The 263201-nt window shown below is 40.7% G+C and overlaps 12 protein-coding genes across 22 annotated transcripts; 6 read left to right on the top strand and 6 right to left on the bottom strand.

Moving 5' to 3' along the window:
- Window positions 1-6438: 6438 nt before the first annotated feature.
- neurl1b (neuralized E3 ubiquitin protein ligase 1B) lies at window positions 6439-17773 on the bottom strand. Of its 2 annotated transcripts, none has more exons than XM_084943028.1 (6): window positions 17475-17773; window positions 13591-13835; window positions 13164-13497; window positions 10818-11558; window positions 7713-7838; window positions 6439-7323 (listed from the first exon to the last, which is right to left on the bottom strand). In XM_084943028.1, exons 1-6 carry the CDS (start codon window positions 17503-17505, stop codon window positions 7076-7078), a joined length of 1725 nt encoding a protein of 574 aa, XP_084799154.1. In that variant the 5' UTR covers window positions 17506-17773; the 3' UTR covers window positions 6439-7075. The 2 variants fall into 2 exon arrangements, with proteins under 2 accessions (XP_084799154.1, XP_084799146.1); XM_084943020.1 differs by having other exon boundaries at window positions 13591-13838; window positions 17475-17772.
- A 26796-nt stretch (window positions 17774-44569) lies between these two features.
- dusp1 (dual specificity phosphatase 1) lies at window positions 44570-47850 on the bottom strand. The gene is made up of 4 exons (XM_084943007.1): window positions 47172-47850; window positions 46796-46941; window positions 46457-46676; window positions 44570-45805 (listed from the first exon to the last, which is right to left on the bottom strand). The coding sequence occupies exons 1-4, from the start codon at window positions 47578-47580 to the stop codon at window positions 45450-45452; spliced, it is 1131 nt and encodes a 376-aa protein (XP_084799133.1). The 5' UTR covers window positions 47581-47850; the 3' UTR covers window positions 44570-45449.
- A 4877-nt stretch (window positions 47851-52727) lies between these two features.
- On the top strand, window positions 52728-73960 carry ergic1 (endoplasmic reticulum-golgi intermediate compartment 1). Its single transcript, XM_084942995.1, has 10 exons — window positions 52728-52875; window positions 59330-59391; window positions 64851-64923; window positions 65376-65470; window positions 68089-68213; window positions 68760-68864; window positions 68966-69026; window positions 70269-70369; window positions 71088-71210; window positions 72883-73960. The coding sequence occupies exons 1-10, from the start codon at window positions 52856-52858 to the stop codon at window positions 72988-72990; spliced, it is 873 nt and encodes a 290-aa protein (XP_084799121.1). The 5' UTR covers window positions 52728-52855; the 3' UTR covers window positions 72991-73960.
- An 864-nt stretch (window positions 73961-74824) lies between these two features.
- On the bottom strand, window positions 74825-127054 carry flt4 (fms related receptor tyrosine kinase 4). Its single transcript, XM_084942980.1, has 30 exons — window positions 126639-127054; window positions 103955-104051; window positions 102364-102638; window positions 100487-100608; window positions 100209-100380; window positions 97480-97619; window positions 97230-97401; window positions 95409-95526; window positions 95087-95271; window positions 94656-94821; window positions 91884-92019; window positions 91243-91351; window positions 88871-89230; window positions 88150-88296; window positions 86563-86694; window positions 85957-86063; window positions 83540-83675; window positions 82978-83082; window positions 82656-82769; window positions 81820-81908; window positions 81405-81564; window positions 81215-81309; window positions 78128-78250; window positions 77870-77981; window positions 77556-77655; window positions 77215-77320; window positions 77003-77127; window positions 76528-76648; window positions 76269-76354; window positions 74825-75403 (listed from the first exon to the last, which is right to left on the bottom strand). The coding sequence occupies exons 1-30, from the start codon at window positions 126694-126696 to the stop codon at window positions 75184-75186; spliced, it is 4188 nt and encodes a 1395-aa protein (XP_084799106.1). The 5' UTR covers window positions 126697-127054; the 3' UTR covers window positions 74825-75183.
- Window positions 127055-131703: 4649 nt separating this feature from the next.
- trim105 (tripartite motif containing 105) lies at window positions 131704-139032 on the bottom strand. Of its 8 annotated transcripts, none has more exons than XM_084942965.1 (8): window positions 138914-139032; window positions 138583-138626; window positions 138125-138444; window positions 134297-134392; window positions 133622-133855; window positions 133468-133481; window positions 133217-133332; window positions 131704-132980 (listed from the first exon to the last, which is right to left on the bottom strand). In XM_084942965.1, the coding sequence occupies exons 3-8, from the start codon at window positions 138413-138415 to the stop codon at window positions 132421-132423; spliced, it is 1311 nt and encodes a 436-aa protein (XP_084799091.1). In that variant the 5' UTR covers window positions 138416-138444; window positions 138583-138626; window positions 138914-139032; the 3' UTR covers window positions 131704-132420. The 8 variants fall into 8 exon arrangements, with proteins under 8 accessions (XP_084799091.1, XP_084799074.1, XP_084799029.1 ...); XM_084942948.1 differs by having other exon boundaries at window positions 138125-138470; window positions 138914-139031; XM_084942903.1 differs by having other exon boundaries at window positions 138125-138470; window positions 138583-138826; window positions 138914-139030.
- Window positions 139033-142443: 3411 nt separating this feature from the next.
- On the top strand, window positions 142444-147407 carry npy7r (neuropeptide Y receptor Y7). Of its 2 annotated transcripts, none has more exons than XM_084942852.1 (2): window positions 142444-142623; window positions 145276-147407. In XM_084942852.1, exon 2 carries the CDS (start codon window positions 145310-145312, stop codon window positions 146423-146425), a length of 1116 nt encoding a protein of 371 aa, XP_084798978.1. In that variant the 5' UTR covers window positions 142444-142623; window positions 145276-145309; the 3' UTR covers window positions 146426-147407. The 2 variants fall into 2 exon arrangements, with proteins under 2 accessions (XP_084798978.1, XP_084798970.1); XM_084942844.1 differs by lacking the exon at window positions 142444-142623 and adding an exon at window positions 142630-142926.
- Window positions 147408-148091: 684 nt separating this feature from the next.
- Window positions 148092-153150, top strand: prelid1a (PRELI domain containing 1a). Its single transcript, XM_084942879.1, has 6 exons — window positions 148092-148245; window positions 148791-148899; window positions 150388-150613; window positions 150708-150821; window positions 151104-151182; window positions 152281-153150. Exons 2-6 carry the CDS (start codon window positions 148808-148810, stop codon window positions 152400-152402), a joined length of 633 nt encoding a protein of 210 aa, XP_084799005.1. The 5' UTR covers window positions 148092-148245; window positions 148791-148807; the 3' UTR covers window positions 152403-153150.
- A 102-nt stretch (window positions 153151-153252) lies between these two features.
- mxd3 (MAX dimerization protein 3) lies at window positions 153253-159038 on the bottom strand. The gene is made up of 7 exons (XM_084942891.1): window positions 158822-159038; window positions 157001-158315; window positions 156234-156333; window positions 156033-156062; window positions 155792-155906; window positions 155120-155285; window positions 153253-154958 (listed from the first exon to the last, which is right to left on the bottom strand). Exons 2-7 carry the CDS (start codon window positions 157068-157070, stop codon window positions 154846-154848), a joined length of 594 nt encoding a protein of 197 aa, XP_084799017.1. The 5' UTR covers window positions 157071-158315; window positions 158822-159038; the 3' UTR covers window positions 153253-154845.
- fam193b (family with sequence similarity 193 member B) lies at window positions 158286-172160 on the top strand. Its single transcript, XM_084942796.1, has 10 exons — window positions 158286-158583; window positions 160580-160858; window positions 163008-163194; window positions 165736-165954; window positions 166375-166786; window positions 166884-167067; window positions 167183-167410; window positions 169148-170210; window positions 170299-170374; window positions 170514-172160. Exons 1-10 carry the CDS (start codon window positions 158425-158427, stop codon window positions 170608-170610), a joined length of 2904 nt encoding a protein of 967 aa, XP_084798922.1. The 5' UTR covers window positions 158286-158424; the 3' UTR covers window positions 170611-172160.
- Window positions 172161-172277: 117 nt separating this feature from the next.
- Window positions 172278-180798, top strand: ddx41 (DEAD (Asp-Glu-Ala-Asp) box polypeptide 41). The gene is made up of 17 exons (XM_084942808.1): window positions 172278-172456; window positions 174097-174192; window positions 174441-174591; window positions 174713-174787; window positions 174911-174971; window positions 175060-175196; window positions 175292-175364; window positions 175445-175598; window positions 177028-177164; window positions 177433-177595; window positions 178083-178214; window positions 178326-178397; window positions 178487-178583; window positions 179520-179669; window positions 179767-179838; window positions 180175-180285; window positions 180429-180798. Exons 1-17 carry the CDS (start codon window positions 172430-172432, stop codon window positions 180563-180565), a joined length of 1845 nt encoding a protein of 614 aa, XP_084798934.1. The 5' UTR covers window positions 172278-172429; the 3' UTR covers window positions 180566-180798.
- A 112-nt stretch (window positions 180799-180910) lies between these two features.
- dok3 (docking protein 3) lies at window positions 180911-186945 on the top strand. Of its 2 annotated transcripts, XM_084942831.1 has the most exons (5): window positions 180911-181211; window positions 181997-182299; window positions 182594-182684; window positions 184504-184691; window positions 185082-186945. In XM_084942831.1, exons 1-5 carry the CDS (start codon window positions 181155-181157, stop codon window positions 185952-185954), a joined length of 1512 nt encoding a protein of 503 aa, XP_084798957.1. In that variant the 5' UTR covers window positions 180911-181154; the 3' UTR covers window positions 185955-186945. The 2 variants fall into 2 exon arrangements, with proteins under 2 accessions (XP_084798957.1, XP_084798948.1); XM_084942822.1 differs by having other exon boundaries at window positions 180911-182299.
- atoh1b (atonal bHLH transcription factor 1b) lies at window positions 186854-187639 on the bottom strand. Its single transcript, XM_084942867.1, has one exon. It carries the CDS (start codon window positions 187637-187639, stop codon window positions 186854-186856), a length of 786 nt encoding a protein of 261 aa, XP_084798993.1.
- Between the last annotated feature and the right edge of the window lie 75562 nt (window positions 187640-263201).

Here is a 263201-nt window from a genome sequence, read left to right as displayed (position 1 = left end):
AGGAAATATACATGATGTCATATTTTTCATATTTCCCACTTGCATTGTATTATTTTGCTTTTAAACCTGTATTATTGTTTACGCTGATGCATTTTACTGCCTAACTAAGCACTGGAAGCCCTCTTACAAATTCTGTCACCGCTATTGGTCCTCTACAAAACCAGTAGCAGAGGCATTTAGTTCATGCACACACAGAGACCTGCAGCACCAAATGTTTTTTATCACAGAACAGTCTGTCCCACCTCAAGATTATAATTAAACTAATCAGTAGCTTTTGGCTGTGGAGCTCCCCTCACTCTCCTCAGCTCATTCTTATTCAAGGTGTGTCGCTTCCTTCTCAAAACCATATCGAAAAAAAGACCTCAGATATCTCATTGCTACGTGACTGGCCTGGGGAAAACCGTATAGCTCATATAAAATGCTGTGTGACTCCCCGCACATGTCCCAATCTGCTGCCAGATGCGAATCAGAGTTCAAAGTGATGGATTTATGAGCAATGCCCAAAACAGCACAAAAGTTCACTCAGCAGCTACAAACCTCCTGAACAGTAAAAGTAAAACAAACAAAAAAAACTTTATAAGCCAAGTTCCTCAACCAAAAAAAATTTCTCACTTCTACTAAACCACTATGAGATGCTCCGTATTTACAGTGTACTGCTACACAAAGCTAAAAGCTAAAGCTAAAGTCTCGACTAACAATCAAATCCACATTTTGCAGAAAATCTCTCATGACAGTGAACTCAACTAACTGCTGGCTTAATGGTGGGAGTGGCAGGGATGAGGAGAGGGGCTGCGGTGGAAGTCAGCTTGAGTTAAAAAGGCTGCTGTCCTACATTTCTTCAATCCACAGGCAGCTAGCTCTTCAAAATGGAACAATCACAGCGCCCCACCTGCTTCAGCATCAGACACACAAACACCCACGCACTCTCAGCGAAAAGGCGAGAGAGATCTACGCAGATATAAAATCACAGCATCTCCACACCTGAGAAATGTCAGTCAGTAAGGGTTGAACAGATTGTCAGTCTTTTTTAAACCCTTTCCTATAAGTGAAATTCCTGAAGCAACAAGCAGATGAGGTGTTCAGCATCTGAGTCAGTAACACAAAAGGAGTTTCCACTTGGGGTGGATGGGGACAAGATTGGACCCAAGGTGCACTTGGAAACATTGCAATCTCAGTAAGGCCGAGGCCTCTTTCTCAGTCCAACTGGTGCGTATATCCAGTATCCACTACTGAACCATCAACCTTCTGTGCAGTGCCTGTACCGGCTAGTTTTGCACTGAACTGAATGTGTCAGCTTGATGCAGCGGCAGACTGAAAGTACTTCTGAACTGACAGTTTGCATCAGCGTGAATGTTGCGGGTATGAATGGTGATGCTTTTAAGCCAACTGTGAAGCATTTACTTAAAAGAAACAGACCAAAAATGCAGACTCAGTGGAGGGATTTATACTACCTACTTTTATGACAACATTTTAATAATGCTTTATATCCATAGATGTGAATAAATCTAGGATTCATAGCTGAAAGTATTTCAAATTCCTAAACATAGAGGCTTTGTGTCTCACTTGCACTGATGTGAGAAGCTCCCAATATGATGCTGCTGAAATTAACAATGATGTCTCAGTATGGAGTTATAAGCCTGAACTATATCTGTGTGACTGCAGAAAAAATTGCCCTAAAAGCGAAAGAAAGAAAAACATGTTCTCTAGTGGTCACTTAAATATTTGCTGCACTTAGAGACAGTGCACAAGAGAGGTGAAGAAGAGAGTGTAGGCAGGGTGGAGTAGGTGGAAACAAGTGTCAGGGGTGATCTGGAACAGCAAGAGCGAAAGGGAAGGTTTCCAAGACTTTACTGAGACCTGCTGTGATGAAAAAGAGGAGCTGGAGGTGGCAAAGTTGATGATGTTAAGGTTTTTATTGGAAGGGGTTATTAGTGCTGTGCCATACTTCAAATTATGATATCAATCAGATAGCAAGTAAATACAGGGCCAGTATTGCTCATAACACTACCGATTCTTTTGACTTATAAAGGCAGCTCATGTAGGGGACAGCATGTGTCATGACTTAAGAGATGAATAATCATTTTTATTTGCAAATTAATGACGATTCATCAATTCTGAACACATTTTAATGACCACTAAATAACTGTAATTTTACTTTCCACAATAATTAGCTAACACAACAAAACACACCTTTCTGCTTTTTGTGTATTTTGAAACTGTCTTTTTTTGGACTTTTTTTTAAGACCTGGAAATGTAAATGTACCTGTCTCTAAAGGACTTTGGATACCAAACCAAGAGGATAGAAAGAAACTATCAAGTCTATCATGCTAGTATTTATCTGATGCCAGTACCAGCTTTGGTATTGATACTATCAATCTGCCCTCCTCTAATGGACAAGATTAGAAATGAGTACATCATAGGGACAGGTCAGGTCTAGGGCAGTTGAAGGCAAAGTTAGAGAGACATAATATTAATATTATATGGAGCTTCCAGCCAGGAGGACATGAAGGCCAAAGAGAAGACTCCTGTATGTAGAGAAGGAAGACATCCGGAGTGTTGATGAGACAGAGGAGGATGCTGGAAATAGGATGAGATTAAGGCAGATGATCGATGATGACCCCTAAAAAAAGCAGCTGAAAGTGGAATAATAAGACAGTGGCTGTAGGGTCAGGTAAAATGTAATAAAAATGTCAGGTCTGAGGGGGGTAAAGAGAGGGAATGTGACTATAATATGCACCATGGAGCCAATGTGACACACAAAATAATATTGGCATCAACTCCCCAAATAAAAGTCAGAGAAGCTGACACTGTGGACTTTCAGGAGTCAGACTTGTTTTCATCCCCCAAAATGCTTCAGGCTCTGCAGCAGGTCTGATCAAAGCAAGTTTTTGGTAGTCTGTTTTGCTTGACTGTAAAAGTCATCACATATTTTAATATTCTACAGTGTCATTCATTATAGAGGAGGAAGCCAAAATTCAGCCTGGAATAAAAGGTTCCCACTACCATTAAGAGAGGCCAGGCTTTAAAAAGACAAATACCTCTTTACAGTCTCTCTCTCTTTCTCTCTACACACACACACACACACACACACACACACACACACACACACACACATATATGTGTGTTGGGGGGGTCATTGTCCTGATGAAAAATAAATGATGGTCCAAGTATATGCAAACCAGATGGGATGGCCACACCCTTACACCTCCTCCTCCATGCTTCACAGTGGGAACCATGCATGTAGAGACCATCCGTTCACCTTTTCTGCGTCACACAAAGATACACCAGGAGGAACCAAAGATCTCAAATCTGGGTTCATCAGACCAAAGCTCAGATTTCCACTGGTTTAATATCCATTCCTTGTGTTTCTTGGCCCAAACAAATCTCTTCTGCTTGTTGCTTTTCCTTAGTAGTGGTTTCTTAGCAGCTATTTGACCATAAAGGCCTGGTTCGTGAAGCCTCCTCTGAACAGTTGATGTAGAGATGTGTCTGCTACTGGAACTCTGTGTGACATTTATCTGGGCTCTAATCTGAGGTGCTGTTAACTTGCGATTTCTGAGGTTGGTGATGAATTAATCCTTAGCAGTAGAGGTGACTCCTTAGCCCCTTTTCCATTAGTACCGACTCAGGTCGACTTGGCTCCATTCACCACAATTTTTAGGGTTTTCCATTAGGTCATAGTACCTAGAACTTAGGGTGACCATATTTGATTTCCAAAAAAGAGGACACTTGGCCCAGTCATGAAGAACTTTAACTGTTTGTTTAAAGAAAACTTTTACATATTTAAACGATGCCTTCTCTGTGCGGTTAATGAATGGTGAAATAAAAAATGTCATATAGGCTTTTACAAGTCAACAAGTGCAAAAAAAGAGGACGGTTAGTCACCCTACTAGTACCAAGAAAGTTTTTTAGTACCTGCTCACCGCTGCTCGGTTCTAAGTGATATGGGCAGGTACTAAAGTGTGACATCATCAGACTGCATGCCACCGATTGGCTGATCAGTAGCATCACTCGATGAGTCACGAGAAGGTCTTGTTCACAAAAATTAAAAACCCTCACTTTTTAAAACCCAGCAACAGGAGAAATGGCTACAAAAACAAAACAAAAGAGTGTTTTGGGCTTCCTTTCCTGGGCCGTCCTCATGTGAGCGCATTTCAGCATAGCTCTTGATGGTTTTTTCGACTGCACTTGTGGGTCAAAGTTTTAGCAATTTTCCAGGCTGACCAACCTTCAGTTCTTAAAGTAATGATGGACTGTTGTTTCTCTTTACTTAGCTGATTGGTTCTTGCCATAATATGAATTCTAACAGTTGTCAAATAGGGCTGTGAGCTGTGTACCAACCTGACTTCTGCACAACACAGCTGATGGTCCCAACCCCATTAAGGAGGCAAGAAATTCCACAAATGAACCCTGACCAGGCACACCTGTGAAGTGAAAACCATTTCAGGTAACTACATAATGAAGCTCATTGAGAGAAGGCCGAGGGTTTCCAGCACTGTCAACAAAGCAAAGGGTGGCTACTTTGAGGAATCTAATATATAAATATATTTAGAGTTATTGTTATTTCAATATATCTTGTTTCATATAATCTATCTATCTATCTATCTATCTATCTATTCTTCTCTGTAAATGTAGATATTTTGTGTATTCTAAAATGCCTTTATACTTTGAATATACCCTAACCATAGCTTCTCTGTCTGGTTTGATCACTGGTTAACATATAGTTGCAGCAACATTAGCTTATATTTGTTAGCTGCTTGACTGTAACTACATTCTCTGGCAACTTCTGAGAAAATCATGAACATTTGGCCCAACTTACAGCATTTGATTTTCAGCCACTCCAAAACAAACCCACAACCATAAACCCATAAACTTGTGATTTTTAAACTATGAGCTTCTGGCTAACCACTTACCAACAAGGTTCATATTTATATACCCATGACAGAGCTGGAGAGTAATTAGCATCTCACTGATGTCATGTCCACAGTATAACCACAGCATGTATTTTGGTTTGACTCAGAAGGGGAAAAAGAATGAAGCCTCATTACACATGTGCTGTTCTCCAGGCTTTCTGAAGTTTTTCAAAGTTTTTCTTTGGTTCTTTTTTCGCTCGTTTTCTGTCCAGTCCTTGTACCTGACCATTTCAGATGAATGTTTGGTTTGGTTTCTTAAGGCACCACATACTGACCTGTGGATCTGTCATGAAAAAAAATGCAATAAATTCAATGGATGAACCAGTGTTGTGTCACTCAAAGAACCAATTTTAAATAATATCAGTTGGCCTTTGGCAGCACGGTACAGCAGTGGTTAGCACTATTGCTTCATAGCAAGAATGTCCTGGGTTCAAATCCACCATCTGGCCTGGGCCCTCTGTGTGGAGTGTGCATGCTTTTGTGTTTACGTGGGTTCTCTCCGGGTATTCTGGCTTCCTCCCAAGACATGCGGTGAGCGGGGTTAGATTAATTCTAAATTGCTAATAAGTGTGAATGGTTGGCCCTAGCGATCTGTTCAGGGTGTACCCTAGGTGGGATAGGATAGATAGATAGCTCTACAGGCACTTTGTTGTTAACAGTCTGTCGCAAAAAACACAGTTTGTTCCAATTTTTTTAGTTGAAGGTACAGAAACTGCCAAAGACAGTACAAACTGTACTTTTACACCAACAAGGTGGTTCCCAAATCTCTGCATTGTGTCCAGTGTGTCATTAAAAAAAACTTGGAGGAAACTGTACAAGTAGAAGTGACAGACATAAAAACTACGCAGATGAACAGTATCTGAAAGTCATGACTTTAAGAAAACGGCAAAATCCAGCAAAGGCCTGGATTTGCTGGACCTGCGAGATCCAGCTGACCCATCCAAGTAATCCATCTACTGTTCACTGAAGCCTCATCAGAAATGGTCACAGTGGAAGGGTGGCTGTCAAGAAACCATTCATAAGGAAGAGAAACAGGGAGAAAAGGGTGAGGTATGCCAAGTTTATAAGAACTGGACTGATATCGGTGGCAACAGGTCTGATGGAATGAAGACTACAAGAAAATTACAAGAAAGCTTGTCTAAGAGTTTAGACTGGGTTAAAGAATAAAGGTTGTCACACCAAATAATAACTTTCAAGCCTGTTAGAACTGTACAAGCTCTGTTTTTGCCTTCTGTACTGTGTTGCCATGCATGTTTAAATCAATAGATTTATAGTCAATAAATGACTGCACCTACTTCCCATTTTCCTAGCAAAACCTCAAGACCTTTTGTACTACAATTTTTAAAATCATAAAAATTTCTATATACTATAAACATTTCTGCAATATTAAACAATAAAAAGTATAATGTAATGTTATATAAAACTACATTTCTACAAACTGAACTCTGATTACACAACCTCATCAGATCATGGGTGCTTTTTAAAGTTCTGTATAAGTGTTAATAAGAAAGGCGACACACTTAAACACACTTAAATCATTTTATTAATCTCACGTTGTGCAAAGCCGGGTCCTTTCTATTACACTTTTCAAACATTCCATTCCAACACACTCATATATACTACTAGAACCTTCTTTCTACCTACTACTTTTATTGCATAAATTCTGTGCCCTTTCCCACCACAAACTTTTAGTACTGTACATTGGAAATATGGCTAGGATTGTTAGTATAATTACTTGGACGCATTATGTGACAAAAATCTAAGGCACTAGAAGTCATAGACGATGGTCCGCATATTCTGCTAAAGCACACATAATTCTAGGACGATGACGATGACAAACGAGATATTCAGGAGAGGCTTTTTCTGCTCAACGAATAGATGTGACATCACATGGGAAATACAAAACGGGAGCACGGGTTTCATCTCTTCTTTCATAGCCAGAACCCAGGTGCTCATGTATGGATACTCTGTATTAAAAATGAGCCTCAACACAGTTCAGTCTGTCTCATGATATAAAATCTGATAGGCACAGTTATGTCCTAGTGTGGCTAATCTCCAGTTGGGATCAAGATCCATGTACACATGTACAGCAAAGCCTGAGAAGGAGCAACAGGTGGTATCCCACAGCGGAAGTCACCTCACCTGTTTGAACTTTTGAGCCATCACGGCCGATATGTTTTGATAACATCTTTGATGGGCCTCCGGCATATCGGACAGCAGGCATTAATCTGTCTTTTCAACTTGAGCCCGCAGTCATTGCACAGGCACATGTGTCCGCAGGTGTAGATAACTGTGTCGACCTCTTGGTCAAAACAAACGGTGCATTCTCCGTTTTTTCCTGCAGAGGGCAGTTCTGAGGCAGTGAGAGCCGGAGAGGTGGGAGGACTGAGAGGCGAGCTGGGAGCAGTCACTGGAGAAAAAGCAAGAAAACATATGTGGGTATTTTAAAAAAGAGCAGACATGGGTGCATGCAGACAGATACCTTTTGGTCATGTTGTTATAGGAAGAAAAGTCCAGGTTCAGATCAGCACTACTACTGCTTTTATACATTTGTGAATGAGTTAGTTTTATGTCTACTTTTACATGCCTATTTAATTTATGAGCCAATCTTAATCTGAGACCTAAATATTTGCTAAATTATCAATGCTTAATACAGCAGCAGAGTTTACTGGGGCTTAATCAACTGATTGTTGGTTATACATAATACAAGAACCCACACAAACCCATATTACAGTGATCTTGAGAGGGTTTCTATATACATTGTAGCCTTGGGTATGTTGTCAACATTTGGCAACTTACCCAGAGAGCATTCAGAGGCAGAGGAGGATCTGTTGACACTGAATGCCAGGTCTGAGTCACTGTCATCTGGGCTGCTGCTCTGTGAAGTGGTGGGGGATGTAGAAGGAGGACTGGACTGCAGTGTTCCTGTGTCGCAAATATAAATACACATGAACAAACTCCATATAATGTAGTGGCTTTTAAAGGTGAGCTGTGTAGCTGGTATGTTCTGGGGCAATGTGCCCTTGAAATGTTTGACAGTAACACTAGAGATTTAGGATTTATTCTGACCATGTCTAACCAGTCAGATTAGATATGCACGTGTCCTTCGTGGACTGATTTTTCTTTTTCTTTTAGGAGAAAATCAGGGGATCAGAAACCGTTAAAAATGAGACTAGGAAAGAGAGGTCACAGCTCAAGGCTGAACAAGCTCACATAGACGTAAACTATTCAAATGCCTTCAAATTCCTTCAGCCTGGGAAAAAATGAATTGTAGGGGCTAGAATAGACTTTCATTATTTTAGTACTAAAGCAAAACATTTTACGGAAATATGCTCATTTGTTTTGTGTCAAAGAGATGAATATGAAGATTGATGCCACTCTTGTTCTGTACATTACATAAGCTTGTCTCCACATATACAGAACTGCATGCCACAGACAGTATCACTGTGCACAGAAGAAGGTATCCCACACTCATTGTGTTTGGAGATTATAGGGCAGGAACTATAGACTTAGATTCACTTCCCTCTCTGCATGGATTTGTTCATTAGTCTGCTTGTTTCAAGAGACACGTGACTTTAAAAGTTGTTTCCTTTTTAAACTTTAAACATTGAGAGTCAGTGAAACAAGTAAGGGCATGCCGTTGGGGGATTAGCTGGAAATCCACTCAGGCCAAATGAATACGCTTACAAAAAAACAAAACACGGGAAATGACACATGCCCAGGCGTAACCTATTTGCTGAGTGGGAAAACAACAGGCAACTTCTCAGTCATGACTGAACAAGAGGAATTTTGATCACATGATATCTCAATTATTTTTGTGCCTTCTCTTTAATGCAGTTTTTTACATAATGTAAACAAGTTTATAAAAGAATCAGACCAAAAATTGTTAGGTAAACTAAATCAAAGCTAGAGTGTACCAAAGAGTCTTTTTGTCTTTGATTACAATAGATGTGTCTTTTGCTAGTAGCAGCTAATATAAAACTGACAAGCTTAGCAGGTGGCTATCTGCTACACTGCACTTGTAAATGGAGTCCTTAACCATTTTTTGGAGTTGCTGTTGATGTTTTGTGACACAGTTTTAATGCAAATTCCTCACTGACAATATGCCCAGCTGTGGAGTTATTTGTGCATGTGAACAAGACTTAAAAATTAATTATGGAGTTCCACAGGGTTGTGCGCTGGGACCACTACTTTTTATGTTGTGAGTGCTTCCTTGAGGCAATATTATTAGAATATATGGCATATATTTTCTTTGCTTAATAGACGATACCTGGTTTTATTTATGTGTGACGTCAGATGACAAATCAAATAAATTAGTTAATCAACAGGCGCATTTTAAATACGTAAAGGACTGGATGTCATGTAATTTTCTTCTCCTAGATTCAGACAAAATTGAGTCTATCTTTGTCCTTCTGCGTGCGCATTAAACAAATATGTATGACTGCTTTCATTCATATGCACAATATCTCTAAAATTAGAAACACCGTCTCTTAGAGTGATGCTGAAAAACCTAATTCTTGCACTCATTACTTCTAGGCTGAATTGTTATATTTCATTACAATCTGACTGTTTTGAAAGTTCACTGAAAAACCTTCAGTTGATAAGAATACTGCAGCAAGAGTACTAACAGGGACGAGAAAGAGAGATCATATTTCTCCGATATTGGTTTCTCTTCGCTTGCTTCAAGTTAAACTGAGAATTGAAGTTAAAACTCATCTCCTTACATACAAAACTTTTAAAAATCAGGCCTCATCATATGTTGAAGACCTCATGATACCATTTTATCCTAATAGAGCAGTTCCCCTCAGAGGGAAGGCTTATTTATGGTTCCTAGAGCTTCTAAAAGTAGAATAAGAGGCAGCATTTTCAGCTATCAGGCCCCTGTCCTGTGGTACCAGCTCCTAGTTTGGATTCAGGCAACAGGCACCCTGTTTAGTTTTAAGATTAGGCTTAAAACTTTCGTTTATAATAAAGCTTTGAGTTTGGGCTGAATCAGGTGACTCTGAATCATCCCTTAGTTATGCTGCTATAAGCTCAGGATGTTGGAGCTATTCTCCTCCACTCCCCATGTGTTTATACACCAGTGCTGTATGTCATTAAATCTTGTCTTCTCTCTCCAAAGTGTGTTTTTAGTCCTGTCTCCCTATGCTGTCTTTTTTTTCTTTCAACTCAACCCCAACGAGGCATGGCAGATAGCTGCCACTCCCTAAGCTTGGTTCTTCCTGTTAAAAGAGAGTTTTTTCCTTCCCACTGTTGCCAACAGCCGACTGATTATTAGAATTCTGTCTCTAATATTGTAGGGTCTTTACCTTACAATAGTGCCTTAAGGTGACTGTTGTTAAGATCCATAGACATATGGGTATACCTTGCTCACCAAGCTTGCTAATATTAGCTGATAACTTCTAACTTAAAATAATTTATTTCATCTAACCCTGGGTACTGCTAAAGTCAGGGCTGCAAATGCATGCTGGCAAACAAACTGGTGAAGTTGTGGTGGGCAAGTCCCTACAGTCTATGGTAATGTAGTCTGAAACTGGCAGCCTCAAAGGGATGAGGAGTAAGCTACAGAGGTCTGGCAACTTCTTTCAAACTCCTTACCCTTAGATATTTATTTCATCTTCATGCTAGTAGCCCTTAGCCTTGAATGACACTGACTCAAGTGACATCAATTGAGGCACATTACGAAACACTGCAATCTGTTTTATGTAATGCAGTGATATTACCTAAGACCTGTAACTTTTTTATTTAGTACTTTTTGTTTTTCTTTCTGGTTTTCCTTCTGATCTAATTGGATTAATTACCTTAATAAAATTCAAGGACATTGGGAATTACAGTGAAAAAGGAATAATAAATATCGGGGTTTGATTCTTGATATTGACTGTGTGCTGCTTTAAATACACGTACCAAGTATCCTGAGTCTGTTAACAGCCCCATGCAGGGTGAAAAAGGCCCACAGGACCTGAGAGGAGTCCACACAGATCAGCCTGCCACGTCCCACTCCGTTCACCCCGTGGTGCACCTCTCCACTGGGCAGCAGACTGAAGCTGAGCACGTCTCCAGAGCAAGGCATCGGGAAGACCCGGTGCACCACCCAATACTCTTTGCGGTCCAGAAGAACTTCAGGGTCTGCTGGCAGGTCCCCAGCATGTAGATTAGCTGGGTCGCAGGATGTTAAACCAAATGACAACGCCCCAAAGTATGGCAGGCCCAGGTGGCCAACCTCCACGTACAAAGTCTCACCCACGTGAAAGGGCCGGTCAGTGAACACCAGAGTCCGACTGCTGTCCAGAAAATGAATGCAAGCAGCTGAACGGTCTGCAGAGAGTATTACATCAGAGCCACGGATGAGGTGAAAGTGCAAATCATTGTCCAGAGGAGAAGAGAGACCCCGGACCACCCTTGGGACAATGAATCCAGTGGAAGCAGATGAGGATGATGTGGAGGAGGAAGAGGTGGAGGAGCAGCAGGGGATGAGCTGAGTGTAGTTATTGAGCTGGAGGTTGGCCATCTTGGCAGCAGCCGCCTGGTTGTTTTCCAACTGATTGTTGCTGTAATTGGCTGAATCGTGGCTACTCTGGGGGAGATAGGCACTCAGACGGGCCGCACTCAGGCAGCTGGATCCCACACTCTCAGCAAACGTGCTGTCTGTGGTGGAAAATATGGAAAAGCAAGTACGTGACTTGGACATAGAATTACATGATCCTTCCCAGATAAGCTCAGGTCACTTCCTTTCTTGGTGTTCCTTTTCTCTTTGTTCTAGGAATGCCTTTTCATAGTAAAACTATGACATGAAAGCAGTAAGCCCTGGGATCCTATTTGTGTTGCTGCAGACACTTTGATGTCTTTGCAATGTGCTTTTTTGGTTGTTGTTTTTGGTGAGGTAAGCACCCAATAATTGATCTGATTATCACATACTGTGGGAATTCTTATAGGAAAACAATGGTAACAAGGCTCTTAATACAAGTTTGACTTTTTCAGTTGTTTTCTTTCAAGCAATATATGCTTCAAAATAAAACAACAGAAAATAATTAGATTTAAGATTTTGAAATCATGCAATAATTGGTATTTTAGCTATAAAGAGAACAAACAAAAAATAATAACAAATAAATGGACCTGTTTCAGACACATTGCTCATTAATTAACAACTATGAAAAGTAGTACATTAAGGTTTTTGATGATTTCCTGTATTTTTTAGCAGTGCAAAGCAATTCTCGCCTTGAGCATTGTGGTAAAAAAAGACAGAGGAAAAAAAGACGTGTTGGCATATATGACATTTCTGCAAAAACACTTCTGTCTATCCGTGGTGGTATTTAATGCTTATTCTTACCGTTGCTGACAGCAAGCAGCTTTGAAATAAGAAATCAAACATGACTTTCACACAGTAAGCAACAACAGTTTGCTGACTTCCTTTCTGATAAATCCTCTTGACGGACACTCCAAAGAGAGCTAGACTAAGCATCTGTGCTTAGAGCCCTTCATACGCCGCTCTTGTTATGATGTTTGTTGTGCCGTTAAATAAACCTTCCCTCTCAGAACAAATAAGCTCTGTTGGTCCTGAGCTCGTGTGTCATTCAATATTTTATTTGCCTCCCTATTTCATTTCCTTTCTTTACCATCATGTGCTCTCTAAACGGCCGCAGTCCATGCAGAGAATCCACAGCACAGCTGAAATTGTCTGTTTTAGAGACTGATATAAACAAGTCTGCCGCTAGTAGTCCTCCTTTGACTTATGATGCATTCCTTTATTACTATTTCTAGTGATGCAGGAACAGTTGAGCACACTGGCCCCTTACCAAAGCTCCTGGGATCTGCCGACTTGACCAAACAAGGCCAGAGCTCCTGTCAGACTGAAGATAAACACACCCAGTACATATGAGAGGGAAGCGCGGGGGAAAGGGTGATGGAAATGATGGCAGAGTCAAGGGAGAATGTAATAAAGTGCAGGAAACTGATAGTAAGAAAGTGTTAAAGGAGGAGAAGAAGAGTGGTTTGAAGTGCTCAGGCTGAACCGACTACTCACTACAAACTGACTACTCCTACAAACTCATCCTGTGGTGCTGCAGGGCTTTGTAGAACTCCCAAGAAGCTGCTTGAATTTGCTGTGAATATGTTAAAACCATAAAAATATGTCACTGCAGTTAAAGCGTTCTAGCTGACTGATGAAGCTGAGTAAAGTTATTTTCATCCTTTTCCAAAAAGTTCGCGGCTCGCCTCACTCAGCTGCAGTCCCAACAAAAAACATAAGCTTACCAAGCAGTGTGACCTCCTGAGTGATGCCGTAGATATCTATGATGGCCCACAGTGGACAGCCGATGCTGAGTCCACAGTGAAAGAGGATGGGCTCGCCTTCGTTGATGCTATAGAAAACTCTTCCATGGCGATCAGCCCAGAAAGCCAAAATGTTGTCCTTCAGGGCCAGTCTTTCAGGCAGAGCCTTGGCCCAGTAACCGGGCCGAGTCACCAGGTCTGGGCAAGCATACTTGGGGATATCAGCAGCAGCTAATTCACTGGGATCCAAGCTAGTAAAACCAAAACGTAAAGCTCCACTCCATCCAGTGTGCACACCAGTCAAGCGAAGACGCACCTGAATGACACAGTGAAGCAACCTTTTACTTTGATTCTTTAAATTAATACCTCCTTAAAAAGTCTCAAAACTAATTAAAGAAAGTAAACAAACCTTTTCATAAAGGTGCACAGGCCGATGGCTGAAAGTGATGCCGTTGCAGAAACTGTTCTTACGGGTGGCACGCCGAAGCTGCCCATCCAGCCTGATGTTCTTGCCTTTAGCGTGTGGGTGAAAGCGAGGTGACTCCATGTTGATACTGACTGGGGGAGCAGATGTTCTTCTCTCAACAGCTGCCCCATTGTTAGGCAGGGTGTAGTACTGCCGAGTAGCCACCGGGCGGGGTTGCAGAGTTGTATCTACTAGTGGAGAAAAGAGGTACAATAGAGAAGAAAGGCAATAAAGAGCCTGCTAATTATATGTATATAGCTGGTTTAGAGGTCAGAGGTAAGCCCAAAGTTGCATACTTTATTCCCCATAATAAGTTTTTAAAAACTCTCTGCTCTTCCCAACAAGGAGTTTCTTTTAGCATGTAGTTCATATTTACAGTATAAAAAGGCAAACTGTCCCAAATCAGTCATCTAACCACATCCGTAAGGGGTATTTATATCTCAAAATGAAATACTGTAAATTTAGTCAAAACCATGTCCACGCAACACCGGGAAACATAAAAAGTAGTGGGCTTGGCTAAAAGTAACATAAACACACACACACGTATCTATATATAGATATGTATAGATAGATACGTGTGTGTGTGTGTGTGTGTGTATATGCACACACATATATTAGAGAGAGAGGAAGAGAGAGAGAATAATAAAAATCATTTTAAGATTTCCTCCTATTTATGAGGTACACACATCTGTGGCCTAAAATCCCTGAATAGCGCCTTTGATTCTTCCACAGTTATCTTCAGAAGTGGTGGATGAATCACACAGTGCCTAGTCAGTATAGAAATACCCAAATAAAAAAAGCTTAATCTTTGATCTCATCTTCATAGAAGTCAATGCCCTTCTGGGGAAAGGAATTTCTTTATGAGCAAAACAAATTAACAATGTTCAGGAATCAAACAGGACAAACCATAAAGTAGCTTAAGAGAGAGCTGGGGGGCGCTTGGGTTAACTATTAAATGGCATTAAAGCTTTAGATTATTGTTTAAGGTATAGATTAGCTCAGATTCAATTTTCAAAGGGATGCTGGGTTTCTACACTCCACCGGGGCCGCAGAGTGATTACATTTGTTTAAAATTCACAGTGAAAAAGACAATAACTCAGTGAAATGTTCCACAGTACATTTCCTAAATTAGACATTATCACTGATTATATTCTAAACTATGAAGCAGCAGCAAGAACATCTGTAACATCTCAAATGATGTGCTGGTGCCCCTTCCCTTTCCACTCTAGGAATTTAGCTTTTGAAAGAGTAAAATATACTTTGGTCAAATGGAGTTGGCCAGACTATGTTGGGGCTTAGCCTAAAGGCCTTCAGCTCATCTGCCTTGCTGACAGAGTGACATAGTGGGAGTCTGCAGTTAAAGGACCAAGCCTGATATAGACACTTGTTTGCCATTATTAGATGAAAGGCATAGCACAACAGGTCATGCAGCAAGGGACAGCTCACAGCAAGGTCTGTGTTAGCCCTAGCTGGTTTCTCTCTCTCATGAATACACATTACATTGGCACCACAGAGATCACTGGGGACTTATTTCTGAAAAATAAGTCCCCAGTGATCTTTCAAAATGTCAGTATGCCATTTAGTAAACCTGCCACCATTTGGCAGAGTCATCTTTGAAACATCTTTTAACAAGCGAATCCTCTGCTGAGCATTCACTCTAGTTGTTCATTCCTACCATCTGAAACAATCCACACCAAAACTACTTTCCTAGTGTTAGAATGAGGTCATAGCTTTGATCCATTGGATCAGTGCATGGTATTCTATGGCCTTCATAGCCGCCAGATTTCAACCCAACTCAGCGGCTGTAAGACCTTTTGGACCAGGATGTTAAACAACGCAGTCCACTGTCCTAATCACGACACCATGTGGGGGAATATATTTAAAAAATGTTCATCAGTCCCTCTAGAAGACAGGCACAATGGGTCACTGCGAGGTATTCTATGGCCTTCATAGCTGCCAGAAATAAACCCAAGAGAACAGCTATAGGACCTTTTGGACGAGCGCATTAAAAAATGCTGTCCACTTTCCTGTTCTGGCTGATTCTGTCCACTGGTTATTCCTTCAATCTGTCACTCATTTCTAAGTCATCTGCAGCTTTCTGGAAAGAAGCTTAAATTAAGATTCAAAATCAGAAATCTGTGCTATCTAATCTGAGCTGGAGCCATTTTACAGTGAACAAAGTCCAGGCAGCTGATCAGAAATTGTTTTGTTTTTTTTAGTTCAGCTAATGTGGTGGTGGAGGTTATTGCCGTCAGACAAATTCCTTGCATACAGCATATTCAGTATCTGCTACCGTACATGAATCAGTTGGCTTTAGAGAAGAGTTGGGGCATGGGAACGTTGTCTTGCTCTTGATGAATAGAAAAAAGCGCAAATAAATGCAATCATAAGACTTCACAAGACAAACTGCCGTGCCAAAGAGAGCTTTTTGATAGTAAATCTGATTATGTGTATTCGTCAGAGTTATCTTTGGCCACGAGATGATCGGGCTCTTTAGTCACTCATATGTCTCAGATGTATGTGTTCATCACATTGTAAATGATTCAGTGAGCAAAACAATGTGGATTTTAAGGGAATTTCCTGGTAATCACCTCTAAAGCCAACAAAATAACTGAGAAGATATACTCTGTGATATGGATTGCATAAATGCAGATATTTGATTAAAACATTAATAGGATCCAGGCTGCTCCTGTTTTTCTATGACTAAACATTCTCAGGCCAAACCCCACTTCAGCTGCTCTGGCAGCAACCACATCGTTTAGCCAGTGAGTGGGTCTGTTGGGGGCGTGAGAGGGTGACAGACATTAAATCAAAGTGATATGTGGAACTGATTATCAAGTAATGTGCTCTAGGTGTCACCATAAAGTGGCTCAGAAGGAGGCATTCTGAGAGCTCATTACAGCAGCTTTATTCAAAAACTAGGGGCTGACAATCAACCCACATGCAAATCACTGGCAATCACTTGAGACTGTACTTTACATAAAACACCTCTGATACTCGGAGATACTGGAAACGATCAGCAGCAAATATAGTTGCATATATTAAGAATGTGGCCTAGTTTCATATTTGTTCAGTTACTGTTTGTGGTGATTTTTCTTGTTTTGCTTCTTGATGTGTCCTTATAGTGCATGCCCTTGGTGATTTTAGTCTGTAATCATACTAGAATCTAAGGCAAATAAACAGCCAGATATTTGCTGTTAGAGCCACACATAAAGAGAAAAAAAGGAAACGGGAAGTAAAAAGGGGAAAAAAAGCTAAATCCTTGTTTATCATAGCAATGATGACACTAAAAAATGAAAAAAATAAATAAAACGCTTAAAATTTAAATCAATTTAATGTGCAAAGTGTTGTATGTTCAACTAATTTGCAAACAGAAATATAACTGAGGGCAGGTTACCCACTTCGTCACTGTATGTTCTGTAGTTATTTATGAGCTAAATAACTGCCATATTATTTATGTAGCTACAGTTTATTAATGCCCAAGCATCAGATCCCCAGCATTAGCTTAAATAGTCACTTTTCTGACTATTTTCGATGCTAATGCTCTCAAAATTTTGAGGCCACATCCCTTCGTATAAACCTCGTAAATGATGCCTTCAAAGTGATTATGAGGAGAAACGCGACTGCTGCTGCTGGAGCGCTCGCTTGGACTCGCTCCCTGGGAATCACGCTCTGCGCCCCCGTGATGGGAAGCGCGTCTGTACGCAGAGCGAACACAAGTAGGACAAGCCATGTGTATCACTGGGTATCAAACCGTTCCGCACAGACACCCTATCTTGTGTAAACATTACCAGCCTCGTTAATGATAAATCAGTAATGAGCCTCACCTATCAAAGGTTTAGGTGTTGAATTTCCCATTATATCCAGAAATTTCTCGCGCCGGCTGACAACTTAATCCCGATTGCAGTGCTTCTCTGTCCATCCATGTATCACGGGTCTGCTGAGTATTTGCCTGGACCTGCTTCAGTCTTTAGTATCAGTGCCTTCCGATCGCTCTGTACCTCCCCGCTGGACCACTGACACGCTCTTCTTAATGTCAACAGCTAGCGCTGCGACAGGCAGATACCTCCAACTGGCGCACGGCAGCCCCCTCCTTTCTTTAGTACGGGCTCCCCTCTGCACGACTTTAAAGACACAGCGAGCATAGATTCCCCCCCCCCCCCCCCCTTCAAAAACATCTCAGAGCCTCTTAATAATTAATCGTGATTTAATCACTGCTATAATGAAGCCCCGTGGGCGTGTAGCCTTTAAGACAAACAGTATGTTTGATAGAGATGCAAAAGGAGAGTCTGTTGAGATATTTGCATATAATAACTGCATGCTGGAAAGTTTGGCAACGATAAAATGACTCCATCATGGCTGTTTAACGGATGTGGTGGTAGTAGTGGCAGGGGGTGGTGGTGAATTAATCTACATAAAGTTAACAGATAGATTGATAGATAGCAAAACTGTAAATCACACAACCCTAAAGCAATATACACACTAATGGCAGGGGGAGCGACCCAGATTTTATCACTCACTCATAGAGTGCACGGCAGATAAGGATTCCACACTTTTGATAAAAGTCCAAGCATTGTATGAGGAAATCCCCTTTTTCCCCACCCTATCCTCTGTCCTCCCACAGCCTTGACTGCTGTGCTTCTCTCAAGCTGTTTCCTGTCTTCTGGACCGCACTGCTCTCTGAGGAGCCATGGCCTGCAGGGCTTGTAGGAATCAGACCATCAGTGAAGGGGGAGCTGGGAAAGCATGAGCATTACAGAAGCCCGAGGTGCAGCAGCAGCAGCAGCAGCAGCAATGTGACAAATATCATGAACAGAATCTGGTCTTGAAGAAATGGAAATGCATGAATATTTATGCTCGCAAATGATACTTCCTAGACGTCACCATCATGGCAGTGACTAATTGGAAAGCATATGGCAGAATTAGGTGGTTCGTGTGTGCGGGTTGACTGTGCTGACATGATCCAATTTGCAAAGGGATGGGGGGGGAGAAGTGCTGCTGGTTTCTGGTAGATGACAACATGGTCATATTTGATCTAACTCAATCTGAGGGCAAGCAAGCCTTGTGTGAGATGGTGTTTGGGTGAAGGCAGACTGTAACTAAATATAACTCAAAGACAAAAGCATTTGTTTCTTGCTCCTCAATGCTGTTTGTTTTAGCAGGATATGGTGGCTCCTTATAAGCGCCTTGGTGAATGGTGTGGGGGGTGAAGCGAAGCAGAAGTGAAATTCCCCCTGCCCTCACCCTTGCCTCCAAAAGAAAGAGTTGCTACAGCAAAGGGATTAACAAAGGAAGTGAATATGAGGCTGCAATGAGTTCTGCAATCAAGTTTAACTGTAAACACAACAGAGCTACAGTAACAAGTGTTGCTGCTTCCCCCTGATGCTTGATGTACTGTGTGAGTGCAGACTACGGGGTGTTAATGAAAGCATCATGATTACTAGGCTCACTTTCCTCCAAAGAAAAAGAACTGTACTTTTTTAGGATCGTTTTTTGCACAATCATTGCAGAAACAGTGGGGCATCTGCACAAATATTCAGCGCCACTGTGCGATACTTGGGGAAATACACTTTCTAGAAACTGCCTTCCTAAAAAATGACATCATCAATCTTTCCACACAGGGCCCTAATACAAATGGATGATAAATTATAGGGAAAAAACAACAAAGTGTCTTAGTAGGTGCTGAGCCACCACATCCTGCCAGGATAATTTCAATGAGCCTTGGCACCGACTCTCAACTGGAGGGATTAAACACCGCTCTTGCAAAAGATATTTCCTCATTTGGTGTTTGGATGATCGCAGCGGAGAACGTCATCTGACACATCAGTCTAAAATCTGCCACAGGTGTCCAATTTTGGGTTGACATCTGGTAATTTTGAAGGCCATAAGAAATAATTTACATAACTTTAATGCTCATTAAGTCATGCAGCGACTCCTCGTGTCCTTTTAATGGAAGCATTGTCATCCTCAAAGAGACCACTGACACTGGATAATTAGCCACTGAATAACTGAGAAATGGACCCAAAGCATGTCAGCAAACTGCTTCCCAGAGTATAACAGAGCCATCAGGTCACTGTTTTAACTTGTCACATGCCCCTTCTCAATGTCATATACACCAATGAGGCATAATATAAGGATGTAAATTAGTTAGCTGCAGACCAGTCAGGGTGCCCATGCTGATCTCTGTCCAATTATGATGCATGTGAGCATCATAATTGGACCGTGGAGCAATCGAAGGTGGCCTGGTCTCATGGATGACTTTTTCTTTTACATCATGTGGATGGATGGGTGTTTGTACTTACCTGTGGAACACCTGGCACCAGGATGCATTATGGGAAGAAGACAAGCCAGCAGAGGCAGTGTGATGCTTTGGGTAATGCTCTGCTGGGAAACCTTGGGTCCTGCCATCCATGTGGATGTTATTTATGTGGCAGGATGAATGTTATTTCTCGGTTCAACCCACTTTCGGCCTGGCGCATTAGGGGGGCACTAGTATAAATAGTGGCCATTTGAGCATTCCTGGATCGCTTACCTGTGATCTCCTTTTTGGTCACCTGACTTCCCTTGGTGTTGCAGAGATCATTTGCGGGTTACCCTTCTGAAGCCTCCATCGCGGCTGGTAGGTGTTTAGTCATTGTAGTGCGTACATTACCTTACTTGGTGGTAAACAGGTATTGTTTTTAGGTCGTAGCTGTAGAAGCCTCCTATGAGCCACTCTGCTCATGATTCGTGACGCTGTTTACTCGGTACGTAATTCAGTTTTGTTACGATCTCTGCCTTTTATTGTTCTTTTATAGTAAATACTTATTATGCTTTGCAGGAAGTGTGGTCCTTAGTTTTACAGAACGCTACGCTAACTGAAGTGCTGCTGCTTTGCTTTTACCGTCTGTTCCTGTCGCGAGGTTTCTTTTCCTGCTGCTGCCAGCCTTTTAAAGTGGACAGCGGCGTGGACAGCGGCCATATGCATGTCGGCTGGCATGCACATTGATTGACTGGATGATTAACTTATAGTCGGGCAGACGGCAAGTTGGAGCAATACGGCAATTCCGTCTGCTCCATATTTTAAAGTTTTATTTATGTTGTATGTTTGTTTTTTCCGTTGTTTTGATTTGTAGTTTGGGTTTTTGTTACGCCACTGATGGGAGGCCCTTTTTCTAGCTGCGGATCACCAGTGTGTTCCTGCAGTTGGGCTATCCCCAGCGTGTGCATATTAGTTTTGTTGTAATATATTAAAATCTTCTTTGTTTCTTTTATTCAGATGCGGAGTGCCGACGTGGAGGAGACTAGGGTGCCTTGGTGGTGGGATCCTTTGAGTGTACACACCTGCCTTTCTTAGTTTATTAGTGTGAGTGTGTGATAGTGTGCTGCACTTGTGTCTTGGTGTGTTTTCTCTTCTTTTTTTTGAGTTTGTGCGTGGCATCCCTGCCCCTCCACTGGTAAGCCTCAGCTCTGAATACCTTTTTTAAGCATTTTTGTACATTGATTTCATGATTGTGCTTTTATATGTTGTTTTAAATAATTATTAATAAATTGTCAAACTGTTTTATCATTGAACCTCATCTCTGTACTGAATATAACAAACCTAAGTGCCTTCTTGGTGATCAGTGTTACTTCCAGTATTCTCTGGGTGAAATTCCCAGGGTGGCGTTGTCTTTTAAACTATGAAGAGTATTTACATTATTCCCACCTCGTGCTGCTACACTTATATACTATGTACCTAATCATTGTTTCAGACCATGTACACCCTTTCATGGATGGCTGTGGCCTCTTTCAGCAGAAATGGTTCAGCAAAGGTTCGAAAAGCACAGGAACGAGTTTGAGGTGCTGAATTGTTCTCCAAATTCCCCAGATCTCAATCCAATCCTTCATCTCTCTGGGATGACAAACAAGTCCAATCAACAGAGGCCCAACCTCGCAAGTTGCAGGACTTAAAGGATCTGTTGCTAACATGTTGGTGACAGATACCCCAGCACACCTTCAGGAGTCTAGTGGAGTTCATGTCTCAATGGGTCAGGGCAGTGAATCAAAAGTGAGACCAGGACCATATCAGGCGGGATGTCATAATTTTATGCCCGAGTGGTGTATTTGTATTTAGCGATATACATATTACTTGATTTTGCATACGAGTAAACACACTGTGTATTCCCATAGTGTAGTTTTTAGTGTGCCAGTTACACTCTAACTAAACTATGACCTTCTCCTAATTCTAAAAAATAGATGTGGCTTCTAAAATCAATGAAGCAATATATTTTTGTTAAAGAGCTAAAAAAATAATCTAAACCAAATCAATGTAGTAAAAAAACTGTGGTCCCAAAAGGGGCATAAATCACATTCTCCTTGGTAACAGTGTTATAATTTGACAAAACAGCACTATTACACTTGGAAATGGTTTGGTTTAACTATAAGTTACAAAGTCCTCTAAGGGGTGTAATAATTATAACATGGGTCAAAGAAGAAACTGAGGTGGCATTAACCGAACATCAGATATTAACACGTAAGACTGTTGTTCATTTCCCTATTAACTCAAAGACCACTGTCCAACCTTAATCACGCAAACCTGGCATAAACCACAATTTGGCCCATCAAACAGAAGTGCTTTAACTGGGGGGAGGTGATGTGCTGTTTCACATCAAATTTATTTTAAGCTCTGACTTTCAATTTACACTTTCCTGTGGCACTAAGGAGCAATGCACACTGGCAAGCTTTTGAGATTTTGGTGTGATTAGTGAGTGTGAGGTGTGAACGTGGTTTAATCCAGAGCGGAAAACACCAGCAAAGCCAGCTGAAGCGACATACAGTCCAGAGGAAAAGCTGCATCTTTAGAGCAACGGTGCGCTCTAAAATACATAATAATGCATACGGTCCCCCTTTGGGATATTAAGCATATGTAATGCAGTGATATCAATGGCCCCTACAGCGAATCAAGTTGTTTCCAGAGGAGGAGGGCAGACATGCCTCGTTTGCTCAAGGAAACTTGGCCCGCGGCAGCGCGACTGCTGCCATGCAGAGCAGCGCAGTGACTGGTCCTTGGACAGCAAAGTGTTACATTTGCAGTATTTTAAATCTCTTTAAAGATTCAAAGGCATGTGTAGAAATGCTGAGCAGATGGCTGTTTGGGAAGGTTTGTGTGTGGTGGTCTCAGTATCAGGGGGAGGGCTGCTGTCCAAACCCCAGCCACTGATCTAATGGATGAAGTGAGTCATACCCACCTTCAATGTGAACACAACCATCTCCATCAAACACACATGGGCCAGCACAATAAGCCGCATTCATACAACAATGTTTTTCTGGTCACCTTTTTTGTTTTTGTGCACTGTTTTCTACTACGGTGCATTCACATCTGTTTCCAATGTGTCCTCCTGTCTTTTCATTAGGTCGACTCTTAACGGGCCACTGGAGTCAAGCACCTGCTTTTCAAAAAACGCAGTAAGAGTTCAACTATTACCAAGGCCATTGTGTCAGTAAAAAGCCTCTCACGTAGATGATGAAACACTCAACGTTTAAAAAAAGAAAGAAAGAAAAGGTTTTTTGTTGTGTTTTATAAATCAAAGCAACAGTGCAGCATTTGCCTTTAATTGGAGCCATTTTAGGAGGAGTTCTTGCCATGTGCTTGGTGCCCTCACAGACTGTTTTAATTTGCAAAATCCTCAGATCATAAGACTGAATGCTGTGGTAGTTTCAAGAAGACAAAATGCTTGGTTTCACTTCTGCAATTTCACATTTCAGTAAATTAAAAACCCCACTGGTAGTGAATCACTGACGAGTGGTGTAAATTGAGAAGATGATGCAGTGTAATGCAGTCGTTTTACAATCTGAGCTTTTTAAAAATGATGTTATCTATACATAATTAAAAAAAAAACTAAAACCTAATTATACATATATATGAAGAAAGGGGTGAAAGATGACAGTTAAAGGAATGCAAATCTTGAAAGGTGGGCTACACCTGGCTAAAATCCACAGCTGGAAGTGAAGAGTGGATGACACAGTAATGTTAATAATGGTAAAGGACATAGTAACTGTGGTATGGGGGGGATTTCCTGATTCAATTTCCATTGAGGGAGTCTAAATCATGACATTATGTAACATGTCAGGCCCTAGCTTTAAATGACCTCTGCTACTCTGACAATGGAAGCAGAAGCAAGGCGGCACTGAGAGAAAAACAAAATCTGATGTTATTCAGCATTTTAGATGCACAAAAATTTGCTACATCTTACTAAATTTTAATTTCTGGTAGTGAAACATGAAGCTGTGTCATGGCTCCACTTACATGTTGTTTCAGGCCTCACTGTCAGTGGGAGGCTTGCTAAAAGTGTCCTTTCAATGCATTTAACCAGATGCACAGACAGTCTTCTTCCTCCATCTGTTCTATTGTCTCGATGTTCTCTGGGATGAGGAGCGGATGCACCACCAGAGGAGATGCAGGAAATACTCTTGGCCGAGAACTTCTTCTAGCCTCTCGCACACTGTCTTCAGATTCAGGTGTGGCTCAAGACGGTGGTCGAATTAAGGTATTGCCTAATGCGAAATTCATACCCTTACAAAAAATTTCCATTACGGTATAAGTTGGAGAAGCCTTCAAAAGCACACACACTGTGTTGCGTAGACATATAATCTTAATGTGTTCCTTATGCATTCATCTTTTAATCTACTAGACTGTAGCTTATTTGATGTAGTGGAAAACTACAGTTGTCAGAGGGCTCATCGGCTCTCAGACTGGTCTCCAGTCTAAAGAGGAATAGGAAGGCTTATTGATGCCTGGGTCAAGGTCTTTGTCATCTTTAACATGACTCCACACAAACAGCCACAGGCTCGCTCCACACAGTCTGTCAGGCATGCTCCAGAAAGAGATGTTTTTGTCGAGCACTAAAATTTACGATCTAAAGCCATATATTTTTAATCATTGTTGAAGAACGGTGAAAAATAAAACGGGATCTCGTAAAGATTAAAAGTAAATAATGCCCCAATAAACAGAGGTCTGTGTATATATGTGCGGTCTCATGGCACATAACCAACCCGGTCTCACGGCAGCGTAAATATATTTTTAAGGGATCATATTTTGAAAGGCCGGGTAGATGTTGTCAACCCGCAGCCTTCCACTGCTGCACCGCAGTTGTGTAAAGTCCCGTGCCATATTCACATTAATCCTGTGAGGGCTACAAAAGTGAGGCAGTGAATTCTTGTGGTCTGTATTAAACAACAAAGCTATATTTAAGAAAATTCCAATTAAGCCTCTTAACATCATTAGAGTTTATGACACCGTTCAAAAGCAAACTACCTCCCAAGCAATTTAAGGCTTGTCAGAATTTGCCTTCCGGGTACCAAATTCGAACCTCTAAATTGATTCACTCTCAAATATTCAGCTGAAAAGAATTCGCAATCTCATTAGAGAAACTCAAGTGGTTTGAGGGGAACTAAACTGCTGAGCAGCCAAGTTTAGGGACTTTTCAGCTACAACCATTTTGCCATTTTAATCCATTCCTTTATGTAGTTTCCCTTTCATGTGTTGATCATGTAATATAATGTCTCACTAAAGCCGGAGCAGCATTTTATTAAAGTTAATGTTCCTGAAAAGTGGAGCGTTCAGTTTGTGAAGCATTGAAGTGTGCTGGTAAGCTTTAAATGACATGACAGAATAATGTGGACTTTATAGGAGACATACAGGCTCGTGTGTTACAGTTAGAGCTGGATTTTTCCTTTCATTTGTTTGCACACCGCTCCCCCAGTAACCTTGACCACAAAGGGCTCGATGACCGAGGGCAGACCCTGAGGTTATGACACAAAATACTTTTGCTATTATTACCATGTCGGTCACAGTGTACATGAGATCCAAGCCCAGGTTCAGCAACAAACCTGGCTAAGCTCTCAGTTCGAGAAAAGGAGTTTCTATGAAGTCAAAAACAAAACAAAAGACACAGGAACAACAGCCAGCAGCCATCAAACCCAATCCTGAAAATGGTGGGATACTGGGTAAGACGCAAATAAAAACAGAATGCAATGATCCACAAACCTCATAAACTCGCAATTTATTCATAACAGAAAATAGAAAAGATCAAATGTTAAAACTGATAAAAAGATGAAGGGGCTAAGGTTGTGGACATGAGGGCGACCATCCATGGAGTCTCTACAAGAAGGGCCAAAGCTGTCTCTACTTTCTGAGACGACTGAGGTCCTTTGCCATCTGCTCAGGATTTCTTGTGGTGTCCAGTGCCATCCTATGTGCTTTGGTGCGCTGGGGCAGCAGATTGACAGTAGCGCATATCAACAGACTCAATAAACGGATCTGCAAGGCCAGTAACCTTGTGGCTGTGAAGTCTGACTCCCTGGTAGAGGTTACTGTCGATACTGGAACATCTCACGCTGGACAGCCACAGGAGGACATTCACCAGAAGCTACATCCAACCTGTGGCTGGACTATTTTCACTTACATTATCTTGTTTATACTGTTGTACATTGTATTGTTTAACTTTGGAATATCTAATCTAAAACTATGCTTTGAGTGCCTTAGTTCGACTTATGAGTCTACAGTTTCTATTTTTTGTGTTTAAATTTTTATGCCTGCAACAAAACAATTTACCCCCTGTGGGATTAATAAACTGCTATGAGTCGGATTTCATTTTAAGAAAAATAAGAAAAATTTCATGTCTGGTAGAATCTGATGCCAGCAACACGTCTCAGAAAACTTGGGACAAGGCAACGAAAGGCTGTAAAAGTAAGTGGTACTAAAAACAAACAGCTGGAGAACATTTTTACAACTAATTAGGTTAATTGGCAACAGGTCAGTGAGACAATTAGATATGAAAAAGAGTGTTAGTGAGGCAGATGTGCAGATGTTCACCAATTTGCAAAGAACAAAATGTCCAACAGTTTCAGAATAATGTCCCAGAACATAAAACTGCAAAGAATATGTCATCGTGTATTGTCAAATATCTTCAAAAGATTCAGAAAATCTGGAGAAATCTCTGTGCGGAATGGACAAGGCTGAAAATCGGTACTGTGTGCCCGTGATCTTCGGGACCTCAGATGGCACTGCACTGAAAAGAGGGATGAAAGCACTCCGTCGTGGAAATCACTGCCTGGGTTCAAGAGCACTTCCAGAAGTCACTGCCTGTGAACCCAGTTTTCCAGGTAATGCAAAGAAATACATACGGCTTCTTTCATGCAAAGAAAGAGGCCGTATGTAAACGAAGTTAAAATGGACTGAGGCAAAGTGGAAAACGGATCCGTGGTTAGAAGACTCGAATTTGAAATTGTTGATATCAATGCTCAGTTCAAACGCCTGTATCTCTGCTATAAAGGGAAATCAGTGCCTATGGAATTGGCAGCTGGCACATCTGGAAAGGCACCATCAGTGCTGAAAGGCACAAGTACAAGTCATAGAGCAACATATGCTTCCATCTTTTTCAGGGAAGACCTTACATATTTCAGCAAGACAATGCCAAACCTCACACTGCCCCTATTACAACAGCATGGCTCTATAGTAGAAGAGTCCGGGTACTGAAGTGGCCTGCCAACAGTCCAGACCTTTCACCAGCTGAAAACATTTGACCCATCATGAAACAAAAAATACGACCAACAAGACCCAGGAGCAGTGAGCAGCTAGAATCCTATGTTAGACAAGAATGGGACAACATTCCTCTCACAAAAGTCGAGCAGCTGATCTCCTCACTTCCCAGATGACAGACAGTTATTAAAAGAAGAGGAGATCCTATACAGTTGTAAACATGGCCCTCTCCAAACTTGTTTGAGACATATTGCTGCCATCAATAGAAAATGACCTTGTTGTTTTCTTAAAATAGTAACTGTTCTAAGTTTAAACATTTTATAAGTGTTTTATTGTGAATTTTAAAAGTGGGCTTATGTTTTTTTTCCTTGGAAATCACTGCATTCTTTTTTATTGACATTTGGCACTGCATCTCAGCTTACTGGAATTGCGTTTCTTTGACCATTAAGGTCCACCTGATTTGTCTCACAGTCCAAAAGGAGAGGAGCATATGGAGGAGCAGACAGCTACTGCATTACATAAATGCATATTTCCATTCAGCACTCATCTCTTTCCATTGCTCTGCAGTTTGTAGCCAGAGACAGTATGACAGACATAAGCTGCATGTAGGGTAACCTCCCTGTAACTCTAGCTTTCCTGTTTTTCTACTAGTTGCCCCTTCTCTGGCCCTCTCTTGGGGGTTAGGAGTGATACGCAGGCTGTTCTGCTGAAAATTTCCCATACAAGGCAGAAAAAAATACAGTGTTCTGCACATGTCAAAAGTCGTAGAAGCTACTTTGTTGCTCCGGTCAATGCCTAATTTATCGGCGCCTGAGCTTTAAATGTTATCAAAATAGTAAAACTCCCTCTGGGTTCACCTTATGGGTGATGATAGATGCCTATTATTTTTGTGATTTCACCACAGTTTGTGTATTCTAACCACCTCCCAAAAAAAATTATCCCCGATCAAAAACATCTGAGCAAACTAAAACAGAGGCTCTAACACAAAGCAGTTTTTGTTCTCCACTGGACTGTGCACCATGAAGGACATATAAATGAAACTCCAGGGGGCACATAAGTCCGGCCTCTCCTTCCCTAGTTCTGGGTGCATGAGTCACTCGTGTCAACTGTCATAAAAGAAATTCAAGCCACAAGCAGCACCAGAGGTTCAGTAATAACGTGCTGTTCTTTTTGGTATCTAGGCCAGTTTGAAGGCCCGCAGCTCTGCTCACTGACCCTTAAATGAAGAGGCCCGAGTTTGTCTTATAACACATATCATGCCAACTAGCACATCTTTACTTTAACGGTGAAGTTTAATTAGCAAATTTAATATCATTAACGTGTTTAGTGGATGGCAGCATAAAGCAGAGACCTCTGGTGAGGAAAAATGGAAACCAGTGCCAAAAATTGCAGTTCCTGAAATTGCCACTTGAGGCTTACTGCAAAACTGAGTCAATCTCCATAAAGGATAAATAAACAATATATACAGTCCATGACAAGTCTTTGTTTAAAGTCCAATAGAGAATAACGTTATTTCAATAAAATAACAATTTTAGCACCTTTTTATATATTTTACCTGTAATCTTAGCTGCCCATTTTGCTTCCTTTCCTGCTGCTATGTCCTTGTCTTTTGCCCTATTGCCTCGTTGCATGTTTCCCCCCCCCCCACTATTTTAAAACAAAGCAGCAACATGTAGTCAGAGAAACATCTTGAGCTGAGGCATGCTCCCTGCCTCGCTGCTGACTCGGGTGGGTGTAGCTAATTACAGAGCAGGTCCTGTATTGTCCAGGTCTCCAGGGAAACAGCTTTCATCCATCCCTAGTTCCCATGGTGCAGCTTGAAGCTGAGGTGTGCGTACTGACTCTTCTGCTAGCGACCATGCTGTTTGGGACGGATGCACTTCACTGAGCACATTTAGGCTGTTTTCTTTCCTGCTGCTGTGTGAGATGCACAGCATTACAGATCAGGGATGGTGAGTCCATAAAAAATGATCAAATCAGTCAGCAAATGACACAAAAATCATGGCACCCCTCTTGTTCTGTGATTCAGGTGTTTATACAGAGGTTTCTCTTACAACTATATATTTGATACTCTACAAACAGAGAGAATTTTTCAGGAAATATGAAGACAGAAAATTATACTGGCTAGCCGGGTATCTGCATCTTATCACTGTCTCTCCAGACAAAGCAGAAGAAAAATAAACGATGTATGTGGTGAAACATTGCTCCTCGACAGATTTGCAAAACTGTGACTGTAGTTCAAACATGACGCTAAGACAAATGGGCAGCCAAAGTTTTCCTGCGATTCAGATCATCTTGTTTTGGCTGACCCAATCAGTCTTCAATGCCAAAATAAACACCTTTCTCACATAGAAGTGCAAGAATGATTATTTTTTTTGTGAGAATTACTTTTTTGTTTGTTTGTAATCGCAAAATAAGACAGATGAATGATGAACTTTCTAAACTTCAGAGCGAAAGCAAAGGACCGCTTTGATTTATTCAAAGTAAACTCATGGTTTTGAACAAAAATATTTGGAGAAACTGATGAAATCTTGATACAATTTAGCTACTCATATCTTGTGTTTTTGTAGATTTCATGACTAACGTGTGGATTTTTTTTCCCCCCTGTACAAAATATTTTCGATTTTCTTTTCTCTAAATCATATAAAGGTGGCCAGCATCTGACATTCAAATGTAGCTGTTAATTCAACTGTCATAAAAATCTAGCAAAGCTGGAATGTGCTGAACTGGACACTAGCTGCTATCCGCAGGCCCAACTCCAAAGACAAACTGCATGTCAGACATCAAAGACGACTGCCGTGGAAAGGCACGCACCAGCGGGAACTCTGTAAGAGGATATCATGTCCAGGACCTTGTGAGATGTTACAATGTACAGTATGCAGTTAAAATTTTAAGGTAAACAACAGGGCCCAGTAACAGGTAAAGACTGCAGCTCTGGAATTTGTTCTTATTTTATCCAGGAGCGGAAAGACAAAGCTGTGGGTGCCAGAAAACCCCAATGCGTAAACTCTTATTTGAAGCAGGAAAACCGAGTCAATTTCACAGACGCTCTGTTCACCTATAACACTTCTACACTGCTGAGTGCTTCCGCCCATCTGTTCCCCTTTTCCTGTTCTCCCTCTGCAGCCAATGGGTCAATCACCAGCCACACCCTTTATCGTAACCCCCTTCCCCTTCTAGCATCATTTGGTGGGCTTTTTTGGACTTGTTATTTTTCTTATCTCTCCTTAAAGCAACCCCTCTTTCCTTTTCTACTCCCTGACCCTCTTTTTCTCTCCCTCGCTCTCTCTTCATGACATCGTTCATGTGACACGTGTGGGAAACTTCTGCAGGGCCCCTGCTTCAGACAGGACACTGATATACTGAGAGTGCTGGATGACAGGGCTATTTTTGGAGCTTGTAAATATGAGAACTTCCTTTCCTAAAGTATATCTAATATCCCAGGGGATTAGCAACAACAAGAGACATAATTACTGTGTGTCTGTTATCAATTAGAGCGCAGCTTCTTCTGCTTTTCTCTATGTTTTATTGATAAGACAGAGCTCCACAGTACCAGCCCTTTTCCAAGGCTAGCCTACAAGTTGCACAACAAAATCCTTTTGTCTGTATGATAGCATTTTCAGGCACTTCCACGTATTATGCAGTGTTACAGTTAGGTCATAGAGAGACATAAAGTCCATCATCACTGTGTGAAAGTGAGGCTGAAGTCCTGTTGATGTTTTTGTGACTGCCAAGACTCATCCATGAGGCATTACACCACAATGCACCAACAACAAATGCATACTTCAGGGTGAAAGGCAGAATTATAGCGTGTTGGTGGGCAGACAGCTGTGGACATCGAGGACAAGCAATCCTTATTATACTTTTTTTTAAGTCTGCTTGGACTCCACCTCGACGAGGTATGCATCCATGTTGGTGCATTGTTGTGTAGCGCTTTGCAAAAAAAGCAGATCTATGATGTTTTTCTCCTTTCTGCAGCTCTCACAATCCAAGTTTAGACTCAATCATTTTTTACGTTTTGCCACCACCTTGACTCATGAGCGTGCAAGTATGAATGCAAACCCCTTCTACAGTGTAGGCCCTTTAACGCAGTACTTGAAATTAGGCTTTCACCCCAAGATTTATGGAGCCATCCCAGCACACGGTTCAGAAGGCAGCCAAACCTTCTCCCCTGTTTGGAAGTGAAGAGACAAGACAAGGAGCAAAATAAAGTGGAAAGATAATTGAATTTGACCTTTGGAGGAGGAAGCTGAGGCTGCGATAAGGGAGATCTGGGGTTTGTTGCCAGTGTTTTAACAGAAAACAGACCACACAGCATGAGAACCGGGAACTGCTATGAACAGCCGCAAACGGATTAGCTCTAACCAACTGACTGGACCTATTTATAAAATTGAAATCAGTATTAAAAATGTATGGCGACTGCTTATAGCGTGACTTCCAATCAATGAAGATGATTAATAGGTGATATATATGCACCGGATATTACTGCCGAAATGATAATGCCTTTCATATTCTTTCTTCTTTTGCCTCTCTCTGTCACAGGCGCATGCACAGCCGAGCGGTCATAAATAACTTCAGCGCTGCTTAATGTTTAACTGAATCCCTCTTTGCCACCCAAGAGCTTTGTTATGAATGAGGGAAATGAACAAGTTCACACAAAGGACATTCTTATTTTGATATTCATATAAAATGCAGGCAATCTGTAAAACATACAGCATGCAACCTAAACATGCATGAGATCTGAAGACAACAAATCAAATTCTGCTCTTTTTTTTCTACAACCACTTCTCTCCTCCGCCTCATTATAATTTGAAACACCAGCCTGGCCGATGCTATCAGGTCTTCTGCTGATTTAAATGCTTTAAAAGTACCATTAGTCCTATAAAGAGAAACCCTCTTGTTCTGTGAAGCTTTTAAATATAGGAAAAACCAAATGAGCGGTCACTAGACAGTCACATTTGTTGCCTGAAGCAAAAAGACATAAGGATCTACTTGCACTACATTACAGAATAAGCATGCAGCTGCTTCATAGAATGAACAATGGATGCTTAAATAGAAACAAGTGTTTCTGTCCAGTGCTGCGACTTAATCCAGGGAAAGACTCTCATGAAAGATGTAGTTCAGCCTGTCCACAAAAGTCCAATGAAGTCATACTTCGACTTGCCAGTTCACTCCTGAAGTGCTGATCCCTCAAATAGGGTCCCTCCATAGAGCGATATCAATATGATGTAATGGCACCACCTAGCGGCGCATATGCGCATTTCTAAAACGCATTCCTCTGCGATCATAGCAAGTACAGAATGTTTATATGTACGTGATTAAAGTGAAAAAAGACGCCAATGTCTATTGAAAATAAAATAAATATAAAAAAAAACGTGTAGATGTATAGAGGCATAAATAAATACAGGAAAAAGGAAGAAACAATAGTGGGACCAAAAATTTGAAAACACAGTCAGTTTGTATATTTTCCTTGCTTCGAGATTACATTAGTTCTCCACCAGTCACTTCCTTGTCTGTTCTCACAAGCTTTTTTGTGTGTTTCTCATCAGCCCCTCGGGGGTGTTGGGGAAGCTATGAAGTGGCCTCTTTTAACCTCTCTCAGCCCACATGGACCTCAATATAGCAACAATATGAGCAACAGGCATTTCCTGTCTGTCTGAAAAAGCAAATACAGAAGTTTGGTTTGATTATGGTGTGGGGAAAATGGCTAAGACACTGGAGAAGGGTTTCAGTTGTTGTTTTTTTTTGTTTTATGTGAAAGTACAAAGTTTAACGTTAAAAAATATATGAAAAAGAGCCAGAAAACATGACTGGAATTCATATTATTGTGGGACAATTGCGTGTGGTGCTATGAATAACCCTGCATTCATTAAGGCTCCATTGTACGGTGGTTTATACATTCACCTAACACATGAAACATTCCTAGTACGATCCCAGTAGGAGACACAAATGGTTGTGTCAGGAAGGTCATGTGGTCTAAAGACCTGCCAAATCAAAACATGCTGGTGAACAGAGGCGTGTCCAAAAGAGAGGCGTGGGGAGGACCAGTGCCATCTAAGCCATAACTAATGCCCCCCACCAAAGATATGATATATGAACTAAAGCACTACTTATATCTAAAGTACTGCTATTATATCTTACAATTAAACACCATTAGATGAGCACATGGATAGGGCCAGTAGGGATGTAACTGAGTACATTTATTCAGGTTGAATATTCTTCTACTTTAACTAAGTAGTTCCATGTTATTCTGCTTTCTGCTTTTACTCCATTATATTTCAGATGCAGTTTTTACTCTTTGTACTCAATATTATTTAGTTTAACACTTTAGTTGCCTATTATTTTGCAAATTAATTGTATTATTATGGCTAAAGCTACAACAATTATATAATAACAGCAATAATAATGATCCAGTTATATCATGAATAAGATTATGAAAAGTGTCATTCAACATAAGGAGTACTAGTTTTTAGGCCCACCTAAAAACTCTAATCAAAATTCAAGAGAAAGTGATACATTTCCTTGAAATTTTTGTTGAATATACATATAAAACAACAGGTTTTTGAATGCAAATCCTTAATGCTATCCAGTCATACACAAACAGATAAGGCCAACGTGTGACCCACCTGCCACTGGGACACAAACTTCATTATGGTTCAGTAAATTTAGGTCAGAGTACTATCACAACCTTACTTCCTCCTACTATCGGTTTAAATTTACTTTTTTATATAAATAAATGTATATAAATATGCAACTGTACAAACTTGTGAGTAACTTCAAACTGAATTTCTGTTACTACTGTTGCCCACCTGCAGTACCCTCACAACCCACCAGGGGGCACTGGCCCACACTTTGGCAGTACTAATAATAATCATCACATTGTCACATAATAACCACTTTGTCGTGGTTCTGTAACAAGAACCAGAGCCACAGATGAGTCTGTAAGTCATGTCTTTTTAAGCCAGTTTCTACACCAAATTCCTTTGCAGCACCTCTGCTGTGCTCTTGATCTCCCCTGTGACACCCCATTCCAAAAATCCTGAAAACGCCCCTGCTCATGGCTAAGGGAGCAGCCACAGATGTTTGTTTTTTTTGTTGTTTTTTTTAAACTAAGATTTAACAGATTGAAATGATACACACAGAGAAATAAAGTGTAAGGCTTACCCTCTGTGCTGCAGCTCAGCTTCTTTTCTCTGCTGGAGAGAGGCAAACCAAACAAGCCAGAGGGAATGCTCAAGTTTGAAGAGTGGTTATTTCCCATGTTGTCTCCCCCAGAAAACAACACTTCACATTTATCACTACAGAGCTTCTCTTGTCGTGTACAGTCTCTGCAGACTGGCGGGATAGTGAAAGTCTGCTTCTTTTATTGCTAAAACCATCCCGCCAGAAATTTGAAGGGAGTAAACACAGCCACGTGGCTTTAGCTGTCTCTTTATTTGGTCCAATAAAATCCCAGCCGGGAAGGGAAGAACGTTGGGAAGGTGTGTGAGTATGCGCGCGGACCGTTAGCGATACACACGTGGTGGGGAGGCTTTTTTTTCTTCTTCTATTTTTTTTTTTTCTTTTGCAGCCCAAACGGCAGTTTCTAAAAGAGGGAAGTGGGCGTGCGCAGTAACCCCGACCTTGAAAGGTAGGCGCGAGACAGTGTTAATGTTTGGAGGGAAAATTATTTGTTTTCAAAAGCAGCTCTGCCAAAGGGCAAATAATGGAAAACTAGATTCAGTGGATTTATAACATGTTAGAAGTGTTCTAGTTCGGCTGGTTTTGCTATGATACTGGACTTCAAGTTTGTTTAATCCTTTGTTAAACACAACAGCCATGGTGAGGGATTTTTAAATATGTAAAAGCAGAATAAATGAGAAGTAAATGCTAAAATTTGAGCTTAATTGTCAATGTTGTCAGTAACTCCTGCCAAGGTAAAGAAGGCCTAGTAAGTAGGTAGAGGCTACAAGGACCCCAACAGCATTTATCGTCAAACCTGAAAGCCATGTATTTCTAGCTCACGGGTTTCTGTTAGCTAAGCGAACTGTTTTTCCTGTATTACATTGGGGGTGGCTGTAGCTGAGGAGGGAGCTATTCCACTAACTGGAAGGTTGGTGGTTTTATTCCTGGCTGCTGCAGTCTGCATGCCAAAGTATCCTTGGGCAAGATACTGACTAACTGAGTGAAGGAGGCATGTTTTATAAAAGGCTTTAAGTGCTCAAGTAAAAAGTGCTATATAAGAACAAGTCCATTTACAATTTACTTTTTTCATCAATAAATCAGTGAGCAGATAGTCAATACATAATTTTTTCCATCAAACTTTGTTTATATATCATACGAACAAGCTGCTGAGCTCCAGTAATGTCACTGCTGACCTCTCAGTTTGAAGAACACCAGCTGACCTACTTCTTCTCCAAAGAGTCCTTACATAGTTTGAAGTTGTGCTTTGGGCTGGTATCCTGCTATGGAAATAAACTGGGTCCTATCAAGCGACAGACACATGGTATGACACTGTGCTGCGAAATGGACTGACTGCCTTCTGTTGTGTATCATTCTGCATCCTGTTATTGTTTTGCCAGTGTGTTTTTCTTTTCTTTCTATTAGGGGAAGTTCACTGACATCTGGGTGAGGTCATCTGTGTGAAGTTGTGGGTCTAAATAAGTGGGGCTCTATTTGGCCCAAACTTCCTTGTTCCTATCTTAACTGTTTCCATTTTTTATTTATTTATTTTGCTGGTTTTATATTGCTTTTGTTTTTATAATATATAGTATTTTATTAGAGTTAAAAATTATTTAAAATTATTTTTGTTAAACTGTTAGCAACACAGAAAATGATGACTCTAAGTCAGGGTGGTAAAACACAAGGCCTGGGGGCCAGAATAGACCCAGCATAGACAGCTTTGGAAAACGTGAATGAGTGCACAAATGTTTTACCTTTAACTGTATTTCCATAGGTTTTACAGCTTTTCCTATTGAGAACGATCTTGTCATTCATACTACACCAAAGTACCTAATAGATAAACAACAGTTTACTTATTTGCTATAGCAGTATTTATCTATCCTGTAGAAAAACTGAAAAGTACTATTAAAACTAATTTTTTTATATAATAAAGAGGAATAAATGTGTAATTAAACAACTTTACACTGACAGAAAGAGGATTTTTGCTGGTTTGGCCCACTTAAGATTAAAGTGGGCTGTATGCAGCTCACAATGTAACATTACACCCCTGATGTTACTGAAAAACATCAAAAACTTTCCTTTCTGCCTTTCAATTCAGTTCAGTTCAATCCAATTCAGTGTTATTTATAATGTCCCATCACAACTGCAGTAGCCTCAAGGCGCTTTATATTGTAAGGTAACGTTCCTACAATAATACAGAGAAAACGCCAACAATTAGACAATCCCCTAAAGTGTGAGAGTGGTAAAGAAAAACTTTCCTTTAACAGGAAGAAATCTCCCGCAGAACCAGGCTCGTGGAGGGGCAGCCATCTGCCGTATCTGGTTGGTAGTGATGGCAGGAAGATGGGACAAATTCTATCATTAAGGTAGGGTTATCACTTGAGTTAGACTTCCAAGGGCTTATGAATCTGCCAGCTGTTCCACATCTCATGTGGCAAATATCATTTCTCAAACTAAAGATTCTGATATATATTTCCTATTAATCAGTTTTCCACCAGACTCTCTGATATTTTTTTCTATTGTAGTTAAACAAAGATTTCTCAGTTCTATTTCCCGTTATAAAGTATTATACATCACTCTGTTATATCTTTATATTTTGGCAGATTTTTGTATTGGATTGCCTATAGTAATACTTATAACATACTGATAACTTGCTAAACTTGCCATTAGGACACAGGAGTGATGTGATTCCTACTAAAAGTATATACATGTGTAAATAATACCAATTATAAATAATCCATGTTTTCAAAATTCCTAATCAATTTGGTGGGTTTTTTATTTAAAAAATGCTACTATTAGGCTTCTATTTAATCTTCTGTGTTGTTACCTTTTCCTATTTTAACCTTAAGATATCAATGTTTCATTTCTAGTTGATCATTAACTCTACCTAATACAGATTGCTGAAATGGTCACATTGCCCTTCATCAGCAGTCTTACAGCACAGTTACTCATTAACTGCTCAAAAGTCTACAGTTTGAACGGAAATGTCTTGAGTTGGACCTATAGCAGTTCAGTCTGTCTCTTGCTTTATCCAGCTTACTTCAGCACTTTCTGTTTGTGGGACTCAGGGGTATTTTCCGAATTTTAACTTCAATTTGAATAATGAAAGTAAAAATTTAAAAAATTGCATAATGACAATGATGTCATGTTAGTGTGAATCCCCAGGTTAGATTTATGAATGCCATATCTGTGTTAGACAGTCGGTTATTGATTTTCTACACCCACACTGATCATTTTAAAACCTCTGTGGTCCCTTGGAAACCTCAGCCTTTCAGATCATGTGGGATGATTAAGTCAAAATGAAAATATGACTTTTATGCTGAAGGCAAAAACTCGTACGTTCCTACTTTCTGTTTAGTCCAGGTACAGTTTGCGTGTCTTAGTGGTGAAACACGCAGTTTTTTCCTCAAGATGGCGCTCACACCCAATGAGCACGCACTCAGTGAGAATCAGAACTCCTTTTGAGTATCCTTTCATTTCATTTGTGTGACAAGCCCCTCTGCATCTTCTCTGGACTTGTGTTTTGTCCACTTCCTTTAGTCAGCTATCACAGACTAATTCCTGAATACACAAATTCACGACCGTCGTTGAACAGACGATCCCACCGATGACAAAAGACAGCTTTTAACAGGTCATCAGTGAATAAGAGGACATGTTAATACAACGCAAAGATCATGTGTCCATCTGCAACCACTTTCAAACATGCTCGTGTGATGTGGGAACACACGATTGAAAAAATAAGCTTAACAATTACTGGAAAGCATAACTGTAACTGCAAATAATGTATAGGAAGAAAGCTGATATTTGGATTTCGAGGAATTGCTGTACTGCTCCTACACAATACCGTCACACACAGGTTGCCTTTAAAGTTGGGATACTTCTTGTTGTGTCTGAACTTTTAGGTTGCTCATTAAAAGACTAAGATCAACTGTTAGGACAAAGCTGAACACATTTTGACCCGTTTACAGCACTCTGTATGACCTCACATGAAGTATTGTCACTTGACTTGGAACTGAAAATCAGTTTCTTATTCCTCCAGCAAACTGCATCATCAGTTAAGTTTTCATAGTTCAGTCATGTGGGACCTTCTACAGCTTTTGTATGCATGAGAGGGCCAGGGTTTAGATTCAGTGAGTACCATATTCTGCCCAAAAGCTCAAAGCTTTATTTATCTTTCCAATACTTGCACACGTTTTTAAGCAAAGACTTGTTTTCATCAGATGTCTCATTGTTCGCAAATGTGTAAAGACTCAACCGGCCTCAAAATTCTCTTAAGTCTCATCTGAAATATGGGCATACTTTTAACAGGCAAACACATCTGCGTGCACCTCTGAGATCCTTATCTACACCTACATGTTCTTTGGGTGTGACATCATCCACCCAGAGTGCAGTCAGCGTAGAAGACAGGATGCCGAGCATTCCTTGAATAACCAACACAGGATCTCATTTCTGCTTGTGAACACAGACTTGACGACGCTTCAGTGAGTGGAAAAATACAGCCTCTGTTCAGTGCCTGTGGGGTGAATGAGGGTGGAATGATGGGTGCCTTCCTCCTGCCTGCGTTTGATGAGTTTTTGTGCTAATAAGTGCTTAAAAGTTGGCAGATATGCAGATTTGGTTATCTTTATTTATTTTTCTGGACGGGGGGACTTTAAAATGAGGCAATGTTTTGACCCTCGTTTATTCCATATAATTGTTTTATTATAATAAAAAATCCTGCATACATCTTTTACTTCTCTTATCTGACATTCTAGGAGGGGCAGTTAAAGGAAGGGGAGTCCTGCTGGCTTCAGTGCAGCTATACATAATGTCCTTAAATTCTTTGAGTTAGTGTTTGGTTATCATGCCAGGAATCTGACCTTATCTCCTCTCCTGTCACGCAACAGCCGCTTGTCTGGCCTCTATGATGTGGAAAATCACGGATGCTGGAAGTTTAAAAAAGCATAGCAGCTTTTACAACATAAATCACCCTCTTGCTGGGTCTTTCTGTCCATTAAGTGGCTTTTGAAGCAGTTTCTTTTTTTTTCAGTTTGGCACATTGGCCACTTTTATGCGGCCTTTCCTCGACAGTGTCTCGGTAAAAGATTTGACCCAGCAGATGGGGCCTATGGGTGCTGACGTAAAGATTAGAGCAAGGCATTACAATGCCTCAGACACAGGATGTTTCAGAGGCCGCCCCGTCATAGTCGCAATCCTCTTACTGATTTACTGCAGGTGCATACTATGCAGTGACATCAATATGTGGAGTAAATCTTCTCACTCGGGATTTTGTGAGCGTGCCGGCTGTTACAAAGACACACTCGCGAAATCCAGTTTAAAGGTGTGATGAAGAGTGAGAAGTGTAATTACTCTGTAATTACTCACGTTACAGACTCCTGACACACTAAAAGTCACTTCTAAAGATGTGGGTAAGGTTGTGGTTTCCAGTATCTTCACTCTGTGGCATGTCTGTGTCCCCAAACATGAAAAATGGTGATTAGATGAATAATATTATTTTTGTCATAGCAGTTTGAAAAGTTCAGGTATTTGATTGGTCTTAATACATGTATTTACTTCCTTTTAACACAAGTTACAATGTTCTTTACAAAGCACTAAAAACAGCAGGGTAGCTGGTGGACTCCAAAGAGAAGTGCTCTAATGGATATCTCAAAGTCCCCCTAATGTTCCAGCATTTCTCTGTTCCTCCTTTTGCTCTTGGGCTTCCTCTGTGGTCACCGTCTCTTCAACAAAGCACGTCACAGCAATATTCAATCCAGTTCAGTTCAGTATTATTAATGACACAACAAATCTCAAATCACAACAACAGTCACCTCAAGGCGTTTTATATTGTAAGGGAAAGGCCGAACAATAATACAGAGAAAACACCAACAATCAGACAACCCCATATGAGCAAACACTTGGTGAGAGTGGGAAGGGAAAACTTCCCTTTAACAGGAAGAAACCTCTCTAAAATCTGCTGTGACTGGTGGGGGGTGAGGGGAGGAAGAAAGGACAAAAGACACACTGTGGAAGAGAGCCACGGTTTAATAATAGCTAATGACTCAATGCAGAGTGGTGTATAAACGCAGAGAGTGAAAAAAGGTGAGTGAAGAAGAAACGCTTGGCGGAAAGCCCCTAGCAGTTTAGGGCTATTGCAGTGTAACTAAGGCAGGGTTCAGGATCACCTGACCCAGCCCTAACTATAAGCTTTATCAGAAAGGGAAGTTGTAAGCCTGATCTTAGAAGTAGAGAGTGTCTGTCTCCTGAATCCAAACTAGCTGGTTCTAAAGAAAAGGGTCCTGAGGGTTGAAGGCTCTGCCTCGCATTTTACTTTTAAATATCCTAAGAACCACAAAATAAGCCTTAAATAAGTCTGAGAACAATGTGCTCTATGTGGGCGATATGGTGCTATGAGGTATCTAAAATGAGATGGGGCCTGGTTTAATATATTCAGCACAAATTCGGTATATATTCAGATTTAATGGGTAGCAAATGAAGAGAAGCCAATATCAAGAACCTTAATTTTCTTTTATATGCCTTCAACACAAGATCTGTGATTGGGATGCCTGAGGTATTTAGTTACCTTATGGATTATTCTTGAAATTACAAGACAAATGTGTGCTTTGTGGTCAAGCAAAATCTTATGTAGAGCAAATGGTAAACCTTCTCATTCTCCAGTACCAGCTATCAATGAACAACATTTCCCAGTGACATTAACATGACAATTAACCTGTATGTCACCAAAATAAACTTTAATTTCTTCGGTTGGCTTCTATAGAAGCAGCCCAGCAAACCAGCAAATGATGCTGTGAGGGTAGAGGGTTCTACTTGACTGAATCTCCAAAAGTTGATTCTGTTCATCTGGACGTAGCGTTTTGTGGGAGAAACGTTTCGTCACTCATCCAAGTGACTTCTTCAGTCTCAGCTCACTGCAGGTTTCCCCAATCTTACAGCAGCACATCAAGGAGGCCCTGAGTAAATGTGGTTATCCCAGTTGGACTTTTGTCAAAGCTGGGAAGGCACCTAAAGAAAGCTCCAGCCGATCCAGGAGAGAAGGAAACCTGTAGTGATCCCGTATGTGTCAGGAGTATCGGAGCAGTTGAGACGCATTTTTAAACATGCTGCGCCAAAAATTGGTCCACCCCAAGGATCGGGTCCCCCGACACAAACAGAGTAACATAGTGTATGCTGTTAAGTGCCAGGAGGATTGCCAGGATTTATACATCGGGAAACCAAACAACCTCTGGCGAAGTGGATGGCACACCACAGAAGAGCTACCTCATCAGGCCAGGACTCTGCAGTCTATTTATACCTACAGACCAGTGGACACTCTTTCAAGGATGAGGATGTACACATCCTGGACAGGGAGGAACGCTGGTTTGAGCGAAGAGTCAAGGAGGCCATTTACGTGAAAAGGGAAAGACCATCTCTGAATCGAGGGGGGGGCCTAAGGGTACATCTTTCGCCATTTTACAATGCTGTGATTGCAGAACTGACCTCCTAGCCCATTGTTCCTTCAGTGGGCTGGTTTCAGTCATTATGCAAATGTACTGTTTATAAGATTTGGGGAAACCTGCAGTCAGCTGAGACTGAAGAAGTCACTTGGATGAGTGACGAAACGTTTCTCCCACAAAACGCTACGTCCAGATGAACAGAATCAACTTTTGGAGATTTACTTACCTGGATGATTGAGCACGCATCAAGACGATACTTGACTGAATTTAAAGGTTTGTATGATAAGACATTAACCAATAGGTTACTCACTCCGATAGGCTTGCTGCAAAGACTTCACTGTCATTTATTAAAGGTATGAATACACTCATACGCTCATAAGTGGTGTGGAAGCAACAGTCAAGTCTCACTGATGTGATCTGCTCTGACTGATGTAATAGGGTGGGCTGGGATTCTGTGTCTTCTTGAACATGGCAGCTGTGTCTGACAAATTACATAACTACTTTTTTCTCTTTTTTTCTTGGGATTGTGATAATTAAAACGACTTTGAAGGTGAGTCAGAGCCCAGCTGCTAAACGGGAGAGTCAAATGGCAAGTTAGTGGAAATGGCAAATGACGTTATGGCCGGTTCTGTCCGACTGATGCCGAGCTAAAACCAGAGGGTGTGAAAAGAAAATGAAGACGATAGTCAAGGTGGCACTTTTTATTCTTATACGAATTGTGTCGTTTTGAAAGCTCCTTTAAAGTGTCTCGCTCTCACATTTGAATCATCGCTCTCACCCACACTCAAAAGTCACAGCGCTTTAATGTCCCTGACCTTGCAGTTGACTGGGGCCTTGCTTCCCCCACTCTCCAGAGATCTGCATCAGATCACACACAACGACTCACACACATGCAAAAATACACGCTCCTGCCTGCCTCCCACATTACAACGGCAACTCTAACGATGCAAAAGCGGGGGGTGGGGGGCTTGTTGGAGGAGATGTGTGTGTGTGTGGTGTGGAGGTGATTGTGGGTTGGGGGGAGAGGGCAGGGGGCTCACATATGTCCCCCCCCCCCTCTCAAAAAAACCCCCAACGCTTTCCTGACGGCGGTGGTGTGGTAATGAATGAGCCTTTGATCGCAGAGCCATCACGTCACTGGTAATGGTTGTTGTCAGAGACTACATTTGCATTGCTGTTAGATAAGACATCAGTGCACACTCACTTCAATGAATACAGACAGTGAGTTTGTATCAAAGGCTTCAGGGGGCTCATCGTTATCGTCATCATCACCATCATCACCTCCGCAGGAAGTTTGTCTCCTTTTTCTCACACCCCAGCCGTGGGTCACAGCCAATGTTTTGGCTAATTTGCAAACCAAACATATTCCTGTCCCTTTCATGGCTATCTTAGTCCCCACCTCCTCATTTGAGTTTGAGGCAGGGGATACAAGGGCTGTGCTTGACTGAGCCCTGAATGCTCTTTAGTTGTCACACTTTTCCCAAACGCCTTGCAGCTGCTCCTATTGTGGCAGCAGAGGGAGGTGCTCCTTAGCTGATTCTTTGAGCCTCCTGCTGTTGCCCCGGCCTCAGAGGGGTTCATAGACAGGGAGCGTGGCCTGAACAATGGCTGACGCCATGACATCATGCTTCTTATTTTGGTCGAATCCTTATGCAGATATAAGATAGAGGATTCCATCACATGGAACAAAACAGGGAAGGGTGGTAGAAAAATAATTGGAACACGGCAGTTGACCACTTCCCATCAGCTTTGTTTAGGTGGAATATAAATGTTCCTCTTCTACTGTTCTTTTCAGCCTTCGTATTCATCCAAAATAAAGTAGTTTCACACTATGAAAAACAAAGTTATGTACAGCTAAAAAAGTCACTTTATAATGACACTTTTTATTTTAGGTTAGGTTTTTTAAAGCAAAGATATTTAACTCTTGATTTGTTGAAATTTTAATGGACTAAATGATTTGAGAGAAATAAATGAAGACGATAACACACAAACACACGTGTAGAGTTTGATTTTCTAGACTGGGAAACTGGCTCTTTCATACATAAGCAAACATGTTTATAAATGAGTTATAAACTCATTGGATACTTTATGAGGTACACACTGCTAGTAGTGGGTTTGACATCCTTTTTGTCTTCAGAACGGCCTTAATGTTTCTTGGCATAGATTTATCAAAGTGCAGGAAGCATTCCTCTGAGATTTTGCTCCATGATAGCATCACACAGTTTGTATCTATGATAGAAATCTCTTGTTCCACCATCATTCCAAAGGTGCTTTATTGGACTCTGTGAATGTGGAGGGCATTTGAGTGCAGTAAACTCTGTGTCATGAGTTGAACTTGTTTACATGGCTGTAAGAAGCCATCAGAAGATGTGTGGATGGCTCCCTGTATAGATAGTCATAACCATAAATAACTAAAAAATAGGGATTTTAAATAATACAATGAAAAGGTTTTGTCAGAGGGCCAAAGATGAGTGCACTGTGATCATTATGGGATGGGGATGGTCAGTACTTAGGTAGGTTGGGAGCCCAAAGTGGGCCGACAAAATCTCTGCAACACCCCGAAACCACCAAGGCAGGATGGATCCATGTCTTCATGTTGTTTACTACCAACTGAGTTGCTGCCATGTGTGTAGCTGATGAGATATTTGCATTAGGCAGTTCAGGTGTACCTAACATAGAGGCCGAGGAGTGTGTATTTTTCTGTTGAATTGATATTCCCTGCGTTAGTGACCTGGAAATCTTTGATTATTGTTATGATTCACATTATGGAAGAGATGAGTGTTAAATGATGGGGGGGAAGAAAAGAAAATGCAACACTGCAACCATGTTTAAAAAAAGTCAAATGAGATTTATTCATTTGTATAAAAACAACATTAAAAGAAACATTTCCAAAAATAGATAGAAATATATTACTTTAGTTAATAAATACGTCATAATGCAGTCAAAGAGGACTATGTGGCCCCATTTTAGTAGTCTTACGGGGCTCCGTCCATCTTCGTGCTGCAGCACACATACATGAGGTATTTCACGGTCAGCTTCCCCAAAATGTCAGGATCGTCATGGCTTCATGATGTCTCGTAAAGCAAGTATTTGCATTTGAAATGGCCCCCTGTTCAACTCTAAATCTAACTATGAAGATTTCTGGCACATCTACTCCGAGAAAGAAGGGGATACATTCATTGTTCAAAGGAAGGAGAGACTTCCATACCATGTTGGGGAGTAGATTAATATTGCTTTCTTTGACCAGTATAGAAAGCAAATGAACATATGAGAGGGTAAATGAACATTCCTGAGACAACTGTTACAGCCCTCTCTCTTAATGATTATGATTATCAGAAGCAGTTGCCTCATGGAGGAGAAAAAAAAAAGATTTCCCATATAAGACTAAACACAACTATCCTGTCAGTTGTTTCCCCAAGTAATTCAGGTTAAAGAGTGTGGTTAATTTTCACATTTCTCAGATTAAACATCAATACTCAAATGGTGGTTCTCAAAAGTCCCTTTGAAATGATGAAAAGCCAGGCTACAGAGATTTGACCAGCAGATCACATAGCCAAATGATCTGACCCCGAAAACAATAAGTGCCCATTCTGTAAGGCGATACCAGCATCACCATAAATGGATAATAATCAGAAGCGCAGTTTTGTGAAGTCACGCTCGAGTTGCCGTTCAAGTCCAAACAAAGTCTCTGCTGCCAAACCCCTTCTTCAGCAGCTGGGAGAAGTGGTGATGGGACTGTGGAGGAATGAGAGCTGACCGGCAGAAGTGTGCACGGGGATGGAGACGGGGAAGTTGAATACTGTGCTGCTGCCGCCGATAGCTGGACTGCCAGCCTCTGACGAGCACGTCGACGAGGCCAGGACCTGGGACTCGAACTGCAGGAGCTGACCCATGAAGCTGAAGTTCGGGGAGATGATGCTGCGGCGCTGCTTGACAAACTCAAAGGCCTCGTCCAGCTTCACGCGGTTGGTCCGCATGAGGTAGGCGAGGCAAATGGTGGCGGAGCGGGAGATGCCAGCTTGACAGTGAACAAACACTCGGCCTCCTTTGTTTCTCACAGAGTCTGAAGATGAGAAAGAGAAAGGGAAAGAAAAGTTAGTGGAGTGTAAACACCTGCGAAGTTGTATCAGGGCTGAACTCCTGGCTGTCACAGGAAACCACAAGCACCAAAGTCTTTGCAACACTTTGATATTCTATTAAAATTTGCCAGTGCTCATTACGACACAGGAACACAATAAATGGCGGAGCAGGGTGCGAGCCAGTGGGGGCCGCTACCAAAGGAGGCAGACTGAATGCACAAAAGAGGGGGGATAAACCCCTGCTGGCTGTATTGATCTGGGAGGAAAACTGACATTGAGTGAGGAGAAACTGCCTTTTGTTTGGCCAGAACAAAGAGCAGTGTGGAGGGAGCTATTCAAGCGTAGCCAGTCTACCCACCACAAACTAGTTTAGAGCTGCTGCTTCGCAATTGATCAAAAAAAAGGAGGGGGTGCATCCTATTTTCTACGGCTGGGAGGTGGCAATGATGTAACCGCATTGTGCCTGAGCAGGGAGCCTGTGCCGAGCCAGCTGGTCGATTTTGGAGGGAACTTTTTTTTTTTAAATCTGGGGGAGGGGGGTTGGTGTTTGTGTTTCTCCTCATCAACAGCTATGCTAGGTGCTTTGATTTAGCAGAGAGGGCGTGCGAAGAGAGTAAATGTGATGATGTACTCACCGATAAATTCGATCGCCTCATTGAAAAAGGAGCTGATATCAGCTTTGTGGTTGTCCTCGACAGGGATGCTCTTGTAGAGGAAGGAGTCCTCAAAGTGGTTGGGGCAGTTGGCAGACACATTGATTAGAGCGGTGATACCAAGCATGTCCAGCATGTCTTTTCTAGAGGCATGGTAAGCACTACCAAGGTAAAGGAAAGGCAAGATCTCCACTGGACCGCCCTAGACAACCACAACAAAAACAAAAAATCAGTCATAAATATAAAAGTCCAACAGACAGAAAGTGACAGAAAGTGAAATTATTTTTGCTTTTTAATCTTTGACTACAATAAAATACCAACCTGGTCATATAGCGGTGTATTGCAAGGGCTACTGTTGGTACCAGCACTGTCAGGATGGTTGGAGCTTAGAGGCAAACTAAGTCCCTGTGGAGGGGAGGGTTTGGTACACATTTCTGGATACTCTGTAGAAAATGTTTCAAATCCGCCTAAAAAGGACAGGAAAGAAACCACCAAGGTTAGATCACACATCTCAACAAAGACATTTTTAAATACAGCTCTCCAAAAAGGTGACAGCTGCTCATGGTGCTATTTTGGAACATCGTTTACTCCAAGCACCAGCTGTTATGGTGACAGGTGTAATCGTCATTTATTGACCTCGTTGTCAGGAAACAGTAAAACAACTCTTTAAACTACTTAAAACTCGGAGTTTTCTTACCTTTCAGAATAAAAACACTGGCACCGCAGGCGTGACGACACAGGGCTGTAGCAGCAAGCATCATTGTGCCGTCTTTCTTCACTTGGCTTAAGTCTAAACTGCGATCGTCGAGCAGTACCACGGACTGGTACTCCCCGGACAGGAGCCGGTTCCTGATATCCTCGTTGGGGACGATGTGTTCAAGTCCCAGACCGCCCCTGGCCCTCCTGCGCACTATGGTGCTGAAGCGCACGTTGGTGGAGCCCGAAATGTGAGAGGAGTTGAAGGATAGAAAAGAGCGACAGTCCAGCACTAGGCAGCCAAGGATTTCACCCTCCAGCAAACCACGGAGGGAAGCGCAGTCGATAGTGGGAACCTCCATTATGACCATAGTAGTACGGCGGGGGAGAAATGTTAAATCCAAAAACATAAAGTTACGACGGAAGACAAAACTTAAGTTTGAGCCGACTTGACAAACGCTGTTCGTCCAAGTGTTATTCGAAGCGCGGAGTCCTTTGTTCCGGTTAGCTTGTTTAAAGAAAAAATCAAAAACACGGAAAAGTTTTAAGACTATCTTAAAACTGGTCCTTTCTTCTTCTTTAGAGTAGCCTATTCGGCAGCCCCAGGCTTTTATTTGTCTTCTTAAGTTAAAAAAATTAAATGTTATAGTGAGCGCGTCTGCTCGTGAGTGCCTTTCAGCCCGCTTTTATAAACCCGAGGTTGTGAATGAGAGCTCGATGACGTCAAGGGGACCGCCCTCTTGGATGTCTGCCAATTCTGCGAACGTCATCGCCGACCGTACCGCGTGCACGAGGGCAAAAGAAGGCTCGCGCACACGCAGGACATTTCTGTACATGCGTCCTGCACGTACGCGGGCACGCGATGTTGACCAACTTTAATCATTAGCGGTTAATGTGTTTTCTTTCTTCAGTGTGTCAACGTTAAACTGTTATAATGCTATTCTACTTTAATACATTAGTCTGCTAATTCACCAAATTAAAAGTACAATTAACACCAATTTACAGCCTTCTAAGTGTTTACACAACTATTTGTCCTATGCAGTAATTTATAATAGCAGCTTTATGATTGTTTATTTCAGTGCATGCTGCCAGTGTCTTTAAGGTTTTTAATTGTTTAATTCTGGTTCATGTAAAGTCCTAATTTGAAGATCTGCATGTCAGGAAAAAGAGGAATTTGCCAAACCTTTCCATGATGTTAGTGTTTAATTAGATTTTAAATTCGCCTCTTCATCTGAGAGTTGACAAATAACAAGATAATAAATAGATATCTGCCACGGGTGCCATAAAAGTTTACACATTGTTTTTATTAGTCAGCGGTACATAGTGTTCAATGCCCCGAGAGCAACGGCTAACCATAAAAGTTAATCACTATATAGAAATCTGAAGTCCAGTAAATTTCCACACGCTTAGAAACAAAACAGTGGATTGCCAGGAAGGCAACAGCAGATGGAGATCTCTTGACCAGCTACTTTTGTTTCATCCGTGATCTAACTGGAAATGATGGGTGACATGATGAACTGTGTAAGTCAAAATGAGAGTATGTTTTTAAAAAAACAAAACAAACAAAAAGCTCTGGGAAACCCTTTTCATTTGTTGTTGTGGTTTGCTGACTCAGTACGGACAACACTTCTCTTTCATAATAAGGAAGCTGGAAGATCACTGTTGTTAGAGACCGTGTGTCTGTTGACTAGCCCTACTGTCTTGAAACTGAACAGCAGACACATGTCACGGTTGTTTGGTTGTGAAACAAACATTTACCAAGCAGAGGTGAATGTGTGATATTACAACACTGGACTTTAGGATACTATAACAGTCACTTATCAAAAAAATTAGGTCACCTAACATATTTACATTTTTTTTTAATTGTCACACTGTTTTATCAAATAGGTCATGATGTCATTATGACTTTAACCTGACTGAGTGTGGACTTTCAGGCTTGGTGAGTTCACACCTGTCCTGTTCCTGGGCGTCTCTTTGACTTCAAGCAAGGAGGGGTGAAAAAATGAATTTGTTATCTAAGAAAGGAAGGAGGCAGAGGAAGGTAACCAGTCACGGTTGAGTGCAGAAAAACTCTCCAGCCGGTTTAACCTCACACTCATGTGAGATGAGTCACATCTCACACGAGTGTGAGCCTGTGAGGAGCTTGCAACAAAGCAGGAATGTTACACACAACACAAGGACGTAGGGTCAAACGGTCTCCAAAAACAGTCTGTACCCAAACATTTTGTCCTTGCAGCAAATCCGCCTTCCTTCCACTTATGAAGCAACAGGCGTTATGGTTAAGGCAGAAACGGGACACCTGACTAAGAGATGAAGACAGACAGCCAGAACAAAAACAAAAGCAACCCTGTGAATCAGTTTTGTACTTTCTTGAAGTAAGAGGTGCCCCCCCCCAAAAAACAAAACAAAACAAAACAAAACAAAAACACACCATCATTTACCTTTCAGTTATTCACAGATCCTGCTTATATCTGGTGTGATACTGGCTTACAAAATATTCTCGGATATTAATTCAAGTTTTACTGGCAAAAGCCAAGTATCATATTTCACCATCTGCAACAGTGAAGCCAGTATAGTTTTCTCCTTTTGAAGCTGTATGAGTGGCTGTATTATGCGTCATCACTGCAAAACGAGACCCAAAGGATACAGTGGGAAATACTACAAAGTCAGGTGTTTTTTTTATGTATGTCAGGATGTGAATGTTTTTCTTTTTTTGCCTTTTGTGTTGCAGCCATGCTAGATCAGGAAATGAAGCGTGGGTGTGGTTGTCACTTGGGTACAAAGTAAAGATATTCAGTTAGGGGATGAATAAGAGCCCATGACTCAGGGGACCTTTGCAACAAGTAGCTGAGATTGAAACAGAAACCAGGAGATGATGGGTTTAGGACTGGTGTGAATGTGCCTAATTTCTCTGCGGTCATCATGACCAGAAAGCTGGACTTTGCTGTGAGCACGGTTGGATGTATGTGTGAGACTGAATATTAAAAGTGAGCCCTGAAAGTAGTTGAAACCATTGCTTTGTTTTTATTCCCATAATAACAGCCTGTAACCAACCAGCGTTCCCATGCAGAAAGGGAAGTGAAACAGAGGATGACAAAGTGGCATTTCCTGTGGTCAGACCGCTCTGTCACTTGCTGACATCTGTGCCTGATTACTGTCATTATCACTACGGGCTGCACTGAGACATCACTGGGAAAACACAGGGCCTATCCTGTCTTCTAGTGTCTCAACAACAGACCACTTTTCTTTGAGCCAAAAATATTCTGTTTCTTGATATGACAGTATATATGTGTGTGTGTGTGTGTGTTAAGGAAAGAAAACGAAAATACCTACAGTGGAAAAAACTTTAACTGATAGATTTGATGGATTTTTGGTAGGAGAGCAGTAGATGCATTTCTCAACCATACCAGCCTGACGTATAGGTCTCAGTTTCAGTTTTGTGGTGTTATTTTAGTCCCCTAGAAATTTGTACATGATCACAATGGATGTGAACCAAACTCATAAGTAGTTTTACTGTAAAAACTCACATATTCTCCATTCATTTGTCAAACTTGGAAAAGCTTAGCTGTTTTGCGTGAAAAATCAATTTTTACTACACATCAGCTGATTTTCTTTCATGGTGACCTTTTTTTCATTTTTGCACGTGAAGGGTAATCAGTGTTGGTCAGATAATGTGCAGGCTTTCCAAAAGGCACAGCTGATGTGCTTGGAGTCAACGTGGGAGATTAGATGTTAGCACAGTAATACCTCTATTAGTTTTATTAGAATGGCAATATGATTTATATCACATAGACGCCTCGAGCAAAGTAGTAGTTAACACATGCTGCTTAGCAAGCGTAAAGGTTGTTGATTTGATTCCAGCTAAAGACATAAAACCCTCCCTGGGTTGCGTCAAGAAGAGCATCTGATGTAAAACTGCCAGATCAAATGTGCGTAGTTACTCGCCATGGCGGGAGGGGGGGAGGGGCAAAGTGTCTTACTTACTTTTAGAAGTAAGAACATAATAACAGTAATGATAAAAACCCATTTTCTTTTATTAAATAACACCTTTCTTTAAAAACAATCTATTGTTTGGACTCCTGTAAAAAGTTACTCAAAACTACCTTTACCAGGATTAATGTCATATGTACAATTGTATAATAATTTTCTATTCAGAATTTATGGACTGGTACTTTTAAAACACTTTTCTACTCAAGTTTAGCACTACAAGCACTTCCTAGTCTCACTCACCAAATCACATTCATACAGCTGTTGTTTCAACACACACACGCGCTTCTCACGCCTACTAGGCTGCTGCAGTGGAGAATATATACAAGGTGAACAATATACACAATTGCTACTTTACAAATCTATTTACAAAATTAAGATACTAACACCAGACACACACACACACAGGGTTATACTTGCAAATCACTGGGCACAGACACTCTACACAGCAACGAATCAAAAACACATGCTCTTTGTTGGATGGTGGAGGCTAGCAGAGAGGGGACCAGGTGGCTGTCATCCGGTAGTTAAGTACTGGAGGTGATTAGCCAATTATCCAATCCAAGGACAGGAAGAGACTCCACCCAACTACTCAGCAGGCACACCCAGGTGTCCACCTCCTAGGAGAGAGAGGAAAAAACCCATAGCCATCCTCTGGTGGGAGGAGTCACACATAAAACAAACACTGACAACATTGGATCATAACAAGGGATTCATCCACCAACCTTCTGATAGAGTCCTCCTTAGCCACAGCCACTCAGGTGGCAGAGTTTTATGTTTATAAATTTTCATTTCTTGGTAAGAAAGAGTTGTTAGCATTATTTTAAAAAGGGGGAGAGAACCTTTTCCTCTATGGCAATTTGGCACAGGTGGTAGAGCTGGTCGGCCACTAATCAGAAGGTTGGTGGGTTAATACCTGGCTTGCTATGTTCTCATGATGACATAATGCTTGTATGAATTTGTATATTGAGGCATGTTGTAAGAAAATGAGCAGAAAAGTGCTACACAAGTATCAGTGCAGACCAATTGGGAAAATCAAAGAATGAACTAAAGTATTCTTGGGCAAGATGCTGAACCCTGAGTTACCCACAATTCATCCATCACTGCAGTGAGGGTGTATGTGAACGTCAGCTAAATATTTACTTTTAAAATGTGTAGGTGAATGAGACTTGGAGTAGTATATAATTTTTCTTTTAACATTTTAAAAATATTTTTGTTCTCTTGCTGCACATATTAAAAAAGAAAGCAAAAATTTAGAGTAAAAGCATAACACATGGATAACACTGGATTAAATTTGAGTTTGGAGCAGTTTGTATTGCCCATTTTTGTCATATAATTCATAATTCCTTTTCCTAAATTAAAAAAACACTGTATAGTTTTCAGTCAATAAAATTATTTTTAAAAATGTGATCGTATTGCACAAGTTCATCTTTTGTTAATCTTAATGTTAATTTTTAATTATTTCTTAATTTAAAAAACGTTTTCCCATTCATGTTTCGGCCCGTTACGGCTGCATCACTCGGAGGAAGAAGAATCATAGTGAACAGGAAGTACATCTCAGCCAATCAGCTTCTGCAAAGCGTCCTAAGCTGACGTCAGCCCGGTACCCATGAACAACCGGTAGCGTTGAAGATAGTATGGTCTCCTGTTGTTTGTAGTTTTCTTCTTTTTAACGCCCCTGTCCAACGTGCAAACATCATGACTTTCGATGTTAGGAGGTGAGTACGGGGGGCTTCCGGTTCTTTGTGGCGGGATATGAAGGGGAAAGTGGTGGTGGTAGTCTGCTGTCTGTGAGCTCTAGATGAATTAACAGTTGGCTCAGCATCACATGCTACTGAGGCAGCCAAAGTTATCACAATGATGTGTTGCGTTTGACATGAGCGAGCTCAGTTTTTTTTAAAGCATTTTTTTAATGCACGGGTTTTTCGTTAAGTCGCCGCAGTGATTCTCGGGGTTTTGTGTGGGTTTCTTTTTTTGCGCATGTGCAAATGTCCTCGACCAGCTTTGCAAGACGTGAGCCCGATTACAATCAGCACAGCGGCAGTCTAAACAGAGTTGATGTCCTGGGTTCGTTTGGTTTACAAAAGAAACTGTGTAGCACGTTCAGTACACAAACATCAAAAACATTCAGCCATTAGCCACCAATAAACAGTGAAACCGGAACACAGCCATTGCAGAGCCATTCAAGCCATTAATCTGCAACTTAAATTTGTTTGCCACACCTTGTCTACAGGGCTGTTGAACCTATCAATAGAGTTCGGCCAGTTAGAATAAAAACAGGTTGTTTGCATTGGCCATTTGCATAATGCTCACTTCATCCTGTTTGCCAGTGCCAAGACAAATTTAGTAACAACACATGTTGAGCCAACCTTTAGATTTTGAATGGAAATCTGCCATATCCACAGTCACAACTGTTAAGTTCACGGAGATGAATCTTCACACATTTATACAGAGTCTAAAATGGTATCTGATAAACTCAACTGCAGCGTGTTCTGGAAACTAATTAAACACATACAAAACGTATCTCTTCAGAGGCTCTGAATAAGTAATGTATTACTTTTGCAGTTATCCTGTTGCTCACCAGACCCAACAAAAGTCATTTCCTAACAGTATTTTATTAAAGCAGCTGCTATATTGAAGAAAAACATTTAGCAAAGTCAAAAACAAAATATCTTCTATGTATTTTATTTTGAGAGCAAATTAAGTTGTAAAGTGTTTGTACTTGTTAATAATATTTATGTTTCCTGCCTGTGGATTGCAGTGTTACATTTTGGGCTTATTCAAGTGCTTTTTAGTTGTTTGTCTGTTGGTTTCTTACCATCTAAATTAAAAAAAAATTCTCAAAACACTATCTTTGACACACAAAATTAATGTAGCACAATATTTGAGTATGGACTGGTTCTAACCGAGCACTCAAAGTGCATTTTATTGTAAATGGTAAATGGCCTGTATTTGTATAGCGCTTTACTTAGTCCCTATGGACCCCAAAGCACTTTACACTACATTCAGTCATCCACCCATTCACACACTGGTGATGGCAAGCTACATTGTAGCCACAGCTGCCCTGGGGCACACTGACAGAGGCAAGGCTGCCGGACTCTCTGACCACCACCAGTCTCTTGAGCCACGATCGCCCCTTACTACAAGCTTTAGTCACCCATTCACACAGTGCTTTGTTCTATGCCGTCTGGAGGAGTATGGGGTTCACTCCCTTGCCCAAGGACGTTTTCGCAACTTTACCATGACCTTCCGAATAGCAGATGACCCGCTCTGTCTCTTGTGCAGAGCTTGTGCAGTTAATCTTACCAGGGAGCCACATTTAGGGCCTAATTGTAACATTAATTCTTACTGGTAGCAGTTTATAAAGAGAGAAAGTTCATATTGAGCAGAATTGAGTTCGGCTTACTAGCGCTACAGTCACAGTTTGTCACATGGACCCTAGGAAAAATCAATTGCCCATCCCAGGTCCTGAGCCACAGCTTCCATTAGTAAATGTGATGTCATTTGCTGATAGGTCAATAGGAAACCAACAAGGCTGATATGTGACAATGTTTCAGCTAATCCTCCCAGCTCTATTTAATGTGAAGTAATCACAGTTTTCAGATAGCTGTATAGCTGTGCTGAATGTTAACGCAGAAAAATCTGACAGATTGATGAAAATGATCAACAGCACGGTCAAACTGGAAATCAGTGTCTGTCATCTTTTTCCAAAGATTACAGCTGTGTTGTGCTGACAGAATGATTTTACTACAGAAGAAAAAATTTGAACACTCTTGATGAACTGTGTGTCACAAGAGGTCAGATTCTCATCGTTGGATGCTTTGCTTGATGCCTCGATCATACAAAACCCGGATTGCAACAGCTAGAAAAGGCTTGAGTAACTGTTTCGAGGTGTTGTCCTTTCAAAAATACTGCAGCGTTAGTCACCAGCGTGAGGGTGTGTAACACTTTTTGGCTACCATAGATTGCACCATCCACAAAAGTAGGATGTATTCCCAGAATGTGCATGTTATTTAATTCAAAGCGCACAACAAATAAGCTAAAGTGCAAAGCTGGTGTTTTTCTGCCTTTATGTTTATAAATCTAATGAGCAAAAATAATAAGGTGATAATTTAAAATTTAAAACCTAATTGCATGTACACATTTTCATTTCTTTAAAAAAAAAAAAGACACACAGCTTTCCTCAAAGAGTTACTTGTGTATTTGTTAGGGACTATTTTAAGCTCTGGATTAATGTACAGTTGGTGTTCTAGGGTTTTTTCCAGCAGCAGGATGGTGTACACATATACGGTCTTGTGTTCCCCTTCTAATATGTGGTAGTAAATTTCTGGGTTTGGTCTTTTCTAGAAATGCATGTCTTTCTCAGCTGCTGTAGATTGACATTTCAACAGTAATAAAGTTCTTTCACAAATGCCAACTTCCAACAATGAGGATCATCTCATTCAGGATGACCGAACAGCGTCACTGAAGGAACGAGTGAATCACCGAAAGGCTTTTATGCCCAAGTTTAATGTCCTTTAGATTATGTCATTTATTGGCACAAGGACATTTTGTGTTAGCCAACCCGATGATCTGCTGTGTTTATTACATGGTCACTTTAGAGGCTTAATATGGATTCTCCCTGTTTTTTCAATAATTGCAGTAATGACTTTATCGTAACAGCAGTTGGGTTACCTACGTAAAGAAAGAAGTATTGCTTATATTCTGTGGTGTAAGGTGTGAAAAGAAGAACCTTGATCGTCTGTAATGTGGGTTTACACGGCTATACATGGAACAAACTACTGACTCACCGTGAGTCATTTGCGAGATTCGGCTTATTTATTTAAGACCCTTGAAAAGTAGGCTTGTGCTTTCGTGTCATGGTGTTAACAGTTAGATGCTGGTACATCATGTCCTCCCTAATCGCATAACATCTGAGCAGTGAGATGTGACGGAAGGAGATGTGTTGACTGTAATTCAGGAAATTACGAATGTAAGTGGTACACCGAGATGTGAACCCTTGAACCTCATAAATATTCATGAAGTGTTCTGAGTAGAGATAGTTCGATAAAACCAGTTTCGCACAGGTTAAAAATACATATACTGAAAGTTTATGTCAGTCTTTTTTTTTTTTTTTTTTTTTTTTTACACTTCAGTAAGTGTATAGTCATGTTTTTCTTTAAAGTATATTTTCTTTCATTTTAAATAACTCCTAGATCTTTTAAATATATTTTAAATTGCTGACTTTAAAAGGTTTATAACTTTATAAATTGTACTTTATTAGAATAAAGTTACTGACTACATTTTGAAGCTGCAATCAAGGAAATAAGAAACTTTTTAACCAGTTACTTTAAAAGTCGAAAAGCCTGCAGCTCTGCTCTGCTCTGGATTCCACTCTTTATGTTCTCGGATTAGTTCTCCACACTCTGGACTCTCTACTCAGTTCAGCTACAGTTCCCCCGCTGCTCTGCACAGCAGGCGACCCACGTGTTTCCATGTGTCCACAACCTGCTCTGTCACTACTCAATATTCCATCCAGTCAGCCGGCAGTAATTACTTCTGCTAGCCACTACGATGATAATAACAGACGGCTAGTGTAGCTAATTACAAATCATTAAACTGCTTATGTTAACGTGTGTGACAACCAGGTTAACATTTATGCTAACTGTTTAATACTTGTTGAAATGTGAGCTTTACTAGTGTCTGAAGTTTCTCCTAAACTGTTGTTTAGTGTAATGAACATATTAATTTTACTAATGAATTCATTAACCTTTGTCACCTCAGAGTGAACATAGTGTAGGACTGATTTAAAATATTACAATAAGTCTCTTTATTTTTTTTTTAAAAAAAAACTGAAATAGTTTAGCTGTGAGGCAGTAAACACAACTCATTTTGGTTAATGTCAAGTGGAAGTTGTGTGTTGTGGCCTTGTCTATTATTGTCTTTTTGTGGTATAATCTTAAATCAGACCTTTATTTACCTACCCCTGGTTTGAAGTGCGGGACACTGTTTGTGAAACAGCGGTGTTATTCCAGTAGGATGACATGATCACAGTATGTTTTTACTTTAATGTCAAAGCAAAATGACGTATGTGAGCGAGGAAGCGTGTGTCTGCATGCAGCTCATTGCTTTTAACTAGTGGATAGTGTGGTTACATGGGTCACCTTTTAAAATCAGATGATGTGTAATTCGAAATACTTGAGCCAATATTGTATGTGGAGTCAGTGATAGTGATGTCATATTGTTCTTTTTTTTTTTCAACATCTTCAACTGTTAAAAACAACGTGTGTGTGTGTGTGTGTGTGTGTGTGTGTGTGTATTATACACCTACCTGTTGATACATAGGAAGTCAGGAAAGAATACTTGTCACCTTGAAACAAGAAGGGAAAAAATGCTACATATGTAACAAAGTGAATTTAAGCCAGTATTTATATCCACAGATACACATGTAGTTTTTATAAGGGGAATTTATAGCTTTTGTTTAAAGAAAAAAAAAATCCTGTCCACGTAAGCAATGCTATGGAAACTATCTCAGGCCTTATGAAAATACAAGAACTAATGTCATGCATTGTCAGGAGCACACAAGTAGTGATAAAACTCTAGTTGTATGGAAATGCTAGCCAAGACGGTAAAGGCTCACACATTTGACACTGTAAGACAACAAGGAGTATTTTAAAAGCTCAGTTTACATGTGTACAGAAGGCAAAAATGCATAGAAAAAGGTCAATTTTCTAAAATACATGTGCATGTAGCTGAACTATTTCTCTAATTAAGCTGAAAAAAACTGTATTTGTATAAACAAGAATAATCCAAATATATTCCAGATGAACTTCCTTTATGTAAAATAATTCTAAAAACAGAGGTTATATATTTCAAATGTATCATTTCAAAATGATCCTTTCCTGCCATAATGCTGAACTTGACAAACTGCACAACTCGCATATTCATAAAATGAGCTCAGTTGTTTTACGTTCTTATCAGTGGCTGATATACATATCTCGAACATCTCTGTTCCAAATAATACCACTATGACCACAATCTGCCTTCAGCCTTAGTCTACTCATACCATCGACACCGCAGAATGCGTAAGTAATACTTGAATAAACTCCAAAGACGTGGAAAAGACTAGAACTTGACTTACAAGGCCTTCACATGGTGGGGATGTATGTCATTTTGCTCCACCTGTCAGGTTGTTTTATGTGAGGAAAGGCAGTGCACATTATCTATCTACATTAGTATAGATGTATGCTGTGTATACCCTGATGTATACACATAGAGGAATGCTGAATGAGAGTTTTGGGATCTAGGAGTGCTTCTCATTAAAACAAAGGCGTTAAAGCAGGAGGTTATGTAACACCGAGAGAAGAAACAGAGGTGGATTACAGGAAGCCCACCCTCATACTTCCTCCCTAGCCCTGCATTGCATTAGCTGTGATTATTTTTCTGGACGCTCTAAGTGGAAGAAATGTAGACAGATGTGATTGTTTTGGTAGGAGACGGCTAAGGAGACTTGAGTGGGGAGATGAGAATATCGGGGTGTGGGAGGAGTTTGCACAGTCAGCCAAAAGATTTTTCACTGCCCAAAAAGGACAAGCGCAAGAAGTCCTGAACCGAAATAGTTTTGGTGTTGAGTAGCAGATTTTTTTCTCCTTCCTTTTTCTAGCTCCCAAAATTGGCAAGAACAGTATTTCACAAGCAGAGTCGATTGTGTCAGGTGGAAATGATCTTCCCATCTCTTAAACGCTGATTTACGAGCAGTTTGAGAAAGGTATTTTTAGAAATATCCAAAAATGTTAAACTGAGGATTTTACCGAGAGTAAATCAGATGTTCTTATATCCACTTACTGCCAAGAAGATGAAACCATATGATTTAAAGTTGTCGGTGAACTTGTGTTTATGTTTCTGTGTGTGTTTTTGTTGGCTTTGTGTGGAGTGTTAGACCTTTGTTGGGGTCAGTTCATAATTACAGAGCAGACATTCAAAGGAAGAGGTGTAACCCTGTAAAAGTGCGTGTGTGTGTTTGTATGTGTTGCGGTTGGCCGTCTGGATCTGTTATATATAATGGCGGACATCCAAAGCTAACATTCCACCGCGCTTCTGTAATATCGCAAGGCATGATGGGTACAGAATGTGCAATGTTTTTCAGCACATAATATTTACATTTGCTATATATTTCTGTTTGTCTCTCCTCAGATTTGATATCTACAGGAAAGTGCCAAAGGATCTCACCCAGCCAACATACACAGGAGCTTTCAGTGAGTAGTGCTTCACTCACAGGCCAAAGTTATGAGCATCTACTTTGAGGTTTTCATTTTTTTGTAATTTTTTTGGGGGGGATTTTGTTCCACATATGTGAAAGGAATTCCTGAATCTCGCTTCTATAAATGGAAGATGCAAAATGTGGCAAAATAAGACGTGAGACGTAATCACTTTTTCCAGTGAAAGTTAACTGAAAAGGTCATCCTTCGTGACTGTACAGCTGCTTGCAGTAGTTTGACATCAGCCAAAACACTCTTCTGGCTGCTGGTAGCAAAATCTGCCTCTGCAGGACTTAGAGTGAGAATTAACACAAACCAAAGTGTAAAGGCGATAAACAATATTTCGAACAAATAAGATGGCATGTGTTAATGTTTGTGCCATAGGTGCTTAGAGTTGTGTGTGTGGGCTATCTTTGTGCTGATTAAGGCTACGTCTACACTAATGCGTTTTCGTTTTCTCTCCGTTTTGGCCTCCCATCCACACTGAGACGGCGTTTTGAAAACGCTCTCGAAAACGAATACATTTGAAGACGGTGCGTTTGCGTCGCAGTGTGGACAGTGAAACGTAGACTTTCTAAAATGATGATGCATTTTAGTCATGTGATGCAGTCATGTGACCAATTAAACAAAGATGGCGGACGGCATTATACAGCAGTTGTTTTGTTTGCTCTCAATTTTCACAGCCCTATTAAAGATTAATATCAGTTTGTACCAAGGTTATTATCGTTAACGAAAACTAACGAAATAACGAAAACTAGAAGTGAAAAAACATTCGTTAACGGAAATAAAAATAAAAACAAGACTTTGCAAAAAAAGGAAAACTAACTAAAACTGTAATGAGTGTTCACAAAACTAACTAAAATTAACTGAATTTATAGCAAAAATGTGTTTAGTTTTCATTGATGTGTGTGTGTCATACAATAGTCTAGGGTGAAAATGAAGTGTAGTTTCCAGGTTTTTTTTTCTTGCTGTGTCTCATTATGCCAGCAGGTGGCAAGTACGTTAGTCGAGTCATCTGTGTTGCTGCTCCGTCCCACGCAGAATCGTGTCAGCAAAAGGCGGGAGAAATCGCTACAGTCCAATTTCAGATTACTTTGAATATGATTGTGTTTTAGATAAAAGCAAGTGTCTTGTAGTGGAATGAGACAAATTATGCGGTGCATTTCTAAAGGGAAAAAAAAAATCCCACAAACCTTAAAGTGCACTTGAAAAGCTCGCGCAAGAAGGCTAACCTAGCTTACCTTGAGAAGGTAAGGGAGCACGCCCAACCCCCATCCCCAGAAACAGAAGCTAGTCCCAGGCAAGGCAGCGTGATGCATCCCAAGAGAACTCCACAAAAACATTAATGCAGTGCTTCCAACAGCGACCCAATGGCTGCTGGTTGGTCAATTCGCAGGAACATCACAAGCGAGAGGAAGCGTTGGTGAATATGTTTATTGAGCCTGGGATATCTACACAACTGTGTGAGTCAGTTGCCTTCAAAAAGTTTAGCAATTCATTTGAACCAAAATTACGAAGACCCGGTGCTGCAAGAGTTAATAGTCTCATTGGGGCCAAGATATATCTTTTATAGTTGCCTGGTATCAATGGTTGGTCATCTGCCCTAATATTTTTTATTTATTTATTTTTTTTTAAAGAACCCATAGGTTCCCTATAGGTGGGAATGTGAGTTGTCTGTCTCTGCGTGATAGGCCTGCGACAGACTGGCGACCTTTCCAGGGTGCAGGGTATGGTAGCTGGAATAGCAACATACCCAATGATAAGCAGAAGATAAAAATAAAAACTAAACTAAGCTAGCAAACAAATGGTAAAAACTAATTAAAACTGATATAAAATTGAAAATCTGAAGTCAAAACTAAATAAAAATAAAAACTAATGAAAATTGCAAAACTATTAGCTTTTCTTCAAATTATTTAATTCTCAATCGCTTTTGCTACTTTGTACTTTTGTGTTACTCGCAGCAACAACTCCACCTCATTGTCAGTCCATTTAAAAAATTTTCCTCAACCTTTTGCCGCAATGTTTCAAAGAGCCGGAAAGTAAATAAACGGCTGACAGAAATGAGGCAGGCCGAATCATCTTGCGCTTCACGCATGCGCAGGACTGGAACGTAAGCGTTTTCGGCTGTTTCAAAGTGGACGCACAACTCTGTGAAAATGACTGAAAACGCTAGTGTGGACGCGTAGCGTATTCCGTAGAAAACGCCGCTTTCAAATCTATCCGGGCTTGTGTGGACGTAGTCTAAAGGCCTCAGCTTATTTCCATAGTATAGTCAATCAGTTCACTTTAGTGTAAATGTCAGTGTTTAATTTCAGTGTAGCTTTTAGTAACTTTAGTATTAATATTTTAGTAGTTCAGAATAGGTGTTGCAAAATAAACACAGCACTTTTTGATTATAGTTGACTCACAATTATAGACATCTCAAATGAAATAAAGGTATGCAACAAAGTAGAACTACAACATACTATTTTTGTTCACTATAATAAAAAGAACTTGCTCAACTTTACATAAAAAAAAATGTAGAAACATGCTAATTGTTGAATATCAGAGCTGCTAAAAACTATTTTTTAAGCTGCGTAAGCAGGGCTAACCTAGCATCATTTATCCTCTTGGCTTGCAAGCGAACAAATGGTTGAGTTCACCTGTTTAGTGATTCACTTTTTTAGCAATAGTTAATTGAAGTATATTAACAGGAACATTTGCTTGTCATTAATCAACCAGACTGAATCAACCAGAAATAAAAAAATAACTTTCATCTATAGCTAGCCCATCTTTATGCTAATTACATTCTAGCTCTGGCATACAATACACCAGCTAGTTAAAACACACACACTTTAATCCAAAGTTTTGTTTTTGGAGGCATAATGGACTTTGTATTTTTTTTTTAACATAGAGTACTGTACAAAGCTCTGAATCCACCACACATTGCTTTATATTATGCATGGAGAGTGGGTGCAGTAATTCTAACGAGACACTCACTGTTGTACCTCTCTCCAAACGGTCGGGTGCGAGAAGTAGACTGAAGATATGTGAAAAATGTGCAGCCAATGTCCAGTGAAAAGCATAGAAAGACCTTCAGAAAGCCTGAGGAACTATTGTTCTCTTACAATAAAGTCTGGCTCCTTGGAGTTAAAATACAAAGGAATGAACGGTGACTCGAGACTGGCACAGTACTTTATCTCTTTAAACCGCCTCATTCTTAACTCAAAATGACATTTGAGTCCTAGCAGGGCTTCATAGTCTGTAACCTACTTCTTCAGCTTGAACATAAAAAGTAAATAGAATCGGATGCCCGTGCCTGCTCTGGGAGGCAGATGTTTAGGAAAACGATGACAAGTAATTGTGATTCAAGTACTTCCCTTTTGTCAGCACAGAGGTATGCTCTTATGTAAAAAGCAAACAGCTCGGAGCAGTACCTGTTTTAGCACATCTGGTATGGCAAAAATGCTAATAATCATGCTGTCTCATAGTCACTGGCACCTCAGGAGTCATTAGTGGAAATCTGACTGCTTTTTCCTGTCAGGTCATGAGTTTTCCTACTTGTCATCAATAAGTCATTGTGTAATCAGGGGCTATATTGATTATTCACTGCTTGATAGAAGACAAGACCTCTGATGACACATTTTTGGCAGCAGTCTTATTCATTAGTCAGCTGACAAAGACACATAGTAGGAAAACTGTCAACAAAACTCATGACACAGTGGATAAACTAAAAGTGTTATTTCAGTATTGGACCCTTTTAAGGCAGAGAAAAATAATTTTCTGTATGGACAGCAGAAAGAAGTTACTAAAGTTATACACTAATGTTTCCACCCAAGAGGAAATGGATATAAGTTTTTCCTGCACTCAGTTAACTCCCTTCCTGTCTCCATCCGCTGTCTAGGGATGACGCCACTGGTTAGATTGGGATATTAGAAACCTGTTAATGCTTCATCCACAGCAGGCCGAATAACATTCAGGCCATGGTGGCAAAAAAGAATCAGAGCCTGCCTTTTCACAAAAGGCCAAATATTTGACCCTCATCTGCTTTTGTTGCTCCAGGGCACATTCTGCAGGGCTCAGTTTACCCTAAACAAAAGCTCTGTTTGGCCACTGTGGTTTCTGGAACTGCTCATGTTTTGGATTTAATGTATCAGTCTCTTGTTTGTCAGATTTTTCTCTCTTAGTATTTGTGTGGGTTTTTTTGCCCGGGCTGGTGTGGAAAAAAAGAAAATAAAAAATCTAATTTGCCTGTGCTATGTGGGGAAAAATGAGCATTAGAAGGAACAAAGATGCTACAAAAAAGCCACATCAGATTGCATAAATAGGGCTAGTTTCAAATGTCAGTGACTGATTCATGGTGTTATTGTAGCCGATTCCTTTGTGTCACAGTCCAAAGAATGTCCGAGCTGTCCGGATAAGCTGGAGCGTAAGTAGAAGACAGTCATGTCATGTCTTTGTAAATCATTTCGGGGTGTCAGTATTTCCATTGTGAGACTATTTAAAATCACTCATCATTAGTAATTATCGTCCTATATTGCATCCTTTGAAGGCAGGAAAAACTTACTGTGCAAGTTGTTTAATGAACCTGAATTCATAATCGATGTGTCACAGTGACACTCCCTTGTTTGTTGGTTAAATATTACCTTATGTAAAGCTTCCTCTAGCCGCAGGTCCGCCTGTGACGCCCTGCTAAACCACAAGGTCACATGACTGTGCGAACCTAGGTGACAGTTGCCACGTAAACATGCCTCACCTGCTGAGTGAGAGCTTTCTAACCGAGGCTCTCACCATACCAGATAGACCACAGTTGCGCAGACACAGATCAGTTCCTTCCATATTTATCTTAGTAAACACATGGCCACTCTTTTATTTGACTCTTCGGATGATTAGTTTGGCACATGGAGGGAAGCGGACGACCTGGCTGCTTCTCCTTTAGTGTGTTTTTAAGCTTAGGCTTTATGTCGGCACAAAGACACTGAACAGTTAAAGTTAATTTTTCCTACTTTGGTTTCTGCTCAGCCTCCTTTGTGGAAGCCACTTTTGGTCTGGGTGACTGTCAGTGTGTGAGTTTAAGGAAGCCTAAAATGTTGTTTGTAGGGCTTACTAAGGCGTAGCATGAGATCACCTCTCTCAAAGAAGAAATGCTGTAATGGCCGCCTGCTGTCCTGGTATTTAATGTGTAATTACTGTAGGAGGTTCTTTAAAAGAAAGAAAAAAACAACATAATGGCAGGGCTAACACTGTCAGTAAAACTGCTATTTAGGGATTTATTTTTTTAGCTGCTGTGATTTCATTAATACCAATAGCTTACGTCAGCCGTTCCTTAAGACCCAGTCAGTCCAGATCATTTGACTTGCATCATTCTGTGTAAAGCTTGTGTAACTTCTATGTGAAAGAAGTGATATATGAGACATCACCAGTGACCTAGGTTTGAACAGTGTCTTCATTCTGACTTTCTTCCTCTTTACCCACAGTTTCCATCCTCTGCTGTGTCTTCATACTCTTCCTCTTCCTGTCTGAGCTGACGGGATTCATAGCCACTGAAATGTAGGTACTGCCGCTCGTCTGTAATATCCTCCGGCTGAAACGCACAGTTCCCTGGTTACCACGCAGGCACAAACAGGGACTTAATTATGAATGTCAATGCCCTCATTATGATGTATTCTGCCCAGCCAGCGTTGTAACCAATGAATGGAGTCAAATTTGTGACAGGAAATTGGCTTTGTGCATGCGTCAGCCTCTTGGCAATGTGTAATAAGCGATGACTTGGTAAGGGTGTGACAGAAAGGAAATTACACCGGCAGAGAGACACAAATGCTCTCTCCTTGCAATTTGGCAGAAGATGAGTCCCCTACTATTAAAGTGGCGCACAATAGCATGACGTCAAGGGAGAAAAGTGTCTTTTTCTAATGAAAATACCACATTTCTTTAAATTAAAAGTTGATTTTCTGTTCTAACCATCTCTAACCTTTTTTTTTTCTTTTCTCCATCCATTGCAGTGTAAATGAACTGTATGTGGATGATCCCGATAAAGACAGTGGTGGGAAGATAGAAGTGAGTTTAAACATCAGTTTGCCAAACTTACACTGTGATTGTGAGTATATACATATATACAAATATCTATTTCTTTGCATTACATCTTCTGTTTCTGTATTTTTTCTTCCGCACTTTGTAAGGCCTCTTTTAACAGTTTGTTTTCCCCTTTATGTGACTCATGCTTACTGTGCGCCCTGTCATTTAACATGTCATATTAGCAAAGGATAAACTATCCCTTAGATAAAGAAACAGATGTACAAATGTCTTGAGCAAGCCCTCAGTTCTTTATTAGTTCATATGATTTTTTTTTAAACCACTTAGCGCTGACCTATGAATCATTCAAGTATAGAAAAGGCACAATTTAACAATTCAAGGGACAAATCCGCTATTTTGTGTCCACGCATGACAGAAACTTACATTTTTAACTTTAAAAATAGCGGTTAATCAGCATCAAAGACCTGACACAGGATCCGTCTGGACCTTCAGTTGATCCATTTACTCTTCACTGAAACTTCAATGGGCTCGGTGAAAGGGTGTGCTCTCAAGAAGCCATTATTAAAGTGCCATTAAAGTGTTGATTGGCAACAGCTTTATATTTCAGCATGTCAGTGATCCCAAACACACTGTCGGTGCAGTAAAGGTGTAGGTGGATAGAAAAAAACACAATGAAACAGCTTCAGTCAAGGATTGCCCACCACAGAGCCTGGACTTCAGCATTTTTGAAGCAGTGTGGGATCATTTTGACAGAGAACAGAACAAAAGGTAGAAACATCCAAAAAAGAGAACTATTAGACGATCTGTCTAAGAGAGTTCAGGCTGTGTAAATGAATGGGGGCCTTACTAAATATTGACTTCCCACCTCATTAGAACTGTTTTTGCCATATAATACTGTATTTCCATATATGTTTCAGTAACCTGCTGCATCTATTTTCCATTTTCCTAGCAAAATGTAAAGAAATGAGGCATGCTTTAGAACATTTCACAATACTGCATTGGCAGTTTTGGTCTGGCATGCTCGTAGATAAGATGAGAGCATCCTCTGCCATGTATCTCCTGTTGAATCTCGTGCTGCCGCACAGCTGTGATCTGTGTTTCACATTAAGTCGCCTCTACTGGCTCGTACCCTGCGCTCAGATGTCTGTGGAACGTGCGATTGAAGGGTGCCAGGTCACTTTTGTGCTCCTCATGCCTTCCCCCAGCCCCTCCTCTAAAACTATGCAAAATGACAAATCACTTGCACAAATACACCGCCGGGTCTCGGGACAGTGCAGAAAACTCACACATCGATTCAGCTCGGGCAATATCCAAAAATGGAAAAGCTTATAACTTGCTTGTGTGAAAATTAAGTCCAGATTTGTGCGATAGAGGCTTTGGCACGCAGACACACAGCTGCTGGCCATGTGTTCAGACGAGCTCACTCACTCATGGCATGCCTAAACAAAGGCTGTCCCCCTGCCGTTACTAATGAAAGCTCTTGATGATTGTATGTATAGGTCGTTTTGTTTAATTGCAAAATTGAAGCCCTTTCCCTTCCCCCTCAAGTTTGGGTCCCATTTAAATACCAGCTCAAACACGTCGGTTTGACCACACAGTGCAGCTGCACGTAATGAGGAGAAATGTTCCTCTCCTCACGAGTTAATATTCTACACAAGTCAATTTTCCAAAGAGGTTGTCATCCGCTGCAAATTTACTTCAAGGAAGAGGCTCTTTCATCATGGAAAACCTGACATTTCCATCCCCTGGTTTTAGCGTTTATCTGCTCTGCTGCTCCAGAGTTAAACATCATCTCTCTTCGGTGACCTTTACCGGTTGCCCCGCCTTGATTTGTGACTTCATGGAAAAGCACATCCGCGTGTAAATAACCTTATACTAACCTCCACTTTCTATCAACCTGCTTCCAGTCCGAAATGTCTTAAAAAGGAGAAACAACCATCTCTCCCTGGCGCATGCACACACACACACACGTCACTTATATTTATGCACTGTATTTTGAGATCTGGATAGAGATGGAGAGGGGGGAGAATCCCGTCTTGAATGTCAAAGGTCAGACAGACGGCATGTGGAGGTTTTTAGCACAGATCAAGCAGACATCCCTCTCTCTCTCTGTGTGCACTCGTGGGTGACATAAAATGCAGGCAGGCTCTGAAAATAGGCCACTGCCAATGTGTGCCACCGCAGCCTAAAAGAAAGGGGTGAAGTCTAGATGGAAAAACACCGACACGGGGAGACGGGGGTGATTGGGTATCGTAAATGGTCTGATTGTGTGTTTACTCTGTGGGTCACTTTGTGCAGTGATAATCAGATATTCTCTTTTTCTTTTTTAATAAAAAGTGCTTGTTTGGTTTTTCAAAATAAAATAAATAAAACAGCAACAACAAACAGCTGCTCATATTTAACCAGAAGGTGGTGATGCTCCCAGATTGCTGAGTTTTGCTGAAACTCATTAATAAAATAGGCAAATATTTGTTATAGAGTTAAAAAAATCACTTGAGTTCGTCATTGTTTTCTGGATATCTTAGAGATTAAAGTAATCACTAAAACAAATAAGTCCCAGAAAAACTGTCAATGTTTTTTTTTTTTTTTTTGTTGATTCCTCTCTGTTGTTTAACGAAACGATTTATTGGCCGATCGTCCTCGTCCTAGCACTCGTCTGAGTTTGTGTTTCTTTGCTTTCAGTGGTGGGTTTGGACATCCAAGATGAGATGGGACGCCACGAGGTCGGTCACATAGAGAACTCCATGAAGATTCCCCTCAACCAGGGTGATGGTTGTCGCTTTGAGGGAGAGTTCACCATCAACAAAGTAAGACCTCATCTGAGAGTGCGAGAAGCCTAATCCATACATGCTTTGTGAATCACTTATACTACTGCTTCCCTTCAGGAAATTGCAAAACTGATGGACTGGGTCGGGCTGATATTTGTATTTTACTGACAAGCAAGCTTGGATTGAATGTCAGCTTGTATATTTGAGTTGGACTCGAGTTAAAAATGGAGATTGCCCCCACCAACCTCTTGGGTCTAAATTGAGTTATGCTAAATTGAGGGTGCGCTTGGATTTAGTTACACCTATCCGTATAATCTAGGCTCCATGAAGCTGTGTTTGTCTCACGTCTGCATCTTGTGCGTCAGTCTTTCCACTGCATTTACAGTGATTAACCCTGCAGTTGAACAATTGACACTCATGCTTGGGGGAGTAGTTGGAAATATGTAAAACACGCGCGGTTGGGAGGCAAGGAACATTTAGTTTCCAACCAAATGCATTCAGGCTCCCTCATTAGCTAACTAAATGTCTTGCAGGTGCTTGTGGTGTTAGGCACAAACCCACCTCAATGTGTTTATTTGTGTTCAGGTACCGGGAAACTTCCACGTGTCGACACATAGTGCCACAGCACAGCCTCAAAACCCTGACATGACCCACACCATCCACAAGCTTGCCTTTGGAGAAAAGCTCCAGGTGCGACACATTTTTTTCTTTTTTTAATTTTATTTTTTTAGATGGAGAAAGTGGAGAAGAATATCTGAACACAGATCTTTTCTCTCTTCATTGTCACACAGGTACAGAAAGTCCAAGGAGCCTTTAATGCTTTAGGAGGGGCAGACAAGATGTCATCTAATCGTATGTATCTAGACAGCAAAAGTAATAATTATGACCAACTTATGACAGTGCTTACATACACCATATTGCCAGAAGTATTCCCTTGTCTGCCTTCACACACATATGAAGTTGAGTGTCATCATATTCTTAATCCATCGGGTTTTATATGCTGCCCCACCGTTTACAGCTTTAAATCTTCTGGGAAGTTTCCACGAAGTTTAGAAATGTGTTTATGGGAGTTTTTGACCAGAAGCACATTTGTGAGGTCAGACACGGATGTTGGACAAGAAGGCCTGGCTCACAGTCTCCGCTCTTAATTCATCCTGTTCTGTTAGATTGAGTTCAGGACTCTGTGCAGGCCAGTCAAGTTCTTCCACATCAAACTTGCTCATCCATTTCTTTATGGACCTTGTTTTGCACACTGGTACGCAGTCTTATTGGAACAGGAAGGGGCCCTTAGTTCTTAATAGAACTTAAGGGGCTGAGCCCAACTACTGAAAAACAACCCCGAGCCATAATCCCCTCTTCATCAGACTTTACGCTTGGCACGGTGCTGTCAGACAAGTACTGTTCTCCTGGCACAAAAACCCAGACTCGTCCATCAGATTGCCAGAGTCGTCACTCCAGAAAACAAGTCTTCACTGCTCTAGAGTCCCGTGGTGACGTGCTTTACATTACTGCATCCAATGCTTTGCATTGAGCTTGGTGATGTAAGACTTTCATGTGGTTTCTTTGCCATGCAAACCCATTCTGTGAAGCTCCCTACACACTGCTGTTGAGCTAATCTGAAGTCCACATGAAGTTTGGGGTTTTGTAGCGATTGACTCTGCAGAAAGTTGGCGACCTTACAAGGCGCTTCATGGCTGATTGCTTATGACTTCCGCTTTGTTATAATACCACTAACAGCCGACTCTGGACTATTTAGTAGTGAGAGAATTTCACGGCTGGACTTATTGCAAAGGCAACATCCTATCAAGGTACCACACTTGAATTCACTGAGCGACCGATTTTTAAAAATATGTTTGTAGAACATTAAAGGTGATTGATTTTATACACCTATGACTGTGGGAGTGATTGGAACACCTGAATTCAATGGTTGGTAGGTGAGTGAATACTTTTGGCAATGTAGCGTAGGATGATGTAATGTCACAAGACACTCACTGGACAGAACTACATGGGAACTTGTTTTACAAAGACAGCATTCATCTTGAATACTGAAGATGCTTTGTTTGTCTTATTTAATTAATGTTATGTCTCTTGCAGCTCTTGCTTCACATGACTACATATTGAAGATTGTACCAACAGTGTATGAAGACCTCTCAGGCAGACAGAGGTTCTCTTATCAGTACACAGTAGCCAATAAGGTACCGCATCCCTGCACTCATTAGCTGATGACCTTTTCTCATCATAGAGGCAGCGCATCCATGTCAGCATATGGCCGGAGCACGTATAGCTCGTGTTAACATTGCACTCATCTGAAAGTGAAAGCTCAATCCTAGTGACTGGAAAAACTCTCAAGATGTCAACAAACCATAAAGGAAAAAAAGAAAAAACACTTCCTAGAACTGTGTAGGAAGACAGCTGGGAGTGGAGTGTGGAATAATAACACTGCAGGTCAGCTGTGAAGAAGGGACAATAAGGGCCTGAGCAAAATATTTCCAAAACCTAATTTCCAAAGCATAAATAGTGGTCCAGCTGAGGCCCGCATCCGAGCTTGGACTGCGACATCCTTCTGCGTTGTGTTAAATGTGGTCAACATTGTTGTGTTGGGCAGTTACTGCAGCACTGATTTTGGAGAAATGGAGTTATATCCACCGCCTGATAACCTTGTCAGCTCGTAACAATAATTCAATTTACATTGTAGCCTCCTCGAGATTGCTTCATTGGAATAATATTCAGCTGAGGTTCATTTTTATTGAATCATTTATGACTGTGGAGTGACTTATTCCGAAACTGATTCTATAGTGACTCACAAACACCACTGCCACCGCTGTGGATGAGAATATGTGCTGATTTATTTTATAAACGTAATGGGATTAAGTTCCTCACTTGTAATCTTTTTTTTTTTTCCCCCACACACAGGAATATGTTGCTTACAGCCACACAGGAAGAATTATCCCAGCGATCTGGTTCAGGTACGATCTCAGTCCGATCACAGTGAAGTACACGGAGCGGAGACAGCCCCTCTACCGCTTCATCACAACAGTGAGTAAACACAAAGCCCGCGGCCCCAAAGCTGTTTACAAAAGCCGCTTTTATTTGAATTACAGGTCTTTCAAGTTCAAGTCCAAAGATCAACTTTTTACTATCCTGTGCAAAAGTCTTGAACCACACCTTATTTCATTATATTTTGCTTTCAATGACCCAGATATTCTTGAATTGTTTTTAAAAGGCTTAAGTAATAATTTTCCAGCTTTTCTGAAAGTCTTTCACAGTTTTTCTCTGGACTTTGGCTTCTTTTTCACTCATTTCACTCTTTTTCACCCTTTTCTGTTTGTTTGTTATGCCACCTATGAATCATTCAAGGATAGAAAAGGCACCTGACCCAGTGAATGAACTAATGTTGTGTTTACACATAACAGACAACTCGGCAAATAACACATTTTAAATCGTATCTTTAGGCACTTTGTTTTTATCACAAAAGCACCTTTATTCCAGTTTCTTTAGTTAAGTCTATGAAAAATGCCAAAGATAACAGTTTGGTGGGCATAAAATAGGATTTGCGCAACAACAAAGTGATTCCCAAAGAGCTGGAGACTTAAAAAAATGAGAAAACTGTAGAAATAGATGACAACAGAAGACGTGTCAGGCTTCTGAAAGGCATGTTCTGAAGAAATTGACCTGAGAGATACATCTGGCCCTTCAGTTGATTCATCTGCTGTTCGCTAAAGTTGAATTAAAATTTGACCTCAGTGTAAGGGTAGCGGTCAAGAAGCCGTTCTTAAGGAAGGGAAATGAGGAGAAAAAGCTGAGGTATGGCGAATTACACAGAACATCGACTGAAAATAATTTTTTGGTCAGGGGAGTGGTACAACAATGTCGACAGCCATCTGTAAAACACGGTGGAGGTACTGCCATGGTCTGGGCCTACATTTCAGCCAGTTTTGTTGTAGATCACAAAAAGCAACAGCTTCATGGTTCATTGATCCTAAACAGAAAACATATACATGGAGAGAAGTCCTGCACTTCCCTTCAGTTATGTTTAGCATTCATGCATTTTAGCTAAATATCTCAGCTTTGTGATTGAACATCCTCACTGCCCAGTAACAGATAGAAAATAAGCCGTTCAAATGTTTGCTAACATGGTTAAGAATAAAGCTGCTGGGTTGATCTCTGATCAAAGCCTGGTTAGCTGTTCCCTCCTTTTTCTAGTTTTTGTGCTAACCAAAGTCTAACCATCTTCTGAATGAAGCTTTCGTGTTGTTGGTATGAAACTTAATGACCATTTCCTAACTCGCTGAACTCCCTTTGTCTTCTTCGACTCCCCTTGTCATCAGTGGAATTTTGGCGTAGCCTGTAGCACCTCATCAGAAAGTTTCCTGTTGACTGATAATGCGGTCAGGCTTGAGTTGGCAGCCTGCCTGATGAGCTACACCATTATTCGTCTTGTGTGTTGTTTAGGTTTATCATGACTTAAGGCATGGGTAGGAGATGACTGTGTTTTTAATGTGATCATGAGTCACGGCTCAAGATTGTGAGTCAGCCTACAGCAGGGCTTTTTGTTGGATTCCAATAAATTCCGTGGTGTTGGCGCAGAGCATTGTTTTGATAAATAGGATTAGGCCCAGCTAATATTGAGACTTAAGAAGAAGACATCAAAGCTGTGAAATATGAAGCCTGACAGGATCGTTTTTTCATTTTCTTTCTTCTTTTGTAGATTTGTGCCATCGTCGGAGGGACGTTCACGGTCGCGGGGATCATCGACTCCTGTATTTTCACTGCTTCTGAGGCCTGGAAGAAGATACAGATTGGCAAAATGTCATGATGACCGCTTCCCACCCCTCCTCACATCTTATTTATAAGTGCAAAGTTGCTAGCCTGTTAGCTAAATCCAGCCCGAAACGACCTCCTTCAGGAGATTGTATCACCTTGTCCATATAAGAGTCTCGGGCACTTGATTTAACTACCAGGCTGCAGGGATGCGTCTGTTTTATTAAAGATCCTCTCGGGCTCCTTCTGCTCCAGTGACGTGAGAATGCTGACTATCACATGTCGGCTTCCTCCGTCTTCAGTGTCAGGAGGGGAAAGGAGAGGAGATGATATCTTTTGTTACTGAGTGTGCCAGGGATCCATCCTGTTTTGTTTTTTTTTTTTTTGTTTTTTTTTTAAAAAGGTTGCAGCTGATATTTTTAGAATGACACGAAAGAATAATAATAGACATCCACATATATTAAATCAAAGGAACATTTTTAAATCATGGGTATAGGAAATGATATAATTCAGGGAGTAAATGGGATCAAAACAGGATCATCTCAGCTAGATGTGTTGTAAATTAGGAGACCAATTTAGATTTTAGGTCCTTGTGTGAAGGAAGTATTGTCAGGGTTCATAAAACGTGCATAGGATGGGATGAAATCTAAAGCGTAGTGTGTACAAATAGCATTTTGTGTCATGCAGTGTGGTCTGTCGTTTTTATCTCCAGTATTCCACCTGTGTGCCTTTTGGCTTGCTGTTAAACCGTACAGGATCATCACCAGCTCTCTTTGTGCCACTGAAAGCTTTTCAGTTTCTCCTGCTTGTTTCAGTATCGGTGCAGCATTTATCATTGTTTACTTTACAGTCTCTAGTTTCCACTTTATTTCTACTCAGTCTCAGTGATGGCAAAAATATAGTGAATGTCTGTGTTTGTTTGTTTTTCTATTCTCTTTTTTTGTTTATTTACATGGTACATGATTTTTAAAAAAAATGAATTTTAGTAAAAGGTTTAATAAAGGTTTGTTTTTAAAAGGGAAAAACCTGTTCATCAGGGCCTCTGCTTCCTTTTATTCTGTTGTCATTACAACACTCCCTGTTATGTCAGTGATCATCGCTGAGTTAAAAGCACCTTAAAACCTGTTTTTCAACTCTGAGTACCATCCTTTTCTCTTTAACGCTCAAATTACTGTAATCCCTGCGCTGTCCTCAGAGGTTACGATAAAGGTCACTCTGGTATGATTCGTGTTTCCAAAAAAAGTTTTGGCTTTAAAAATTTTAGGTGTCTTTTTATTTCTTTTAGCTTCTTTAAACTGCAAGAAATGTATTTGTAATAAAAAGTCAAATTATGAAGGCCAAATTGTAAAGTTTACGACTTTTTACCTGAACAACATGGTAACGATTATTCTTAGAAGCTGAAAGTGGCACCTTTGTGTCTCTGACTTTGTGACATTTATAACTAGGAGAGTGTGCGTATACAAAGTGGACTTTGCACCAAGCCGGTTCTCATTTCCCTCAGCTGGCAGCCTGGGACAACACCCTGCAGGCTGTCATTTGTGATGTGAGCTTGTAAGAGGGCGTTAAGCTGTTACAGCTATCATCGTGCTTACATCCAGCTCTGATAAAGGTGCTTACCGTGAGTCACTCCTTTTATTCGCCCTCCATCCCTCTGTTTACTTCCGTCACTTATTACTTGTTAGCAATGTTGTGAGTCTAAGTGTGTCCACCTCCACTGAATGACACAGGTGCCACAAATATCTGTTTACTTCGCTGACTAAATCATCACAGAGCTTGTGGCTCTTTCTCATTGTGGGCCAAAACACAAATTGACACTTTACTCCACTGATGTACAGCTTTTACGACAGATCCAACTCTAAAAAAAAAAAAAAAAGCAGAAGGAGATAAAATTCTTTATTTCCTCTTGTATGAGTCATAATTTGCACAAATAAAGAAAGAATTCTCTGCATATAAAAGATAAAAATATATATATGTGTGACTAGAAAATACTTGTGGTTTGTTTTTGTCATAATGCTGCCACGCAGTGGCTGGTTAGAGGAACTTCAGGCGCATGTAGCTCAGTCCATTTGTTGAGGCAACAGTCTGAGAGAGGAAGGATTTCGAGATGAGAAAGTAATCATGAGAATCTAAAACCTGATCTTCAATATAAAAAAAGACTAGTTACATGTCAATACTGAGATGTTACTGCAAACCATCCTCAATCTCAGCTGTCTGTGTTAAACCCCTTTTTTATGCATCTTTGGTTAAATTACACATTCGAAGAGGCCGGGGAGGTGGTGTTCGGTGAGGAGTAGAAGTCACAGAAGCCCTCCTCGGACAGGTGTCCGTACTCGTTGTTGTAGAAGGTCTGACCTGACAGCTGGCTGAAGAAGTTGGGCCGGAGCCTGGAGCTGCCTGTAGCACGGCTTTGATCCGGGGAACTGTGGGAGGCTGTCAGAGGCTCCGTGCTGCTGCTACTGTTTATACGACTGAGGAAAGAAGGAAAAAAATTACAGACTCACAACTCAGGCTAAACAACTCAACTTTCTGTGAATTTTGATTGATACAATTCTCTATAACCTAGATAATCATTGCTGAACTCCCCTGCTTATTACCATGAGCTTATTATTGCAAGACAGTCCCGAATACACAAATCCCCAGCATGTACACTTACGAAATATTTGTGCAAAATGTTGGAGCCCAGCTGCTTGAAGACATTATTAAGCAAAAGACTTTCAGAGGCACCAAAGATACTGACACACTGATTTATTATACGTAGTATATTATGTGTAAGAATGAATAATATATCCTCTAAAGAATGGGATAGTTTATTTATTTTTGACTCCTTTTTGATCAGAGCATCTGCTCACATAGGCTCCTCCTACACTTTGCTGTAGGAGTAAGTTCTCCATAAAAGCATGCTTTTTTCACTTTTAGTTTATGTTGGCTTTTTACAACATTGCAACTCTCAAAATGTTGCTAATACCCAGGTTTGAATGACTCAGACAGTTGTTTACTCCCACTTATCCATGCATAGATCGAGACTGCACTGATGCTTACTTCCTTTGCAAATCTAGTTTCGTTCCACATAATGCAGCGGGTGACTATTCTACAGTTTCCGAGCAAAAGAGCGCAAATGTTTTCTCGTATTGACTCTGAAACATGTGGAGCATAAAGGCATCCATTTCTAAAGCTTTTCTTTAACTCAACAGTCATTGTGCTGTTTCATGGTGAGAAATGAGTGTGTAGCGGTCCAAATGTCAGATGGTGTGACTAAACAGCTGGCTGCGTACGTCTAGTGCTTCGATTCCAGTTTTCACAGATATTCAGATTTTTGCTTTCATATCATTTAACCTTTTCAAGACGACACCCCTGTGGTTGTGCTCAATTCTCTCAAATTCTTCGGAGGCCAGAACCATCCCGCTGTCCGTCTGGTTGTCCTAGAGAAAAGAGACACAGGTTGACGCAGGTGCTACATCTGTCTCGACCAAGAACGGCCATTTTTAGTAATAAACATAGGTGATAATGTCAAGAAAAGTCTAAAAAAGCTTTCAGAAAATGTCACCAGTCAGTTCAACTTTTCCAACAACTGATAAGAGGATAAGAAGCTTACTTGAGGAGGTTTCTGTGGATGCATCTCAAGAGGCAACTCTTCAAAGGTCTTCACTCTGGGCTGGCATATTTTGGACGGCCCCGCGAACACACAGCCAGCAAAGGGCACACAATTATAATACCTGACCGAAAGATAGAGAAAAGGCAATGATCGCAAACAAACTTGAGCTGCATATTGCATTTCTATTTTTAATAATTGAAACACAAATTTCAGTTTACCAGCATTTTTTGGACATTAATTGGAATCTTTACATAGCTATTGGAATCCTTATATATGTTGTATTTATGATGCATTATGTTCATGACAAAAAGTGAGAGTTTGATAAATCCAACCATAACAATCTGCTCAACCAAACACCTCAGAAAAAAAGGAATTCATGATAACAAGTCCTACTCATGTGTGATCTTTTAAATCAAAGTATCATTCATATCATTTTATGGGGTCTGATGGATAAAAGGGGATTGCGCTCTTGTACCTTGTGGGCATAGTGTTGCAAGCGAGTCTCAGTTCTTCCTCAGATGGCAGGCGCGAAGAGGCTTGAGAGAAACCATCGTCTTCAGAGTTCTGTGAGTGGTTCAGGGGGATGTAGTCCTTCCCATCCTGAAGGAAATAAGAACAAGATCCAGACCCCAAGAAAGAAAAACTACAGAAGAAAGTTGGAGACATTATCTCTCCAGCAGAACTTACAGGTAGACTGTTGTCCTGCAGCAGGTCTCCCAGGATCTGGACCAAGGCGGGGAAGGTGGGCCTCTCTTTTGGCTCGCCCTGCCAGCAGGCCAGCATGATGCCATATCTACCAGCAGAGGGCAGCGCAGTCTTAACAAGAATAACAGCCTCTAAAATGCATCTACAAATGCCATCCTATATTTTTCCTAGATGTGCAAATCAACTTAATGACATTAAAACGGAAGTCACTCTTCTAACTGGTTAACCCAGTTAAAGACATTAAGAGCAATATTTTCTTCCTGAAAGCAGAAGTATTTTTTTTCTCGAAGATGCGGAAAGAAAGAGAGAAACTAAATGCTTACATTTCAGGAGAGGCAGTCTCCGGTGCTCTCATCCTGACGCCCTCTTTCAATCGCTTGCAAAACTCTTCGTCAATCTGTACCCCCGGATACGGAGATGCACCTAAGAAAAGACCCAACATCAACCACCACATTAGGAACAGGAAGACAAATGACTGAGTACTTGTATAATAGGGATGCTGATTCGTTCTGCTAGTAAAAGTTCATTGCTTTTGGCACCGGCTGACATTTATAGATATTTTCAATCACAAGAGACTGAGTTCTGCACAGATGACATAAAAGATGCGTGTGCATGTGTTATGATTCCGACTTTTTACCGAGTGAAAAGATTTCCCAAAGGAGAACTCCAAAGGACCACACGTCACTCTGGCTGGTGTACACTTTGTCAAAGATGCTCTCTGGGGCCATCCACTTCAAAGGGAGGCGAGCCTGAGAGAACATTAAAACAGATATGACAGGCAGATAAAACACAGCTGAGACTCGCCATTAAAAGTAATCTTTATGTGGGTGGATAAAAAGAAATAATAACAATTAAAAAGTGTATTCTTTCCTGGGAAGCTAACGTGGTGACATACGTTGCCTTTCCTGACGTAGTCGGGGTCTTTGTAAATGTCTCGGGCCAGCCCAAAATCACAGATCTTCACAATGTTGTTCTCTGATAGGAGGATGTTACGGGCGGCCAGGTCTCTGTGGATACACTGTGGATACACACAGGACCACGCATACATCATAACTCCGCAGACAGGTGTTTGAGTATGTGCGTGCTTTTTAAGTGGTTGCATGCGCTGTGTCCGCCTTGTTTCCTCTGCGTAAGTGTTATTTGGGAGAGTGTAAATAGCAACTTGACCATTTTTTCAAACCAGGGAGTGTGTTTGTGTCTGCGTGTGCCAGTTTGTAACTGGGGCTGGACTGTATCTCTTCCAGCACCATTCACAAACCTGGCAAGCAAACACAGCTTTGAGTGGTTTGGGGGAGTCAAATAAAGCCAGCCAGTCTGCTGTTGTAAGTCTCAGTATCACATTCATTACAAGTTGCAGCTGCTCCTTTTTTTCAGATTTAATCCAGTCACAGTGCAATGAACCATAGCAATGCGTATCAGTGTTTTGGTAAAACACAATTTTTAAAAGCTTATTTTGACAGTGTTTTGAGTTCATGGGGATCAAATCAGCTCACCGTCAAACCGAAACAATCCAATAACACACCTCTCTAACGCCTGGGAAATGTGAGAATTCAGTTTGCATCGAAGTGCTTTGAAACATCTCTCCTGTTTGCGAGGAGTATTCCTCAAAATTAACACACAATCTTAATTTTATTACTTTACTTGTACCTGAATGCTTTTAATGTCATTTTATGTGCAGACAAAACTTCTATTCTAAGTTGATTTCATGTTTTTTTTAATATTCCTGAATTTTAAAAAAGTCATATAATTTTAAATCAGTTTAGCCCTATCTCATTCAGTGTACTTTCATTTTAGCTTATACTGACAGTAGAAAGTGATCATATTCCTTCTTAGCTTTGGACTTCAATAAAAACTGCTCTGAGAAAAGCTCACCTCTTATCTTTTAAGTCAAAAGATTTTGCTAGTTAGACAGTATAGATACTTTGTGATAACACTCCTGTTGCACTTCCAGTGTCAAGGTCAGGTGGCAGAGTCACTATAAGAAATGACAAGTACTTAGGAATTGTGCTTAATATTTAAATTGAGTAGTCCCAGTTTATGCTGCTGCGTATTTTCTCCACATTACCAGAGCAACAAATGCAGTTGCTGCAGAACAGATTGAATGATCACTTCATTAATCATAATACACTACTGTTTTTAACCTGCTCACATGTATTTCTAGTATCTAAAATAAATTTGAACATAAAACGCACTTTAATAATATAACAATACCAGTAATAATAAAATAGTGATCATACAGGGTAACAGAATATATAAAATACCATAACACGTCAAGCGCCTCTACAAACTGGGCTATTTCTAAGCTGGGATTTAGTTTCTTTTTCATGTTGTCTATGCAGTTAGTACACAACGATTGTCTACTTTAAACACGCACCAGTAATTCCTCTCATAAAGAGAACAATCTTAGTTACGGTGTATAAAGTCTCACCACTAGATGTCAGTAGATTGCAGCTAAATGAAGTGCACAAGCCTAGCTACGGTGGCCACTGTAGGACAAGTAATCTGTAGCGAGTCTAGGCTTTAGTAAGCTAATATTTACATTAGTGTAACTAACATTGCTGAACAGTGACGCTTAGCGAGTAAACTCTTGTACGATGTGAGAATTTAATCAAAGTGTTTGTCGGAGGTAACGTGTGATATTTAGGACAATTTTTTGAACAGCCTAACATTAGCTGGCATACTGTTAGCTTATAGCGTTGTGCGCTGTCTGGAGATGGAAGGGTTGTATCCAATCTGCTGACAACAGGTAAGTATCTCAAATACATAAGAATATTTATGCAAAATTCTGTGCGTTAGAGCTCTGAGTTCAGTTGATCGACGAGGTTTGAGGTAAGGATGAACAGGATTACATTTTATTCTGATCCCGGTTGCATTGTCTGTATTTTTAATGGTTTCAATATTTTAAACTCAAAAGAAAACTACTGATAATGGTACCTTTAAATGACATTTAATCTATTGATGCTGTGTTGATGCTGGTGACTTTATTGTTCTTGTATACAATGTATTGGTATTTATGGTAGTACTTCCCAGGTTCAAGTCTTTTTCTATCAGCAATGGTAACTACTCTTCTTTTGTGGTGTATCTCAAGGTTCCATTCTGGGTCCAGTTTCCTTTGTTATGCTATCACTGGGGCTATATTTGTAACATAAACCCTTGCCAATTCTGGTAAGCAATGCCTCTGTCAATTCCTTAACCTGTTCTTTAGTTGATGTTAAAACCTTAAGAGTAATTGGTGATTCAGCAGGCAGTTACACCATCCCCTAACGTCTTCATATTTTGTGTCCCCGGCATCATATTTTAAACCTCAGGAAAAGAATCAGTGTTATTTCTGTTTCTTTTCTTAAGTTTGATTTCCAGATTAAATCAGTTGTTAAAGACAGCTTTTTTCTTTTTAATTAATGAATTTCTTTCTGTTATTGACTCTGAAATGGTAATTTGTGCTTTCATCACAGTCGGACTGAGTTGTTGTATGTTGGACTGAGAAAACCACTAATATCATAACTGCAATCGATTCAAAATGCCAATGTTAAACCTTTTTTTTTTTTTCGTCATTAAAAATCTTTCTAATTTAATTGGTGTATTGCACTGTGGCATCAATGCAAAAACATCCATATTCTTCTGCTAGTTTTAAACTGGGGATCATTGTTAGGCACAAAGGACTGAAAAGTTGATGCTAAATGAAATGCACTCACATAGTGTCCTTCCACCTTAGTGCACAAAACACTTAACCGCTCAATTACCCATTCAGATGCATACTCTATGCCAGTGGAGCTGTCACAGGAAGCATGGCAGAACATGACACTCTGAGCCAAGGGATCGGAGATGCCAAGTATTAGCGGTCGACCCTGCTCTACCACCTGAGCCACTGTGGACCCCTCATAAATGCCCCAAACTACAAGCTGCTGCCTCTGAAGATAACCTCCGGGGACAATTCATCACAGCTTAATCATTAATTGTCCACACTGTAATGCTGAGAATTAACCTTTCTGGAAGCCAGGAACTCCATCCCACGAGCCACCTGGAAACTGTAGCAAATCAAATCTTCTATCGTCAGAGGAGTTTTCCACAAGTCCTCCACTGGAGAGAGAGAAGGAGAGGATGAGGGCAGTCACGGCGAGAAAAGAAAACAGCGCGGTGCGGGATGAGGAGTTCAATCACATAAAATGACTCACTTTTCTCTACAGCGGGAGTCTGACTGGACGTATTGGATGATGGACTCTGAGGAGCGGTGAGCGGGGAGGAGGATGGAGAGGGCGGTTGACGAGTCCTCTGGGCAATCTGACCCGCTTCAATCATCCGCCTCACCTGGCTCTGGGTTTTTGGAGAGCGATCCTAAGTGGGGAAGCGTTTCAATGAATCATCTCAAAAATCAATATCGGGCTTAAGACTTACAGAACATGGCAGATAACTGAGTTTGTGAACAGAAACTACATAAAGGGGACAAAGCAGAGGTAGAAAAATGAGACAGACTAAAAGGTTAAAATGAAAACATGATTACAGATAGTCTTTCTAAGCTTTGAGCTGCCATCAGAGAACAAATGTGAAATTGCTTGAATAAATTGCTTGAGTTCTGCAGCGCTGTGTTACCCTGTAAGGGAGGAAGAACTCTCTCTTGGCTCGTAGGAAGTTGGAGAGATTCCCATACTTGCAGTATTCCACAATCACCATCAGCGGGCCTGGTAACAGAGATGTTTCAAATGTTTCAGCACATGTTCACTGCTCGTCTACAAGCTCTTTTTTGTCTTTTCTCGTACCGTATCTGAAATAGAGACGCTGCAGCTTGAGCTGGACCATTTCCCGCCTGAGATTAGCTGCCTGGCTGCTTTTTGTTTAGGATAAACACTTTCAGATGTCCCTGACTCAAAAATTTTCTCTATAGGTCAAAATCATGCATGGGTGAAAGGGAAAAGAATGAAGGCATCTGTTTTACCTCTCATTTGGTTACAGGCTATAAGGGAAAGGGGGGTGGACAAAATGATGTAAGGACTTTTACACTGAACAGGACAAAGAGCAGAGCCGGAACATGAAGGTTTCCCAAAAATACTGACAGAGGAAAATAGATGATCAAAGGCTGAAACAGTGACAACATTACCAAAACAATCTCACGTTCATTTATCCTGTTAGGTGACTGTGTGCAAATGTATTTAATACACTATATGGACACGAGTACTGGGCCATCTCCAGATTACACCTACAGGTGCTCCACGGCCATGGAAACCCAAGCTACGAAGCTACTGGTACACAGTATTTGTTCTGATGTTAATGCCAAAGCAGATTTGGAACTCTGTCACTTTATATGATCTGCTACTTTGAAGTTCAATCAATGTGGTTTCTAAACACTTGCACTAATATTACTAATACCACTTATTACATTCTAAAAATAGGATTTTGCAAACATAATCCATGTAATTCTTTGGCCTCACCATTTGGTTTGGTGCAGGCTCCCAGGAGGTTTACTACATTCAGATGGTTGCCAATGTGAATCAGTATCTTTAACTCTGACATCAAGGCTTTGTGTTCACTGGCCGTGGCTCCGTCTGCAATACAAAGTGAAATGTTACAAATAAAACACATCACATTTTGTATTTTGACGTGTGCATATCTTGTACAAACATGAACTGCGTGGGCTGCACTGCACTGCAATTTCTCCTAACTTTGATTACTCTGACTGCATCAAATCTGTTTAGCGTTTGCTTCACTTTGGGTAACCTTCCAAGAACATAAACACACAAAGCCAAATCTCACCCTTCAGCATCTTGACAGCCACCGTGTCCAAACCTTTGCTCTTGCTAATGCCGTAGATTGATGCTTCAATTACTTTTCCAAAGGCACCGTGCCCTAAAACTTTTCCTGTGTCAAGAGAAAGAGCAGAAAATCAACAAGATATTCATGCTTATTGATTGATGCGTGCTTGATTTTAGCCTCACTGGAATACATAAACAGTTCCATCTGCAATGGGAAAAAAATTGCAGATGGCATCCATGGAGACAAGGAGGAGCAACGGGACATTAGACAAGATGGTCCCATAAGTTGCTGTCGTGGAACAGATGCTTTTCTTCTGGGCATTTTTAAAAAGCTGTTCTGGGAATGAGCACATATTTAACATTAGCGCTATTGCTGGCAGCGCTCTATCCAGTTGGCAGCAATCCAGAATCATGCCATTATGGATTGTGGAAATGGAAAAGTAATTCAGTTTCATCCATCTATTTGCCTCTCATCCACTCCTGCTCATGTCCTCACACATACCTCAGGCTCCTATGCTACTTTAGCAACCATCCCTTTTTTCTCATTGTTCCTTGTTACCCACCTAGCCGGAGTCTGTCTCTGGAGATCTCCCACTGCGATGAATCGTAGGGCAGGTATTCGCACTGCTCATCCAGTGGCACCTCCCCCGGGTCCATAATGATTGACAGATAACCTGTCTTTATGTCTGCTGGGTTAACCTGAAGTTCAAGGAGAGACGAGAGGTGGGCTGAATAACAGGGAATCTTGGAAAGGAAGCGCTGGACACGCAGCGCAAATGTGAAACGTAAATAACACGAGGACAGAAAGAAGGAAAGGTCAGACAGCAAAAAAAGTGCAGCCTCGATGGTATACTGCAAACGAGTGAAATTACCTTTAGTCATGCTCTTACTAGAGTTAGAAATATGTCAGCATGTTCTTTTAAAGCACATTTAGTGTTTTTTTTTATTGCTGAAAGCAAAGAAAATTATTTTTATTGAAATATTAACTAAAGTGGCCCATCTGCGCTTGACTGACAGCAGCCACCGAAGGATGAGGCATTGTTAGCAGGAGTCTTCATGACCTCATCACTAACTAAATGCTGCAGCTGATAAGCTTAGTAGCTACTTAGCATGCAAAGTGACATTAGTAATGCACTTTTAGGGAGTGAATGTTTGTCTGGTGGCTTAAGCACAGGCCGTGTGCATTTGCTGTGTACAAAGGATTAAAAGCACACTTTTAAAAAGTAAATGCTTTTGTGCTCTGTGTTTGTCTCTGGATGGGCATTTAGTTAAAGGACACCTGGTTTTTTTTGTTTGTTTGTTTTTTGGCAGCCTTCAAAGCCCAACATGCAACAGCAGCCATGTTGACTTGAAACAGAAGGTAAACACGGGTGTTGCTGATGTCATTAACTGAGCTTCTTTTCTATTCAGGAGTGAGCCTCAATTAATGTGAGAGCAACACCTTTGTTTACTGCCTATTACTGTAGTTACATGTGGTATGTTCATGTTGTGTTTACATATGTTTTATAGCCTCCTGTCATGACCTGGCATTTGTTAGTGTTAGTGTGATGCTACGGTTTCAGTTAAGTTGCAATGAAATCTAACTAGCTAAGATGAAGACCTTAAAGTATTCTGTTCAATTGTTACTATTAAAAGTGCTGATCCAAATAAAATATGTAAAATATGTCCTGTACAAAGTACAGCCTTCTTCAATTTTAAGGTTTTATATAACAGGACATCATAAAAAAATAATTTGGTCTTTAGCAGGTCATAACATTAGGCAAATACAATCTGAGATGAACATTTACACCTGACAGGTGACACTGCGTCATTATTTATTTAACAAAAATCAAACCACTAATGCAGAAGCAAAGAGTGAACAACTAAGTGCATCCTTTTTTCTTCCACATGAATTAAGAGGTAGACAAGTGCTGCTAATGGTAAAATGGACTGGTACTTCTATAATGCCTTCACCCGGTCACACACATTCATAAAGCACTAAATTTCATGCCTAAGCAATTTTATCTAACATTCAAACACACACTCACACTCCAATGTATGCATTGGAGTGTGAGGTTCAGTACTTTGCCCAAGGATACTTCGACAGACTGGATGATCAATCAATCCACCCACCTACCCATTTATTGAGGACCCAGTCTACCACCTGAACCACAGCTGAAATCAAATGTACTCGAGTAACTGATCATCAGCAAGTTAAGTGCATCGGCACATCAGTGAGCACCTTGTAAAAGCACAAGTTTGTTGGTCTGGAGAATTCAGGTGTGTGTTAACATAATGACAATCTTCCCAGGATTGGGCACCTTAGCACATCCACCCCAGTGTTAGATCGTGCAATACTCTGAGCGGCTGCAAAAAAAACCAAGAGCTACACCAAAGACTCTATGGGCCTCAGTGAGGAGATTAAATGTTACAGTTAAGTAGAAAACCCTCATCTCTCTAAAAAACCAACATGGCAGCACAGCTTAGGTTTGAAAAGTTAGGTTTAAGTTTGAAAGGTTGCATTTGGAACAATGTGCTCTGGACAGACAAGACTAAATTGGAGATGTCTGACCATAATACACATCATTAGAAAGGTATTTGAGAAAAATGTAGCATAGAGGAGCAGAGCTAGAGACAGACGAAAGGTGGAGAGACAAAAACATTGAGACGCTGCAAGCAAGACGGAGAGGAAAAAAAGGAAAGCCATCTCTAATTAAAAGAGAGACTCACCCTACCAAGTGTGCAAATAAAGAGCAAATGGATTCTCATTATGACCACGTTTGTTGCTGTTGCTAATAGCAGCAAACGATTCGCTCTATGCGCTCCTAGAAAATATCACTAACTGTCTCTGGATGTAAATGACAGACTTATCTCTAACAAACAGATTGTGCTCAAAGATAGACAAAACAGGGGTCAAAGTGCCTCCGTCACAGTCTGTCAGCTCCTCTCGAAACACACACAGACACAAACTCAGACACAGTGATAAGTGGCGCCCTCTGACCCGCTTCACATTGCAGAAGATGAGAATGAGCAAGGCCCAGAAGAAAACGGCGATGACTCCAGTCCCGATGAGAATTACAATCTCCACGTTGGCCCGGTCACTTGACCCTTATCGGAAAGAAAGAAAGAAAGAAAGTCAGTGTTAGATGCAAAGGGTTTAAAAACACACACATACACACACACACTGCTGAAAACTACTCAGCCCTGTCACATGGACTGCTCTTTTACCAACTATAGGGGGCACTAAATTACAAAGTATTTGCCCCACAGCTTTCTAGTAAACTCCTTAAATAAAATCGTTAGAGTTAAATAAATGTGCTGGGCTGACTTTCAGCCATTGGCCATAAAACCACTTCCAGCAAACTCATTCACCAGCTGAATGAGAAAACACAGTGTTTCACTGGCTGATGACTATGATTTGAGAGCCGCACATAACAAAAGCACAAAAACTAGAGTTACGGTGAGAGTGTGAGAGGTGAAGATGTGAGCTCAAGGACAACTGTGATTTCAGGCCTGAGTGCACTCGAAAAAGCACACGGAGAGAGCCGGGAGAGCGGTGAATAGATTCAGGTGTCTCTGTGAGTGTGTGTGCGTGCGGCTGTCTCACCGATGACGCTGACGGCGGCTGAGGAGTTGACACAACCGCGCTGGTTGCAGGCGGTGCAGGTGTAAAGACCGGCGTCCTCCTCTCTGACCCGCTGGATACTCAGCGTGCGGTTTGAATCCTGCAGCTGGATCCCTGCGAAGGAGGCACCGGGGGGTGGGGTGGAGTTGGGGGGGACTTGTTAGTGACACGCACTCAAACCCATATTCGAAGCCTGTGCTGTGACTTCAGTGCCACTTCTTCACCCTTTCGCATTGTGAATTCAGCACCATTTTCAACAGCGCCTTTTTGAATTCTTGTCACACCTCTGGACCTCCATTTGTAGCATTCATTTATTATTCCATCATCCCGCCGCGCACCCCAAACAGTCCCCTCTGAGTGATCCCAGGGCATCAGCTGTTATTCAGACTTGCATCGACCCACCCTACAGGCTCATCACCTTCAGATATTAAGAAGAGACTAAAAAGCTAATGAGCTGTGTCGGCCTGAGAGGGTTTTATGTGTGTGTGGGTGTGTGTGGATGTGTGAGGAGCTCTACAGCAAAAACATCATGACAGGAACTCCTGATACAAGTTCTATTTGACCCACTTGTTCCACAGTGTGAGTGTGTGGGATTGATGTGCGCTTGTAAAGGAAAGCAATGGTATCCTAGAACCAGACCTTTCCTTTCTATTTGGTTTCTGGATTGATAGCTAGGACAAAAACATCCTGAAGTGGTCCAATGTTTAGCAAAAACACTGCAATCTAATCCCAAAGACCATTTATCCATGACAGTGGAATGCTTGATCTGCATTTGACTAATCTCCTAAGTCTGAACTCTCGCAGGAGGTGAATTTTTCCAAGAAGACAACGGTGTAATCTTGAGAGATGGCAATGTCACAGACTCGACAAGGGGGCCGTGATAAAGTTGCAGCCGGTTGTGCCAAAAATGACTGAATACCACTGAAAAACACTTTGTTGTGCACACACAGCAACCTGCAGAGCATCGTGTTTGCACTGACGGTGCTGACCGGGAAGAAAGTGTAGAAGAAATCCGACACCGAGGCACAATTTAAATGAGGAAAAATATTGTTCCAAGAGTGCAGGCTTGCTGGAGAGAATGTGTGACGGCAACGTTATTAGCTAAAGGCATGTTGTTGACCAGGCACGAGTACTTGCAAAAACATGAGAGGGTAATGTCAAAAGCAATCGCACACACTGAGAAAAAACTATCCGAGGCTGTCACTCACAAAAAGAGCTACTTATGTTTCCACTTGGAAAACTGCACTACAGTATTATAGCTATAGATTTCAGCTATTTTTGCGCCTATCAATCATTCAGAGGCAGAAAAGACATAAAAAGAAAATAAAGCACAACATTAAACATACAAGAAGTTTACCTGAATAGCTGGACTGACATTTGATCACACTGAGTCGATGTATCTGTGTAAACATTAACAAAGCCTACTGGGATGTAAAGTGGATAATATGAGTCCCATCAAATAAAGCCTCACAGGGGCAGGCTTTCTGACTTCTTGTCGGCGTGCGTGTGTGAATGCGAAAACCCCGTCCTGCAAACACGTGTATGAGCTGCTGTGATTTATTCATGCACCTGACATTTGGTGGAGAGGCTGGTTGTCTTTGAACCAGAAGAATCGGGGCAGAGGTCTGCCCTCCACGTCGCACTCCATCGTGAGAGACTCGGTCACATTCACTGTTTGGTTGGTGAGGCTGCGCTTATAGCGTGGTGCCTCCAGGGCTGCGATGGGAGAGAGAAGGGAGAGAAAAAGCCAGAGACAGATCAGCAATGGAGAAGGTGAAATCAAAATTATATCATTATATCGACACTATATCAACTCAAAGAGGGCAAATGTACAAGATGCACTCTTGTGGGTGTGAAAATAAGGGCAAAAGGAAGAAAATCCCATTAAAGCGTACATATGTCCTCCAGGCACTGACGCAAGCTTACACAGCAAACAGCACGAGCGAGGCAGGAATTTGTTTGTGCTTTTCAGGCCTGCTGCATCTCAGCTCTGTTTTCATGTCCCTACATATTGATGCTGTGCAGGCATCAAGTACTTTCTCCATTATGTGTGGATGTGGGTATCGAGCTGCGTGGGATCTTTTGAGTGTGGGTATTTTTAAGCCTCTAGCATCTCAGCGCCAGTTCTGCTGCGACCCATGTGTGTTGCCACTGCCAAGGGTTGAGTTTTTCTCTATAATTAGTGGTGCAGCCTAGTGCGCTGGAGTTAGAGTGACTCTGCTTTCTGCATTCAGCGGTGTGTGTGTTTGCATCTCTGTGTCTGGAGCTTTAATTCCCCCTTATTGCTCACCTTTGACAGAGATGTATCTGAACAGGCACTGTTTCTCCCCACTGCGTCTGCTCTGAGCCTCACACACGTAATGCCCTTCATCCTGCAGCTGTATGGAGTTAATGGTGAAGTCCAAGACCCAGCTGTTGGAGGGCTCCTGGAAGGAGAGCTCACCGCGGAGAGCCTCAGCATATAGGTGCACGCTCTTGCAGTCCAGCTCCTGGGGCTTACCCTCCTCGTCCTGCAGGGCCCGAGGGTCAAGACGGTACCAGTGGAGCTGCTCATAGGTGTAATTATCAGCACTGCAAAGGAGAGACACTTTCTCCTGCTCCAGGGGATACTCAGACTGCTGGACATCTACATTGAAGCCCTCAGGGATGGCTTTAAAGATGAGAGAAGAACAGGCAGGCTGGTATGTTACCCTTACACAGAAAGGCTTTGAATTACACATCAATAAATACTCCTCAAAAAATTCAATTTATATAAAATATAAACCAACAAATGCATGTAGGACGGCCTTGTTATGAGGATCCCAGCAAAAATGAAAGAGAAGTTTTGTTTGTGCTTGCTCACAGGATTAAGAAATTCTGCAGCAACATTAGGCCTTGTTACACTGCCATTAGGCCCTTAATGGCAGGCCAACCTCAGTGTGAGTTATTTTCACAAGGACTATTTCTTTGGCATGGAAGCATAAAGAGGCAACAGGGTGTTGGGCACAGACTTCTAACAGTTCTAAAAGAACAACCCCACAAGTTGCTTTGAGTGTTTTGAGTTGGGCTGCTATCACAAAGGAGCTCTACTTTTTTTTTTTGGTTTCGCCCTGATGTTCTGTTCTGGCCACCGGTGCACGGATGCCAGCGATTTCAGCCCGAACATAGCCTGCTGCGTCAAACCAAACCAACTTTCACACAGAAGATCATCACTTTTAAAGTGAGCAGTGCCCAAGCCAAAAGAAGGCACATTAAGTCATGTGTGCAGCCAGAAACCCATCCCCCTGGCTTTTTTGTGGGGAGTGTACCCTGTACTCCTCCTCCAGAGTTGGGCCAGAATTGGACAGAGAGTTCTACTGTGGCATGTGCCATCGTGGAGCTCTTTTGTCCCCACAAACAAAACTGCAGCTCACCATCTACCCCCATTTGCTCCCCTGCGTCTCATGTTCTCAAAGGGGAATTCTAGTTGAAGTGTTGTAATTTTGACTCGCTGGATGTGATCCAGCACACACTGCAAACGGGCACCTGCAAGTGGTCAGACCGTGACTTCCAGAGTGCAATCCAAGCTTAGCTGGGGTGCTGGAAGTGGCGCAGCAACTTTGATGTGCCAAATTGAAATCAGACATGCTTTTTGTTTTTTATTGGATTACTGAAACATTTGAGCACAGATCATACTACATACTGCAGCGCGCATTCTGTGTAGGCTTATCATACATTGAGCAGCTTTATTATTCCTGCAGAGGATCAGAGCTGACTGAGTCCTGTGACAGAACAGAATGACCCGTTGGCTCTTGTGCCCGGGAAATCAATTTGAAAATCTTTCCACCTTTTTTTTTTGGAGGTGATTAATTTTTCAAATCTAATTTTCCACCACAAACTCTGCTCAGCTTTATTGTAATAGAGTGCAGCAAAACTTGGATCATCATCGATCAACCTTTGGCTTTATAACCAACCAAGCTCCTATTTTTTTCTCCCAGCTGAGGAAAGGGAGTTTGTTTGTTTGGCTTCTTTATGGGTCGTCTTCAAGCTTCAGAACAATATACTAGGCCTCGGGGGACATGAGCGCCTGGGTTGGCTAAGCATTTGACCTTGACCTTCATTGTTAGTGCTCAAGGTCAAAGTTTATCTTGAAAAACATTTAAAGAAACCATGTCAAGTAATATATCATATGATAGATCTGTACAACACACTTTTTGTCTTTTCAATATGACACCCTATGATGTCACAATGACGCCATAAAGTTTTGCAGAATCACACACTGGATGAATATGTCTTAAAGCTCAAGTTTTTATAGCTTATAGAAGCCAAAAATGCTCCAATCATATACTAAAGATAATAAAATACACAATTTTAGTATGTAATACTTCAAGGTCAAAGGTCAGGGTCACAAAAATAAGGAAAAAAGCTTTAGTTTCCATTCAATCCTCTCCAAACTTTGAAGCAACATAGTTGCTTTCTTTGTTTAAGCTCTTTAAAACCGTATTTTTTTCAATACAACATAATATGACTTCACAATGACACAAAACGAATAATATAGCACACTAGATTATGACCTTACCAATGCTAACATGAGCAAAGAATATCAAAGTTTTAGTATAGCCCTTGGCCTTTGGGGGGAGTTGCACTCTGTGAGTGCTCCTGTTTTGCATTGTGTTCGAGAGATATCTAACCACACATACTCACTGGTTACATAGAAGTAGATAAGCCGCTCATCTTTGCCCACTTTGTTTTTAGCAGAACACTTGTACATGACGGACACGCTGGCATTGCGAATCAGAAGTCTGCTCACTCTCTGCGAGGCGAGGAAAGGAGGACGAGACTTTAATTCATGTCGTGGAGACGCACATTTTAAAAGAAAGTGCAATCTGCTGTCGTGTAAAAATCAGGTTTTCTGCTGACAGACCAACGACACACAAACTCGCTCAGGTGTGAGTGAAAAAAAATAGGGCGTTTGCAGCGTGAGCGTGTGTATGTATAATTTCCTCTTACGGCTGTGGTTTATAAATGTGCAGGCGTGGGTACGCGTACATGTGTGCCTGGATGTGTTTATAACTAGAACTTGCAGGAAGTCTGCAGAGGAAGACTGTTCTAAATATTTCTACTGTGGAAATGGCTCTTGATTGACAAATTTTGTTATGGAGCTCAGAATTTGGGACACTTACATAAAAACATCACAGGTCACAGATAGGTCCACTTACAGAAAGGCCTTCTTATGGGTTAGGCCCTAATTATATTCTGTAATCCTTTTCCCCAGAGATCAATTTATAAGTAGAGCATGTCTGTCCACAGAAAACCAGTAACAATCGCAATGAGGCCTGACGAACCTTCTCTCGTCCATCCACAACTTCGAGAGACGACTCGATCGGCTCAATTTCATTCATCGCATTCTCCGAGTTAATGTCCTGCCAGTTCTGACAATCTGCGATCCTGTCACTCCGACTCTTCCGGTCTTGTCGGGCCCTGGAGGGAAGCAGAGACACATTCATGACATCTCGCCTCATTGACATGTGCAGCACAGAGTGGGCAGTGGGTGAGAATTAAGGAGCACGTTGAACGATATCCTGAGGTTTTATGAGAAGTCTTTTCCCGCAGACTGTATAGCATTTCACATCAGCTTGAAGCCCTGAGCCAATGCAATTATGTCCTAAGTGTCCTAGCAGCTAATGGACAAAGTACGCTATCAATTATGACTATCCGCAGTGTGAACATTACAGGAAAACTAATGAAATTTTTATTTAGTATTTTCACCCATCTGCACTACTCTGCATTAGCAGAAGGCCACAGGGGTCAGTTTCATTTTACTCTCTACATAATTTACTGATGGTAAATATGCATATGAAAAAATAATAACTTGTAAATACCAATTTACAGTATTGTACTTTGCACATTGGATGCTTGCCCAGCCACACATTTCAGCCAGTGGTGTTGGGGATTATAAACACAGAAATCAAATACCATCAGATTTTCATTTGAGCCGTATGAAGAGTGTCTGATTGACAGCAGCTTCATCTTTCAGCATGAAAAGCATACCCGTGGAACACTGTCAGCCCTCCCAGAGCATGGACCTCAACATTATTTTGACAGACAACAGAACAAAAGGCAGCCAACATCCAAACAAGTGCTTTGAATGTCCTTCAAGATGCATGGAGAACCTTTCCTGAAGACTACTTAAAGAAATGTCAAGAAAGCTGCCTGACAGAGTTCAGCCTGTGTTGAAGAACAAAGGTACAAACTCTGTGTTTGCCTTAGATACCATATGTTTCAATAAATAGGTACACCTATTTCCCTTTTTCCTAGCAGTATACAAAAAGCTGAGGAGCAATTCAAAACGACTGTAGATAGGCAGAAATTTACTAATTTATAAAACACAATATCCTTTTACTGACAGTAAAGAGATCGCACGCAGCATTTGGACCATAGGCAGAATAATTTGCAGTAAGCCTTTTCTCTTGCTCCTAAATTAGGTATCAAACTCCTCTTATTGGCACGTCTCTGGCTCAGTAATTAGGATATTACACCTCCTTTGTCTAATCCATACTGTTTAAGAAGTGATGTGCCCCCTTAAAACCACCTACTTGTGAGCCAGGGGATTATTTGCTTTTCCTAGTTCTAGTCTCGATGCTAAGCTACGTTGATGAGGCTTCATATTTCGCATAGAAGTCTAGCAGCACTTTTAACAAGTCACTGATATTGATAGCACTCAGATATCGATAGCAGATCATTCTTTTTAACTAAAAACAATCTTTAAACTGTGTGAGGACCTACTTTTTTCACTTGTTTTCTGTTGCCACATGAATGAGAGAGCTCCACAATGTGCTTTATGAGCAGATTTGTATATGCAACAAACACGCACACACATACAGAGATAATATCAGACAAGACATTACTCTCCTGAAAGTAATTTCTCAGGCTCTGAAGAAAAAGACCAGCACCACCGAGATTACAAAAGCAAACGCCTGATATTGTAAAATTACTTTCTTTCATCAAGCACACTTCATCAGGAACACACTGTGCTGCTACACTTAACAGGAGCCTGTGAGGAAGGACAGGTTTAGCTGGAAGTCCTTCGCTGTATTTCGGACCGTCACAATGGACAAGGAATTTCAAAATATTCAAAGAAAATTAAAAAAAAAATAGAGGCAGAATTCACTGTCCATGAAATGGCATATTAGATCCACAGTGGCTAAAACAAAACACGAACTGAGCACTTTCAGCCAAAATTAAACCAAAGCTGCCACTGCTGTGAGTTTCAGACTGCCTCTTAGACCAGGATCGAAACCTTGCAGCTGCACTCACGTTGCATGCTGACATGGAAAGGTCAGAACAGCAATATCTTCCAAAATTAAGCCTGGGAGGAAGACAGTAGAGGCAGGTGGATATTAGAGCGATATTCAGTGGAAGCGCACAAAACACTGGGGCTAAAGAAATAGGAAACAAGTGAGTATGATTGCCCCGAGAACTCATAAAATGGGATTTATTTGACAAGAGAAGCCTGGTAATGAGCGAGTTGTCTTTCAGTGTTTATGTACATGTTTTATGTGTGTATTTGTATTGTGTAGCACTCTAGTTAACTTCAATCACACCTGGGAGATTTATGTGCGTTTCATGTGTGTTGTGTCTGTATGTGTGTCTTTGCTTATGCACAAAGCTAGACCATAGCACAGGAGAGTGACAGGCACATTATTACTGTGTGGGGGAGGAAGCTGGCTGGACGTCAAGCAGACACTTTCCTTTAGTCTCCTCTTTCCTCCTTCCTTACCTCCCCTCTACCTTCCTCTATATATTAGCTCTTTTCACCCACAGCCACCCGCCCCGCCGCCACCTTCTCTCTCTTTTTATCATCTCCTCCCTCTCTTGTTCACTCAGAGCCAGTGGATAATTTCACACTGACCTCTTCTTGTTATTTGGTCTCACGTAACGCTTCATGCACCGCTCTTCCCGCCTTTCCTGTCTTGTCTGATCAAACCTTATCTTCACACACACACACACACACACACACACACACACACACACACACACACACACACACACACACACACAGTTGCAAAACTACCAGTGCTCTATATGAATGAGTCTGGGGCTGAGGTTTTTCTTACACTCTGCTTTGGGTGCTGTTGAGGACACAGGGGCCCCAGGCCCTCCACTGCCAGCTGATGTTGGGAATGGGGACACCGTAGGCGGTGCACGTCAGCGTCTGGCTGCTGCCGCTGGGGTAAGGGCTGGATGGATCTGCCACCTCTTTTTCATGAATCTGAGGAGGAACTGGGGGAAGAAGAGAGCTAATAAATCAATTCTTCCAGGAAGTCATAACTTTTTTATGCTAGATAGAGGTCTCTTTATAATTGATTCATGCAACTTTTTTACTCTTTTGCTCCTTTCTTTTGTAAGATTTTCAAATTAAATCTACAAAAATTCGACTTTCCTCACATAGGAAGGCAGGGAATCTTTATAACTTTACACTGCTGCTTTGTTCCTAAAATATCTGGAGGGATTTTAACTGGAGGTTCACAGAGCAACACACACATACCGTTGACGACAAGCGTTATGTTGAGCTTCCTCTCTAGCCCAGCATCGCTGTTTCTCAGGACCACCGTGTACAGCCCGGAGTCCTCCTGACAAACATCCTTAATCTCCAAAACATGTTTAGGGTGCATCCTCATCCTTTTCATCTTGAATTCTGGGCGCTGGTTTATTAGCTTTCCGTCTTTATACCTGGTGGCACACACAGATACACAAAATGTGCTCCTACTGAGATGTCCTGCTCTTTAATTGAGCTACAAATCTCAGATTTGCGAGGCCTAATTATGCTTTTGGACATTTCCAATTACATTTAATGAGATTCCTCTTACCATTGCGTTTCGGGTGCCGGTAAGGCAGAGACATTTACTTGTAATTTGTATGACTTCTGGCCAGCAGTTATCTCCACAATCGGTCCAATTCTGTAGTCGAGGTGGATAAATGGTCCTTCTGGAATCAGAGGCATTCAGTTGTTTACATAAAAGGCTTTAAAATCTTAAGGTCAGAGTACGAAACACTCGCCTTCTCTCAGCTTAAAACATGGCAATCAAAAGCGTTATACGTGTCTCCACTGTAGTCAGCTTGGATTCAGTGAATAAATCCTCTGGTTCTGACTTTAAGTCACTTTTTAAGCCTTCAGCAGTAAATATTCGATTGATTTTTAATAAAAGGAAAAATAATACATTAATTATTTTGCCTCATCTGAAAAACCCTTTAATCCATAAACACTGCTCAATTCCAAACTCTAAGGTATTTTTCTGGTGCTTGTCCACGAGGTAAGGATGGTGCGCTGGGTTGCACGTGTCGTGGTTTTGGAGTTAGACACTGCTCAAGCAGATCTCTGGGCAGACTCGCACGAGCCCTTAAAGCCCTTTTCCTTCTGGAAAAAATCTGAACGTGAAGCTTTTCAAAAACATCAAAGAGAGAGCATATGACACCTTTGCTGCACCTTTCGATGTCAGAGTTCGCCTTTCATGTTTTCTGTGTTTAGTTATGCTCCTTTTACTTTGGTCTGTTTCACGTCACACATAATATCACAAACCAAAATGTTTGAAAATAAAGTTTTACAGTGATAAAGAGCATGTGTCGCAGGAAAAATTTATGAATGTAATATGTTTCGTTTTGATTTTTAAAAAATCGATACCAAATATTGATTTAATATTTTATGAAATAAAATGTTGATATTTTATTAAATAAATCCAACTACTCTGGTAAATGCAAGTGCAAGACGGCTCATCTCATGCACAGAAATCCTGAAGCAGCGTTAGAGCCAAACTCGAGGGGACTCGACTCAACTGGCTGCCAGCTGCCTGTGTTCTGGTTATACTCCTACAGACCTGGGAGGTTGCAGAGTGCAAATATAATAGTTAAATGTGAATTTCTGTGAAGTGTAAATGTTTCTGTCTGTGTAGAGAGCAACAGATGATTTACCACAGTTAACCGCTGCATTATCAGAAGTAGATTGCATGTAATTGCCAGCTAAGTGGCAACATTTATGGCAGTTTTTTTGTGCTGGTGTTGGCATGTTATACAACCTCATTTTGCAGCAAAAATAACAGATAAAATGAGATAACTTCAGCTTATTGGATAAAACAGATATTATAACAGAAAGCAATATATGTTATTGGAATACTCGGCATGTTGCAAAAAGTAAAAAATCACAATAATATCATAGTGTGAGTAAAGTATTATGATAATTGTAAATATCAACACTTCACTTTTGATTCCTCAGAGGCATCCGATGGAAGACATAACACTTATTAATAAAAAGCATAGCATTATTGAGGCACTGCAAATTATTTAATCCCAACATAATATGGTATTGTGGGGTGATTCTTACCTCTATTAAATATGTGACTTCATTAATAACTTAAAACTATAACTTAACTATAAACTACAATTGTCATGAAGGTAGCATCAAACACAATCTAATGGCAACTGATTGGCGTGACAGAGGAGGATGCTGAGGACAGGGTGAGATGGAGGCAGATGATCGGTCAAGTTTTTCATTGCAGGGATTATTGTGGAGACTGACCATAACTGCATATAGAGCTGGATTATTTGCTATGTTTGCCAGCATAACTGTAGATTTGGATGGTTAATGCAAACTTTAAGAAGACTAATGTATGGACAAAAAAAAAAGAAAGTCTTACCATGTACTACGACCTGAGTTTGTTGGGTGTAAGTCCCGTCCATGCTGGTAACATTGCAGGTGTATCGGCCGGTGTCTGTGACATTGACACTGTGGATGGTCAGGGCGCTAGAAGCCGTTGTGGCTTGAGACAGAGATTCACGGAGGGTGGTAACTTGCACCAAGTCGTTCGTCTGGTGAGGAGAAACAAACTGTGATTGTAAATTCAGGTTTGCTTCTTACTAACACAACATGCGATGCACTGCTAATACCTGTTTGCTTGGGTAAGACCACTGGATGTCCACCCCTGCGTTGAACTCCACCATCGCTGTGCAGTTCAGGGTGAGGGCCTCCCCCACTAACAGCTGTACTGGCTCCTCAGGAAACAGCTTGACATCGTAAACCTGACTTCCTGTCCGGGAAAATAAAAGGGCGAGGTAGACCCAGACAGAGGTAGGGAGACAGTGAGAGAGGTCAGAGTGACATTGTCAGCAGTTTTTCCTGAGGAAATGACTTTCCTTTGGACCTGAGAATCCATCCCAGGCTACTCTAAAACTTTATATATACATACATACACACACAATTTTATATATATCTAGATGTGTGTGTGTTTGTTTATATATGTGAATAAAACTGAAGTGAAGCATCAATCCCGTTTTGCACACTGGACAGTGTATCTGATGTTTAGGTCATTCTCTCTGCATGGAAATGACTTTGCACGTAAAAAAAAAAAGGCAGACTGTGATTACTGATTGTTTATACAGTCCATTAGTGTGAAGAGTGAAGCCTCTCTGAGTTTCTCCTCTGACTGATGTGGCTATTACATTTGGCTGGGAGCGGTGAATATGAGTTTCCATTTGCCCTCTGAAGACAGAGGCGAATGAGCTCATACAACAGAGCGTAGAGCATCTGGATCTCCCTGAGTTCACGCGCTATGACAGGGAAACTAAACATAAAGTCTCTCGCCTTTTCAGCTTAGTTTTTCAAAATTTGATTATGCCTTCCTTTTCCATCTGCTTCTCTTTTCTTCTTTTCTTTTAGTGCTTATGACATAATGACTCCATCCTTACATAAAAATGGAGTTGTTTTAGAGGAAATTACATAATTAAATAAAAGCCTCGAAATTGTCAGCATTAAGGCTTAATTGGCTCGCCGACTGCCATGGAAAATTATGGGGACAGGGCAGTCAGTCTAGCACCACCTTTGATTTTCTAGCTAATTTCTCTTTCAACAAGAGCAGAGTCTCAAATCTAATTCAAATATTTGTCTTGGGTCGGGAGTGTTTTTGTAACTCCATTCACCCATCCATCCAATTTTCTGCTGCTTTATCCGGGTTTGGATCGCAGGGGCAGCAGTCTAATCAGAGATGCCCACACCTCCTTTGCCCCAAGTCACCTTTTCCAGCTCTTCTGGGGAGGGGGAGCGGACGCCAAGGTGTTCCCAAGACCACATAGAAATAATCTTTCAGTTTGAGCCACAGCAGAGATAGTGTGACCTCCTCATTTCTACTCCTTGCATCTTATTCTTTATTTAGCGTACCAACATACTGACACACCATCAGCATCAGTGCAGACGCTTCTCCAATCTTTTCGTCAGTCTCCTGCTCCACTCTTCCCTACTTGTAAACAAGACCCTGAGATAACAGCACTTCTCCTGAGGCAGAAAATCATTCCCAGCACAGAATGTGCAATCCACCCTTTTCCAGCTGAGAGCCGTGGCCTTGGACTTGGAGGTGCTAATTGTTATCCCTACTGCTGAAAAACTGCCCCAGTGCAAGTTTGCGATCATCCCTCAGTGAAGTCAAAAAAGCACAGACATGATCCTGAAACCACTGAACCTGAAACCTTTTGCCCCTTGGCTGCACCTAGAAATTCAGCAAGAAACAGATATGGTAACAAAGGGCAGCACTGCCACAGTCCAGTACCCACCGGGAATAAGTCTGATGTCCTGCCAGCAATGTGAACCAACCATGTCAATTGTACAGGGACTGAAAAGCTCTTGAAGCACCCTACAGAACATCCCAAGGGATGTGGTTGAATGCTTTCTCCAAGTCTATAAAAAATTGACTGGTTGGGCAAACTCCCAAATATTTCTACTGGAAAAGCAAGAAAAGAGCTGGGCCATTGCTCCATAACCAGGAAGTAAACTGTGTTATCTTTCCTAAATCCTAGCACTCCCCTGGGATAAACGTTCCCAGCGAGGATAAGCAGTGTGATCCCTCCCGAAGTTGGACCACCACCCTAGTTTGCAAATCCAAAGGTAATAACTTGCACTTGGTGTTGCAGAACTGTGTCATACAGGATAGTTGCTCAATACCGCCCAGCCAATATTATCAGTCGATATTAGCTATTTGCCGATACATTATATGAGCAAATAATTTACATTTATTTTACAACAATGAGAATTAAAACAGGAAAAAAAAACACTGGAGAAACACCCCTCAACTATGTTACAAGTGTTGACGTTGCATAGTTTGTCCACCACAGCATACTCTGCGACTTCCCTGTTGGCAATGCAGGTGTTTAGAGTGCCATTAACACAACAACCGATTGATCTAAACAAGTAATCCACAACTTCGTGTGACAAAAAAACAAGATTGTTTTTACCCTGCATTGTTATATTATCTTAGCAGGGACACATTTTCTTGTTTTGTGTACTTGAAAGAAAAAAAGATATTGGCTGATATATCAGATTTTTAAGTCAACAAATATTGGTGTCAGTCTTAGAAGTCCTATATCGTTCAGGCTCGAATCCAGACCTATGAGAAACTCAGAGCGGATCTCATCCACCTCAAGGGATCTGCCTACGTTTTTTAACTAGCTTAGTGTTCTCACTTACAGTAATGACCCAGTCTTCTCTGTGTCCCAAAGCTCTGTGGTGTGTCATTTAATGCTTGAAGTTAAAAGTTCAGCTAAGAGTTCAGCTGTTGCATTTTGGCAGGACTTTGTGATAAATACCTAAGGACACTTTTGAAACCTTTGGAGGAAACATACTGTTTTACCTGTAATGTGGAACACGTAGTTGTCCGAACTGTACCGATTGCCTCCCAGCATAGCAGCACAAAAAAGCATCAGGAGAGGCTCCTTGTCTATGATGTTTTTGGGAATGGACCAGCCCCGCTTGTTGTCCCATCTCAGCCTCTCCTTCTCCAGTGGCCAGGGATTGTACAACATCTAAATGCACAAAAATGATTGCTGCTGTTAAAATCAACAATTTAAGCACCAGCTGAAAGCTTTAACTGGAGGAACAGAGTGTGAGAAATTTGTTTTGGGCACAAACCGTTTTCAGGGTGACATTCAGATCAGGCACTGTGACCAGGCATGGCACTATTACATCCGTGGAATGGCTCTTGATGAAAATGGTCTGCACGCTGCCGCTGTTGAGGAAGGGCTGCTCTGGGTCTGGATGCAGACAGAGAGAGACAGGGAGCTGTTAGAGGTTAACCCCGATAGCAGCTGGGGTAATGGCAGCTATTACTGAGTTAACTTCATGTACGGACAGCCAGATTTCCCCCATCCTGATAATGACCCCCAAGGACACACCTCATGTGTAGTTTATCATGATTACCAACAGCTCAGTCTGTCCCCGCCTTGCAAATAGCGGTAAGGACCTCTATTACACATCAACTGAGAGACAGACAGCCAAGAGGTTTAATCATCCTCTAAACAGTGTTACAATTTCACCCCAGGCTCTCTGGTGATGGAAAATATCTCTCCACTGTGTTTCATTCTTAACACCTCGATACTTCCCTTTTTTGTTGCCGCAGCTACCAATGCTCAGGACTTTGGGAGACATCGCAGCAATTGTTTTGGCAATTTACACTGCAGCTCTTATCACCATAAAAGCTAATATTCCCTCAGCAAGAGATTATGCTGTTATAAAAACTTTTATCTCTCCCGCTTTGCTGTCAATACCGGCGATGTTTGAGCAGCAGCCAAATATGTTATATGACATGCAAGCTTTTCTTCTTACGTCTTGTTTTGCATGATAAGCCTTCAGTTATTTCCATACTTCTTCTTTTTTCTGCACAACTCAAACCTATCACTTTAAGCTGCTGCGAGGCCAAACAAAGAGTCATATCAAGAGGCTTATATTTCTGCCCTGCAGTGGTCTGAACACACACACACAAGCAAAAGAAATAATACACAGCGTCTCGCACTTTAACTTCTTCTCAATAAATCACCCGCAGGTATCAGACTGCAGGAAGAGATCTGCTACTTGAGGCGAGGACAGGTTGCAGAGCAGGCTGAGCAGGTGTTTGTGTGCTTTGCATTATTCTACACATGTAAAAATACAATATATTCATGTATTCAGATCAGCATCTGCACTCATATGCGCATTTAGAGTATAGCATTAGAGCCCTGAAGGAGTAAAAGACTGACATCTGCCCGTCTAATTGAATCCACATGTGTCTCCTTTATCCTTCAACACACTGGGTCTAATTTATGACTGCAATTCCATCTGCTTATGATCAGCCCGCCAGATAGATCTGTGGAAACTGTTTTGGCACCTTGTCAGAGGGGATAAACAGGCGTTTCACATGAGTGGACTGGTCAGCAGGATTCCCCGCCATGACAATCATCTGTCTCTCCATGTGCCTCCTCTCCCTCAGCACACGGAGCGAGGAAAAGTAAAGAGACAACCCTTAGGGACAAGTCCTGAGTTCTAAAGTTCAAACTATGAGCTAGTCTGAAACTTGTATATGACAAAAAAATACTGATAGCGAAACACATTTCATTGGTGTTCTTTGATATGTTATTCATTTCGATATTACGAAAAACAAATAGCGCATTAATGCTTTAATTAGCTTCCCATTCCTGTCTTTATCAAAAGCTTTGCATCGCTAATATCTGAATCCTGCCAACTTCCAGGCTGTGACCGAGGCAAACTCAACAATTTCCACTTCTAATAACAGAGCGTCTGCTTTGATATTAAAGTAATATTCAAAACAGGAGATCTGCTTCCACAGGATGGCTACCAAAGAAAACAGAAATAAGGACTAAAGGTTCCACATAGCCAAGCCAAAGAGCTGCGGACCAGATCAAGCAAGGGGATGAAATTTGCTCTTTTTCGAAACAAGTTCAAGAGTAAAATGAACCCACAAACATCCAGACTCAGTGTCAGAGTTAGCACATTTGCAGGCTTGTGTGACTCACCCATGACAAAGACATAAATGCTGGTGGCAGTGGTGCCTTCAATGATGGCCTTGGCATCCTTATACGAGCAGCGGTAGTACCCCGTGTCTTTGGCCTGTGCCCCATTCAGGACAAGCTTCTTGCAGTACGGCAACTCCGACTTCCCCGGACACTCGCTGACTAAGGCCACCCTCTGCCCGGGGGCTGAGGTGATCTCCAGCTGGGAGTGACGCTGGGTTAGGTCTCGTCCAACCAGAGTCTGATCAGGCCAGGCCCAGGCCAGAGTATTAGATCCCCTGAAGAGATGTGAAAAGTCAAAGGACACGGAACAGATTTAATCTTAGTACTTAAAATGAAAAGTTGAATTATTGGAATTAACACTCAGATTGTCACATTACTTGTGGTGTACCACAAGGTACACTCCTAGGTCCTTTAGTTTTTTCTTTTTTTACATGATTCCATTTTACCAAAGTATCCAATGTAATAAAGTCTCTCTTCATTTCCAAGCAGACACTATGCAGATATGCATTAGCTTACATCTACCTGTTCTTAGATTGTTTATTAGTGATATTAATTGTTCGATTGCATAAAACTTTCTTTCTGCTTATCAGTCAAAATACTCTGTGCTAAATAAAGACATTATTATTACATTGTTGTTACATGTTAAGTAAAAAAACGACAGTGTTTGTGTGACTGTGAGTGTGCATTTTGCACTTGTAGTGCTATAAATTTTCCAGAGCATCTGCACATCCCTGTTTGCTTTGAGCTTTGTCACATAAATTCAGTTATGTTAACCCAGAGGCATTACTCTTGCAACCATAATGGCCGCCTGAAAACCGATAGCTATGCTTTCATCACCTTGCTCCACTAAACAGTAATGTCAGAAATGTGCACATGGTGCCAAAATGTGATGGCTGGAAATGACACAAACATGACAGATGATAATTTAAGTATTTTACAGCCCCGGTGAATAATTTTCCCTTATGGGAGGTTTATTTTTTTTTAAGATGAAAACATTTATCTAAGAAATAATCTGGAAAAGACCAAAAATAATATCAGCTTTAGCAAAGACAGCATTTTTTCTTCTTTTTTTTAGTTCACCACAAAAACAAAATGGTTAAAGGAGGGACTGCTTGGGGCAGCAGACAGCACAGCTGAGATTTTATAGGGATATAGGATCATTATCAGGAGTTGATTCATATATGACACAGGCCTGGCTTTGCTTTAGAACAAAAAAATCTCTGTTTCTTATAAGACATGGCCCATTGTTTGTATGGTTTAGAAAAAGCAGAGTAAAACAAGTGCAGACTTTTCTTATTTAAACTGACAGTTTGCATTACAAATGTAAGACGTATAAAATGCTATGAAAACTATTAGCAATGCATGAGTGTCCAGATCCTTTGTTCACGAAAGATGCAATAAAACTGGTAACTTTATCTGAAAAATGAACTGTAGCAGAGTCGAAATGTATTTTTCTCATTTGTTGATTGCAAGTAACACATTTTTTTGATCTATCAATGATGATTTTTTTGTAATTTCCTGAAAAAACACACAGTTTGTCGTGCACAAGTGCATGTAGTCAGTCCAAAATGAGAAGAGCAGACGCACATACCTGCATGTAAGAGTGAGTGTTGTGTGGGCTGCAATCACTAGTTCGTCTTTGGGGCTGTCGAGGACGGGTGGAGTCATAGAATAGCCTATCACCAGACCTGCGGGAATGAACAAGCCAACTGCATTAGAATCATGTTACACAGGTCAGTCAAGACCTAGTGTTTTTGACAGAGCTGCTGGTAAGCTGTCAAATCTCTGAAACACATCGGGAATCTGAAATCTGACACAGTGGTTATTACATTTACAAGCTGTAAGGCAATCTGCGGCTAAAGGAACCGGTCCCCGATGCTGAAAAACACCCAGATAGAGAAATTACGGCTCGCTCATGAGGCAATGCTGGTGTGATCTCTTTACCTCCGCCTCTGAAACAGCCACACAAACCATTTGCCCTTGATTTATTAGTGTGAATGCTTGTAAAAGCATTCACAGTATTGTTCTTCTAATCTTTATTAGTGTGAATGCTTGTAAAAGCATTCACAGTATTGTTCTTCTAATCTTTATTCTTCTATTTTATCTATTCCGTACGTTTTTTGTACTCTATCTCCTTCAAAACCGTTCAACTTAGAAAAACCATTCAAACACCGTTAGATTCCTCTTCTTTTGGACATGACTGCTTCTATTTTTCTCATTTTTAACATTTATATTTTTAAAATTATTCAACTTTATTCAACAAAAATTTCCCATGTATTTCAGTGGAGAGACCCTTCAAATTCTCATTCAACTTCCTCTTCTTTAAACTGTATCTACTTCCACATACATTGACATAGAGTCACCATTCAAACTTTAAAACGAAGACAAGACTTTCTGCTATTCAACTTGTATTTATCTTTTCAATATCTATTATACTTTTTCTTCAGTTCCAGTTTAAGTTTCATGATGTTTTTTCACCCGTTTCAGAGTTTATAATGGGTGTGTATGGGACGGAATGTTGGGGCTAGAGTGAGACAGCTCAACTGCTAGAGTGAGAGGAGCAAAAAAATTAATCTTAAAATCTTTTTTAAAACTGCTGCTGTGTCCACAGCGTTTGCTCTACAGGTATGATTTTACCCTCAAAACGTAGCCATCGCTGTCCTCTTTCATCCAATGTGTTTATTATTGTAATAGGTGTTATGGTTCTTTCATAAATGTCACCAATGCACAGCCTCCTCCCTCCAACTCTTCCATAGACTCTAATGTTAAAATGGCTCAGAAGGTTCGTTTGAAAATCAGAAGTACAGGGTGCCTTTACACTGTCACCACGTCCATATAATAAACTCCACAGGCATGAAAACTGAGAATTCGGTAGACTGGACATTGCTGGCGCTCACGGTGAAAGAATTTCGTCAATACGATTTGTACTTTTCATTTGGGAACGATTTGTTTCGGCCTGACTTTTCTGTTCATTTTAAGCAGCAAAAGTGAGGTGCATGTCTGTGTCCCTGTGTATGGAGCCATTGGGTGCAGTCACTATAGCAACCAGGCTCACACCTGCCTGCTTAACAAGCTCTGCCTGCCACTGTGCCAAGATTCATCTTAAACACTTCTCTTTCAACTGCTGCTGTGTCCACAGTGTTTGCTCTACAGCCATCATTTTCCCCTCAAAACGTCGCCATCATTGTTCTCTTTCCAACACAGTGTCTTCGAAAGCTCAGAGATGTAAACTTTTTAAACTGTGTGGATCCAAGTGGAGGGATCACATTTTAGTCATTCAGTGATTCAAAGAATATGAACTTTTAATATTCATTCAGATGTTTTCTGACTCTAAATTTTCTTTTCTCATTACTCATCTTTTTCTAATTCACATTTAAAACATTTTCATCTATTTTCCAACTTCTTCTGTGTGGATATCAGCTTTTAGCAGTTCAGCACTTTTGTTTTCAGTCGAAAATTTCTGTATTTTTCATCTCATTCAACATTTTTAACTTAAATTCAGCAATTAATTCATTTCAGTGCATACATTCAGATGCAAGCATTCACACTGCAGTTTCTTCAGAAAATGCACTTTCTAGTTATTATTATTATTATTATTATTATTATTATTATATATTCCGTACGTTTTTTGGCATCTAATTCCTTCAAAACCGTTCAACTTAGAAAAACCATTCAAACACCGTTAGATTCCTCTTCTTTTGGACATGAATGCTTCTACTTTTCTCATTTTTAACATTTATATTTTTAAAATTATTCAAGTTTTTTCAACAAAAATTTCCCATGTATTTCAATGGGGAGACACTTCAAATTCTCATTCAACTTCCTCCTCTTTAAACTATATCTACTTCCACATACATTGACATAGAGCCACCATTCAAACTTTAAAACGAAGACAAGACATTCAACTATTCAACTTGTATTTATCTTTTCAATATCTATTATACTTTTTCTTCAGTTCCAGTTTAAGTTTCATGATGTTTTTTCACCCGTTTCAGAGTTTATAATGGGTGTGTATGGGACGGAATGTTGGGGCTAGAGTGAGACAGCTCAACTGCTAGAGTGAGAGGAGCAAAAAAATTAATCTTAAAATCTTTTTTAAAACTGCTGCTGTGTCCACAGCGTTTGCTCTACAGGTATGATTTTACCCTCAAAACGTAGCCATCGCTGTCCTCTTTCATCCAATGTGTTTATTATTGTAATAGGTGTTATGGTTCTTTCATAAATGTCACCAATGCACAGCCTCCTCCCTCCAACTCTTCCATAGACTCTAATGTTAAAATGGCTCAGAAGGTTCGTTTGAAAATCAGAAGTACAGGGTGCCTTTACACTGTCACCACGTCCATATAATAAACTCCACAGGCATGAAAACTGAGAATTCGGTAGACTGGACATTGCTGGCGCTCACGGTGAAAGAATTTCGTCAATACGATTTGTACTTTTCATTTGGGAACGATTTGTTTCGGCCTGACTTTTCTGTTCATTTTAAGCAGCAAAAGTGAGGTGCATGTCTGTGTCCCTGTGTATGGAGCCATTGGGTGCAGTCACTATAGCAACCAGGCTCACACCTGCCTGCTTAACAAGCTCTGCCTGCCACTGTGCCAAGATTCATCTTAAACACTTCTCTTTCAACTGCTGCTGTGTCCACAGTGTTTGCTCTACAGCCATCATTTTCCCCTCAAAACGTCGCCATCATTGTTCTCTTTCCAACACAGTGTCTTCGAAAGCTCAGAGATGTAAACTTTTTAAACTGTGTGGATCCAAGTGGAGGGATCACATTTTAGTCATTCAGTGATTCAAAGAATATGAACTTTTAATATTCATTCAGATGTTTTCTGACTCTAAATTTTCTTTTCTCATTACTCATCTTTTTCTAATTCACATTTAAAACATTTTCATCTATTTTCCAACTTCTTCTGTGTGGATATCAGCTTTTAGCAGTTCAGCACTTTTGTTTTCAGTCGAAAATTTCTGTATTTTTCATCTCATTCAACATTTTTAACTTAAATTCAGCAATTAATTCATTTCAGTGCATACATTCAGATGCAAGCATTCACACTGCAGTTTCTTCAGAAAATGCACTTTCTAGTTATTATTATTATTATTATTATTATTATTATTATATATTCCGTACGTTTTTTGGCATCTAATTCCTTCAAAACCGTTCAACTTAGAAAAACCATTCAAACACCGTTAGATTCCTCTTCTTTTGGACATGAATGCTTCTACTTTTCTCATTTTTAACATTTATATTTTTAAAATTATTCAAGTTTTTTCAACAAAAATTTCCCATGTATTTCAATGGGGAGACACTTCAAATTCTCATTCAACTTCCTCCTCTTTAAACTATATCTACTTCCACATACATTGACATAGAGCCACCATTCAAACTTTAAAACGAAGACAAGACATTCAACTATTCAACTTGTATTTATCTTTTCAATATCTATTATACTTTTTCTTCAGTTCCAGTTTAAGTTTCATGATGTTTTTTCACCCGTTTCAGAGTTTATAATGGGTGTGTATGGGACGGAATGTTGGGGCTAGAGTGAGACAGCTCAACTGCTAGAGTGAGAGGAGCAAAAAAATTAATCTTAAAATCTTTTTTAAAACTGCTGCTGTGTCCGCAGCGTTTGCTCTACAGCCATCATTTTACCCTCAAAACGTAGCCATCGTTGTCCCCTTTCATCCAATGTGTTTACTATTGTACTATGTGTTATGGTTCTTTCATAAATGTCACCAATGCACAGCCTCCTCCCTCCAACTCTTCCATAGACTCTAATGTTACAACGGCTCAGAAGGTTCGTTTGAAAATCAGAAGTACAGGCTGTCTTTCCACTGTCACCACGTCAATATAATAAACTCCACAGGCATGAAAACTGAGAATTCAATAGACTAGAAATTGCTGTCGCTCACGGTGAAAGAATTTCGTCAATACGACTTGTACTTTTCATTTGGGAACGATTTGTTTCGGCCTGACTTTTCTGTTCATTTTAAGCAGCAAAAGTGAGGTGCATGTCTGTGTCCCTGTGTATGGAGCCATTGGGTGCAGTCACTATAGCAACCAGGCTCACACCTGCCTGCTTAACAAGCTCTCTCTCACTCTGCCAAGATTCATCTTAAACACTTCTCTTTCAACTGCTGCTGTGTCCACAGTGTTTGCTCTACAACCATCATTTTACCCTCAAAACGTCGCCATCGTTGTTCTCTTTCCAACACAGTGTCTTTGAAAGCTCAGAAATGTAAACTTTTTAAACTGTGTGGATCAGAGTGGAGGGATCACATTTGAGTCATTCAGTGATTCAAAGAATATGAACTTTTAATATTCATTCAGATGTTTTCTGACTCTAAATTTTCTTTTCTCATTACTCATCTTTTTCTAATTCACATTTAAAACATTTTCATCTATTTTCCAACTTCTTCTGTGTGGATATCAGCTTTTAGCAGTTCAGCACTTTTGTTTTCAGTCGAAAATTTCTGTATTTTTCATCTCATTCAAAATTTTTAACTTAAATTCAGCAATTAATTCATTTCAGTGCATACATTCAGATTCAAGCATTCACACTGCAGTTTCTTCAGAAAATGCACTTTCTAGTTATAAATGCATTCACTTCACTCATCGGTGCTTGGTTAATATAGCTGGCCTAGAATGCCATTACCATAGTAGAGTTCCCTCAGGGTGCTATTAGCGCTTAGTCAGACTCTGCACCTACAGTCGATCATATATAAAAGTGTCACCATGACTTATGCTCCACCTGGATATCATTAGAGATGAAAACACACACTGTGCTATAGCAGGGACTGAGTGGCTGTGCGGTAGTGGGGAGGCTTTCTGAGCATTTACAAAACAAATCATGACCATTTTCCCACATCAGACTGAATAAATAAATACATAGTGTGCTTCAAGGCACTTTGTTACAAAGCGATGCACAAACATCAAAACAAACTGAGAAAATATGCATGGATAAGCATCATAAACACTAGACTACAATATAAAAACCCCTGCACTCCATATGTAAAATGTAAATAAAAACAAAGCAATGATTTTTATTCTCAAAATTTCCTGGAAAAGGCTGAAAATCAGTATTAAAAGCTAAGATCTTCACACCCTCAGGTGCCACTGCCTTGAAAACAGACATGTCTCTGTTGTGGAAGTCACTGCATAGGCTGAAGAACACTTCCAGTAACCACTATCTGTGAAAACTGTTGACCGTGCCATCCATAAAAGCAGGTAAAAGCTCCATCTTCCAAGAAAAGCTATATGCGAACATAATCCTGAAACACTTTCTAAGGGGTTAAGCTCGTTTAAAATGGACTGAGGACATTTGAAAACTGATCTGTGTTCAGAAAAATTTAAATGTGGAATTCTTTTTTGGAAAACATGGATATGGCATCTATCATGGTATGAGGGTGCATTAGTGCCAATGTATCTTACACATCTGGAAAGGGACCATCAATTCTGAAAGGTAATACACGTTTCAGAGCAACATGTGCTCCCATCCATCGTGTCTTTTTTAGGAAAGGCCTTGCATGAAACAATACTTAACTGCATATTGCAGCTATTACAACAACTTGGCTTTGTAGCATAAGAGTCCAGTTTCTGAACTGATCTGCCTGAAGGCCAGATCTTTCACCAACTCAAAATATTTTGTCCCATTATGAAACAAAAGATACAACACTGAAGACCCAGGACTGTTGAACAGCGAGAATCTTATATTATCCCCTATTGGATTTGTAAGTTTCCTCACTTCCAAAGAAATGAACTACCTCCAATTTTTATGGTAGTTTCATTTTAATGAAGAGAAACAGAATATCATCTAAAAATCCAGAAAAACACCTTACTTGAAAGTTAGAAAGTGATTTGCAAGGCATTGAGCGAAACTGGTATTTGATCTTTAAGCAAAACATGAAGTGGTACTTGGTGAAGAAACTTCTGTTGGCAACCACAGTGGTAATATGCTTCTTGTGGTTGGTCACCAGATTTGAACACATCTCAGGAGGGATTTTGGGCCACTTCTCTCACCCAAGACTTGAGTAGGGAGACCTGCAAAATTTCAGTCCACTACAGCATATTATGTTACCAGTAGTGTCCTTGGCCACTGTGGTCCCAACTGCCCTCAGATCATTAACTAGTTCCTCCCGTATAGTTTTGGACTGACCCACAGCCTTTCTCATGATCATCTTCATGCCATGAGGCACTGTCACCTTCTCACCAAGCTTATTGCTGATGGTCTTGTAGCCCATTCCAGCCTTGTGCAGGTCTACAGTTTGTCCCTGACGTCTTTTGACAGCTCTTTGGTCTCACCCTTGGTGGTGGAGAGGTTGGAATGGAAGAAATGGATTTTGTGGACAGGTGTGCTTTATACACATGATGAGTTGCGATCAGGAGTATTTGTAATTGATTGATTTATTGACTGGTTTTAATCTGCGTGTCACATGGGCACACAGCCAATCTGTGGGAGCCAGAGTTTTGGCTGGGTTGTAGGGGGTAAAATGCTTATTTCACTCAATAATATGCAAATCAATTTACAATTTTCATGTATGTGTTTTTTTTTCTGAATTTTTTAGTTGATATTCTGCCTTTTTCCATTAAAATGAAAAAGTCATAAAAACTAGAGACTGATCATTTTTTGTTAGATGTGAACAAAGCTACAAATTCAGCAGGACAAATGCACAAATAGAGTTATACAAGCAGCTGAAAGGCTATACAAATACCTTTCATATATTGGATCAGTATACTTTCTTTTATAAGCACACAAATCTATATGGGGTCAAAACATTTGTACAATGGAGCTGCATATGCGCATTTTATATTACTGACTCAAACATCTTCTAGGTCTAGGCAACAGCAGCTGAAGTGCCCAACAATGGTTTCACAGCTGCCAGTCATGACCTGCTGCCAATCAAAACTCAGAGATCTGTACAGCTGCGAATCTTAAACACCAGCCTCGTTCCTCCTACATGTCCCGCCGCCCAGGGAGCATCACAGAGCCAATTTATTCATATGTAAATTTTTCATTTTTACAATGTAAGCCCAGCTTCCTTTCAAAACTGCAAAGATTTGAAAACTTCAAATGATAATTTCTTAAAGAAATCATAAGCGATTTCGAAAAATATGCTGATTTGCTTTCTTGCTGTGACTTAGATAAGAAAATCGACGCCAGTCTCACATCTACATGCAGCTGCAATCAACAGGCGGTTAGCTGAGCTTATCACAAAGGCGAAAACTGTGGCAGCCTAGTGAGCTGCAAATACATAAAATACAATAAAGTTCAGAAACAAAGCGGACTAACGGAAGAAATCTGCAATAATAGCTGAAACATCTGATGCTTGACTAACAGGCAGAAGTATGCTGTAACTTCCTGTGTCACAAAGCACGGTAAAAATATGCAAAAATTACAATAAAACAATGCCCCAGATGTGTCCAGGTTTTTATTATAGCCTGTCTTATTTGCAGTGTTTCTATTTTTGGTTATGTTTTGTATATTTGCAGTGAGCTGCTTTTGACATGTAGGTGGCAGATTACTCAGAGCCAAGCTAGCTGTTTCCCACCGGTTCCAGTCTTTATGCTAACTTTAGATAAACGGCTACCTCGGCCTCAGCAGTTATCTGTAGTTTTGCCAAGAAAGCAAAGAAATGTCTCCCCTATAAATTTGAAAGTTGTATTATGTTATTATTCCACTAAAAAAAGAGAGAGAAAGCTAAAATAATCCCCTTTAACTTATCCTGATTTATTGCTGCAGGAGATAACAACCGTTAACAGTAAAACTATCACCGACATCTTCTCACAGATGTTAAAACTGACATTAGTGAATTATTCAGAGCTAATATTGGCATTCTCAACAAAAACAAACATGCTGAAGGCTGCAGTGGGAGTCGGTGGCAGTCCATAAATCATTCCCAGTTTGGTGCCCAGCAGGATCTTCCTTCCTTCTTTTTTTCCGAGATCTTTACTCTGCCTTTAGACTCCCCCAACGTATTGTCTCTGCTGTCATGTGAACTTGCCACCAGATTCAGTCCCATCACCGTTTGAGATGCTGCAAAGCCAAACAGCGAGCTGTGAAAATTGCATACACAGAGGCCAGCATCAGGCCCCCCAAAGTACTACAGACCAGGGGAAAGTGAGAAAGGAAATTCCTGTCAGGACAAGTCCAAATTTCTATTTTAAGATGCGTGGATTTCCTTCCCACAGGCACCAGGAGAAAAAGATCATCTCGAGGATTCTTTGCTCATTTTTTAAGGATGGCAGATAGCTCCAGCAAAGCTCTGGACCACCCACACCTTTCCATTCACAGACCTGGATGCAGAGTGTAATGGGAGACCTACAATATTTCATCAAGTTCATGAATTTTTACATTCAAATGACTGAAAAAATAATGAGGTAGCTTTAGAATAGAAATAAACTTTATTTTCTTTATTGATCGTCTTAATGTTCTAATCAGCATTTTATGTCAACAGTAGATTAAATGATGTGTGCTAGTAAAATGTGCACAAAGATATGAATCATTTATTCTGACGAATTAGCGAAAACTAACTGTACCTTTCAGCACTTTGGATCTCTTTTATGTTTGTCAGCTCTTTGTTATCTTTCCTGCGACAAACTTTCATTCACTATCTTTTGTCCTCAAATACATAATTTTGAAGAATTAGGACCTCACAGTACCTTGTTATCCTAACAGAGCACTTTTCTTTCAGACGTCAGGCTTACTTGTGGTTCCTAGAGTTTATAAAAGTAGAATGGGAGGCAGAGCTTTCCCCTCACTCCCAGCTCCGCCCCTAAACTAGCCTGTTTCTGCAGGAGGTTTCTTCCTGTTTAAAGCGAGGTTTTCCTTCCCACTGTCTCCAAGTTCTTACTCATAGGGGGTCATCTGATTGTTGGGGTTTCTATCTAATATTGTTCAGTCTTTACCTTAGAATACAAACTACCTTAAGCTGACTGTTGTTGTGAATTGGTGCTAATCAGAGCGGCATGAAAAATGCTAATTTCTGATAGCAAAAATTGTTACCACCACTTAGAAAAAAATGCTTTATAGACATGCATTTTTCTGAACATGGCCTCTCATGCCTCTGTGAGTAGTAACTGTTCTAAAAAATTAAAGGTAGAGGTAGTCCAAAAGGGGGTCAGTGTGGATGACCGGGTGCACAAAATGTCACACTTAAGACAATGAAGTCTACTGTTTACATCGCTTTAAGCACCACTAGTGTTTGCTTTTTTTTAATATTTACTTAGGTGCATAAACTTTTTTAAAGAGCTATTGTTAAAGAGGTTTTGCATCAAAAACAATAAAAGAAAGTACAAATGACAAATGACTTCACTAAGCAGACCCGCCACAGAAATAATATCAAAGAGGTGGCGGTGAACAGCGCACACTCTGCCACCCACACATCTGACTTTATTCATTTCTGCCATTTTTTAATTATTCCCCACAAACTTGAACCACCTTCATTACAGCAATCTGTACAATAGTGTTGGATTAAAATGATATCGATCTCTGACTCTAAGATACAGTTGACTTACAAACAATATATAATATGTAAGAATCCTGCGCACAGGCTGACATATGGTGACAGGTGTTAGACGTGCAGACTGAGTGAGGAACTGGGTCCTAAATCCCCTTTGTAGATGAGTCTCTGATGGATGCTGAGAAAAATCTGTTGGGAGATCACACACTGGCAAGCCACACACAGATTGTACATCACTTTTGAAATGTCATTAATGACTGGCATGCCTGAGAGATAAAATGCCAAGCTGTTGGAGGTGTAGGTTGTTGAAGGAGGGGAGGCTACAACACAAACATTTACCATTACAGTGAACACCTCAGCTGTGGATTTAAAAAAAAAAAAAAAAAAAAGCTATAGCGTGCAGTAGATGTGTGTCACAGGAAAGGGAAAAGCAGCATCACACCCACACGGAGTCGAGCTAAAAGCTCCCAGAAATCACAGATCATTCAAACTGACAGAATTAATGTCATATAAGCCGATGTACGCTGAGCTCAGCACCTCTGCGCTCTATCTGAAGCGGCAGTCTGAAAATAACGTGCACCAACTCGATAATTTGGATTTCTTGTGTATCACTCGTCATCCTAAGTGGCTATCTCACATCTGCTGAAGGAGTCGGAACTTATTTTGTGCTGGGTTTCGCATGACTGCAGATCGAAGCACCGCCGACCTCTCTGCTGATTGATGAGTGGTGGAAGGGAGTATATACTGTAGGTGACTCTCATCCATGTTAGTGCAGAGGCTGCTGTTTCTTTCACCCCGTGTTTAACAGCGATGGCAAATTTTTGTGCCAGATGTCAATATCTTCCATATGGATGTGCTTCAAAATGTATACGCTCCCTTTCCAAACCGCAAAACCCCAGATATGGAGACCTGTCACTCCATCAGCTGCACAAAGCGTTTCAGCACATATATATAATCCCATTAGTGTTTGCTTGCACTCTGTCAAATACAATTAAAAACACACGAGGCGAATGCCAAAGTAAACACATCGGATCCTGAAAGTTTGGGGCTGATACCGTGTCTTGTCATGATAATAAACACTTTTTCCTGGTTTGAGCTTACATGCTGCTTTTCATGGCAGACTGCAATGACAATCACTCATTTATCTGGGTATGCCTTAAACTGTGAAGAACAGAAAGGTTAATGGTCACCGTGTATTGCAATGGCTATGTTCCTGAACAAGAGCTTCAGCTGGAGGACAGTCGGTGGGTGGACAGTGAGTAATCTGAGCTGCAGTTGTGAACTCTGGTTTAAGGTGACTGTGTTATCCTTCAGTACACAAGGCTTCAAGCTTCCAAAAGAAAAATGAGTGTCTCAGTTATGTCTAGTTTGTCTTTAATTTGCTTTTATTTAACTGGTTTTAGCGCTTGAGTGACAGTTTAAATTAGTTTGCATTTCTGGCCACTTCTTTTTTAAGTCATGGCTTATGTATAATGCATTTTGCTGCCACTGATTTCTCATCATTTGTGTGAGACACACAGTCTTTTATGTCCTGTGTCATTGCATTGTAATACAGCAACTAATACAGGGCACATTGCATTGCTTGATAATGTCAGTGTAACTGACAAAAAAAAGGTCGGGCAAATGTGGTGTTCGGGTTACAGATCAGCTACCTCATCTCCAAATTTAACATGAAGTCACATTAGCTGACGAACACCTGGAACTTCATGAAGTCCAACAACTTGTACACAAGTTCAGCTGCTCGTTAATGCAATTATCAAATTAGCCAATCAGTTGGCAGCAACGAAATACATTTATGCATGAAGACATGGTCTAGACGACCTGATTAACTTCAAACTGAGCATCAGAATGGAGAAGAAATGTCATTTAAGTGAGATGTGGGGCTGGTCTGAGTATTTAAGAAACTACTGATCTACTGGGATTTTCCCAGCAACCATCTTAAGGGTTTACGGAGTCTGAAAAAAAGAAAATACAGAGAGAGGGAGAGGCAGTTTTCTCTGCAAAAATTCTTTGTTGATATCAGAGGTCAAAGGAGAATTACCAGACTGCTTCAAGCTGATAGGATGGCAACAGGAACTCATTATAGCCAAAGTATGCAGAAGAGCATCTCTGAATGCACAGCACATTGTACCTTAAAGCAGATGGGCTAGAAGACCACACCATGCGCCCACTCCTGTCAACTAAAAGTAAACAGCTGAGACTACACAGGCTCACCAAAATTAGACAGTAGAAGATTTGAAAAACATTGCCTGGTCTGATTTGGGGTCAGAATTTGGAATAAACAACATGAAAGCGTGGATCCAACCTGCCCTGACAGTTAGTTCAGTGTACTCGAGTGGCCTCCACAGTCACCAGATCTCAATCCAACAGACCACCTTTGGGACGTGTTGGAGCAGAAGAGTCACTTCATGGATGTGCAGCTGACAAATCTGCAGCGACTGTGTGATGCTTTCAAAAATCTCTGAGGAATGTTTCCAGCACCTTCTTGAATTCAGGGAACACTCGGGACCAACCAGCACTAACACATCGTAACTGATGAAGTGGCCAGTGCGTGTATATTTTAAATGTAAAACACAATAACACACATGTTAACACTTTTTTCTAACTGCTACAGAAACTGGAGATTGAACCGCTGACCTTCCAATTAATGAACAATGTGCACTCCCTCCCAAACCACAGCCGCCCACACAGGCACACAAAATTAAATACAGACATATAGAGAATGGTTAACAGCAATGTACACTTTAGTAGGTTTGCTGGAAAATGTATTGGATCGTGCCAAATCATTGGTATAAATCATTTTTGCAGATGATTGTATGTCGAAACCCTATTTGGAATGATTCCCTGGCCCGAAACAGCAAAATGAGTGGTGATTGGCCAATTTACAAGCACCTTACAAATGTGAACACGGACAGAGAGCCAGAAAAATATTTTGAGCCTGGTTCCCCTCTTTCCCATGCATTCCAGCTGGTGGTGCAGAGATAAGCAGCAGCTTCGGGAGATTAGCCTCGACCAACAAATATCACAGTAATTTCATGCTGGATTCTGTTATCTAATGATTACACATGATATAAACACATAACATTAGATTTATAAATGACTTCAGGCACTTAAGTGTTGTGTTTACATGCTCTCATAGAGACAGGCTAATTCCGAGTCTCCTTTATGTCTGAAGCAGCTGAAGTGACAGCGACTCGATGACTTTAGAAACCTTGTGATTCGGCTCACCGACATCTCGGTATCTGACACTCTGATCACCAGGGCTTGTCAAAAATAATTAAATTCTGTCTTCAAGAGTCGCAGAAGATTTAAACTCTTCACTGACAGTCATTTGACATGGCTTTGTAACAGAGAAGCAGCTCACTCAACATGTCCTTGTAAAGAAACCTGACATTTCTCTTGACAAAATAGAATTTCTCTCTTGTTTTGTGAAAACCCATTCTTAGATTAGTTTAAAAGATTTGTAAAAGAGAAGAAATAATAGGCACAAAAAAATATTTAAAAAGCAAAAAAAGTTCCATCCATGTTTGACATCAGCCATATAAAGGGATATGGTTACACCGGCCGGATGACTTCCCAAAGCAGGCCCCTCTGATTTTCTACAAGATGGAAGTCCCAGATGTATATATGTGAGCTCTGTGCCAGAAGTCAAACACTTGCAAGGACAACTGTGTCTGTTTACTCCACGAGTGCCATCGGGCCTCGCTTTGATGTGCCAGCCTCCTAACTGGTTGACAGGGAAGAAAGAAGTGCAACTGGTTTCCTGTCAAATAAAATCTGTAAACAGCATTTTATTAATTCGAAAGACTCAGAATGCCTAACGGGCCATAAAACGTCTGCATCCCAGTGTTTTGCAGTAATTTCCAGCTATTCCTTTGTATACAAAGAAAAATGATCTTAATAATGCTGGAAAAGTTTAATTTATTTGGGACACTTGCAGATGCACAGCAAAGCTTATTAGGCTTGGTTTACATTAGAACAGCAAAATCATATGCATGCTTGAATGCACAGCATGCTAGAGCCAGCCAGGTCCAATTGTTCCCTGCCCTCGCATTTCCTGCCTGATTTTCACCCATATCATTCAGCTCAATGTAATCTTATTTGCATTATGCCAAATCACAACAGATGTCATTTCAGGGGGCACTTGACATAATAAGGTCAAGCTCTCTCACAATATTTCAGAGAGAAGCCTACTGCACGGCTTCCTTTGATTATAGCAACAACGGGGGGAAAAAACTCCCTTTTATTAAGAGGAAACCTGTGCGCACAGCAGAAATCCATAAATCAAACAAATGTGTGTTTCAAATCTCTTGTTCCCATTTGTGTTTCCCCTACTGATGGCTGGGAGCTCAACAGAAGCAGTACATCAGTGTGGTTTCTCTTTCTCATGCAGTAAACAAGAAGAATTTCCACATAATCGGAGTTCCAGGGGCAACATCAAATCCAAATGTACTACGTTTGCAAGATGAACTGCAGAACTGCTGAAGTTAGTGGGACTACGGTGATTCATACACACTGGATTTTTAACCCATTTAAAAGCCTCTTGATATGCGCACTCACATTTTATTTGCTGACCTCTCTGCATGGCTCACATTGGGAGTTTTTGTCACATTTACGCAATACTGAATGTGGGCTTCCTATAGTCTGTGAAGGACACCTGCTGACTAGATAAATCACACACAGAGAGAAAGCTTCAGTGCCGTAGGGCACTTTAAGCCAGTTAAAAATGTAAAGCTTCTCTGAGAAGCAGGCGGATGCAAGGCAGGCGGGATTCGTGGGCATTAAAGGCGAGTAGGCGTGAAGACGAGCCCTCCTCTCTTTCGCTCTCTCTCCTCAGGAGCGACACAGGGCGCTCGTGTGAAAAGCAGAGCGGTGTTTTTCACTGCGAGCAAATTTCCTGTTTTCTTTATCATATTCACGCGTCTCCCGCTTCCCGTTTTCATGGACACTAAAGATGATTTTGCCGTCAGCGTTTTCCTCTCCCCTCTGTAGTTTTGTTTCTGATCAGTCATATGACAGGAACAGGAAAAGAGGAACCATTTGCAAACAAATAACTTGTCAGACTCTTAGTTTTAGCGCACAGGAGGGACTCAAGGGAATTTAAAAATAAAGGCTTTCACAGATATAATGATTATGGTAAGGTGTGTGCGGAGTCGCTGTGTGGTTATATAAAATGTGCATGAGCAAAGTTCCAATGGAAATTCAGTTTAGATTCATTTACAGTAATAAAAAAAAGAAAGCGAAACACACATGAATGAAAAGAATGTACAAAATGTTTCAACTTTTTTTGGTGGCGAGGGTTAAAATTAAGAGCAGCTTGAGGATGCAGCTACACTGTTACTGTGTTATTGGCTGAGGTCCAAGGCTAGAGGGCTCTGAAATAGCACCATATATCTGCCGAAGGACGGGAGGCCAAGCAGGCCATGGAGCAGACCTGCTCTTTGGATGTGAAGTCAGTCAGCCACGGGCTCTGACACGCTTCCCTCTCTCCCTCTCTCTCCCAGCTTCCTCTGTCATCTGGACACAAGGCCGGGCCAAATCCAGGCGACTGGCTGACTGGCAGCCTGGCTTTGATTTCATTGTTACTACATAGGTGGATGACATCCACCACATCCCTGTCCTCTCCACTGCTGGGGGAGAAAAGGCCTTTCCAACATCCTGCCAGAGGAGGGCTGCAAACATAAGGATGCCACGGCAAGCCATCTGGGCCAGCTTCCTATGTTTAAAACCTCTGACCCTGACTAAACCTTCCTGTACCTGCCACACAGGCACACCGGACAGCTCAACTCTTCCTTTGCAGCAGTGACTCTTTTTTTTTTTTTTTTTTTTGGCTTGTCATCATTTTTATAACTGAGATATTGCTTCCTCCACTGAGAAGGGAAGCAAGTACATTCTGGTAAATGCTCTGCCCGTGTTTCTGGCAATGATGATTTTGTGTGGAAGAATCTAAAATGTTCCTTTTACAACTAGCTGTACAAAAAAAAGAATGCCAACATTAGTGCCAAAGATTAGCACAATCCAGCCCTGCTGTGATGGCTTGCATGCTCATAAAAATCACGCTGTGCCTCTTTAGAAGCCAAATGTTAAGGAGCTTCATTACTGTGCTCGTTACCTGATTCGTGCAGACTCGGGCCATAAACAAGTCTCTGCTGCTGTCGTGTCAGATCTCCCGGCAAACTAAATCACCGCGGCAGCTTAAGATGCCGGAGAAAAGAAGGGCAAAGTAGGGAGTACTGGGTCAGCAATTATGGTGCTGAGTGCCTAAAGGGAGGGAAGCTGGCAATTTCCTCAGGCTTTGCCAATAGACCCTTTCCCATGAACCTCAAGTGACCTCCAATGCACAGCAAGTACTGTGAGTGACCAATAATATGCTACACGGACAAGTCACAACCCTAAACCCGCACAGCTGCCCAAGCCTGAGCAGCAGTTTGAAAGTAATAGCGATGGCGACTCTAGCTAGAATTACGAGGGCTCCAAATTATGTTTGTTTCTAAGCAACAGAGGCATTTTGGAGTGCTGTAATATAACTGCGATACAAGCACTGTGTCCGAGGAGCCGGTCTCTGCCTTTAGAGGTATCAGGCCACGGATGCCACAAAGGAAGAATTTTCCTCCTGCGCCTCACAACATAACTTACAATAAATGTCACTGCCTCGTATGGCTGTTGGATCCCATGCAATTACTTTTGCATTAGCGTGTCATGACAATTTGTGAAGTCAACACATTTGTAGCTGTGAATTGAAAACCCCTGATTATTCTGGACTCTCTCATTTGATCATCAACCTGTCGCCCCGTAGAATGACACCCAGCTGACTCGACAGATTGTGCACGACTCCTCACAATTGTTTTTCTTTTTAATGTCGATTAACAACGGCAGTGACACAGCACTCACTCGTGCAGTTGTATAAGCTCTTCACCCTCCATGGGTGGCTCTGTACACTCAGAGACTCACAGTTCAAGTATTCAGCCATCAAAGCGTCGCTAAAATGCTGTCCTTGTGATGGACTACAACATGAAACTCAGGCCTGGGTGAACATGAGAGACAGGAGGAAAATCAATAGGTGAAACCTCCTCTGCACTGTAATTATTCAAAGTGTGGGAGAGATTTTTTTTTAAAAGAGTGCAAAGAAAATAGAGCCCACTGAAACATTTCATTTGCACAGCAGGGACACTGAAATGACCATGGAGGTATGGTTCTGAAAAATCCCTTCATGGCCATTTGTATAACTTCTCTTTTTCATACGACAACTCTATTGATTTTGAAAAGGTGCTACAATAAGGGCTGAATAACCAAGAATAACCATTATTTTCTTGTGGTGGGTCAATGGAACCATTCATACAACAAGACAAAGGCTAATTTTTCTCTTTTTTCATTGTTAACACACAATTATCTGTCAGTTTATACATCACCAACTGAGTGCAACATGATGAAAGTACTGAGTTAATTTTCTATTTGAACTGTTTTGACATCACCTGTGGCTTTGTAGCAATTATTTAGCTACGAACAACAAGTGGGTCACAACCTCCCTTTTATCAAGGCAATCTGTTAACCCATCAGCTAGCTGACTCTGGGAGCAACAGCCAATATTTTTGGGCTTCCAATGTATCAGGATGTCCGGACGGTGGACACCGGATGGCTGATTCATATTCCTGTTCCATCTGTCGGTCGCTGCGTGCACATGTGACGATTACAGCTACATGTAGAAATGACAAGTACTTTAAAACCAGAGAAAGCTTCTGGTACCAAAAATCTCGTCCCTTGCCTACAGGCTGCAGACTGAATGCTGTAGACTGCTCCTTAGTCTGTCTGTGTGGGCCTATTTGTGTATGTATTTGGGTTTCTTGTTTGTTTAAATACGTTTTAATATGTTAATGACCTTTTTTTATGCCTCCAATTAACTGAACTAAAACTGTATTGGCAGTTTGGAAGTTGAAATGGCAAAGTCTTTTCCCATCTCGTAAATGGATTGACATTTAAGTGTTTTTATAGTATTATTAACATCTCCATGCCACATTTACACATTCACAGACATTCATATAGTGCTTTATACAACATATGAAGCATGCTTATCTCTCAAACATACACACTGATAAACACTTTTGGGCATTTTGGGGTTCAATATTTTGCCCAGACACACTCACAGCCAAGACCATAGGCAGCAGGGGTGCTGCGGGTGCTAGGGCGCCCCCTGTTGCAAAAGGCAGACCAGAGCCACTGAATGGAAGAGTCCGTACCACAAACATGAAAAAGGTCCAGTGGGCCTTTCTCTTTTTTACAGCAATGGCGGATCATGGAGTCTCACGATAGTTCCAAAAGTTAGCAACACACGCTAGCCGCACCATAGAGATATAGCAGCACAGACATTTTTAAAACGTAAGAAACAAGTTAAAAAACTAGTCTGCTTGTTATCAGAACACATTCCAACTGTCCACTAAACCCTTGTGAATTTTGGCCCCCTGCTAACAAGACTCTGACTTACTCAGAGGCTTTGCCCATAACCAGCTAAATATGCTCAGACTCTGAACAGGAGTGTGCCTCAAGAGTAAAATTAATTTCTGAGTGTAAATTTGGAGGTTTATAACCTGCACCCAGATGAAGGCAACTTTTGGCTTATTATGAGCTGCTGCTGAGCAGTTTAACATTATAATTAAGCAGTAATTGTTGTTCTTGACTGTCTGTGTAAATCTGGCTTTTGGGCCAAGTCAAATATTATCCATATTTGGATAGGTTCAGTTTTGGCTGTTTATTCTTGTCTGCTGTGTGCAGCAGAGTCTGGTGAGTAATATTAGAAAGTGACAAGACAAATACAATAATATATATTTTATACCTTAGACTCTAGTACCCTGTCACCTGCTTGCCTAATTCAGCACCCCCACCTTCAAGGCCCTTCCCACGGCTGATTTAGACTTGTGCAGTGAATCTTTGGACAGCCTACGACATAACCTACGTAAATGGCCAATGCTGTTGCCAGCACTCATCCTTGTGCGTGTGTGATATGTTAGTTTCCTTGTGATTGTGTTCCGGTGTTTTATATGCCAGCCACAATAGAAACAAATAAAATACTGGGATGTTTTGTTCCTCCTGGGCCCCCGCTCTTTGTTGTGGTTAGTTTTGGTTTTTGATGGGTTTTAAAATTGTTTTTATTTTTATTTTTTTCAAACATATTTGTCTCTCAACTTTTTTCCACTTCCTTGTCATTTTCCTCACGTCCGTTCCAATTTTTGATTTCCGTTCTGCAATCTCCCTCCAGGAATTTGATGAAACATGTGAGTCCGTATGTTAAGGCAGCGATTATGATTCCCTTAGTTCCCTCAGTTACTCTTCCATTGAGCTGGACATCAGGTTGTGGCGTAAGTAGTGCTGTAGGGTTTCAGAGGGGTCTACGATTATGACCCACCTATGGTGTAAATTTAAAATAGAGGTATAAATCCCCCATTAATCCTCTGTCACATTGGAGGACAGGCGATAGAGCAATCAAACTACTTCATGAGCCACGTGGGAGTGGGATATTCATTTTCCCAACTGGGCTTCATGAGAAACTGGTATTGTGGAGGGCTCCACCAATAAACTTGTAAAAAGATAACATTAAGACTGAGCTAAACTGAGTTCAGCTTATTGGCCCAGGTTTTCATGTGGGCCCTTAAGAAAATTATTTTTGCCACCCCCGATAGTCGCCCCCATGTGTGCAAATGTCCAATTAATAAAGAAGACATGCACCACATACAGAGTAAAAGGGAAAAATTCAAAAGTCCCTCGGCTCGTCCCTTGGCTCGGCTAATAACATTCAAAATGAGTGGTGAGGCTGGTCATTGTATTATCTCACAGCGGCATTACTATACTATATTTTTACATGAAAAGCATGTGGGCATCGCTGAAGTGACTAAAGCTCATCTTCACAGAGAGAGGGAGCCTTTATCAAATCTCATGGCATCCCGATCAGTTGTGATCGGTTGTTAGTGAGATGTTGCCTCCAAAACCACTAATGTCACTCTTAAGGTGGTATTAGAAATGTCGGGGTATCACCAGAGTTCTTGGGATTTTGTGCTATGACAGCTGATCCAAGAGAAGATAACGAATGAAATTCAAAAATGTCAACAAAGAGACAAAATAGTTTAATAGAAAAGTGGCGCCTCTCTAAAAGTTAATGGTTCTCTTTAAAATAGTTATTTAGATGTTTACATCGGGACCAGAATGGTGGCCACTGGATACTGCAAAGCAATGCAACTAGCATGACTAGAAACTGGGCATTGAAAACATGCAGGGGTCAGATATTTGAAAACAAAAATACCACAGATGGTTTCCATCAACTGTCTAACACCAACTTGGACACATATTTGGCCTCTGCTTCAGATTCCTGGTGTTGAAAGAGCTTATCTCTCAGTTCTAGCTGTATTTGGGGTATTTACGCTGTAGCATAATGAGAAAGTGAGTGACCAGAGCCCCAAATGCCCAGGGGGCCTCACTGCTCCATGCCAGCGATGAGTGAGCCACTGGACTCCTTATTTATTTGGACTTTACTGCAGCAGCAGCATTCCTCTCAGAGGAGGCTCTCTAGCTGACAGAACAAGATATTCAAGAACGGACACCGTGGACCGCAGAGTCCTGAGGTTGAATCCTGAGATCAGCACTGAGAACCAGGAGGGGGTATTGTTAGCTAAAACAACTCAACCTCTATAAGGGTACAACTAGAATAATACCCAAAGTTGAGAGTCAGATTTCTGGGATGATCTGATCAAGCAGAGGTATGCGTACAGAAAACACTCTGCTAAAAGCAATATCAACACTGCACCCAAGACAGAGAGCAAGCCAAAGATCATTTGGCTCAGGAGCTCAGGTTTTCTTTTTTTGTTTTCTCTCTTTTTTCTCATATGTGGCTCATTTTGACTGGAAAGGGTTTAAAAAGCCAGTTACGGCGCAACAAAATGAAGGAAATTATCAGGAGAGAATGAAGGAATCAGTGACTCGCTATTCATTCCAACGCTGTCAAACAGCAGCAGAAGTTTCCCCCGTGATGTCTTTCTTAAATAAGACCGAATTTCTGTGATGAATGTCTTTGCACTGCTGTAATTCAAACCAGAGGCAGAGCGTGACAGCAAGATGGGACAAAATGACTCGGACAGGAGCTTTTTTAAATGCAGCTGCTGCGTAGATTATCTGCCCTCCCCATCTTATGACAATGACTTCTGGGCTGGCGGGTCTACAATGGACTCACCTTTAATCTCTCCCTCTGATCATAATAAGGGCAAGTCTGTGATCTAGTTACAGTTACATCAAACTCAGAAATGGCTTTTTAATGTCATGCATTTGAGAAAGAAAGAAATCTGGGGAGTGTGGGGTTAGGAAGGTTAAAAAAAAACCCTCAGGCCAAAGACGTGCATAATCTTTCAACACAAGACTTTGTTTTGTTGAATTTATTTGATGAGAGATTTTATAAGTGAGGCAGACACAGACAAAGATCTCTGATGTTTCTGTCTTGGATGCTGTTTCACGAGTGGGAAAAAAAAGACAAGAAACACTTTTCTTTAACTCCACATCTCCAACACCTCAAGACCATATTTAGCCCTCAGCAAGTCTGCATCCTATATAAAGCAGCTGAGCATAACATAACTTGACTTGATTCCAGTCTGAAGTGATTTCAAAAAGCAGCAATTCTGAGCTTCAAACTGCCATCTTTCTCCCACCTCTCCGCTTCAGAGTGTCAATCAATCCCGTAAGTTCCCACTGTGAGACTTGAAAAATGCCTCCAGGTTAGTTCTTCAACATTCTGTTTCATTTTTATGCTTTCTGTACCAGTTGAGGAGCAGAGGGCCTCTGTATGGATGAACACCCTGCAGAGTAGGCTCGTAAGATGAGGAAAACATTATACAGAGCTTTAAAAATTCAAAGGTCACTTTTTTTTTTTGATGGGAATGAAAACTCGGGTTTGGTTCTTGTTCTCAGTGGATTCATGTGACCCAACCAGCACAGCTCAATGACGTTAATGAGAGAAGTAATCTCTCCATATGGTGACTGCCCCTCACAAAAAGTTCTTCACAGACAGCTGCTCACCAGTAACTGAACAACTCAAACATCCACATTCAGTCATTTACGTAAAGCTGCGAGCATTCTCAGCCGTAGATGTTTCATACATGTAATTTAAACCGTGCGTAGAGGACCAGCGTGCTTTAGATTATTTAGACACAACCTGTCTGAACTTGTTTGACTTTAAGACACACAAGTGACAATGGAAGACATGTGCAGGCAGAGCTTTTTGCTTTCCACAAAAAAACAGAAGATTGCAGAAAAAAGATCTGGACCCTCACCGACATATGGGAGCCCAGTGAGCTCTACACACACAACTGATGCAAAGTCACTAAAAGTCAACTCAGCTGAATCCTCTGGTGTTTTTGTATCTCCTGAGATTAAGGCACCATCAATTAACAGCTACATCTTCATCAAACACAAAAACAACATGCCTCCCCCTAGTGCCTATCTGCATGTAGACTTGTTGAGTCTTACACCCTACCAAAAGATGTGCACTCTTAGTGTTTGTCAAAAGGACTGATTAAAAGTGGGTTAAAGTTTTTACGCATAAACTTTGCAGCTAATAACACGCTGATAACACGGGAAGTAGCCCCTACGCACAAATGCGCACAATTAATATCCACCTGGCTTCGTTCAAACCTCGAGTAAAACTTAAAGCAACTTAAATTAAAAGCTCAAGCCACCTCACAGCAGAGGAAAGCCGGTGTAAACCTAGAGTGCAACACCTCACTTTGTTTTTCGTTTAAATAAACTTCCACCGTGACTCAAGTCGTTATGAGATGTCTCCTCACCTGAGGCGTATGCTAGTCCAATCCAAGTCCGACAGAACAGCGTAAAGTCTGTCTTCATCTCCAGATCTCCGGTCCAGAAGTGCACAAGCTTGAGCTGAGTTTCTCTCTCTTTAATTTTTTTTAGAAGAATAAAAGAAAAAGGACAGGTTGGTTTTAACAGGCTCTTAGTGGAGAAGCTGGTTTCAATGAAGGTCCTTGGGTGGGGTTAAGGGGGGGAAACTCAGGTGAACGCTGTCTGTCTGTGGGCTGCTTTGCGCAGAGAGGACATAGCCGAAGTGCTGAGGAAAAGGAAAAGCACACACACACCACACACACACTTTTCCCCCTCGTTTAGTTTAAAAGGATGCATAAGGCACTGAATGGGATTTTCAACGATTTCCCTTTCCTTTGCTCGTGACGGGAGCGCATCCACATCCACCCACCCAGTTCATAAAACAAGCTGGAAAGGGGTGTGAGCGTGTGAGGTGGTGTGTACGGGCTAGGGAGGTGGGGTGTGGGGGTCAGCCAAACATCCATGACAAAGTTCCTTCCTGCAAAGTCTTGCGTTTCATCCCGCTGTATTAAAGACTTTTAGAACTGCGGATAATAACTGTGGAGGATAATAAAAAAGTGCAATAAGAGCACTGCAATATTGGAGCTGTGGGTTTTCCTATTTGTTGCGTTGCTGCAGAACCGTTTGGCATTGATTTTCTGTCATGGATTTTTCCCAAAGCATTTAAAGTCGTCCTGACACCTAAATAGCTCAGCAGGTAATCCTAATACCATCAGAAATTCTTACAAAGCCACCACGGGAGCACTGCAGTCACCACAGGAAGGAAACAAATGCCACTGCGAGATAAAGCAACAGAGGCAGCCTGCAGACAAATATAAGAATGTAAGAAGGAATGGTATTTTCTATGTATCAAAAATAGGCTCAAATTTAAAAAAATGTTTTTAAATCCTTCTGACACCAAACTGTCAATGCAGTTTTATGTGTTTAGGTCAAATGCTGGTTGTTAATTTGATGTAAAGGAAAGATCTCTTCTGGCATGCTTCTGGACACAAATTCTTCCTCATGTTAAACAAACATAAGCTGAGGGAGTGCCTCTCTATTAAGTGTCCGTAATAACTCATCCAACGGGTCAGATGTAAGTAATGATGCCTCCAAGACTAAACTGCACAGAGTTTCTTCCAGGCTTGACCAAATCCTGTTAACCCCCACCACCCACTCATCCATCCTCCTCGGGGAGTCCTCAGAGTGTGAATAAAAGTCATGTACTAGGAGCACAACATGCCCGTAGCGAGCCGCTATCAGTCCCGTTTTATCGTACAGGGAGGGATTTGGAAAATTGAAAACCTGTGTACCATAAGTCAGAGAGGGCAGAAGGGGGCGTGCGCTTGTGTAATCGTGCGCACGCACAGAGATGGGCCTTCAGGTGCAGGTGTGTGCTTTATCTGTGAACTGTCAGGGTCACCTTTGCGGTGGTCAGACAAACATCGTATGGAAAGTGCAGAATAATCAGCGCAAGTCCAGTCAGATATATATGATGATGTGCTGCTTCACCACTTGGAAATCCATTACAGCATTAATGTGTCTCCGGACTCCTCCCTTGCTGTGCCTTTAGAACAGTCCACACATTAAGCAGCAGCTGTTGATGAGACATATGAGAAATAATATTTTTCCTTGACATGAACATGGTGTGATTCCTCAGCTATGAAGAGCCTGACCTCAGGGAGAGAGCTGAATAACAGGGAGTCAAAGGATCATTGTTTGTTATTGTGGGCATGCGTTTCCACTCCGGATCCCTTACGGCAATCCACCTCTCTGACCTTAAAACACAATGTTGTGATTGAATGGTTGTAATTAAAATGTTCCCTCGGTTTCAGGCCGGCAGAGCCTTCGGCTTCACAGAAAAATAAACACACTAAATTGTGATGATAGCCTAACAAAGCGCTGTCCAGGGAGTTACTAAATCTCATTACGAATATAAAACAGATAATGTCATAAACAAACGAAAAACACTTGAACAGCCAATTCAATAAGAAATCTGCACACATAAGCCATTCAGGCAACAGCGATAGCAAACAATAGGCTTTACGCAGGATGGCACAATCGCCTCTGCTGTGTCAGATGAAAAGGTTTCAGTTTATAATTCGTCCGACCCCTGAGAGACAACCGAGGGCTCAAGGACTCGTCCTTGAAGTGCCAGCACTCCATCCGGCCCATCCTCAGGTCAGGAAACAGATTACAGCTCTACAGCTACTATCATAGGAAGGATGTGGAGCAAGCGTGCAACCCCCTCGCTCTTTCGCCGAAGTTCATGCCCATGGGCCTCCACGCTACACTGCACTTTTGCCAAGCTACTTTGAAGAAGCTGTTACAGTTCAGCAGAGTTCCTTTGGGTTTGTTTTGATTGTGGTAGCCACCATTCTTAGCATTTGTAGATCATGCCAAGTTACGGTGCCCTCCTGACTGTAGGAGCAGCACGGTTTGCATGTAAATTATTTACTATGTAATCAGGATAGCAGTGGGACAAGACAACTCTCACAGCTCAAGGCAGATCCAAACTTAAGTTTGAATCTCAATCTCAGATTTGTTTATTTGCAGCTTTTATCCTTTTTTGCTGAAACTTCTTGTAGACAACTTGTATCCAAATCACACAGGCTCATGCATAGACCTCCCCAAATCATTCAGTTCAATTTAGTTTCATCTTATCAATACTTGTGATTTGGCGCTGAGGAGCTTTATATTAAGCAACGATCAGACAAGCCCTTATGACAAAGAACTTGGCGACAGTGAGAAGGAAAAACTGCCTTTCAACAGGAAGAACGGTCCAGCAGAACCAGGCTCAGGGAGGGGCAGCAATCTGCCACGGCCTATCTACACTTTCTCTTGACTTAGCCACTCCATAATCATTCCCGTTCTTTATGAGGAGACATGGAAGGTATGTAGCTAATGTTGGGTATATTTATTTAAGATGGCACTGTGGTGCAATGGCTGTGTGGAGTTTGCATGTTCTCCCACCTGTGACTATTATGTGTCTTCCTCCCACAGTCCAAAATTGGCCGTAGGTGTGGTGGTCTGAGTCTCTGTGTCACCTCTGTAGCCTTCTCCAGAGTATACTTTGCTTCTTGCCCTGTGACACCCAACCTAAATCCAACATAAATAAGGGAAAACAGCTGGATAGATGTGCTCTAATATAAATTTGAGTTTCTTTAGTGTTTAGTATTTATACCACTTTCTACTTCTCCACTCTTTACTTGACTACATGTATCACAACCATATATCACATACAACCAGCAGATTAATCATTGAAAACTATAAGAAAATAGTTTTTAATACAGCAGTATAATCCTGCTTAAGGGAGATTATTTATATTTAGGGGTCTGCTCTCATTAACTAACAATACTTAAGTGAGATTTTAAATTCAGACTTTTATTTGTAACAGATTGATTTCATCATGTGTTTTTAGTGCTTCTATTTAAGTAAATATAAGAAGTAGGCCTAAACGTTTCCACCATGATGGGGATAAAGTTCTTCTTTGGTCTGCGCCAAACATCCCTGTTGTTACTGTGACTGAGCACTTCTTATCTTTGATTTGAGTGTCCAGGGCACATCTTTCTTTCCCTTTGTCTCCCTTTATCAAATTGTCGCTTTGGTTTAATCTTCCTTTTAGACAGTAAATCCGAGGTCAAATTTCTGTAGTCTTTCTTGTAAATGCCCTTTGACACCAAACAACTAGAAAGAGTTACAGTACTTTCAGATTCTGCTTTACTTCCCATCAATGTCGGTGTTCCCTTTTTTTTTCTCCTGTCCTTTTGGACAGTGACACAGAAACTGGCAGCTATTTGAAAGCTACGCCACTTGTGGAAGATTTTTTCTTACAGTGGAATGATTTATTTCAAATTATTTTTGAATCCCTCGCTGCTCGAGGACATTCACAATCTAATTTTTTCCCTCAAGACCTTGGAGAGCTCTTTAGATGTGGGCATGTCGATATGAACAGATTTGAACAGCTAAGAGAATAGCAGAGGTTAGATAGTTCAAGTTGTTATGAAAAGGACTTATTAATATTAATATGTTTTGACTTTTTCCACCACTGTTATTCATTTGCAAATGAATATGTTAAAAAGGTCAATAATTTCCAGAGGGTGTACTTCCTTTTTCACAAAACTAAAACTGAAGCAGATTTAAGAGGAAATGGCGAGGAAAGCTAGAAGTAATGACTTTTTGCACAATTGCATTTCTCGAGTTTTAATAATAAAATATTAAATAGTGTCGCTTTGAGCTACATAGGATACCCAAAGGCTCTGTAGAGCTGAGTGTCCCATTAAACAGACTGGCCACTGTTTAGCTCTATTACCATTACATTGCCTAACATGTTTTAATTACAATAAGAAACATCTTGTAGTATATAGATGTATATCACACCCAAAAGGCACAAATGTGTTCCACAGAGTCAAACAGAATGACCTGTAAAGAAGAGGAAAACAAGAATGTAAAAGGTTTACTTCATCATTTACGGCAATTTTGCTAAACCTGAACACATACATAAAAGAAAGTGTGTGATAAAAGCATGATGAATGCATATTCCGTGTAGCTGCTGTGCAGAAAAGCACAGTTCCCCCACCGGTCCAGTTTATTGTGCCACTTTCCCATTCAGGAGGCGCAGGCAGCAGCATCCTGCTTCAGCAGCCCCCCTGAGGCCTGTACAGAAGACCCACAGGCAACCCCACTGTCACTCTGTTTATCTGACCTTTCACCTGGCGGGAGGAAACAGGACGTCGGTGCTGTCGTGTGTTTGCAAAGATAACCAAAAGCCCGCCTGTTTTCACTGTGGAAGTGTCAGCGATGGCTCACGCGTTTCAAGAAAAAAAAATTTAAAATAAAAAATTCCGGTGCAGGCGAGTCAGCAACCCTCCACCTCGTCTCCTGTTAGGATAGCTTTGGATTCACATCAGTTGCAGTGTGCAGTTGCGAACTTTGCTTTGATGATTCTTAATAGCATCCTTGATTGTTTGAAGTTGTGTTGGGTTTGCACTTCCACAGCGTGTGGCGTTGTAGAAAAGACATGCAAAGGCAATGTTTGAGGAAGAAAAAGTGATTCGGTTTATTTGCGTAAGCACTTTATACACGACGAAAGGAAATGACTGAACGTGCACTTGGTGTATGTACACAAGGACATGAAACGCAAGGGAAGAGAGTGGACAGGAGGCATAAGACTGCTTTTTAGCATCTTCCTAAGCTAAGAAAATTAAACTCATGATACATGGCTTCAAAATTAGACACATACATAATGAATAGAAACGAATAAACAGATTGAGTTCTTTCCATTTCCTACACAACCACATACAAAATCTTGTAATAAAGTGCATAATAACCTCACCCTGACTGAACTTGGTGATTTTACAAGTCAGTCTAAAGATAGTCTAACCTGGCAATTATTCCGATTATCATAGAAAAAGTCATTTATCTACATCTATTAAACATTATCTGTTGAAGACTGAGTATGCCATTAATGTAATTTGATGCATCTAAGCTAGAGCACAGCGTTTTAAAACTGCATTTAAGCTAATTGGTGCATAAGCCTTGGCACGATGATTACTACAAAGTGGATTTTTTTTTTTTTTTTTACTTTGATGAGTAAGACAATTTTCTGAACATTTTTAAAGCTTTTAAGATAGAAAACAGCATCTGGCAAAATCAAGTCAGAATTTGTGAAAAGAATGTTTACGTCACGCTCATTCAAATAATGGCTGATAACCGTGTTGTGTGAGAAAGCATTGATTGATTGCAGCAATATCAGCCGGACAGAGCAGCAGGAGGGTAGTGGAGGAGCTTCATGGGCTGAGGTTTGTGGCGGCTGTCTGTAATGCACGGGCTAAAGAAGGGGAACGCCTTGCCCCTCGGCCCGTTGGCGAACGAGTAGAGCAGACTCATGTCGTCGGCGTTGTAGAAGGAGACCCTCCTCTCGTCGCAGTCCAAGAAAACCCCGAGCCTCTGCGGGGAAGATCTGACCCGCAGCCTCTCCCACGGCTGCTTTCCCACCGAGTACTCGTTCCCGTTGCGCAGCCGCAAGGTCCAGTAGCCGCTTTCCGGGCTCAGCTTGATCCGAGCGTGCCTGTTGACATTCTCCAAGGCCACTCCCAGGTCCCACTTAGGGCTGGTGCCCACTTCTACCTCCCAGTAGTGTCGACCCGACTGGAAGCCCTGGGCAGCCAGAATGTTGACGCACTGGAGGAAGCGCTTGTTGTGGTTCACGTGGTGGGTCATGACGTTAGATTCGACCGCCACGGTTTTGTCTCTCGAGACTTGAATGCTCGGGTGTGCTGTGTCGACGTCAAACGTCAACAGGGAGGGACCTATGGGGTGAAACAATTCATTGGGAGATAAAATGACTCTAATAAATTCAGATTTTTAACGCAAAAAACTCCAAAACAACCCTTTCACAGCATGATAATGGTGCCACTCCTGTTTCCACCTCAATAGCTTATCATAACACTCCACTCATTTTCCCTTAATTACTCCCATTATTGACTCAGAACCAGTTTTCAGCTCCAGTCATTTTGTGTCTAATGAAGCATCGGGGGGAAATTACCTGGTTTCAAAGATTTGAACAGCCTCCTCCATGTGATGTATTGTAAGGGAGCCAGGTATTTGTTACTGAAAGCATTTATATCAAACTCCTGGGCGATATCCACCTGCGCACATGGTCTGTGCAAACAAAAAGAACACAGAGTTCGGATCATTTGCTCTCAGCGTAAATTACTGTAAATGTCACATGAGCACAATGTGTGCAAAAACTGTCACGAGCAATTAATCGGTCACAACATGGAAATGAGCACTTACCTCAGCGCTGGGAGCTAATGAGAAGAAAAGAAAAAAAAAGTCACGTTAACAGCTTGTTTGAAACGGGTTCGTGAAAAAACATTAATTCCCAATTAGATGATTTTATAATATCAGACAATAATATAAATAGGGTCACATCATTTTCAATTCCCACCTCAGTCAGTACGATGTCCTGGGTGGCAGTGCTGGCCTCCTGCAGCGCTTTTATATTGTCCTCCAGCTCCTTCGCTGCCTGCTCCGTGACCTCCAGGTGGTGCTGGACTTTCACCAGCTCCTCCTCCTGCTCCCTCCTCAGCTGCTCCAACGTACAGGCTTCCTCATCGTTCAGGATCTGATGGAGAGCTTGGAACTCACTTTTGACACGCGCCTGGAGATCTGCCGCGACACTCTGCGAGGAAGAGGGATGATTAACGTTATAAGAGCGGGACTCTCCGTGTCGTGCCACGCGTTTACTGAACACGTGGCTTGCTTGCTTAAAGCTCTAAAAATCTTGCAGAACAACACACATCTCCAGAGATACAAACAGATGGGAATGAAGTCACAGTTAGCATAAAAACTCCATGTGTCTGACAAGTATTGCATAAAGAAGGAAACAATTTCCTTTTCATCATCTCAGCCCAGCGTGTGCGGCTAAAATTGAAGCTCTTATCCTACATCTGTCTGCCTCACTTTGTCATTTTGTTTCCGTCGCTCCTGCTTTTGCACAGTTTTTCATGTTCTGCGCCACTAAATATGCACATTAACATGCTATAAACAGCCATTAGAGAGGGCTGTGCTTGTTCTTATTTCTTAAGTGCTGCCATTCCTTTGGATTCCCACATGAGCGTACCTTTATAATATTCATCTTTTCTTTGTCTCTGTGAATGCTGTTGATGAAGTCCTGCTTCCTCAGGCGGTGGTTCTCCAAAGTCTCCTTCAGTTGTTTCTGCAAAGTGGTATGCAAATCTAATCAGCGTGGGGGATAGGAACACTAAAGCAAAGAGACTATACAGAGAATGAAGGAACTCGATAACGGTAAAAGGGGGAATAATTAACGACAAGAAGTAAACGCTATTCAAGACACGGGCCCATCAGAGAACTTTGCTTTTGTGCTGTTGTTGAGCTGATCTGCATCACATTCAGAGGTTTTTCTTATATTCTGCATGTAGTGAGGAGGAAACATCATAATACATTACAATCTAATGGAATCTAGTACAACTACAGCACAAAACACAGCCTAGGAAAAACACAACATTTTAAAAGGGCCCATATTATTGAAAAGCATTTTGATTGTGTTTTTTTATGTTCTTAATCCACTTGCATATGTAACATAAAAGCTGCGAAAATACACCTGTCTAAAGTTTGGACTAGTGATGTCATCAGAAAAAAAAAAAAAAAAAAAAAAAACCTTATACAAAAAACCCCAATAGCAAAATCTGCAATACTACTCATTTTTTGCAGAGTATGTAACAACATGGGGGTGAACTACAAACTACAACACCAAAGATGGGGCTAGTGTAGTTGCAGTAATAGTGCCAGCCCGACTTGCGAAGAAAAGTAGTAAGAGTCGAGTACGGAAGCACTTGAGGTAGATGACCAAGGGTTGGAACTACGTTTTTGAAAGATGATATGCAAACGATCTTGACTTTCACACCAAGTGTGGAAATGCTTCAGAGAAGAGGCTAAAAGATAGACATCTACATACAGTGGGGCAAAAAAGTATTTAGTCAGCCACCGATTGTGCAAGTTCCCCCACTTAAAATGATGACAGAGGTCAGTAATTTGCACCAGAGGTACACTCCAACTGTGAGAGACAGAATGTGAAAAAAAAAAAATCCATGAATCCACATGGTAGGATTTGTAAAGAATTTATTCGTAAATCAGGGTGGAAAATAAGTATTTGGTCACCTCAAACAAGGAAAATCTCTGGCTCTCACAGACCTGTAACGTCTTCTGTAAGAAGCTTTTCTGTCCCCCACTCGTTACCTGTATGAATGGCACCTGTTTGAACTCATCATCTGTATAAAAGACACCTGTCCACAGCCTCAAACAGTCAGACTCCAAACTCCGCCATGGCCAAGACCAAAGAGCTTTCGAAGGACACCAGGAAAAGTATTGTAGACCTGCACCAGACTGGGAAGAGTGAATCTACAATAGGCAAGCAGCTTGGTGTGAAAAAATCAACTGTGGGAGCAATCATCAGAAAATGGAAGACATACAAGACCACTGATAATCTCCCTCGATCTGGGGCTCCACGCAAGATCTCATCCCGTGGGGTCAAAATGATCATGAGAACGGTGAGCAAAGATCTCAGAACCACACGGGGGGACCTGGTGAATGACCTGCAGAGAGCTGGGACCACAGTAACAAAGGCCACCATCAGTAACACACTACAACGGCAGGGAATCAAATCCCGCAGTGCCAGACGTGTTCCGCTGCTGAAGCCAGTGCATGTCCAGGCCCGTCTGAAGTTTGCCAGAGAGCACATGGATGATACAGCAGAGGATTGGGAGAATGTCATGTGGTCAGATGAAACCAAAGTAGAACTTTTTGGTATAAACTCAACTCGTCGTGTTTGGAGGAAGAAGAATACTGAGTTGCATCCCAAGAACACCATACCTACTGTGAAGCATGGGGGTGGAAACATCATGCTATGGGGCTGTTTTTCTGCCAAGGGGACAGGACGACTGATCCGTGTTAAGGACAGAATGAATGGGGCCATGTATCGTGAGATTTTGAGCCAAAACCTCCTTCCATCAGTGAGAACTTTGAAGATGAAACGAGGCTGGGTCTTCCAACATGACAATGATCCAAAACACACCGCCCGGGCAACAAAGGAGTGGCTCCGTAAGAAGCATTTGAAAGTCCTGGAGTGGCCTAGCCAGTCTCCAGACCTCACCCCCATAGAAAATCTGTGGCGGGAGTTGAAAGTCCGTGTTGCTCGGCGACAGCCCCAAAACATCACTGCTCTCGAGAAGATCTGCATGGAGGAATGGGCCAAAATACCAGCTACTGTGTGTGCAAACCTGGTAAAGACCTATAGTAAACGTTTGACCTCTGTTATTGCCAACAAAGGTTATGTTACAAAGTATTGAGTTGTATTTTTGTTATTGACCAAATACTTATTTTCCACCCTGATTTACGAATAAATTCTTTACAAATCCTACCATGTGGATTCATGGATTTTTTTTTTTTCCACATTCTGTCTCTCACAGTTGAAGTGTACCTCTGGTGCAAATTACTGACCTCTGTCATCATTTTAGGTGGGGGAACTTGCACAATCGGTGGCTGACTAAATACTTTTTTGCTTACATTCATATTTCACAACAGCATTGCTTTGTGAAATCAACTGTGTCTAAAGTTAAATGCTTGAGCTTGTGACGTTAGCAGGATACTTAGCAACCATGCTAACACTTCTGGTAACCAAATATATTGGTAACATGCGTGTCATTCTGAAATGACATGGACTCAAAGGATTAGGGTAACGTCTGTTTTTCTTTTTTAATTTGAATTGAATTGAGTTTTAAGAATCAGGTAATTATGCTGGTACTGGTACCGACTACTAGACTTCCAGGAAAGCTAAAGAATGTACTGCCGAGGATGAAGACAGTAGCAACATACACTGAAGCCAAAATGTCCTTTTTTGTTAAATATAAGCTACATTATAAATTTTTTGACTGCTCTGCTTCAGACTGAACTGACAAAAACAGGTATTTTTACTGCAAACATATGACTGCGCCATCTTAATTAGAACCAACCCAATATAGGTTTTTAAGACCAATACTGATATTTTGTGATTTAAAAATCAGATACATCAGCTGTTATAAATGCTGATAGTCATCAATCAGCAAATAGCTGACATTGGCTAATAACAGTGATAAAGCTTAGATTAAGCTGAAGTTCAAACTAATATGAAATGGGATCATTATTAAGGAAAAAAAGCTGGCTTAAATGTTTATAGCCTGAAACACATGTTAAGGTATGTAAAGTCAGAATTATAAAGGGTGTGGGCCCCATTACCTAATTGGAATCACTGAGCTGGAGTTCTCAACCATGTTTGTGTTGTTGGTCATGATCCATTTTTTTATTTTAATGCAGTTATCTTACCAATATTATGGGTTATTATGCTGTTAGCTGGTGTAACAGCTCAAGGAGGCCTGCGCTCCATTTGCACGCATCTATGCGCACGCAATGGACCTACGCAAACGAGGCCTCGAGCCTTATATTTGCTCGACAGATCAATTTGTCTGTTCTCTTAGGAAAAGTGGAGAAGGATTTTTTGTCTGTGCTAAAACCAGCAAAACAAACAAACAAAAAACCTTACAAGTGTTTTTATTATTCTGTCAGTGTATATTAATGCCTCTGCTGTGCGTAAGTTGCACAATCTGTTATACAAAGTATTATAAAGGAGAGTGAAGAGTGAACTTTGGTCTGAGCAATTCAAACAAGGTAGGCTGAGGGCCGAACAACAATAAAACAAACGTGGACTGAAGCATGAATTATAACTATATTGAACCCAGATGTTACTTGCTGGTCAATTGCTATTGATCGGTCTACTTAAGAGCACAAGGTTATTTGTATAACATCGCAGAAGACTTTATTTCTTGCTGACCCAAAGAAACTGTCTGGAAAACCGCCAGCACGACAGTTAAACATGAAGTGAGACTGAAATACAAACCTCTAGGTTCTTGGTGTAAGCATCCGAGGTAGTGGCACGGACCTTCTCCACCATGGCTGCCACAAGGTAGTTAGTTTGAAACTGCTTGGAGCTGAACTCCTTGCGGCATTGTGGGCAGGTGACAGGCCCCTGCGTTCCTCTCCAGTACCTGGATATGCAAGATTTGCAGAAATGGTGCATACAGGCCAACATGACAGGCTCTCGGAACAGATCACAGCATATGGCACATGTCAGGTCCTCTCTCAGACTGCCTCTGGTGGACTGAACAGCAGCAGCAGCAGCAGCAGCCATGATGAAGGGTGCTGTCCTCTTTGAGATCCCTTCACAGGAAGTGAAAGCAAAAAGTCTGAAGGCAAACAGAAAAGATTACCAATCCACTTCTGCAAATACTTTACAAGGAGATAGCTTCGATTTTTCTGTCAACTGCCAATAAATGAAAGGAAAAACAAATAGTTCACCTTCAAACACAGCAGAGTGTACAGCTACAGTCTGAAGTCCATCACTGATAACAAAGCAGTGCAAACAGCTTAATACTAGCACTAAGCACCTACTTGATGGTGATCAGCAGTAGAAATCAGGTGCTATATCACGCGGCTTGCGAGCTAGCTTGTGATTTGTATTGTGAAGGCAGTGTTTACTCAGGTGGCGTGTTTGCTCTTAACTGCCTGGAGCCTGTTAGCGTTTAGCTACGTGTAGCAGCCTCTACAAAACAATAAGAAACAAAAGACATTTCGGAACTTCAATAAAGTGACTATAATCGTCACATAATGAATACTTTGATGAACTTACGTGGTCTGTTGTTCGGAGAAATTCAAAACCGAATACGTCAAAGTTCGCCCCTCTGCTCTCTACTCCCTGCTGCTACTGTTTGGGAACAAATAGTCTTATATTCTGCGCATGCGCACGCAAACACACTGATTGGTCAGTGTGTTTGATGGTGAACAGCAGATGGCAACGACTTTTGTCAGCAATTTTCGATATACACTAACTGGTCATTTTATTAGGTACACACGTTCAACTGCTCATTAATACAAATATCTAATCAGCCAATCACGTGGCAGCAATTCAGTGCATTTATAGGCATACAGACAAGGTCAAGGCGACCTGCTGAAGTTCAAAGTAAGCATCAGAATGGGGAAGAAAGGGGATTTCATTGAGAAATGGGTATTCGTGCCAGACAGATCTGCTGATCGACTGGGAATTTCCTACAAAACCATGTCTAGGGTTTACAGAAAATGGTCTGAAAAACAGAAAATATGCAGTGAGCTGCAGTTTTCTAGGCTTTGTTGATACTAAAGGTCGGAGAAGAATAACCACACTGCATAAAGCTGATAGGAAAGTAATATTAACTCAAATGACCACTTAACAGGAAATTCAGGCTAGAATTCACACAGACGCCCCAGAAATGGGCAATAAAAGATCAGAAAGATTCTGATGAGTCTTGATTTTGCTGGTACATTAGGCAAGTATGGTCAGAATATGGAAAACAACATAAAAGCATGGCTCCATCCTTGCTTGTATCAAATGTTCAGGGTACTGTTGGTGATATTTTCTCGACACACATAGGGCCCTTTAAGTACCAGATCATGATTTAAACACCACAGCCTGCTTGAGTGTTGTTGATAACCATATCCATCATTTTATGATCACAGTGTACCCATCTTCTGAAAGCCATTTCCAGTGAAACTCTCAAATTAGCTCAAAGTGGTTTCTTGAATGGGTTCTCTGTATTCAAATGGCTTCCACATTCAGCAGATCTCAGTCCGACAGCTCACCTTTGGGTTGGGGTGGAAAGAGAGATTCACGTCATGGATGTGTACCAGACAAATCTGCAGCAATTGGGATGCTATCATGTCAATATTGACCAAATCTCAGAGGAATGTCTCCAGCACCTTTGCCAGTCGACCAATATTTATTTTCAATCTACCTTTTTCACTTCCTCCAATGTCTGTTGCAAAAGCAGGGAAGGACTAAGACTAAGAATACTGGGTCTAATATTGATTCCTAAAAGACGGTTACAGTTGCATCTTTTTACTTTTACTTTAAAAAATTAAAGTGTGTTATTTCTAGGTCTATAATTCTGATGGAACAAATCCCTTATAAATGACTATTAAATCTCCATGAATAGTAGTAAAGCAAACATCTAATAAAATGGGATTGGACTCTAGTCTCATGTTAAGGTCAGGCCCCCATAACAGTTTTGCCCACATTTCACCCTAGTGGGAGTTGTGCCTTAAGAGGGTCCTCTTAAGAGACAACTCCCACTAGGGCTTAAACACCTGGGACTCTCCATCAGTTGGTGTTAGAACTGAAAAAGCTTCTCGGATGAGAGGTGAAACGTCTTCAAGAAAGTTATAGAAGTCCGGTCGCTTTTCTTTCCAAGCTCCTTAGATTTAGAGTTATTTGTTCAGATTTCTGAAAGGTTCCTCTGGAGCCACAAAAGACGTTATACAACAGATTTCACATTACTTGCTGCGATATGTGAACTGAACTCAGTGTGTAAAATGAGTGGATGGTTTGTGGAATTATAATGAAATTTTCTTGATATCCACTATTGCAAAAAATCTACAGTCTGTCTCAAGTTGCTAAAAACCTCCAAACTCTCTGAAACATTAACAAGAATATGACCTCAGTGTCATTAATGGTAGCTCCAGGCGTGCTTGCAAGGAATGTGGCTATTAAATTTCAGTTTAATAGGGGAGATACAGGACCACTTCTGCCTTCTTGGACATGGTGACCAAGTCCTTTATAAAAGAAAAGTTCACCAGCAGGAACGACTGGAACATCCCACACAAATGTTTCTCTGAGGAATCCAATCTGCAAGCTTCAAAGGGAAACTAACCTTTAAATTCAATATCTAAAATCAAAGAACTAAAGGGTCTAATCTGCATTGTACGGTTACCATCTGTCAAGTGTGTATCCCCGGTAGGACATAACAAAAGGAAAAGGGGGGGGGAAAAAGCACAAAAGGGATTTCTTAGCTTGGGTTAATTACACAGAAAGACAGACAGACAGACAGACAAACAAGTTGCGAGGACACCCACAGTTTGTGAGCTAGAGACAAGAAGTGAATCTCAACCATTCTCAGTCCCAAATAGCTCACTAACCACTTTTATGAAGATTAATTTGAGCCCTTCCAGGTGAATCAATGACACAGCAGCCTGAGAAAACTCTCAACACCGGCTGAGTGACCCAGGCATGGGGAGGCTGGTGGATGGCTCTTTTAATTGGAAGCAAAAGAAGTGGAAGAGAGAAAGAGAAAGAGCCAATCAAGTATAATCTCCGGTGCTGAGATAATCGGTGTATTAAATTATTCTGCCACAAACTAAAACCAAAGAGGTTCAAGGATCCTATTAAGATTCTGATCAGGTGAATTCCTTTCAAACAATCATGTAGGTTGAAAGTACAGTAAAAAAAAAATTCAGGACATTTTTAAAGTCTTTTAATCCCATTTATTTCAAGGGACCTTATGATCTTTGTTGCTTTTTGCGTTTCACTTTGCTTTTGAAGTTTCTCAAAAACTGCCCAAATCAAAACAAAAAGTAATTTTTGTCCCAGATGATTATTTACTGTCGTCTTGTTACAGAGGGAATTGCTCCAGGCACAATAAAGTCATCATCCCCCCCCCCCCCCCCCCCCGCCCCTCCCAATAGACAATAATCCAGGTAAATGACACACTCTGAATACTAAAATATTGACTGACATCTCCCACGACACCCCACAGGGTCAAAGGGACTACAGTTTAGTGACTTTCTGTGCCATCACCATGAACTTTAATCTATTTTAGGTATCGTGGGAGCTCACAGGGGAAAAAAGCCCACGAGAGGCTCGTTGTTGTCTTGTATTGTTTTCTGGGCTAATCAACTCAATATGACAGCTTAACAATGGCTCTCTCCAAAGCAACATGAAAATTGCATTAAGCAGCACTTCAAATGTTCTTCATTAAAGAAATTAGATCAGTTGAGACAGTGATCCCGAGAATCAAATATACAGCCATTTAAATTATCTGCTTTAAAGCCATGTTTTGTTCCAAAGTTCATCAAATATTGTACACATGAACAAGGGCAAAGCTTCGAGGAGGGGAAAAACTGAATGCTTGGCAGGAAATAAATGAAATAACAAATGGAGATGAATTTGGAAAACCCAGTGACGTAGCCTGAGTGTGCTTTGGCACTTTAAAGGGTGCTTTATGGTGTTTTATTTGATTTCTTTGCCTGGTGAAAGTAAATAAAATACATGCTGAACATTACAAAAAAAAAAAGTGTGATTTGCAAAACGCAAACCCTGCGCAGATCTCCAGCCTCTGTCTCTGGCAGGCTGGCACAGATGTGGAGGCTTACACTGAACCCTGTAAACCTGACAGGAACACACAAAACAGTCGAGCCACAAGATGCGCACCAGGCGCTGCACGCTGGGAGGAGCTTCGAGATTTTTTCCCACTTGTTTCATGACACTCTCCGGTGAAGACACGTTTGCACAAAGGAGATATAGGGGGACAGGTGAGTCGATTAATGTGTGGATAGACTTAAAATGGATATTGCGAAGCTATAGTTGTGGGACATACATGGACTCCCCCTTTGAGGTGCAAGACATGATTTCTCTGCTCTTTTGTGACAGCGTAACCTGTAGCTGATGGAACTATGAAATGTGCGTAATTTGGATAAAAGAAAACGTGCTGGATGAAAAGAGTCCAGACTGCGTACCTGAGACTCTTTGCGTTGGAGAGAGACGTTTTGCACCTGTCAAGTCGGTTAACTAATCTCTCAGAGCTCAGTTGGAGATGTTTGAATGCGCACTGCTGAGTAAGTTGAACAAATTGGCACAAATTACGCACCGATGCACACTCAATTAGAAATAAATCGCCTCGTTATTATTTGGTAGTAATATGTAGAGTTAGCTTGAATTGAATCCGGTTGTGCTGAGGATGTTTGATCGAGCAGGTGTAGTGGCACAAGGTTCCTATCATTGAACAAAAAAGGGTAAATAATGGTTTATAAAGTGCATGGCTTAACCTGCCTGGTGCAGCGGTGTGTACCAGAGGGGTCGAGGCAGGGTTTTCATGTTCCTCGGGTTACTGGCACTGCAACACCTGTTGTAGCACCATGATCACATCTTCGGTGATCCCTACATATGGATTTCGAGGCATCTTACAAATCAGTCAACTATAGATTCTTTTGTCCGATGTTCTTGAGTCTCTGTTTTCTCTTCACCGCTGATATTTCAAGGAACCGACACGTATGAATGGTTTCAAATATCAGGGAATTGTGCAGGAGCTTGGAGACACGACACATCTGCAATGCAATACCTTTAGTTTAACCGTAACATTATGGGCGAGAACACAATGCTTCCAAATGCCATTGGCTTCACTGTTTTACTGTTTTAGTAAAATCGTGGAAAAAGCGATGATGTCAGTGAAAGATAGTCTTTCTAGTGGTTCTGAGGAAATAGGCTGGATCCCCCGAGAAATCAAGGAGTGTCTGTCACCAAAGAGATGACCTCTCACTAAAGGGTGACCTGGTTTGTCTCAGAAAACTTTAAGCATTAAGTGTTGGCCACAAAAAATAAAATAAAATAAAAATCAATAAAAAATTGCAAAGCTTAATCAGGCCCATAAGGGCAGGTCCAGGTTTTATGATTGAGAATCCCTAGGAAATGGATTTCCTCAAAGCATCTTACTGTGGTTAACACAACATAATGCAATTTACATGCATTTGCCTAATAAGGATGAGACTTGGCTTTTATCATTCAAGAGCCAAGCTGCAGCTGTAGTTCTACAGGTCATTACAACATGCACTGTCTGCACTCAGCAGCGGCTCTTGGCTGTACACAGGTAAACTGCCATAAATGACTAGATGATGAACTACAGAATATTTTTACTTATGAAAGGTTGTTTAATGTTAAGCACAAAAACACAATGTTCCCTTTATAAGATTCAGACTATGCATGCAACCTGCCTGCAACTCTAATGATGCAGCTTTGAACTGGCTCACTCTTGATCTCACTGCTTCCTCCATCATGTTTTCTTTATTCTTTCTAATAGTACAGGTTTTCATGTCTCTTAGAAAAAAAAATATGGTTTTTTTTGCACAGCCCAGACAAAGATATTCCACAGTAAATAGCTTGTGATATCTGGTTCTATTTTTGCATAGGGCTTTCAAGAAGCTGCTACAAAGCAAGCTGTTCTTCAGTTGATTGTAACTGTCGATCTATTCATTAAAATTCATGTTTAATTTTCTTACTTTTTCAGAACATCTACCTCCTCAACACAGTCGTGGACAAGTGTTCTAATAATGAGGCCGTACGAATTAGAGGCGTCTCATATCTACTAAATTGCAGCGTTTCATTATCTTTTGGTTAAACACTACATCTCTTTAATATCAGAGTGGCATTTGCAGGTGATGTAAAGGGAACAAAGAAATAACTGTGGAGCCATGTTTTTTAAGAAAGTTGGATTTTAGCTTTTAGCAGAGCATGGAAAACATCCTGAAAATAAAAGACATGGTTTGAAGTACAATGCATCACTAATAATGCCACTTGTCTGTCCTAATACACTGACAGGAATGTCTGCAGTTCACTTCTGTGAGTGACAGAAGGTATTACAGCGTATAAAAGACACGAAACAAATGGACATAGAAGAGTAACACACCTCGACACTTGATCAAAGAGCTCTAATGTTCAGATTCCCATAGTTATACTGCCAGTATCCAATTCAATTTGACTTATTTTATTTAAAAAATTCTTAGCATTGTAAGGTAAAGAGTCTACAATAATACAGAAAAACCCCAGCAACCAGACAACCCCCTCTGAGAAAGCACTTTTTGACAGTGGGAAGGAAAAACTCCCTTATAAGAGGACAATATCTCAGCAGAACCAGACTCAGGGAGCCGTGACCGCTTTGTGGTGAGGGGAGAAAGACAGGACAAAAAACATGCTCTGGAAGAGAGCCAGAGATGAATAATAACTAATATTTAAATACAGAGTGGTGTGTAAACGCCAATGTGCATGTATCTGGCATGAGAAGTCTGTGAGGGCTTAATTGATGTACATCCTGGAGGTAAGAGTTCAAGAAATGTTGATCAGGCGTGATGAGAAATCTGAGACCTCTGATGGGATATTCTCTTAAACAGTTATTTTCTGTTTTCTCTGCTCAGGTGTAAAGTCAGCCTTGATCTAGCATCTTCCAAAATGAGCCCACCGGACATATCCAACAGCACGGGAGAAGAGGAGGCTGGAGAAACCGATCCCTTGTTTCTGCTTAACGACAGCATGGGCTTGCACCAGCCTGGATACCACACTGACATCATCAAGCACCTTGGAGTCCAGATCAGCCTGATCACAGCTTACTCGCTTATCATCCTGCTGGGGCTGCTGGGCAATGCTCTCGTCATCTACATGATAGTTCGCTACAGAAACATGCGAACAGTCACCAACTTCTTCATAGCTAACCTGGCCCTGGCAGACCTTCTCGTGAACACCTTCTGTTTGCCCTTCACTCTGGTTTACACTCTTCTAGAAGAGTGGACATTTGGGGCTGTGTTGTGCCACATGGTGCCCTTTGCCCAGGCTCTGAGTGTGCACGTATCCATCCTCACCATGACTGTCATAGCTCTGGAGCGCTATCGCTGCATCGTGTTCCACCTCGGAATGCGGCTCACGTGGCACTCGAGCTTCCTCATCATGGCATTCACCTGGACTGTGTCTGCTGTCCTGGCAGCACCCCTCGCCATCTTCAGAGAGTTCCGCTACGAAGAGATCCCGTCGATCAACCAGCGCTTTCCCGTCTGCACTGAGAAGTGGCCCCAAGTGACCAGCAGGGATGGGCTCATCTTCAGCCTCTCAATGCTCCTCCTGCAGTATATCATTCCTCTAGCCATCATCAGTTACGCCTACATCTGCATCTGGGTCAAACTGAGAAATCACATCAGCCCATCAAGCCGCAATGACAGCATCAACCGCCGCAAAAAGACCACAAAGATGCTGGCGCTTGTGGTGGTGGTGTTTGCCATCTGCTGGCTGCCCTTCCATGCCTTTCAGCTGGCCATCGACCTGGACTTGGTGCTCAGGCTCGAGGAGTATAAACTAATATACACCGTGTTCCACATTGTGGCTATGTGTTCAACTTTTACCAACCCTCTCCTGTACGGATGGATGAATAAAAACTACAGGAATGGCTTCCTCATGGTGTTCCGGTGCGAAGACAAGCCGGATACTTTCCACCTGGAAGGCTCATTCAGGACTCGCTCCTTGAGGAGGACGACTCTGAACGGCCGTAACGGCGGACACCCTCCCACTGCTGTGTGACTTGATTTGCACGTTTCAAGGCATCTGTAGTATATGAACGTATGCGCGCCCCTCTGCTCCGTTGGCGTTTGTCTTTCAAAAAGTAGCCTTTTTTTGATTTTGATGGTTTAATCTTGAGTATCTGTGTCACTGGAGAAGACCCAAAGCTTTGCATGCAAATTGCTTCATGTGAAGTTCTTTTTCCTTTGCTAACAGCACTAGTAAAAACAACAGTCGTCAAACCTATTAAGAAATGTGTTTAAGGTGTTTACTTAGGTGTTATTTAACTAGGTACAGTGTATAATGTGTTCTCGTGTAAAATGAGGAGCTCTCTTTCGTTTGTCATGTCCAAATTTATGACACAGTCTTAAGGGAAGACTGTTATTACTGTGACAGTGAGAGTTTCATTTTTCACACCTGTTTTGTTTTTTCTACTTGATGTCTGCTCAAAAATTATCTGGATGGTTTTCAGCTAATTAATCCAACTGCTACATTCTGGATTAATTATAAGTGTTCTGGCAGTGTAACATTCAACCCTAGTTCAAGGAATCCAGAGGAGGCGATCAATATATTACTGTCCAAACAGGAAGTTAATTGTCCTCACCTGGCAACCAGCTGTTCCTGATTGGATGAAGCAGCAGGACCCTGTTTCCAGAGGAATGGGACTCTGTGGAGCGAGAGCGAGAGCAGCGTATTATTGATGTCTTTAGCACAAAATGCAGCCAGCTGCTTCGCAGATTTCTTAGAAAAAAGAAACGCTTTTGGAAGAAGTCAGAATGTGTGATTCTACATTTATTGCAGTGCTGATAAAGTGCCCTTTGTTGACTGTTTAATGAACACAGAAACATTAATCAACCGCAGCACCTCTTGGTAGACACAATGAGCCCCTATTACACATGCAAATCCTGGACCTGATCTGACTATGGGGAGAAACTATGTTTTGTGCATGTCCTTGTCAAATAAAGAGATCCAGGCTTGGATAAATATAAGTAAGTCAAGTAAATGGCTGTCATATTCTTCTGTGACATAGTTTGAAAATTTACTGAACACTGGCAGCATGCAGGGACTCCCCACATGTATGGTAAGCCCGATTGATGAAATATCCATGTGAAAATTAAAAGAGGTGGATAGGAGATCTTTTTTTAGTACAAGTCACACATTTATGAGCCTTTCACATATTTTTTGTTTATTTTGAAAAAGAAAAAAAAAAGTGGGTCAAGTGAATCCAGTGAAGCATTTGTATGTGGCCTACACATTGTGATTCATTATACAGCAGAGAAAATGCCTATTGCTCTCGCATTACTGGCTCCTGACACCCACATTGCTGTTTTATTCCCTTGTTTGACCTATATCCCTTTTTAGTCCTCTAAATTATTATGAGAGCTGTGAGTGCTATCAGTACAACCAGCAGAACAGCACTCAGCTTGTATCCATTGCATCACACACCATTACGGTGGACGTGTGGACACTTCTTTTTTAAACAGGAACACATTATTTGGGATTCTGGGATGCATATTTGTTCAGGGAGTCCTAAAGATGCCAGTTCCAGTTGTTGAGAGCTGACAGGGTTACATTAAAATCCCCCCTCACACGTCATTATTAAATTCAGACAGAAAGTTTTGCGACTCTTCTGTAGTGTCTTGCGCGGTCACCTGCTGCCCTCTAGTGTCCCAAGCAGGCGTTGCACACGCCCCACCTAACCGGATATAGCGTCTCGTTTGACCTTCCTTTTTTGCTCCAGTTACGTTTGACATGATTTTCGGACTTTATCCGCGGTGAAATTCTTCCCGATGGGAGCGTAAAATGCAAATTCTCATTTTGTAAATGGTATCGCCGTGCAGGTAATCGCCTTTTCATCTGAGCTGACCCTAAAAAATGTGCTTATTGAATGTCGGTAGTAGAATTTTCTGGGGTACGCTGTGCCATTCATTTATGTGGCTTGCCTCATGCTAGGCTATGCTAAAGGGGAAGCTAAAGAATGCGGACGTGATAAAACAGGATAGTAGTGTTTTATCTCACGTTAGGCCTCTCATTGTTGAAATATGTCACAGTCTGCGGTCTTAATGAGGCTTACATTGTTTGTTGTCAGTCACGCGACGAGACACAGTTGGACACAGCTGGAGTTGTGAGGTAAAAATGTGTTAAAGGTAAAGCTATAGTGTTTACCTTCATGTGTTTATTGAACTTGACACCCGTGGTTGTAGCGTTTAGCTGAAAACACCAATGGCTTGGATTTATTTTGGAACATGTGTATATAAGGGTTGTCATCGCTGAGTTGTTTTATCACATTGACACCGCTATTTACAGCTTCGTCCTGATGTGGCATCTGAAAATTATCTGAACACATCTGGCTAACTATCACGCTGTTTGTTCTGTGTGTTTGCAGGGTAAACCAAGGGAACAATGGTGAAATATTTCTGCTGTGCAGGTCTGCTAAAAAACACCTGGGACCAAGTCTGTGTTGCTTTCTGGCAACGATATCCCAACCCTTACAGGTGAGGTGAGGGTAGGGGTTTATGTGTGGATACGCATTCGTATCAAACATCTTTCGTATAACCTGTTCTATTTTTTTAATGGACTGTAAACTGCACCCAATAAGGCAACAAAAAGTCACCTTGCAATGTGAAGAGCCTACAGTTTTAGAGTCAACGTCCCAAACCCAGCTGATCGCCTCTTTCTGTAAGCACTAGATGACTGTGGGGTGGAAGAACTCCATTTTAACAGGAAGAGACTAACAGGTCCAGACTCTTCTGCCATGCTAGTTGGGGGAAGGGAGAGAAAAGGGAAAAAAGGAGACAAAGACACAGGGATGGAATACAGTCTGCATTATCATAGTTTTCCTAATCTTTACGCTTAAACGCCAAGTGTTTTGAGACTGCGACATCATCAGTGTGATTTTTTTTTTTTTTTTTTTTTTTTTTTTTTTTTTTTTTAAACTTCCCCTTCATATGTTTTTGTTTAAGATAACCAAACCGATATAGAGATATAGAAAAAAATGATAAAATTAAAAACACATTTTATGTATCCAAATGTTCAGTAAACACTCCAGTTTAAACGTTTTTTTTTAGCATGAATTTTGTTTCACTTTAGTTTCTTTTGAGACAACTTTTGAGACATTATGTTTTACAAATACAATGCTCAGAGAAGTCATGTGACTTACAGTCAGGTATATCTCCCAGACTCGATAAGAGTATTCACCAACACTTCCTCGTGCTTGTTCTGCTGATTCATAGGACCATTTGTGTATTCCCACGGCATTTTTTCCACTTGGTTCATTTTTGTTTTTATCTAAAGTCTATTTATTTTTATTATTAAGAACATTTTTGTTGTTGTTACTTCAGTGAACAAGATTCTTTTTACATCTCTTTTTAGTTTTACATTACAAGAACAACATGATTAGATTACATCTTAGCATTCACCTACTGAAATGGTTTAAGTGGAAGATCCTGGAAAGTCATTTTCAGGACACGCAAAGTTTTGACTTTATTTTGCCAATTTTCTGCTGAACACTGTTCACATAAAAAATTAAATGGAGATAAAAAATAATAATACTTTAGGGGTCCAAGCAGTTTCTAAATAGCTCAGTTTCTTCATCATTCTGCCATTTTTACCAACTGAACTACCATCCGGGTAATAAAGATGGGGGGAAAAAATCACCGTAATCAAGTCACAATGAGTGTGAAAGCAAATGTTAGTTGTGCTTTTAATTGAATCATCGGTTTGTCCATTTAATTAAAGCTTAATAGTTCTTGTCAAGCTAAAAATACAGTGTCTAGTTTAGTATTTCTGTGTTTGTCACTGTTTCATAGAATGTTTAAATGTAATATTTTTAGATTTTGAACTGTTGTGTGGATTAAAAACGGTAACTTCTTATTCAACTGAAGCAAAAATAGAGATTTTTCAGGATCATAAAGCTAAATAATCCTTGCATAGAGGTTTCACGTCATCTTAATCCATCCGTCCTTCTTCTTCTTCTTTCACAGTAACCATGTCTTGACTGAAGATATCATTTTCCGAGAGGTTACCCCAACCAACTGCCTCATTTCCAGGCGTCTTTTGACCAAAACTAGCCGTGCCCCTCGCTGGATGGAGCGCTACCTTCCAAAGCACATGGCCAGCTCGGCGTACATCATCGAGGACTCCATCGTGGACCCTCAGAAAAGGACCATGACCACGCTCACGTGGAACATCAGCCACGCTCGCCTAATGGTACATTGGCGTTTTGTGCCTTAAGCAGCATTCATCAGCAGTGCACAAAGTGGTACCTTTGGCTCATTTTGCTTTTGTTTTTTCTCGCTGACAGTCTGTAGAAGAGCGGTGTCACTACAGAATTAACCCTGAGAATGGCAGCTGGACCGAGATTAAGAGAGAAGCTTGGGTCTCCTCCAATGTCTACGGGCTCTCTAGAGCTATTCAGGTCAGTGGAGTAAAGCAGAGTGCTGCGATACATAACAACTGAGGGAAAGTAGTCGGGGGTGACCGAGAGTAACACTCGCCCACCTTGCATTTGTTCTGTATTTAGAAACATAATACAGTGTTAAGATGCAACAGCTGAGCAGCTGAAGCTGTCTGTCAGGACCTGAAGTAGTAAATGACTTATGACAGAGAATTACAGTTGTTGTTGACAGCCCATGTGTGAGGATGTGAGTCGTGTGTTGTTATGCCTCTATCTTTTATAACTTTGTTTTTCACCTTCCAGGAATTTGGGCTCGCAAGATTCAAGACCGGTGTGATAAAAACCATGAAAGGCTTCGAGTATGTGCTTGCCAAAATGCAAGGTAAATTATTCTTAGTTCTTATTCCCATTTCATTCCTATTTAAGTTTGTGGCTGATGTTAATATGGGTTTTCCAAATGGGTTCAAACTGCTCAAAAAAATTAAGGGAACACTTGATCGCCTCACACATGAGGATTGGAGCCCAACGTCCTTTAGCAGGATTTGTGCTCACACACCAACACTGTGCTGCTGGAGTGGCATTTCCTGGAGAACACTAGAATTGTGAGCGGCAGGCGACATAGTGCTTCCCAGCATCTCCAGACACCTTTATGCTTGTCACATGGGCTCCGTGTCAGTTTGCGTCCTTTGAAGAGAATTGGCACTATCGGAGGCTGTATAGCATTGTTCTGCAGGCACAGGTCCCACTTAAAGACACTGGGACTTTATGCCATTTTCATGGAGTCTGTTTCTGATGGAAGCATCGAGGTTAACACGTGTAGCCCTCTGGAGCTCATTCTTTAGGGCTCTGGCAGCCCTCCGCATGTTCCTCCTCACACAGAGAGTCACATAATGGTGCTGCTACTGGGGTGGATGGCCCTGGGAGACACAGCAACCCTTCTAGCAATGGCATGTATGGATGTGTCATCCTGGAGGAACTGAACTACCTGTATATGCTGAATGGATTGCAGCTATTGTATCAGTAGTGACTAGTGACACAAAGAAAATGTAAAGTTGGGGAAAAGGTGAGAACAATGGTCTGTGGTCATCGCCTTGCAGAAGTATTCTCTTTTTGATGGTTGCCTTCTCTTTGCCTCCCACTTAAACTGTTGTCGCTTTTATTTATCTCAAAGCAGGTTAAATGGAGTCAGTGGTTGATGCTTCCTAATAAGACAGATGGATATCCCTTAAGTTTAACAGACTCTGTGTTAAACTGTGGTGATCAAGTGTCTCCCTTTTTATTTATTCATTTTTTTCTGAGCAGCATAATATAATAACATCAGTAATTCGTGCATGGAACTGCATATTCTTCTAAAATAAGGTGACTGTTGCTTTTTTCATGAATCTGGAAAACTGATTATAGTAATAATTGGAAGTGTTAGCTGCTTAGGCACGAAAACCTGGATGAATCCAATGAAGAGCTGCGTTTTGTCCCCGTGTAGGTGAAACTCCATCGAGAACTTTAGCGGAGACGGCTACAGAGAGGGCGAGAGAGACGGCGCTGGCTGCTAAAGAGAAAGCCAAAGACCTCGCCTCACATGCCCAGAAGAAGCAATACGTGTGACAAGCTACACAAATAAAGTCATTCTGCAGCAGAACTCACCGATCCCAGTCATGGTTAGACACCTCTGTGAGGGCGCATCCAACTGAAATGGTGGGTGGACCATAAAAGACCTGAGCTGGGTTAAACAGCCTGTTCCTGCCTCCCTCTACATGCCGCACTATAAATATATTGCCGAGCGTATCTACGCCACATCACCTCAGTATTTACCAGAGACGCAGGTCTTAGACAGGAATGGTTGGTTATTGCTGGCGCTGCCATAAAATGATTGTGAAGCTGTTGTTCGACCTTTGCTCCAGTCGTGCCCATTGTCTTGTTTTTTGTTTTTGTTTTTTTAAACTCCGTTCCTTTGAGTATGCCTCGTCTAAAGCAAGTCACGTTGTCTTTACAGCTCCAGTAGATAAGGTCACTCCGAATTTGTGATTAAGGCATTCTCGTTTATGATTGGTTTTATTTAATCTTGCATACAGTTGCTGGTTTAGTTTGCTCTACAACACTTAAATCGCATTACTACAGCTGATCATCTCCTTGCCTCAAGTTGGACTGAAGAAAGTTTGGTACGGTTGGTGTCATTGCTCAAGAAGAAACCTCTGAAAACTTGAATTGTGATTGTGCATTTAAAAAACAAAAAAAAAGGGCACAAAAGCTACCTTGAACTGTACATTCAGCTAAGCTCTGGTGATGCAACCCATGCAAAAATGTGTCCTTACTCTATCAGCTTGTCAATAAATTGACATTGTCTTTCTAATCACTTTGCTGTCTGTCAAGTGTATGTCTGTGCGCCAGCCCTGCTCGAGTTAGGGGTGAATGGATTTTTACCTCTAAAATGACTAATAACAAACACAACAGCAAATAAATACAGAAAATATTTATTCATTAAAAAAAGGAAGCTTACATCAGTACAAAAATGCTACATAATATTACTGGGTGGAGAGACGGATAAAGTAATAAGGCCTCTTGCATATACAAAAGTGAATTGAGGGGGTAGAAAGCACCTTAAGTTATTAAATACTAGGGGTCGACCAGTGTTCAGAGTTTCAAGGCCTTTGAAGATAAACTGTAAATGAGCCGCGCCGGCTCTGATGCAGTCACCTCTTCTGTTTGAACACGGCTCATAAATAACAGCCCATCAACACCAATGTTATACAGTAGTGCAGTTGCAGGCTTGGAGCTCCCGGCACCTGCTGCAGAGCTGTGTTTCCATGCTGAAGTGGCAGAAGTTGCAATAAACACTGCGACGTTATGTGTTTCTATGACTACAAGCACGGCGATTTTTCCCAATTACACTGAAAAATCGAACAATGCACCTTTTTTTTGTTTTTTACATTGATGCAATTTACTAAAACAAATTAATAGTTTATGTAGCCATAGCTTGCCCAGAGGCATTTCAGCAAAGTGTTAGGTTTATCTAAAAGTTTCAAATATCTGTTATCGGTGTCTTTGAAACTAAAAAATATAGGTCGACCCCTATTGAATACACAGAAATGAATATGTAATACAGCATTAACTACATAATCATTAAAAGTACAAACTGCCTACCTGACTGGTGAATTTGTTATGTGTATAATTAACAATTTAATTGATAAATGCACAAGTGAAGGTAGGAAAGACTTCTAGGAAACATTAGCAGTGAATAAAACTGCCATTAGGCCTCCGTGAGCAGCTCCCAAGTACTCCTCTCACAGTTTTAAGTTCTTAAATTGTGAACTAATTCATATTTGGCAATGTTACTGAATTTTCCTGATGTCGATGTGCAAATATGACCTGCTTGTGTTTGCTGCTTTCAAATCTTTTTGAGACAAAACAAGTGCAACATTTGGAAATTATGTGCAATAGAATAAAAAGGAGCAAAGTATATGACTGCACTTAGATATACAATAGGACACAAACACAAAAAAAACCCCGACATAGCAAGATTAATGTTTAAGTGCATGCTAAACGTGGCATACTGAGATATAAGCTTAGTGCTAGGTAAAAGCTGAATAGCATACTAAACCAGATCTGATTTAAGGCAGAATTCAGTACAGACATTCTGTAGTAAAGAATAAGTTAAAGGTTTAGAATAAAAGCCCTTATCTGAATTTTAAAAGCCCTTAAAAAGGTGAATTATTAGAGCTGCATGAATGATACGAAGTTTGACACCTCATGGCTTTGGGGGAAAATAGCATTAATGACTGATGCTAGAACACACATGAGTATGTGTTTGGTGACGACACGGCCCAGTGAATTTTACTGCTATTCAGTGCAAATGGACACCTCTCATTCATAACCAAAGGTTAGCTTTTAGCTTTTTGTCTGACGTGTGCTGACAAGAGAATGCCAAAAAAATGTTCAGTTGTACAGTAACATCTTCCTCCATTCTCCCCCGTCCTTTGTTTTTGGAATGTTTTTCTCCTCTTCCTGTGCGTCCGGTGACAATAAACCAGTTACCACTCGTGTACCGCCGTCATAGCCAGGCCTTTTCCAGGCTGGAGTAACAGTGGTCCGCGCCGGTGTGCGTAATGCTCAGTCCATCAGAGTCCACAAACACAATGCTCTCCACATCAACCTCCACGTCCTCTGCAACAAACCCGAGCACAGATCCGATCCGTCAGCAGAAATACGGCAAACTTCGCTCGTCACGTTAAACTTAAACTTGCAATTTGCCTTTAAGGAGACAGCCAGCTCCTAGTACGACTGAAATAATTTGAACGTGAAATAAAAAAACCCGAGGGGCTTACCTCTGTCTGAGTCCGACCTCTCGGAGGACATGGTCGACCCCTGGCTGTCGTTCCTCATCCTCTCCGTGCCCCTCTGCAGCTGCTCCAGCCGAACCCGCAGCTCTTGCTGCTCCCAGCGCAGACGATCCTTCAGCTGCTCTGCACGCTCATCCTGCTCCTGCAGCTTCTGAACGGGAAAAAGGTGCAGGAGCAGAGCAATGAAGAAAGGATAAACAGTATAGGCAAAAGCAAAAATCGAGATTGCTAAAAGCTCTGTAACATGCACAAAACAAGCCACTTTCTATACACACAGTATTCATATATATTCAGAATATTTAATGTTCTTGACTAATTTAAATGCTTAACTTTAGAAACACCAATTACATGCATATCTTTGGACTTTGGGAGTAAGTCGAACTACCCGCAGAGAGCACATAGACAGAGGGAGAACATGCAAACTGCACACAGAGAGGCTGGATTTAAACACAGGATTCTTGCTGTGAGGCAGCAGTGCTAACCACCACACCACAGTGCTACCCCACTTCATGATTCAGCATTGTTCTGTTTTGTCTTGTGCGGTCTCCCTTTAACACGTATTGTGTCCCTGAGAAAAGCACCACATTTTAAACATGGCTGGGATGACAAGTAAACCAAACTCGAGTCAGATTCAATGCAAATTCAGACATCTCGCACCTTTATGTGAAGCTGGGCTCGTCTCAGCAGGTTCAGAGTGGTGTTCCTCATCGAGTCCGATGACAGTGGGACCTGCTTCTTCAGCTGCTCCAGGCAGTGCCTCAGCTGTGCCCGTCTGCAAAGCACAATGAGAAAGAAGTGAAGCTGCAAATCCACACTTCCCTCTTTTTGGGTTTTTTTTAATCTCTTGATCTGACACACATGAACTTTTACTGTAGCATTACAAAGAAAAGCCCATTACCTGTTTTTCTCCAGCTCATTATGAACAGACCTGCAAACAAAGTAAATAAACAGACAGTTTGGTCAAACATTCACAACAGTGCACTCCTACTCAGCAGCTACTGCGTGAGAGGTATTCAAGGTTAAAAGGGTGCCTTATCAAAACTGAAAGTCAGACCGAGCCACACCCTGTCGTCAGTTATTTGTTATGTAATGCATTCACCTATTGCCACCAGCAGATATCTTCTTGCTCTTCTGCTTGCTTCTCCTGTCGGACTGAGCTGGACTGAGAGGCAGGACGGAAGCATACCCATGTTCTGCCTCTGCGCAGGGAGACACATCACAGCTGTGTTACACAACAATCGCCGGCAAAATCACAGTGCACACTGGCTGCGACGTTAAAGGTGTCCTCATATTAACATGTGCGAAAGCCGAAAGCCGGTTATTACGGCGTAATTAAAGTGTGATATACCATCCGTGCTGTAGGGGAGGTGGGAGAAAAGGAGGTTGAACGCAGTCTACTGCTGTCATCAGCTGGACGTTTTGCTTTTGGCGCCATCATCCACTATCTGTTCGCTTTTATCCAACCAGTCTTACAACCTCACGCGTAAAAAAGGAGTCGGGATAGCGTCTACAGCTAGTAAGCAATGAATGAAAGTTATACTTTATAGGCTTTCCTCATCCCCCCCCCTTTCATTCACCGGAGCGAACGCTCAGCGGCGCCCGGATTCATTTTCAAACTGGTCCAGATTGGCGCCTTTGAGTACAAAGATGCGACCGATATGTAGGTCAGAGTCAAATGGCAAAACACCGCCCAAAAATAACCTTGCACCTAGAATCCCGGTTAAATCTTAAACAGCTGCACGGTATGATGTTTCTACGTTATGTGTAGGTGCATACTTGCCGCCGGTTTATTGTGGATTTATCGTTGTTTTAACAATAACCAACCAACTCCCCTCTCTAGGCTGACAGTTGACATAAAGCACTTACCCCGCTCTCTTCTCTCCAGAAACTCGGCAGCCCGAAGAAGCACCTGGATGTTGCACACTTGTCCTTCCATTGTTTTTTTTGCTCAAATGAAACGGCAGCAGGTAAACAAGCTACTGTAGTACAAGCGTCAGGAGCCCGAAGTGGATGAAGCAGTGTCTGAGCTACGTCCTCAATCCACACAACTCTAAACCGGTGGTGCGTTCAGGAGCTCCACGCAAACTCGGACATTTTCATTAAATTGTGTATAAACATTCCAGGTTATACCGTTCTACGTAATATTTTGACTAAATTCCCTAACCACTCGGATATTATCATTAAACATATCACGCCACATGCCCCACACTATCTATCGATTCATCCAAATCAATATGCTTTTCTTCTGAAAAGTCTTTTTATTAGGGTCAAAGTTGAACTTCAGAAAAATAATGGTCAGCAGGATAGCGTCAGCGCTTTTTGTTCTGTTCAAATTATTTTTCATATTTCCCTTCGTGTTCAACTTGCATTGCTAAGTAGTGGTGTTTTTGTCTGTTTGTTTTTCTAAAAGTCGTTTTTCGTAAATTTGCTCATTTAATCCAGGAAATTCTGGGTTTTAGTGGAATCTGTACAATCGTTGTTTGCAACCTAGAATGCGTCATAAGTCTATAGGCCCCGAAGGCGTCTAATGTTATAATATAGCATTTATGTAAAATCCTATGCTATGCAAATGATAAACCAAGAAATAATGCTATAATTGTACTCTTTATATATAACAAACAATATCTGTGTTATACCTCCATCAAAATATTTCCGAAAGCATTGAAAGCACCTAACACTGATTGGTCCCTGTCCTTCCATAAAGTTTATTGAAAAAAAAGTCTTTCACACGGCACTATTTTTCTAATTTTGTTTATCGACATTGTCAATAATAACATTTCACAACAAGATGATTGTTTGTGAGGTAGCTCCTGTTACCAAACCAACTGTTACACATTTATTTCAGTTCATATATTTCAGTTTCACTGTCTCCCTCGGCGTCTAAAAACAGCTCAAGTCTAAACATTTTATTTCGATAACAAAATGTTTAAGGATAGAAAACACTCAAACGTATTACAGTTTGCTCAATAAAGACAATAAAAATTCAATAAACATTATATTTACCAATGGAAAGTGGGAGGAGACGTTTGCCCTAACTAAATATGGCGGCCCCTGGCTTCACCGCGAGAATATGCTTGCAGCCGCATACTCCATGCGGGAGTGAAGCCTCTTTGCCAGCAGTATGTTTAACCTTTGAACTCCTGAGTGTGCGAGTCCTCCGCCATATTGACTGTTGTCTTGACTGGAGGAGATAGAGAACATTTTGAGGTCCGAGAAGAAACGAAAGTGTGCTCTTAAAATCACCGAAACTGGTGCAAACTTGGTCAAAGCGTACTATAAACAAGGTCGTAATGGCAAGGAAGAAAAGCAAGCAGCAAGGGGTCGCCCAGAAGGAGCTTGTGCCTGGACAGCAGACCGCTCCGAAGAGCCCCGTCTCTCCCGGCGATGCAGCTGGCGGTGGCGGCGGAGATGCTGGGCTGGATAGGCTGCCCACTACCAAGGCGAACCAGGTAGCTAGCTGCGAGCCAAACGCTGCCTTTAAAATAGGCTAGCTAGCCTAGCTAGCACTACTCAGCTAATCCAAGCATCCTCCATTGTGCTTCTTTTCTATCAGCTCAATCATGGAGAGGTGCAATTATATGCATCCGCTTGTTGGTGGGAAGCTATTTTAGTTGTAATTTAGCAGCGATGGATGTATACCTTTATGTCGTGTGAATTGTAATTAAATAAATATTAAGCTCAACTTACCGAGTAGAATAGTTCCCACCAGACGCATTTTTAGGCACTGTGATCACCATTGCAGCCAGTCCCTTATACCGGACAGGTGACATTGTACCTCGGGCAGGGTCGTCCCATTTCCATCGCTTACAAGACTTCATCCGCCCAGCTAACGTTAGCCAAGCTATCATCTTCAGCTAGCGTGCTGCAAACGTGCTTGCTGCCTGCACTTGATCCCCTTCACAGGACCTACTCAGCCAGCAGAGGCTAACCAGCTACTAGCTAATCAACCAGTTAATTAGCTTAAAAACTTGAAACATAACGGGTTATCAATTAGGGGAGCTGTCAGACTAGTTCGTATTAGTTTTTTGTCGTACCAGAATCAAGTATCAATCTGTAACAGGAGCTAATGTCAAAAAGTTTCAGTATAAGCAGTTAACTTGTGAGCTAATGATGCTTAGCTGAATCAGAAGTGTCTGTGATGTTGAGGGTAACCGCTTAAAATAAATAAATAAAATTTATCCATCTGCAGGCTGGAAAACTGTCTTATTAACAACCAGCTGATATTACACCTGGCCTGAGCTTTATAACCTGCAACCTGTCCGCTGCTGCAACCTGTTAATTACATTTTTATAACGCAAACTTAAGCCCCTACACGGATCGATCAGTTTTTTTCCATAGAGCTTTTTAGTACTGTACCAAAAATAATTGAACTAAGTCCTATCATAACAGTGAATGTTCATTTTTATGTAAACTGTTATGGAGAAGCTCTATTCATGATTTATTCAGGTACCACACTATATAGGATATAGCCAACTGTACCTTCAAGCTGGCAACACAGCACTTCTACAGTCATATAAGCACATGTTTTGATGTCTCTTGAAAGTTGCTTAATGAGCTTTGGCTTATATTTCTAATATGTTTGTAATCTGGTATTCTAGATGTTTGTCCCTTTTGCAAAAGATATGTAATTCCAATTGATCTTTAGTTTTTTCTCACCTGCTTTTTCCTGTTAAGGAGAACTTTTCCCTCATCTAAATCAAAGTCTAGGGACTGTGGGTGCAAGAGTATTGAATGAAATATCCCCCTACTGTAACGGTGATAGAATGGTTGTGAATGTTATACACAAGGGTTAAAGATAGGTAATCCACCCTCATTGAACATTTAAACATTTATCTAGAAAAATCACCAAAACACCAGAGTTTCTTGACATTGATCGTTAAGGATGCAGTTTAATTTTGAGCTGACTGTGAATGTGTTTTGAATCGTTTCCCCCTAAACCATGAATTATATATATATATATATATATATATATATATATATATATATATATATATATATATACATATATATATATATATATATATATATATATATATATATACATATAGCATAATCAGTTTGCTTTTCAGGCTTTGATCTAGGGCACAAACCTTGATTGGTTAAGCGCGGAGCATTGCAGAGAGTGAATCTACTACATAATTTTACTATGTGTTAAAGTTAACATGATGGTTAAATTACATTTATTTGTTATTTTTATTTGTTTTTGCTTTTTGTTTGTTTTGTTTTTTCTTATGATGGTTCTGTCACACAATGCTTGCAAAAGGTCCAGCAAGGAAATAATTTGATCTTTGTCATTGCTTTTTAGCGCTTTGGTATTTATTGCGTGCACAGTATTATGAGCTTAATTAATATATGTTTTAGTCTGTGATATCTATGCAATTATATGCATCAATCAGTCAACACATCTTATATATGGAACGCTTTCTTCTCTCTTTTTCTGCCTAGCCTATGCACACCTGCTGTCTCCTGTGCCATCGTGAATTTAAGGACTGGGGAGCGAGTTCTGTGAACGGGCTTCCCGGGGGCCATGGAACGAAGCTGGCCAACGCCGTGCCTGCGCTCTCCCAAGCTTTATTGCGGGAGGCGCCAGGACGTAAGCTCGCTGATGCTGTGCCCTCACTATCTCAGTCCCTGCTGGGAGAGGTGCCTCTGTGGATCTGTCAGAGCTGCTGCAGGAGTGTAGAAGAGGAAGAGAAGCGGAGCACGCAGGAGCAGCCAACACCGGTAAATAAAACAGGACTGATCTGGGTCACATGTCTGAGTACTTTTCAAAGCCTCTGTTTACTAATGTTTAGTTAAACTATGTTTCTTTATCCTACTGAGGTTACCTCATTATTAGTCATCATTTGTAACACTGTTTCTGCATGTACCTACAAGAAAAATAAATCTCTCTCTAAATCTCACCTTTGCTGTTAGGGCTGTCAAAAGGTGCCAGAGGTCACTTATTTGTTCAAAAGAGCCACGCAGGTTGGAACTATTTAAATATTACATCATGACCACAAGAGGGCAAACCAATACCACAAATAAACCTGTTACTAAAGATCTAAATACCTACAACTGACAAAATAAGCAAATATAATTATTAGATTAAGTTTTACTGAATGAACCTTTGAGGTTCTGAGAGAGCTCTGCTTTCAGTAACATGGAACAACAAGGATCTTTTCCTCAGAATGAGTTGTGAAGATAATAAAACCATTAGGAAACTATGTCGTGAAGCTTTTATCTCTGGATTATTTGTTAATCAGTCAGGACAGTTAAGGTTCCACAGTCTTGGTCTTCTACAGACCAAAATCCCAAGTATTCCCAAATGGGACGCCAAGTGTTAAATCGATCTTTCTGACTTGAGTTTGGTTGTCACCTCTATGGCATCCTTACTGTTGATCTGTTCCAAAACAAAACAGACCTAACCTAACTTGCCTGCTTTTACTGTTAGCAGTTTTGTACACATATAAAACAGTCTGAAATTCCAGGTAGAACTAAACAACCTTTAACAAGTAAAAAAACAAAACAATAAATTTTTATGGCTTGAGACCATTTAGCTGATATCTACCCACTTATATTCCCTCATTATGTAGGCTAAACCAGTCACTTTTATCCTTTCTTGCACCTGCAGCAGTGTGAAGCACGCATCTACACCACACAGCTGTTCCAGCTTTGCCAACCAATATGCGGTTTTGCAGGTGGATTATGCTCCGTTAACCCTGCAGCAGCAGTAGGTCTAACAACTTCTCTGCTGGAAACCCAGCTTTGCACTCTGCAGTTCAGGATACAGATACTAAGGGCACTCCATTCTCTCTCCTCCCCCCCCCCCCACACACACACACACACAGTTTTCTTGTAAATGTTCATTCATATTTAAAAACATTTGTTCATATCTGCTAGATATACAATTGTGATTAGAATTTTACATACACTCATCATGGGCATGAGGTGTAAATCTAAAATTGTCTGCTTTAGAGTTTCATTGAGTTCTTTGGACTTTCCCATTGTTCTGAGTTTTGTTAAAGAAATCCTTATTCTGACAAAGGTAAAGTTGTAGTCAACTGTGATTAGTGATTACTAACGAGAAGTTAATAAGCCATGGCCTTGTCAAGCTAAAACACATTGTAGAATCTTCAGCATTCACTTCTTAAAAGATTTAAGTGAGTGTATGTATAATTTGACCATGTGTGGATTAGAGAAAATTTCAAAATAAATTAAAGCTGTGCACGAAGTTATTGTTTATGCACCCAATTACATCCTGGCAAAAAAACAGTTCAAATAAGTCATTAAAAACACCCAAATTACCATGTAATTCATGTCTAGGATGAGTTTATATGAACCTCTAACCATAACTGTGATCAGAAAGGCACTTTGAGAGCACAAGGTCCACCAAGGTCAATGATTCTTCTGGTGTTTTTTTCCTAATGTCACAGAAACAAGCCTGCAATGAAGGAAAGTAATTGTCTGCTTTGGTTTTTCTGTAATCTCTGCTGCATATGTAAGACAGAAGCAGCCATTAAGCTTTCTTTGTTAGTTATTTTTGTAAATAATTTACATGGAATGCATTTTTTTAACTTAATATATCACAATACTTCAGCTGGACTGCTGATGAGTGTCGTGGTCATGACGTTTTGCTGACATGTGGGTTAAATGTTAAAAGTTTCAAAATGAGAACAGCAGGCAGAGTTGCAAAAAAGTGACTTATGGTGACTTAAAGCATTCTTTAATATGTGGGTTTTTTTTTCTTAAGTATTAAAGCAAAACACGTAAGTAAAATGATTTTCATTGCTTATCTGCAAGTTAGTTGCAGCTGCTACCAAACTGCAAGACACTGTTTGCAGCCACATGATTTATACTGGGGTGTTTTCTTTTTGTTTGTTTATTTATTTAGGTACCGTTGTCACACTCTTCCTCCTGTAAGTCCCAGAGCTGTGGGAACGGTTACCCAGAGCAAAGTACTGTGGACTGGGACCCGAGTTCTTTCCTGTCGGCTCACAAACTGTCGGGTCTCTGGAACTCTGCCCACACCAACGGAGGGGAACACTGCAACCACAGCACTTCTTCACACTCACAACAAGGTCTGTCGTCACAGAGTAAAAGAAAAGCATGCAGCGACTGACAATAAATGCTGAAAACATCACTGTCCTGAATTTCAGGCTGTGTTGCAAGCTTCAGTTTTGGCAAATGGACAGATTTTGGTTAGCTTTAGTTCCTTGGCTGTTTTAGCAGTACTGTGTGTGAGGTTCATTATAGGTCACTTTGTTCAGCTGTTAGTCGAAATGATCATAGAAGAACTTAAATGCACGATGTAAAAGATTATACTCATTAAAAGTCAGCATTATAGGACGTGCAGTAATGTTTTAATGTTAAAAAATGTAAAGACTGTGAAATTATTTTTAAAATACAGTTGCCTGTGAAGGTCATCATTTATACAGTGTTGAGAAGGAAATCATGGGTACTATTTAGTTTGTGTAATAACAAGAGAGAGGAAAGACGTATGGAATGAAAACAGGGTTATACAGCTCGATGGCTCAGCAGTTGGAAAGACTGATGGTGGGATTAACAACAGCTAAAGCAAAGCAAATGAATAGAAAGTTATAAATACGTTTGTAGAAAAAGCAGTTGGAAGACACACTTCATCGATAGATGTGCAGGTGTTCAGGCCACATGTCAGAGGAATGGCTCATTCTTAGGGATTTCATCTATTATGTGCAAAGTATATAGTTTTCTTTTTAATGAATTACTTACATCTTTTGGTTGTAATATTATAGTAATGTTATATCAGTGTCAGTCACAAATCCAAAGTGAAAGAGTTATGCTGGCAAAACTCCAGTTCAGTTTAATCATATTGATTAGTCAGAAAGAAGCATTTATTATTAGACCTCACAGTCCAAAACTCAAGAGTTAATCCTGGAACATTTCGTCATGGGTTAATGCATCATCACGCATACATTGAGATTCTTCAGCGAAACATGACAGGTAGACCACGCTGCTTGGCTCCCATAACATTTTTTATTTTGCTTTTAATGGAAAGCAAACATCCATCATAGCTCATTTTTACTTCATTTCATTAGCACTTACACACTTGCAAGCACCTTGCCTGTTTTATTTCAAAGTAGAAATATGCATTGTATAGCATTTTAACTCAAGTGTATAAACAGAATGAAACACAAGTTATTAATCAGGCTTTATAGAGTTTTTACATTTTCGTTCCCGAGAAGAATGCAAAATATTTAGTTAGGAAATATCTCATTTATATTTTTACACAAAAAAATCCCCAAATCTGAATATAAGAAATCAAGAGAGGAAGGTGCATGGTGATTTTTGATTGGATAAATCTTACTTAATTGTAAGAAACTGTTTAATGATACACATTTGCAAACACAGTACAAGTGTGTTAACTACATTGTTTAAACAACAGGATAAATAAAAGAGTTTCATACTGTGAACTGGGTTTATGATGATCAGCAGGAACAAATATTTCATTCATTTCAGTTTAGTTTTTTTTTTTAATTTCTTAGTAAGGGCAAGACTTCAGAATAACAGACAGAAACTCCGCAATTCCCCATTGCGCAAGTGCTTGGTGAAGTGTAACGTCACAGTAATGCAACAGTGAACAGCACTGAACAGCAAGTTTCTCCTTAAACATGTATAAAAATCCAAGGATGCACGTGCAGAGACTTGTGCACGTGACACAAGCCACAGACTTTAATGTTTATTCAGTTATATTGACATTAACAAACTTTGAGAGTCAGTCTCGCTTCCGAACTGGATTAATCCTCGATTTTAAAGTTCTAACGCTGCGAGTTATGCACAATTCACAGGAAGTCTCATTAACTGTTTTTAAAGTTCCCATTTCACATGATGAATGATGCATTCAGTGGGAATGGATCATTAGGCTGTGATTTATTACTTAGACCTGACAAACAACTAAGATGACTTTGTTTTTGTCTGATTTCTCACTTTTCTTTGCTCCCTTCAAAACCCTTTCCCTGCTGCGTAAATGTGATTGAATTTCTAGTTAAATATTTGGATGGTTCATGGCACCAAATGGCATTTAAAGAGGAGTAAGTGAAAGACTAGTTAAATGATCCATGCCCTTTGTGAAGGCGGCTGTTTCCTTCTAAAATAGACTGGTATGTTTTCCTTAAATTAATTAAGAAAGAATGAAGCTGTAGGAGAGGTGTTTAGCTGTGAAATACACTACCAGCATCCTAATTGGCATCCCAATTATGTTTCGCTGTATATAGCAAAAAATGTTTAAGCAGGCATTATGTTACGCGGATTTGTAACTTCTCCTGGCAAGTGTGTGTGATTACCAGTAAGAGGTGCAGTCAGTTTTGCACAGCAGAAATAAGCATGTTAAATAAATTATTAAAATTTAGTGCTGTCTTGATGTTATTTTAGCTAGCAGAAAGGGATTTATGCTTCGGGACTGAAAATGTTTTACATAGCTGTTTTCCTTTTTAATGTCAAAACATGTCTCCAAAGAAAAGAGAGTTATTTTTTAAAACACAAACTGCCCATAGGCGGTAAAAAGTCATTCATATTTTTCCCATGCTGAAAGTTAAAAGGACTGTTCCCCTTTATTTGTAACAGTCTTTTTTTAATGTCTGCAGGTATAACAGGAGTTTCAACCTGTCATGAGAAAAGAGGACTTAATGAAGCGCCCGGGAAATCGGCTAAAACGTCAGGGAACAAAGTATGTCCCTACAGTCACCCATCAGCCCAGAATTCCAGTGGATCCTCTGCTGGGAACGCACTCTCTACCTCAGCAGACCTTTGTAAGACCACTCCCAAGCACTTCAAGACCATGTGCCGTCGACCAACGCCACCAGGTAATTATTCTTCTTTGAGTTCAGGAGCTTTTATTAAAGCCAGCAAAGAAGAAAACTCAAGTTTCAAATCAAAATGTGCAGCATTTAAGTTAAGAGTGTGTAATAGGCATCCAAATCGAATGATTTAAGTTTAACAAGATATTTTTATTTTAATTGTTTCTTTATTTTTGTCCTCTAATAGAAACACCTAATTATATATTACTGTAGAAAACACAGTAACTGTTCTTTCAGACTTTGCAAGCGTGTAGTTGTATTTTGCTCTGAGCTCATCTTTGAAGTGAACTTTAATAGGACACTTTAGCTTACAGTCAAAAGATTAGTGCTAAGTGGACCTGAAAATTAACTGATCTACTTTAGAAAGAGATGATTCTGTATGTGTGACCTGTGACTCATTCATATTCATGGTTTGTTATTGTCCAGGTGAAGCCTTCCACCCCAGTGACCACCATCAACATACAGACTTATCGGTACCCCCCAACAGTCCCACCGGCCTGTCTTCCCAGCATTCCTCTCTCCTACCCGCAAAGCCGAACTCTGGGCAGCACGGCCACGTGACCTCCTCCTGTGGCACTGGCGTCGCAGCGCACGCACCATTCTCCCCTCTGGTACCAAACCTCCACGGCCCCGCAGCCAAAATCAATTCTCTGAGCCCAGATAGCCCAACATCTGTCCATAAACCCAGCCCGTGCAAAAACTCCCACATTCCCGCTGTGAACGCACAACACAGCAAACTGGGCACGTCTGTCGTGGGTTGTAACCACTCCTGTAATGGGCACAATCCGGGAACAGTAGCCACCTCCAATGTAGGTCATGTAACACCTGGGGCATGCAGGTGAGTTTTAATAATCAGCCTTTTTTTTGTCACTTATTTAGCTGTGTTTATTCAGAGAACAATTATATCCTAAGGGTTTATCGTTCTTTTTTTGTAGGGATCAAGCATGTAAGGGGCACAAGGTGACTAATGGGACGTTATGCCACCCTTCGTCTGAGCTGGAGGAGGGTGAGGATGAAGACAGCAGCTCTGAGAGGAGCTCCTGCGCCTCTTCTTCCACAAATCAGAAAGACGGGAAGTACTGCGACTGCTGCTACTGCGAGTTCTTTGGACATAATGCGGTACGGTTTGATCGACCACTTTAAAAGTTTTACTAACAAAGAGGTATGCTTTTTCATTCATCAAAGGTGACTCTGTGAGAAGATCTCAGTATTGTGAAATATTATTTGCTCACAGCCTCCAGCTGCACCCACCAGCCGAAACTACGCCGAGATCCGAGAGAAGCTTCGCTCACGACTGACACGGCGTAAAGAGGAGCAGCGCCAAGATTCAGAACTGACAGTGGCTGGTGCCATCGACAACCGGGACGTGGACGAGCTGCTAGACTTTATAAACAGTTCTGAGCCCAAACCTGTCAACAGTGCCAAGGCTGCCAAAAGGGCTCGACACAAACAAAAGAAAAAGGTGTGGTAATTTTATTGAATGTGTGTTGTTTTCTGTTTTTCAGTTATAGTTCAGTCATGTTTATTTACGTCTAAAGCTGAGATTATTTGGCGAACTTTAATATTTAACATGGAATCTATTAGACCCATGTCAATAACATTTCCTCTTATTGAATAGGAAAGGTTAACTAGACACTAGCAGCTCAATAATAGAGACTTCAGATGAGATTTCAGTGCAAACAGCAGGAGAAATCTGCAAACACTTACACTGGATTACATGGCGATCCTGTGTAATCTCATGGGTAGGTGGGCCTCATTAATTATATGTGGGAGGCAGAAGTGATGAAAAGCACATTGCAAAGAAGTAAGTGCAAATTCATGGAGAAGCAAATGATGGAAAATTTCCTCTTAGATAGCATCAAAGACAGTTTGATTTATTGAAAATATTTTAAATTTAGATGAGACACTGCAGCTAAAAATTTTGAAATGACCAGGATCTTTGCATATTCATAAAATGTGGTCTGATCCTTCTCTCAGTCAATAGACAAAATCAGTTTGATTAAACTAAATCCACACAATGTACTTGTTTTGTGGAGCAGGGAATGGTGAGGTAGATTTTGGACTGTCCCTTGCTACCAAACTTTCATTATTTCTGGGACATATTAATTGAACATGCACCATCTCAGCAGGGTTCATTTGAGGACTCTGATTTTTTCCAAAAAACTGTCTTCTTTTTCAACCATTCGTTGGTTTATATAAATATGCGCAATGTTTCATTGTCTTGTTGTATTGCTTAACCTCTCCTAAATGTCAGAGAATGGTCTGCTTTTCCTCTGTTTGTTGCCCTTACTGTTGATTGAGTAACTCCAGCAAAACTCTAGATATAGTTTTTAGCCTTTTCTAGCATTGTACATTACTGTAATTCTTCCTTTTCCCTCCTAAGACCCGAACTCTTCCACGGCATGCATTTTTAATTTCTCTTTGATATTTGGGCTGATTGGGACCTGATGAATGTAAAAACAAAGAATTACCAGATTTTTTTTAACCTGATTTTTGTTTCTAAGAAAAATGAGAGCCACATATGAGGATATTCATTTAAAATTTCGATAGAACAGTAGCAGTATAATGTTCTCGTAAGTGGATATCAGACCCTTGTAGAGTAAAATTGAGTATTTTGGTCTAAATAACCCAAAATGTGATGTCTACATATGTGGACGCCAGGTCCTAGGAGGTTAAGGTCTTGTTAAAAGATCACTGTGGTTGATAACCAGACTTTGTATGCCTTTATTTACCATTAGTGGCACTTGTACAACCCATGCTTACAATCTCCCCTCCTTAATTAGAACCATTGAGTCTTATTTTTTCAAGAACTCATTAGCACAAAGGTCCATTGACTTTTTTTCAGACTGAACTGAGAATTACTCAGCGTCTTCTATGAAGACATAAACACTACTGCTTTTTGTGTTGTTAGTTTTGTCAGAATATGTTTTTCTGTTGTTGTGACTTGGGTGAGATAAGACCGCCTCTGTGAGTAATTAAGTATTCTTGCAACTTTAAGTGACAATATAATAACCGATTACAGATATTTGATTTCAGGCTTGGGTATTTTCTAATACTCAGTCCTTTAGATACATTTTGGTCAGTATCAACAAAGTCCTTTAGGGTATATATTTTAACTTTATGCAAGTGTTCAGTACAGAGTCCTTGTGTCTATGTGGGTACCGTTTTCACTTTCTTACCTGTACCATGTCTGTTGTAGGAAAAAGCTCAGCAGGGCAACACGGGTGCTGCAGGCAGTGACCCCCACTCCAATCCATCTGAGCCTGTCGACGAGCCCATCCCTGATGGTTCTGAAGCCAGTCGATTGCTAGACTGGCCTCAGCTGGAACTTGAACGCGTTAATAGTTTTCTCACAAGTCGGCTAGAAGAGATTAAAAACACCATCAAAGACTCAATCCGGGCATCGTTTAGTATGTACGACCTCAATCTGGATGTCAATGACTTCCCAAAGAAAGCAGCCACGTTGGAGGGAAACCATTTACTGTCCCATCTGAATGGTTCCTCTGACTTGCAGCAGATAGACCTTGACCTCTCTCCTCTTTCGCTGGGAACCTTTAAAAGCCACCTGGACCTGGTTAACGGATGGGAGGACACAAACATTGTCTCATCTTCTAATAGCACCACCAGCACCACCACTGCATCAGGGGTCAGTGCAACTACAAAGGACATCCAGCGGTTGCACAGTACCCCTAGTCTCTCTAAGCTCATAAGAGTTCGCTCACCAGAAAGATGCACTTCCACTGGATCTGACAATTTACCACAGGTGCCAGCTCAAGCGACAGCTAAATCAAAAGAGGACGCCTCTGATCTTAAGAACACAACTGTTGGGAGCAATGGTGCAAAGTCGAAAAAGAATAAAAAGCAGAGACAGGAGCAGTCTGCGTCAGAGCAAAATTCCAACAAACCAACCAAAGCCGGCTCTGGTAACGAGGCACAGAAAACCAATGAGTCTAAAGAAACAGCATCTAGTGGCACAAAGTCTGGAAACAAACAGCCCCAGCTTATCGCAGACCACCAGAAAAATGGGCCTAAGAAATCTGAAGAGAGCAGACCATCCAAACATGCAACAAATGGAGCAAACGGTGGCCCCTTGAGTGCACAAAGGGGGAAAAGCGACCCAGAGACACGAGGAGGCCGGTGTGAGCAGGATTCAGAGAGCAGAACACAACCCGCTATTCCAGCGAATGGACAACAACAGCAACAGTCCAAGGGGAAAAATAAGAAGAGCAAGAACAAGGGTGAAAAATCCAACAGTGCAATTGGTATGGAAAAGTAACTGTAATTGCATGCTTAATCATTACTGTTTTTTTAAATTATCTTGATGTTCAATTCTTTATGTTTATACTGTAGATGATGTATTTCTCCCTAAAGATGTGGATCCAACAGAAATGGATGAGATCGATCGGGAAGTGGAATATTTCAAACGGTAATCTCATCACAATAAATGTCCAGATACGTGGAGGTTTTTTTTATATATATATATATTTGAGCTCAGCTGTTATATTTACATGACCTTTTCCCCTCTCTTGTCTTTTGTTCCCTCTCTTGTCTTTTGTTCCCTGTAGGTTTTGCCTGGATTCTGCAAAGCAAACTCGCCAGAAGGTCGCAGTGAATTGGTCCAACTTTAGCCTCAAAAAGGTTTCTTCCAATGCAGCTCAATAACTTGAACGAGTGCCAGAAAAAAAAACTTCCCACCACAAACTCTTTCGATAGAGCCCTATTTGGCCCAAGGCCATCTCTCATTCCCAGTTTTCTTCTCTTCCATACTAAGCCAAGGGACCCTGGTTCAAAATCATACTCTCCATTCAGAAGACTGAAACGTGTGGCTAACAAAGCCAGGGATCATACTCAAAGCCAACTCTACCCTCTGCTACTATTTGCAATGTTCACTAAGTAAGAGATGCAAAAGTGGGAAAAAAAAAAGTCTGTTGAATCAACTGCATCCATGTGCTTAAGTATGTAGTATGTAATCAGCAACCGTACATTAAATAAATGTTTTTATCACAAATCTGAGACATTTTAACGTCGTTAAACGTCTGAATTCCACTTGATTGAATTTGGTGCTCATCCATTACGTCCTACATTTCTATTTTCCAATCCACTCCACCAGTCGAAATAGACACTAGAGGCCATGTGTCTTATAAACACTCGTACCAGTCTTCTCTTCTTGGAGCAGAGGAGACAGTTACATTATATTACTTGCAGAGAAGCCGCAGTACCTCTGCTGGTTGCTCACAGTTTTGAATTGGAATAATGTTTAATGTTAATTTTAAAGAAAATCAATAACCGAAAAGTGACAATGCATGATTTTTCTGCCAACCTGTTTTATTATGAAATGAATGTTTGGCAGTTGGTACACCAGCAACACTAAAATGTTTTAAAATAAATTTCTGTTAAATGTATTATTTGGCCAACAGAATGCATCCAAAAAACAAATCCAGTTAAGTATCCCTGCAGATACATCCCCATGCATGACGTGCATGAAAGAAAAATCTAAACACTGTCCCAAAATTCAGCGTCTGTCGCTTCAGTGTCAGTCCTCCTGTGATGTTAGTCTTGAACAATTATCTCTTATAAGTAATATCCAGTATACACTCTGTATGTGTATATCTTTAAAAGGACACCCTTGAACACGGTTTCTCAAACACTTTTTTTACCCTTCTGAATCCCAGCAGTAACAGTACACCAGTGTGAAATGTTCATTCTGCCACTGGAACAAAACACCTTGTTTGTTGTACATACTGAATGAATAATTTTTGCCACTTGAGCCCTAGTCATGGGTTGTGTCTGGGATGCATTTTCCAACCATATTACTCACTTTCCCTTTACTGTGACCTCGATGGTACCCTCCACCTCAGCTAACCCAGTGAGACCCCAATCTTGATCTATGTTACAATGGCAAATATCACAAAGGAGACCTTTGGTTTTGACACCGGCCTTGAGTTTCACATCAGTATCAATGTTTTAGCTGATGGCTTTCATTGAAATGAATGATGTTTTGTTTTTTTCCTGAATCTGTGCTGAGATTTTGTTTTAATATAATATCTCTGATGCTTTCCAGGTTATATTCAATTAGAGAAGATTATCTTAATGTTTCGAATGTAGATTTATACTATACCAGTAATAGCCAAATGTATGTTGGCTTGTTTCTTCTTTTTTTTAAGAAAAAAAAATCACTTTTGATACTGTGAAAAATCTTTCGTTCGGAAAGATTAAAAACAATACAGTTTTGACAAAAAGTGTGGTGTTTGCTTTTTACATTTCTCTTTTGCTGCATTTACTTGAAGCGCTTCGCGATTGGGAAATTGCTCGCTAAGGTTTGACCCTTCCAGCCCTCCGTCCGGTATCAAGGCTTCCTCTCCTCTGCGTACTGTGTAAACATGCGGATTAGTTACTTTTGTTAAATTGTATGCTTTTGTATTTTCCCGAAAAACTTCGAAGCAAAAGCATTTAAAGGAACGTTAGGTTATTCCTAAATAAAATGGAGACCGAAAACCGACCTCAAAAGGTAAATTAAACAGCCATACTTTAAAGAAGCTACGCTAACAAGGGTTAGCTAACGGTAACATTAGCTAGCTTTAACCTAATCTTCGAGTCGTTTTGCTATCTGTTGGAGTCGAGCTCACTTGGCAACCTTAATAGAAGCAAATTAAAGTGGTTGAATAACAGACGGTTCATCTTAATTCTGTACAATCGTTTTTATTAAATCGCTACTATTAGCATTAGCCATGATGCAGTGCTAAAACATTTGCTATAAAGACGTAAAGTTGACGTATGTGGTATCAAGCGGTTACAGTAAGAGACAGCATAAATGTGGCCCTGTGGATGTAAAATTAGTACGAAACTTGAAAATATTTTAAAAATTAGATTTCAGTCTTTAATATTTATGATTAGTAAGGAGCTTTTGGGGCAAGAAAACAAGAAATGCATCATGCTATGATGTAGAGAAAGTCACTGACGTCCAACAGTCTGAAAAGGGTTACTAGAGCCAACCGCAGTGAGAGGCATTATAGTGAAACGGAGAAAGCTTGGTGGAGAACCTTCCTAGGTGTGGCTGAACTGTAGGCCTCGCTTCAGTTAAGTTCAGTCTTCATGATTCAACAATAAGAAAGAGACTTCTACTGTAGATGCATGTAGAAATGGATGCTACAAAGCATGACTGCTCATCACTGCCTTTGTTACCTGTTGACGATCAGGTTCTGGCTGCTGAGCTGGGATCAGCTGACACTCCACTTTAACATAACTCTGAGTTGCCAGAAAGTTTATTCTGTTCATCTGAATCATCTTTCTGGGATTCTTGGATGACTTATCATGCATCAAGACATCACTCTGGGTTCTTTTCTAGCTTCATGTTAGCATGCTAGCTGTGCAGATGTTTGCAAGTGTTGTGATAGCAGTATAATGCAGTTGATGCAAGATTACCATCGTGCTCCTGTCCTTTTGTGAAATAAAATAAAAATAATGTTCACATTTCCACTTCTGTAAAGTTGTAGACTTCTACACCTTTTTCCTTCTCCCTACGGGAAGTGAAATCGGTCTGTTGTAGGGAAGAAAAAGATGTTAAATTGTTCCCACATCCTGACTTTTATCTCTCAGTGGCTTAACGAGAGCCTAATATGGATTAGTGACCACTTGCTTTGATTATAGTAATGCACTTTATGTTTTTATTGACCAGGTTTCACCGTCACATTTGCAAGTGGCTCAGAATGCTGCTGCTCGTCTGCTTACAGGGACACGCAAACACGAGCACATTAATATGTGTTGTTGTTGTTTAATAAGTTGTTAGTAGGTTAGTATAGTAGTCTGATACAATGTAATATGCTTACAATAATGCCTTGTACCCAACACCGCTGACATACTAGTCGTATACAAGCATATGATTTGAGTGTCTATTGATGTTCAGTAAATATCATTTTATGAAATAAGAGCATGGTTGTTATTTGGATGCTATCAAGAGTCTACCATCATCAGACTGCTTTTATATCATCAGCTTTGTGCTCCATAATGTTCTGTGTGGCAGAAGTTTTATTCAAAGGTACTGGTTGTATCTGTGGAGAGCCAATATCTCTTAGAGAATAACAGAAACACACTAAGGCAGCTGTGTAGCTGATAATATGTAAATTAGCATATGTATATATATTTTCACAGAGATCCCATGACGAGGATGAAAGGACTGGCTCAGAAGGATCGGAGGATGACGACTACGTTCCATATGTTCCAGTCAAAATCAGAAAACAGCAAATGGTGAGTTACTGAACATTGTTCTGATTGAGTTTTATGCAGGTAGAAACTGCCAACTCTTGTTTTCATAGTGGGAAAACATTGACCTTATTGAGTAGATTGGAGAAATTGACTAGATCTGGTTGATCCACATTGACTGCAGTTTTTTTTTCTAATAAATAAGACTTCTAAAAATGTGACTTACTCTTTCTCATCACTGCATGTTAACATGTATCAAAATTAAATACATTTATAACTTTTCTGACTTATAGCTACAAAAGATGTTGCGCTTGCGAGGGAAAGCGGTGGATGAAGAACAGAAGGACAGTGGGGAGGAACAGAGGGATGAAGATGAGGCTCTTGGTCCACGCTCCCATATTAGTCTCCTCGACCAGCATCAACACCTCAAGGAAAAGGCAGAAGGTATCTAGTTCAAAGTAGACCCATTCTGTGGTCTGATACTTCTGTGTTTAACTATTCAGTTTTTAACTTGACTACATAAGTTTTTTATGACCTTAACTTGTTTTTATTTTTATACCTACAGCTCGGAAGGAGTCAGCCAAAGAGAAGCAGCTGAAAGAGGAGGAGAAGATCCTGGAGAGTGTTGCAGAGGGCAGAGGTAAACTAATGGTTTCTGTTTAGCCTTCTTGAATTAGATGTTGGTAGGCATGAGAAAAGTGTGGTAAACTATCTGAATTTGCACAAGTTCTTTTGGCAACTTTCATCTCTCTTCTTCTGTCAGCTCTGATGTCTGTGAAGGAAATGGCCAAAGGTATCATATATGATGATCCTATAAAAACAAGGTAAGCTCCTTATCACAGAATTCCATGTAGTCAGTTTCTCTTTGTAGTTTCTTTTTTAATATTCTTTCATCCCAAATATATTGTATAGCTGGAAAGCACCACGCTACATCCTGAATATGCCAGACACCAGACATGAGCGCGTCAGGAAGAAATTTCACATCCTGGTTGATGGCGACGGCATTCCTGCTCCTATCAAAAGCTTCAGAGAGATGAAGTTTCCACCAGGTGACAGCGGACTCTGCCCAGCACATCAAAAACACTGACTCATGGTTCACAGTGATCATCAACTGACAACAAATCTGTGTTTGTTTTTCCTGCAGCAATTCTGAAAGGTTTGAAAAAGAAGGGAATCATCCACCCAACACCAATTCAAATACAAGGAATCCCAACAGTGTATGTATAAATAGAACACAAAGGCTGTAATGTAAATTCTATTTTTTAAGTACATTTAAAGGAACCCCGTTTGTCTGTAGTCTTTCAGGTAGAGACATGATTGGAATCGCCTTCACTGGATCAGGAAAGACTTTGGTCTTCACTCTGCCGATCATCATGTTCGCGCTGGAGCAAGAGAAAAGACTGCCTTTCTTTAAGAGAGAGGGACCGTATGGACTTATCATCTGTCCTTCAGTAAGAAAAACATAATCAGCACATTTATATCGGTCATATCACGTAAATTTAAATATCTGATAAATGTATTCCTTCATTTCTTAAAATGTACCACTGATGCACATTCATGGTTTTTAGACCAAAACTATTACTTTTACTAAAATTACTTACTAATAATATATACTTTTAAAAGGCTTTTAAAAATAGAATTCAAGATGTTGATTAATGGACATTAAAAAATGTTCACCTTCATTGTGCTGTTCTGGGCTTCAGGGTGAAATCTCAGAGAAAATAGCCTCATGTGGGGCCACTTTCATGTTTGTACTCTAGGAGTGCTATCTCCTCAAAATCAAATACTCAAAGTGTATATTTCAGCAGCAAAGTCTCTTTCCAGAGGCCTTGCTACTAAAAAGAAACCTTAGCTGAACTATAGCTGAAGATAGTGCTTACTGTCATAGGCAGGTGTAATTCAATGCAAATAAAACAGTGCCTGCAAATAACTCCCAAAGATGACAGTTTGACATTCATAAAAATTATATTTTTGCACCAATGAGGTGATTCTGAAAGAGCTATTAGCAAAAAAACCTGACATATCTCGGCATGATGTAAAATACATCCTTGAAAAATTTGAGAAACTGGACAAAGAAAAACATTGAACCACAAAATTCATTTTTCTGTGCAGGAATGTAAGAAAACACTACAATTGGCATCTCAATTTTTTTTAAAAAAAGTAGTTTACTAATGTTTCTGCTTTTTTTGTAAAACTTAAAATTTGGAAATTGATCATTAACAATAATTATATATTAGCAGTATAAATATCATTTTGATTAATGAACTTGTGCATACTGCCAAATTAATAAATGATACAGTGGAACCCCGACTTGCGAAATTAATTCGTTCCCGAGGGTCTTTTGTAAGTCGAAAATTTTCACGAGTCGAAGCACCCATCGCGCCTTTTGAGTGAACGATGGGCTATAGGCTAATTGCTAACTGCAACAACAATACATCGTTCAAGTGGAACAGCGGAGTGCAAGTACGAAAGCCAAGGGGGTTGTCACATGATTCGGAAGGCATTCTGGGCTCAGCCAATCAGAGCCAGCGGATTTTGTTACGTGGGCATTTTGCCGTAACACGGGCAGAAATATTGCCATTAAGTGCCTTTGTAACTTGAATTTTTCGTTAAATGGGGTATTCGTAAGTCGGGGGTTCCACTGTAACATAAAATGTAACATAAAAAAATAATGTAGGTAATTACCGATACTGTTAAATAAGGGCAGTTGTGGCATACTATGATCTAAATAGAGGAAACAAAGCCTTTTCAAATATTCATGCACTGTGAATTTTCCGTGCCCTTTGGAAAAGATGACATTAGCTTTGAGAACCTCTGTTTTTCTTATCCCTCTGACTCCTGAATCCTGTGTGTGTTTTATAACCCGGTGTGTTATTGCAGCGAGAGCTGGCGAGGCAGACACATGGCATCATAGAGTATTACTGCAAGCTGCTGGAGGAGGAGGGAGCTCCTCAGCTGCGCACAGCCCTCTGCATCGGAGGAATGTCTGTCAAGGAGCAGATGGAGGTTGTAAAACAGTAAGTACAGCTGAAGGTGTTGTGAAAAAAATCTGGATTTCAACCAGAATTCCCATTTCAGTGTCAAGCAAAAAATTGCACAATTCAGCCCTAACGTTCAGCGAGGAACAAAAAAAGTGACGTGTTCCTGAATCAAAGCTTTAACATACAGCATGCATAAAGCTCAAAAGCATTACTACCTAAACACTGATAGTACTACACTTTAAAAAGCCAAAATGTCATGTGATGTTGTGGACTAATTTTCTCTCCAACTCTGTCTTGGTTAAAGCGGCGTCCATATGATGGTTGCTACACCTGGGAGATTGATGGACTTGCTGCAGAAGAAGATGGTGGGTCTGGACATCTGTCGCTACTTGGCTTTGGATGAAGCTGACAGGATGATAGATATGGGTTTTGAAGAAGACATCCGAACCATCTTCTCTTACTTCAAGGTGAGGCAGTCCTTCATGGCTCTAGCTTTTAAATGTTACAGCACTATTGCAGTAGTTTTTCCTCATCCATTTTTCTGTGTTGTGCTTGCTCTATCCTTCACCAGATAAGTAGCTTTACAAAGCCACCCTACCAAGGCCAGACAGCATAATGTTTTTTACACTAGAGAACTGAGATTCCTCTGCTTCTCTCAAACATAACAATAAATTCCTTTTTTCTCGTTTCACAAATCCACACCTTGGCAGAGTACAATAGGCTTTTTGTTGTTACTGCACTCACTAAAGTTCTCCATTCAGTCTGACTTAAACTGCTTTTGAGACATCAGTTTCCAGGTAGTCATAGTACTTTCAGAGGTAATACATTTCTTCATAATATAAGCTCTACTAGCAGTTGCAAAGAAATATTTCCTCCAGTTGATGCTGGATTTTTTATTTTCATGCCAAATTTGTCATGAAAACATTTGCTTTCTGTTTGTGTTTCCTAATCTAGGGTCAAAGACAAACCCTGCTTTTCAGTGCCACTATGCCCAAGAAAATCCAGAACTTTGCCAAGAGTGCACTGGTCAAACCCATTACTATTAACGTGGGCAGAGCAGGAGCTGCCAGCTTGGATGTTATCCAGGTGACTTTATCTTTCACTAAAATAGTCGTTTGTCTCAGTCACAGATATGGTTTGCCTTCCAAATACATATGTAAAAATATTAATGAAATAAATATTTTTATGTGTGTGCAGGAAGTGGAGTACGTCAAAGAAGAGGCTAAGATGGTGTACCTCTTAGAGTGTCTCCAGAAAACGTCTCCTCCAGTTCGTACTTTCACGTGTTTGACACTTTTATAAAGAGTTCTTATAAAGAATTAAAGCAACACGTCACAAGTCCTTTTTCATTCTGACAGGTGCTGATATTTGCTGAGAAAAAGGCGGATGTAGATGCCATCCATGAGTATCTGCTGCTTAAAGGAGTAGAGGCAGTGGCCATACATGGTGGAAAAGGTATGCAGAGTCTAAATATTTCATTGAAATCATTGTCAGAGTGCCAGTTCATTATGTGCACCTTGCTAGTACCAGATTGGAACCTTTTTCCTTCAGAGCTGCCTTAATTCTTTATGGCAACTTCAACAAGCTACTGGAAACATCCCTCAAAGACTCTGGTCCATATTGACGTGATTGCAATAGCATCACACAATTACTGCAGATATGTCGGCTGCACATCCATGATGTGACTCCCCTGTACTACCACACCTCAAAGGTGCTCTGTTGGATTGCAATCTGGTGACTGTGGGGGCCATTTGAGTTCAGTGAACTCACTGTTATGTTCAAGAAACCAGCTTGAGATAATCTGAGCTTTGCAACCTGGAGCTTTATCCTGCTTGAAGCAGCAAGTAGAAGGTGGATATATTGTGGTCTTAAAGGGAAAGACTTGGTCAGCAAGAATATTTAGGTAGGCTGTGGTGTTTAAATAGTGTTCAGTTGGCACTAAGGGGCCCAAATTGTGCCTCTATGTGCAACCACCATTAGCCTGAATTGTTGATATAAGGCAGGATGGCAGCATTCTCTGTAAACCCTAAAGATGGTTGTGTGAGAAAATCCCAGTAAGTCAGCACTTTCGGTACCAGTAAGTATCTCATGTGGAAAGTCATTTACATAATGCTCAGTTTGAAATTCAGGAAGTAATTTTGGCCATGTCTGCATGCCTGACTGCATTGAAATTCTGCCAGGTGTACCTAATCAAGTGGCTGGTGAATGTATTTAGTATGTGCAAAGCCTCATCTTTTAGTTGTTTTGTAGTTGCTCATCATCACCACCAGATGCCATCTTTCTTGCAAATGTCACCTTCATGGTTTCTGCTTCATGGGTTCCGGTGATGCAGAATTGTTTCTGCTTCTTAGAAAATGCTTTTTATTGAGATCAATTTCTGTATTTTTCCAGATCAAGAGGAAAGAACAAAAGCCATTGAAGCATTCAAAGAAGGAAAAAAAGATGTGTTAGTGGCCACCGATGTTGCCTCCAAGGGTCTGGATTTCCCAGCTATTCAACATGTAGTGAACTATGACATGCCAGAAGAGATAGAAAACTATGGTAAGAGAATAATATGCATATGGCTTTACCTTCATCACGTATTTGTTAGTTCTTCTAAAATTTCTCAAGCTGATTTGACAAAATGTTCCCGTTTCAGTCCATAGAATAGGAAGAACTGGACGATCGGGCAAAACTGGAATTGCCACAACTTTCATCAATAAAGGCTGCGGTAAGGACACAACCTGAAGATAAAATTAGATTGATTACTAAGGAGGGAGAGTAACCTCTCTGAGAATGCTAGCCAGTGTAAGCCATGCTCTATTTATGTCGCTGACCAAAGTAAAAAAGTAACATCACTGTTAAGGTTTGTCCAGTAATTACAGATACTGGATGTTTTTGAAACACCACTGTATGGTTTTAAACATGGTAATTTACTCATACAGGCATGGCATAGCTGAAGTGGTGCTGGCTTTTAATGTGAAATAACTTATTGTAATACATTTAGTTAGGTGTATCAGTGTTTAAGTACAGTTAAAATTTAACCAGTCTATGTGTTTGTTTATAGATGAATCCGTTCTGATGGATCTGAAAGCTCTGCTTGTTGAAGCCAAGCAGAAAGTTCCTCCAGTCCTCCAGGTACTCCAGACCGGAGACGAGACCATGCTGGACATCGGAGGCGAGTTGTCCCACCTCAATAGCTACTCCTTAATCATGTTTTTTGGTTTCTTTTTTAATATTGACTGCCTCGTGTGATATGACTGAAGCCAGTTGCATTCTTTACAATCCTTTCCTTACATCAGATTCTTCTTTTTTCTTCAGGCGAGAGAGGATGTACATTCTGTGGTGGTCTTGGTCATCGTATTACAGACTGTCCCAAGCTGGAGGCCATGCAGACCAAGCAGGTCACCAACATTGGAAGGAAAGACTACCTGGCTCATAGCTCAATGGACTTCTAAGAGTCTTTCATTAGGGGCAAGATTCTCCAGTGCTGAACAAAACTTGAAAGCATTTCTGAGGAAACTGTACAGCAATGTGTCACATCACCAAAGAAAGGAAGTGGATATTAAAACCCTCCCAACATTGTAGATGAGATGATTCTTCTTTCCGCCAGTTTTCTCACATTTGTTTTAAACTTTGTAACATAGATTTCTGCAGCTCTGTAAATAAAACCACTATATTTGTTCTTGTTTTTCTTTTGTGTACATTTCTTTTGTCTGTGTCTTCTGGAAAAAGTGACAGGTGTGGCTTAAGTATGGTATGGTGAGGAAGTTGCTACAAGATACAAATGCAAAGGGAAGTTGACACAAGACAACAGCATCACACAACTCATGTCCTTTCTTTTGCAACAGCTAAAATGCAGATCAGAGAGATACTTTATCACACACCAAAGTATGCAAGAAAATAAAGGCTGTTAGTGACGTAAAGGAAACATTTATTCTTGTGGCTAAAGGAACCTAATTTTAACTTCGTTGGCAGTTTCATCTTGACCACAGAGCAGCGACTGGTGTAAGAGACTACAGGTTTTCACAGTCAGCGCTCACAAGCATGGAGGTCATCTTCAAGGAGGGAATGCTGTACCTTCAAGCTGTCAAATTTGGAAAAGTAAGTTTTATAGGCATTCATCACATGTGGAATATATCAACTGTTGTTTCTTACCTGCTAGTTGATCAAAAGACGTTAGTGACTCACGTTAGTAAATCTAATGGAAATGTTTAGTCCGATTTAACTTGTTAAACACTGACATAACCAATAGCTGTATCTCAAAATCATTTTTAGTATTTCATGAAAGTCTAAAACTAGTGTATAACCGAGCGCTCTTGCACTCAGATCAGTGTGAGTATTTCATCCTTTAACCCAGTTTGGCAACAGTAGAGTCACAGGAACATTAACCTACCTGAAAATGAATAATCCTTCCGCTACATTAAGTAAGAGAAAGGTGAGTGTGAAGCTAAATCTGTTGAATGTTTAAAAAGTCATGCGTGGATATGTGGATAAAGTAGTAAAAATCTTATATTTGTTCTTTTATATACTAAACAGCATTAAATATCAATAACCAAGACTTACTATACCTGTGTATCATAGTATTTAAGTCTTACAGCTGTTTTGTATATGTCAGGCTGTGGTTTGTGAACATCCTGGCATCACTGAACAGCGGCTCATTTGTTCTGTGAAAGTAACCTGTGATGGACAGAGGACCATTTCTACTTAAGATCTCCTACAGATAGTAAATAATGATACATATATATATATATATAGGTATATATATGTGTGTGTGTGTGTGTGTGTGTGTGTAGCCACTTGGTAGCCACAAAGGAATGATGCCATTCTTGCTTAATATGTCTTATTACCTCCCACTTATTAATAGTCACTTTTTATCATTTCATCAGAAAACATGGCGGAAAATGTGGATGGTGCTTTATAAACCCAGCTCTCAGGGGGTTGGCCGATTGGAGTTCTATGCTGTAGCTGACAGCAGCTGTGTTACCGAGCAGAAAAGGATGGGCCGGCAGAAAACACCAGAAAGAAAAGTCGTGCGTCTAATTGACTGTCTCAGTGTCACGTTTGCACCAAAGGAGTCTTGCCTGGCTGGCTGCACAGCCTTCTACCTAAACACCACACAGTCAACCTACATCTTAGCCTCCACATCAAGCCAGGACTGGGTGAATGCCCTCTGTCATCTAGCCTTCCAGGTATCACACATCTCCAATCCTGAACAGTACAAATATGACCTTTCCTTTTATGTCACTGGTTAGGTTTTAATTTTTGGGAATGGTCAGTAAGGACAGACTCTGCCCACATCCAGACACAAGTAGCATAATAAGGAAGTTAATGCAGTATCTGTAACTTATGTCCCTTTTACTTCTCTAATTCTTGTGCTTGCACAAGCTATGTACCTTCTTGCATCTTACCACTTTAAAGCCATAAAACAGTGATAAGAGGTACTTGTACACTCCATGTAATGTTTACCATGCCACTGTTTACAGAAGGATCCTGGAGAATCAGACAAAGGGGATTTTGAGCAAGGAAATGGCTTGACCATGGCGGACAATGATCTTTACGCATCTTGGAAAAGCGGTAATGCAAGCACGTCTACACATGATAAGTGATCAGGCACAAGAAATCGAAAACAAATAAAAATGTGCAGGTCTTATTTCTGTTGCTTGTCTATTCATCCTACACACACCTGTTGAACTCTGTGTACTGGTTAATATGAGAGTGCATGAAAACTACTAGTCTTAGAAGATGAGGTAAGAAAAAGGGGAAGGTTGGTGTTATTTTTTCCCCGAAGATACAAGGAACTATTTTAGACTTTTCTTTATTTTACTAATATTTCACTAGCAGGTACTATTCACACCCAGGTTGGAAGAGCCAGTGCGGCTATTTACATCCAGGAGCATGGCACAGAGAAGCAATCAGGTGTCCATAGTAATGTTATTTCCACACAGGAACACGTTGCCAGAATTTCTGATACAAGTAATATTAACTCAAGGTTATTGTTGTGAAAGGGTCTATTTTAATTATAATAACACACCTATGCCACTTTATCACATGTTTTGAGAAACCTAGTTTCAAAGTCAGGATATAATAGCTAGAAATTACATTTGTTGCTATTACTTCCAAATTCCCCAATAATAAGCATAACTATAGAGCTATGACTATAGAGCTAAAAGTATGGCGTTTGACTCCTTCGTCAACGCCAACCTCCTCCAGCAATCAGCTTGCATTTTACTGGTGTTTCATTTTAGCCCGTTTTTGCTACACTGCTAATATATTTGAAAAGTTACATTACAAAAATACTTCGATTTACTCCCCAGTTATAAATGTGGCCAGCCGTTTCTTTATCAGGGTTTTATTGCGGTGTAGTAGCTCACATTAAACTTTCAAAGGCTTTAATGAGCTTACACAACTTAACGACCTGTGCCACTTTATCGCATGTTTTGAGGAAGGTACTTGCAGGGTTGGGGGTTTTTTTGTTTGTTTTGTTTTTAAGCAGGAAGTGATATAAATGAAAAGGTAAACAACCTCTGCGAGGGCAGTTATGTTCTAAAAATGATGAATATGTTTGCGTCCTCCCCACCAAGCTCAGCATCACTGTACAGCCCTCAAATATACGTCAGACAGGTTAAGAAACGCACCACAAGGGTTCATCGTAAGCAAAACCACAGCTTAAGACCAACTTCCTGTTTCAAAGGCAGCCCGCTTTACCCAGTGTTTTTGCCTTCCCACAGATTTTCACAAGCGCTAACGATAGATCACCTTCAAACAAATCCTTTAACAGTCTGTCTGACTCTCTGATCAGTGACGTTTCTTCCGGTTTCCAACACTGTAGCAAAATTACTCAGCTGACGTCAGCAGGTAACTTGGTGACTGAAGTGCTTCCACAACCAAAGGATATAATGGGCGATAATTTGATTTATTATTATTACTTGTAAATTCCCCATTAATAAGCCTAAACCTGTGAGTATATTATAATAAAAAAGAGATATTTCAGTAGGATAAGCAGAGAAGAAAATGGATGGAAATATTTCACAGCATCATAAATTCAAGACATCAGCAGAAATTCCCTATATATATGGGAGCGGGCGCTACAGCCGCTAATTTATTCAAACATGAAAGCCAGAATGTATCAGCGTCAGCAAGCTCTGACTTATACAAATGCATTTCTCTTCATTTCCTAATGGATTACACTTCTCAACAATCCAGAAAAGCCAGCCTCACAGAGAGATTAGTAGAAGGCAAGCAATTTTAAATCAGATTTTTCAAAATTAAAAAGTATTTGGTGTGCATTTATTTCCTGTGCTACTCAGACCTCTTGTGGGGAAAAAAACCCAACCCTTTGTGTGTAGTTGCGAAACACTAACCCTTGTGTGATGTCATGTGTTCCTGTCTTTAGAACTGACGCTTCCTCCAAACCAGTACCAAGTAACCATCCAGAGCACAGAGGCGTCCAAGAGGTGCAAGCTGTCTGGGAATTACCTGGTCTCCATAGAAGGGGAGGCAATAGAGCTGCTGGACATGAGAACTCATTACATCATCTTCGACTGGCCATACAAGCTCCTACGCAAATTTGGTCAGATTGAGGTAAAGCACTAGATGTTGTGCAGTCCCTGTGCTGATGATAAACCAGGTATTCCAGTGGGTTTATTTAGAATTTCTCAAAGGGAAAAGCTTTGTAAAACACACTCATTGACTTTTGTGCCAAGAGTTGGAAGAAAAAAATTACTACCACTCTGTTTGTACTCTAAATATGAAGCGACAGCCAGCAGCTTGTTAGCCCAGAAACGGAGGAAAACAGCTACTCTGGCTTTGTTCAAAGGCAGCAAAATCTCTAAAGCTCACTAATTAACATGCTGCTACTCGTTTGTTTATTCTGCTGCAAAAAAAAATAAAAAATTAAAAGCTGAAGTATTGCATATTTTATAAAATGGCAAATGTATTTCCTAACATGAGCATCTTTGGCTGTGATTGCAGGGGGGATTCAGTATCGAAGCAGGCCGTCGCTGCAAGTCGGGACAAGGCGTGTTCATGTTTCTGACCCAGCATGGTCCCCAGATCTTTCAGACTATATCTAAGCAGTGCACAGTGGAGAGGAATACAGCAGTGCAGCCTCCCAGTGCCAACAGAAGATCACTAATTGACCCGTTTCCTGCTCCCCCGCCTGCCACAGCTCACTCTTTCGTCGACCCTTCCATCTACAGTTTTCCAGATGTTTCAGCCGACACAGAGGACAAGTTTACCGACGATTACCCCATTTATGACGACCCTGTGCAGCAGATAAAACAGCTATCACTCAAGCCTCCTCTCTTGGGCAGCAACGAGGCTGTGGCAGAGGAATCTGAGGATGAGGATGAGCAGGAATGGTGCTATTCCCTGGAGGCTCTAAATCTGGATAACAATATTGAGGACAGCATTTACTGCAACTTACCGAGAGGCACGCCTCCTTTGATGAGAAAAGCCGAGGCAGATAATTCAGATTGCATTTATTCAGGGATAAAAAAAGTCAATTCTCTGACAAACCTCCAGCAGGAGCCTTCCTATCCCCCCTTACCATTGCCTGTACCCCCGCCTCCTCCCTTATCATCCACTTACTCCTTAGCCAAACCCCAAAACCAGCATGCGCTCCCTGTGAATAACTCCTTCCAGCCAGAATACAATACACAAGCAGACTACGAAGAAGACGATTTGAATGAGACTGAGGAGGCCAATAGCTCCTCTTCTCAAGTTACCCCCTCAGAGGTGCCTGGCAGTTTTAAACACAGGCTGGCAGAAATCATTTCTAAGGACTTGGCAAAGTTCCAGCCTCCTCTTCCCTACGGAGCAGGCAGCCTCACATTTTCTCAGTAGACTATCAGTTAACAGACAGACTAGACAGGACAATTTTATCTGTGATAAATTGTCATAAAACACAATTAGTTTCTTTACTTCTATAAAATCCCCTCCACTGGGAACATGCAGTTAGGCATTCTGGCTCACAAGTGTTTGATTGTTTTTGCAGCTTGTTATATGAAAGATGCGTCTGAAATACTTTTTAATCTGCAAATGCTGTTGCCAAAAAGAGAGATTTATTTTGTTTTCTTCTGCGGGAATGCTAGGCGAATACCTTTAATGTGACATTAACTGAGAAGTTGGGCGAGCATTCGCCCGCACTGTTTCATAATGGGAAAGCTGGGAGAGAAAACAAACGACCTCGCCTTGTTATGTTTAATGCGCTACACATCATCTTCATTATCATCCTCTCTGGAATCAGTTTGGTTTCTTAAGCAGAGTCAGGAGGGATTTGTCACATCAACTGTCAGTATCTGTAAAACAGAGTGGAAAAACCAATAACCCACATTGTGTTTTGCTGTAATTACTGCATGTGTTTGCTGACAAAGTCCATATAAAAACCACTTAAAAAGCACACTCTTATGTTAAGTATATCTTTATTGTACCAAAAGAGCCATCATAAAATACGCTGTACATAAATAGAAAAATACTTGTTTATTGTTTGTTTGTTTGTTTTATTTGACAAATGTCACTAATGAAACTGGAAATGTGTCTAGTAATGGTTCAGAGTATAAAGTGCATAAAAAGGGCCTGCAAGAGTCCATCACATCCAAGCAGGTTTTTCTGAGTTTTACCTGTACTTTTACCTGTACAGGTAGTGCAGCATCTCAACTATTATTAAAAACAGGACTTTATGCTGTGAGAGCGTCTCTGCTGGTCAGCTGATATCTTCTGCCTTGTAAAGAGCTGCAAACAAGTTAAAAGTCAGTGGCACTGACTTTCTGCCACTGTTTCCCGCTTTGACCCTCCTCTGCATCACTGAGATGTGAATATTCCCCATCGCTGCTGCTGGAACAAGTGCCTGATTTATTTGATTCCATGTCAGATGTAGGTCCAAGTAAAATCAGATGACCGATAGATGCGGAGGGGTCTCGCTGCTCTCCGGTCAGAGGTTTCGGGGACTGTGCAGCGGCTGCTGGCAGCAGAGAGTGAATCAGGCTCCTCCTGGAGGTCTTGTCTCCAGAGCCTGGACGAGGACTCCTGCACTCTGGGTGAACCACGCCGGCCAGGAGCTCAGACAGCTCTGTGATGTAAATCTGCGCCATCTGGAGGGTGTCGTATTTGGATAACTTTTTCTCGTTTTCCAGGGAGGGGATGACACTCCTGAGCTCGTCAAACGCTTTGTTCAACCCGTGCATCCTCCTCCTCTCCCTGGCGTTGGCCGCCACGCGCCTGTGTCTCTGAGGGCCGAAGTGGCTCGTCTTGCATCCATCTGGCGCCTTAGCAGGGTCTGTCTCTGTCATGCCTTTGGTGGTAACGCGGTCAGTGAATTCGGTCACTGGCACAAGTTTCTCCCGCGAGATGCCCGCTGCCTCTGCAGCCGCGTGCGCGTCCCTAATTGAGAGCGCACGGATTGAAGTGGAGGAAATCCAGGCTTTGGAGCTGATGTGGGCCAGGTTGTGCTGCTGCTGGTGATGCTGCTGCAGCAGAGTGAAGTCCTCTGGGTACTCCGACCAGCTCGAAAGTTCTGCTTTTGCAGCCATCACTGCAGTGTCCTGATGTGGTCGTGCACGGCAGGATATAAAGGTCGCACTTTCGCTTCAGCCGGTGCCCGAGTCTCTGGAGTGGTTTGCGCTGCGCCTACAATTTATACAGCCTCCCCTGTAGTCACCTTGGTGTCACTCCCAGCCCGCAAACAGCCCTGACAGCACTGTAGCCTCAGGAGGCAGCAGCCAATCGCACAATCCCCTCTGACCCTGTCTGTCAAAGAACAATTAGACAAAGCTCGACTTTTTCTCCTATTGTGCATTGTAACTCAATCACGACCTTGTTATCCCTAAAAAGAGACGAGTATTAATCATTTAAGAGCGTGCAATAGCCGACCTATGCTCTACCTAACGAAGCTCACCCTGCTCATGAATGAAAATGTATAGAGAATGAATGATTATGTAATAAATTAAGTTATAGTCTATATTATGTGTCTATATTAATAAACGCGAGCTTGTATGGGAAAAAGTTTATCTTCTTTTTAATTACACAAGTGTGTTAGTCATATTTCTATAGTAAGTTTGTATTTTTCTATAAAGTAGCATTCATTATCATCATCGTCATCATCATCCTTTCCATGGAAAATGCATTTCGGCCTCTTTCTCACGAGCGCAGTAACCGACTCGTGATTGGTTCTGACCCGCTGAGAGCTGTGGTTGTGGAAAACAAACGTCCAAGTTTGTTCTCAAACAAACAGTAAAAGGCGCCCAATCATTCATTATTTGCAGAAGAATAATAAAACTAACAGGTGTGAGACAAGGATCGAGACACACCTATAGCTGAGGCGCAATAACTGATAAGTTGAAGGCGATTTATGAACCATTAAGAAAAGTTGGAAAGAAAAAAAACACTCCGTCATTTATTATTTATTGCTGTTATTTTTTGCCGTTGTTGTCGTTACAAGATTAAGATTTTTTCCCCTTTCAGACCCAGCCTCGAAGGAAGAAGATAAATTAGGCTACAAATTTTTGCTCAGGGTCACGTGGCCCCTGGCCTGTGCCTATCAGCTGGTGTCCCTTGGCACCGCTCACAAGCCACGCACCTCCGAGACGGTGTCACCCACGTCTCCCATATGCTGCCCACGGCGCTCACTGAGCTCTGACTCTGACATGAGAGCTAATCATTCATTAGGGCATCAATTACGGCGGAGAAACAACTTCAGCACCGGTGACGGACCTGTCCGCTGAGAGATCTGAGATGTTGTAGTGAGGAGTGACTGGGACAAATTTTGCATTCAGTGATCTCTCTCTCTCTCTCTCTCTCTGTCTCTGTCGGGGTCGAGTAGTAGTGAAGAAAATCACCGTGACCTGCCCCGCCGCCAGCAGTTTAATGAGGCCTGGTCTTAGTTGAATAAATCGGCACGTTCTTCGTCCCGGGATGTCCATTCTTTTTTTCTTTTTTTTTTTTCTATTTAAAGAGGGCTGGGGGGGCTACATGAATATTTCATTCCTTTAGCCCCAGTGCCAGCGCAACAGCCCGCAACCCTGCGTGCAGGCTTTAAAAAAATGCAGCTACACTTCCCATCTGGTGCGGGGCGTGAGGGGGGAGTGGCAGCAGAGGCCGAGGAGGTGTGAGGAACATTTCTAAGGTCAACTTGCAGCGACCTTCTGTAGGAGACAGGCGAGAAGGAAGGGGGGGGGGGCTTACTTTATCTTTACTTGAATGCGTTCTTCTTGAGTGGTGTTAGGCCACTGTACATCACTGTGACTAAATGATGCAATGACCCTGACTAAACAAATCAACTCTGTAACTGTTTCCTGCTGAAAATGCACAATGCAAAAAACACGAACCTCAAATTGCACAAAAGTGTTTTGCAAAAAATTCCTCAGCAATTTCACAATGCAGTTCATGGCCATTGTGGCTGTTGCTGCTTTGTAGTGCTGTGTTCCCATATCAAGTAAACACAGGGCCAGTATTACCCATACCGATACCAACACCATTACTTTTAACCTGTAAAGCCAGTGTATGTAGGGGAGAGCAGCAGTGTCATGTGTTATGAGATGACCATCGTAATTTTTTAAACACATCTGACCACATTGTAATGACCACTAATTCATCGTGATTTTTACTTTCCACAATACTTGATAAAACACACCTTTCAGCTTTTCGTGGATTTTAATACTGAGGTTTTTGGACACCTATCTCTATTCTACTAGTATCCACTTGACTCGGTTTGGTTGTTTTCCATTACAACTGAGTGTGAAATGCGACCGAAAGTTCCACAATGTCATTTTTATGTGACACAAACACAAAACAACAATGGAGAATGACGAGGCGATTGTATAATGCTGCTTGGTCTATGGTTTTTGTCAGAATAAGGGGATCACGGTGTTCGTTTTTTGTGTAGCCATTTCCCTCGTTGCCGGGTTTCAAAAATGGTGGTTTTGTTTTTTGTGAGGCGGTTGCTCTTAACTTGTCAAGTGATGCTGTTGACTGCTCAATAGGTGGCATGCAATCTGTTGACGGCACATTTTTAGATTGACTCAGTTTTCTTGGAACCCAGGCTGAGCAGGTACCAAACAAGTACTTGGTACCAGGTGCTACCACATTATGGAAAACTCTACAAACTGAGTTGAGTCAAGCCAAGTAGGTACTAGGGAAAAAATACATAAATGTGTTTGTCTTTAAAGCACCTTTGGTCAGCTTCTTCTATTTAAAATGTGCTATAAGCTATAACTAAAATAGACATGACAGACAATAAAGAAAAATTTCACACATTTTTTTATAGGGCATGCTTCAGGTGTTGTTATAATTTCCAAGAAAAATATTTAACACATTTAACACATCATATTGAACTTAGAGGACAGAAATAAACATTGATCATGTTGCTATCCAACATCAATAGCGGGACAGGTATCGACACTATTGATATTTGGATCGATCTGCGCACATTTATTGCTTTGTAAACAGTGAATAACAAACAAAGTTAGGTGGTGATGTAGCCCTGGTACACATCCCAGCGTTTACTCCTTACCCTTGAATCATCCACAACCTAAACTCAACCAGCCAACCAACAGCAGATCCCACTTGAGTCAGCACATCTTTCCCGTAGCTGCTGTTTAACTAGCACTAACCACCTAAGTTGTTACACTTGTAGGTGATTGCAAGTGGAAGGTACAAGTGCCCTTTGACCGGTTCGTGTTTGCTGGTAACTGAACTTTGTAAACACTGGGGATTTTTTTTATGTGTGGGTTATTCTTATAATGCTGACAAATAAGTCAAATGCCATAGTTAAAATTATTTACACTAATGGTGATATCACTGGGGATGCCCTCATCTTCTAAGTTGTTACTGTTGGGTGACTGTGGCCCCGAGCAATCTTTAAAACTATTTTTAAGGCTTTTTAAATGAGGTGTGAACCATATTTATATGTGAACTAACTAAGTTCACATATAAATATGACTCTCTACTTTAATGATGCATTTTCTTGTTTCCTGGAAACAAATACAACAATACCTGAGTAGGTGACAATAAAGGAAATTAGATCTCTCTCTCTCTCTCTCTCTCTCTCCCTCTCTCTCTCTGTGCAAAAATAAGCAAACCATTTACTAAAATGACAAAGTACACTTCACCTCCCGACTATTTGTCTAACACACCAAATTACAGTAGAATTAGTATTATAGAATACCAGCAATTATCTGGAAATTATGACCCAACAAAGCAGAATAACCACAGTTCTGATTGTAATATGTTCTTAATAAACAAATAAATAACAATCAACACATATAAATGTGCTTTTGATGCATGCCTTTGAATTCCTGTTTACTATCCAGGCGTCCCCTTTATTTTGCTCCACCTACTGAATCGCATCTAACCCTGTGTTGAGCGTGCTTTAAGGTTGCCTAGCAACATGCAAACAGCCACACTAGTAAACTGTAGCTCAGCTGTTGGATTTCCTTCCTCGTCGCCAGCATTCAGTGGGGATGAATGCTCTATAAAGTGCGCCGTCGTTTCGCCTTGTGTTTTAATTAAAGACCTGTTAATTTCTGAACAAAAGACTGTTTCATTTTTTTTTTCTCGTGCACCAGGAACAGTGAACCTCTTGATGTTCGGCTGAGTCTGGTCTGTAATTATCCTCTCACACCCCGAGCTACGGAGGTGGTTCTAGTGAGCAAAGAGAGAAACCGTAATGCCCGGGTTTCAGGCGCAAATTAGGACAATTAGTGGCCTCATTAATTTGGGAAAATGGAAGTAATATTCTAGTTAAAGTAACGGTTCATTAAGTCAGTGCTATCTGTGGCAAAAGGCTAATTGATGAACTCTGAGAAGGACAGTAATAATGAGAGAAGACTTTTTCTCTGTACAGTAACACTATTAGGGCTTTGTGTTTAATACCTGCTAATTTAGGAACAATATACTTGAGTGGTCGCCCCTGTCATCGCGAGAAGACCTCAATTGTTCCTTATTGAATTGGAAGAAAATGTCGCGATACCTGAGACAAAGTCACTGCAGGGTGCGGTTTAAGTACGAGGTCTGGAGTCAGCCCTGCACCACTGATCACAGGTGTTACCGGATACCTTCCTGAAGACACGTGTCACGTGTTTTCTAGCCTACTTTGATTACTCATTTGCACACTTATTCTCATTCTGTAATCCTGTAGATCACACCGAAGCAGTAAAAAAATATTTTATTTACTTCTTACACCATTAAAAGGTTTTGTTTCTAATTTGCTTTGGTACTGTCACTGAAATAGATGAGAGCAGTGGCTGAAAGTAATACGTGGTAAAAAAACCAAAAAAAAGAGTAAAAGACTAAATTATAAGACTATTTCTATATCACACCCACCCTACTAACCTATGATTATATCTATCTATCTATATATATATACATAGATAGATAGATATGACTGTGTGTGACTGTAACAAGCGTTAAAGTTAGTATTTGGTATGACTTCCTTTATTATTATCTTAATCAAGCTTTCTTGTATTTTCTTTAGGTAGTCTTCAGGAAAAGGTTTTAGTTCACTGGCAATGTGTTTTGGGTTTCTGTCATGCTGAAGTTGAGGCCCAGCCTCTGGGGAAGCCAATCAATGGCTGAAAATGATAATGCTGGTTTTTTTTTCCTATTTCTTAAAGCCTTGACTTTTAGATCCTGTTCATTTGCTGTAGGTGTTTTGTTTTTTAGGCCCACCACTTCGATCTCCGCTTGTCTAGTTTTCTCAACCTTTGTTAAGGACACACTGCACACCATGCTGAGCTATGTCAGGATTTCTCTGGAAATCACCTTGTTGGTGCAAAAGTAGTACTTTATTTCTGTCAGACTGAGTTATTGTTGGCATTTCTTTGTAGATTCAGCTAAAGAAATAGGAACAAATTATGTGTTTTCACAACAGGCCTAAAGACACATTTTTAAAATGAGTTCTTTGCTAAATTATCTGTTATGTGTCATCCACTGATTTATGTCCTTTTTTTATATACTTGAATGATACAATTCAGCTTTAAGTGGCTTTAAAAAAAGCCCTTCAGAAAGCTTGGCGAACTATTGCTCACAGACCACATTAAAAATGACAAGAAACTTTGGCTTCCAAGAAGCAAATATAAAGAAAATGAGAGACATTTAAGCAGTAAAGTATTTAAAATAAATACATTTTACTGGTAAATCTATCTCATATTTAAATAAAACCTTAGTTTCTGTTTGCACAAGCCTATTTTTCCACTCTTGCCACCTTGTGATGCCGTGTGCTCTCATTAGTGATGAATCCATCTTTAAAACTTTCAGTGTTTAATAAATCTTAAAAAAAAAGGGAGAGTTGCTTTAATGGGTTCTTCTCAGTGTTTTGCTTCATGTATGATGGGTTGAAAATGCAGTGTTTGAGTGCGCTCTTTTCATGTACCAGCACACCATATGGCAGATAGGCGAACGCCAAGTGGGCTGTAAAGACCCAGTCCATCAAAAGAAGAAGAAAGGCTTCCAGACACTTGAGCATCAGGGACTCTGAAAGCTGTCAGCAGTAGATAGACACTTATAGTGTGTAATGGATGCTCAGGCTATTGTGCTTTTAATAATACCATTATATGATGTTTTGATGGGCGGACAAGCACACGAGTGAACTAAAACCTCTACTGTCCCAACTTATTTTTTTATCATTAAGGACTTTGGCGGTTACCAAAAGTAGCACTGGGTCCTTATGAAAGTTATTGATTTTAATTAGTGCATTGAAAACATATTTAGGATTTTAAAAAAATCAATGGAACCAGGAATTAGTAACCTAGTTTTCATTTTCATGATAACAATTTTTAATTTTTACCCCAGCAAAGGCTTTTCATGCCACCTTCAGATTTGAAAGCTACCAGAAAACGCACACACACTCACACACAAATAAACACACACATGCACACAGTCTAAAAAAAAGTGACAGGTCTTAAGGAAAATATTATTTATTGTGTGGCTCGTGTATTGTATTGCATTACATTACATCAGATATTTTTATTTTTCAGGTCACATATGAACTTGAATTTTTCATCATGCAGTTCTTGCAGCATTTGAATTATATGTCAGATTTAATGGTACTGTGTCAAAAATGTCTCCCCTGTTTGTTTTGGTTATTTTATGGGATTTGAGGGATTCTTTTCTACCCTCAGGCATGCTATACCCAATTCTAGGATTGCAAACATGAACAGGTGGGTTATTTGACAGTTAATTTAAAAATCTTAGGTGAACAACACACATAGTTGCAATCGCTATGTGTTAATAATATAAAACATTTATGAGAGTGGAAAAAACACCCCACATTCGTGTGTTTCCACCAGTTACCACCAGATGGAGACAACACGATATACATGCCAGAGGCAGTCACGATGGCACTCAAATCAAATAAGGGCTTTTCATTGTTCAGTCTCAGAAACAAAGATGCTGATTATATAAACACCATTACACACTCCTCAAGCTAAATGAGCCTTTAAGTGCTGATAGGGTTATTTACCAGCCGCCTGCCAGACATAAATCCTGTAAGAGATAGGCAGTTGTCTGAGAAGGGGATATCTCTGGAGGCTTCAGCGATGGTTTGCAATCAGAAAGCTATTTACTGTGAGGATAGAGATGTGTATCGTGTAATAATAAAGCCCTGCTCAGTTCACTTGGGATTACATCTATCATGATATAGGCTATGAAGGGATGCGATCATATCCTTAGTACATGTTACTCTAAAGCTTGGGGGGGGAAAAAGATCCTTCAAACCTTTCTCCAGAGTGAAACACAGAAACAGAATCATGTTTACCAGTACTCTTTTCTTTTTTATTATTTTTTTCAGAGACGTGGTAGATCTCAATAAGAAAGCATCACTCCATCAGGCAAGTGATGTGCAGCTGTCAGTAGAGAGCAGTAGCGCTCTGCGTGTAGAGCCGAGCAGAGCACAGCAGCACGAGGCTGCTAGTCAGTTAAGATGAGCAACGCTTTGTCCACTGACCCCTTTGACCTTGCGGGCTGAATTCAACTCCTGGCACAAAGTGGGAGCTGTTATGAAGTCATCTGATCATCGCAGAATCAAACAAGGCTGTTTTCAATGAGTGATCCTTCAAGAGTGCACGGTGACCTTTAGTGTCTTTGGCGTCAATGCACTGTTTTGGAAATCGCATCTTCCCCGTCATCCGTTTTGACTCGATCCTGCCTATTATGAAGCACAAATGCGCAGTAAACAAAGCAAGTGCCCCACTTTTAAGCGACAGCCTTCATACCTGCAAGAGCGTGGGGGTGATGTGAGGAGTAAGGCACAATAAGGCACAAAACTGATGATTACGTCTGTCATGATCACCATCAGGGGGTCAGTTCAACGAGATTATTTCATTAGATGGATAGTGACAGCCACAACCAACTTAATTTACAATCGCGCGAGATTGTTCATCAACTTTCAGTATGGATTTTCCACGGCTGATTAACGTAATTGGATCGAGAGTCACGGATGTCTCAGTCTTAACTGACATCTGAGCGGATGTCAGATTTCGCAGCAGCTGCCTTTATGTTGATGTTTGTGGCTTTGACTTATGGGTGCTTGTATTTTATGAATGGCTGAAAAAAAGGAAAGGAAAGGAAAGGAAGTGAGAGGAGGTGGAAAGAGAAGGAGCCTAGGACACTGAGCCTGGGTAACAAAGAAGCAGCGTGTCCACCTCTGTGAGGGGTTATGTATAAATATCCGTCATTATGAAAAGAGCAATTTTCTGCACCTGCCTGCTAATTGTTCCCATGCTGACACTCGGGGTTGGTGAGATCTCTCCTTTTAGAGCACTAACTTCAGATGGGGGTGGGTGTGATTTAAGGGTGGTAAAGAGAGTGAGCGAGAGAGAGAGAAATGAGACGGCTGAGGGTGTACGGCTTCTTAAAGCGAGTAGAGCTGATTTGCAGTTATAATCCGCCTGTGACTTCCATCTGTAATGCGAGCTGGTGGGGGTGCCAAAGGATTAGCAAAGGTGGTCATGGTTCCTGCATGGCATTCAATGTCCATCCCTGCCCTCTTCTTGGTCATCCTCGCACTTAAAAGAAGATAAAATGTTGATGTCATAAATCTCAGGATTTACCCAGGGAATATATTTCCTGCATGCCAGAGGCTAAAAGTGAGTGGAAATCATTAGCACCTTGTCCTTTATTGTGATTCTCATTCGGCAAAAGTGCAAGTGAATGCAACATGAGGAAGTGCCATAGGTGAGTGCAGAGATGGATGAGACTGGCAAGGCAAAGGTGAGGGGTGAGCAAGAGAGAAACAGAGGGAGACTTGCAGGAGCTGGAGTTTGTAGCTGGGAGGAGGTGAGAGCTGTTATAGGGGATGAGAGGTGTAAAGCATGTGTTATTCCTCTGATAGCTTAATCATTTGAAAGCATGAACAACTTTCTCCCCCCTCCACCCCTCAAAGATTGAATAACCATCTGATATCAGCTGTGAATCAGTTTTCTGGCGTGCTGCACTGTGCTTTTATTTTTATTTATTTATTTATTTATTGTCAGAGAGGTTGCAAAGTTGCGTGTGTGTTTTTATTAACCTTCAAAGGGGGATTTATGTGTCAGAATCTTGCTGCATCCACATTTGTGATAGATAATAAGCCAGATTTCATTTGTATGATTTACTCTGCTGGAGGCACAAGGTAAACTGATAGGCGGGGGGAGAAAACTGGTGTTAAGTGCTGACTAACATGCCTCCGTGTCGACTGAAGTCACTAACAGAAATGAAATTTGATTCTCTAAATATATTTCTCTCTGCCAGCGTGGCTGAAAACAAACCAAATGCTGAAAATGTAGCGAGAAACCAGTAAACTCACACTCTGTGCCTTATGCACAAATACTTGCCTTGTTCTGAAGCCTGTTATATTTCTTCAACACATTTCAGAGCTTTGCCTGTTTTAGAGTTGCCCTTTAAAGCAACAGTTTGGCATTTAGGAAACCCTGTTGGATATAACTTGTAAATTACGGAGCGTCTTTAAAGTACTGGTAGGTAGATTTTCTTAGAGAGCCTTGCGTGTTGCTTCTCCCCGATTGCAGTGCTAGGCTAAGATAACCATCTGCTTCGTATCTTATGAACAGAGTTGAGAGAGCTATCAATCATCTTATCTAACTCGAGACAAGAGTGAATCCCCACGTGTCAAGTACTCTGACTTATTTTCCCCAAATTTGTCCCACTTGATACTGTGATGAAATCAAACAAAAAATGTGATTAATTATAAGTCTATTGGGTGAGATGAAAAGAAAAAGTCTCAATTTTTCAAAATGGTATTTGTATAGCGCTTTACTAGTCACTAAGGACCCCAAAGCGCTTTACATATTCAGTCATTCACCCATTCACACACAGGTGATGGCAAGCTACATTGTAGCCACAGCCACCCTGGGGCGCACTGGCGCCACCGGGCCCACCAGTAGGCAACGGGTGAAGTGTCTTGCCCAAGGAAGTGTATTGCCCAAGGCACAGTCTCTGTCGTTGTGTCCTTGGGCAAGCCGAACCGGCAACCTTCCGATTACAAGGCGAACTCCCAACTCTTGAGCCACGATCGCCCACGTTTTCTAGTCATGTGGCCACCAACCATGTGATGTGAACCTGTCCACTGTTTTGGATGTGTAATGCTGCCCCCAGGCACGCATGCCATGTTGCAGTTACCCTGGAAGTCATAACACGGGAGTTACATCACTACCAAGTTCAGTCGGAATTCCACTAGGAAGGTCGGAAAAGCAAGGAAAAACAGGAGGTTTTTTTTGCTTCTTAGGAATTTGGCGCCATTCATGTCTCACTAGCTGTTCAACATAAAACTCAGAACTAGGCATCAGTTATGTTACACGTTTGTGCAGTTATATATGTTCTTGGTTAAATCGGCAACCATTGGTCATAAGGGAAAAACATGGTTGGTGAGTAGTGGCTGGAGATTGATTGCAGTTGCTGTGAAATCGACTGCTAAAGCCTCAGTCACACAGGTCGAGATTGGTCAGTAACTTTCTGGTAACAGAGACCATTTGCCTCTGCTGTGCATTTTGAAACATGTTGGCTGCAGCGCTGGGACCCAAAATTGAATTTGAAGGTGAATGTTTTTCAGTTTTTAAGTTACAGCTGGGTTAGCAGTTAGCAAGTGTTTGCAGACAAGTTAACATCCAACATGCAACCTACTAGCAGTCTGCTAGCGACCAAAGCAATTACAAGAATATAATAGCAAAAATCTATGACCAAGGATATTTGTCATAGATGCAGCCAGGGATCCTTGAGCGGGTTAATATTCTGCGAAATGCTTACCTCCAATGAAATGTTCACTGATTATCTACTGCAATCCAACAACTTCAATCCAAATCAGGACAAAAGTGATAAAAAGAAAGATTCTCTTTCTGTCCTTGATGATTTCTGCAGCCAACAGCGTAGCACAATATAGGCACTGTGAAAAGCAGCAATGCGTTTTATCTATACAATGTGTGAGTACAGTATTAAAAGGTGTGTCAATACGTTATGTTACAGCCTAAATCGCAGAATACTCTTGAGCAATGTGAACATGATGTCACATGGGAAACATGAATATAAAATGTGGATGTAGCCCCCACCAGCTGCCCTGTTTTAAAGCTTCAGTGTTAGTGTTACTGGCCCCCGCCACGCTGTTTTCTTGGAAAGAGAAGTGACCATATTTAGACAGGAGGATGGAGTACAATGTTATGAACTAACTGTTTGGCAGAGTGTAGACTTAGTAGTTGTATCACACAGACAAAGATATATTGTAATTACTGCTACGTAACTAAATAAAATACTCAAATTTCGCTCATCAGAACTAGAAACTGCTTGCATTGTCTGTATCAGAAAGATAACTGCATTTAGTATGCTTAAGACGCACTGATTGAGAAATCCAGCTCCATTACTCCAATAACACAATCACCTTTGTACAGTTGCTATGAAGAGATAAGTGAGCTATAGAGAAAAAGGAAAGGGAAAAGGGAATATATGGGGACTTTAAAGCCAACCTCAACTGGCCACCTGAGACACCTATTTTATTCATCCTAGAGCTTGATGCTTGGTCTTAGCATGCATTTAGCCCCCAATACAGACTCTTAATCACATGATATTTATTGTCCCTGGAGAGGTAAATTGATTTAGCACCCTGTTATATATGCTACAAAGAAATGACCTAGCCAAGCCCATCCCTTCCATAATGGATAATGCACTAGATAGCAACACAAACACATCAAAAACACACCAGAATCCACTTTCCCACCCCCCTCTCACACTGGACTCAATACTTAAGGAAATAAAATGTGGCTCAGGACATCTGCAGGGCATCAGTAAACCAGGAGAGTGGAAACACAGAGTGGAACCATGGCTCTTTTGTTTTCTTGCTTTCGGCAAGGCTTGTTTTCCCTTGCACTCACTCACTCACTCATTCCCCCACACATGCTTGACTACAAGTCTACAATAAAGTGTCCACGATGAAAAATATGAGAGAATTCTGCTCGACAGTGAATTTTCCCTTTATTTTGACAACCATTGTGGGGCCATAAGCTCATCCGGGGGTGAGCGGCGTGCCTGCAAAGCAAAAATGATGGTTGTCAAAGTAAAAAAATGCGTAAGAAGGTGCTGCTGAAAGGAGGCAGGGTGCCCAATATGCCTGGCATCCCAAGGTCAGGAGCAATGACCTCTGGCATGAAGTGCTGTGAGGAATGGCAATGTCAGTCAAAAACCTCCCTCGTCTTCCTGGTCCTGTCAATTTGCTGGTGATAATTAATCTCTCTCTGGTTAAATATAAAGATTGTAAATCACAGCGTGGTCCTGCACTGTAGGGGGGCCTTCATCTGTCAGCTACAGACCTTGGCTAATGGCCCTTTGTAAGCAGAGCACTGACTGAGGCAGCACACCAACCACCTACGGCTCTCGTCATCATCTGTTTCTCATGGAGACATCCTGTCTTCAACCTCCAGAATGTGATCACTGAGCTGCAGGCTTCACTATACTCAAAATTACGCTTTACTTTGCACTCACAACTGCTTGGTATCACCTGAGGGATGAAACTAAATTAACAAAGGGTTTTTAAACATTAAAGATCAGTTATTGCAGAGGACAACTGTTCGAGTCGCTGTTTTGTGTGGCCCCGCTGTTGTTTAACATAGTTTGGGACTATAGGAGGTTACAAACTTGCCATTTTACCAGTCATTTGACAAAGAGGAGTATATATAAATAGCGTTAATAACGCTATTTATAACTGAATGGATAATGGCTGTAATACAAAAACACTGAATGGGCTTTCTAACAGGTATAACACCTATATATTAGTATGCCTATCAGTCACTTAGAAAGCTATTGCATTCTCATGTTCTAATCATGTATCAGTAATGCTGTTGTAAATATTGCAAAAGCTGTTAATAAATCTAATGCCTGGACAGTCACAGCAAAGTTGCAAAGTAGGTCCTCTCTAAAGCATAACCTACTTAATGCTTTACTAAATGAGCATCATGATTTATTAACCACAGCTAGCAACTAGAAACTGACACCATAATGTATGGAGGACCAGTTAGATTGAATTTGCTCTGAATAAATTATTTGACTGGCTGAATAGCATCACATAGCATGAGTTACCATGCGCGCCATTAGTCTGTGTATGCACACTGGCTATCAGAACGACAAAGAAATTCAAATAACCTCACCGTAGCCTTAACCTTATGAGACAAGTTGCACCGAGCATAATGGAAAGGGTCCATCAAAATCTAGTAATGGCTCTGGGTCCATAAAAAATGTCATCTGGGTCTGGAACGGTCAAAATATTGGTTACCTAGAATCTAGAACAGGGATGCAAAACTCACTGGGCCGGATTAAAGTCTTTGCCGGGCCAATTCTGGCCCTTGGGCCTTATGTTTGACACCTTGATCTCGACTACACACTCAATCACAGGAAAAGAACTGAACTTACAAATCAGCTTAGAAGTATGATTTTTCTCTCTTTTTTTTTAGTAACCCCCTGCTGGCAATTGGAAAGAATGCAGGTATAAGCTATGTCCATCTTTTACATACAGGATATGTACCCAGATTATTGCACACATGAAATTTTAATAAAGGAATGAGGTTAAACTTATAAAACATTTATGAAATCAATTAAAAAATATATTGTCAATACTTGATAGGGAGTGGTTTGAAGTTGTTCTAGTTAATAAGTGTGCAATTTCTTTTAACAGTCTTAAAACTTTAATTAATATAATCACGGCAAGACAGTAACACACCCAACTTCATTCCCTCAGGCTTCCAATCAAATTTCAATGATATCTTATTTTCAATAACATCTTGTGTAATTGAATATTACAAAAACTAAGGTAAACTAACCTGACAGTCTCTAACTTAATACTGAAGCATTTCCTCGCCTACATTTAGACCAAAGCTGTCTATTCTACCTCTCTCTTAACCTTTGAGTAAAGAAAGCAGATGCTCAGGTGCTACGCAAACTGAAATCTGCAAAGTTAACGATATAAATCTAGTATAACCTGCTGTGGCATTAAAATACAAAATCTCAAGCTGTTACACAGGCTGCTCATGGTCAGCATTGATCAATAGTGAGTAAAAAATGTCTTCAATGAACAGAGTAAAGAGTGTGTCTTTGTGTGTCCTTCATGTTCTCACATCTAAGAATATGTACTCTCAATGTAAATTCTTTCATAAATGTCCTTGCTGTTCGGTGTACAGTGAGCATATACTTGAGTATTTAATCACTCATATTGAACTCTGTGAGCCACTTCATGTGGATCAGTACATCACTTCACTGTAGCCTACTGCACAGCACCTCTTTTTTAAAAAAACAAAACAAAACAAAAACTTCCCTTACATCCCTTTGGACTCAAGCTTATATCAGCTATAATAAAGATGTTTGTTTGTGTGCTTGTAGGGGGTAAACTCTGGCATAGTCTTTGAACGAGCTGTTAGCAGTGTGCACTGTTGTGCTTGTTAAATGCTTTGTTGGAGGTTTGACACTCAGCTTCTCAGGATGCACTCAGCGCCTCCGAAGCTATCCTTAAGTCGTGAAGCTGTTTCATGCTGGGCCCCCATGGGTGAGGGAGGTATGACAGGATAGCACAAGAGGCAAACAAAAATGTGGGCACACACAGAGTCACCTTTAAAGTGTACGAGAGCTCCCTGATGCCAGCGCTGCCATGCTGCATGACTAATGCAACCCGCGAGTCACTCTTTCTCCTCGCAGAGTCCCCAAGAGCTGAATTAATTGGCTTTCATCATGCTAGCTAGCTCTCACTCTCTCTTTCTCTCTCTGTCACACACACAAACATGCATGGAATGATCAAGATATAAATAAACTGAGTCTACATGGCATTTAGGTGAAAGGCAACCATAAACATTTATGCTACAGTAAGTGACAGGCTGTAACTTTGGGGCCTACGATCCAAGTCATACAGCATAATAATAATTAGCCTGTCACGTGACAGTTTAAAACCATGCTTCAATATTTTGGTGAATTTCTTGAGAGTTTATGAGAACATCAGCAGCCCAGTGCGTTTCCATTAAGGTGTTAGCAGGTTATGAAAAGTTGTTAGCTTAGTACGAAGTAGTAAGAAGCAGGAAAACAGAATTAGCATTAGCCTAGCAATTAGCACATAGTATTTTGTTTGTTTTATTCAAATACAACATAAAATATAAAAAATTGCATAGTGTCCTTTTGGACATAGCACACTAAGAAACTGTTAAATTTCCATCTCATTACATACTAACACTCGGTCAAAACACCTTGGGAGTTAATACTCTGGCTGCTCATTAGCATCATTTTTCAGTTTGCAGGTTACTGCTCCCCTTGACAGATATATAAAAATTACAACATGAATTTCACCCAGAGGACAGGAGTTTGGGATAGTTTTCAGTTCTTTTCTTTACATTTATCTTTTTTTTTAAACTTTTCACTTTATATTTTTAGCTGCTGTTTGGCAAAGTTTATATAACAAAAGTTTCAGTTTGGGTTTAGAATAGTGTGCATGCTTTGGATTAAAAATCCACCCTTTCACAATGTTAAGTCTGTCTGACAACCAAACACAATGATGCTTACAGGGGCACCGAGTGCGTGACACCAAGGACTGAGCAAACATTTTTTCGTGTTTCCTGCCAAACCATTACTTTCTTACAGTTCTTATGTTGCATTCACATTCCTGCCAGAATGAATACTAGTGGGAAAGTTTACTTCACTTATACCTAAAAAACTATTCATGCATTTTCACAAGCTGTTTACTCCCGGCTGCTAAAGACCCAGAGTTGCATCATTATTTAGCCTAAATTAAACACATTGCACTTTGTTATATTTTGGTAAAAACTGAAATTTTCCAGAGATGTGCAAAAATCTTTAGCCACCTTTTATTTTATTATTATTATTTATATTTAGCTAGCAAAGTGGTAAATGTATATAGTGATTTCTCCAAAGAGATTAAGGTTAAGGAACTGACCTCCCAGCCCATTGTTCCTTCAGTGGGCTGGTTTCAGTCATTATGCAAATGTACTGTTTATAAGATTGGGGAAACCTGCAGTCAGCTGAGACTGAAGAAGTCACTTGGATGAGTGACAAAACGTTTCTCCCACAAAACGCTACATCCAGAACAGAATCAACTTTTGGAGATTTACTTACCTGGATGATTGAGCATGCATCAAGACATATATAGTGATTTCTTGAAACATGTGAAAATACAATACAGTATATAACAGAAAAAACAAATTAATACTCTAGTATGACTACCTTTATTCTTCAACACAGCCTGCACTCACTTAGGCAAGCTCCTTTTTGTAATTTCTTTAGGTAGTCATCAGGAATAGTTCTGCAGGCTTCTTGAAGGACATTCAAAGCACTTCTTTGCATGTTGACTGCCTCTTTTTCTCTGTCAAGATGATCCCACACTTCTTCAATATCATTGAGTTCCATGGCACGAAAGTGTTCGACTGTGTGTTTTTCTATTCAGCTATACTTTTACTGCACTGGCAATGTGTTTGAGATCAATGTCATACTGAAAAATGAAGCCTTGCCCATCAGATGCTTTACAGATAGCATTGCATGGTGGATCAAAATCTGATAGCACTTTTCTGTGTTGATAATTTCATCAATTTTAACAAGACCACTATCTGAAATGTAGCCCCAATGTGTTGACACATCACTGGTACATCCCATCCCATCTCATTACTCATAGGTGATACAAAGCAGAGCTCTCAAATGCATAGATGTAAAATATCTCAGTTGAAAGTGAACTGAGTATACTGAATCACCACTGTCTCTTGAATTAGTAGCTTTTAGCAGCGGAGCTCTTCGCTGACGAGCGTGATTGCTGTTGTCAGCTCAGCAGTGACGTCGGTGCCTCATTCAAAGCTGTTTTAAAGACCACAAAAGCCAAATAAACAAAAGTCTGAAAATGCTGTCAAAAACAACAAGCTGGTACGCACTCGTTTTTGAGCTGAGCTGAACTGAACAGGCTATCGCACTACTAACCTGGAGCCAGTCAGACTTAGCTCTGAATGTCAGGCCGTGTGAGCATCGAGGCGTTCGCTGACTAATGTATGCAATGAAGTGCATTTGAACCATGATTTAAGCGGTGCATAAATTGAATCAGAAATGTAATTTGTAATTTCCACCTCTACAGTCTAGACAGATAACATATTGCTTCTTTGTATACAGCACCATGAGCAGATGATATTTTAAAGACCTATTTATTTGAACAGGTTTGAAGTCCAATTGCAGTGCACTTAAAAGACAAAGCACTCTGCCTTTCTATTTGCCTGGGCTTTGAACCATAAACAGTGTTTGTGTTTCTCAACAGTTTGCTCAGAATGAAAGGAGGTGTCATAGCAGCCCCCTGTCTCTGCATAATGCTGTCTGAGTAGTCATGCAGTATAATATCTTGTCTGTCTGAAAGTGATTCTTACTAAAGGATTTCGCTTTTGCTCTGAGCACGATCGTGAGCTTAATATAGGAGCAACTGAAAACTTTCTTTTTGCACTGTGATGGTGATGTGTTGTGATGTGTGCGTTATTTCACACTGGGAGGGCTTTATCATTTAATGGCCTCGGGTGTGTTTTACCCATGTATTTGTACATGCACGTGTGTGTGTGTGGAGGAGGGTTTGTTCTGTCTTTCTCTTTGTCCTCAGAGCTTTTCCTTTCTGTAAGCCTCCAGATGTTGTCGTTTGCTCATTTGGGATAAAACGGAGCAGTCAGGTGTGAGAGAGATCCTCGACAACAGAGTTTGAACGCAAATAAAGCCCTGCCATGTGTTGCTACATGAAATATGTGTTCACATCTATTTAGGAGGTGTCGTACAATCAGTGCACTGCTCATTTTCTACCTTACTAGGCTGCAGAGGCTTAAGTGAGAATTATAGACTGCTGCATGTTTTGAATACAGCTTGTGTTATAAATAAATGTAATAGGAAAGCAATGGAAAATAAAAACACAACGAGAGGGCAAAAAGTAAAACCACAATTTTGTAATCATAATAACCTCTCTCTGCAATGCAAGTGATTGGCTGACAAATAAAGCATACCTGGGGAGCACCGATGGGGTGCCTACTTTGTGCATTCAACACAGAAATATAAATCAATCATATTAGGAGCTGTGATGATGCCTTGAGTTAAATGATGACAACATCCTGACAGCATATGCACATACTGGTGCATCTCAAGAAATCTGAATAATGTAAAAAATGTTACTTTTTTGTAACTAAATTTAAAAAGATACATTTTTCATATATTCTGCAATAACTACGTGTGAGTGAAATATTTTAAATCCTTTTAATTGGAGACATTATGGCTTTTAGCTCTATGTCAAAATATCAGAATATTTGCAATTAATAATATTGAATTCAGCTTTATTTATACAGCACCAAATCACAACAACAGTCGCCTCAAAGCGCTTTATATTGTAAGGTAGACCCTACAATAATACATACCGAGAAAAACCCAACAATCATCAACAATTAGATGACCTCCTATGAGCAAGCACTTTAGCAACAGTGGGAAGGCAACACTCCACTTTAATAGGAAGAAATCTCCAGCAGAACCAGGCTCAGGATGAAATTAAGTCCATTCGTTGCTGTCTGGTCATAATAATGAGCAATGTGAAAAGGCTTCTCAGATGAGAGCTGAAAACATCACCTTAAGAAAGTCCAGTTACTTAGCTTTCCAAGCTCCTTAGATTACCGTGACCTGGATGACTGAGAACCCACACAGACAAATAATCAGTAATGTCTTTAAATGCAGGGTTTCCCAGCTAATGACAACCATGTTCATTTATAAACTATAACACATAACTGGGGCTTCTTCACAATGAACTACTGCATCAGTATGGTGTTGTATGGAGGGGATCAGCTCGTGGCACAGCTGAGGTGAAGCCTTTTTTTTTTTTTGCTTTTATTGTAGCCTTCATTTCAAATTTATTTTGGGTCAGGTGTTTCTCATCTTCCTCTTGACAATACTTCACTGATTCTCTATGGTGTTCAGGTCAGGGAAGCTGGCTGGCCAATTAAGCACAGTGCTGCCATGGTCAGCATAGATTTTTAGAACAAAACTGTGGAGCAAAGTTGTAGAGAAATTGCAAAATAATGTTCCTCAGTGTAAAATTGTGAAGACTCATCATCCATAGCACACAATATCATCAAAATATTTGGAAAATCTGTGAGAAATATCCTCTTGTGTACAAGAGAGAAGGCCAAAAATCAATACTGGATCCCGTGATCATCAGACTCTCAGGTGGCACTGCGTTAAATAAACAGGCCTGTTTCTGTCATGGAAATCACTGCACAGGTTTAGGAACACTTCCAGATACTTCATCTGTGTATACAGTTCACTGTGATATCCACAAATGCAGGTTAAAGCTCCATCAAAGAAGAAAAGAAGAAGACATCTGATCATGACAGTTCAGACCTTTTGCCAACTGAACACATTTGGCCCTTAATAAAATAAAAAATATGACAAATACAGTAAACATGGGCCTGTCCCAACTTTTTGACCTCTTCTTAAAAAAATAAGTATTCTCAGTTTAAACATTTGATATGTTTCCATTTTCTGTTATGAATAAAATTCTAAGATTTGGAAATCATTGCAATGCATCCCAACAAGTGATGACAGTACATCCAGATGTGCATGTGAATATCTCCAAGGTAATCCATCTACCTAATACCAAGAAAGACCAAGAGACTCTCCTTCCAGCTGACCCAATTATACTGACATCCGAGATGAAAACTTGTAAAGGCCCTTCAAACACAAAGGAAAATCTACAAGGACCTCTTAGCGAGGGTTGGTGTAATGGGTCGAAACATACAATGACAGTGTTGACACTTATTTTGTAGCTAAGTAACTGTTCACAAAGGTAGTCTCTGCATAGTTCTCAGAATTCTTTCAGTTCACTTATATTTATATCTTTCATATGCATTCATAGTTACCAGGCAACATTTAAACTTCTTCAGAGGGCATTGTGAAGTTCCTTCAGCAAAGGTGTTTTGCTGAAGGAACTTGCAGCCACCACGATAGGTTGAACGTGTTGTAGCGACGGCATGCCACTCCAGCAAACCTCCACAAACTAGATAGCGACAATGCTGGTAATTAGTTGGCCTCTTTACCTTTTTTTTTTACCAACTCACCAGCTCTCCAGAGTCCGAATCAACTGATCCACTTATCCCTCACCACGATCATGGAAGCGGTTGACACCACTTGAGAAAAATCGAATCATAAAGCATGGGGGGTAGGCGACAAATGTAAATCCTTCTAACGTGCCTCACAAACAATGACAATCATCACTCTGGTCTCTATTTTTCTGAACTAGCAGAAGATTCAAGGTGCCGAGCAGATGAGGATGATGCATCACGGTGTTGTTTAGTTGTGAGAGGCAGAGAAATATTATCACATTAACACTTGATTTCCATTTTCCATGAATAATTTCTTTTCTGTTCTGTTTTGGGGAACATAATTTATCCTTCATCTGAAATGAAGAAAACTATATATTTCCAGTGACACCACTTTGCCACTAAATTATGATTCATAGTTGAAATTAAACAGGAAACATGTCTGAAATGTGCCCTTTGGAAATGTTCTCACCAACAGTCCGCTGTAATCACGCCGCTTGACAAGCAGCTATTTTGATTCCATTATCAGGCAAAACACAAACTGTGACAATGGTCCAAAGTGTCCGCTCGGTCTCCTTTAATATTTGTTTATCTTTATGCCATATGTTCTGTGACAACCCTGTAATATGAAAATTTGAGTTGTTATTCACGAGGTATTATGATATTTGACAACAGATTCGAGAAATTAATTCCAGGGAACAGGCTATGGGTGAGTGATAACAGCACCTTTCTATTGACAGAGCTTTCACACAGATCAAAACTTAATGGGCTTTATAATTAACAGTGATGATTCCTCTCCCCTCTGGTTGGCCTTTGTTGGGGTAAAGCGAAAAGGACGGCTGGCATTTCTCAGATTACTTCAGATTGATCTTGCCCATCCTACTGCGAGTGACAGATGAAAAGGGCTAACTAGCTTTGACTTTGAACCTGCAGACCACAGGCTTTGCCATTCAGTAAAGACAGCGCTGACAAGAAAACACCTCATTAAACGTGTTTTGCTACATAGCATGCCAGGAATAGGTGCTGTTAGTCTTGTTACTGTCAAAAAGCAAATAAACAAGAAATACTTAATCCTCGTTTCGATTTAATCTACTGCTCAGAGAGTGCAGCAGCACGCTGTTGCTGCTCTTTCAAAACTGGCAGCGAAGAGGCTTTCCGGTGATTTAGCTTCAGGATTCCACAAAATAGTGAGGACAGTTTATTGATGGTTGAACTCAAGGTTGCTTTTTGCTGTAGCGGGTATTACTGCATAATTTAAATAACCTACTTATCCCAGTGGGATTCACAGGATATGATGCATATGCGTATCACAGCTTTTAATTTTACCTCACTCAGAGCACCCTGCTTACAGTTCACTCTCTTATAGTTATATTAGAGGTATGCCATGTTATTGATGATGTCGAACAAACGTTTCCTGCTTGTGACAGCTCAAATAAAAAATGCTAAAAGCGGTGAGAACTTTATTTTGAACAAAAAAAATCAGCTTCTGGGGCGGTTTTACCATTTTTGCCATATTATACCCATGCTTATTTATCAGAAATATGTGATTAACACAAGTATGTAGCTATCTGATTTAATTAAAAGAATTCTAATTATGAAATACTGTTAGCTGAGTCAAATGATTCATTTTAAAATTTACCATATAAGCTACACAATTTTATACTTTTCGAACGTAAAGACTAACTTACAGCGTTATTAAGAGCTTATTTTGACTGCTACCTTATTCACAGAGGTCGACAGGGGATGATAACAGACAAAAATCAAAGCGGCGCCTCCTGATCTTGAATTGAAATTAAAATAATAAAATTTCCTTAAAGCCATAATGCTTTGAGTTGAGCAAAAGAGCTGCATGCAGTTTCAGAGCCACCGGTTCGAGACCCCTGTCTTAGAGCACGCCAAAGACAGGCGTATATGCACACACGTGCCCATCAGCCTCTCAGCAGACAGCAACGTCTGGCTGCTTTATCATTAACATTTAGAAAAGTCACCCAACAAAATGAGAGGTCAGAAGAAAAGAAGAAGAAAGGAGAGAATTTAAAAAATGCAAGTTTCTTGCTTTAGATGCTGATAATTATATAACTCATTCTTTTTCATATATAAAGAAGGAACAGTTCTGTGTGCCTCCCCTCTGAGGGATCGTTACATTACAGGTTACAGTGGCTAAATTTCTAAGTAGCCTTTAGCGGTTACAGCACCAACTAGGGTTAACCTACAAAATGAGCCATGTGGTAGTTTGGGTGAACATTGGGTCACCCAGGATGAAGTAAAATTCTAAGCTTGAATTATGGTTTTAATTCAGTGTGTTATACAGTTCTTCAAATTAAGTCTTCTGCTATTAGCCGAGCACAATCCAATAACCTGTCACAAAACCTGGCTTTAGCCCTGACACCGTACATGAGAACATTTTCAGGCTTTTGCAACAAAACCTGACAAATTGTCAGTCATCATGTTTCAGCATCAGATCTGAGCTCTAAGGACAAAAACATTAAACAACCCTTTGAGGTGAAATTAGGAAGAAGTCTAGAGCATGCACTACGTCTCTCCTTGTTGGCCTCATTAGCCACATGTAATCTATCACACCTCATCCATTTGAGAGTCAGCCTCTGAGCTGTGTGATCTGTAACACACTGGACTCGGGAAAAGGAGGTTTATTTAGTCCTGCTGCATTGATTTTATTTGTTTACTCTGTGCTCTCAGTATTTTTCTAATGCTTCTCCTTTGAGAAGTCTGTAAAAATACTTCCGGGCCGAGAGTGCAACCCCTTTTTCGCATCTCTCGTACACCTTGTCCTTCTTTTCATGCAACCTGATGCTTGTAAAATAATGGAGACGGGCCTGAAAAAGTTTTTAATAATAAAAACATACGCGTGAAGCACTTCTGTGTCTAATCACACTAGTGCTCTTTGGTGAGACCATAAAACATCCACAGTTAACCGGCAGAGGTGGGCCAAGAAAAGCATCTATTGCAGAGACTCAGTAACAAGATTAAAAAGCTTTCATTAAGTGGCTCATTCACAGAACGTCTACCAAGTTGTTTCAGCTTCTGGTCTTCATGCAGCCAACACACTGACTTGTTTTAATTAAATCAACCAAATGTACTGACTGACTAGTATTATTACTCACGTCAATATAAAAATGTATTACAGGCTTTTCCTTGATTAAAAACCCAGACAGCCCCCTCATTTTCTTTCTTTAGCTCACTTTGTCATTTGAAAACTTCATTCTCCGTGCATCTGTCCGACTTTGAACAACGTGAATTTACTCACAAGTCTTCCAAACAGTCGCAGACCATCTTGTTATTTACCCCCACAGTGTATTAAAATGCCAAGCAAAGGAAATCATAATGAGTTTTTGAATCGCGCTCACTAACCAAAAGTGGGAGGCTGCAAGTGCAATTTCCATTTTCATTTTCAGAGACTCAGAGAAATGCCTTCTTTGCTATACGCTAATGTGCACTGTGTCATTTGTGTGTGTGTGTGTGTGTGCATCTAAGATATTGTTTTACAGTAATTAGACTTTATGCTTGAGCGATTCCTTGTTTTAATTAAACGAAACTCAAACTGAACAAATGTGCCAAAAGTGTATTTTCAAAGTGGGTGAGGGCTGCTGCAGAAATATATATATATATATAAAAGGATCTTAGGTATTGATTTGTCTAGAAGTGTTGGAGACAACTCTCCTGGCTATCTACCTGAGGTGGCTTTTGACCCAAACTATGACAGGGTGCGAATCCGCACTGCACACAACAAGCACCGAGCAGCGAGTAATGAGCCACTCTGTTTGTGTTCCTGGAAGAAGAATTTTGTTTTTGTTTTTCCCACACAAGCACACACACACACACACACATATTCCTGTTTCCCTCTTGTCCCTTTAGATGCTTCTCTTAAGAAAATTGCTCTCGTATGAAAATAGCACGCCATTCCTTTGTTCCTCCAATAAAAGATGTAACAGCTGCTTCTCAGGGAGTGAATTCTAAATGAGGCTTGGCATTGCCCTCCGCTGTCAGATCCAACAATGACCTGGACTTCTCCTGCTTCCTGCCTCCCCTCGCCCGCCTCCTCCTTGCCTCTGTCATCCTCCACCTCTCTGCTCTGCTTCCCTCTACTCCTTAAGACGAGCCCCTTGAGCTGGACGTGTTGACAGGGCTTTCTCACTCGGATGCAGCCATAGGGAAGCTGATGTGTCCCAGGCCGCCCAGGAGCATCACGGCATGTGATGGCACCTCAGCCTATGCTCTTAACAGAAATCACCAGAGCAGCCTGATGTGCAAGAGGAAATTAGGAAAAGAAGAGGAAGCTCCTCAAAGAGTTGCCAAACAATTGTTGTTGCAGAGCTGATGAGTTATGATGTGTTTGTGCTGCAGCGCTGGGATTAAGGCTGAGGTCCTTAGTGTGGAAGTTGCTGCTGCTGCTGCTTGTGATTGAGGCTGTCAGCCTTGAACGCCACAGATCAGCACCAGGTGACACCGGGGGGACATGGCAGAGCCCAAATCCCAAACATGCAGCCTCTTGAACCTTGCTGCCTGTACGGTTTGAAAACAATTCTCATGCTGAATGAATGATTCATCCTCTAAAAACATATGATTGTCAAAGGAGGTTGAGGGAGGGAAAAAAATGTGTTTTGTGAGGTTTATCATGCTGATAAAGCCTCGCAAGCCTCACAGCAGCGTGAGGATATGATTACCGAACGACTGCGTCACACATTTCTGAGAATGCTTTGTGAGAAAGGGAAGATATGGAGCAAAGGAGGGAAAGCGGTTGAGTAAAACAGCAAAGATGTGACAGAATCAGGAGATTTGTGAAAAGGGTAGAAATCAGGCTGTGAGGAGATATTTAGGCCATGCTGGGTTTTTTTTTAACTGCTTACACAATATGCAGTTTGTCTGTTACTTTGGATGTCCAGCTGCTGCTCTTCTCCCGGGTAACACAACTCCAATGAAATTATGCTGCGACTCCTTATGCAGAACATGCTATTATTCTCCCAAAGCAACAATCTGATCATTCAGCATCCCTTACCAGCAGGCTTGCAAATCCCATGGTCTTTGTAGTATTTTCCTGGATTTTGTAGCAAATTGGGCTGAGGGATTGAATCAGCTTAACCTTTCACCAGTAATCATAGGTGATTATGAGCATTTGGACATCCTGTTATTCAGCATTACAGGGACGGGTGGCCGGCTCGGCAGTAATTACACTGCAGAGGGCTACCTGACTTATATGGTAGATTTTTGTCCCACGCAATTTTCGATTCAATAGGTAAAAGGTTCCGCTGGACTGCAATAAAAAGGAATCCACCTGGCTTATTTACAACAAGCCGGCTCCATTTTTATATTAATAACAGTGTAGCAGAATCAATAAAACCTCTTTCCCTTTGGAAGATATGTTTTATTGGAAGCATTCGTCCAACTAGGCTGAGTGTTACTTATTCCTTGTTCCAACCTAGCAGATGGATTCTCTAAAAATTTCACCAAGCAGATTTTTTTTCCGTCTTTGTTTCCTTGACAACACATCTAAACAAGGAGTGGTCTCCCAGACAACAGGTCTGAAAGTACTGCAAATATCCCAGAGTGTGTGTGAGGTGAGAAAAACGGGGAGAGGTTGTTATGTTTTTTTTCCATTCCTGCTGCGCGGCCGTGGATGTGTGTGCTGATTGATCTATTTACTGAGCTGTACATACATTCCACACGCTTGCAGTCTACGGCAGGTGTGTAATGTATGGAGATGCAATACAATAATATGATTATCTGTTTAGTCAAGGCGCTGCTTGCTCCAAATTGTTAACTGCGATTCCTTCCAAGGAGAGAAATGCGACAGAGCTTGCCAGCTGGATTCTTTTCATCGCCAAAACAATACTCTCTGTGTGAAGCAGATAGTATTTTTTGTTGGATATGCCCTGGAATATGTTTCCTTCACAGAGAACGCACATCCCTATCTCAGATCCACTCAACAGGGCCAACAATTCATCCCTGCGTCTGTTATTGACCCATCCTCTCTCCTGCAGATGACTGCATCAGCCGACAGGGTCTCTTTGTTTTGCTGAAAATTTCTTCATCTCCTCCTGCTCACTCTACTGTATCAGTAGTTATTACACAGGACTGTTACTATGGCAGTGGGGGAAAATGCTATTAAAGGGCTTATTGTGAGTATTGTTTGCATTGAGGCATCGTTTCATCTTGGCAGACTTGTGCGCGAGCCTATCAAGCCATCTGCCAGGAAGAGGCATCAGTATAGAGGGCGAGTGTCTTTGCACTTTCATTAACAGGACAGGGAACCTAGATGGATCAAGCTATTTGTGGCCTTGGAGCATTAACACTACATTATCAAGGACGTAAAAAAAAAAAATATAGCATCCAAAATGGATGGAAATAATCAAAGCAAGGCTCAAGGACCTTGATATCACTGAGGGAAGTGTTTCTACTGAAAGCAGAATTAATTTCATTGATTTATTCATTCAGCAAGAAATAACTGTTCTTTATTTAGGCATGCTAAAATACATCCCACGTATGAAGGAAGAACCTTGCTCTCCCAGCAGAGTACAGACGAGTGGAAGCTGAGCCCCTGTTGTACTGCCTTCCTGTAGAGCTTCCTCTGTCAGTATGGATTAGAGAAGTGAGCTGGAAAACTTCAGAAACAGAGCAACACCTCCCAATTCTGCTCCAAAAACTGCTTGCATCACATACAACAGGTGGCTATTTTCAATATTAGTAATGCATATTTAATGATAGTACGGGAACTGAGAGGCAAAATTTCATCAAAAAGAAGCCAAGAAATATTCCAAATTAAATATTCCATTCAGAAGGAATATTGGTTTATGTTAAGCTTGTTATCAGTCAATATTTCGTGTTGCGTGTTTAACGGACATTATGATGTTGTGCGGTCCAGATGGAAATATTTAAACAGTTGGGAACATTTTGCAACAGTAAAGATGGTGGTAGAAGTACAAACAACCAGGAGAAAAAGCTTCAAATCCTTTTTTGTGGGCAAACTCAGCAAACTTTCAGTTCTCAGATTTGACTGGATATTGAACATGTAGCCCAAATATGCAGTAATGCAACAGGTATTCTTCCTGGGGTCACAAATCTTTAAAACGTGACACAGCACTATAAAATCACACAACATCATCACACAATAACACACATGCAGGCAACAAAAACAGCTTCTTGCAACACAAATTTTGCCCCATATCAGGCTTAGGCTCATTGATAACAAAAAATTTACATAAAATTCCTTCAAACCAATGTATAAAACTGCTCTTTTAACTAAACTGCTTCTTGCTAAGGAGGATAATATAAATTATACCCTGTCTGGTAGAATATAAATGTCCAGCTACACTGAAATAGTAATTTTATAAAAATAATTCAAATCTTTAGAACAATAATATTTCTGAAAAATACAAGTAAAGGGTAAAGTCAGAAATGTTTTGCTGTTAACCATTTAAGACATGAATGCATTGTTACAAGATTTGTTCTATGCCCACAAAGAAGAACCATTTTTAGTTTCTTAATCTGGTCCATTGTAACACTGGACAATAATCAAGATGAGACAAGATCAATGCCTGGATTAATTGCTTGATCGATTTTGGTGACAAAAACATTTGCATATCTTTTACCTTCAGAGATACCATTTCACATTTTAGCAACTTTTAAGAACAACTTCATTAGTATGTTCTGTCCAGGTCTAAAATTACACCTGGAAGCTTGGTCTCATGGACTTGATCGACAGGCACATTAATGGAAACCTTGCAAATCAGATTTTTTCTAATAGCGTGGTTAGAACCAAATGTCATATTTGTCTAAGACACATAGGAAATTAATTCTTTGTTCTTTATACATTTACACTGATTGTAACTCAAAATTTAGAAATACATTTAACTTTTTTTTTCAGTGTTAGCTGCCACACATATTATTGAATCATCTGCATACATAGAAATAGTAGCCTTATTAAGGATGAGTAGCATGCCATTTTTAAAGATAGTATAAAACAATGGTCCAAGGTGACTTTGTTGGGGTACTCCACACTCCATGGCTGCTACGTAACAGGACTTGCATCCAGGCGGTTTCAGGTAGAAGTCAATTAAACTTTAAGCTGATTACATCTATGGATGGGAATCGATAAGTATTTAGCGATTCCGTTTACATTATTGATATTACTTGTCAATTCGATTCCTTTTTGATTCCCTTATTGATTATTATTGAGTTCTCATCGGGTCACCACCGTCTCTAAGCAACATATCAAAGACATTACATTCGTGCAAATTAACTGCATGCTGTATCGTCAAAAGTTGCACGTGCTGGAGTCATTTACCATCTTTGTTGTGATCAGTGTTGGGGTACTCAGAAAAAGTAATAAAAACCCTTCACAACCAGCAAATCAGCTGATCAAAGTCCATCCACAAAGGCAGCAAATCTACTGGAGATCAAAACAGAAATGTGTGTTAGATCGTCTGAGATTAGAGAGCCAGCTGCTGAGCATCAGCATCTTTAGGGCTTCTATTTACAATGTCCAGTGTTTGTGTGGTTTCGATTTGCTGACAATATACAGACGCATGTCAGCTTTTGGCAAATGGTCACCGATTTGTGTGCTTCCTTGAATCCATGACCAAGGAGATTTGAGTGAGCTCACAAATTAACTACCACAAGTTTAAGTTTAATTTAATCATCAATTTAATTTCCAGATTGACTGCAAATCAATTAAAATATAAGAAACAAAGAAATACATGAGAAGAATTTGTTCTGATTAGTGTTATCACCTTTGTTAGCCATTTGTAGCACTTGTTTGAAGACTTTAGATAAACCCACGGTATCCTGTGGAACCTCTCTGAGTGGTCCCAGCAGGGAGCCGAACACATCTGTGAAACCACATGCTTCGCAAAGTTTTATTAATAAGTTTTGAGCTTCTCCCTCTCTGTATGAGAAATGAATTATCAATGTTACGCTTTCAAATTGTGCCAGAAATCCAGTGTGGCAGAATACAGTTGTTTGTGGAAGGCGTACTAAAGAAGGCACTTCAGCATTCACTAAATATTCATATGGTCGAACTAGTGCAGGTGGTAATCTGAGCAGAGAAATATCTGTGACCACTACATCTGTCAGTTCACTTTGCCGTGCATCTGGCCTGTGTTGTACCAAAGCCAGTTTCTCTAAATAAAGACAGACTTTTTGCATCCCCAGCTCCCACCCTCTGTTCTGCACACAACACTTTCCCTCGCCATTGCCAAGCAGCCCAAATTAAATCAGGCTTAAATAAGATATATCTCTATCTCTGTATGCAAGTTCAGACTGATCCTCACAGCAGCGCTCTGACATTTCTCTCAGGCCGTGGGATGCCTCTGAAGGATTACCTCAGTGGGAGTGGGCTGCATTAGCTAGCCCATGACGACTCACTCTATTGATAGCCGTGGCAGGTACACCTCAGCAAGGAGCCCTTGTGCGGCCTGTGGAGAGAAATGAAATGAGTATAAATTGTGGGTGTCAATTCCAAAGGGGAAAGCTGGTCATCTGTAAAAGAAAAAGATGTATGAGCACATAAAGAAGGGTAATTCCACTGTTCTGCCAAGAGAGGACGTGGAGGAGATGACATTCCCTCCTTTGGCCTGTGACAGGGCATCAGAGTTTCTTCTACTCTCCTTCAGACTGCTTCTTTTCCCCGGCCAACTTCTTCTTTCTTATTTGCTCTTTGACTTTCTGTCACAGTCACAAATATCCAAACTTTAGCGTCGGACAAGCCGTCGCACACACACAAAAACAACGAGCGGACACACACCCTGGTATCGATTTAGGTTCTGATTCGTGCGTCGCCGGGCTGTTGTTTCTCCACGTTAGAAAGTGAAGGGAGCCATGACCCAACTATCAATCACGAGTAAGACAAAAGCAACACCTTCTTCGTCAACGGGCGCGCGCGCTATTTGTCAGGCGATGCATCGCATACTCAAGGTCGCATCAAACTGACAGCTGTGCCAGAGCAAATGTTGAACACCTTTTGATGCAGCCTTTACAAATTAGTTTAATGAGGAATTGATTTTCACTCCTCCTCTTCTATTCTTTTTCTTTTTTCTTTGTGAACGAGCCAGGCTGTCCCTCAGGCCCCGTAACAGCAGGCGGTTCAGCTCCGCGGGAGCAACAATCAGGCAGAGAAGGAGAGCTGCCCGCCATGCGAACAGGCAGCAAGAAGCAGCTCACTGGAAGGAAGGAGTCACATTCAGATGCAAGCAATGATGGCCACAACGTGCCTCTTTCACAACCACACCAGGCTGCTGGGCTCGAATGGATAGATACCTCCCCGCACGCCCACCCCCCCATCGTAATGCTAATGCATTGTAGCCTAATGTTGTGGAAACAGATGGAGCTCAGTCATCAGGGTTGAATGAAACAGCAGACAGAGAGGTGGAAAACATGCTTCGGAGTGTGAGTGATCTCATCAAAACAACAGAGGGATCAAATACATCAGGTCTGCTGCTTTTAAGTTTGGCTGCCTGGACGGGCAGAGTAATGAATTAAACATGGGCGAGGTCTGAAGTAACATGGCTGCCCACCAAGAGGGAGGTTTGGAATTTCTAAGCTAAACATTTATTCACGACCAGCGCGGTGAATACAAAATATTGTTTAAAGGAGAAGAGCGTCTCTGACAGGAATGGTGAAATACAATTGATGGATCGCGGCGTTATTGATTGGCTAAACACGGGGATTTATCCACCACTGACTGAAATGCATATGAATAATCGGCATCATCGTTTCTATTCCGCGGGCTAGCAGAATGAGGAAAAACTGCCAGCCTCAGAGGACGTCATCCTGGCTAAAGAATGCTTTTGGCCTTCTTCCCTTTTCATAATAACTCACAGAGGATGGTCAAGTCTTTGTAAATGGGTTAATGAAATCCTAGACTTTACCCAGCCGAGGAAGAAGATATTGATCCCGCTGTGGGGAGGAAATTCTATACCACTGTGCCAGTTCAGATTAATCATAGGACTCAGCGTATGACAACGCTTTTGCATAACGGCGACGATCACACCCTCTGTGAGAGGAGTTTGGAATAGCAATCAGCGAATGATTACTCAAAGTCAGAAAAGAAAAAGGAGCAACAAATATAAATGAAGATGAGTTAAGCGGTCAATTCAAAGAAGAAAAATCTAATCAAACTATTCGAAAAGTTTCTCAGCTGTATTTGACTTCACTGTTTGTCTGGTGAATGATGGGCAATCCACATCAGTGGCGGTTGGGATGAAGTGTGACGTGTTCCTGTGTAACGGGCTGACCAGCTTGATTATTTTTCATTCTGTGAAAATCACACTTTTTTCTTTGTGACAAACGTCTTTGATTGACCCGCCAGCTTCACAGGGTCACCTAGCAAATGAGTGGCTTGCAACATCCACACTAGACAATCTGCCTCCACTGAAGGAAGGAGAAAGAATAAATACTCATATTTGTTTCATTATAAAACGTCCCTGAACAGCGATGACTGGCACGCCTTCAGACCTGAACAACTCGAGGTGCGGATCTGTCAGCAGCGATCCACAATAAGCCCTTCCGCCAGAATAAGCGGGATTGGAGCAACCAGAAGTCCAGCTGGGGTGGATGTCTTCGCTGTGACATTGTAGACTATGACAGGCTTCTGTTCTTGTGCAGACAGGGAGATTTTATGGAAATGGAAGCAGAGTGTTGAGACGGATGGTAGCTGATCATTGTCTGCCCCGTGCAGCAATCAGGTGAAACCCCGCAGGGCTGAATTTAAAGCAAATGTGCCCTATAAATCTCCAGGTTTCCCTGGGCCGCCTAATGAAAACTAATAGACAGACTGTGAAAGGAGCCATCCATCCTCATTGTTTCCCCGCCCAGTAACGGGATACTTTCCTCTCGGTTGTGAGGTAAAACTATAAAGTGTTTACATGCCAGCTTCTCAAGGGGAAGTCAAGTTAAAAGTAAACAAGCTTGGGCTAAAATGATTTTTTTAAACTATATTTGCCACCTAAATGTAGGAAAAGGTTGTAGCCTGTGTTAAACATGGAATTTATCATCTATCACCGGCAGCTTAAGGGAGAAGAAACTTTATTTACTGTACAGTGTCCCGAAGCCTTTTTTTTTTTTTAGATGCATGAGTTGATGTATTTCATCAATATTTAGAATTTAAAAATGAATTTCTGTAAATATCTGTGTTGAGCATTGATTCTTTTGCACTGAAGAATGACATGGAGAGTGGTTCGTGAGTGGAACCGCAGGGAAAAAGGCAGAGAGAGGATGGGAGGAGAAGCAGAGGCAAGGGGAAGGGGAGGAGGGAGACAGGGAGCCTGTTGGTGATCCCAGCCTGCAGATAGGCACCACGGAGACGTTCCTAAATAGAATGTGACTTTGATTTCTCACCTCATTTCACTCTCAGCTGTCAGATAGGTTTCTGCTCAGATGACATCTCCTTCACAACGATGCGCAAAAATGTGGAACGGGTCAGAAATGAGGCAGCTGCTGCCCTACATGCCAGACAGTCTCTGGGACATCATCACCTCTGCCGCTCTCCTGTGACTCACAACACTGACAACAACATTTAGAACAACAAAACTTAAGGCACAGCCATGCAAATGATGCCCCGCACTTTTCGAACACCCCCGCCCCGCGCGCCACTTCTGTTCCCCACCTCGGAATTTTTGTCTGCTTCTGCGTCTCCCTGCGAGCAGCCGTGACCCATTTACCTCTGATCAATCAATGTCGTGGTTTTACCTGTGCAGACATGTTGATGCACAGCCGCCACACAGCAGCTCTATTAGCAGTTCCCTCTTAAAAAAAGGAGGCTTCTGGCATCGTCTGCTTAAGAAATGGATTGTTGGATATGATTTTAATTACACACTAAGAAATTAATTAAATGCTAAATAAGTCATTTATAAAGCTTTTAAACCTGCAACAGCATCAAAATTTTAGGTGATAGATTGTTAAAGTAACAGGAAAAATATCTGGTAAATTCGTTTATTTATGGCTTACACTCCAACTAAGTGAATAAATAACGACTGAAATGACTGAATTAGACGAAAAATGCAAAACTCATAAAAAGCTCATCTTTTGGAGATCGGTGGATTTCACAGGTCAGTGACAAATAATGTTGGTTATTATAACAAATGTTATGAATCGTAAACATTTTAATGACCCCATCAAGTGTGCAGCAGTACAGTAAGTAATACAAATGCTTATTAATAAATAGGTAGTCTGAAGGGTCTGCAGAGCTGTTATATAACCAGAGAAATGTAGCTATAAAACATGTATGGTGAAATAATTAAAAAGCAAATAAAGCTATTGGCTGCAACTTAGAAACCATTTATAAAGAGCGCCTCGCCTGCTAGCACATTACCTCTGCATTGCAAACCTTTAACTTACAAAAAGATTTCTTTTATATAACATAGACACACTTTAACAAGGAGCACAGGGGGTTCAGAGAGCCTTCGCTGTCTTATAGGTGTATAATTCATTTAAGAATGTGTTTGCAGTGTCTCAGATGATGTCAACCGAAGGTGTCTCGGTTGGAAAATGATGAAAAACAACAGCAACACATGGCTATTTCCAGCTAAGCTCAAACCTCCTGTGCAGTCTGACCACATACAATAAATAAGATATGTGTCTCGTTCCGTAACTTCATCCTGCCTCCCCCTCTTGATGGTGTTCTCATCTTGAATCCCACAAGGGTTTAAACAGGATTGGGGAGTATAGCCCGAGTCACGGACAGGCTGACTGGTACGGAAGGATCAACCAGCTCAAACTTCAGTCCCAGACCATAGATTTTTTTCAGCCATCAGGGACAGCTCTGCAACAGTAGCTACTAGAGCCGTCTAGTGAGAACATATCAGACTCATATCTGTGATCGGCCAGCTCGGTCTGTGTAAGAGACACCAGAAAAATGCTGCCGTCCTTGTGAGGGATTATTCTCGAAACATCCGCACTAGAACAATCTGCCTGTGCTTGCTGGATCGGGTCATTTTCAAACCTGTTAGCAGTTGCCCCCGTGGTGTCATGAGGCCTACATACCACCTGCTTGGCTTGTATTCCGACCAGCTCTGCTCCACTTGGCCAAGAATACTATCTCAGTGAGACAGCTGGGTACTGGTAACTACTCTCCAATGTTTCATCAACAGGGATTCATGTGTTATTCATTCGCCTCGGCTGCTGGCCGATGGCCATGTAATGACTGTTGATCACTGCAGTTGTATGCTGGATTGAGATTTTTGCCCTGGTAAAATCTGCTGTTCATTATTCCTCAGACATCCCTAAGCCAGGCACAGAGCTGCTATTTAAACCATATGAATAACCTAATCAAGTCGACATCCTCGGGAACTATAGCTGCCTTATAATCAAATTATAATGAAATTCTCATGGAGTCTCAAAAGCATCATAAAACTCTGTTCAATAATTCACGTGGCAAATATGATATTACCAAATCTTGTTTATAAATTCGCTAGCCTGCCACCCATCAGTGCGCACTTTTTGCCCCACAGCAACTCCGGCTGATCCTTCAGCTGCAGAAGTCAGAGAGGGCTGGCAGCCACAATATTAAAAAGGAAAAGCCACTTGCTGGTTCTGCAATATAAGTGTAAATATGGGCACCTTAGAACAGCTGGGTTATGAATAATGGAGGCAGGTTGCCCTTGGTATTCATGGGAGGGGGAACATTCTGGCACTCAAAAAACAGAGAGGGAGAAAGTTCACAACCCCTGGCTGTACTTCTCTTTTCTTAGCTGCCTATTTGCACACACAGCCGTCAGATGCCGGTCAGGAGTGAGACAGCAGCAGCAACACTGGCGGATGCTGCAGGCCTTTGGTTGAATTCGTTTGTCTCTTTTATCCCCTTTTCCTTCAGAGATGCATCTAAAATGCCGCTGGAGTGGGGTTTGCTGCTGCTTGTGACAATAAATAAATAAATGACTCAATGCCCTTGCCAGCTAGCATTAAGAATAGAAAGAGAGGTCAGACGCCTTAGGGTGTGAGACAGTGCAGTGGGGTAATTGTGCAGTGACACTGCTGATCATTTTGCAAGAGAAAAATATAACAGCCCCCCACAGCAAACTGCAGTCAAACTCAGCAGAACTCAAAGGGCAAAAACATGTATTTTTACACTTTTGTTTCTTAAGACCCTCTAAATTGTTTATATTGATTTTTTTCTCTGTTAACCAATTACTGTCTCAGCTCCGAATTAATGCCTGTTCACTGATGAGTCGTGCTGTGGCAAGCCAGCTGGGTCATCGGTCTAATAGTGGAGACACCGAAACCGTAAGTCATGGCACTTTCAAATCTGCCCTAAATATGTTGTGCACACTTCTTCATTTGCACTAAGCATTGAAGAGGGGGCACAACACGCCCAAACCTCTCTGAAAAACTAGCAAATATTGTACTAGTTATACAGCCATGGTAAGGTTTTACCTATTACGATATACTAAAATACACCGACTGCTTACATTGGAATTAGGAGGGTAAGTAGCGGCCAGGTGCTAATAATCAAATGCACCTGATTAGTTGATCATAAGTGTGAGCAATTCGAGGTGCACAAGGTGAATTTGCAATCCTCAGATAAACTGCAAAAAAACAAAAAAAAAGCTGCATCCCAACTCTGCAGGCCTCAGTCAGTATGTCAAAGTTCATACAATGACAGTACATTTAGAAAAAAAACAAACAAGTGTTAAGTTCTTGTTGCCAGCATGGCTTAGGTTTGCAAAGTTACATCTGTAAAATACCTCAAGACTCATGGAACAATGTCCTTTGGACAGATGAGACCAAGGTGACCACGTCTGGCCATGTTATGGCCATAATGCACACCGGCTCTCAAGCACCTTGGTGGAGGGGTGGTGATTTGCTGCCACAGGACCTGGGCATCTTGCAATCATTAAGACCTCTGTACACCAAATGATTCCAGAATCAAATGTGAGGCCACCTGTCCCACAGCTGACGCTTGACTATAAACACTCATGCCATAGGACAATAATCCCAAGCACAGCAGCAGAACTACAACAGAATGACAATTTAAAAAGCAGTGACAGAAAAAAACCTGCCTTCATTAATGTTAAGTGTTGATGTTTTATAGCTTGTCTATCAGAGATAACGCATGTGGAACGCTGCAAGCACAACAACAAAGGATTTGGGCAGAACATAAATAAGTAATCCACGACTTGCTGCAACAATAACATAAGATATATTATGACTACTAATTCTTTTTTACAAACAACACATAATAAGCAAAATATCTAGCTAAATAATAGATTTTTAATTGACCAAATGTTACGAAACGGTCTTAAACACCCTACGTTGATCAGGCTGCAGTGACAACAATGGTGCAAGCTCTGTATTTTATTTTGTTGTTACGATTGATAAGATGATAATATAAAAAAAAAATTAATAATAAAACTCCCGTAAACAAGCTTTTCCTCGCTATAAAGTCCAGGGAAGCCAATGTTCCTGAAGGACAGTGAACAAAAGGTCACATAATGTCTCAGACATCTCAGACTTGCATTTTGAAGCCTTTTTTTCACTCCTGACATAAATGGAAATCCAAACCTTCTGGACATGAATCACAACAAAGTTTGTGATAATTTTGGAAGGTATGTTTTATATTTGAGAGTTGTTTTTTCTTTAAATTTGGCGGTACTTTTAGCAGTATCTATCTTTATGTTTTTTGAGTCATCCAGTAGGATTATTATACCTAGAAGTCGTGCTGGGTGTAGTTTTGTGACACCAGTAAACCAGTATAACGTGCATGGATGTATAAATAAAACTTGTACACAGCCCAGTGGCAAATATGCCAAAAACATTTTCTATTCTTTCACTCTGAGACACCCAGTGTTCCTTTTGTCTGCGAATGTGTGTGGAATAATTGCTTTTTGTTACAGTGCACATCAAGTGATGAATATGGAAGTCGCAGTAATGAGCTCTTCTGCTACGCCAAAATGGCCATGCAGTCCTGCAGCGTTCCTGGCGACATGGTAATACACTCGGGCCAGTAGGCTGGGGGCATGCACTGGTCTGCCACACCTGGTGGCCCTGCAGTGTACTTGGAAGCAGGTAGAATTAAGTACGAGTCATTATCATGCGTTATAAGTGGGTATCTTGGAGGCTGTGATAATCACGGTGAATCACAGGAATCTCCCCGTCACGACACACTGCTTGTATCCCGTGGAGGGTTTTTCTCAGTGGTAAACACTGTTGTCTAGGATGTAAAGAATTATAGGTGAGCTACTATGCATGTTTATTTGCTGTACAAGCATCTCCAACCATCTGCCATTAAATCCCACTACAATGCCAGAAGTACAGTTTAAGTAGAATTAAAAATGCCGTTTTCCCCACTGGGTTTCTTTTATTCCTAATCTAACAATCTGCTAAAGCAACACTTGTCTGATTAATCTTAAAGGTCCGCAAATGAAATAGCAAGAAAAAACAGTTAATTAGGGAAGAAAACAGCAGTTTGCCACTACATCCCTGCGTGTTGCGTCAAGCGCCAGCGCAACTGCAGGGCCCCAGGATTTCAGTGCACAGCTGGATTTGTGTTCCTACATCTGCTGCTGCAACAAAACACAGGTGAGTCTGAGTTTTTCCTGTATGCGTTTAGATCTTGTCAGTTGCTCGTTTCTTTTTAGATGCTGTAACCTACTCAGGGGTAAAAATGTTTTGAAATACCAACTTAGACGGCATGAAAAACCCGATTTATACAGGGCACACTCAACACTGACGGAGTGCAGTCCACATGAAATAGAGTTATTCTGTCTTTTTTTTTCTTTTTAAAAAGGGCAGACATTCAAGCACAAAGTCAATAGCAGAAGGTGACATTTTTTGTGAATATTCGTACTCCGCCTCCGTCAGAATAATAATGTCTGAGAGAGCCTGACCACTGGTCAGCAGACATTTCCGCTTTCTAAAACATCAGTCAACTCTGGTGTGGTGAAGAAAACAACTTAGTCTGTGTGATCTGTTCTGACTGAAATGATCAGTGCCCCTACAGTACAGAATTTCTCCATAGCTAACGCGGTGGAGCACTCTGCTTCCTCCCCCACTTTATTCATTTATGAAGGGGAATCACTGTTGTCATCAAGAATCAGAGTCAAATCATCACAGCTGCCTGTATATTTCATTTTCATACTTTCATTTATTTGACCTTAGATATTGATTGCAACCTTAGAACTCATTGAGATTGTAAGCAGAGGTTGAATTTTGTGAATTATTCATTTAATTTGACTTTTATTTATGATTTCCTTAATAAAATGGGCATGTGTTGGGCCTTTGATTGCCTCAGGTCTTGAATTATAAGTCATCTATCTATAAGACATTACATATAAGATATTATGTTATCTATAGATGAGATACTACAACTGACTAGAAGTCAGTTCTGTTTCCTGACATAGTAACGTGGAAAATAACGTTTTCGCCAGACTCTAGTCCAATTTTGGGTCATGCAACAGTTTAGCTGTCACACAGATAGGTTCACATTGGGTCGATAGTACTTTGTTATACAGAGGAGTTCACGGTTGGCTTAATGATCGCAGATGCACGTGGCTTCAAAACAAGCGTAAATCATCACCCCTCCACCGCCGTGCATGACAGCTGGTACGAGGCGATGTTTGCTTTTCACCAAATGTGGCACTGTGCATTATGGCCTGGCCACTTTGGACTTGCCTCTCCAAAAGATGTTGTTCATGACTTCTTGTGGTTTGTTGCCAGCATGGCATGTTTGTTTTAGATAGAAGAGACTTCCTGCTCTAAAACCCTTAAAATAAGCCATACTTGTTCAGTCTGTTTTGAACCATGCTGTCATGAACTTTAACATTTATCAGGCTAACTTGTTGCTGTAGAGTTTGGTGTGTAGCTCTTGTTTTTTGTAGTTTTTCTTGCACAACCTGGGACATTGCTAATTGCTTAAATCAGCGGTGCCCAACCTTTTTTGCGCCATCGACTGGTTTATGTCTGACAATATTTCCACAGATCGGCCTTTAAGGTGTCGCGGATAAATAAACAAAATAAAACCAGTACCGGTACCAAAAAAAAGATTAGATTTATTCATAACACACGGGAAAAGACCCAGGGAAACCAAGTTAACAATAAAAACAATTTTAAAAAATAACGCTAAAAACCAATAAAAACCCAGAAAACCATGAATTTCACACCTGAGCCTCAACTCTCGCAGCCTGGTACCAAACGACTCACGGACCGGTACTGGTCCGTGGCCTGGGGGTTGGGGACCGCTGGCTTAAATGTTTTGCACTTGTGAATAACCTCTCTCACTGTACAGTAGAATGATGGACTTCAAGTAGGCGGAAATGGCTTCATAACAATGCCCAGATTGCTTCTCTAAGATTGCTGATGTCTTTCCTCTTCGGCATTCTTTTAAGACACACCTGAATGCTTCAGACCCGCACGGTGCCAAAACCTCTGCTTTTATAGAGGTGCTCGCACTTGCTGATAGTCATTTAATCAAATGCCTGTGATTATCAGCATCTGGCTGCTACTTACTCTTTTAATTCCTATGAAAAGATTTGTCCCAGTCATGTGAAGAAGAATGTTTTCATGACTGAAATGAATGCAATTCTTAAAGATATATTATTTGCTATGCTGAGCAAAATACTTTTTTTTTTTTATTGTGAGGAGGATCTGAGTGAAGCTTCATTTATATCACTTTACCTACTTGCCTAAAAATGTGTAACTTCACTTAAGGCAATTTCTTGAGCCACACACAGCGTTCATCAAAGCTTCCCCAATATGAATTTTCATTGATTCCTTAATCACTTTTCTCTCATTACATATTCACCCGACTAACATTTTAGTCTAGTCTAACAAACTGTGTGCTACTGCACTTTAGTAGGTGTCGTGTTTCCCCCACAGGCGCAGCTGTCCTTCATTTGATCCATAAAAAAATAACACTTGAAGAAGTCCCATGTATTTTGCATTGACTGCATTTGGTTGTATAAGCTGGGACCGCTAATGTGATTTGTAAGGAGAGCATAAGATGTAGCATCCCATTGCGGCTGACACATTTGAATACAGAGTCAAGCGATTAACAAAGAAATCATGCATGAGTGAGCTTGCTTACCAATCTGCTTTGTGTATTAGCCAAAACATCCATATATTAAAGCTCTCTGAGCCTAATGAACATCCCGCTCTTATTGATGATCCCATTGTTGTGTGGAGGAATTTACATAATCGCTTCTTTACTCAGATTAAATTTACCTCCATTAAAACACACCTCTCTTCCTCTTCACTTTAGCTGCGATCATAACACTGTCTCATATACATGTTTGTGTTTTGAAAGCGCTCTTTCTTTAAATCGTCTTTTCTAAAACCAAATTGCATGTGAACAGCAAAGCTGTTTTTTACTACTTTCTGCTCCCTGTGACGCATCATCATTATATCTCACAATATTTTCTGCTGAGACAGGGACTCGCGGAGAGTGTTTTTATGTTCTTGGCGGGGAGAGAGAGGGGAGGGCGGAGGGGGCGAGGTGGAAGGAAGCAGAGAGATAATAGTTTGAAGGCTGTGTCAGTGGTAGGCAGGCTTCAGAAAACATCAGGGCAGCATTCGGAGATAAAAACAGGTATACCACCCTATCATGTCCTCAGAGCAACTGTGCTTTGATATGTTCTAAAAACCCATTGATGTCTCTGACAGCACTTTTCCCTTTTTTCTTCCTTCTGTAATGATAGTATGCTCCGAGAATGCTAAATCAGGTCTGGTTTAGTATCAGTGAATTTCATCAAATTCAAAGATTGAATTTGCGCTCAGATATTAATAAGCTGGGGGAGAGAAAAAAAACCCTTTAAAGCCCAACAGGTTATTGGCTGCATTACATTTAATAATTTCTATGAGGTTTTGACCATGAAAGAAATAAAAAGGTTTATGTCTGGTTTCTCAGGAATTTTCTCCTGAAAAGTAGTTTCACAATCATTGTGACACAGTAACAGAGAAACAGAGCATAAGCAAATGAAGAAACACAGATAACATCTTAACAATGTCTTGTTGGTGGCAAACACAGACAGCGCAACCAAATACAGAAATGCATATAAATATATTAAGAGTTCAGATGAAAACGAGTCTGTCTGATATTTTTGCTTCTTTTCTTTCGAATCAGGCAGTTCAAATGTCTGATTTTCTCCCAAAGTCCCTTTGCAGTTTTTATTACTATTTTTTTCCCCCTTTTTTAAAGAAACCCCTGGGTCCACATTTTTTGATAAGACATAGCAAAATCGCTAAAGCCGGAGACATTACAAATGATGAAAGCAGAATTCAAAATGAAAACCGAGCAAACTGATCAGCAAACAGTATGACCATACAGTGTGACACGTAATGACAGCACACTTTATTGCCAAACAGTAGCAGAACAAATAATAAACAGAGGACAGTCTGCAATAACTACACAATACACTATGCTCAAAATAAATAAAGAGTAATATAAAATTTATATAACATCTGACATATAAAAATAATAACAAATATAGTATAAAAAGATTGTAAGTTAAGATACTTTGAGTGTCACATCATCTAAATTTGTGGTGCAATCTAGGCATGACATGTCAGTTGCACCACCAATCAGATACACAAATAAATATATATATTATATTTTAAAGGATACACATTCTTTACACATATCTGCTATAAGTAAAATCAGAATGTTTAGTTTTAACACAGTAATATACAGGTTGTTTTCAAATACTGTAGCTAAAACACTTCCATGTAACTTCCTCTGTGTACACATAGCTCAGTGCATGAATTACAGTTGTGTTTTCTCAAAGGCCTCTAGTGGAAATTATTGCAACACTTAACTAGCATTGTTGCACTAACCCCTGCATTTGGCGGTCTCTGACCACACATGATACCAAGTTCTTCTGCGGTGAAGATGACAACTTAACAGGAATACACAAGAAATTATAGTTTATTGCCTGACAGGAATCTGGCACTGTTAGCTAGCTAGTTAGCACTGGCAGCAGCAATTTGAATTGCTTCTAGTGGTTGAATATTAGCTTGTCATCTTCTACGGGGAAGATGAGAATTTAACAGGAATACACAAGAAATTATAGTTTAATGCCTGACAGGAGTCTTGCGCTATTAGCTTGCTAGCTGGCGCTGGCAGCAGCAATTTGAATTCTTCTAGCGGTTGAATATTAGCTTGTCCCTCCCCCACTGTTGCATCAGGCTAGTTCATGCCCATAGTTTGTTTAATCTGGTCCAAATCAGTTTCTAAGCTATTCACCTATTTGCAAATTGAGAAAACTCAAAGTGGACTCCAAGCAAACCAAATTTAGTCACTCCAAGCCACACGTGACTGTTCAGTATGCTTATTGGTCAGATGTGTCTGTGGCGGGCGCAACAAAACAACATACAGGAAGAAGGTGCTTCTGGACCAGTGGGTAATATGGAGGATTTACCCTAACTTTCCATCAATTTTAAAGCTAGTTGCTACACATTTACTCTACACATTTGTGATATTCGGCCATGTCTCAGAGTCAAACCTGCAAGGTGTTTAAGGCATTGAACTCAATCTTTCAAACTTCACTAGTAGTTACCTGGTAGATGTTCACTAGTAGACCAAGACCATCTGTACAAATGAGTTAGGTCTAAAAATACCCACAGCTAAGATGCTAACTATTAGAGCAGGGCGATATGGCCAAAAATATTTATCACGATATATATTTGAAAATTTGCGATAACGATATAACTGACGATATAATTGATGCGAGACAAAATACAACTCCACAACATTACTAGCGCAAAAAGACAACCTTCCATTTATTTTCACTTAAACAAGAAGCTGTTTTTATGTACATTAAAGCTATATAAAAATGTAACAGTGCAAATGTAAATTCCTTGCTGAAAGTTTAATCAAAAGGCATTTCCAGTAGAAATGGGCTGACATATCCTGAGCATAACCATGTATAATATCTACTGAAGTTAAAAAGAGGTGCTTTGCAACATTAAACTGCAGTGTGCAGTACGTATTTTTTGGACCATAAGGTGCACGGGATTATAAGGCACATTAAGCGAAACAAAGCAGTCAGATAAATCAAACTTTATTAAACTCATTCTTCTTGCTTCCTCCACTTCTGTACCATTGATTCATTAATGTTGAATTCTCTGGCAGCTGCTCTACTCCCATGTTGTTGCAGTATATTAATGACTAACCTTGTATTGTGGATGGATTATCTCAGTTGTTCTCCTGACTGAAGTTTGGTCCGTTTACAGCATCCTGCCATGCGATTGCATTTGTCTCTAACTATCAGGAACCTTAACGTTAACTTTTATAAGGGGAAAAGTGTTAGCGTTCATCCTCCAGCTTCACTGTTTATGTTATGCTAACATAGCTGTGTCGCTAGCGATCACGTAGCACATCATTATATACCAGCTAGCCCAACTTCAGTAACCCTACAAACGTCACTGCTGTTTAGTTTCCTGTCTTCATTTATGTTGGAAAGATAGCAGAGCTGTACGTTTTGAATTTTTTCAGAAATCTCTCAGTCAGAACATGCAATATCATGCTTAGGTAACTAGCGAAACTAGCGAGCTAACTTCTGCTAGCTTCCTGCTAACTTCTAACTCCGTTAAATGTAATAAATGTTGTTTTCATGGATGCCAGTATCTTAAACTTCATAGTTACACCTGGTAAAGCAGCAATGCTGATCGTTTTATTAAAGATGAAATAATTTAGACAGTTTTTAACTCTCAGTGATGCTGCAGTGTTTGTTTGACCAGAAACATACGGAGTTTAGGACCCAGATTACTCCCAGATTTAAGAGCATCTTAGTCCGACAAATACGACAATAACGACGGCCGCTTGCATGTTCTGCAAAAAAATGTGCTTTGTCGTGTATCTGACAGACAAACACCAAACCAGTTCCACATCACTGAAGTTGCACCATTTTTACAAACCAATTCTGGTTCATCTGTTTCACTCAACAATCGGCCATGTGCGTATGAAAACAAAGGCACTGCGCATGCGCGTTTTACTCATATTCTATCGCGATATTTCATTTTCCTATCGTTGCCTAACATTATACCGGTATTACCGTGAACGGTATAATATGGCCCAGCCATACTAACTATTGCGTGTGAGGGGCGTAGCTTGTTCTACATTTATTCGACTGTTACGAATACACTATCTGGGTACTTGTAGTGCACTTTGGATTGCTAAACTTCCCAATATGAAGTCACTTATGGACTCAAAATAGCAAGTATATAATTTTAAACATAGCACTGAGTATTTATCATTCCAGGAAGCACAAATAACTCAATACTCAGATGTGTTCATTAGATTTTAGCATCTTCCAGAAACATTTTTCTTTTTTGTAACTTAGTTTCCTTTCTTCCTCTCGAATATTGAGATTTTTATTTTTATTTTTTAGTATTTTCCGTTGCCTACATGTGCTGTTAAATTGCTGAATAAATATATTTTGTTGCACTTTCAGAACCCCCATCCCTCCGTTGTATACCAGCCCCAAAGCAAAAACACGATAAACGTGATTTGGAATAGCGAATATTGGTCGATAATAACGACTGCTGAATATTGCTGCTGGACAGAAATTATGTAACTTTTACTGTCTGTGGTCAGCACCTGAAGGTGAGTGTGAAGCGTTTGGACAGAGTGTATGTGTGAAATAAACAATGACATTTTGCTGTGCCATAATTTTTCTGATGTTACTGTCAGGGAACTCATTTCAGCTCTTCAAGTTTTCAGACAGGGTCGTGCACCCAAGCACATCATTATAAACTGCTCTGGCCACCCACAAAACACACACACACACACACAGAGTATGTTTTATGCAGTGCATGCACATAGACACACACACAAACACAGCTGAATAGAGACCCATTTGCCAATTCCTGATTAATTTGTTTGTCCGTTTACTCAAACGCACAAGGAATTCAATTAGTTTCATAAAGTGGAACAATACTGGGCCTAATCTAAATAAATGAATCCACAAAACCATGTCATTGCTATTTATTACAAAAACACATTTCTTCCAGTTTTGCACTGTGCATTCCAATATCCACAGGCTGACCTGTTAGTCCCATACTTAGCTGCTCTTACAGCAAGTCAAAAAGGCATGACGCAAGTCTGGCTGCACTTTTGCCTTACCTTTTATGCCACATAGTGGAAAATCATGCTGACTAAGTGGCATTCAAGTTCATTTACTCCTTACTTCTTATTGAATGTACATCTCAAAAAAAAAAAGTGGTTTAAACCTTGGCATTCATTTCTGCAATTAATAAAAATACTATAGAATGCTTTAAGTTATTAGTAAGTGTTAATTTATTTAGTGTCAAAGGATAATAGCTCAGATATACAGCAACCTACTAATAAGTACAATTAACTCAAGACTATACTTGCTTTTGAGAAGTTTCATTCTGAAAGGGATCTTTCTTTTTTATCCTAAATAAAAGGCAGCATACAGGTCTCACTTATATTCATTGTTGTCTAATGAAGAGTGTAACCTGGTGCCCCGTGTTTTAAACACAGACAGCTGCAGCTCCAACAGCCCTGCTCCACAGTTACAGACAGAGATCGACTTGTTTTGCCTTTGCCTTTCCTGTTCTATAGACCCACTGAGACTTGCTGTGCTGTGCCATCAGTAACCTATACAGTGCTGCATGTCAACTCACAAGTGACTGCTACAAATATCAGACAACCCGGATGAGACACTTTATCATATTTCATTGCTTTTCAAACGTATTCCAAGACAAGGGCAATGTGATTTATTATTTATAGTCCCAAAGCCACCTTATCCTCTCTGCCAATAGGCAAACTAAAAATAAACAATTCATTTAGGACTTCTAAGCACAAATCATGGAAGCTTTGAGATTTTCGTCTTAGACATTACGTGCTTTGACATATGGTCCTGCTCTTCATTAACACTGATTGAGAACTGTGGCTCTATTTTCTATATCGCTTGAGGGAAAATGCATATTTTTGCATAAAATATAATTTTGCTGCCATTCATTACAGAGATACACAATCAATGTGCAGCTATGTTCTTTGTGTTCTTTGTCCACATTTTAAGCACTTACAGGCCTGAGAAGGCTATGTGAGACCAGGTTATAGGACAAGGTTACCTTGCCAGGATGCTTATCGTGGAAAAAGTGGCCTGCTAGGACAAAGCAATTCAGAATTTTATTATCATTCAAATTAGAACATATAGAGGGTCTTCTATCCGATTGGTGAAATAATGGGAGTCATTTATCTAGGTCTCACCGACCTTTCATTTCCCATTCATGTCTTATTAGTGGAGCATACATCATCATCCTGCCATAATTAAAAAGAGAAAATCAAATTGATTGTGGGAAAAAAGGTGCATAAAGGTATGGTCTGAATAGGGTTGTGTGGTCCTTGTAGTCGTGTTTCTGTTGTGGGTTTTTAACTGGCCTTTTCTGTGTTGATTTTCTTTTGTTGGTTGGATTCTTGGCCAGAGCCCAGGAGGGACACTAACTGGACCTCGTAGGTGTTTATCAGCTCTGGGCAAACCTTTGCCTTAATCAGAACAAAAGCATATTGGAGCTCCTGTGATTAATGTGCCATAAGATGGAAAAAAAGGAAAAAAAGAAAAGTGTTTCTCACGAATATTAGCCTTCATAATGGATTTATGAAAAACAAAATTAAAACGGCATGAGCTGATGGCTGAGATAAGCCAGGATTTATAAAGTAAAAGTGCATATTTTCGCAGTTTGCACTTCTTGTTTTCATTGCCACACAGTACTAGGAGGAAACGATGTTATTCAATAACAGATGACAGGCAGCATTTTAAATTGAAAGTGATGGTACAGTGGAGCCGGGGATGTCAGAGACAGAGTTTTAGTGGAGACTAAGAGATAAGAGACAGTCTCATCAAAACCTAAACAAATTGAATATGGAAGGAAGTTCCATGTTTACAGGCGTCCGCAGCGCTTTCAACTTCAACAAATCCAGATAGGAACTGAAAGGAGAGTAGTTAACTACTCATCACACTGCAGTTCAATGAGCATAACTCAATACTGTGTCTCCTCTCTTCCTAATCTGAAGCTTTCAATTCCCCAGGGGTCCACATTGGAGAAGATAAATGGGGTGAGAGTTACCCTCAAAGTGGCCCTAATGAGAAATCTGTGGGAGATGCTCATATTTTATCTGCAAAATAGAACAAAACAATTCTCCCCAAAGCCCTCTTAAATGCTAATTGAATAGTAATGCAATGCCTCAGGCATCTTGTTGTCAGCTCATTTGGGCAGTGATTTGTCTCAATCCGTCATAGGATTCTCACTTTTGGCACGCTCTCAATGAACTGCTCAATGTGCCATTGAAATTCAATTTCATAAATCCCTGTGCAGTACAACAGCCTCTTTGCCAGGACTGCTTTTCACTTTATGTCATCACAATTCCTCTTTTGCAAGGAGATTTGGTACTTTAATACACCAACTTTGGAAAATCTGCATTATCTTCTTTTCTGTTTTATTTTGGCGTCTTCTTCTGCAGCACCAACCTGGACAGAGGTCCAGCAGCTTTGCAATTTGGCCAACCTCCCTGTAAAACATAGTTACTCGGCATTCTCTATCACGTGAAGATGGATTCCCTGAGAAACAAAGTCTTATCTCACTGCCGCACTAATAAAAATGATGGATAACATGGGAGCCTGAGATGATTGGAGACAATTGAATTTTGTCCACATTATGTAATTCAAACGCTGCTTGGAGAACAAGCCGTGGTCTCTGGTTCCTCTTTGACTTCTCTGCACCTGGCAGGGTTATGAAGAGGCCACAGCCAACCCTGCTGTGACAGAGCAGGAGCTGCTTCTGCACCAGAGCTGTGCTGTATTAGTTTAGCTGCTTGTAACATTCAGCAGAGATGCAGCTGCTGGATCAAGTCAGAGGTTAACCTGTTGTATTTGTAGGCAGATACGAGATAAAACGGCCGGCATTAACAACATTGCTATTAAGGGAGAATTGTGGTGTACAAAAAGTATTTTTTATTAACAACAAACAGAATTTTGGCTCTTTGAACTCACTTCAATAGATCCAACAACCACATTGTTTCACTCCAACTTGAATTCCAAAGACCAACTACTGCTGCTTTATAGTTAGGATTAAGAACACTAACTTTGCCTTGTTAATAAAATGCTGTGTCACATTAAGTTAAATATTAGAAAAAAACAAAAATCTTGCTGTCTTATTAAATTGCCCCCTTCCCGATTTTTTTTTTTGCATATTTGTCATTCTTACATGTTTCAGATCATCAAGCAAATTTTAATATTTGACAAAGATAACCTGAGTAAATACAAAATACATTTTTTAAAGGATGATTTCATTTATTCAAGGAGGAAAAGCTCTACAAACCTATCTGGCCCTAAACCTAATAACTGGTTGTGTCACCCTTGGCAACGAGAACTGCAATCAAGTGTAACGAGTCCTCCAGATTGCTGTGGAGAAATTTTGGTCCACTCTTTTTTGCAAAATTGTTTTAATTCAGCCACAATGGAAGATTTCTGATCACCAATGATCTACTTAAGATCGTTTAAGCCAAAGTATCTCAATCCGATTTTACGCTGAAATTTGACCAAGACTCTTCAAAACCTTCATTTTTGCCTCTTTTTACTTGGACTTGCTTTGGATCGCTGTCCCTCTGCATAACCCAAGTTCACAATGACACAAACTGATGGTCGGACATTCTCCTTCAGGAGCACAATTCACGGCTCCATCGATTACAGCAGCAAGGTGTCCTCAAGCAGCAAAACACCCCCAGACCACAATACCACCACCATGTTTGACTGCTCTTTTTATGAAATGCTGCCTTAGTTTTATGACTCAAACATCCAAAAAGTTCAGCTTTTGTCTCGTCAGTCCACAGACAGTTTTCCCAGAAGTCTTGGAAATCTTCTCTCCCATGGATGCCGTTCTTACCCACTCTGTTTCTTACTGTTGAATCATGAACTCTGACATTAAACCGAGGCAAGTGAGGCCTGCAGTTCTTTACATGCTGTTCTGGGTTCTTTTGTGATGGCGGGTGAGTCATCGATGCGCTCTTGGAGTAATTTTGCTAGGCCGGCCACTCCTGGGAAGGTTCACCACTGTTCCAAGTTTTCTTTATTTGTGGATAATGGCTCTGACTGTGGTTTGCTGGCGCCTTAGAAATGGCTTTGTAACCCCTTCCAGCATGACTTTGTTTCTCAGTCGATCTTATGTTACTTTAGATCATGACATGATGTGTTGCTTTTTGAGATCTTTTAGCTTGCTTCACTCTCTCAGCTTTGTGAATCTATCTGCACAGAGGGCCAGGTAGGCAGAGGTGTGGACTCAAGTCACATGACTTGGACTCGAGTCAGACTCGAGTCATTAATTTTATGACTTTAGACTTGACTTGAAAAAAGGTTGTAAGACTTGTGACTTGACTTGGACTTTTACACCAGTGACTTGGGACTTGAATTGGACTTGAACCTGTTTACTTGAAAAGACTTGATATTTTACCCAAATCTAAAATTTAACATACATATTATATAAAAAGTCTGGACCATTAATTCACTTTATTCATTCATTCATTCATTCATTAATTCTTACCACACTCCGTATGTATGTGAGCGTGAGCTGTAGCACAGCCAATCAAATTAACCAGATTTAAAAAAAAACAAAAACGCTCGAGCCAAAAATGCTCCCAAGAGTAATTTCTTTCGGCTACATAAACTACGAAGTAGTCAACAAAAAATGAAATGCAACATGCAAAACATGCAAGAAGAGAATTACAGACGGAGATGGAACAACTTCCAACTTTGTCCGACATTTGAAGTTGCATAAAGAACGGTAGGTGCTGCCTTTTTTTGCTACGATGAGATAGCGACTTAGCTAACTTCATCTTATTAGCAAATGTTCTCCGGGCTACGTTGATGATACTGTTTGGCTTTAACAGGTATGATATGTTTGTCATGCTATTTTAAATCCAGTCCTACAAGCGCATCCAAGAATAACATGCAACTTGTTAGCTCAGAATTGTCGGTGAATGGTGAGCAGGGTCCGTTTCAGAAAGTGGGTTCTGTAGCTGTACTCAGGGAAGGGAGTTTCTCTCTGTCTCCTCCCCATCATTAACCCCGTAGATTTAACCCAGTTTAGACTGACAAATATTTATTTTACCATCACATCACAATTCAAAATCACTGTTTAATTTGCAATTAGTGTATGGTCGTGTTTAACTTTTGCATGTCTGAGTCAGGGAAATTTTTTTTTGGTTAGAAATTCTGGCCCACCTTAGTGTGTAATTGAGTAGTCCTGCTATATATGGCCTTTTTCTTCAGTCATTTATGTCAATACATCAAATAAAATAGTTTGATCTTATGTTATTAGCTGTTGTTTATTTGCAAAGGTCAGTTATTCTTAACAGGGATGCTTAACATTGCTTATTAGAACTGTATGCAGAGTTTTGAGAAAAGTGTTTTAATAAATATTGTTTATATATTTTTTATTTATATTTTTATTGTCTGAAAACTATGAGGGTTTAAGTGTTAATAGTTATTTAGGATTATTAGGATCAACTTAAAGTCAAATGCAATTCATGAATGGCTGTAATGGAATTTCTGACATGAGTCTAATATGCTTACCTCTATCAGATTTGAAGAATACCAGATGAAAAAGAGGATCACAAATGAACCTCAACAGCCTTCCATATCACAGTTTATGGACACTTGTGCCGGACAGTACAGCATGACTCATCCACAGCAGAAAGCTATCACGAATGCATTATTAAGTGACTTGATTATTGGTTGCAACCTGCCCCTTTCTATTGTGGAAAACAAGAATTTTCGGCACTTTCTGACGGTAGTTGACAGAAAATACAGCCCGCTATGTCGCAGAACAATTATATCAAAAACAGAGACCCTCGCTGCTGAGAAACGTTCAATGTTAAAAACTCAGTTGAGCGAGACTGATCATGTTTCAGTCACTGTGGACATTTGGTCAGACCGAAGGATGAGGGGTTTCCTTGGTATCACTGTGCACTGGATACAGAAAGAGACAGAGAGGATGCAACTAAAATCCAAACTGCTGGCCTTTGACCGCTTCAAAGGATTACACACTGGTGAAAGAATCTGTGAGAAATTTGAAGCTATATGTGACGAATACAACATCAAAGATAAACTAGACTATATTATTAGTGACAATGCTGCCAATATGCGGAAAGCATTCACTGTGTGCTTCCCCACTGAGCAAGGTGAGGAACATGATGATGATGGTGATCATCTTGACGACCCAGAGCTCTGGCATGACTTAACCTTGGAAGATCAGGAAACAGTAGGTGCTGCTATGGCAAAGACACAGCGCCTGCAGTGTTTTGCGCACACACTTCAGCTGGTGGTGAAAGATGGTTTGTCAGAGACCAAAGTGGCATCTCCTTCACTTTCAAAGTTATCTAAGCTCAGCTCTCTACTGCACACAAGCACAACATTCAAAGATGTGTTTGAAGCTGAATTTGGTGAACAGAAAGCGATCCTGGCAGCTGTAATCACAAGATGGAATTCAACACTGAGACAAGTAAAGGCAGTTCTCCAATGTGAACATCTAAAACTCTGTGCTGTTCTTGAAATGGCTGGGCACAAGGAGTTATTATTCACAACACGAGAGTGGAACCTGTTGAAGGAGATGGTGGACATCTTGAAGCCTTTTGGAGAAGCAACAGATTTGACACAAGGTGAGAAAATAGTCACGATTAGTGCTGTTGTTCCATCCGTGCTGTCCCTCAATCACCACCTTGAGAAAGTGAAGCCTCAAGTCCGTTTCCTGAATGGTCTGGTAAGGAGCCTCCAAGCATCTTTGAACAAAAGATTTCTTGGAATCTTTATCAATGTGCGAATGGCTAGAGCAGAAGATGGGATCACTGCCCCCTTTTCAGATCCAGTGTACCTTAAAGCAGCTGCTTTGGATCCAGCATTTTCTCTGTTGTGGGTGGAACAACATGTGTTGGGCAGTTGTGACATAAAGACAGAGGTGACACAAAAAGTTAAAGGTAAAGATTGAATATAGTTTATATTTTTTCTGTATTTTTTTTTTGTCTAAAATTGTAATAAAGGCTCTTTTGCTGTTGTTAATTTGTTTTGCCAGATCTGATCCTGCAAGATGCGGCAGATCCTGCAAAGTCAGAGCAACCTGTGACTCCTGGTGAGGAACACCAAGAGGCCTGTGAAGATGGAGGACTCTTTGCTGCTTACTGTAAGAGGCAGAAGAAGGATGTGGGGAAGAGTCCAGCTCTACAGCTAAGTCACTACCTGGATATTGCTGATGGACAGAACACCCTCTTGTTCTGGGCAATGAACATGCAGACTCTTCCTTCTCTGTTTCATGTGGCCACCAGAGTTTTGGCAGTACCTGCATGTAGTGCTCCTGTGGAGCGAGTTTTCAGCTATGGTGGCATCATTCTACGGCCTCATCGTGCACAAATGACTGACAGACTTTTGGCCAATTTGGTCTTTTGCAAATGCAATGCAGAATAGTTAATAGTTAACTGAAATAGTTAACTGAAATAACTTAAAGTGCACATTCTTGCACATTCTTGTTCATTGTTCATATATATATATTTATTAGATGAGAGAGAGCGGACAAGCTAATCACACTGCACTAAATTTACTGCGATGGTTCATTGTTTTGTACATAAGGAAATCTCAGCACTTTTTGTTTCAACAGGAAGTTCTGCTTTTGCATTTTTCACTGAATGTTTATTCTGTGAATTTGTAATTTAGAGGAAGACTATCCTTGCAGCAAAGTTTAATTGAGCTGTACAAGGTGCAATTTCAGAATTAGTTTGTGCATATTTTGTAAGTTACTTGTTTCATCAGGTGATGAGATAAATACAGATTTAAAAAAAGAACACATGGTCTATTATTTACACCTAACATAAAAATGCAACATTGTTTTTAAAAAAAGACTTGAAAGGACTTGAAATTCAAAGTTTCGGACTTGGGACTTGACTTGAAAGTTGTCTGTCTTGACTTACGACTTGACTCTGACTTGCTTGACTTTACTTGAGACTTGACTTGTGACTTGAGGATAAAGACTTGAGACTTGCAAAACAATGACTTGGTCCCACCTCTGCAGGTAGGTTTGGATAACTCTGATCCCTTAATAAAGGAAATCACCATTTTGAAAAACTGTATTTTGTATTTACTCAGGTTATCTTTGTCTAGAAGTAAAACGTGTTTGATGATCTGAAACGTGCAAGTGTAAGAAATCGTGTAGAAGGCACTGTAATTATTATGTTAAAACCTGATGCATGCAGTGAATGTTTGCATGAGTTTGTGACCTAAAAGCAACTTTGAACATGTCTTTTCCTCCTCTGCTGAGCGCCGGTTGTCAGCTTTGATTTTCAAGCTCACTGCCACCCCCTGGTCCCTTTTAAATTCATTCATTTGCCTCATCTTAAGTTCAGCTTCAGTCCAGCAGCCATTCTCACTGTGAGGTGGCAGAACAGGTTAATCGCTGGGTTTTTGATTGCCATGCTGTAACACATGAATATGGAGGAGAAAGTATGGCGTTAAAACAGAGATAACAGATTGCTATCTCATGCTCGCAGCACTCTGGTGTGGCATAGCAGTGTCGGAGTGGAGAAATTTTAATCACAGAGCTATGTAATGACATAAATCTACATATCATGGATGAGTAAAAATAATAGATGACTCCTTCCAGCTGAACACACTCTCTGCATGTACTGTATATGTCAACGAACCGCACGATTCTTATCTCATGATCAACTTTAAACCAGTTCCCGTATCCTGGAGCTACTGGGATTAGAGCACCCACTCTAAAATATGACTCAAGGATTTAAATAACACGCTCATACTCTTTGTTGCAATACATCAAAGACTGACCTTTACAACTTTTGAGGCTCAACAAATATCTAAGACTGAGCCTCATGTTTTTACTCATAAAAGAGCTTAGAGAATATCTCCTGGTATTTTCAACCTGATCCTTCATCTCTTTTTGTACTTCTAGACTTTCTCTTTTCCAAGGACTGGTACATCCAATAGGCCAACAAACACTTTTTTTTTTACTGTTTCTTCTGCAGTTCTGATTTTTTCCCCACTTTCTAAAATTTCCCTAAAGAAAAGAACCAGATTCAGAATCAGTCAGATTAACTGACCTTGAATGATGGATCTTCCTTGCTACTTGTCTGTCAGTCCATGACACAAGCATCTTCTGGGTTTGTCTGGTTCTGTCGCTGGTTGACAAATCAGAGGAAAGGAATATTATGCCATCATCGCAGGATCAGACATTATTTTTCGTTGTTGCCAATGCCTTAGCCCCGTCTAAGCCCTCGTTATGTTTAATGGTGTGAGTTATTGCCTGCCCTGAGCATTGTAACTCACGGGACGCAGAGCATAGAACATTTATAGACCCTTCAGCCACTATACAGGCTGAGGCCTTCTTCTGCAGTGAACGGAGGATAAAAGAAGAGCAATATGCCTCATTGTGGTGCTGCTCTCTGATACCTGAATTTTAACATTCTCACCTCAGGAGAAGATTTAAATAATTGATGTCCTTTACTGCATTGTGTTTGCAAACAGTCTTAGCTTTTCAAGCGTGGAAAGCTAAAGTACTTTGGAAGGATCCACTGAAGTGACGTGGACGGGGTCGTATTAGGGGTCAACCCATTATCCCTACTAATGTGCCGTGAGATTGGTAGCTAATTGATATTGCATGCTAATTGATATTAGCGCTGGGCACACTACCAGTTTTAGGTTTTATATACTGTGCACATATATACAATTAAGAGAAGCTCATTTACTCCAATCTTCCTTTCTTTTCATGGTTATGTCTTGGATTTACATTTAATATTCAGAGTGTAGAGCACAGAACCATCGCACAACAGCTGAGAAAAAAAAAACACAGAGAAAGCAATGAGTCAGAGAAGTTTTAGGCTACAGAGGGCAAAAAAATAAAATAAAACTCCCAAAACCTTTAAGGTTTTGTTGAATATTTCCTCCAACAACAATACTGTACCATTGACGACACGTTCATCGACCACTTTGGTGGCTTCACCGTTTCAACTGTTCAACATGAAAGCAAATTGCTAATCAGTCAATCACACGGCTAATTAGATGAATTTAAGCATGCAGATATGATCAAGATGATCTGCAGAAATTCAAACTGAGCATCAGAATAGAAACGAAAGGGGATTTAAGTGACTTTGAATGTGGTGTGGGTGCTGGTGTGATTATTTAAAGAACTGCAGATCTACTGAGATTTTCCCACAAAGACATCTCTAGGGTTTCCAGGGAATGGTCTGAAAATAAGAAAATATCCAGTGAGCGACAGTTCTTTGGGTGAAACTGAGCTGATAGGATGGCAACAGTAACTCAATAACTCATTTCACTCGCTATAACCAAGCTATACAGAGGAGCATCTCTGAAAATACAACACGTCAAACCTTGAAGCAGGTGGGCAACAAAAGCAGAAGACCACAATGGGTGCCCCTCCACTCAGCTATGAACAGGAAAACGAGACTACAATTCACACAAAGTCACCAAAATTGGACAATTGAAGAATGTAAAAATTTCTGCGGCAGCATTTGGATGGTAGGGTCAGAATTCTGTGCTGTCTGTGCCATCAAGAATTAAGGCAGCTCTGAAGGCAAAAGGGGGACCTAACCCAGCTCAGGCGAGTGTAGATTTTAAACACAAAGACTCAACATACTTAATGAATCTACAAAAAGATGTTTCTGATGGATATGCTATTTGTTAACAAAACAATAAAATTATCAGATGGTTTCAGGTCTCATGAGGTGGGAAATACTAATTGGCGTTCTTTCTATCAATAGATCATTGTTGCACTACTGTAATTAAATTATCAGCAGACAATCAATGGTAAAGAATAAAAGTACAGTTGGAAATATCTCACGTTACACATCCAACTACTTGTCAGAGATTTCATAATTAGCTTGTTAATTATGTTTTAAATTGAATTGTGACATTTGAATCTTTTACACATGAACACTTCAACTTTGAGATCATCAACAATAAAAATGATCATTATCTGCAAACAGCATCATTTTAATTGGTATCACTTCAGCATGATATAACATGTGCCATTGCAAGAAAATGTTTTGTTGGACTGAAGGTTAAAAAAATGTGAGTTTAGATGTATTTAGATGATTTAGATGTAGTCAAGTACGGTGACCCTGAGAGGACAAATGGACTGCAACTTAAGAAAACACCAGCAATAAGAAAAACTTGCAAAAGCACACAAAACACAAACAGATTTCCAAAAGCACAAGGGAAGTATTTCTGGGGAGACAATAACAAAACGGACTAGTTGCAGGAACAAAAATATGTTACGAATTGCGCTGGTGAGGATTGGTGAGGAAAGAAAACACGAGAGTGTGTTAGCCTAAATATTAGCCTAAAAATCTATCATCAGTATTATATGAATCGTGATAAAACACGCCTACCATGTTTTGGGTTCCTGCAGCTGGTCCGTCGGGTTATTGTCTCCCCAGAAACACTTCCCTTGTGCTTTTGGAAATCTGTTTTTTCCTATTTCTGTTTACTTTCTTCCTATTTCCTTCCTCCTATTTGTGTTTTGTGTGCTTTTGCAGCATTTTTCTTATTGCTGGTGTTTTCTTAAGTTGCAGTCCGTTTGGCCTCTTAGGGCCACCGTACAATAGCATATTTAAACACAAAACATGTTGTGCTTAAGTGTTGCACAATGATGAATAAAATGAAAACAAAACTACAAAACAGCAAGAGAACAAAATTAAAATCACAATAAAAACATTAGATGATATACAAATTATTAAATTTACCAATGAAAAAAAAAGCGGCTTTTAAACAATTTTGTATAAAGGAAGTATCCTGTGTTGTAGACCATAGGCACCACCTATGACCAGTTTGTACCTGAAGATGGTTTGGTGAGGCAAAAAAAAGCAGGAGACGAGGTGACGTAGCCCGCTGATCATATTCTTTTTCACATACAGTCTTTGAATCTGACCTCTTGTCAGTCATGTTGAAGGACAGTGACTCAATGAATAAAACAGTAACTGCAACGATTACTCTTGCCATCTTTTGCCCACACGCCCCTCCAACAGAATAAGGCAATGTCCTTGTTGCAGTGAAGCCTGGTCTCTGCAACAAGCTGAGACTCTGCAATGCTTAAAGCCCATGTGCCATAAAAAGGAGAGAAAGCCTGACTAAGAAATAAAAACAGAGTTTTTCTAGGATGCAAAGCAACAGCTGTCTTTGTTAAAGTAATGCATTTAATTAGGGTGACCAACCGTCCTCTTTTTTTTGCACTTGTTGACTTGTAAAAGCCTATATGACATTTTTTATTTCACCATTCATTAACTGCACAGAAAAGACATCGTTTAAATATGTTAACATTTTCTTTAAACAAACAGTATTATTAAAGTTCTTCATGACTGGGCCAAGTGTCCTCTTTTTTTTCAGTCAAAATATGGTCACCCCAATTTAATATATTTGCTGAAATTAGTTCGTTCTAATGCTGCTGATGCTGTATATACATATATGTGTTTAGTATATATAGTAATGGTAAAAAGAAAGTATACTGTCTGTCAGTACTAAGGTTTTAGGAATCAGGACATAAACTAGTATAACTAGTCCTCACCACGTCTCTAAATTATTTAATACAACTTCAGATGAACTACATATTACACTATGTCATGATTTATTCAACAGAAACAAAACCAAAGCACAGAAGCAGAAGCATGATTTAGTAACGACCTGAAATGGGTTGAATTAATCATTTGTGTGTGTGACTTTATCAGTCTCACTCACGTCATTGTGAAGGAATCTTTGACTGGCCATTGTTTCAACTTGACTCTTATTTTTCCAACTTTCTGGTGCAGATTTGTTGCTGTTCTTGGGATTATTGTCTTCTTGCATGACCTAATTTGGGCCAAGGTTTAGCTGACAGACAGACAGCTTCACGTTTGGGTACACCAATACTTTAGTGTAAAGAGAGGTTCATTGTTGGGTTCAAACAAGCCCAAATCATCAGCCCTCCACCACCGTGCTTGACAGTTAGTGTGAGGTGTTTGTCCTGATATGCTGTATTTGCCAAATGTGGTGCTGCTGTCCATTACAGCCAAACATCACCTCTTTGGTCTCGTCTGTCCTTTAGTCTCGACATTGTTCCAGGAGTCTTGTAGTTTGTTCAGATGCAACTCTGCAAACCTAATCCATGTTGCCATGTTCTTTTAGAGAGAAGAGGCAACCTTTCCAAACAGGCCATATTTCTTCAGTCTTTTTTTAACGATACTGTCATGAACCTTTACATTTACCACGCTTACTGAGGCTTGTATAATCTGAGGTGTAGCTCTAGTGTGTTTTGCAGTTTCACTGAGCATTGCATGGACTGACCTTAGGCTGAATTTGTTGGGACGTCCACTCCTGGGAAGATTGACAATTATCCGGAATGTTTTCCACTTGTGAATAATCTTTCTCGCTGTTGAATGATGACTTCAAGTTGTTTGGAAATGGCCTTATAACCCTTCCCAGATTGAGCAACAATTGCTTCTTTAAGGTCATTACTGAGGTCTTTCCTCACTGGTATTGTGTTAACACATACCCGAATGCTCCAGAGCAGCAAACTGGTCTGCTTTACTTAATTCCTATAAATGAAGTAAGGGTGTACTTAGTTTTTCTCACTGCATTCTTCTCCTGCATTTTGACTTAACTTTTATGAAACAAATAGGTCTGTTAAGGACCAGATGATTTTTTTATTATTTTGTCCTGATATGTAAAACCTTGGCGTTTAAAGACTGCGTGTACTTTCTTTTTCATTTTTTTGACTGTGTTGTATCACAACTTTAATTGTATGTAATTGTTGCAAAGTATATACTCTTGCAAAGGTAACACAGGGGAAAAGTAGCACTAAAAAAATATGCTGCAGTTACTAAGCAGCTGGCCTGAGGTTTCAAGATATTTACTCATTATAAACAACTAATTAGCCTTGCTGACTGCACGCAGCAGCACCAGTCTTGAGTTTCATATCCTGTACAATACAAAGCAGCTGAATAATAGTTAAGACAACACACTATGTAAATGAGACATCTTTGGAGTTACATGATGTTATGCTTCTCCCATCTCCTTGTAAAGTAGCAAACAAGCCCTAAATTCTGAAGTTGTCAGGTGTCACTAACATTAGTAAGTGTAATGACTGAATTTCAATTTCTAATGCCGTCTAAAAAAAACACGAGTTGCTGCTCTACACATCACATGTAAAAACAATATCATGGAAATGATTCATTCTTAATCAGCGAGTAACCTCGTATTCATACTTTTGTCAGTTTCATCTTGCCTCTAATCAGCTTCAGAACTCCTGTGAGTTTAACTTGTAAGTTGAGAGAACATCTTAATTATGCTCGCTGGCGTACTTCCCAGCATGCAGTGCATTTCAATTAACTTTACAGAATCTTTTCCTCCTCGTTTGGACAATGTCACTTGGAGACGTGTTCTGTATGTTTGCTAAGATCAATTTCTGATGAAACTGGAGCAAGTGTGATGAAAACTAGTACAGAATAGCCCTCAATCCTCGTTAGTCTTTCATGGGCCTTTGTTTCCCCCGATTTCACTGTTGAGGCTGGTGTTTTTTAAATTTATGGTCACACGCGTCGGCAGAGATTAAAATGATTATAACCTTGTTGACAATGTTAAAACCATTTTCTCTGCTAGCAATGCACACTCTTTGTGTTACTAAATGGTAATGTGTTAGCAGTATCCGGAGGAACTGTGGAGTGGTTTTTTTGTGTTTAGAGTGAATTAGTTTGTTTACGAATGAAACCCTGCAGTGGTTTTCACCTTAGTTTGACTCATTTGAGCACACGAGGACAATCAGAAAGCAATTGTACTCGGTTATGGAGTGGAACAATTGAAGCTTGCTGGGAGTAAATTTGTTGTGGACATTTTCACAACATTCAGATCCAAACTATTTCACCTAAGTAGTAATATAGTGTGTTAGACAACGGCCTTGTCCTCTTACGTGTTATCCGAACACAAATATATAAAGAACCTTTTTTTTTTAAACTCGTCTCCACGGCTGTTTGATTAAAGCTCTATGTTCACAATCTTGCTGACAAATTTTTATCCACTACTGTACACCTACAGCGGTGGACACAAAACATTTCAGTGGAAATGGCTTTGCAATTGTCATAGTATCTAAAAGATGTTGTCATTGTTTGGAGATCTTATTTTCTGAGTCAGTTAACTGGTCACTCCATCACCCTGGCTTTTTTTTTGTCATAGTGTTTGTGTTACTAAATCGTTGAGATTGTGTGGTATTTTCTTCCCTGTCTCCTTTCTCTTACGATTCCCATTTTGTCCTGAGGGTGTGTGGGTGTCTGTTTTTGTATCTGACTGGGCGTGGCACTTAATCATCACCTGCCTTGCAATCAGTCTGCGCACCTGAAAGTAATCCGTAATCAGGCTCTGCAGCATTTCAGCCCCGGCTTCTCCTCTGCTGTGTTCTGTATCTGCTAGTCTGGTAACACACATACAACGCCAGCTAAAGTCGCTAGTCTGTAGTGAATTTACCTGATCCTGTAGCGGCTTTGTTCTCTCTGTTTCAGGGTCACGGTCCATCACAAGTCTTGCTTTCAGCCTACTTCAGCCTCCATCTCAGCTAATCTACTACCACCATCTGAAGTAAAATACACTCTTAACTCTTGCGCCTCAATCTGCCACACTATTCTGCTCTTGGGTTCTTTCAGAAGCTTTTGGATTAATTATGCTGGTACTTTTACACCAATATCCTGAGGCCAGTAGTGTGAAGCAGGATTTTTTCTCATCCAGGTAAATTCAGGGTAAACCCTGGGTTTTCTGTAACACAAAGGTTACCATGGTGGTATATCACCATGGTAACTTGTGCTGCAAATCGGTAGGGCTCTAGATTAGAGATCAACCGGTATAAAATCACCACAGATGAACCAATGAATTCTCTGAAAAATAAGGTCACCATTCCTGGAAGATCCGTCAGATCTTTGTGTATGGATAGTGAGAGGGTCACATTAAAAAAAATAAAATAAAATAAAAAAATAAAAAATAAAAATTCTTCTAAATCAGGGGTGGGCAACTCCAGGCCTCAAGGGCGAGTGTCCTAAGGTTTTAGATGAGTCCTTAATCCAACACAGCTGATTCAAATGGCTAAATTACCTCATCAACATGTCCTGAAGTTCTCCAGAGGCCTGGTAATGTGATTACCCAGGGTAATATCTAAAACCTGCAGGACACTGGGCCTCGAGTTGCCCACCCCTCTTCTAAATGGAGCTTTCCATTTGAAGTCATGAGTTCGAATTTTCAACTGGAACACGCCCTCAAGTCAGACTTCTAAAGACCATTACACATCGATGGCATTGCAAAAAAGAGACATGAAATTCAGATTTTTCCGGATCTGAATTTGCTGTGTAACAACAAAAAATTATGTCGACATTATTTCAGAAAAATTAATCCTCAAAAAATGCACTGTGAAAAAAAAGGGGTCAACAAATCAACATCAAGCAATGCTGAGCTGGTCCTGATGTTTCTACACAACAAAAGGAAGAAACAGATTCTGGGTTCTCTGGTTTCTGTCTCGGTTCTTTCGGTTGAGCTCTTGTTGGCAGAGTTAAGATCACATCTGAGGAGACAGAGAAATAATTTAAGAGAGACAAATGAACCAGAGCGTTTCGCTCTGTGTCTGAGGTAACACTGTATTATTTTAGGATTTGTATATACAGCACTGGTGTGCATTTTGAGCTATGAACACACTTGTTGCTAAGTGCAGTGGTCTCAATGGTCAGATCTGTTTATTCGCATCTGAAAAATCTGCAAAATGCTCCAAATTTGTCCAGCAAAAGTACGTGGTCGGTGTGAATAGCTGCAATAAGAATAGGTGATAAGAATATTTTTAACGCAGGAAATATTTGCATTTTACACGTCCGGTGTTTAAACGCCTTCACTTTGAAAGTCAAGGCTGCCCAACTTGAAAATCCAAGATGGCGGCAGTGCACGTAAAGATTAGTAAAACTGTAAAACTGGCAGTCTGTACTTCTAGTGTTGTGTATCTGTGATTTGCTCAATGAACCATACACAGAGGTCTATCACCGTGCTGCCACAGTGTTTTAAGCATTGCACTGTTTTGATGGTGATGCATGAATGGCTCTACCATGCTAAGGAGCAAAACAAATCCTGCTTTCTGTTGCTTTTCCAATTTTACTACTGGAACACTTGAGACACATCACTCCGATATCTGGTTTCTGAGGCAAATTAAACAAAAGTCCCTGATGAGCATCAGTGATAGATATGAATCTTATATCCAGCTTTATTTCTTTTTTTTTTCTTTTCTTCATGGCTCTAAAAAAAATTTACAACTACTTTTTTGTTATGTGAGCACTAATATATGATCCTAAAACAAGGAATCTGTTTGTATTTGTGGATTTTATATCAAAAACGAAGCCGATCCTCAAACTGTTAAACAACATCAGGGCTGTAGCTGAAAGAATAAAACCATCTTATGCGCATTTCAATATTAATTTAACAAAATACACAGTTAAAATCCATCAGATTGTCCTGTCTCTTAGTGATAAGATGGCTTTTTGATGGCTTTCTTAATAGGTTTCCAATATTATATAATAACTCTTATTAATGTAACGTGAGGGTTCACTAGATGGTTTGGAATCTCTCTGAATAATTAGGAACAGCAAGATGGAGACGGATAACTTTTTAGCAGCCTCTTTACTCTCAGCACACAGCAACAACCACCCACACTTCCTGTGTGCCGCCCTCATGAATACTTCACTGGCCTCTCAGAAGCCAGTAAATCTTATACTCAGATCACAACAGGGAAAACAACTAGGTAGATATAACACATACTTATTACTGGTTTGAACATGCATGTCTAAACATTCAAACGTGTAAACATGTAAATATCAAAACACGTAACCACCAAATAGCTACATAACTAGCTTTATAACCTTTGTAAACACCTCTTTGTATATCCAATTAGATTTAAATTTACTTCTACACTTTACATTAATATAGTACCTCTTTTCCAGGCTTACTGACTAAAATGTTCAAAGTACAAACACATTCATAAAGCCTTTTATAGCACTTTTTCTCATTGTCCACATGCCACTCATACCTTTGCTTTGCCTGCAGCAACTGTGTTGCTTTCGGTCTGTGTTGTCTGTTTAACCTCTTCATATTTTGGGTAGCACTATTGCCTCACAGAAAGAAGGTCCTGGGTTTGAATCCACTATCTGGCGATGGGCCTTTGCGACTTCTCCCCATCTCTGTGTGGGTTCTCTCCAGGTACTCTGGCTTCCTTTAACACTTGCCTTCAGTTAACTGGTGATTCTAAATTGCCCATAGGTGTGAATGTGAGAGTGACTGCCCCTCTGTGTTGGCCCTGCGATAGTCTGGCAACCTGTCCAGGGTGCATTCCACCTCCCGTCCTATGACAGCTGGGATAGACTCCAGCCTCCCAGTGGAAGTGGAATTTATGTTTCAGCAGGGGTAGCACATTAGCAGTCTGCTGGCAGTCCGGGAGATGGCTCGTCTACCTGCAGAGAGCATCTGTTGTCCTGCAAAAACTGGTCTGCGGGCTCCTCTAGCTCGTTCTGTTGTTGGTTGATCAGCCAGCCAGAGCAAAGATCTAACATACGTATGCTGACCTCTGCTGTTGCTCCCTTCCCCATTCAAGCTCACTTGTCAGCCAATCAGCTTTCAGCAGATGTATACATCATGCATGTCAAGTGACGTGCAGTTCTGATTTGAAGCACTGCACAGGAGCACTGCTGTGTTGGGTAAATACCCCTTTCTACTCACTGTCCAAACAAAAACAGGTATGCAGATGGACACATTTCTGGAAACATAACTTATACTTTATCCTGTTAGGTTGAGTGAATCCAGATAAAAGAAGCCCTGGGTATGTTGAGCTCCCTTGGTAGCACAGGGCCATGGTCTCTAGAGGGTTACCCTGCAAACATGTTTTTATTATCTCCTGGGTGGATCTTTCTCAATTTTCACACAATGGCACAAACTTCTTTTTTTTTTGGGAGGGGGGGGAGTCCAATTCTTAAACTAACTGGTTGGAGTCCCAGTATTTCCCATTCAGCTTTGAGCCCATTTATAAATGCTATATTGCTAACATGCTAAAGATGATGAACATGGTAAATCTCCCAGTAATATGTTGAAATACTATAATAGAAGTTATCCAGCTATGTTGGCTGAGGTACTGAGAAATATTAAGACTACTCCCCTGTATAAACATGTCTATTATTGGTGCTCTGTGTTGTTTTCGTTCAGTCATGAGGAAGTTGATTTTTTCATTTTTCTGTAGCTGGAATACAGCCTTGGGGATCCTAATATAATGATGTCTAAAGCAGGTTAGAAGCCTCCATTATGAGAAGCTGGGTTTGGTGGCGTGTTTGTGACGGCTGTGTTGTGCTGAACATAACTAGCGTGCTCTATGTGGGCCACGAATCCCGGAGCATCAGTGTTTGCCAAGAGCACTGTGAGACGAGATGCAGTACATGACATTCCGCTACCTCAGTTTCCATGGATACCACACCTGATTAGACACAAAGTCATGCACGTGCCCTCTGGATTGTGACAGCTAGTCGGCTGACATCTCTCCAAGAACCTGTACTACAACTCAGAAAAATGAAAGAGGTAAAAAAAAAAAAAAAAAAAAGAAGAAGAAGAAGAAGAAGAAGAAAACCACCACAGAGGAACTTTCACCCCCCCCCCCCCCCCCAAAAAAAAAACAAAAAACGTTATCACCTTTTATCCTGTGTTTAACTGTGCGATGCACAGAGATGTTGACTCTTCCTCCTTCCGTGTTGATCTCCCATTTTGGCTCATGATCAAATGTTTGACAATCCAGAGATGTAATCGACTTTATTCCCTCTGTCTTTATTTTCTATTTGAACCCTTTATTCGTTTTTCACATTCACTGGCTCCATTCCCCATTCCCTCTGCTCAGCATGCATGAAGCGGACAGCACGGGGAGCCCAAAGATCTATAATCCCCCTACAGGAGAGAAGTGGATGACTTTAATGATTTAAATCTGGTCAATGAGCACCTTCTCTGATTTAAAATGAGAAATTTGAAGGCTGCTGGAATTAACCCAAAAACAGGACCACACTCACCACATCAGCATTCCCCTAAGTCAATGGTCATTGACTGCAGTAAGTAGGTGCTTAATCATTTTTAATTAGAGATAATCAGACATCTTGTCCATTCTAGTTACAAGAGGGCAAAATTGAGGTCTGCGAGGATCAAAGTTCTCGATTTGACATTCTGACTGAGTTCTCTAAATCTGACATTGTTAATTCAAGATTTTTGCCTCGCTCCCTTGCCCCCGCGGAAGGACCCAGTGAGCTGTGTTCATATAAACAAGTCGGTGTCGTTGTTTCGAGGATAATTTATTGTGTGACAGCGGCACTTACAAAACAGAGCAAAACTGCGAGTGAAGTGTTGGAGAATGCTCAGCAGAGTCCAGGCTGGGTGTGGCAGTGCAGTCTCTCTCGCTGGTGGTATCTCTTAGTAATGAGGCCCTGTGAAGCCGCGGCTCTCACCCCTCGCTGGGCCCTCATACATCATTAATGTTCCCACATCATAGTCCTGATAATTACCGGGGACGTGAATGTCACCTCAGTCGCGCCTCCTCAACAGAGGATGACAGGGCGAGGTCTGTGGTCTGCCACGAGTGCCAGATCTCACGCGTGCGCTCTTCTCACGCACACGCTCAGAGTCTCTTCGCACACTCGCAGATATACAGATTTCATCCAAAGTGAGCCATATGTGTCCTCTTATTATATTAACAACACATGGGACGCTTGACTCCTTTGGCTTTGTTCCAGTAAGGCGCTCAACTTTCCTGCACAGTCACTGAAAAGTATCTGCGTTAAAACTAAAGTTAGCTCACCCAGCTTACAAAACAGCCCCGTTTTTCTTACTTCCTATTTCAGTTACGCAGACATTCGGATAACTTTCTTTTATGCATTTATGTCCTCAAACTTTTACATGGCGCTGCTGAGAGGTCTCCCTCTATGCTGACTTTATGAAGGTGAATTTAATATAACTGTATAGTTCAAGCCCAGTATTCCAAAGAGTTATGTCCATATTAGATGATTCTACTCTTTGGGTCTAGTATAACTGTTGAGTGCCACAGAGGAAGTAATTTTCTTCTTAAAGCAGCTTTGTGAAGCTGCTAAATGTATCTGTTTGATTCTGTGAAGGGTGGATGGAGGCTAAAAGGCATTGTACTGACTTGGCAAACACAAAAATGTGGTTAATATTCTGAAAGGGAATATAATAGGAATATAGAAGGAGTCTAATTTCTTCATCCCTTAACTCCCACAAACCATTCATCCTCAGCTCAAACAGTGAAAGGCATTAATTTAGGGGAAAAAAGAAAGAAATGAACACAAACTGGAAACTTAGTTCAACATTCAAAATTGTGCATTTTTGTGAAATGTGAGCTACTTAACTTTGATCTGTGTGAAGTGACTGAGCTCCTGCGAAGTGTGAACTTGCACAGCACTGCTTTCGAGAGGTAACGCCAGAAGTAAACCGCTGTTACGTAGGACACAGATGATTGCATCCCAGCAGATCTGCAGCTAGATTAGCCACATCCATGACTGCTGCTGTTTAAAGTGTTGATGCGGCACAAAGAAAGGCTCTGGCTCGTGTTGTCGCTGATCATGAAAGTGTATTGACGTTCTTGTCTGTCATCTGAAACAAGCAAACATCTTTCTCTCTTTTTTTTTTAGAGAAATCGAGGAGTGGATGAGCCACAGAACACACCGTCAGCATTTTTCACTGGATTTATTTACCTTCACTGCTTGAGTGCATTTTTGCCTTAGGGCCTGGCTCCTTTGGCTGCAGTATTAAGGCCTGTTTAAAAAAGCTGCAACATGTACACCAAACCAGCCATCTGGATTGTGATAAATCTACTAATACCAAAAGCAGAAGGTTAAAGACCGCTTTGGTTTACCAAAGAATCAAGTAGTCTTAAGCGTGCCTGCAGGAGAATGGCATAAATCAAGCATCTAAGAGTTCTTCTAATTGCATAATCATCTTCAATTACAAGTGACTCGGATATTTCTCTTTAAAACTGCCACAAATGCAATCCTAGAATTTTGAAATTGGACTCAAACTTCTGCAGAAAAACTGATGATTAGATGCAAGTTTAGTTGAAAAATCTTCAGCTCCCTCTGTAGAAATAGTGTGAATATATGTGGATTGATCAGCTTTGAGGCTATATTTCTCTAAAGATAAGTTTTTCTTTCATACATATCAGAAAACTCTTGAAGACAGATCTCAATATGTGAACATATATTTGAGATCTGTGAGGCCAAATACCTGTTTTGTGAATCATAAGACTCGAAAGATCTAAAGATCTGAAGCACTGTTCAGTTTCATTTCAGCATCATGGATTTCCCATAAATGTGGCACTTGTGGGTTTAATGGTTGTGCTGACTTTGCACTCGCAATCTCTTCAGTGGTAATTCATGAAAATGAGAACTCAAATGTATATTGGGGGAAGCAGTACAAACCTCTGTTATGGCTGTCCAATTAAACGTGATTTATGGACGAATCACTTCAAACATCTCAGTCTGTAAGTAAGCACACAAAGAAGCCATTATGGCTAAATACATCGGGATCGCTGTCATTTACCATGTGTTTTTGCTCAAGGAGTCGCGGCAAAGTTTCTGAATTGCAAGAAAACTGCAAGATTCACACTGTTTGGTCTTTATTGACTAAATCCAGACTATAGAGACTCCACTTGCAGCTAATTGCTCTGTACATCAACTGACACAAACTCAAAGACGCCCCATCCATTCATCCTTTACCTGCGGCGAGTAATCTGACTGTAGCTTTTTCTTTAATCTGCTGCTTTTATATCAAATCCCGGTGGGTGCAGGGGAAATCTATAACCCAGTGGTAGTTTTTATTGCTGGACCATAGCATTTTTACATGTTGTAAACATCATCTGTGACCCGATGCACCCTGTCCAGCACCTCCTCAAACTACTCCCTTCTGGTAAGGCAATACATGCACGCACCACAAGGTTTGAAAAGCAGCCTCTTTCATTCCCAAAGCTGTCAAATTGTTGAGAATGGTCTGACACACACCCCTACCCCACCCCACCCTCCAGAGCTCCCTACACACTCACTAAAACACGGACACAGGCACACAAATACACTCATAGAGATATACTGTATACTGTTAGACCTCTGCCAACATGCCCCGTGGCCCTTGCGTTACTTGCTTGCACAAGGGCCACGGGGCATATCGCACTTTTCATTTTGTATCGCTACTTAACGCAGGCTTCAATTTGTTTACTGTCTATTTGCGCGCAGGACTGCCCTCTAATGCTGCCTTTTAATTGTATGTGTACTCTTCTTTGTATGTGTCTTTTCAATTGTTTATAATGCTATTATTATTGTTACTTTAATATTAATACTCAGGTAGCGCCGTAGATATTGTGTTGTGCAATTCTCCCTTGCACAGCAGCGCATTATCATTGTCTCAGCTGTTTTCCTTACCACGCAGCGAGCTGACCATTTGATCCAGCGGGCCTTTGCCCCGTTCTTTTTCCTCTGAGACAAATATTTTCAAATCTGGCATCAACAGTTCTCTGTTTGCAGCAAAAATGCTCTTCCACTGTTGGCTGTTCAGAGGAAGAAACAGCAGTCTTATAAGCACAGTTAACTTTTGGGGGTCGTCCTGCTGCCCTCTCGTTTCTTCCTCCTTCTTCTTGTCTCCTTTTTTAGTTTGATTTAGCTCCTTATTTCTTTATGTCAGTTCGAATGAATATGGCTGACCATCAGCGAAATGGCTTGTGATCCACCCACAGGATAATAGCGTAACCGCGGGGGAAGTCAGCCTCACACATGTAAACAGATTAATATGCGGGGTGATTAGTTCAGCTGGCACACTGATCTGAAATTATATCTTTATGCTGTTAGCTCACTGGCTATTACAGGGAGGCTACTTGCTGTGTTTACTTTGGGCCGGACTTGAAGATAAGCGCTCAGGACAATTCGTGGAAAAATAATGTTTGTTTGGAAAGCTGCAGAAACATAAAACTTGCCTCAATATTCATTGTTTTTACATGAGTCCTCATTTTCCTGGCTCTAAACTGAGGAGGTGGTACGTGCAAAGAAGCACAAGCCATCAGGCCACATTTATAGCAGATATGCAGGATGATATTAAACCATAATTTTAGTTTAAGAATTGGTAAAGCATGCAAAGTTCATACTGTAATAAGTCAGAGCAGATAACTGCAGGTGCACCGAGACAAGCTATACTATATAATGTCAGCAGATCTATTTGGTACCGAAGACCAGGTATTCTTTTTTTTCTGAAAAACATATGAATAATGAAAAGATTTCCAGGTGAAACATTCAAATCTCCAGAATAAAAGGCCAATTCATGTTAAAATATTCAAAACCTCCATCATGTTTTGGCACCACGGAGTGAGACTTATCATTCTAGCTGTCAAATCACCCATGTGACTGAACAGATGTTTGCACCTTCTTCAATTCTTCTTCACTTTTTTCTTCTCGGCTTTTCTTTCTCTTCCGCTAGGATACAGACAGGATGCGAACACACTTAGACTCACACACACACAGACACACAGACACACACATAGACATGCTCTCAGTTCAGAACTAACCCTCATTTGGCCAATTACTCTGACCTTCCAAATTGCAGACCATCCAAAAGCCTCTTAGAGTGAATGTAACATCCCCTCCTTCCCTGCTCTCTGGAGAGATATTCAGCATGCTCCTCTAACCCCACTGATAGGACAGTTTAGCTTTAAACGAGCCTGTTTTGCCTCAACACATTTCTTCCCGCATATCTTCCAGGGCTGTGGGTTTTATTGATCGCTGTTGTCCCTGGAGTCTTGGTGCCTGGACTGGGGCACTCAGCAGCAGCTGGTTGGGCTGCTGATGGTTGTTAGCCCCGCTGGCTGCTCTGTTCTGGGCTTTGTGCTGTGCCAGGCTCAGCAGCTACCCAGCTCCCCTACAGCCCTGTCTGAGCGCGCTTGTTAGGAAGCTGCCTAAAATAGAGGAGAAATATCTTGTCTCACTGCACCGCCCCTATCCGCACGCCTGGCTGGTTTAGCTGCCTGGCTGCTGGCGCAGGCTTACCTGGTACCTAGAGGGTAGGGTTTACATAGCTCTGTGTGCGCGACGAGTCTGAAACTGTGGCTGATCTCTGTCGTGTCTTAAGATGAGGCTCGGATGCATTGTTTACCTTAACACGTTTTCATCTGGCGACCCGCTCCCTGGCTATCTCCCAGGAGAAGTGAGTGCAGGAGACCTGAAGCGAAAGTCAGGGCTCAAGGTCTGCCTCTCCGCCTCCCAGTCACAATAAATCCTTTCTGGTTAGTAGCGCTACACTCGTGCTTTTGCTGTTGGGTTAGTTGGATGTTGTTTTTGTTTTTTAGATATTTTTCTCCACCTAATCATTCAGGCATTGTCTCAGTCATGTGAGAGTTTACTAAAATACCCAACGTGGGGCAGATAACAGTTTTAAATGAATTTTAATTTGCAAAAAAATAATCATATTGGTAAGTGTTAGTGTGTCATGGGTCCCATCCAGTTATTTGGTTCATTAAACTAGTGCTATCATTACATTGGCCAGTATGCCAATTGTTTCCCGTTACAGTAGTTTTATACTGGTTTAATAGCACTACAGACAGCCTTCAGCAAATATCTGAGTTGTTGGGGGGTATTGCTCTTGGCAGTATTGAGGCCAAGCGGTGAACATCAGCACACACAAACAGCCAACAAATCAATGTTCATATAACCTCCTAGACACCTATACACATACTGACATAGCGGATATCAGACAGCAGCAGTCAATATATTTTCAATTCAGATCTGTCAGTTAAGTGTCAGATATTTCATGGCACCTCTGCACTTCATCATGATTTATTACACTCTTGAGAGAATCATTTTGTACAAATCATGGCTGATTCATAGATTGTTTTCTTGGCGAAAGCACGTGAAGTCGTTATTGTTATTCTATATTCACCACACATAGCTTATTTACAGAAATGCCCTCTTTTAATTGCCCATCTACCTTTTCTTTGTAGGGCAGCCACGTCGTCCGTAACTTAGCCGTGTGCTGGGTTGACAAGCAGTGATCATGTAATTAACACATCCTGAGATGTGAGTGATGGAGCTCTGAATATAGAAGACGTGATGGAAAATAATGACACTTGGTCAAATGATAAATTAATGCTTTTAAAGATGCAAATTGAACACGACTACAAAAAAAAATCTCTCCTTTAATCTCTAATGTTGGAACAGACACCCAATTTAGAATTCCTCGTTGATTTAAAGCGTGTGCCAACATCAGATTGATTTGCATATATTACAAATGTGCACACATATTCACAGTCTGATCTTGGGAGAAAGATGAGATATTATGCATGTGCTTCTTTTCTTAAATCCACAAAGTACTCTTAAGTATTTCCATGGAAACTGTAATAAAGAAAAAAGCATATACAATATAGTGAGGTGCATTCAGAATCGATGTGTGGCTATAGCATTGGCATACATCACAATGGAAGTATGGGGCTTTTATTGCACATTAAACTTGACAATCCACTGAATAGATTTGTACTATTCACGCTATTCATGTGTGTTTAAATAATAACTTCACATGAAATGAGTGCAGGAAAGTTTCAATTATGACCTCCACTGGATTTTTTTTTGCGAACTGCTAATGGTATAAGAATGCTGGCATATGTATTCCTAAAATATTCCACATTTTGTTTAGATTAATCCAAAATCACTCTTGAAGTCTGTGTTTCATGACTTTAATATCACTATGTGTGAAAATTGTCAGATTGAAATCATAAGCAATAATAATTCAGGACAACGCCATGATAGTAATGGCAGTTTTATCGTAGTAAGATTTTTATCGTTAGTAACCACCTGACAAAACTAAAGGTGAAACCACTTATATTCTTAAAACTGAATTTACATCCAGAAACTACCATATGTTTTTTTCATGTGGATACATTTTCACAGCAAGTTTGTCAAGAATTTAAAAAAAATATTTAATTGCCATTCAAGCCTGGGTAAGAAAAAAAAACTGAGTAGCTAAAGAAACTGACCATTTGGCCTAAAGCGATTTGCCGCGCGGACAGAAGAGCAATGAGACATCAGATTCAGAGATTCAGGCAGTTTATCTGGTGTTAAATATTATATAAGGCTTCGCTCACTTGTCAGTTCTGTTGGACATAAAAAGCTGGTCATTGCAGTGAGTAATGACCATGTTATTTATGAACAATTTTAGTCGCCAGCAGCTAAGTTTAGCTCATGCTAATTGCTAATCAAGCTTTACTAGCTAACCTTGTGAGTGACTGGTTGTCATTGCTATGCGCCGGAGCTATAAACGGTGTAAAACTTGTAGCTTCTGGGTTTACATGAAACCGATATGAAATTATGTGAAACATATGCTGCAGAATTGTCTCAGCCTGGCAGCCCTATAAAGAAAACCTGATTCTGCTACTGTATGCATGTAAAGTAAGTAACACTAAAGCAGTGATGTGACGCAGGATTATTGATTTTCTTGTCTTCACTGTTTGACGTATTTTCTAGAGATTTAAATGTCTTTAACCTTGAGCTGTTGTAGGACTGTGATCTGATCATCCCAAAGCACCCTGTTTACAGCTCACTGCCATGATACACACTTGAAGCCCACTTGTAATCATCCAGAATACCACAGGCATCTGATTTCTGGTTGCACTTCCAAAAAGTCGAAAAGAAAAAAGAAAACACTCATATAGATTTCTGGTTTGCTGCAACTATTTCTCCATGAGAATTTGAGAATATTGTATGAGTTACCCACATCAGCACCAAGGATGTTGGCTAGCCGTAGTAAGGGGGCGCTGTTTTCTCTCATGGGGAATCGACCGTGCAAGAGACATGAGTAAAGTTTTGAAAGTTGGAAAAAAAATTTAACAGATGACTTTACCCACACACACAGGGTGAAAGTTGTACATTTATACAACATACCCTGGATACTTACTGTATAGCTGTGGTCAGAAGTTCAGAAGTTTGCATACATGCATGAGCATGAATATCGTGGTCAATTTAGGCTTTTAATAATTTATTAGAACTGTTGTTTTTCTAGATTGAATGATTGTAAAGCATAGATCTTTAATGGCTTTAGAAAAACAAGAACTGGGTGCAGAAGTTTGAATTTATTTAGGATTTTCTTTAATCCACACATCTGAAATTATACGTACAGTCTCAAATATATGCAAACACTTAAATATTTTAATTAAGTGGTGCTGAAGGCTCAACAATTTGTCTTAACTTGACAAGGCCAAGCTCTATTAACGTCTCATTAGTAATCAAGATTTGGCACAACTGGTAGTTTGCTAGCATAAAAATTAATTGTTTGACAGCATTCACTGGATTAACCAATACTCATAACAATGAGAAAGTGCAACAAACTCAGAGAACATCTAAGAAGGAGAATTTTGGGGAGCTTTTAATGATTTTTTTAAAAATGTTCTTTTTCCCGGGTGGAATGATTGTGCAGCATGCATGTTTAATGACCTTATAAAGCAAGAATTTTATTTTTCTGTTATCTACAGAGGAGTAAAATCGTGCATACAGGCTTAAATATATACACACACCCACTAATATTTGCTTAAATGTCCCTTAGTGAGTTGTGGCTTAACTTAGATGCTTTTGGTAGCCATCAAAAACTCCTGAAGGCTTCATTTTTAACATATCCATAAATTTTCAATAGGACTGAGGTCGAGTCTTTGGGAAGGCCATTCCAGAAGCTTAATGTTAGTCTGCCTTATCCATCCATTCCAAAACCAGCTTTGATGTGTGTTTGGGATCATTGGCTTGTCAAAAGAGCCAGTTGTGTCCAAGTTTCAACCATACAGCTGTTTATGTAAGGGTGAAGTTGAAGAATTTGGAGGCAGTCCTCCTTTTTCATTGTGCAATAGACCAATACCACTGACAGCAAAACAGCCCCACAGCATGATGCTACCACCACCATGCTTGACAGCTGTTACAGTGTTCTCAGGTTTGAAAGTCTCACCTTTACTCCTCCAAACATGCCTGTTGTTGTTGTGGCCAGTTAGCTCAATCTTTGCCTCCTGTGATTGTAAAAACCTTTCTTTAGAAGGCATTTGGTTTGTCCATGATGACAGTTGCAAATTTAATTCAAGGTTAAAAATGGCTATTTTGGTGAAGGAGCTTCTTTGTTGGTCAGCACTCTCTCAGTCCATGGTGATTTAAAACTAACTTCGCTGGACAGAGAAACTGGTGTTCCAGCAGTTTTCATTTCATGGCAGGCTTGAGCCTCAGTGTTTCCTGAACATAATACCAAATTTCCTGTAATCTGAGGGTGACAGTTTTGGTCCTGCTCCACACTTTGGCAAAGTGGTGACACATCTGAATAACTTGCACTTGCGTACAGTTGTTTGAACTCATGATCCTCAAGTTGTTTAGAAATGCCTCCAAGAGACCCTCTCAAGCTGTCTAAATCTACAATTCTGCTTCTTTGATGTTTACTGAGTTTCTTGGACTTTCCCATTTTTCAGAGTATTCAGCATTCAGTCAGTTCAGTGCATACTGTCAAACAAATACTTTTTATGCTGGCAAAGAAAGTAACAGATGTGGTTCATTGTGATAACTAACGAGAAGCTAACAGGCCTTTTGCTATTGTAGAAGATATTGTTCTTCAGCACGACTTATTAACAGAGAGCGTATGTATGTATCTAAGCTTGTGTGTACACTTTTGACTCTGTGTGGATTAGAGAAAATTCCAAATAAATTCAAACTTCTGCGCCAAATTCGCGATTTTTAAAGTCATTAAAGATTTATGCTGTATAATCATTCCACCCTGCGAAAAAAGGAGTTCAAAGAAATCACTAAAAGCCCCAAATTGCCATGACATTCATGCCTGTTGAGTTCATGTAAACTTGAGACCTCAACTGTATTTGCAAGCATACTGTTTATGCTGTTACACAGAAGCAGTTTACTTTTATGCAAGCTGATGAAGAGAAATATGTAATGACATCCATTAAGCTGCAGTTTTGAGCACTTCCACTTCACAATGACGAGGCATTTTTCAGAGATTTAACAGTTATTTCTTTTTCTTTTCTTTTCCACAGATTAATAGGAAAAAAAAACACCTTCCTATAAACTACCACACTTAAAGCCGTGACACTGGGTTTAGCTGAGTCACTGGCTGTTGTGCCACCGCCAGTTAACGGGTAAAGAAACTGCTATCAAACGGTCTTTGCCAACAAAATCACGCCACTTCATACGAGCCAAACTAAAGTGTGTTTGAGTGTAATATTCATCGACAGTTCAGTGACTAATTTGATATACAGGGCATCATTTAATGTACCGTATAGCACATCATATTCCATCTAACACTTCCTGACAGAAAGCCAATACATCAGGCACAGTTCTGGGTAAAGCCTGAGGATAGAGTTTTATTTTGCTAAATGTAATAGCAGTTCTCACATAGCTGCGCGCCCATTAAGTTAAACAAGTGACGGCAAAAAGATGACAGGATTGATAATTTTCTGTTCACTGTAGGTCACTGTTTATGCTTGTTTACCT

This window comes from Perissodus microlepis, chromosome 2 (genome assembly GCF_051167445.1).
Source record: "Perissodus microlepis isolate ML-2025 ecotype Zambia chromosome 2, ASM5116744v1, whole genome shotgun sequence".
In the NCBI taxonomy this organism is placed as follows: domain Eukaryota; kingdom Metazoa; phylum Chordata; class Actinopteri; order Cichliformes; family Cichlidae; genus Perissodus; species Perissodus microlepis.
This window is presented reverse-complemented; position numbering and strand designations above follow the sequence as displayed.

Excerpts from the sequence above, each read along its gene's own strand:
- flt4 (XM_084942980.1), bottom strand. The coding sequence starts at position 126,696 with ATGAAGACAGACTTTACGCTGTTCTGTCGGACTTGGATTGGACTAGCA. Across the intron at positions 95,272-95,408 it reads CCGGCACCCGAAACGCAATG|GTATAAAGACGGAAAGCTAA; the intron begins GTAAGAGGAATC and ends GTGTGCCACCAG. Across the intron at positions 86,064-86,562 it reads AGCCGCCGTCAGCGTCATCG|GGTCAAGTGACCGGGCCAAC; the intron begins GTGAGACAGCCG and ends CTTTCCGATAAG.
- atoh1b (XM_084942867.1), bottom strand. The coding sequence starts at position 187,639 with ATGGCTGCAAAAGCAGAACTTTCGAGCTGGTCGGAGTACCCAGAGGAC.
- fam193b (XM_084942796.1), top strand. The coding sequence starts at position 158,425 with ATGGCAAGGAAGAAAAGCAAGCAGCAAGGGGTCGCCCAGAAGGAGCTT. Across the intron at positions 163,195-165,735 it reads TTCTTCACACTCACAACAAG|GTATAACAGGAGTTTCAACC; the intron begins GTCTGTCGTCAC and ends TAATGTCTGCAG. Across the intron at positions 170,375-170,513 it reads GAAGTGGAATATTTCAAACG|GTTTTGCCTGGATTCTGCAA; the intron begins GTAATCTCATCA and ends TGTTCCCTGTAG.
- ddx41 (XM_084942808.1), top strand. The coding sequence starts at position 172,430 with ATGGAGACCGAAAACCGACCTCAAAAG. Across the intron at positions 174,592-174,712 it reads CCTCAAGGAAAAGGCAGAAG|CTCGGAAGGAGTCAGCCAAA; the intron begins GTATCTAGTTCA and ends TTATACCTACAG. Across the intron at positions 177,596-178,082 it reads CCATCTTCTCTTACTTCAAG|GGTCAAAGACAAACCCTGCT; the intron begins GTGAGGCAGTCC and ends TTCCTAATCTAG.
- dusp1 (XM_084943007.1), bottom strand. The coding sequence starts at position 47,580 with ATGTTTTTGGATTTAACATTTCTCCCCCGCCGTACTACTATGGTCATA. Across the intron at positions 46,942-47,171 it reads CAGTGTTTTTATTCTGAAAG|GCGGATTTGAAACATTTTCT; the intron begins GTAAGAAAACTC and ends TGTCCTTTTTAG. Across the intron at positions 46,677-46,795 it reads ATACACCGCTATATGACCAG|GGCGGTCCAGTGGAGATCTT; the intron begins GTTGGTATTTTA and ends GTGGTTGTCTAG.
- dok3 (XM_084942822.1), top strand. The coding sequence starts at position 181,925 with ATGATGCCATTCTTGCTTAATATGTCTTATTACCTCCCACTTATTAAT. Across the intron at positions 182,300-182,593 it reads TCTGTCATCTAGCCTTCCAG|AAGGATCCTGGAGAATCAGA; the intron begins GTATCACACATC and ends CACTGTTTACAG. Across the intron at positions 182,685-184,503 it reads TTACGCATCTTGGAAAAGCG|AACTGACGCTTCCTCCAAAC; the intron begins GTAATGCAAGCA and ends TCCTGTCTTTAG.
- trim105 (XM_084942965.1), bottom strand. The coding sequence starts at position 138,415 with ATGGCTGCTGCTGCTGCTGCTGCTGTTCAGTCCACCAGAGGCAGTCTG. Across the intron at positions 134,393-138,124 it reads CTTACACCAAGAACCTAGAG|AAACAACTGAAGGAGACTTT; the intron begins GTTTGTATTTCA and ends ACCACTTTGCAG. Across the intron at positions 132,981-133,216 it reads GTTCAAATCTTTGAAACCAG|GTCCCTCCCTGTTGACGTTT; the intron begins GTAATTTCCCCC and ends TTCACCCCATAG.
- ergic1 (XM_084942995.1), top strand. The coding sequence starts at position 52,856 with ATGACTTTCGATGTTAGGAG. Across the intron at positions 52,876-59,329 it reads ATGACTTTCGATGTTAGGAG|ATTTGATATCTACAGGAAAG; the intron begins GTGAGTACGGGG and ends GTCTCTCCTCAG. Across the intron at positions 64,924-65,375 it reads GGATTCATAGCCACTGAAAT|TGTAAATGAACTGTATGTGG; the intron begins GTAGGTACTGCC and ends CATCCATTGCAG.
- prelid1a (XM_084942879.1), top strand. The coding sequence starts at position 148,808 with ATGGTGAAATATTTCTGCTGTGCAGGTCTGCTAAAAAACACCTGGGAC. Across the intron at positions 150,614-150,707 it reads TCAGCCACGCTCGCCTAATG|TCTGTAGAAGAGCGGTGTCA; the intron begins GTACATTGGCGT and ends TCTCGCTGACAG. Across the intron at positions 150,822-151,103 it reads GGCTCTCTAGAGCTATTCAG|GAATTTGGGCTCGCAAGATT; the intron begins GTCAGTGGAGTA and ends TTCACCTTCCAG.
- neurl1b (XM_084943020.1), bottom strand. The coding sequence starts at position 17,505 with ATGGGAAATTCAACACCTAAACCTTTGATAG. Across the intron at positions 13,498-13,590 it reads CTGTGCACCTTTATGAAAAG|GTGCGTCTTCGCTTGACTGG; the intron begins GTTTGTTTACTT and ends TGTGTCATTCAG. Across the intron at positions 7,839-10,817 it reads TAACAGACTCAGGATACTTG|GAACACTGCAGTCCAGTCCT; the intron begins GTACGTGTATTT and ends TTTGCGACACAG.
- mxd3 (XM_084942891.1), bottom strand. The coding sequence starts at position 157,070 with ATGGAAGGACAAGTGTGCAACATCCAGGTGCTTCTTCGGGCTGCCGAG. Across the intron at positions 155,907-156,032 it reads AATGAGCTGGAGAAAAACAG|ACGGGCACAGCTGAGGCACT; the intron begins GTAATGGGCTTT and ends TGTGCTTTGCAG. Across the intron at positions 154,959-155,119 it reads GAGGTCGGACTCAGACAGAG|AGGACGTGGAGGTTGATGTG; the intron begins GTAAGCCCCTCG and ends GGTTTGTTGCAG.